General features: G+C 44.1%; 27 protein-coding genes across 43 annotated transcripts in view; 12 read left to right on the top strand and 15 right to left on the bottom strand.

Moving 5' to 3' along the window:
• Positions 1-21,378, top strand: part of notch3 (notch receptor 3) — a 30,687-nt gene extending 9,309 nt beyond the window's left edge. The window contains exons 3-33 of the mRNA XM_083677240.1: positions 4,127-4,269; positions 4,408-4,743; positions 5,412-5,534; positions 5,652-5,885; positions 6,073-6,228; positions 6,350-6,535; positions 7,837-7,950; positions 9,437-9,550; positions 10,834-11,067; positions 11,202-11,312; positions 11,421-11,613; positions 11,792-11,937; positions 12,393-12,626; positions 12,750-12,902; positions 13,084-13,312; positions 13,408-13,609; positions 13,733-13,889; positions 13,979-14,163; positions 14,327-14,459; positions 14,598-14,855; positions 14,971-15,083; positions 15,244-15,776; positions 15,991-16,317; positions 16,409-16,557; positions 16,720-16,945; positions 17,081-17,171; positions 17,302-17,470; positions 17,605-17,909; positions 18,126-18,273; positions 18,391-18,488; positions 18,623-21,378. Of these exons, the coding sequence (XP_083533366.1) occupies positions 4,127-4,269; positions 4,408-4,743; positions 5,412-5,534; positions 5,652-5,885; positions 6,073-6,228; positions 6,350-6,535; positions 7,837-7,950; positions 9,437-9,550; positions 10,834-11,067; positions 11,202-11,312; positions 11,421-11,613; positions 11,792-11,937; positions 12,393-12,626; positions 12,750-12,902; positions 13,084-13,312; positions 13,408-13,609; positions 13,733-13,889; positions 13,979-14,163; positions 14,327-14,459; positions 14,598-14,855; positions 14,971-15,083; positions 15,244-15,776; positions 15,991-16,317; positions 16,409-16,557; positions 16,720-16,945; positions 17,081-17,171; positions 17,302-17,470; positions 17,605-17,909; positions 18,126-18,273; positions 18,391-18,488; positions 18,623-20,122 (7,300 nt within the window). The 3' untranslated portion in view covers positions 20,123-21,378. The remainder of the gene's footprint in view (positions 1-4,126; positions 4,270-4,407; positions 4,744-5,411; positions 5,535-5,651; positions 5,886-6,072; positions 6,229-6,349; positions 6,536-7,836; positions 7,951-9,436; positions 9,551-10,833; positions 11,068-11,201; positions 11,313-11,420; positions 11,614-11,791; positions 11,938-12,392; positions 12,627-12,749; positions 12,903-13,083; positions 13,313-13,407; positions 13,610-13,732; positions 13,890-13,978; positions 14,164-14,326; positions 14,460-14,597; positions 14,856-14,970; positions 15,084-15,243; positions 15,777-15,990; positions 16,318-16,408; positions 16,558-16,719; positions 16,946-17,080; positions 17,172-17,301; positions 17,471-17,604; positions 17,910-18,125; positions 18,274-18,390; positions 18,489-18,622) is intronic.
• Positions 21,379-23,842: 2,464 nt separating this feature from the next.
• Positions 23,843-25,561, bottom strand: LOC310809267 (retinol dehydrogenase 8; the record flags this gene model as incomplete). Its single annotated transcript, XM_083676461.1, has 6 exons — positions 23,843-24,058; positions 24,177-24,360; positions 24,564-24,640; positions 24,818-25,014; positions 25,154-25,315; positions 25,465-25,561. The coding sequence occupies 6 exons, from the start codon at positions 25,559-25,561 to the stop codon at positions 23,843-23,845; spliced, it is 933 nt and encodes a 310-aa protein (XP_083532587.1).
• Positions 25,562-26,660: 1,099 nt separating this feature from the next.
• shfl (shiftless antiviral inhibitor of ribosomal frameshifting) lies at positions 26,661-30,718 on the top strand. The gene is made up of 8 exons (XM_083676269.1): positions 26,661-26,800; positions 27,937-28,075; positions 28,290-28,339; positions 28,726-28,881; positions 29,100-29,203; positions 29,303-29,460; positions 29,686-29,784; positions 30,006-30,718. Exons 1-8 carry the CDS (start codon positions 26,780-26,782, stop codon positions 30,248-30,250), a joined length of 972 nt encoding a protein of 323 aa, XP_083532395.1. The 5' UTR covers positions 26,661-26,779; the 3' UTR covers positions 30,251-30,718.
• Positions 30,719-34,213: 3,495 nt separating this feature from the next.
• Positions 34,214-35,711, top strand: soul5 (heme-binding protein soul5; the record flags this gene model as incomplete). The annotated part of the gene is made up of 7 exons (XM_083676460.1): positions 34,214-34,224; positions 34,386-34,445; positions 34,577-34,658; positions 34,767-34,887; positions 34,977-35,116; positions 35,254-35,417; positions 35,577-35,711. 7 exons carry the CDS (start codon positions 34,214-34,216, stop codon positions 35,665-35,667), a joined length of 669 nt encoding a protein of 222 aa, XP_083532586.1. The 3' UTR covers positions 35,668-35,711.
• Positions 35,712-39,749: 4,038 nt separating this feature from the next.
• On the top strand, positions 39,750-43,762 carry nr5a5 (nuclear receptor subfamily 5, group A, member 5; the record flags this gene model as incomplete). The annotated part of the gene is made up of 7 exons (XM_083676459.1): positions 39,750-39,849; positions 40,613-40,728; positions 41,070-41,211; positions 41,961-42,712; positions 42,923-43,042; positions 43,179-43,326; positions 43,515-43,762. The coding sequence occupies 7 exons, from the start codon at positions 39,750-39,752 to the stop codon at positions 43,760-43,762; spliced, it is 1,626 nt and encodes a 541-aa protein (XP_083532585.1).
• An 834-nt stretch (positions 43,763-44,596) lies between these two features.
• On the bottom strand, positions 44,597-66,324 carry camsap3 (calmodulin regulated spectrin-associated protein family, member 3). Of its 2 annotated transcripts, none has more exons than XM_083677209.1 (17): positions 65,842-66,324; positions 59,783-60,045; positions 53,868-54,008; positions 53,602-53,688; positions 52,159-52,297; positions 51,872-52,011; positions 51,575-51,659; positions 51,346-51,388; positions 51,168-51,238; positions 50,916-50,988; positions 48,701-50,807; positions 48,468-48,595; positions 48,059-48,351; positions 47,839-47,941; positions 47,614-47,732; positions 47,367-47,485; positions 44,597-47,237 (listed from the first exon to the last, which is right to left on the bottom strand). In XM_083677209.1, the coding sequence occupies exons 1-17, from the start codon at positions 65,972-65,974 to the stop codon at positions 46,935-46,937; spliced, it is 4,347 nt and encodes a 1,448-aa protein (XP_083533335.1). In that variant the 5' UTR covers positions 65,975-66,324; the 3' UTR covers positions 44,597-46,934. The 2 variants fall into 2 exon arrangements, with proteins under 2 accessions (XP_083533335.1, XP_083533336.1); XM_083677210.1 differs by having other exon boundaries at positions 48,468-48,592.
• A 1,283-nt stretch (positions 66,325-67,607) lies between these two features.
• Positions 67,608-73,551, bottom strand: xab2 (XPA binding protein 2). Its single transcript, XM_083676357.1, has 19 exons — positions 73,440-73,551; positions 72,864-73,012; positions 72,518-72,641; positions 72,132-72,329; positions 71,875-72,009; positions 71,533-71,697; positions 71,254-71,398; positions 71,004-71,155; positions 70,753-70,872; positions 70,505-70,636; positions 70,241-70,372; positions 70,036-70,149; positions 69,759-69,921; positions 69,481-69,671; positions 69,211-69,333; positions 68,926-69,091; positions 68,546-68,672; positions 68,176-68,288; positions 67,608-67,913 (listed from the first exon to the last, which is right to left on the bottom strand). The coding sequence occupies exons 1-19, from the start codon at positions 73,473-73,475 to the stop codon at positions 67,852-67,854; spliced, it is 2,547 nt and encodes an 848-aa protein (XP_083532483.1). The 5' UTR covers positions 73,476-73,551; the 3' UTR covers positions 67,608-67,851.
• Positions 73,552-80,601: 7,050 nt separating this feature from the next.
• On the bottom strand, positions 80,602-89,202 carry stxbp2 (syntaxin binding protein 2). Its single transcript, XM_083677550.1, has 19 exons — positions 89,108-89,202; positions 88,142-88,191; positions 87,972-88,053; positions 87,631-87,707; positions 87,284-87,359; positions 87,029-87,132; positions 86,773-86,921; positions 86,545-86,629; positions 85,582-85,712; positions 85,299-85,406; positions 85,137-85,194; positions 84,970-85,035; positions 84,547-84,627; positions 83,251-83,392; positions 82,981-83,087; positions 82,799-82,897; positions 82,572-82,657; positions 81,575-81,735; positions 80,602-81,477 (listed from the first exon to the last, which is right to left on the bottom strand). The coding sequence occupies exons 1-19, from the start codon at positions 89,142-89,144 to the stop codon at positions 81,398-81,400; spliced, it is 1,779 nt and encodes a 592-aa protein (XP_083533676.1). The 5' UTR covers positions 89,145-89,202; the 3' UTR covers positions 80,602-81,397.
• A 1,077-nt stretch (positions 89,203-90,279) lies between these two features.
• Positions 90,280-91,973, bottom strand: pet100 (PET100 cytochrome c oxidase chaperone). Its single transcript, XM_083676573.1, has 4 exons — positions 91,868-91,973; positions 91,150-91,236; positions 90,943-90,975; positions 90,280-90,836 (listed from the first exon to the last, which is right to left on the bottom strand). Exons 1-4 carry the CDS (start codon positions 91,970-91,972, stop codon positions 90,747-90,749), a joined length of 315 nt encoding a protein of 104 aa, XP_083532699.1. The 5' UTR covers position 91,973; the 3' UTR covers positions 90,280-90,746.
• Positions 91,974-93,106: 1,133 nt separating this feature from the next.
• brd4 (bromodomain containing 4) lies at positions 93,107-115,983 on the top strand. Of its 4 annotated transcripts, XM_083677529.1 has the most exons (20): positions 93,107-93,148; positions 96,627-96,792; positions 106,353-106,734; positions 107,597-107,734; positions 107,993-108,128; positions 108,218-108,558; positions 108,764-109,159; positions 109,263-109,391; positions 109,514-109,735; positions 109,859-110,097; positions 110,405-110,778; positions 110,917-111,018; positions 111,212-111,616; positions 111,766-112,557; positions 112,671-112,777; positions 112,885-113,038; positions 113,151-113,281; positions 113,479-113,684; positions 113,786-114,137; positions 114,281-115,983. In XM_083677529.1, the coding sequence occupies exons 3-20, from the start codon at positions 106,495-106,497 to the stop codon at positions 114,347-114,349; spliced, it is 4,533 nt and encodes a 1,510-aa protein (XP_083533655.1). In that variant the 5' UTR covers positions 93,107-93,148; positions 96,627-96,792; positions 106,353-106,494; the 3' UTR covers positions 114,350-115,983. The 4 variants fall into 4 exon arrangements, with proteins under 4 accessions (XP_083533655.1, XP_083533653.1, XP_083533654.1 ...); XM_083677527.1 differs by lacking the exons at positions 93,107-93,148; positions 96,627-96,792 and adding an exon at positions 100,447-101,052 and having other exon boundaries at positions 112,891-113,038; XM_083677528.1 differs by lacking the exons at positions 93,107-93,148; positions 96,627-96,792 and adding an exon at positions 100,447-101,052 and having other exon boundaries at positions 113,151-113,275.
• A 1,479-nt stretch (positions 115,984-117,462) lies between these two features.
• On the top strand, positions 117,463-119,244 carry LOC310809264 (epoxide hydrolase 3; the record flags this gene model as incomplete). The annotated part of the gene is given in 8 exon segments (XM_083676458.1): positions 117,463-117,528; positions 117,530-117,615; positions 117,681-117,844; positions 118,206-118,222; positions 118,224-118,289; positions 118,550-118,600; positions 118,604-118,698; positions 119,010-119,244. Coding segments are annotated over 8 exon segments (780 nt in total).
• A 1,177-nt stretch (positions 119,245-120,421) lies between these two features.
• Positions 120,422-125,903, top strand: lpar2a (lysophosphatidic acid receptor 2a). Of its 3 annotated transcripts, XM_083677885.1 has the most exons (5): positions 120,422-120,485; positions 120,724-120,778; positions 121,229-121,969; positions 122,636-122,892; positions 123,413-125,903. In XM_083677885.1, the coding sequence occupies exons 3-5, from the start codon at positions 121,231-121,233 to the stop codon at positions 123,530-123,532; spliced, it is 1,116 nt and encodes a 371-aa protein (XP_083534011.1). In that variant the 5' UTR covers positions 120,422-120,485; positions 120,724-120,778; positions 121,229-121,230; the 3' UTR covers positions 123,533-125,903. The 3 variants fall into 3 exon arrangements, with proteins under 3 accessions (XP_083534011.1, XP_083534012.1, XP_083534010.1); XM_083677886.1 differs by lacking the exon at positions 120,724-120,778 and having other exon boundaries at positions 120,457-120,485; XM_083677884.1 differs by lacking the exons at positions 120,422-120,485; positions 120,724-120,778 and having other exon boundaries at positions 121,117-121,969.
• A 144-nt stretch (positions 125,904-126,047) lies between these two features.
• pbx4 (pre-B-cell leukemia transcription factor 4) lies at positions 126,048-148,385 on the bottom strand. Of its 4 annotated transcripts, none has more exons than XM_083677883.1 (9): positions 147,663-148,385; positions 142,522-142,595; positions 131,328-131,572; positions 130,980-131,170; positions 130,733-130,868; positions 130,416-130,572; positions 128,929-129,032; positions 127,922-128,008; positions 126,048-127,693 (listed from the first exon to the last, which is right to left on the bottom strand). In XM_083677883.1, the coding sequence occupies exons 1-9, from the start codon at positions 147,845-147,847 to the stop codon at positions 127,604-127,606; spliced, it is 1,269 nt and encodes a 422-aa protein (XP_083534009.1). In that variant the 5' UTR covers positions 147,848-148,385; the 3' UTR covers positions 126,048-127,603. The 4 variants fall into 4 exon arrangements, with proteins under 4 accessions (XP_083534009.1, XP_083534006.1, XP_083534007.1 ...); XM_083677880.1 differs by lacking the exon at positions 128,929-129,032 and adding an exon at positions 144,957-145,070 and having other exon boundaries at positions 127,567-127,693; XM_083677881.1 differs by lacking the exon at positions 128,929-129,032 and adding an exon at positions 144,957-145,070 and having other exon boundaries at positions 127,567-127,693; positions 130,524-130,572.
• Positions 148,386-151,938: 3,553 nt separating this feature from the next.
• On the bottom strand, positions 151,939-155,196 carry dsn1 (DSN1 component of MIS12 kinetochore complex). Its single transcript, XM_083676299.1, has 11 exons — positions 155,140-155,196; positions 154,787-154,817; positions 154,267-154,555; positions 154,018-154,091; positions 153,825-153,897; positions 153,619-153,706; positions 153,247-153,297; positions 153,087-153,158; positions 152,800-152,947; positions 152,542-152,629; positions 151,939-152,414 (listed from the first exon to the last, which is right to left on the bottom strand). Exons 1-11 carry the CDS (start codon positions 155,172-155,174, stop codon positions 152,329-152,331), a joined length of 1,035 nt encoding a protein of 344 aa, XP_083532425.1. The 5' UTR covers positions 155,175-155,196; the 3' UTR covers positions 151,939-152,328.
• Positions 155,197-155,949: 753 nt separating this feature from the next.
• Positions 155,950-163,364, bottom strand: atp13a1 (ATPase 13A1). Its single transcript, XM_083677000.1, has 25 exons — positions 162,884-163,364; positions 162,656-162,745; positions 162,243-162,506; positions 161,894-162,049; positions 161,735-161,804; positions 161,533-161,639; positions 161,286-161,415; positions 161,111-161,166; positions 160,796-160,922; positions 160,499-160,636; positions 160,252-160,372; positions 159,956-160,113; positions 159,681-159,856; positions 159,453-159,563; positions 159,204-159,329; positions 158,986-159,094; positions 158,641-158,834; positions 158,412-158,508; positions 158,075-158,262; positions 157,778-157,892; positions 157,484-157,680; positions 157,168-157,310; positions 156,949-157,060; positions 156,711-156,854; positions 155,950-156,546 (listed from the first exon to the last, which is right to left on the bottom strand). Exons 1-25 carry the CDS (start codon positions 163,238-163,240, stop codon positions 156,436-156,438), a joined length of 3,597 nt encoding a protein of 1,198 aa, XP_083533126.1. The 5' UTR covers positions 163,241-163,364; the 3' UTR covers positions 155,950-156,435.
• A 354-nt stretch (positions 163,365-163,718) lies between these two features.
• On the top strand, positions 163,719-165,439 carry chchd5 (coiled-coil-helix-coiled-coil-helix domain containing 5). 2 transcript variants are annotated; one of them, XM_083676768.1, is made up of 4 exons: positions 163,719-163,822; positions 164,178-164,318; positions 164,452-164,603; positions 164,887-165,439. In XM_083676768.1, coding segments are annotated over exons 1-4 (321 nt in total). In that variant the 5' UTR covers positions 163,719-163,820; the 3' UTR covers positions 164,913-165,439. The 2 variants fall into 2 exon arrangements, with proteins under 2 accessions (XP_083532894.1, XP_083532893.1); XM_083676767.1 differs by having other exon boundaries at positions 164,884-165,439.
• A 2,438-nt stretch (positions 165,440-167,877) lies between these two features.
• Positions 167,878-181,822, bottom strand: lmx1al (LIM homeobox transcription factor 1, alpha-like; the record flags this gene model as incomplete). The annotated part of the gene is made up of 9 exons (XM_083677876.1): positions 167,878-168,035; positions 168,259-168,411; positions 168,518-168,635; positions 168,780-168,857; positions 168,988-169,151; positions 169,330-169,562; positions 178,019-178,208; positions 178,788-178,873; positions 181,779-181,822. 9 exons carry the CDS (start codon positions 181,820-181,822, stop codon positions 167,878-167,880), a joined length of 1,224 nt encoding a protein of 407 aa, XP_083534002.1.
• A 1,024-nt stretch (positions 181,823-182,846) lies between these two features.
• On the bottom strand, positions 182,847-199,685 carry gmip (GEM interacting protein). 3 transcript variants are annotated; one of them, XM_083676995.1, is made up of 22 exons: positions 199,511-199,680; positions 198,463-198,606; positions 195,080-195,167; positions 194,646-194,742; positions 194,409-194,472; positions 191,186-191,311; positions 189,483-189,547; positions 189,181-189,288; positions 188,844-188,924; positions 188,419-188,580; positions 188,083-188,220; positions 187,718-187,908; positions 187,491-187,567; positions 187,115-187,177; positions 186,861-186,956; positions 186,554-186,714; positions 186,257-186,433; positions 185,927-186,064; positions 185,625-185,827; positions 185,184-185,511; positions 184,586-184,688; positions 182,847-184,213 (listed from the first exon to the last, which is right to left on the bottom strand). In XM_083676995.1, the coding sequence occupies exons 1-22, from the start codon at positions 199,638-199,640 to the stop codon at positions 183,558-183,560; spliced, it is 3,396 nt and encodes a 1,131-aa protein (XP_083533121.1). In that variant the 5' UTR covers positions 199,641-199,680; the 3' UTR covers positions 182,847-183,557. The 3 variants fall into 3 exon arrangements, with proteins under 3 accessions (XP_083533121.1, XP_083533122.1, XP_083533123.1); XM_083676996.1 differs by lacking the exons at positions 198,463-198,606; positions 199,511-199,680 and adding an exon at positions 197,644-197,881; XM_083676997.1 differs by lacking the exon at positions 184,586-184,688 and having other exon boundaries at positions 184,074-184,213; positions 199,511-199,685.
• Positions 199,686-201,084: 1,399 nt separating this feature from the next.
• Positions 201,085-208,101, bottom strand: colgalt1a (collagen beta(1-O)galactosyltransferase 1a). The gene is made up of 12 exons (XM_083677481.1): positions 207,735-208,101; positions 204,854-204,964; positions 204,641-204,758; positions 204,054-204,188; positions 203,723-203,927; positions 203,466-203,585; positions 203,227-203,303; positions 202,994-203,100; positions 202,750-202,882; positions 202,498-202,625; positions 202,173-202,379; positions 201,085-202,080 (listed from the first exon to the last, which is right to left on the bottom strand). Exons 1-12 carry the CDS (start codon positions 207,950-207,952, stop codon positions 201,813-201,815), a joined length of 1,827 nt encoding a protein of 608 aa, XP_083533607.1. The 5' UTR covers positions 207,953-208,101; the 3' UTR covers positions 201,085-201,812.
• Positions 208,102-208,609: 508 nt separating this feature from the next.
• pgls (6-phosphogluconolactonase) lies at positions 208,610-212,611 on the bottom strand. Of its 2 annotated transcripts, none has more exons than XM_083677798.1 (6): positions 212,482-212,611; positions 210,991-211,260; positions 210,696-210,803; positions 210,424-210,525; positions 209,353-209,493; positions 208,610-209,189 (listed from the first exon to the last, which is right to left on the bottom strand). In XM_083677798.1, the coding sequence occupies exons 2-6, from the start codon at positions 211,252-211,254 to the stop codon at positions 209,043-209,045; spliced, it is 762 nt and encodes a 253-aa protein (XP_083533924.1). In that variant the 5' UTR covers positions 211,255-211,260; positions 212,482-212,611; the 3' UTR covers positions 208,610-209,042. The 2 variants fall into 2 exon arrangements, with proteins under 2 accessions (XP_083533924.1, XP_083533923.1); XM_083677797.1 differs by lacking the exon at positions 212,482-212,611 and adding an exon at positions 211,790-211,922.
• On the top strand, positions 212,327-214,051 carry LOC310810137 (uncharacterized protein; the record flags this gene model as incomplete). Of its 2 annotated transcripts, XM_083677794.1 has the most annotated exons (4): positions 212,327-212,646; positions 212,800-212,875; positions 212,963-213,071; positions 213,231-214,051. In XM_083677794.1, 4 exons carry the CDS (start codon positions 212,327-212,329, stop codon positions 214,001-214,003), a joined length of 1,278 nt encoding a protein of 425 aa, XP_083533920.1. In that variant the 3' UTR covers positions 214,004-214,051. The 2 variants fall into 2 exon arrangements, with proteins under 2 accessions (XP_083533920.1, XP_083533919.1); XM_083677793.1 differs by having other exon boundaries at positions 212,800-213,071.
• Positions 214,052-214,369: 318 nt separating this feature from the next.
• Positions 214,370-216,335, top strand: LOC310810138 (uncharacterized protein). 2 transcript variants are annotated; one of them, XM_083677796.1, is made up of 4 exons: positions 214,370-214,738; positions 214,829-214,959; positions 215,120-215,225; positions 215,352-216,335. In XM_083677796.1, the coding sequence occupies exons 1-4, from the start codon at positions 214,447-214,449 to the stop codon at positions 215,951-215,953; spliced, it is 1,131 nt and encodes a 376-aa protein (XP_083533922.1). In that variant the 5' UTR covers positions 214,370-214,446; the 3' UTR covers positions 215,954-216,335. The 2 variants fall into 2 exon arrangements, with proteins under 2 accessions (XP_083533922.1, XP_083533921.1); XM_083677795.1 differs by having other exon boundaries at positions 215,349-216,335.
• A 6,758-nt stretch (positions 216,336-223,093) lies between these two features.
• trim35-13 (tripartite motif containing 35-13) lies at positions 223,094-225,680 on the top strand (the record flags this gene model as incomplete). The annotated part of the gene is made up of 6 exons (XM_083676456.1): positions 223,094-223,342; positions 224,054-224,149; positions 224,231-224,461; positions 224,562-224,584; positions 224,906-225,024; positions 225,139-225,680. The coding sequence occupies exons 1-6, from the start codon at positions 223,109-223,111 to the stop codon at positions 225,678-225,680; spliced, it is 1,245 nt and encodes a 414-aa protein (XP_083532582.1). The 5' UTR covers positions 223,094-223,108.
• Positions 225,681-225,875: 195 nt separating this feature from the next.
• Positions 225,876-234,479, bottom strand: slc27a1a (solute carrier family 27 member 1a). 2 transcript variants are annotated; one of them, XM_083677480.1, is made up of 13 exons: positions 234,056-234,479; positions 233,573-233,740; positions 233,024-233,418; positions 232,473-232,640; positions 231,864-231,933; positions 231,612-231,703; positions 231,382-231,491; positions 228,548-228,757; positions 228,324-228,450; positions 228,103-228,240; positions 227,790-227,954; positions 227,187-227,333; positions 225,876-227,062 (listed from the first exon to the last, which is right to left on the bottom strand). In XM_083677480.1, exons 2-13 carry the CDS (start codon positions 233,737-233,739, stop codon positions 226,905-226,907), a joined length of 1,947 nt encoding a protein of 648 aa, XP_083533606.1. In that variant the 5' UTR covers position 233,740; positions 234,056-234,479; the 3' UTR covers positions 225,876-226,904. The 2 variants fall into 2 exon arrangements, with proteins under 2 accessions (XP_083533606.1, XP_083533605.1); XM_083677479.1 differs by having other exon boundaries at positions 234,060-234,479.
• Positions 234,480-235,069: 590 nt separating this feature from the next.
• Positions 235,070-236,579, bottom strand: ptger1c (prostaglandin E receptor 1c (subtype EP1)). The gene is made up of 2 exons (XM_083677503.1): positions 235,749-236,579; positions 235,070-235,354 (listed from the first exon to the last, which is right to left on the bottom strand). Exons 1-2 carry the CDS (start codon positions 236,511-236,513, stop codon positions 235,103-235,105), a joined length of 1,017 nt encoding a protein of 338 aa, XP_083533629.1. The 5' UTR covers positions 236,514-236,579; the 3' UTR covers positions 235,070-235,102.
• Positions 236,580-242,513: 5,934 nt separating this feature from the next.
• adgre5a (adhesion G protein-coupled receptor E5a) lies at positions 242,514-252,367 on the bottom strand. Its single transcript, XM_083677478.1, has 19 exons — positions 252,216-252,367; positions 249,478-249,558; positions 249,175-249,354; positions 248,858-249,010; positions 248,539-248,688; positions 248,191-248,313; positions 247,990-248,033; positions 247,768-247,872; positions 247,312-247,465; positions 246,934-247,056; positions 246,587-246,777; positions 245,587-245,751; positions 245,163-245,357; positions 244,739-244,956; positions 244,541-244,607; positions 244,253-244,344; positions 243,997-244,165; positions 243,734-243,826; positions 242,514-243,074 (listed from the first exon to the last, which is right to left on the bottom strand). Exons 1-19 carry the CDS (start codon positions 252,244-252,246, stop codon positions 243,033-243,035), a joined length of 2,376 nt encoding a protein of 791 aa, XP_083533604.1. The 5' UTR covers positions 252,247-252,367; the 3' UTR covers positions 242,514-243,032.
• Positions 252,368-263,058: 10,691 nt separating this feature from the next.
• On the top strand, positions 263,059-264,221 carry LOC310809261 (4-galactosyl-N-acetylglucosaminide 3-alpha-L-fucosyltransferase 9-like; the record flags this gene model as incomplete). The annotated part of the gene is made up of 1 exon (XM_083676455.1): positions 263,059-264,221. The coding sequence occupies one exon, from the start codon at positions 263,059-263,061 to the stop codon at positions 264,124-264,126; it is 1,068 nt and encodes a 355-aa protein (XP_083532581.1). The 3' UTR covers positions 264,127-264,221.
• Positions 264,222-279,845: the final 15,624 nt, after the last annotated feature.

Here is a 279,845-nt window from a genome sequence, read left to right as displayed (position 1 = left end):
CAATAAACCAGAGAGCAGGAAAAGTGGCATCGGGTTACACAGGCAGAACAGAGTTGCTGGGATTCACACACATAAATCAGGAAGCCTTTATCTTGAGAGCAACACACTCTTAGCCAAACGTAGTCTGTAATGATTTGTCCTATCACAACTTTTTAAATGTTAGGCTTATAAAATGTAGGCTACAAATGGGTTGTTTTGTTATTTTCTCAGTGGATCTCCACCCCACTTGTGGGCTCCCCATACTGTCTCTCCCTTCCAGCAGTGAAGTCTTTGTGGTGGATCCTGTTATTATGTTAAAATGTTCTCCGTAAAGTGTTTGTTGGAGTAGCTGTATCTCATTTTTTGTTGTTTTGTAATTTTCTCAGTGGATCCCCACCCCACTTGTGGGCTCCCCACACTGCCTCTCTCCTCCAGCAGCTAAGACTGGTTGTAAGTTCTTGCTTGTGTTTTTGGTGTGTCGTGGTTTTTGCATGTCTGAGTAATTTGCCTATTTGTATTGCTTTGATTTGTTGCGATTGTGCCTTTTTGGTTGTTAACCCTCCGGAAGGTGTGTTAAGGGTAACTCAATTGCATGTGAGTGTCTGTGTAGAAATGTCCATATCTCTGTGTGTGTGTGTGTGTGTGTGTGTGTGTGTGTTGGGGGTTTTGCTTGTCTCTCAGGCAGAATAGTGCCATTGTTCTAGCGTAAAGCCTGGTAGAGCGGGCGAGTGCCAGACAGCCAGAGTTGTGCTGACAGATGTGGACAGATGTGTGGCGCTGGGCTGCAGCTGGCGCGAGCCCTCAGAAGTGTTGTGACGTGAGGAGATTACTCTCTCTGGTCATCCCTTCCCTGCACCCGCTGATCTCCCCCCTCGCCTGGCTCGCTCTCTTCCTCAAAAGTCAGGAGTCAATGCTCAGTAAATCTGACAGAGGGCGCCCATTGCGCAACGCCCCACACCTGCTCTCAACATCCACCACAAACAGCCCTGGCCCGGTCAAAGGTACAGCTACTGACTTCCAGCAGACGTTTTCTCAACACCAGTGGAGTCCAAATGGCTGTAAAATCTGAACTCTCCATGTCTGATAAGGCAGCTCTCAGGTGCAGCAGGACAAAGTAGCGTCCTCCCTTGTCTCTCCACTGATAGGGTTCCTGGTTATGTATTATGGGAGTAGCATGTTGGCAGTGGCCAAGGCCTAGACAAAAGAATGTGTGTTTTGGCTGCTGAACTCTGTGTGTTTTTAAAGGAGGACAAATAATCTCTCTAGCATTCGCCCCCCCTGCTGCTGCTCAACCAACCAACCACACACACACACACCTAATTCTCACAGTTCAGTCATACTCTTTTACAGTCATCCCAATTCTTTGAATTCTTTAATCCCATACATATTCACACACATTAGGAAACTCTCCACACTAGTCTGTTAAAATTCGCTTTTCTCCTCTTACATTTTAACACAGAACAGAAGTCAAAAAGATTTGAGTGTGACTGCACTGGTCTCATTCACTCTCACACAGACAAACACACACACACACATACAATCTCACATCCGCTACTTCCTAGAAGTAGCTGTAAGTTATTCCCTGTCCATGGAGAGTTGTGAAGGTCTTTTGAGCAGAACAACAGGCCATAAAGATTGCTGTTCTGTGGCTTTATTCGCCCTTTTAAATGCCCATCGTACAGAATGGCCCAGAAAGAGTTTGACTGTCAGTCTGTGTTGTATTTTAAAACCTCCAAGCGGTTCCCCTCCTCAGTCCCTCCAAACCTCTCTTTGTGCTGTAACTCCGCGTTTCATTTTTTTTTTTTTTTTTTTGGTGACACCCTAGATTCCAGACATAGTTAATTTGCCTCTAAATAAACCCAGCCAAGCCATGACAAATAGCCAAGGGGACAGAAGGGTGGGGGGTGATTGGTGGGGTGTCAGGCTTGCTCGTTCGTCTGTGAGGTTGCCAGGGCAACGGGGATCTGGGATTCAGAGAGAGTGTGAGTGTTTTCAGAGCAGGAGACGAGGGATTACAGGAAATATGACATGACATTCTCTCTGGACCAGACCCCCCTTACCCTCCAAAGACATTCTCTCTCCAACAGACACCCCCCTCTCCACCCCCACCCACCTCCCCCTCTCAGCTCCGCCCCCCTCTCCACAGCCTGACTGACATTATCATCACAATCAGACTGGGGACCTCTGACATTTGACCTCCCAGCATGTGAGGAGGGGTTGGTAGGGAAAGCCAGGCCTCTGCTGCAGGGGCTTTGGGAGATGGCGAAGTAGCCGTGGTAACTGAACGAGTCCTCTCTCTCTCCCTCAATATGGCCACCCTAGCTCTACTTCCATGGAGAACACTCACTCTTCCAGCCAGATCGAGGCAGAACAGGCCTCAACACTGACCCTGTGTGTGTAGCCAACCCTGTGGGACCGTATGTTCTTAATGGCAGTCTTGTTTTTCCACTGCTGACCTAAATGATTGATTAATGATTTAATTAGAGAGGACTGCTTGTTTTATGTAATTCTCTTTTCTAGACCTCTAAAAACATTTGTATAGCTTTCCTCAGCTATAGGTTTTTTGTAAGAAACTGTAGGTGTATGAGAAGACTTTCTAGTTTTTTTTCTCAGTCTTTGGTCCGTGTGTGTGTGTGTGTGTGTGTGTGTCACATTCTTGTGGGTGTTCAGCCACTGTCTCTCAGTGCTGAGCCCTGTGGCTTCTCTGTCTCGCCATTGTCTTGTCTGGCCGAAAAAAGGCCCAAACGAACACTGAGCAGTCTTGTTTTTATGAACCAGAGCAGCCAGCGGAACACAGAGCAGGCCATCTTAGCATTCAGCGTGTGTACACTTTCTGAGCTGGAACAGCGCCCCTTAGAGTCCAGACCTGCCTCAGGCCTCCCTGTCAGAGAGAGGAGCCATACAAGCAGATTGAGGGAGGGGAGAGAAAGAAAGAGAGAGAGAGTGGCCACAAAAGAAGCACACACAATAAAAGATGAGCTACCTCAGTGTAATCACGGCCCTGTTGTAACAGAGAGAAGAGGAAAAGCCATTGTTGTCTCTGCCCAGGGGTTATTTTACAGTGAAAGAGGAGAGAGGGCCCGAGGGAGAGCCAGAGCCCAGCCATCACTGCCCTGTCATCAGCTTCAAACGGCCTGTTTGAAGTGGGAGCTCGTCCCCAGGCAGGGGCTCCCTGTGTTGGTGTAGGGTTACCCAGGACACACTGGCCTCACAAACAGCCCCCAATAGGAGATGTATGTGTCTATGCTCCTCCCCGGCACCCTGGAGAGGGCCACAGGAAACCCTGTTGGTGTGTTATATCTCGCTTTATCTGGGCACTTTTAGGTCAGGCTCAGTCGTCCATCTAGATAATGTGGTGCTTTACTGGAGAACAACAACCGGGAAAAGCAGCCCATTTAGGTGTTACCAATTCTTTACAATTGTTCAAAGCCAGCTTCCACTGTTGGTCTAGGCCTAATGTTGTTTTTAATGGTGTCCTGGTTGAAGTGTTTGTGTCACTCATAGGTCAGTAATGTCACAGGTGGTCTAGGGTTGTTGACACGGTTAGGAAAGCTGCTGTTTTTGGGTGTGCTGGGTTTAACACACAAGACCAGAAATGAGAGCTGAAGTGCGGAAAAGGAGTAATGGAAGAAGAATGTGAACTGGCATGGAGAGAGTGAGTCTTTCCAGCTGGGAACAACGACGGGAGGGGGAAAAGGGAAAAGGGGGAGTCCTTGTCTTGTCTTTTTCAGTGAAGAGAGAGAGAGAGAGAGATGAAGAAAGACAGCCTACATCTGTTTCCATATGAAAAGTGTGTGTGTGTGTGTGTATGTGTGTGAGACCATTGAGCAATTCACTGTTACGAGTAAATTAGGTTAATGTGAACTCCCCACACCCAGAGGCCTGACTCTTGCCAGGGTCAGAGTCAGGGGAGCCTGCCAAGGTGTCATGGGGGGCCTGCCAAGGTGTCATGGGGGGCCTGCCAAGGTATCATGGGGCCCAGGGGTGCCAGAACTTTGGGGAACATGGTGGGAATGGGGCTGCCTGGGTTTGGGCTGAAAACCACACTGATGTAGTTTCACGTCTCTCTCCCAAATGCCTCAGTTCTCAGACCTGCAGCCCACAGTCTGTCTGTCTAACCTGGGAATGCTGTCTCCCTTCTGTCCAGATGCCGGCCTGGCTACATTGGACCCCTGTGTCAACACTTGGACCCCTGTCATCGGTCGCCATGTTTAAATGGAGCTGCCTGCAAGAGCCAAGTGGTCAGCGGAATCCCACAATTCACCTGTGTATGCCAGAGAGGGTTCCGAGGTACGTCTGTGTGGATCTTAAATGGTGCTTTTGTAATGATGATGGGGGGGGGGGGGGGGGGGGGAGAGGGGGAGCTTGATTGGAAAGAGTTTTCATAAATGGTGCTTATAATGAGTCATTGTACTCCTGTATCCACAGGTCAAGAGTGCTCCCTCATAGACGCATGTGCCACCAGCCCCTGTGCCAATGGTGCCCGCTGTGCCAACTGGAATAACCAATATAACTGCTCCTGCCCACCCGGGTTTCAAGGAAAGAACTGCCGCAATGACATTGACGAATGTCGCAAGGTTGGCGTGTGCCTCAACGCAGGCCTCTGCTCCAACACCCACGGGTCCTTCCGCTGCCAGTGCCCACCTGGATACAGCGGGCGCACCTGCGAGGTGTCTTCCCTGCCCTGCGCCCCCTCCCAGTGCCTCAACGGGGGCACCTGCCGCCAGACAAGCGACCACACCTATGAATGCGCCTGCCTGCCAGGTAAACAAGCTTCTAATTCAGTCATTTACTCACACAACTTACTGTACTTACACACGTTTCTAACCACGGAGCTCTACTTCCCACAGTCACCGTAAAACCCCAGGGATTCCCACCTCCAGCTTTCTGCTCCCGGGGTTTCCCATGCTAATGACGTAGTTGTCCGTGCTGGTGGGATTTTACTCCCCTGTCCCAGGTCCGCTTCCTGTCTGCTATTAATAGCTGCTGACAGCGGTGGGAGAGAGAGTGGGCTGCTGCTGCTCGCTACAGGAGGAATTGACTTTATGGCCCTTCTGGTTTCCCTCTGGGGAGCTGACAGGAAATGTCTCTCACTGCAGAGGAAGTCATTGAAACTGTGAGCAATGATAAAACAAGCAAACACTGCAGGGAGCAGTGGACCTCTGGAGCGGAGCGGTGTCAGACCCTGGCGCTGCCACTGTGGGAAACGCCATGAGAACATGTAAACACTTAGACACCCACTGAACCTTTTTACTGGCCTTTACCTTCGTGACTATGGGAAGCAGAAGTGGTGGTTAGGAAGCGTATGGGAGTGCGGGGTAATGATGTTACTTAGCTCTTGGTGTGTGTGTGTGTGTGTGTGTGTGTGTGTGTGTATTCTCCCCATGCCATGCCTCACCCCCCCCCCCCCACTCTTGCTCTCTCTCACTCAGGGTTTGAGGGACACAACTGTGAGACCAATGTGGATGACTGCCCGGGACATAAGTGTATGAACGGAGGGTTGTGTGTGGATGGAGTCAATACCTACAACTGCCAGTGCGCACCAGAGTGGACAGGTGTGTGTGTGTGTGTGTGTGTGCGCGCAGATTAATGGTTTTGCTTCTAGTTTAAAAAAAAAAAAAAATATTTAAGAAGAGTTTTTGACTTGTTAATGTTCACGTATCCGTTTGCAGGCCAGTACTGTGCTGAGGACGTCAACGAGTGCCTCATGCAGCCCAACGCCTGCCACAACGGCGGCACGTGCTTCAACACCATCGGCGGCCACACCTGCGTGTGCGTCAACGGCTGGACGGGGGACGACTGCAGCGAGAACATCGACGACTGCGCCAACGCCGTCTGCTTCAACGGAGCCACCTGCCACGACCGCGTGGCCTCTTTCTTCTGTGAATGCCCCGTGGGAAAGACGGGTGAGTCCACTGGAGTCTTTGTGGGTCTTCACTCAGCAGTGATCTGGGTTAGAGTGCCAGTCCTGTATGGGGTCTTTTGTATCTATACTATATATATATATATATATATATATATATATATATGTCTTATGTTCATTCACATACACAGTCTGACTGACGTGGGTCTATCTCTCTTGCCTCACCCCAGGTCTGCTGTGTCACCTGGATGACGCCTGCGTCAGTAACCCCTGTAACGAGGGTGCTGTGTGTGACACCAACCCCCTCAACGGCCGAGCCATTTGCACCTGTCCTGCTGGCTTTGTGGGCGGAGCGTGCAACCAGGACATGGATGAGTGCTCCATTGGTAAGTGCCGCCCCGACCCGCTCCACATCATGTAGCATCGCTGTCACTTGATTCTACCTCTCACCTGCTCTGTGTATCGGGTCAGAGTGAGTGCACTGACTCCCGCTCCTCCTGCCTCCAGGCGCCAACCCCTGCGAACACTTTGGGAAGTGCGTGAACACGGAAGGTTCCTTCCAGTGCCAGTGTGGCCGAGGCTACGCGGGGCCTCGCTGCGAGATCGACATCAACGAGTGCCTGTCCATGCCCTGCCAGAACGACGCCACCTGCCTGGACCGCATCGGAGAGTTCACCTGTATCTGCATGCCAGGTAGGGCATCCACAGCCAATGGCGTCTCTCTCTCTCTCTCTCTCTCTCTCTCTCTCTCTCTCTTCACTTCTCATTCACATTAGACAGCCCTAGAGCCCCAGACACTGAGTAGCTGTTGGCTTACACTTGACTTTCACAAGGAGCAAAGCAGCCACAGCTCACGCAGCCCCCCCCCCCCCCCCCCCGGTCGACACTGTTACATAATCCATTCTCTCTGACACTGAGGTGGGGTTTCAGAGGAGCCCTTTTTGCAGTGCAGTATAGCTAAACAGGGAGTTAGAGTGGTACCCAAGTTACACCGATTCACAAACACATATTGAAACTCTCACGCACAGTCCTACATGCATCCTGGGGTTCGGGGGACTATACAAATTAGGGATGGGAGTCGGGTCTATAGGGCTGGATGGGAGTGAGGGAGAGAGGCGAGGGGGAGGAGTGTGCTGTGAATAATAATGAGCTGTGGAGTGGTGGGAATGGAGCTGAACAATAGGGCCCCTCTGTGCTCCACTTTGCACCCCTCATACACAGAGAGAGGGAGAGAGGCTTTTTCCCAGAGCGTCTCCCCCCCCCCCCCCTCCCCCCTCCATTTCCACAGACAGCCCTTCCTCTCCACCCTCCTCATCGTCGGCTGACCTGACGAAGCTCATGTGGAGCCGCTGATTAATTCAGATTCCACGGTATCGTCTCCTCACGCGCAGCACGCCACACACTGCTTCACCTCAATGGAGGAGCTCCCTCTATAGCATGATCATACTGATTATAGGACATGTATGTTGTGAATGGAGAGTTGACCCTGGGAGTGGTAATACTCTGTGGACACTAGGGGTGTGGTGATTCAGGTCAAAGCAGAGGGGAACAGCGAGGTGTATTTTGTGAAAAGCTATCTTTCCCCCTGTGGTTCAGGACTTTGAGAGTAGCTGTGTTGATTGAAAACCCTTTGTGCCCCACCCCCCCCCCCCCCCCCTATGAGTGTGAGAGAACTCTTTCCCACTGCTGAACCATCCCCCAGTCCAGGATCGATGGAGAGGTTTTGAATTTTCAAATGCTTCATCTTTGTGACGACTTTGTTACTACTTTTCAATTCATGAATGTGTGTGAACTTATATATATATATATATATGCTATTTATAGCTGATGCTTTTATCCAAAGCGACTTACATTGCAGTGAGTGCATACATTTCAGTATATATGGTCCCAGCGGGAATCAAACCCACAACCTAAGCGTTGTTAGCGCCATGCTCTACCAACCGAGCCACATAGAACCAACTTTGGGTTGACGTGTGTAAACCTTTCCTTCCCAGGCTACATGGGGACGTACTGTGAGGTGGACGTGGACGAGTGTGAGAGCAACCCATGTGTCAATGATGGCATCTGCCGGGACATGGTCAACGGCTTCACATGCACCTGCCAGCCAGGTATGAACAACGTCTTATCCGTCGAGTGTGTTTTCAGACATACATTTTTCCAACCTATATTTTCATTGACTTGTCAGTGAAATGTCAGTGCGGACGACAGGTGTGACATCTGAAGTTAAATGTCCCTGTGAATTAGAATAGGGCCAGTCCTGCTATTTCTGCCTGATGGGGAGTTTAGAGCAACCTCTCAAAGGCCAGGCCCCAAAGGCTGCCTATCCTCTTGCCTGAACAAAGACACTATTGTGACGCCCCCTCCCCCTACTCCCCCTCTCTGGTGGAATGTGGAAGGGACAGCAGTCTCCCTCTCCCTCTCTGCTAGTGGGGGGAACAGCAGTCCTACTAATGAGATTCTTTTCCAGGTCCACAATTTACATCTGGGGCAGACATCTCCCCCTCACCCCCCATCTAGCTATTGAGCCTGTAGAAGTGATGCAGGGAGGGGAGGGGGGTTCCCCAAGAGAGAAAACAATCCCACTGTCTCCCCCTCTAACCTCCTGCCCCACACAGCAACACAGACCCCATCCTCACACTGTTAATCAACACAATATATTCTACAACCGCACCAATTGACCCCTCTTTGGGCCCCTTGCCCATTGGCTTCTGTAGCTTGCCAGGCAAGCTTTCTCAGGCATAGCATATCATAGTTAATTTAGTTTAAAGATTACTTTGACATTCACATTTCAACAAATAGATAACCACTTATACAGACAGAAAAAAGTCTAATATACAATGTAAATACACAATTTAATTTCTAATATACAATGTCAAAAATGTTGATAATCAAAATGGTAGAATTGGAATGAGTAAGAAATCCAAAATGCATCATGGTGCAGACATAACAGAACCCTGCATAGACCAGACATTCTAAAATGCATCATGGTCCAGACATTCCAGAACCCAGCATCGTCCAGACATTCTAAAATGCATCATGGTCCAGACATTCCAGAACCTGCATAATCCACACATTCTAAACTGCATCATAGTCCAGAGTGACATTCCACAACTGAGTAGAATCCAGACATTCTAAACTACATCACACTCCAGAGTGACATTCCAGAACTTGCATAGTCAAGACGTTCTTAAGTGCATCATATTCCAGACATAACGGAACCCTGCATAGACCAGACATTCCAAAAATCCATCATTTTCCAGACGTTCTGGAACACATAGGTCAGACATGTCAGAAGCGGCCCACTCCAACCACCATATCACTTGCAGTACGCCTTATCCTGGTCCAGACACTCCACATCCATGTTTAGGTCACATACACCCTGGAGAATACTGGAGTAGCAGTAGAACCAAGTCCATAGTTACCAGATCCTACCAGAGGCCTGCTCTAGAACCCTACCTTGTCCAGACGTCCATCCCTAACCTATCCAGAGACCTCTGGCCCCCTTAAGGACAGAAAGCTGCCCTCTGACCTCAGTGTGGACGTTTCCACTGGAGCTTTCCTCTGACCCCTCACCTCTGTGTTTGCCTGTCCCAGGGTTTACTGGCACCATGTGTCAGATGGACGTTGATGAGTGCGCCAGCACGCCCTGCCAGAATGGAGCCAAGTGCTTTGACCGGCCCAATGGATACGAGTGCCGCTGTGCTGAAGGTAAGGACTTGTGTGTGTGTGTGGGGGGGTGTCAGAGAGTACAGAAATGAGTGCTTCCATGTTCATGAGGAGCCTCCGCCCTCACACCTGTAGGGCTAGGGGATGGCTTCAGTGTGATCCAGGGGTCAGACGGCCCTCTGTGCTCAGACTGCAGGGCAGACTGAGGAGAGGCCCCTAATCCCCCTCTTCCCCCCATCGGACCCCAGGATCACAGGGTCACTCAGGGCCAGCAGCTGCTGGGGGGGGGGGGGGAAGGAGGCTTGGTCATCACCCCGACATCTGTTCATATGTACCCCACAATACATACTCCCAAAACCACCTTATGGCACATCTTAGCTCATGTTCATTCACGTCTCCCTATGTACAAGAATGTGGACATCTACATGTGTTTTTAAGCTTGTTTGTCGAGCTGGGTTGTTTTTGTTTTCGTGTGTGTGAGGCTGTGTGTGTGTGTGTGTGTGTGTGTGTGTGTGTGTGTGTGTGAGTGTGTGAGAGGCTGTGTGTATGAGGAAGCCTGTTGCATTGTTTCGGTGGCCAGCTGCTTGGTATTCCCTGTGTTCTCGGCCCCCTCTGTTGAGTGAAGTGGCCCTGTTAGACGTGGCGTGGCCCATTGTTCCCTCTGCTGGTGGGAACAAAAGCCGGCCTGTGAGGCCCGTGAAGGGCCCTTCTCCTCTACAGGCCAGTCCCACAGGACAGCAGGCCCCTGCTCGGCTCGGCACAGCACAGCTCTGCACACACACTGCACACTAACGCCGACTACCTCACAGACTGTCGGCATAGCAACCACAGGGCCCAGACCCCAAACTGTAGAACCTTTCATTAAGAGAGAGAGAGAGAGAGTGTGAGTGAGAGAGAGTGGGAAATGGAGAGTGAGAGTGAGATAAAGAAGGAAAGAGGGAAATGAAAGGGAAATGGAGATGCAAGTGAAGGGGGGAGAGAAAATAAAGGGGTGTTAGGATGAAGTTTGTGGGTGGCGGGTAGTTTATTTAGAAACTTGTGTAAAGGGGCAGTGATCGAGGGAGTGAGGGAAATGGAGGAAGCGTAACAAAAGATTCTCATTTTAACTGAAATTCAATAAGGTCATTTTTAGTTTGTGGTCCTTTTTTAACACAAAAGGTGTGTCATTAATCCACGCAACACCTGCACTGCTGCACCAGCTCACACACTAAACCTGACTGAGCTGACTTTCACACACTCATCACTTTCACCGCATCACTCACAGACAGATGAATGACCGTTATTGATCTCTCTCTCTCTCCGTTCCTCTCCTCTCCTCTTCCTAGGGTACGAGGGCACTCTGTGCGAGAGTAACATCAACAACTGCCAGCCTGACCCATGCCACCATGGCACCTGCGTGGACGGCATTGCCAGCTACACGTGTAACTGCGACGCTGGGTACACGGGCTACCGCTGTGAGAACCAGCTCAACGAGTGTCACAGCAACCCCTGCCAGAACGGGGGCAAGTGTGTGGACCTGGTCAACAAGTACATCTGCCAGTGTCTGCACGGAACCTCAGGTGAGAGAGAGAGAGAGCACCTTTTAACACACACTTAACACACCGTACGGTAAAAAAAAACTTCTACTAGGGGGGGGTTTCTCAGTACTGCTACAAGAGACATCGTCCAAAGGCTGTCTCTCTTGTCGACACAGGCACCAACTGTGAGTTCAACTTGGACGACTGCGCCAGCAGCCCATGCGACTACGGCATATGCAAGGATGGCATCAACCGCTATGACTGTGTGTGCAAACCGGGCTTCATTGGTACGTACACACACACAGATACGTAGATAAACCAAGCTTCTCTATAGGAACACAGCTCATTGAACAGAGTAACTAACACTGTTTCCTGGCCCTCTCTCTCTCTCTCAGGTCCTCTGTGTAATGTGGAGATAGACGAGTGCTCATCAGGCCCATGCAGGAATGGAGGGACATGTGTGGATGAGGAGAATGGCTTCCACTGCCAGTGTCCAGAAGGCTTCCAGCCCCCATACTGCTACTCCCAGGTGGACGAGTGTGGCAGCAGCCCCTGTATGCATGGAGCATGCAGAGATGACATCAATGGGTAAGACACTGTCCAAGTTTATAGTCTTAATCGCCAGGTTTGGTCTTTTGGTCATCTCACTTTTATGAGAACTAACCCATACTCCTGAATGCTTTCCGCTCCTGAAGAGAAGCGGTTTATATAAATAAGTTCTAAGTCCGACTTATCCTTATAACTCCTGACTGTGTTCCCTCCACAGATACCGCTGTGACTGCGAGCCCGGCTGGGTGGGGAAGAACTGTGACCTGGACCGCAACGACTGTCTGCCCAGCCCCTGCCAGAACGCTGGCACCTGCATCGACCAGCTCAACGGCTTCACCTGCAGGTGTCGTCAGGGCTTCAGAGGTACAGGCCCTCGTGCCACAGAGAAGCAGCCTCTCAGACATCCACCAAGATGTTTACACTCTCACAGCATACAAACACGTGCTACATAAACACCCTCACTATTTGAAAATAAACAGACTCAGTTACATACGAACGCCAAAACAATTAAACATCCACAAACATGTGTAAACTATTAGAGGTTAAATATACATGTCTGGCATCAACTGATGCTTCAGAAGCCTTGTTTAGTTTCCAGATCATCCAGAAAGGGTCCCAAACTAAATACCTGCTGCGAAGTAGTGACTAATAAGTAGCACATATCGCCCTCTAGTGGACTATGAAACTGCAGAGTGAAAGCCAGCCCATGGGGGTCGTACTGATGATTTTCCTCATGATGATGAATGGAATTAGACAGTTCTAACATTTCTCTCTTGTGTTGTCCTCTCTTCCTGTCTCTCTCTTTCTGTGTTGCCCAGGTAACCTGTGCCAGGTGAACATCAACGAGTGTGGGTCCAGCCCGTGTCTGAACCAGGGCACGTGTGTGGACGGGGTGGCCAGCTTTACCTGCCTGTGTGAGCTGCCCTACAGCGGATCCACCTGTGCCGACGTCCTCACCCCCTGCTCCCCCAACCCCTGTGCCAACCATGCCCTCTGCACCAACACACCAGACTACCTGGGCTACCAGTGCAACTGCCAGCAAGGGTGGCAAGGTGAGCGCAACTTAGAAAGTTGTACATGTTTGCATGCACATATTTCACTTGAGGTCAGATCACTTGCCAGCAAAGCTTACACTTTGTAACGGAGGTGGGTGCTGTCTGTGTGACCCTCTACAGGTCAGCTGTGTAACATCGACGTAAACGAGTGCATCTCCAACCCCTGTAAGAACCGCGGTACCTGCACCAACACGCTGGGAGGGTTTGTGTGCTCCTGCCGCGCCGGCTTCTCCGGGGTCAACTGTGAGACAGACATCAACGACTGTGCCCCTAGTAAGTGACCACAGAGAGGCAGCCGACACTTCACAATACCTCATCATCCCAAGGGCCACGATCACCCTGCCATACACGGTACAGGCTTCATACTTCCATTGCTCTATATCTAACCGTTCTCTCTCTCTCTCTCTCTCTCTCTCTACCCCCCCCCACACACACACCTCTTCCGTCCCTCCAGACCCGTGTCTTAGTGGAGGTTCCTGTACAGATGGGGTCTACTCGTTCCGCTGCAGCTGTCTACCAGGCTTCACTGGGTCTCACTGTGCTGTGGAGGTCAACGAGTGTCAGAGCGCCCCCTGTAAGAATGGAGGCACGTGCACCGACTACGTCAACTCCTACACCTGCACCTGCAGGCCCGGCTTCACCGGCATCCACTGTGAGACCAACATCCCTGACTGCACTGAGAGGTGGGTCTCTTGCTCCGTGTGTGTGTGTGTGTTTGTGTGTGCACGTGTTATGGACAGTGATGATTTATAATCTTTTTCTTGTCTTGTGTCTACAGCTCCTGCTTCAACGGAGGCACCTGTACAGACAAGATCAACGGCTACGCCTGCACCTGTCGCTCCGGCTTCACAGGCTCCCACTGTCAGTACGAGGTCAACGAGTGTGACTCCCAGCCCTGCCTCAACGGAGGGGTCTGCCAAGACGCACTGGAGTCCTTCCGCTGCTCCTGTCCCAAGGGCTACACAGGCAACCGCTGCCAGGTATTCGCACACATAAATACACACACCCAGTCATAACACTTTTGTCTGACATCCTAACGACCACATACACTGGGGTACCCAAAAGTGTTCTTGGAGTGTAACTGGGCCTCCCTGTGTGTCCAGATGCCAGTGGACTGGTGCAGACGCTCCTCTCCCTGCCAAAACGCTGGCCGCTGTCGACAGAAGGACGCCTCCTTCTCCTGTGAATGTATGGGCGGCTGGTCTGGACGCTACTGCGACATCCCGGGGGTCTCCTGTGAGGTGTCCGCTCGTCAGAGAGGTGAGAGAGAGAGAGAGAGAGAGAGAGAAGCCCTCATCCTTTGTCCACTCCTGTATAACACTGTTATTCCCCTCTTGTCTACCCCCCAGGCCTTCAGACTGATGAGTTGTGTCACCATGGCGGTCACTGTGTCAACACCGGGAATACTCACTACTGTAAATGCCCTGCTGACTACACGGGCAGCTACTGTGAGAGCCAGGTGGACCACTGCGAGGACAAACCCTGTCGCAACGGCGCCACCTGCAGGGGCTACGTGGGAGGATACCAGTGTGACGTGAGTTTGGCCAACTTTTTTGTTTTTTTTAATTGATACACAATCTGTGACTTTTCCGTTGATTTTCAAGTGTATTTATTTCATTGTAGTTTATTACCTCCAGGATGTTAATCCCAGCTCATTGTATGTAAGTATGTATGTATGTATGTATATGCCCTTGCAGTGTATGCCAGGCTTCACTGGAGAGAACTGTGAGGTGGAGATTAACGAGTGCCAGTCTCACCCGTGCCAGAACGGCGGCAGCTGCATCGACCTTGTGGGGCACTACATCTGCTCCTGCCCACCCGGCACCTTGGGTACGCACTCTCTATTTTCACTCCTAGAGAACTCACTCCCATTTCATATCGTTATCCGCACGTCAAAGGAATAGGTCATAGGCATATATATATGTGTGTGTGTGTGTGTGAGAATCTTTTTCGTCCTCGTTCTTCCAGGTGTCCTCTGTGAGATCAACGTGGACGACTGCGCTCCGCCTCTGAGACTGCGCGGGGCTCCGCCCAAGTGTCTGAACAACGGTACGTGTGTCGACCGAGTGGGAGGCCACCGTTGTAACTGTCCCCCGGGGTTCACCGGAGAGAGATGCGAGGGGGACATCAACGAGTGTCACTCCAGCCCCTGCAGTCCCACCAACAGTCTGGACTGCATCCAACTGCCCAACGACTACCAGTGTGTCTGCAGGCCTGGCTTCACAGGTACGACGAGAGATTCAGTGTCGTTTGTGTTTTGTGTGTCTGTTGGTGTGGTTTAGAAATTACTCTTCTGTGTTTGTTTGCAGCACCAATAACAGTGTATTTGTGTTGTTTCCAGGTCGTAGGTGCCAGAGCCGCTTCAGTGTGTGTGAGTCACAGCCCTGTCAGAATGCAGGGGCCTGCTCAGTGTCCAGCGGTTCAGCCTTGGGATATGCCTGTACTTGTCAGCTTGTGAGTATATGTGGACAAAACTACTTTCCTTATTTATTTTTTTGACTCATTCACATGTTCTTATTGACTTGTTATTGACATCAATGTTTGTTCCCCATACTAAGTGTGTGTGTGTGTGTGTGTGTGTGTGTGTGTGTGTGTGAACCATGTCTCTCCTCAGGGCTATGCCGGGCCTAACTGTGAGAGGAGTATGTCATGCCGGGAGCTGTCGTGCTATAACGGTGGGAGCTGTGCCCTGACCACGCGTGGAGCGCGCTGCACCTGCCTGTCGGGCTACGCTGGGCCCCAGTGTCAGCACCGCAGCAACGAAGGCTGCTCCTCCCAGCCCTGCCGCAACGGGGGCATGTGCACCGAGGAGACCAACTTCCCCTTCTTCCAGTGCCAGTGTTCCAACGGCTGGACAGGCAAACGCTGTGAGCAGGGCAGCACCAGGCTGGCAGAGCCCCCCCCGCCCGCCTGCCCACTGGCCGACTGCCCCGGCAAAGCCAATGACGGCGTGTGCGACAAGGAGTGCAACACGTTCCCCTGCCGCTGGGATGGGGCCGACTGCTCCCTGGCAGTGAACCCCTGGGAGCGCTGCACAGACTCCCGCTGCTGGCGTGTCTTCAACAACAGCCATTGCGACGAGTCCTGCAACAACGCTGACTGCCTCTACGACAACTTTGACTGCAAGAGCAAGGAGAAAGTCTGCAAGTGAGTATTCCACCGGTCTAGCCCGTCCTCTTCAGCCTTTTTCAACATACACACACACTGTTTTTCACCTTGTTCTGTATGAGTAGTGTGATGGATTGATCCAGTTTTGGGTGCACACAGCTGCTCCTCTGGGCGGAACTATTACATATACACTCTCTCCTTCCTCTGAACTTCATCCACATAACCTCTTTCTCTCTCTGCGTTTTCCCTCCAGTCCCATCTACGCGACGTACTGCAGAGACCACTTCGCCGACGGCCTCTGTGACCAGGGCTGTAACTCACAGGAGTGTGGCTGGGACGGCCTGGACTGTGCGGGGAAGGTTCCGGAAGACCTAGCCGACGGCGTCCTGGTCCTCGTAGTCCTCCTGCCTCCGGAGGAGCTCCTACGCACCAGCACGGCCTTCCTGCAGAAGCTTAGCGCCATCCTGCACACCACCCTGCGCTTCCGCCTCGACCACAACGGAGAGGCCATGATCCGGCCCTACACCCGCCGCGAGGCACGCCTCAAGCGCGAGCTCCAGCCCCACCAGGAGGTCGTCGGGTGAGTACAAGGCGTCATAGTTACTCTAGAACAGGGTTAGACGGGTTAGATAGGATATTTAACCTGGAATTCCTCTCTCTCCGCCTCACAGGTCCATTGTGTATTTGGAGATTGACAACCGTCTGTGCTCCCAGGACTCGGATGACTGTTTCCCCTCAGCAGACAGTGCTGCAGACTACCTAGGGGCACTCTCAGCCCAAGAGATTCTCCACTTCCCTTATCCCCTCAAAGAAGTCCGTGGTGAGTAGACCATACAGATTCTAATAAATGTTTAAAAAAAAAAAAAAGGTCAACAAATATCATTCAATTATCACATACTGTAACCCCAATACCGCCCCAGCCATGTGAACATAGTCTCTCTCTCTCTCTCTCTCTCTCTCGCTCGCTCTCTCCTTCCACTAGGTGAGAGGATCCCACATATCACAGATGTACCTGATTGGGGCAAGCTGCTTCTGGTGGGCGTCGCCACACTGTTCCTATTGGTCATCCTGGTGGTGGGCATGCTGATCGCTCGCAGGAAGAGGGAACACAGCACTCTGTGGTTCCCTGAGGGCTTCTTCCTCAAGAAGGAACCCAGCAGCAACAAGAACCGCAGGGAACCCTTGGGCCAGGACGCACTGGGCATGAAGTAAGTCCCCCTACACACACACACACACACACACACACACACAGCACTCACACTGCATGGCTGGTGCCTGCTCATGATGAAGAGGGACCTCTCAACAATTCACCAACTCACCTTACGCTGTGCCTCTCTCTCCAGACACATGCCAAAGACCGTGGAGGAGTCTCTCCTCGGAGATCACAGTGACCAGTGGATCGACACAGACTGCCCAGAGGCCAAGAGACTCAAGGTGAGTAACCTCACTGCTCACTCTCTCACAGGGAAATAGTCCATATTCGTGCGGAGGTTTTGGCTCCTTTCAACGCGATAGCGTTTTACTCTGAGCCTTGACGACGAATGTGTTTGTGTACGCGTCGCAGGTGGAAGAGCCCAGTGTTTTGTCGGACAGCGAGGATCATGTGGACTGCAGGCAGTGGACACAGCACCACCTGGCGGCTGCAGATATCCGCATGCCCCCCTCCATGGCCCTCACCCCACCCCAAGGAGAGTTTGACAGCGACTGCATGGATGTCAACGTCAGAGGCCCAGGTCAGTGTTGATATCGCTGCAGAAGACGTAGAATGTCTCTAATCGATTTTATTCATTGACATCTGACTAAATGAAAGGAACGAAAGATCACATTGATGCATCGGCTCACTCATGCCTGTTCTCTTCTCTTCCAGATGGATTCACCCCTCTGATGCTGGCGTCGTTCTGTGGAGGCGGCCTGGAGCCCGAGGTGGAAGAGGAAGAGGATCCTGAGGAGTGTTCTGCCAACATCATCTCTGACCTCATTTACCAGGGCGCGTCTCTGGCCGCACAGACGGACCGCACCGGAGAGACGGCCCTCCATCTGGCTGCCCGCTACGCCCGCGCCGACGCCGCCAAGAGGCTGCTGGACGCCGGGGCAGACGCCAACGCACAGGACAACACGGGCCGCTCGCCACTCCATGCTGCCGTGGCCGCAGACGCTCAGGGGGTCTTCCAGGTAAACACACACACACACAGACAAAAACACACTCACACCACAGACAATTCTGGTAATTTCTCAGACCATAATCTTTCCATACTTTGAGGGATACATAAAATAATGACCAATGCTCTGATGCATTAACCGGACATTGTAATCAGTCTGTTACACTGTTTTCAAAGTAGAAAGTGAGTTCAAACAGTAGACTTGATATTTCTTCCCTGACCTTCCCAGATTCTGATCAGAACCCGAGCCACAGACCTGGACTCGCGCATGTACGACGGCTCAACTGCCCTGATCCTGGCTGCCCGCCTGGCCGTGGAGGGCATGGTGGAGGAGCTCATCACCTGCCACGCAGACGTCAACGCTGTCGATGAACTGGGTATGCGTCAAGTGCAGCGTTTCAGAGTTGTTTTTGTTTCAACTGTGATATGTAGTGGTCAGAAAGGACCATCATCAAATGCATGACTAACATGACTGTATATACCCTCCATCTTAGGTAAATCTGCCTTGCACTGGGCTGCTGCAGTCAACAATGTGCAGGCCACGATCGCCCTGCTGAAGAACGGCGCCAACAAAGACATGCAAGACCTCAAGGTACGTACATTTTCCCATCTCTCTTCTGTCCGAAGTCAGTTTCCACCAGTGACATGATATATATCTACAGCTTTTAAAACAATATTTCTAACCTTTTTTTTTTCTTTTTCCATCTCTCTGCTCCTGTATCTTAGGAGGAGACCCCTCTCTTCCTTGCTGCCCGTGAGGGTAGTTGTGAGGCGGTGAAGATCCTATTAGCCCACTTTGCTAACAGGGAGATCACAGACCACATGGATCGTCTGCCGAGGGACATCGCCCAAGAGCGCATGCACCATGACATCGTTCAGCTGTTGGATGAGTACAACACAGTGAGGAGCCCTCAGGGCCACGGAGGGGCAGGCCACCACCTGGCCGGGGGACACACCCTGTCCCCACTCATGTGCCCCCCCAGTGCCTTCCTACCAGGGCTGAAGAACACCCCCCAGGGGAAGAAGAGCCGCCGCCCCGGGGCCAAGGGATCAGGCCTGGGGAGCCAGCATGCAGCCAGCCTCAAGGAGTCTGCCAAGGCTCGCAACAAGAAACTGACCCTGGACATGCAGAGCGCCCTGCTGGAGAGCTCCGTCACCTTGTCCCCTGTCGACTCACTGGACTCCCCCCGCGGCGGGGCTAACAATGCCGGTTACATCACCAACCCCACCTCCCCTGTCGGCATGACCTCCCCGGGGCTCTACCACTCCTCCATGTCTGTGCCCAACACCCCCATGGTCCACAGCAGCATGCTGGAGGGCGGTGGGCCCTTTGCTGTGTCGCTGGCCCAGCTCAGTGAACTGGGAGATGGAGGGATGTCCATGCAGGGCCGCGTCTCCATGGCCTCCGGGGTCAACCAAGGCCCCCACGGCTACGTGCTCAATGCAAGCCAGATGGGGCTCAACATGGGCTTGGTCAGCCCTGTCAGTGTGCCCTTCGACTGGCACAGCCGCATGACCCCCTCCTCCCAGTGCGGCCAGCAGGTGGTGAACCTGGTCCACAGCAGCCAGGCGGGCATGCACCCACACAGCCCCATGCAGCAGAACAGCCTCCTCATGCACCAGCAACACATGTACCGCAGTGCCCAGCAGGCCATGCTGCAGCCCACACCCGTCACACCCTCTCTCAGCCCTGTCAAGTTGGCTTCCATCGCCGAGCAGCAGCAGCAGCTCCACAGCCATAATCTGGCCACCCAGCAGAGCCTGGCCCGCATGAGCGCCTCGTCCCCTCCCACCCCTCAGACGACACAGCCCCCGCCTGCCTTCTTCCAGCAGCAACAGCAGCAGCAGCAGCAGCAGCAGCAGCCACCTCAGCCCCAGCCAGCCCCTCAATCAACACAGGCACAAGCCCCAGCAGCCCAGGTCTCCCAGGCCCCACCTCCCCAGGCCAGCGGCAGCACTGCAGGTCTGGAGGACTACCCCACCCCACCCTCCCAGCATAGCTACTCCTCCGCCCTGGATGCCACACCCAAGCATTATCTTCACCTGCCCAGTGAGCACCCCTACCTGACCCCCTCCCCTGAGTCGCCTGAGCCCTGGTCTAGCCCCTCCCCTCACTGCGTGTCTGATTGGTCAGACTCCACCCCTAGCCCGGCAGTGGCCGGCCCTGCCCAAACCCAGATCCCCCATGTCCAGGAGTCCAACGGCAAAATGCAGGTGTTTGCATGAAGATCCCAAGGCACCTCATTAAAAAGGGACCTGGGGTGGAAGAGACGCTGACTGGCTCCTAGGGCCTGTCTGTGTTTAATGTGTCAGCCTGTTTCCAAGATTTTAATTGGATTTGGATTGACTGTTTTATCAAGAGGACCGTCTGCTATTGTTGATTGCAGAGAGAGTAAAGGGAAATGTGTGTTGTCTGGAAAAAGAGCAGACAATTTAATGAAGTAAGACTTATTCTGTCACAGATGGACTTGTTTTTTTATTATTAAAAAAAAAGTATATGAAGAAGAAAACTAAGTCTTTCATTTCAAAGACTTGGGGACGCTCTCCTGAAACTAACAAACTTTAAAAAAAAAAAAATAGATACAAGAAAAAAGCGAAATGTTGAAGGGAATGCCTTTTATTTTTATTTATTGTTTTTATGTTTCTCTGAACTGCCTTTTCAGGTGTTTTCTCCCTCTTTCTGTCCTGATCTCTCACACAGTGCTTCACCCTCATCTGTTACACCTGAGCTTACCTGAGGCCAGTGAGGAACGTGATCACAAGGAAAAAAATGCATAGTTATTCACACCCCACCCAGTCCGTCACTACCAGTGTAAAACACTCTGTAGGCAGTTCAGCTTGGGTTTCCGACAGAAAGAGGAAGAGGTCTCGCCTTTCTTGACTGATGTTATTTATTTTAGGCCAAATGGTAAAATGACAAATTGGCTCTGAAAAATATGTACTCTTAAGTTGGCCAGATTTAGTTACTGTATGTTCTGATTTGATGAACTATGAAAAAAAGAACTGATTACATTCCGTAGAAGTATTATTTGTAAGAATGTAGATGGGCGTCTCTGAAGCACTTCACGGGGCAAGCATTAGAGGGTGATAGTGAGGCGGGGCTCTGACACTGCAGTCGGACACTCTGAACATCCATGGAGCCTTGAGGGCATTTCATCACTCCTAGTTAATTGGGTAGTGTTTAGTCAGAAAACTGAACTAATCCAATGACTTGTTGGGGTTTCCCATTGACTTCACCTGTTTCCCCTTTGTGTGTCATTCCCCCCTCACTGCTAAAGTTATCCTCCTGGACATTATTCTCCTTGTTCCTGGCAAGAGAGTCTACCTCTCATCCTAAACCCAGCCCCAGATTACTTCAGTCTTTGAGCTCGTCTTCATTCACTCTAATATTTAGATGAGGCCATTGTTTTGCCAACTCTAAATCAGCCTGTCACTGCCCTTTTTTAGTTTTGGTTCTATTCTTATTTTTGTTTTCATTATATTTTTGTTTGTTTTATATACTGTATATGTGTTGAGACCATGGTTACCTTTTGAACATCACCTTGATGTACTAAGCTATGTTTATCGGCTGCTATTCTATATCACTCCCCCCTGCAAACATTCCTGCATGTGTTCTGTCAAGCTGATGGCATGTTGCTGCCTTAAACCTCCCAGTCTCCTGTTTTGGCAACATCCACCTCTGATTGGAACATGACCAGAAGACAGATTGTTAGCAATTCTTTGACCCCTGGTCCTGTTGTTGTGTGGGCTACAACACTCTCTTGAGGCTCTGTGGTAATTGAGGCCCTGTGTGTTCTCTCTCCTGTGGTTCAGTTATGGTTGTCTGTGGAGTCCCACTATGGTGTGGTCCGGTTGTGGTCGGTCAGTGTAGTCCGGGGGCATGGCTGGTAGGATGGGACTGCTAGTGCTCTGTCACTCCTCAGGGAGGTGTTATATAGCATGCAATGGACCGTTCCCCTGCATCTTTAGCAGCATCCACCACACAAGCCATGGAGATGACATTTTAAGATGATTTGTTGGAAGACATGGAAGGAGAGAACACTACTATGTAGTGCTGCATCCCCCCCCCCCCATGTCACTCCCAGTGATTCAACTAACCCTCGTCTGTTGTCAGCTTTTCCATCTTCTGTGTGCTCACTGATCTGAGACTAGGATAGGGACCATGCACAACCTTTAAATGCCATAGACACATTTTCAAGTCTAATACATCTGTTGAAAGTAGAATGTTGGGCAAGTAACAAGAAGCAAACCTTTTCTATGTACAGTAAGTGTTTTAAACTGTCTCTTTGTGTCCATGTAAACTGTGAGCAGACGCTCGTGGGACACTGCCTAAACAAACCGCTGCTGCTCCCTCACGACATTCCAGCTACTGGGGACAGGGTGGCCAAACATCCCTCTGCCTCACATCCTCCTCCCCTGTTGTGGTATCCATTCACCACTCCCTTTAATGGTCCAGCTTGTTCACTATGAAACCAGCTACTGTTCGGTCAGACCTGGGAGGACTGTGTTCCACTGATACGTTCAGATTTCAGTTCAGGGTTCATTTAGTAAGTGTTTTAATTTCAGACTGGTCCTTTCATTTCCTCTCCTTTCCTGGCCACACTACTAAGTGCTCTGTACATTTCAGATATCCCAATTTCTGCCTGTAAATATGTTCGTCCTGGGTAGATCTACTTGTTTAAGATGAGTCTTACGTTTCTAAAATGATTATGTACTAAAAAGGACAAAAAGAAAATGTACTTCCTTTTAGCATTGTTGTGAAGCTGAGGATATGACTGATATTGTATTGGTCTTGTATTATTAGAACAGTCATAGATATTTTCTATCATTATTATTAATTCCTATACTTGTTTAAAAGTAGTTTAAAATCATTGTACATAAAACCTTTCCACAATGTTTCTTTCTACAGACAAAAGTTGTAAAATAAGTTACTTCTAATAAAAACTGTAGGGAACTACATTTCTGTGTCTTTGTATCTTTTTGCATACACATTTCCATACTTGTTAATTTATTGCACAAATATAAATGTATTACATGTGAATAATTAACAAAGTATAACTCGATGTTGATTTGATACAAGCTGCATTTCAGTGGCTTCAAAGGGAGGGTGTAGATCAGTTACATCCATTTCTCCTTTCCTGTGACGTTCTAAAACTGAGATGACAGCCACCAGACTTGGTAGATACTAGAGACAGTAAAAGGAAAACAAGGTCATACAGTAAATTAAAATGTAAAAAAAATAAAATACATTTACAGTTCCACAATTTAAAGCTAATAAATAGACTATTTTGTCAGTTTTTCTATTCACTACCAATATGCTGTTTTTAAACAGTAGTATAGCAGTAATATCCTCTAAAAGCTAAAGGAGTCTTAAAGGACTAGATTCTGAGAGGCGGCAGTATACAGATCCAGTAAGAGTCTAATTGAATCCTTGTCAGAGAGCAGGTACTGCAGAAAGATATCAGAGGTGAACTTGAGGAGGACACACTCTTGATTATGTAGTCTGAACATTCTGTTCTTTCATCTTCATTCATGAGCGCGTTTCAATATGTGTTTACACAGTAAACACAGTTTTGTACATGAATCCAAATGTGTATTCTTGAAGTGCAAGGATGTTGATGTTTTAACTTGTTGGGATTCATTGGACATTGAATAGGTGCCTTGTGTGCCCACAAACACTCACATTCTCATATCTGATCCTGATATAATACAATCGTAGGGAGTCTAGAAGTGGTTACAAGAGTTCATGAAGAGGACCTCTGGGCTAAAGCTTGGGTTTAGTTTGGAATTGGAATTTGGACTGTTATATTGTGCAGTGCTCTCTCACAAACATTATCTGCCAGAGGAGAGAGATGGTTTGTGCTGAGTCACTTCTGACTCTATGCCCTCTCTTCTCTCTATCTCCAATTCCTGTAGGTTTTTCAGTCTGTCTCTCCAACCACCAACTCAAGTAGAAGTCTTTCCCATTCTCTTCTGCAACATACGCAGCAGACACAGACTGGCATTGAACACGCGGTCATGTTTGAAGATCATCTTGTAGAAAATGTCCAGAGGCAGGCGTCTAGTGGGGTCGGCGTGCTTCAGGGCGGTCATAGGCATGTACAGGCGATTGGTCTGGTGGCAAAATGGAGGGTCCTTCGCTGTGATCACTTTAAGTGTTTGCTGCAAGAGAGGAGACTTGAGATATCAGTACTGTCTGGTGCAGCACTCAGCTAGGTTCCAAAGGATGACAGAGCATAACTATCATGTACTAATAGGATAAACAGTCACAACAACCTACCTCTGCTATTTCCTCAGGTGTCTGGCCTAGGGTGGTGAAGATATTTTTGGAGTATGGAAGGTAGATCTGACAGAAGATTCTAGCAGTCTCTTCATCTGTCCTCAAGAGGTCCATCTTCTCAGCATCCTCATACACTTTATTCTCAAACTCTGTCACCATTGGACCAGGCTCCACGAGAGTCATCCTTAGCAGGGTGGTGGGAGAGGGTGACAGGTAGAGTACCACTGTGAAATTCATGTGGCATCACACATTTGCTCTCTCTGGTTACCATTTACTTACAAATATAGCCTGTAGGTTCACTGTTGTGTCATCAATTAAGGGAAGACCATGTCCAGTATTGTTTGTTTAGTTACTACTTAGTTACTATGATTCGAAGCACAAACTTACTTCACATTAGACTTCATGGCTTGCACTGCTAGACTCCCACAAAACCCCTCCGCACCAAATTTTGAAGAAGAGTAGTCCTATCAATGAAAATCTATTAATATATTTCAATAATATGTATAATCCTACAAACGTAATGAACATTTGTTTATGACATCCAACAGTCTGTAGCCACACAATAGCAATAAAGACAAGCAACCTGTAATTTAGCAATTATCCACAGGTTTCAGGGAAATAGATGGAAATACTGTAAAGACGTTCAGTAGGTACCCATCCTGAATGCCCATGACACTGCTCATCACCACAATATGGCCCGTCTGACGCTGCTTCATGTCGGGCAGAATCTCCTTCACTAGCCGCACCAGGCCAAAGAAGTTGATGTTGAAGAGCTCTTGCATGGCAGCCACACTTTGGCACTCCAATGGTCCAATCATGCCCACACCTGCATTATTCACTGAGAGTGCCAGACGATGCCATGTCAAATCATGTCTACTCATTACGGAGGACATGTTCTCTCTAACTGATGATACATAATAGCTTGGTGATTGGAATGATTCTGTGTGTATGCAGGAGAGAGAGCTTTCTGTTCACACCAAGCACATCCACCCGTCTGTCTGGCAGGCTATCCACACACTCTTTGATCGAGTCTTCACAGCAGGCATCCAGCTGTTTGATCTCCAGGGACTTGTTCAAGGCATCCCCAGCCGCTCTCTCCAGAGGCTCCATCTTCCCCAGGTCCCTCATGGTGGCAACCACTGACTCAAACAGACAGCTAGTAAGCAATGTACATCTCAACCATTATGGTTGAGCAAATCTTTTATTAATATCTTTTATTTCATTTCATGCATATCAGTTCTGTCAGGAGGTTTTACATTCTAGGGGCGTGTGTATCCCTCACTCTGACCTTTGAACCTTTTCAGCTCATCCTTGACAAGTCGTGCAGCCATAGCCAGCCCGATCACGGAGGAGCACCCTGTCACCAGCACCCTCCTGGTCCCCATAATACCTGGCAGCTGCTACAGTATAGGTGGATCCTGATTCAAACTGTTCTATCAATAATTGCAACAGGTACAGGTCAATAGACAGCACTTGTATTTGTTCTGTCAATTATTGCAACAGATAAGCCTAGAATAAACAACGGTTCTGATTATCCCACATGCAGATTTCTTTTCACTCACAGCTGGCTACAGTTTGTAATGGCATATGTAGGCCTATATGATGATACATCAACATTAGGCTATTAAAAAACGCGTTTACTATGTAGAACATGCTATCTCCCCTGGCATGAGCAGTTGGCATGCTTTGACCCAGATGACCACAAGACTGCGCGTTATTCCCTGCTGGGGCCAGTGTGGAGCAGGGGTTAAAGATTAAGAGGATAATCCTATTTGTAGGCACTCTAGCAACGCACTTGGCTGTGCGCAGTTGTGGGTTTAACCCTTGTGGCGCAGTTTGTCCTACCTTATTCAACTCACTGTCAATTCTCGGAATAGTTTTATTCCGTTTATTATCTTGGAGGAAAATAACCTGCGTCTATTAAAATGATAAAACTCTTATTTGATCAGTTTATGTTCGCAATGCACCATAGCCCATTCCCAGGTACTGTTATTGTAGGCATATGTTCGATTGTGTACATGTAATTACACTTGGTTGTATATTACATAAATCATTTAGAATGCAACAGGTTATGTTATGGAATATCAAAACCATACGCTGAGACTAGCAACTATTACTATCAACCTTAATCGCATACAATAAAGTTTCCGAGCGCGTTAATTAACCTAGAAACAGGTGAAGCGCCATCTGATTTGCCGGTTATTACCATTATAAATGTAGTGCAGTTGCCCCTCGCAGTTATGAGATACGGATCTATTTTAAGTAGCCTAATATGTTAACATATTGTCAATAGCCTACAAGTGCAATCTCTCTAACCCTAACCCTAAAAAGTTTCTCAACACAAAGCAAAGTACCCTGTCACGTCACAACATAAAACAGATTAGCGATCAGCAATAACCTAAGTGGGTCACGCTGATGCTATGGAAATATGGGAGTTGTAGTCCTTCAATATTATCTATGCAACTATATCAAAGTGAAAGTTGATAGAGAGCGGAGCGGAAATACATATATGCTACTGCAGCTTCAAGGGGATATATGTATTGTTGCAACATCTGTGTTAGTAAAGAGTAAAACGATACGAATACTTTAAAACGAAAAACAAAATGACGAATAATGAAGTTGAGGTTAGTTAACTGCTTTCATTATTCAATAATGTCAAGATATTTTGTTCTTCGTCATCTTGAATGTGTGTCTAGCGCCATTCTGGGTGTTTTTTGACAAGTCATACAGTAAATATTGATATGATATTGATATATGGGCATCTCTTTGTCAATGAGACTATCTGACACTTACATCAGTGTGCTTTGGCGTCGCTTTTAGCATGTTGTTATTTTCCGTTAAGAGAGAGTGCTGCGTAGTAAGAATTTACAGATGTATCGCTTTCGGCTGGCCTGGCATTATAATTATTCTATCATTGAATATACCTCTCATGGAAATAATTCAAGACAACATATTTTCAACCAAGCATGATAGCAATGAAGCACGAAACATACTATATCCTCTCTTCCCTAGAATAACCTTTTAGGGTGTGGTCAAAACTGATGCGTACAGTGTGTGGTTAACTAACCACATAGGTAATGTGGGAAGGCAAAGAGCAATGTGTGTCTTCCTTCCTCAAATAATAATTTGTGAATGTGTACTTTTTTCCATAGACCATGTCAGTAGGGGAGACTGGTGACAAATGTAACAGGGGTCAATTGTAATTGTGCTTTTCTCCAATCAGTAACAAGTTAGAGAGATGAGACTCACTCAGTACTATACATGCATAGTTAGGTTTACCATCTGAAGGTTGTATTGGGCCAGGTAGCTTTTGAGGGGTAAATGTAGCTTTTTTCATCTACAGTACTTTCTACAGTTTTTTTGTTTTTTTTAATGTCTATGAATTCTACCTTGTATCATTATGATAACTGTTCTGTTGGACGCTCACAGGGGTGAATGTAACATCAGACTTTTTGGATTAAGATCAAGACTGTGATCCAAGCGTCCTCTTTAGAGACCTAGAAATGTATGATAAGCAGACAGATGTAAGTTTCTGATATCAAAAATAACTGGTCTTAGTTGAGTGGTCTCTGAGTAATGGAGTTAATTGCAAAAGAAATTACCATTGCCCCTGGTCTCCCATATATGGTTCGGTTTCACCTCTGTGAGAGTTGATATGCCGGTATTTTGTTCAGGTGGCATAGTTCTGGTCTTTTTTCTGTTTAGTTATTGTACATTATGTCATATGACCTGAATCTTTTGTCTGTTCTATTCTACCAAGCTGGAAAAAAGTGTGAGGCGATTCAGAGAGAAATTCCATGGCAAGATTGCAGTTGACGAAGCAACCCTACTTATGAGGCGCTCTGGAAACGACCATCACAAGGTCACTTTGGAAGTTATACAGAAGAAAGACGGAAATGGTACAATATAAATGCAAACCCCAATCATGCCACTTTGGGAACCCCATGTCTTTCTATTTAACTTGACAACTTCCAAGATAAAAAAATCCACATATTACATATTACAGTTAAAATCCACATATTACATTCTCCAATAACATTATAAGGTTGGCTGCATATACACTCTTACCTGACATCTCTTCCTTGTGTTTCTATATGATTCCACGCAATGCAGACCTGGATGATGAGGGCAGACGGTGCTTGCAGACTGATCCGACTGTCAAGGTTGTCTTAGCAATGATTGGTTGGTTATCATCTGACCCCTCATTGACCTCTTTCTCAGAACATGGTGCAGAGACTTATCATGGCAGGAGAGGGAACACCCCACCTCGAGGAGATTTAATTTTGAGGGGACAAATCTGTAAAGGCAATGATGAAAGGTGTGTGTGTGCATGTGTGTGTGTGTGTGTGTGTGTGTGTGTGTGTGTGTGTGTGTGTGTGTGTGTGTGTGTGTGTGTGTGTGTGTGTGTGTATGTGTGTGTGTGTGTGTGTGTGTGTGTGTGTGTGTGTGTGTGTGTGTGTGTGTGTGTGCATGTGTGTGTGCGTGCGTGTGCACTTGCGTGCATGTGTGGGTTTACTGGCATGGGCCCGTATGTGTCATGTTTCTTTAGGAGCTGGGGGAGCGTCTGCGGGTCCTGCCTCTTACTGAGATGAATAAACGTATGTTTGATAATGCCCAGCGTAACCTCACCCCCTCAGTCCTGCACCAGTTTGCCTGCCAGACCTGTGACAGGGACTGGTGGCGCCGTGTGCCTGAGAGGAAGAAGGTAATACCCCCAACTGGAGTCCCCTTGGTTTTTCACTCCTTACTAAACACGTTGTATAATGTGTACACTCATGCCAAACAACCCGCTCGGATTTTAGTTCAGATTAAGTGGTCTAACTTCATGCATGTTACTGTAATATGTGGTGTGTTAGTGCAGGTCATATGGGTTTCGCATAACCAGTTAATCTATTGTGGTTTCCTCTGGCTATCGTCTCTAAGGTATCGCGTTGTCACCTGTGCAAGCAGAAATATGATCCTGTCCCATTCGACAAAATGTGGGGTATCGGAGAGTTCCACTGCTCCAACTGCACACGCCACTTCAGGTAGACTCATAATCATAATCATAGGATTATGAGAAGAACATGGAGCTATTTCTGTGCAATTTCATTTCCGTTGCTACCTGTGATTGATTTCTCTTTCAGGGGCTTTGGGCGGATGGATCTGGGCTCTCCCTGTTACATCTGCAGAACTCTTGTCATCCCAACTCAAATTCTGCCTCCACGCAAGGGAGTGACAGAGGGAGGGTTTAGGAGACAGAACCCAAACAACTTTCCAGCTCAGGACGGCAACAACAGACAAGGTTACTAACACACACACGCACACACACACACACACACACACACACACACACACACACACAATATAGCAGTACAGCCATGCACAGTAAACGGTTCCTGAACATATCTAGTTGTTTGCTGTATAGTCCAATATAATTTGCAGAGTATGTTACAAACAAATACCACAAGGGGGCATCCTCACACATTGCTAGCCAGTTATTCACCTGCTGAACTTGTCATCCCCACAGGAAGATTCTCTCCTCCACAAAGGGGAGAGGCAGAAAGAGGAGGACAGAGGAGACAGAATCCACACAGCTGCTTGGCTGAGGACTGCTACAACAGACAAGGTTACACCAATGGGTCTCTTCCACACACACACACACACACACACACATACACAAGATAGCTGTACAGCCATGCACAGTGAATGGTTCCTGAACATATCTAGTACAGCTCAATTGCTTAAGTCTTGACTGTTGGTATTCAAATCACTTCAAATATGCTAGATATCAACAAAATGAGAGAAACATGCATTACAATCACAATGATTTTGTCCTCCTACCCTCAGAGCCCCATGTTCCTGGGTCAGAGTGTGTCCACCCTCGCAGCCGCCAGAAGAACAGGAAGCCTCAGGTGGTGAACCCCAGCCCAGAACATGATAGCTCAGGCTCCACAGTCAACACCTGTCTTAGTCAGGGCAGCCTGGACAACGTTGACCTCCTCATCATGGATGAAATCAAGGAGGAGAGTGAGGAAGAGGAGGGTTACAGAAGGGCCCACTCAGGCATCAGTGGTAGCAGCAGCAGCAGCTAAAGTAGCACTGACACTAGCAGCTCCACAATGATTCACCCCGCTATCAGAATATGATTGCTTTTTTAGAGAGATTATTGCTAATACTACAGTCTCTGTGTACAGTCTCTCTCAGAGAGGAAGGGCTCTCAGACTTAGTGCTGCTATCACTGTCCTTTCATTGTGTAATCCATGGGCAGACATTTCATTAATCACAACAGTTAAACGATATAAAAGTGATACGATATAACCAGTGTTATATGATCCTTTTGGCTTTGTTCATGCTCAATGAATGTTTGCCTTGCTGCTTGCTACTTATTCTGTTCTGTTAACTTCCACCCAGTATGTCTGAATGTTCTAGAAGATTGTAGAGGACATTTTTTGCACACCAGGGTGTGGGAGAGTGGGAGATGGTCTTGTGGGAGTGTTCTTTGTGTCTTTGTCTTTGTAAGAAAATAAAGTCATTTAAACTATTCAGACAACTCAATTCAAGACACGACTGCTCAGGTTTCATTCTCCAAAGATACATTTTGTGCAAAACAAATATACTGGCATTTAGTCTTTAAATGTCAGAGGCATGCAACTATTCCTCTGTGCCATCATGTAAGGTTGTTGAATACGTTATAATTATGACATTTTAATCCTATAGAATTGTAACTATGGAAACTGTAGATGGCTAATCTTCTCTAATAGTCTCTACATTGTTACAAAATCAAGTTCAACTAGTTATTCCTGATTGTCTCAGAAATATACCATACATTCCCCTCTTACAATATTTTAGAGTTGAGCCATTGCAAGTGCAGACCAAAAAGATGCTTATCATGAGATGGTGTATATGATTACTAGCAGTAATTAGTAGTTCTGTGTTGAAAAATCTCAACCGAAACAATCAAATTTGTGACTGATAAAACATTTGTTTTTTTTGATCAGGTCTCCCTATATCTGTTGTACATGTGGGCGGGTCCACACTGCCCTATTGTAGAATAGAGTTCCTTACAAGGTTTTGACAGTGTGAGCCTCACTGAACAAACAGACAGTGACACCCAACATTCAACCCCAATGTTTTTAAAGAAGGTATCATTTGGCCTGTGATAAGCCCTGGAAACAAAGCAGGAATTCCAGCATGATTCAAAAAAATTCACGTGCACTTCTAGCAAACTCTTATGTTTCCTCAGAGCATTGTTCCTATTCCCTATAGTCCCTATTGTCCCTGCTCCACCATAGAAAGTCTCTAAACCCAGATTAGTCATTCAAGACGAATTACACACAGTATAGTTGGCTACAGTACTCTTGTGTTGCCTCCCATATGTACACACACAATACACTATGAAAGTCGATACGTCATGAACTGCAGAATGTGAACATACAGTGCCTTCGGAAAGTATTCAGACCCCTTCACTTTTTCCACATTTTGTTGTGTTATAGACTCAATTTAAAATGGATTAAATTAAAAGAATTTGCCATCAATCCACACACAATACCCCAGAATGACAAAGCAAAAACACATGTTTTGAAATTTCAGTAAATTTATTAAAATTGAAATACAGAAATACCTCATGCACATAAGTATTCAGACCCTTTGCTATGACACTCTTAAAATTAGCTAAAATGCAAAAATGTCATCAACAAATCACTCGATTGAGTGGAATTGAGTACATCTTAATGCAAGGATAAAAGTTCATGTAATTTTGGAATTAATGTCTTTGTTTTTATAGGGTCTCTGATTTGCATAGGAATCAATTACACACTGTGTGGATCAGGTTGTCATTACAAACTGAGCAAATGGAGAGGAACAAAACTGCTCAGGAATGCGACCTTGAGGCCTGGGGAGACTTACAAAAATCTACAAAGTTGAATAGTGGAGAGGAAAAAGCACAGTCGATGGGACAACATCATCTCAGTCACTCTACAAAATTGTCACTCTACAAGTGGCCAAAAATAATCCCTTAATGGAAAATAATCGATCTCATATCCATAATTGTGTTTGCGACAATGAATCCAAGTGATACAGCAAAGAAAGTGGCTGGAAATGTGTTTATTTGGTTTTACTACAAAGCATTAGGTTTGGATATCCAGCACATGCAAAGCAGTTTCAGCACCATCTCTCGTGTGAAGAATAGTGGTAGCTGCATCAAGTTATGGGTATGTTTGTCACCGGCAGGGACTGGGGAGTTTGTCAGGATCAAGAGAAAATTATTAAATCTGCTGAGTTGGTAGTGACATCCTAATTTACACAGTGTGTAATTGATTCCTATGCAAATCAGAGACCCTATAAACACAAAGATATTAATTCCAAAATTACATGAACTATTATCCTTGCATTAAGATGGACTCAATTCAACTTACTGAGTGATTTGTTGATGACATTCTTTAGATTAGACATGGGTGGTGGACATCTGTACACTGTATGTACCTGACTGTTTGGTCCTGTACTGTAGCTACTCTGCATGCCAGTGGTTATTCCAGCTGACCTTTCTGTGATGATGCTATAAAAATCCACAGTGAGCTTTTGATAATTAAAAACACCATGGACCAAGCACACAGAACAGACAAAAGAATGGATTTTAAGTTGACCTCAGACCTCAGAGTCTGTTTACAGTATTGACTGTGGGTTCAAAACAGAGGAGGATCATTTCAGTTTTTCTCTTGGGTTGAACTCAGTTAGGTCAGTCACCCACTGAGCTCTTGAGGTGGTGAACAGCTGTCATCACAGGGTCGTTGAGGGTTATGTTGAAGCTCAGGGTTGAGGTGGATTTCTGACATTATTCTAACTGTGAAAGAGGGAGTGAAATAATAATCTTGACAACATAGCATTGACCACAATTAGGAATTTCAACACATTGATTGTGTTGGTAGGGCAGGGTTCAATCTAGCTCCATTAAGACTTAACACTTTTCGCCGTTTTCGCAGCTTCAAAAAAAAGCGCGAGTGAAAACATGAATGGAAAGTGATGGGACAACAATATTTTCTGAAATAAAAGCTGAAATAACCATAAATTACCCAACAAAAACTTTTGAAAAAGTATTTTTAATCTTTAAAATGTACATATTGGTGCAATTACATGTAATTTTACACATGCCTATTATATTGGTATAAACTGGACTGTACAGAAATATTTTTCAAAGATTTCAATTAATCTCTGGTACCACTCTACTCGGCAACACTTCTAGAATATGGATCAGATGAGTTTGAGTCTAAAGCGATGTCTTAGCAAATGTTGTTGGCTATTTACTCCATACACCTCTATATGCACTGCATAGGACACACAATGGACTGTACACAAATAATATTCCATGGCTAAACATGATTTGTTACTACCAATCTACTCAACAACACTTCTACTATAAATAATAAGTCAGTTTCAACCATGACGGGTGTCATACAAAGTATTATTTGAGACAACAGTTTGAGACAACTTTTGCTTTGTGACATGGTGCATTATCATGCTGGAAGTAGCCATTAGAAGATGGGTAAATTGTGGCCATGAAGGGATGCACATGGTCAGCAACAATACTTAAATAGGCTGTGGCATTCAAGCAATGATTGATTGGTATTAACGGGCCCAAAGTGTGCCAAGAAAACATTCCCCACACCATTACACCACCTCCACCATGAGAAAGTGTACAGGTGTTCCTAATAAAGTGTTGGGTGAGTGTGTGTGTATATATACAGTATATATACTGTATATATATAATATTTTAGCATTATTTGTATGATTTGATTCCTTAGTACAAAAAACATCTTGAGAGAAAAAAATGAATGTCTCCCCAAGCCATTCTCTGGTTAAGGGTGTGTCTTACACGTTTAGGGAGTGACCAACGTTGCTTTCATAACCAACATTTGTATAAATAGTTGCTCTGCCCCAAGTTCTGGATGCATTCACTGAGAACTGAACACAGACACTCTTCATCAGAATGTAAGTAGACGTCTAAGTTATTACATTGATAAAAAAGGCGTATGATGTATGTATCTTTGTTTAAATTGAGCATGAATGAAGTGTAATGGGAATGGGAATTTATTCTATTGTTTAATGCAACAGTATTCCCAAGGCAGGATGATGATTTTTAATTGTATTGCATTGCAGTCCCTTCCTTCGATATATTATTGCCGTGAAGATGCGTTGTGATGTGTTGACACTGACTTTTTGTGTGTATTTCAGGGTTTATCTTGCAATGCTGGTTGGCTTGCTGTTGGCTTTGACAGCGGAGGCTAGGGTTGGGTAAGCTATAAGATACTATTATCACTTTACATATTTCAGAAATCATACAATTATTTTGATTTTATGTTGAAATATAATTGAGTTTTGAATTGATGGCTCATATTGATTTGTTGGCCCCATTGATTCCCCAGGAATTCTTCAGAGTCAAGCTTCTGTACAGAGTCAAAAGAATGTCTGCTGTACAATCTGGTTTGTGAGAATGAGGATTATGAGGTGAGCCGCAAATTAACCACACAGAAGCAAATTCACCACACACATTTTACTGACTTCCTTTAACAGTAACTTTCCACTCATAACTTAATGTTTTTCCATATCTTGCAGGTGCGTCACTATGAAGCTGTTAAATGGGTGTCAACAGATGAGGAATCCTACTTCATGGAGATTGCAACAACCATAGCCTTCAGAAGGCTCTTCAAATATATCACTGGGTCAAATGAGGCTAGTAAGTGTGTGTGCGTGCGTGCGTGTGTGTGTGTGCGTGTGTGTGTGTGTCTACTTTGCAAGATGTCAATATGTCTATTCTCCCCATAGGTGTAAACATAGACATGACAGCTCCAGTGGTTGTCAAAATAGAGGAGAAGAAAAGAATGTGGCAGTCGTCCGTCTTCTCCCTCAGCTTCCTGCTGCCGTCTGTCCATCAGACAGCTCCCCCCAAGCCCACAGATGAGAAGGTGAGTCCTCAGAGAGAATGATGAACCCTTGCTTCTACTGTATGTTGAATGATACATCTATTTTAATTCTCTGCATTTATAAGAGTGCCTGTCATGTTTACTAATACTGCTGGTTGATGATGTGATTTCCAATGCAGGTGTATTTTCTGAACATGCCAGACATGAACGTGTATGTGAGGAGCTATGGAGGATGGATGATGTCCTTGTCATCCAGGATACAATCCTACCTTCTGTCCAGGAAACTAAAGAGTGTCCAGGCCACCTACAACAAAGACTTCCACTATGCTGTTGGATATGACAGGTAAGAGGAGGCCAAACTCCTTAATTATACTAAAATCCAACATTCAACTTACATAAAACATAATACTTGAATATTATTATTTGCCTTTCTGTTGTTAAGATGCACAGTATATTGCCCCTATGTGATGTGTGTGTTTGTATCTGTATGTTTGTATTACAGCCCAATGAAGATTATGGACAGGCACAATGAGGTGTGGTATGTTGTTGAGGGGGAACCTGTGTGCTCTGAGAAGCCAGCTCCTTCCTCTTAAACGTTATCCTTCACTACAATATCATAACTTTTGTGATACAGAACTATACAGATAATCCAAAATGAATATGCCATATGCCATGTTAGATAATCTGTATACGTTATATTTACATTTGCAGTATAGCCTAGAATATCTTTATACATAATGAGATGTATTAACAATGTTGTATACGTATATAATGTGACATTTTTGTACGAAATGACTTTTCATAACAATGCAATATTTTTGTTGAGTTAAATGTTTAATGAGTTAGATGTTTTCGGAAAGATTCAATAAAAACAAATACAATCTGTAATGAATCTGTAGTTTATTTAGTTTGTAAGTTTGTTTTAGAAACACACAGATACAAACACACACATCACATAGGGGAAACATACATATTAACAACAATAGAAAGGCAAGTTATTATATTCAAGTGTTGAGTTTGATGGTAGTTGAATGTGGATTTGAATATTATGAAGGAGTTTGGCCTCCTCGTACCTGTCATATCCAACAGCATAGTGGAAGTCTTTGTTGTAGGTGGCCTGGACTCTGTCTAGTTTCCTGGACAGAAGGTAGGATTGTATCCTGGATGACAAGGACATCATCCATCCCCCATAGCTCATAGCTCACCTCATAATTATCATTCTCACAAACCAGATTGCTTGACGAGTTCCTGACGACAACAATTTGTGAAAACAGAATGGTAGAAGCTTACTGTGAATTTACTTTCGCCCATCAAGTTCTTTCAAATCAGTGCAGATGAAAGAAAGGAGACAAGGAGAGGAAACCACTTCAGACGATTGAGATGCACCGTGAAACATTGAACCCTGCCCTACCAACACAATCAATGTCAGTTAAGTTCAAATCGGAGAAATTCCTAATTGTGGTCAATGCTATGTTGTCAAGATTATTATTTCACCCCCTCTTTCACAGTTAGAATAATGTCAGAAATCCACCTCAACCCTGAGCTTCAACATAACCCTCAACGACCCTGTGATGACAGCTGTTCACCACCTCAAGAGCTCAGTGGGTGACTGACCTAACTGTGAGTTCAACCCAAGAGAAAAACTGAAATGATCCTCCTCTGTTTTGAACCCACAGTGGAATAAATTTGGGGCTGAAGATATTCCGGAAGGTAGCCTCTGGTAACTGTAGCCTTCAAAGGGTGTATTGAAGGTGTTCCGCTAAGCATTTTTTTAATCGAGCTGCAGCTGCCATAAGTCATGCAATGCATCCAGTTCGATGAACCGCTGTGCCCCTGCTCTTTGGTATTTGGTATTTGGTAATGCTCCCTTAGGATGTGTTCGTGTAAGTCGTGTAAGTCTTTCAGGTCCATGCAAATTCTCAGCTCTCCATTTGGCTTCTTCACACAGAGCATTGAGTTCACTGATTCTGTTGCTCCATGTGTTGGTGTGATTACTTTTTAAATCAAATCAAATAGAAGTTTATTGGTCATATGGATGTAAATGGTGCAATGAAATGCTTACTTGCAAGCTACCTCTTAACAGTGCAGTGAAATATAAAGGAGATTTTTTTAAATATTAACAATTACACAATAGGTAATAAGTGATAAGCCGCAACAAAAGTGCTCAGTTAATAACAGGTCAATAACAATACAAGTCAATAATAAGTATAAAGTAGCAGTGTAGCAAGGTGTACAGCATTGGATGTGGTGAAATATGTGCGACGTCAGTAATATGTTTGTTTACCAGTTGATATTGTTTAACTTTAAGCTCCTCCATCCTGTCCAGTTCTTTTTTTTGAGTGGAATAGGAACTTGTCGAGGAGCATGCACGAGGAGTATGTGAGTGAATGGCAGAACTCCAATTCCATCATACATGCCATGATATTGTTTTTACTAAAATTCAGCTAAAATGGGAATTTACTAAATGGGACATGTCTTCATTTGCACCTTCCATAGGCTGAGAAGGCACATTTGACTCTTTGACTATCCCTATATCTCAGGCATGATCTCCAAGTAGTGAATCCTTCCCCTTGGGCACTACTACAAATGTGAAAGTCCTGGATATTAGACTGTTAGAATTGTCCAATGATTTCTGTATTCTATTTTCAAGTATTATATGTGCCCCTCACCTCTGACCTAGTAGCAACCTATCAAGTCAAATACACAATGCAGCAACAGGTGTTAGAGAAAGGCAGTAGAGGGATGAGGCCATAAGGTCAAATGCTAGTTTATATATTTTTTATAGTTATAGTCAAGGTGCAACAGCACATGACTCCAGCACCGGGACCTTTTTGACACCTCCAGGTGGACTACATCACACTCCCGAAGTATGTGGGGTATCAAGATGTGTTGGTGGTTGTTGTCAAATGACATACACATTGACAAAAGACCAGGCCAGGACGGGAGGCTACATAATGTATGATTATATTAGGTTCAGTAGACAGAAGGTAATGCCGTGCTACATCAGCTGCCAAACACTGTCGGAACCGGCATCAGTAGGAAATGAGATAACCATATCTGACTGTTCTGTGGAAAAAACATGCAGTTGCAATTTTTCTGATTTAGAGTGTGCTGTGTTTTTGAGTCCAATCACTCCTACTTGCATTAGAGAAAATGTATAGATTTATTTACATATTCTATCTTTCACTCTTCTCTTTCACTAAGCATGTCAACACCATTGTTTTGGTCTGTCAGTAAACCGGCAAGAGCCACTCAGTCCCTCTTCTGGTTGTTTTAGGTTTTACACACACACACACACACACACACACACACACACACACACACACACGCACACACACACACACACACACACACACACCACCACACACACACACGCACACACACGCACACACACACGCACACGTACGCACACATACGCACACACGCACACACGCACACACGCACAAGTCCACACACACGCACACACATACACAAATCCACATCCACACATACATTGTATTTGTTGTCAAGTTGCCAGTGCCAAGATCTCAACTTGTCTCTGTTTGCCACCAGGTGGCACTGCAAATGAGTAAAATGTCTTGTTACAAAGGGAAATAAAAAAAGGTTCTCTGATATAACCATATACTGCTAGGTAAAACTACTTTTGAATTGTAATATTCTATAGTTATTCCATAATTAACGATAGTTAAACTACTTGATTTTATCATGAAGTGGTACATGACTTCTGAACATAAAAGATAACAATAGCAGACCTAAGTATTGTGGTTTAGTTCACACAATATTAAACAATTCCATGACACTTCCCACTGTACATTTTCATATTCTTATTTCCAGAGGCAAAATACAGTAGATCACTTAAACATTTACACTCCATATAAGTGTATAATTCAAATATTATTTGACATGATAGAGTTGCAGGGACCATTCTGTCAATGAATTTCATAATCCAAATGCAGACAGATGAGCTGGTAATATAACCAATCACCCTTGGACTGCTTTATCTCTTTTGACGTCAGTCTGCACATAATTAAGGCTACCTGTACTCTAGGCTGTTGATTGGCATGTGCTTATCTGGCCTCATCTGTGAATTGATCTGGAATCTAGGACTTCCAGTCTTCTGGTGAGGGAAGTGAAGTCATCACATTATATAAAATCACTGTATTATGGTTCACATTCTTTATATATACAGACACAAGACTCCAACCAGGTCTCAACAGCATGTCATCATTTTACATCAGATTAGAAGTGTAAAAGGTATGTTGATTATTATGACTACTTTAACATCCAAACACATGTTAACTTGTTAGATGACAGGACCGTGTTTAGTGTTCAGTAGTAATGGTAGTAATGTGGTCATAGTAATGGCCCGCTGTCTCCAGTAGACTCTTATCTTATCAGTAGTGCTGTAGGATGACTAGTTGTCCTGTACTGATTTCACAGTCATTCTCTCTGCTCAGAATTCCAGCAGATTGCTCTCTTCTCTGGCTAGAGTAGGAGTGCCAGTCAGGAGAGGGTTTATGACCCTCACTATGGATCAAAGTCCTCCAGTGGGCCTCAACACAGCATCAGTCCACCGGGACTGTCTCTGTCTCTCTCCCTGTCTCTGTCTGGGCTCCTGCTCCCTCCGGCTGTGAAGAAAAAGGTTGGGGTGCTACCAACTTCCTCTCAACCTAAGATGAACCTACCCAGTTATTATTCAGACCTGCCCCTGCCTGTGGCCCACCACCCTATTGATTACCCGCAGGAGTTGTTGTCTTTGGAGGGATCATCAACATGTGAGTACGTTGGTGCCTTAAGGAGAATTGATTATTTTCAATGTGTATGGTTTTGAACATGATACTTTAATACGTCAGAGAACAGTTACAGGCAGGAGTGACTGATTCTTGAAGTGAAGTCATTGCTTTTCCATTTACCAAATATTGTCTCTGTCATCAGTAATTGTCATCATCATTGTCATATATATATATTTATAATAAATCACATTCTATTAAAAGATATGTGTGTATATTATACATTCATCTGAGCGTCTATTCACTAACCCATGGTAATGGGAAATAATTATGTAAAGGTCATATCACAGTTTATAGTTTAGCCAATCTAATCTGGGTGATAAGACACTGTATGTAACACTCTGGCTGTTCTGAAGCCGCTACCTCTCATCTACTGAATGATAAACCTAGTCACAGGTCACATGACCCACTGAAATGACAGAACATACTCCCATTGTTTCAAAACACGTCCTTGGAATACTTTTGCTGGTAACAGTAGCAACAATCACAAATTCATTACACAATTTGACCTGTATTTTGTGCTGGCACTGCATGTTTTGTACACAATGTTTGCTCAATAATGTGTTATGTGTGGTCTATTTGTATTGCAATCAGAGCACTTCGTCCCAGTACTAACAAATAATGCTTGTCCTTATCTGGATTCCTGAAACATGCATTCTTGCTATTTTTCAGACATAAGAAAAACTTTCTTTTGCCTAATGAAACATGTAATCCCAACAACCTAATGTAACATAACCTCCTCTCCCAGCTCAGGAGCTGAAGACAGAGCCAGAGGCCAGGCCAGACCAGGAGGAGAGCTGTCCTGTCTGTGGGGACAGAGTGTCTGGATACCACTATGGCCTGCTCACCTGTGAGAGCTGCAAGGTGAGCTGAAAGACACTGAGAAACACTGAGAGTTCTGGCTGAGAAACACAACAGTTCTGTCTGAAAGCTGCTATAGTTCTGCCTGAGAGATACTATCGTTCTGGCTTTAAAGACATGATAGTTCTGCCTGAGAGATACTATCGTTCTGGCTTTAAAGACATGATAGTTCTGCCTGAGAGATACTATCGTTCTAGCTTTAAAGACATGATAGTTCTGGCTGAGAGACACTATAGTTCTGGCTTTCGACCAACTAAACATCTACGGTAAGTGGTTTCACCATTGGCTTACAGCACAGCAGACATAGACAACAACCTCTCTAATCTCTCTCTCTGTCTCTGCAGGGCTTCTTCAAGCGCTCAGTGCAGAATAACAAGCGTTACACCTGCGCAGAGAGACAGAGCTGCCCCATGAACCCCTCCCAGAGGAAACGCTGCCCCTACTGCCGCTTCCAGAAGTGTTTGGCTGTGGGCATGAAGAGAGAGGGTACAGCTTCAAATACACGCACACGCACATGCACACGCACACGCACACGCACACACACTCACTTGGAAAAAAGCTGTTTGATTCATAGGCATTGTCAAGGTGACAGTTTGTCTGTGTGAGAATATCAAACTGTAGGAAATAGGTTAAACATATTCCTAAGGGAACAAGGAGCCCAAGCAGAGGAAAGCCCTGAAGGCAAGAATAATTAGGTAGCAGTGTTGGCTTGGTTATAGCTGAACAGCTTGAAGAACATGGTTCTCCCAAATCAATCATAGTCAATCAATCATAGTCCCTCTTATTGTCTGTCAATCTGTCAATACAAACACAAGGGCAGTGCCAGCGGAATTATTTCCTGTACTCCTACCTACAGTAGCATTGGCAGCCATATTCTGTTCATACCCTTCATATGACACATCTGTGAACTCATAAACCGCCGCAAGTGCAGATTAAATATGCTGACAAATAGGCCTGCTTTGTCAAAGCAGACTCAAGGGTTGAATTCTTGGATATTTAACTGATTCAGGTTCGTTGATCCAGTAATATCCAATTAAAACGTTATCTTTCAAAATGATTGTTAGAAACAAAGGAAAATCAAATGTTATTGGTTACAAATGGAAAAAGGATAGTACATTTATGAAATGGTCAATGTAATGTTGTATCATATATTGTTGAATAATGTGAAAAGGTGTAGTGCAGTTTTATTTTACATTATGTCAATGCACTGATTACAGAACTGTCTCTCCTAACAGCGGTGAGGGCAGACCGAATGAGAGGAGGTAGGAACAAGTTTGGACCTCTGTACCGTCGGGACAGGCAGATGAAACAACAGAGAGGTGGGGTTTACCACCAGCCAAACACTGCTCCCTACAGCATTAAACTAGAAGGTGCACAAACACATCGGCCCTCAGGTTCCAATGACTTTCACATGATGTCCAATCAGACATCTATGCCACTGTCCATTGACCCTTTTCACCAATCCCAGGCCTATTCCTCAAGTATGGGCCAATCAGAGCTCCCCATGCTCCTGGACTGCACCATGAATAGAGACCGCTCTTTAGCTCCCACATCTCTGCCTTACCCTGGACTCTACCACAGTGCCTTCCATGAATACCCCCAGGAGAAGAGGGACATGCCTTTCACCTGCAACCCAATCCCTGCAGCCCCTCTAACCTCACCCACACACAGCAACTTACTCACGCCACTCACCACAGCAACAACAACCCCAAACTCAACCCTAGCTCTGTCCCTTACTCCAACAACAACACCAACCCCAAAATCCATGTCGGCTCCCACACCTTGCTTCCTTAAACAGCTTCTGGAGGGGGAGCCAGATGAGACCCAGCTCTGTGCCAAGGTTCTGGCCAGCCTGCAGAAAGAGCAAGCAAGCCGTGGAAAGCATGACCGCCTCAATACCTTCAGTATCATGTGCAAGATGGCCGACCAGACTATGTTTGGGCTTGTGGAATGGGCCAGGAACAGTGCTCTCTTCAAAGAGCTCAAGGTAATTAAGTCATACTCAGTAGTGCTATAAAGCTAACATTGGGCAAGACAAAAAGGAATAGGGAGAATTGAATGAATCAAATATAATGTGAAATACATATAGTATATGTAATGTTGATTTTAAGTGGATTCGATAGCAGGTGGTGTGATGTACAGTGCCATCAGTGCATAGATATAGCAGGTGTTATAGCAGGTGTTGTTATTCCTACAGGTGGAAGACCAGATGGCTCTGCTGCAGAGCTGTTGGAGTGAGCTGCTGGTCCTGGATCACCTGTGTAGACAGGTGACCTACGGCAAAGAGGGCTGCATCTATCTGGTAACTGGACAACAGGTACAACTCCTGTCTAATGGCACCTGAGGCGTACATACATTGTCACCATAATAAGACGTCTCTAAATTCATGGCAAGGCAATAAACAGGTATAAAATATCCTGTTCTCTATCTGTTTCTCTCTCTCTCTGTCACAGATCGAGGTGTCAACCATCCTGTCCCAGGCAGGGGCCACTCTGAGTAGCCTGGTGTCCAGGACTCAGGACCTAGTGTCCAAACTGAGGGCACTCCAGCTGGACCGACAGGAATTTGTGTGTCTCAAATACCTGGTCCTTTTCAACCCTGGTGAGTTTTTCTATTGGAAATAAATGATGATCTCTACCTCTTTGTGACTGGTCTACTTCAGCCAAAAAAAGTGTTAATTACTCAATTACTTAATTACTCTGTAATCTAACAATCAGTGACAGTTTAGTGTTAGTAAAGTGTTCTGTATTAGGTCTGTGTGTATTGTTGAGTTATTGTCTTTTATACAGATGTGAAGTCAGTGCAGGACCGCAGGCTGGTGGAGCAGACTCAGGAGAGAGTGAACCGGACTCTGATGGACCACACGCTGCAGAGCCACCCAGAACACTCAGACAAGTTTGGCCAGCTGCTGCTTAGGCTGCCTGAGGTACGCAGCATCAGCCTGCAGGTGGAGGAGTACCTGTACCAGCGCCACCTATTGGGCGACCTGCCCTGCAACTCCCTGCTCACAGAGATGCTGCATGCCAAGCACAGCTGAAGGGCTGCTCTGTGTGTGCTCCCTGTCTTCAACCCTAACCTGATACAAATCCACCCCTAAAGACTTTACTCTTTGCTTTAGTAAGAGGTTGTTACTAAGCACAGATCTAGTATAAGATTGCTTTACACTAAATCCTAACCTTATCCATTCAAGGGATGGGAAAATATCTGGCCCCAGAGCAGTGGTTAGGGGCAACCTTTACTTACTCCATGCTGCTCTCCATTAGTTTAAGCATTACTTGTTTTTAAGAACAGGATTATACTACACAACCCCATAGCCAACTGATGATCTGTTGAAGCTAACTGTGTCAGTATTCTGAGCATTCAGTTTGATAGATGTGAGATCGAAACACTGCCAAATTCGGTAACTTCTCACTAACCATATGCAGACTGCAAACACATCATGTCAAACATGAAATCGTATCTGTTCCATACTGTGCTCATTTCTGAAGTCTCATCAATACACCACAATATCGGTGTATGAAATAAAAAATACCTTAATGTAAAGTAGCGGTTGTGAGTGTGTCAGTGTCTGTAAATGAACAATTATAAGAGCAAGATTAGACTCCACCCACCTAAGCTTTAATTTAATTTCCCTTGTACCTTAGACTCATCTTAGCTGATGTTTTAGTGACCACAAAGGGGGACTTGTTCTTGCAGTTCACATTTAACCCACAGTCTCCTGAACTAAATGGTAGTGAAATACTGGTGATACAGTATGGACAGACACTAAACAATAACATGGAGTGAAACTTAAGAAAACAAAAGTGTTTTTCAAACTTGAAATGTTGAATATGGGTGGGTAAAATAAACTGAACATGAAAAATCATGATTTAAAAGGATTTTATTTGTCTGATCCAGTTACCTGGGATAGATCTGTAATCATGAACAATTTGTGAGACAAACGCAAATACTCTGCTGTCATAGACATGGTAACAGAGCAAAAGAAAAGAACAACATACATGTTAGACATGACATCTATGAAATTAATGTGTGAATCATCACCATTACCAAAGAAAAAAAACATAAATAATATAAATCAGAAACTAAACATCAAATGAACGACCTAGTTTTTACCCAATAAATACACCCAGGGTAACATGGGACCTCTTCTACAGGAGAATTGCACATAATCCAGTTATAGTTCAACTACCACATACTCTCCTTCTCTTTTACAAACATATACATACACACACATCCACCAGCTTCATACACTCCTCATCATACACACTTTTACTAACCAATTGTCTTGCCTTCATTTTATAAATCCTGCTCTAAACAATATTCACATCTCAATTCAAATCTCATAAAAAACAGGACATTTTTGTGCAGTCTGTGATCTGAAACAAGGACAAGAGACAAACCAGCTGGCCTACATCAGTTGCTGTAGTGCCAGGGAAGGGAAGAGGAGACTAGAAGACTCGAAGGCCAAGTGCCTGCAGATTACACTAGAATTAGAGTTGTGGGCCCAGAGATGACCCAAAACCTCATACTACACCACACTCTGTAGAGTGACAATCACTTGCCATCACCCAAACAGAGTGAAGCAGTCAGCAATCCAGGAGAGGCAGGAAACAAGGGCTGATACAGCCCTGAATATCCTTAATCAACAGGCAATATACATGTGCGTGTGTGTGTGTGAGAGCACACACACACTAGCATGTTAGTGTATTATTAAAAATGACACAGCTTGTTCAGTTACTTCAGGGTTTATTTATCCCTAGATCGTGGACAGTTCATAAAGTCTCGGCTGTCAGACAATTTCTATTCATTCTCTCTCGCTCGTTTGCTTTCCCTCTATCAAACATACATACACAAACCTCGCTAATGCTAAAGCAGCAGGCTAGCGTATTCATAGCTTACAAAGTTTACTTGTTTGTACAAATCATTGTCAAAAAGGAAAGGAATCAGCATTAAACAGCATTCATATCTATATACAGTATATATATATACATATACATATATATATATATATATATATATATATATATATATATATATATAAAATCATAATTGATTCTTTTTTTCACACATTTGTTTCCAGTAATGCTAAACAGAGTATAAAGAGTTTCTTCATTTTCCAGTATCATTCATCAAGATCATTTCAGGTAACATCTCCATTCCTCACGTAATGAAATTGGAAATAAAGCAAGTAAGAGGAAAGAAGTCGAGTTCAGTCTCATTTCTGCTCATGAAGGCTGAAGCAATTAATTCAGCAAACATGTCAGAAGTAGTATAAAAAAAAACACATCCAGATGTCTACAGCTGAAGTTGGGGCTGGGCGGAGCACACCATTACTGAGGGGGCAGGGCATCTCTCGTGTGGTGGTACAGAGTCCTTAATGCCACTCTGACAGACAGGCACAGCAGCCACTCAGAGTACTAGAGCCCTGGTGGAACCGCCCACTACAGTACCTCCCCGTCCCGACTGGCCAATGAAAACACACTCCGAGGAGCCAAGTGGTTTGGGTGTGCCCTACATTCATGAGAGAGCAGTGATCGTCTTAATTCAGCTGAGATCTCCTGTCTGAACTGAGAACTGAGTAAACTCTCAGAAAACAGGAGAAAGAGCCCTGGAGTCGAAGAAGAAAGGACAGAGGAAAGAAAGAAAGAGAAAAGAGAGAAAGAGAGGGCAGATCTATTCTGCTCCTATGTAATGTTTTTTCTGAGCAGCGGCAGTGTGTGAGCGTCACCACCGAGTGCTTAAGGTCACATGGATGACTCTGTGGACGGGGTAAGGCAGGGGGAGGCAAGGGGGAGGCAGGCCCAGAGGGTGGGGATGGGCCACCTTATTCAGACAATTTCTGTCTTATTACAACATTATTTTACAATCTAGGTATATCAGGCTGATCAGGCCAATCATAGGCTCATATGGGGTCCTGCTAATGACAGGGCTGTATGAATGGCTGTAGTGATTGACTGGCCCAGGTCACTTGACATGTAGCAATCAAGTTAGTCTCAAGAGGCAGGCTGTTAGCTGGCACAGTATTCTCATTCCATTCAAACACCCCTGGTGGTCTACCTGGGTACTGAAACAGTCTCTTAACAGAATCACCAACGCTGGCCAAAAACAATGCCAGCAAAAAGGGGGGCAGGGGGGAGTTGATTGGGGAGGTTGTGGCCCTGATTCAATTTGTCCAGGTCCCCTTGAGATGTGTCCCCCTTAAGATGTTTTTATTTGGGGGTCCCAAGCTTCTTGGGGGTCCCAGGGCGCTTGGCTTGCCACAGGTGGCCCGGGATGGTGAAAGCGTCCACGCTCATAGACATGGTTTTGGACGGGATGGCGGTGAACTGCTTGCGGTCCGAGCTGTATTTGTAGATGGACTCTACCATGGCGGGGCTGATGATTCGGGGGCCGATGCCCGTGAGCCGTACCATCTCCTCTGTCTCGGGGTTCATGGTGTACACGGCCCGGAACTGGCAGCTGGTGTCACGGAAGAGGATCAGGAAGTGGTTGGCTGGGCACTTCTCCATTTCCTGATGGAGAGAGTGAAGGAAGAGAAAGAAGGAGAGCGAGGTAAATGGGACTGTAAAACATGCAGTGAGAGTGGGAGGGTCCATGTGGACTCTGTGACAGGAAGGGTTGTTGATTTAAAGGGTTCTGACCTCTACAATCTTGTTTTTCTGTGGTTCGTTGACCTTGCCAGCCAGGCAGCAGCGGGAAATAGCATTGTTGATGATGAACTTGTTGGACTTGAAGCTAGGCTCTTTGTAGAGCTTTGGCCCTGAAATAAACAAATACAGTATACAGTATATACTCAGACTTCAAATCTAAAGTATTCAACTCATATCTGTAGGTACAACATCTAACAGTGATCCAGAGAGTGCTTTCACTCCATAATCTGTAATTTACCAGTGTATTCCGGGATTGAGGCAGGAGAAGAGACAGTGGAGGCATTCTCCCAGTCCTCCCTTCCATTATGAGTGGCCATTCGTCCTGGCGACATCAATCTTGAGGGAGAGTGAGATCGGCTGTAGGGAGGAGAAGAGAGTTGAATTTGAGAGATGGGACAGTCATACAGTAGCAGGGCAGGTGAATCTGATTGGACAGTGAACAGCTAACTTGATTGACAGTTACCTTGGAGACTTCCTGACCGTCAGGGTCCCGCTGTTACCGGTGTCATTAGCCATGGAGGACAGGTTCATGGTTGAGTGAGAGTAGACTTTATTGAGTTTGGAACCTGGAGAGAAAGGGCAAAATAAAGAAGGCTCAAACTATTAAAGACCAAAAAGGGCACAAAAAAAGAATAGTAACTGTGACAAGAATATAAGCAAAACAATTGAGTGGTGGTATTTACCCATAAAGCCCTTGGCAGGGCTACGGGAGAGGACTGAGTCATCACGAAACATGGTCTTGGGCCTCTGCTTCTTGACCCCGCGGACCGTGGTGGGTTTCTGCCTCAGCACCTTATCCAGGTCCTCCATGATCTTCAGCTGATGCCTCCGCTCGTACTCCTGTCTGGTGAATTCCCCTCTACGCTGGGGGGTGCCCTCCGGAGGCGGGGTGCGGGGCGGTTGGGGGGTGCCTGGGGTCTGGGGCCTCTCCTCACCCTTTTCACCCCAGCCCTCGATGGTCATCCACTGTGGCCTGCTGTAGTTTGAAGGGAAAGATGATGTTAATAATGTCTGACGATGTAGAGAGTGGCTGAAGGCTATGCACATGATTTCCTAAAATCCTATAGAGCAGGGAAGTGAAAGACATCTCACCAGGCCTCTTTCTCTTTCTCCAGCTCCAGTTTGCGTCTCTTCATCTCCTCAGCCCTCTTCTGCTGTTTCTCCAGTAAAGCTGCTCGCCGCTGGGCCATCTCATCCTCCGGCCGCATCTTGTCATCCTGCTGATGAACACACACCCAGACACAGACAGAAGCAGGGTTAAATACACTTAAAACAAACACTCAAACTCAAATGGAGAGAAGACAGACGGATGGCCAATCACTAACCTTAAAGAAGAAGCCAACCCCGCCCTTCATCTCAGGCTCGGTCACGTCACTCATGGAGTCAGAGAAGTGATCAGGCCCCTGTTCCTCCTCCTCGTCATCCTCGCCATCCCCTCCCAGGGAGGACAGATTGATCTCAATCAGGCTGCTGCGCTTGCCGTTAAACGCCGTCGCGGGGACGTCACTCTCAAAGGAGCACTCTGAGGGTGCCCCCGAGCTGCTGCCGCCAAACCCAGGGCGCTCCTTCCTGGCTGAGAGGCCAGCGTCCAAGTCCATGCTGAAGATGCTGTGGTCGTCGTTGGAGCCTGTGTCTGATAGGTTATCATCCTGGAGCCGAGGGGTGAGGGTGGGGGTGGGAGTGGGCCCAGTAGAGCGCGTCTCAGTGTCAGTGGGAGCAGAGCCGATGGAGAAGGAAGAGGAGGTCTGGTCCTTGCACTGCCAGGGAGACATCCGCCGCAGGTGGGGGATGCTGTCCACGTTCTGATGGGGGGTGAGGACTCGGGACAGGGCAGGGACTTTGAGGTCCAGGGGCCGGGCCTGGTGGTGGTGCTTGGGGCTCTTGGGGGGCACAGACTGGGCCCTGCGGTGGACCACCTGAGGAGACTTGGGAGGAGTGGCATGACTGGTTGCCTTGCGGGATGGCGAGGGAGAGGAAGAGGCGGAGTTGAGGTCTCGGGTGGACTCGCGGGACATGCGAGTGGAAGATGAGACTGGGGTGGTTTTGGGGCTGGGTGGGATGACCCAGGACTTGTTGCTGTGAGAAGGCTTCTTCCTAATGAGCTGGTTCTGCTGTTCAGAGAGGCGTTGCATGTCACTCTGTAGAGAGCTTAGAGCAGCATTCAGCTTTGACACAGCGTTGTTATAGTCGCCGAGTGGCGCTACCCCCTTCTCTCCCCCTGGAGTCACTGCCCCCTTCTCTCCCTGTGCACCTGCTTTGTCCTTGGAGAAAGTGACCTGTTTGTCAAGGTGTAGTGAAGGTTTGATATTGCCCTCGTCCGTCACTGAGGGGCGCTGCTTGTCCTCCTGCTGCTCCTCATCCTCCATGCGAGCCAGCCTCTCCTCCAGTGTGAGACGGCTCAGATCCTCCTCTGTGGACGAGGTGCTGACCTGGCCCTCCCCCTCCTCCCCCTCTCCCTCCCCATCGCGCTGCTCCTTCTTCAGCTGCAGGAAGGCGCTCTTGCCCAGTCTCTGCCGGTGCTTGGCGAAGATGGCCTCAATGCGTTTCTTCTGAGCCTCGATGGCCTTGCGCTTTTCCTCCAGACGTGCACCCAGCTCTGACATCTCCGTGGTGAGGGCAGGGCTCTTGCTGGGGCTCTCCTCCTGGGACTTCTGGGTCCAGCTGGTCATCGGTGTGACGGGGGGTTCACTGGCCTTGGGAGAGTCTGTCACCTGTTTCTTTCTACGCTCTGCGAAGCTGGTCATCTTTATAGCGCTGTCCGGTGTATCCTCCCCGCAGCCTCTGGTGGAGCGGCCGCTGGCTGCAGGTGTGACCGGGGTGGACTGGGTCTTAGGGAAGTCCTCAGAGGCATCAGAGTCCACGCTCCCATCTCTCAGGACAGAGTCGTCGTCTCGTGAGCCCTCTGAGGTGTGTCTCGTGCGGCTGGGCTCCCTAGTCTCCCCTGTGGGGCGGTACAGCATTCCTGAGCGGGGGGGGGCTGAGCAGCTGAGGGGTACAGGGCTGCCATTGTGCCTGCCGTTGGCAGGGTCATCAGGGGAGTGCAAGTAGAAGCCATCGGGCGCTCCATCTGGGTGCAGGCGGGGCTCCATCTTGCTCTCATTGTGGATTATCTGGAGAGCCTCCTCGATGGTGGGCAGCTCCCCCGTCTCACTCTCTGCCAGGCCATTCTCTTCCACAAGCAGGGGCACCGAGGTGCTCTGGGTGGCCCAGGAGGCTCGCTGGGGGCCGCTGGACCCGGGGGGCTTGCTGAGCAGGTGGCTGAGGTCCTCTGGGGGTGTGTAGGGCACACGAGTCATGGTTTGGCCTACTGGGTTCAAGTTGTCAGAGCTGACTGAGCGGGTTATGGCACCCACAGGGTTCCCCATCACAATGTCAACATCACTGTCCAGTCCAAAGGGAATACTGAAGGACACTGCTGAGGACAGGGGACGACTAGAGAGAGACAGAGAGAGACATTAGACTTTAGTATGAAAAGAGAACTGAATACACAGCAGGTATGGAACTAAAAGATAGCATGATGGAGCAGATGAGAGGGCATACCTGAATGGTTTCTTGCCCCATGTTCTTCCAGCTCCCTCTACATGAGACATTGAGGTAGACTGAGTCAGAGATCCTGAAGTGAACATAATAGGACACACAGACACAAGTCAAGGCATGCACACAAAGATGCTCAAAAACACAGACAAAGACACACACACACAAACATACACATGATATATACACAAAACACAGACAACACAAAACAGACATAAACCACAGTATAATGAGGCAGTGGCATCACTCTGCTCTCACCTTTCACACCACCTGGTGACACTGGGGAGGAGATGGGAAGGAATGGCTTTTTGAAGATTGAAGGAGAGCGACTAGAAAAGAGAACAAAATAATGTCACTCAAAGCAAGCACTCCTCATACATCGAACACTGTATTCACGACAGATGTGCAATTCATCTAGTAAGACTAGGTGCTGTACCTGTTACAGCTCGAACCGGTTGGTGTCACTGGTGCAGAAGCATCTAGAGGAAAATAAAGAATCTCATTAGTGAAACATCATAGCCATATTCATATCAGAGTCATATTCAAAGAATATGTCTTCTAAAATCCTCTCAAAAACATTCACACGTGACAGACACACACAATTCACACATGGCAGAAGCACACAAAATTCACACAGACATACCAATCAACATGGCTACACTTACCAGTCATGTCTAGGGGTTGAACAAACTCTGGCCTTTGTACCTCGAACCAGCCAAGCAGCTCTGCTAGGAAGCTCATAAAGTTCACCTAAACATATCAAATAGTAAATAACATATCATACACTAGGACAACCTCATATTGGTGGAAAGTCTATGCGCTTGTGGATAAAACAGATAGAACATTGTGTGATATTTGTTGTCTGGGAATGTGATACTGTGTAATTAATAGTAATTAATATACCCAGAGGTAATTGTGCATGTGCGCCTGAATGAGTGCACTCAGGAGGTCAGATCGAGTACCTGGAGCTCCTGTGGGGTGTAGAGCAGGTCCTCCAACACCAGGGGGCAGCAGCCCTTCAGACAGCTGTCACAGAATTCTCGGATAAGCTGCAAGTTGTACAGGCTATCCGCCACAGACATGGAGTCTTTCATACAAACATCTAACAAAAACAGAAAAAGAACAAAGAAGAAGATGAGGCAGATGAAAACAGGGGTATCTATTCACTCTACAAGGTTAATGCTGTTGAATACTGAATAGAACATGGTGTTTCATAACAACAAAAAGAGGCCATGGAGGCTTTTCATACCCTCCAGTCGCAGTAGGCCAGGGCAGTAGTAGTGTATAACAGCAGCAATGGCACAGCCATTGGAGAGGTCTTTCACTTCAGTCACCACTGGAAATGTGGGCTTCTGTTTGGACTGCATCTTATCCTTCCTGTACCGGATCTAAAAGAGAGAGAGAGAGAGAGACACTGTCACTGATTGAAAAAGGGACAGTTTGGGAGATTCTTTGCTTGGCTTTGTATTTCAGTTGATCTACATTCCACCGTTCAATGCACTCCTTTGAAGAATAAGTTCACATCAACACCAAATGTCAAGGCCAGTGCTCTCCAAACATGGGTGAACAAACTAAAAACACATATATCCACACAAACAACACACATCAGGTTCAAAGGTCACATGACATGTGAAACTTGCACAGGTGCTTAAGAGTGAGAAAAGGACAGGACAGATAACATGCCATGGGGAAGGAGAGAAAGGTGCAGCCAGACAGGAGGAGCCAAGGGAAAGGGGAGCGAGAAAATGAGTGCAGACAGAGACAGCGAGGGCATTGTCAGGAGAAAGTGGGACAAGTCAGACTCTCAGTAGAGAGGATATTCATCCCAGAACAGGTAGGACTACTGAACAGAACAGAGGCAGTAGTGTCAACACAGCGACCACCTTACTGGAAAACAGGCTCATCTAACAACCTCTTTGAGGAAACAGAAGGAGGTATTGCCAGTCATTGTAGAGGGACCAGAGGGACTGGTTTGGATGTCACAACCAGAACCCTTAGTGGATTAGATGTAATTTATGGACCAATACATTTAAACAATAACAACACCCTGCCCCTCCCTGTCCCCTCCCCATGACATCAGCAGAGTGTAATGCACAGCTTGGTGCAGTCAAAGCAGGCAAGCAGCATGCTTTGCTTTCATTCTCATATTGAGCCAGCAGGGGGAGAGAGAGAGAAAAAACAGACCTGTCCATCAGAAATCTGAAGAGAGAGAATATGAAGATGGAGGGAGAGATGCAACAGTGGAGAAATGGGAACTTACAGGGACAAGTTTCCAGTACCAGCGAGTGGGACACTGTCAGAAAAGATTAAGAAGGGAAGGAAAGGAGGAGAGAGAAAGAGGAGAGGACAGGTATCAAGGCAATAGAGGAGAAAGACTGGGTTGTGATGAGGGTGTTGTTTTGAAATGACACAAACCCGCATTTACGTTGGATATTGTGTATGTAGTGTGTATGAGTGGGAGAATGTTTATAAGGTAACGACGAGTATCTTGTGAATACTTGATACGCATGAATGCACTGCACATACTGTGCTTATACTAAGTAAAAGTAAATGTAAGAGTGTTAGTAGTCAAATCGTTAGTGTGCATGTAATCCCAGTCAGTTTATAATGTAAGTGTTAGTGTGCATGTCATGACGTGTTGGGCATTGGCTTGTACGTATGTATGTATGCATGTTTGTAACATAATACTCACCGAGGGCTGAACGGGCTGTGGCTCTGTACTGGCCTGAGATGGATCACTCTGTGCACCCTCTGTGCGTTCTCTCAGCTTCTGATTCAACTGGGGGAGAAATGGAGCAAAAGTCAGACATATCAAATGTATGTCGTCATAATCAGTTACAGGTTTATATTACGTCTTATTCAACCATGGCATGAAAAACATCCATTGTAATGATGATTAGTGTTCCCAGAGAGGATAACAAACAGAGTGGGAGCGACATGGCCTGTTCCTGTCCTTACCCCGTTAACCCAGTGAAGCAGGGCCTGCTCCCAGCTGGCTCCACCGCCCAGCAGCTCTGCTGCGCCAGACATCTTCACTGTGCTCACCGTCTCCATGGCACCCATCGACATCAGGGCATCCATCACTGCCAGGTGGGCACTCTGCACCAATCGCAGGAGAGAGAACAGGGACAGTGAGGGAGGGGGACGGGCCACCGAACTCAGATGACATTCACAGCATCAATCAATTATGGCTAATGCAATAACGGTGGGCACTGACATTTCTACTGCTGTCGTAAAAGCACAGCCCGTGATAATGCAGCCGAGCCTGGAGATCACAGCTGCAGTACCTCAAGATCAATGCAGTATACAGCCACTAGGTGTCTCCTGGGTCCAGGCCTGAGTCACCAGAAAGACTGGTTGTGTCAACACAAGAGCTTGTGTGTATGTGTGTGTATGTACACACATGTACTTGTGTGAGCATACTTTGAACCATCAGCATTATCAGGGACTTCTAGTACTTCTCTTTATCTGCTCCTCCCTCCTTCTCTCCTGCTGCCTTTTCCTGTCTCCCTCTTCCTCCTCGGCTGCGAAACATGGCAGTATGACTCATGTGTGACAGGCTGCAGGATACAGTAATAGCACTGTAATGAACTCACTAGGGAAAACTGGTAGATCTACAGTCTTTTCCAGAAACCCAAGGAATTCCACATCTGTGTTGCAGTGTGTGTGTGTGTGTGGTGCAGAGGAACCAGAACATGGGTGTAAAACAATAAACTCAACCCCCAATTTTTTCACACCAACACAACCATATAACAATGAATCAATTTACAACACAAAGGGTTCAACCACACCTCCCTGCAGCACACCCCAAGCTATTACACCCCATGGCAATTCTAACATACAGTATATTTTAAATAACATCCATTACCGCTCCTTCTCTCATAGCCAGAGCCCATTAAGGAGTCTTTTCCCAAGGCTGGAGCGCATTAAAATGCACCAACAACAACATTATCAGCTCAGTCAGAGAGAGCGCCTTAGCTGCTGTAAGAGGGTTAGCTCATTAGCCACTGTCTCCATCCACACCATGGGGCCCTGTTCAACACCTGGGGACCGTACAGCTCCACCTCAGCCCTTACTGTCCACATTGCAACCTCCACTGCTAGCCACCACCCACAGACTGGAGCTACCTTTGACCCAATAGGACGTGTGGAACTTAGACTGTGTATACACAACGGGAGTCCTTCTAATCAATGCCAGTGAAGGACAGTGGCTTAGAGTGGAAGGGTATTTTAGATAAGTGCTCTTATGGTTTCAGGAGGTCTCAAGGACAGACGGCAGAGCAGAACAAGTCATCTCAGTCTGCAGGCTTCCTGTGGTTGTCAAAGTGACAGACACCAGGGGCTCTCTGCCAGTACTGGAGGACCCAGTCCAGACCAGACAGAGCCCCAGGGGTGGGCCCTGGACTGGGCACACAGGCTGGGTCAGGGATGTTCTTCGAGCTGTCGCAGCACAATGCTCATTCTGAAGCTACAACATGCCCTGTTTACAGTAGACAGGCCAGAGGCATTGGGTGCAACACTGATCAAGGACGTTTGTGAAATGAAATATGAAAAGGACACAAGTGTTTATAACCATTCATATACTGCAGTTGTGCTTGTTTCTACACGGTTGCCTATTTCTCTCTTACACTGACCGTGTTAGATCCACGTTACATTATGTTACTATCTTTGTCTCCTCTATCTGTGTCAGTTTGTGTTCCACATAACGCACACCAGTTGCCATCCCACACCGCAGTGGGACTCCTCCCTCCTCACCATTGGCTAACCACAGCCTGCACTCTGTTATAATCATTAACTCTGTCCAATCGAGAGGACAGGCAGGTCATAACAACACATTCCTGTAAGGGGGGCCTTTCCACAATCCCCAATCTCACTAGTTTGAGCCTAATCTGTGCAAAGCAGTGTAATGTCTCCCTTTGATGGCTACTTACAAATGTCTGTCTGGGAGTCATGGCATTCTCGTTTTTGTACACACTGTTCAAGCTAAGGGCTGTGGCCAGGGTTGCTCCACGCACGTCTGCAGCACTGCTGTCTATGCATGCTTGATGTGAAGTGCTGACCTCGGCACGGCTGGCCTGGTGCTGTGCTGTGCTGTGCTGTGGGAGATCTGGCGATGCCAGCAGTGGCCTGTCAGATAGTATTCTCCCTGGGCCAGGGGATGAGATGGCTCATCTCACTCAGGGCTGCCTGTGTGCTCCTAAGAGGCAGGGTCACTGCCTGTCTCTGAGCCATGACTTTACCGTTCAGAGGAAATGTCAGAGAGGGACAGACAGACAGACAGACAGACAGACAGACAGACAGACAGACAGACAGACAGACAGACAGACAGACAGACAGACAGACAGACAGACAGACAGACAGACAGGGGCTGAGGGCAGCACGGGGACAAAGCTGTAATGATGTCTGCTGGGCTGAGCGAGGCTGCCTGTGGGGTGGGGGTGCCAGAGGTCTATTCACTGGGCTCAGAGCACCACTCCCTGACACAGTTGATTAAAAACATTGTGAGAAGACTTGTGTTACAACAGCTATGGTTGCCTTTTAATAACTGCCTTTTAAAAAAAATACTTCAAAACAGAAAGCAGTAAACCAAACAGTTATTTCCTAGTTCACAATGAGCCATGAAGGTCTGTTCCTCAGAGAAAGGACATTGGACAGAGACCAGGAAGGAAAGGATAGGCGAGAGAGAGAGAGAGAGAGAGAGTGAAAATGAACGTGAAAGAATGACTAGTGAGAGTGAGTTTGCACTGTTGTGCGGTACAGTAATTATTTGGAGGAGAGAGAGAGTCGAGGGTAATTCATGACAAAGGCGAGGAATGAAAGGAGAGTGCAGGGAGGGGGGCTCATGGATTTCCCGTCCTGACCCTCCAGAGCTCGCTAAGCCAAATCACAAGTTCCCCTAATGAGAGGGGAGAGAGGAGCAACCCTGGAACACAGTGCACACAGCCTGCCAGATCGCCATAACAACCAACAATCTGACCCACAATGCACCTCAGCAAAATCCTGAGCACAGCAGTGCTCCCGGCTTAACACCGGCTCACCGCTCGGGACCCTGAGGCTACTGCATTCAAAGCCTTGGTAAAGCATATTCTACATATTTAAAATAATTCATACTAAATCAATGAATCCATCCACAAGATGTCATATTAGCTGAAAATATTGGTTGTGTGTCAAATAATGAATGCAAAGGCATCTCGCCAATCGTTAAGAGCGATTATGGACGGAGGTTAAATCTGATTACGTCTGAAATATGACTTAACCCCATCCCCCCCGTTAACCGGCCTACGGAGAGAGAAAAACAGGGGGATGAGCCAGGTCCAGGTCTGGGGCTTGGGCTTAGTGGGGGGTGCTGGACAGGACAGGAACCCCTCTGACAGCACATGGCCCTCAGCCATGACATGATGCCTAAATACTCAAGCAGCAAAAGCAATCTGGACTAGCTTTATACAAGCCCCATCTGGATAATGCTGTTTTCCTCATAAACAACACATTACAAGATCAATGACGCAATCTGGCAACATTCCTTTGTTGTCTCTGCTCTGTAACAAAACCACCAACAAAGAAAGTTACATTGTAAGCGGACATTATTTTTCCCCTGGCTCGACCCCATGACAGACCAAATGTTGCGAGACGATGTTTAGCATTCCTGATCCGGGGATAAAGTATGCCACTTCCAATCCCAACTGAGCTCTCGACTGATGCTCACTTGACCGAAAACCTGCCTACACAGCAGTATGATTTAAGACCCAAGTGTCAGCAACTAGCCAACCAGCGGCGTTTCTGGTTCAGGGTTATCTACAGCATTGCTACATCACTGTGTCTGCCATATAATAATGCAATTATGTGAAGAGCGCAAACATAAAGAATGTTATCAAATAAAATAAACTCTGTAAATCATATTTAATGTAAACACGTCATATAAGATGGAGTACTGCAATGACTTTTGCAATGCATAAACAGGTCGGATATGCTATACATGTGTGAGGGGAAAGATGAGTCAGAGGTCCTCTCTGGTTAATATAGACTGGGATGATGACGTTTAGTCTGGATTGCAGATTATCACTAATCTTCACAGATCTTTATCCTCAATCTGAGGAGTGATGGGGGCTGGGCAACCACTAGCATGACCAGTACAGGAGAAGACCTCCAGCTACCAGCAATGGCACAGTGAGATCATGGTTACTGTCAGCGAGAGAGGCCTCAGGGTGGGGCTTTGCATTTAGAATACCCACACTGCAGACATATCACTGGCATTTGTCAGCATTAGTTGGACCTTGGAAGCAGTAAACTCCAGTGATGTAAGCTGTGGAGTTATCAATAACAGTCCAGTGAGTGGTCAATAACACATGGCATAAAAGATTAAAAAGGCAATACAGCGGTTAGCTATGAGCAAACAGGATATCTTTGTGTGGAAGCTTGTCTGTGTGTGCTTCTCTGTTTGTTTGTTTGTGCGTGTGCGCGCGTGTGTGTGTGTGTGTGTGTGTGGCACAGATATGTTGAGCTTTAGTATAAGGCAGCGCTGCAGCAGATTGCTGTTCCTCCAAAGCTGTTTACTGGCCAAGGCCCACACTGCTGCTCCATCCTCCTGCTGCTGCTGCTGCATGACCCACTTTCTCTGTGTCGCTGGCACTCCAGTGCCAGGCAGCAGCAGCACACAAGATCAGAGAGCATAACAGCGCCAGGCAGCAACAGGCGAGCGCAGAGAGCACTGCAGCGTTCAGCGGCAACAGTAGCAGCCGAGCCCAGAGTTCACTGACAGCTCTTGGCCAGCTGAGACGCTCCCTGGCCTGGTGGTGGCATCACCCAGGGCTGAGGCAGCACAAGCTGAGCACAGCTCTCACACACACACACACACACACACACACACCACTGATCTCATCACCACAGCACCGCCAGGCGCATACCTGCTGCCATGGCCACCAGGCGGGGGCAGCGGAGCAGACAACTTTCACCTGACTACATGGGTCCCCAGAGACTACCAGGCTTTCAAAACACAGAGAGAGAGATGGCTGGGTATAATATAGTTCACAATGAAGAACCGTGACTTTCTCTCAAACAAAGGAGGGTTCCCCTTCTAATTGGCAGTGGAGACAGATCGTTTGGCCAATTTGGTCAACGGAAAATTGGTTCTCAAACAGAGCAGACATGCTTGAGAATTGATGGCCATAACTGATGCTGGAAAGAGAAACAGAACATCACTGTCCTCTCAACCATTGACAAACCAGTTCCTCTTGATTCATAAGCTCTATTGAGAGTGAGCTACAAGTCCATAAAACATGGACCAGAGTGCTCTCCAAACACAGGGGCTCCAGTTTCACTAGAACTACTCAGCTATTGTTCTAAACGAAGGCCTGATCTGAACCACCTATTGTCCTCCCAATGCGGCCCTAGAATCATAGCAGAGCCGCCCTGAGTTTCCCCTGTATTCCCCCTGAATCCCCTGGCCCTCACAGCTGGATCCACTCATCCTCGGGGAGCGGCTTGGGTGACTGTGGGGGATGGGTGGGTGTCAGCTAGAGGAAGGAGGCTTTTTGATGTCCTCTAATCCCCGGAATCAAAGCATAAATAAGTCCCCACTCTCCCCCTGCTCTTCCTCCTCTGCCTGGCTAACAGTCCTGGTTAAGGGTGATACTGCCCCTCTACATCCCTGTCAGGGACAAGGTCGATCACTTTATTGATTATGACAACCAGGGCAATATCCAGTGCAGCCAAAACAACTTTGATCATGTCCCCTTAATTAAACCTGTGGTGACCAACACCCACATATATAACTAACAGACAAGACTGGCACAAGGTCATAGAAACCTCACCTTGTTCACTTCCCCATAACCAAGCCAATGACTGAATGACTCTATAGACATGCCACACCGCACTTACCATTTTGATAGGTTTATGTCGGAGGTCAGCGTCAATCACCGGGGCATCCTGGTCTTTGGGGGCCACACCACTCTTGGTGAGGAGTTGCAGCAGGGCTGCGTTGTCCTTGGGAGGGGCCTCGCCCCCCGAACTCCCCAGCAGCAGTCCATAGGTGCGGCAGTAGAGCTCTGAGGACAGTAGGAGTCGTGTGACGGGAGGCTTGAGGTGCTCCTGCTCATACTGGTCACAGTAGAAGGGATCGCGGAGCTCCACTGGAACCTTCTCTACAGGGGGAGAAGAGGGACAAAGAGGGTGACGTTATTTCATGAGAGCGCTAAAGATAGCCACAGCAACACGACATGATTGAGGGAGAAAACAAAACGTATCTCTTAGCATGCTCTCTGAAAATAGGACAGGAAGTAACACGGAATGTAAACAAATCATGCCATTTGCAGTCCCTTTTTGTCAAACAAACACACATTCAGTAAGAGAAATGGAGTCACATTGATGGTACATTTTGGTGATCAATGACGGCATGAAGGTTTAACAGTTTGCTGCTACCTTGTGCTCTAGCAGAGCACCGGCAGATCAGCCAAGACAACTGGCCTCTGCCCTAGAGCTACAATCTGAATGAGCAGGCAGAACAAGGGTTAAACGAAGCGCACTAGTGTGTGTGTGTGTGTGTGTGGGGGGGGGGGAGAGAGTGTGTGTCTTTTACAGCAAAACCGGACAGCTAATCAAAAGGCCAGGGGGACGGGCACGATACACTGGTTCCAATTTCATCTAGGATCAACTCATCCATTTTCCTGTCTGTTCAATAGCTCTCATGTCACTCTCTCCCTACAGCTATGATACTGTGGTGTGTTCCACAGTGTCTCCTTCAATGCAGTCCACAGCTTGTTTTGTAAGTCAGGCTTATTTGCCATGTGAAGCTCCTGAGATGTGTATAAGAGCACAAAGTAAACTTAAGGGCTCTGGACTGGTTTTTCAGTCAACAACATACATCACAAACCCATACAAACAAAACCGAAACACATACCTGACACACCCTCCAACAAACTGGTTTTGCTGGAGGGTGTGAACCCTACACAACCCTACACATCCGTGGACAGACACCAAGCATACACATCACTTTTCAAACCCTTCAGGTTCGAGTGAAGAGTCGAATAGTTGAAGGACCGGTTAAAGGAAAGGAAGAGTGTCTGAAAGGAGAGTTAGGTGAAATCACATGTCTCAGCATATTATTACTAGTGAACCTAAACACATGAGGAGACTGAAGGATAATGGGAGTCTCCTGACCATGTTGTTGTGTCATTAGGGTTCTGTGATGGTTCTATTGAAAGGGCACAATACTAATGCAACGCCTATCACACAGACAATAGCCTTACCTCTCGGTCTCTATAGATCGCCCCTCACTGAATAACAACTACAGGTGTAGAGTAGCAATGAATCACACAAGAGCACATTTGGGTGTGAATGTCCCATTATTATGTGTCTTACAACTCCTGGGGCATTGTTAGGAATATAAACAAGCCCACCCTGTGAATCACTGTTAGTCTCATTCAGCTGGATCTGGGTCAGGCCTAGATACTACACATGGAAAAATTAGGTATAGGCATCACCACAGTCACCAACGTGACGTTGAGAAAAATTCAACGCAGAATGCAAAGCAGGATGCAAAGCCCACAGCAATGTCAGATGGATGTGGTCGATAGAAGCATTATTTCCCTGTAGGACAGTCCAGTGAATGAATGACCGGTCTGTGTCACACAGATCATGTTGAAATATGGACAGGGAACGATACCTGAAAATAAACATTTTGCAAATATGAACCCCATTTCAAAGACCTGTGCACCTGCTGCACTCCATAACAACAAACATAAAATAGAGAACTTCACACTTCATTTGAAAAAGCTGAAAGACATAAGGGCAATAAAAACACAGACAGACAGACAGTAATGAGTCAACTAAATGGAGGAAAATGTCATATCAGATACACCCTCAAGACAATATTTAGACCGCAAATATTACCCTCTTTGTTTGCAGACATAAACTGGAGCACCCGCCTCTCTCTCACTCCCCCTGGTCACAAGTCAGGGCCTATCTATTGGTCTAGGTGAGAGGCCAACGTTCATAGACATGCACATCCACGCAATTCTGGAAGCAGGGTTGTAACAAAATAATGCAAATTAAATGACTGCGCAAAACAACTTGATGCTTTGTGTCAACAAAATCCAATCCATTAAAACAAATTACAGTGGCAGCTAAATTGAGATACAGTCACGGTAGAGATTGGGTAGAGCTCTATACTGTATTGTCTACTCTACACCCCCAGGCCGCAACCCTTGACTGGCTGGGGGATGCAGAGGCCATGTGGTCTTAATAATTGATCGATTGAGTTAGTGTGCTGGTCATGTCACAAACATTATAGACATGTGTTCAGACAATAGTCACAAAATAAACTCTCATGTATACCAAGCTCATACACACAAACAGAGACTAGTCAATTCTTACCACAATTTTGGCTATATTAGTATCCCTGGGGAGAGTTCTGTAAGGTTAAACTGGGTCTCTCAATTCCACTTTACACCAGAGAGTATTGACCAGCATAAGCAGCGTTGGATTTCAGGAGGGTTGTCATGGGAACACTGAACATTAAGACCTCTTTGTTTGAATTAAGGGGCAGTGCAGCCTCCAGAATCACATAACTGTCATGCAGAGAGAACACGGTCTGTCCTGTTGGACCTTTCAAGAACACTTTAATTATTCACAAGAGCTCAGATATGCAGTAAGTGTGTAAGGTAAGCAATGAGAGGAAGCTCCGACTCAAATGTCTGCACTAAATGAACTCGTCTGAATTATAATGTATAATTATAACTAAAAACTAAATTCAAAAAAGTCACCCATCATAATTTATCAATATTTCACTGAAATCAATATGTTTATCAGTCATTAATACTCCCTCATTCACAAAAATATCTGACATTGGAGTGGTGAACATTACCTGTTTTAAACAAGGCCATGCATTGTTGCCATAGTTGGCTTAAATTTCTGGTCTGACTCTTAGACAAAAATGGACACGGTGAAAATGGCAGCATTATTATGTGGCCTGCACGTGACCTCTGGTCCTGAATGATGAGGTCATCCAAACACCTCAATGGGACAACTGGGCTCAAAGATATAACACTAAAGACATGACACAACCCTAAGCTAAACACACTATCAAGGCTGAGCATGGGCGACTCTGTTTCAAACATGCCTGCAGTACAAAGAGGAAACTATCCTATGCTATCCTACTTATTGGGATAGACACAGTAGAGATTGACAGGGAGGATGGGTGAGAGAGAGGAAGGATGACATGCAAGATATGTCGAGGGTCTGTATCGAACCAGGAACCTTGCGATTATGTGGTATGTGCATTAGTGTGCTACGCCACTAACTGCTCCATCCCCTCATCTTTTACCCCACAATCCCAAGATGTTGTATTTGACTCAATAAATTCAATCTCAATCTCACTGATACTTAAAGTAAATCAATGACACTTTCCGTGATTGCACAGCCAGGTTTGGGAAATGCATGGGACACGAAAACATATGAATGGGTAGGTAGTCATCCTGATCCCCCACATACCTCTTAGAGAGGGCATACTATCATCCGCCAACCCAGGGCACAGCAGGGGTCTCCTACTGACCTAAAAATTCACAGAGCCACTTAGCAGAGTATGATATCCTCAATTTCGACATGGATATCCCCAATCACAGACTTGGTTTCACAAGGACCAATTAGAAATACTATAATATTTTTTTTTTAAAGTTAAGAAGAATAAAGTACAGAGTTCCCCCCTACAGACCAAAATAACATGTTTTCCTCATTTACTGAGAGACCATTTATTGTTATAAGTGCAACACTCCATATTGGACAACAGGAGACAACGCACCTTTTACAATCCACCCTTCTGTTAAGGGGATTCTCAGAGTGTGAAACACTGAAAAGTTATAGCCAGTAAGACAGCCATTTTGTGTCCATGCCAACAGTGGACTTACTTAGTTCCTGCTAGAATCTTCTTTACCTGTTGACTCGCACCCAAGATACACGGATGGGGAGAATATGAGTAATCATGCCAGCAGGCTTCAGGACTGATCCAGGCAGCTCTGTAGCCAGGTGGAGCTAAGGCAACAGGTTTCAGCTGTGCTAAACAAACAGAGAGGTTGTATAACCTCTGTTCACAAGGAACTTCATTTTATCTAAGGAATTCTCTTTGGAGAGGAATAGAGAAGGAAGTAAATCAATAAGAAGAGGGGGGGGGGGGGGGGGGGGGTCAGGATGAGGAAGATAACATCATATGTGTTAATTGAGTTTGTTTCTCTCTCTCTCTCTCTAGGGTAGTAGACCTGTAGACAAGCCTAATTGTAGACAAGCCTGAAAACCCATCATGGGATGAATATTGACTCAGATGACCGTTGTTGTCACAAATCAGTGGAGGGGAGGACCAGGATGTCTAAGTCCTGTTGTGATAGGCCTATCTGCAATCTTCTACATGGTTCGGATTCTGGGAAGAGAACTGATGATGTCACCCTGGGAAGATAACTGCAGTCCTAGCTCAGCAGGATCATTGAGCCACACACACACACACACACACACACACACACACACACACACACACACACACACACACACACACACACACACACACACACACACACACACACACCTGCTGTCAGTTACTTGTATTCCTTCTGGCGAAGAGTGCAACTTTGACTGGAGGGCGTGGTTGGACAGGCCAGTTGTTGAAGTACATACAGAGCAGGGCACCCAGCAGCAGCAGCCTGGAGTCTGGACCCGTGGCCAGGAATTGCGTAACACATGACACATAAGCCAGGTTGTTAAAGTACAATTCAGCTTGTGTCACACCCTAACCAAAACTCCAAGCTCATTCCATTATCACTGGCTGAGGAGGTTTGTTTACATCTCAGGAATGTGAAGGAAAGTAAGAATTTGTTTCCAACTGGAGCTTTTTTTCACTGAGATGGACCTGCTAATTCACTTTGGGTTCAATGGGCCTACTTTCAGTAGTGTAGGTAGGATGTGCCAATTGCATAGAGCTTTGGCCTGTAGACATCCCCCCCCCCCCCAATCTGTGGCTCAGCTAAATAACCACTGACCAATAAAATGCCATATTTTGTAAAGGAATTATTTTGTCCTGTAAGAATAGGTAATAGAGGAATCATTAAAATATTGGAATGTGCAGGTGTGTGCCTGTCTAATAATAAAATTGTCATTGAGAGGAGACAATTCACACTGCATAATTGTAAAGATTCATGGAACTCAAAATGGGTTAGCTTTAAATGGTGCTGTGGGCGTATATCCAACAAAAGGATTCTCTCAAGTGGGTGTGTATGCGCGTCATTGGGAGGCCGGGTGGGTTCAATACACGCGCCACACTTTTTTTTGTCTATTATCATTGTAGATGATCAGCGAAACTGACTTATGTTGAATCGCAAATGTAGATGTCAAGTTGTCATTTGTTGATATAACAAAACCCTGCGATTATCGAAAGAACGTCGCATTAGGGCACAGCGGTCTCCCTGTCTGCACATTGAAATTGATTAGATAGGTTACAATTAGGCCTATTGCTGATCGAAACTCAAGCAAGCTGTAAAAAAAACAAAAAACAATGCCTCGTCATCATCATCTAACCTCTAATGCACCAGTCGAATTTGGCATTGAGCTATCTTAAATCGGCTTAAGTCATAAAATAGGCTTTAGCCTACAACAAAATAACAGTTGAGTCTGGAATATGGATACATTTTTGGGACACACACAATAATGCAGTATTGGGGCCCAACAGCCCAGGAGTCTGAGAAACGACAGCTATTCGGGTTAAAACGGGGTGCTTACAGCGCACGCTCCAACCTTTCATGTGCTCTTTGTGTGCCCAAAATCGCTGAGTTTACACACAGCGCAGTTCACCTTCATGCATGCGCTTTTCATTACACTGACAGACAGGGAACAATGCTGGACCACAGGGGAGGGTGAGACAATGTTGAAAAACACAGAATGTAAAACATTACAGCACATACCTGCATTGCCGTAAGATTTGGCTAAGAGCCACCCCACACTTGCGCATATTTTTGCCCTGGTAAAATCATACAAATCCAATTGCTTTATGTCCGGGACCACAAAAGTCTTCCTCATTGCATTAGAGTCCACCATAGCGAGTCCGTGGACAGGCCGTGGAAACGGGAGGAGGAAAGAGAGCTAGAAAATAGTTGTTTACGTAGGATAACCAGAATTTAAGCAATCATTATGTTACTGTTCCATAGCACTAGGGCTGAGGAACACGGATGTGGATAAGCGTTTTCTCTGGGAAAAATATCCAGACACTGTCGGCTGGTTTCAGTCCAGGATATATCCTTCACTCCGGATTCAGAGACGAGAACAGTCAGAAGAATACGTGGAGCTCAAGAGCATAATAGATCCCCCAAACCCTTGGATTACTTGAAAAAAAAGCCGTTTTATTTCCCCTGTTTCATCGTCCGCATCGCAATGCGTTTGACGAGCTCTACAGTACAGAGCCCCGCTGATGACTGATTTCCAGGTGCTCCACACTGGCATCAATCACTCAACCAAGTGTCCAATAGCATTTCAGGATGAGCCGAGAGGGCGGGATCTAGGGCGTGTGAACGCAACCAGCAGGTAGAGGTATAATGGTTCTTTGAGACAGGTGCATTTACAGGTGGAACCTCACTGCATTGGGTTGCGCAAATAAATAACCTGTTTTTTGTTTTGTTTTTTTAAATAGCCCTCCCTGCTCATGCAACCTTGTATAGCAATAAATCATCTTTTCAGCACATTATATGATTTGTGTCTGAGTGTACACATTACTAGCCTATGATAAATCATATAAATCCAATGTTAAGCATTAATCTCCTAGCGATCGCAGCCGCGAGGTCTATATCAAAATATAGCAGGCTATTGGTTGTGGTGCAGCCCTTTTCTTTCCTGGCTGTTACCGGCGTTGGTTCATATACCCCTCTGTTCACAAGGAAAACAAAACTCTCAGCACCTCCCCATCACATGATGTCCTTGAAAGTTCCAAGAGATCTCATAGCGTCCCTCCGGAGTAACTTTGTAAGAGGATTACGCTGAACTATTTTAATCTAATTATGGAAGAACACACTTTTATTTTTTCCTCAATTCATGTTTATTCTTTTCCTCCCCTAAAACAAATCAGGTAATCCTTTGAGTGGGGTTAAGAGACCAATAGTAAAGGTAAATTGTACTATACTTTACTATTCAAAACATACCAGTTAGATTAGTTCTGCTCTGCCCATTCTGCAGGTCCAGATAGTAGACAAATTAATGTAGTAAGTGTAGTCTAATGTGAGAATGTGTGTGTCTTAGGTATTTTAGATGCCAGCTGTTAATACAGCTTTTTCAAAAGCCAGGACCAAGGCAAGGTTGCAAACCTGCAGAATTCATGCCTGTGAGGTAAGCTTTAACTCCCAGGCCCAGCTCCAATTTCAATGAAATACTCACTCTCAGCCAGCCTAACTCCTCCCTCATGTTTTTCTAGGGCAGGGCACTGCCTCAGTATAGGACTGCAATAGTATTGGACTAAAACATTCACTGAATTATGTCAACAGTTTATCCATTAATTCATATGACCAATGTGAACTCAAAACCAATGTGGCTTAAATCAGCCTCAAGTCTTGACACCCAACATCAAAACTACTGCACATCAAAATAAAGACATTACACATCAGTAGTATCAGTGATTGAATTGTTGGTATAGGGAAGAGTGACATCATGTGGCCAATGCTAGTAGTAAAGTAAAACAAGAAGGTGTATTTATTCCAATTCTCATTTTTATTCACTGATCTGGTACAGACATAGATAGCATCACAATCTATGAATGTAGAGAGAGAAAAAGTACAGTCATTGTGTAAAAGATCAATGATGAATTATTGCTCCATACAGTTCATTCACAAAATACAATGAAGAGGGGTTGAAAGCCTCAGTAGGTTTGGAGCTCGTCTGAGCCTCGCCATATCTGTGCAACTGATATCATCATCATCATCATCCCAAACTCAGTCCTCTTTCAGCCCTCCAAAGACAGCTGTAGGGACACTCTTTTGTTCAAGCTGCACCTCTGTGGAAACAGAACAAAAAAACCATCAAAACACAAATTTACATGAACACTACCACACCCAAAGTAAACAATCATATGCTTATTGCAGCTGTCACACATTTGTTGCGTTCCGCCCTTTTTCAGAACAAAACACATAAATATGATGTTACAATCTCAAAATGTGTGCAGCTTGACTATTACGTGTGCAGCCTAACTATGGACAGGAGAGACCAAAGCCATTAGAAAGTGCTGCTAAGCAAAAGCTGATGGTGTCAAAACTTACCATCTGGACCCTGATCTTCATCATCTCCTTCCTCATCCTCATCGTCAATGTCAATCTCATCAGGGTTGGCTTGTTTGGCCAGTTCAGCCAGCTCACTGCGAGACGTGTCACTCCTAAACAGGCACACACAGAGGTTAAGACATGGATTATGAGTTCAGTAATAACTTCTATTTACTTGAGTATACACATCTCTTTAATCAAAACAGAGTGGAATTTTTCCAGGGCACCTTTTTTTGTTACAGAGTTCAGTTTCCAAACTACAAACAAAGCCCTAGGGATCGTGTGCTCCCTAGTGGACACTCCCTGATCTGCGGCTGGGGTTTCTGAGATGAGAGGGAGAAGGAGGGGCTGACGAGAGGGGATCACAGACCTGACGAAGAGTATCTTGTCTTTGGGCTTGAGTTTGTCCTGTTCAGCCTCAGCTGCTAGCTGCTGTGCTTGCTGCTCCAGCATCTTCATGTCATCAACACCCATCTGCCCTGGGGCAAGGTCTGAGACTGGACACAACAGGCACACGCAACATGGTTACAGAGAGACACTCAGAGAGGAAGATGCCAGTACTACTAGCTATAAGCATAAGAAGCAGATTACCATTGTAAACGATTCTTTACACTTCAAATGAGTCATACTATGAAAGGACATTTCATGAAAAAATCTTGACATCAAATATCAAGGTTATGTATACGTCTCTGAGAGAGTATATTACTATTAAACAGAGAATGTGTGATGTCTGTGTGTGTGTGTCCTTACTAGTGGAGCTGGTTGTGGCCTTCATCATCTGAGAGGTCATGAAGTTGACCTGCGTGTTGTATGTGGCCTGGACACTGCGCTTGATCCTTAGCATCTCCCGAATAGTGTCCTCATTCCCGTGACGGATCTCAAACTCCTTCCAGGTCTGCCAGAAAGTGGCAGTCATCTGAAAGAGGAAATAGGGATCTCATAAACATAGATCAATGGAACCGTACACTGATCAAGGAGGAATATGTTGTGGTTTAAGTATGAAGGTAGGGTCAGGAATTTGAGTGGAAATCTCACCCTGGGGTCACAAATCTGGGAGCAGTAGGAGTAGATAGCTCTAGCTCGGTCAATCTCGCCAAGTTTGCTCTCCATGTCAGCGAAGCGCAGGCACATGTCCCTGGAGTGTTCATCTGGGAGGACCTGGAGAAAAACATAGTTCTGTCACATATCTGACACGCTGTTCTCTGCTTCAATTATGGCTGTGCACAAACATCAATCAAAGAACACATCCATCAACAGACCTAGTAGAATGAGTGGGTGTGGGTGCTGTAGTATGAGGCATTTTACCTCAATAGCTTTCTGGTAAATAGCTCTGGTGTAGGTCACTCCATAGATTTCTGCAGCTCTCTTGATGTAGATGTTGAACATGTGATGTCTCTCATCTTCCTCCACTACCTGCGTTGCCCTCTCATAGACTGCCATAGCATGTCGTGCAAGCCCAAACTCCTCCTCCAGTTTGGCATACAACAGGTAGATAGCTGTAAGTCACAACATAAAATTTATCACACACCTTGAGAGACTTTCATTGATTAGAATAAAATAATATGTGCTGCATATTCCCTTACTCTTGGCAAACTTGCTTGGGCAGCCATCCAAAGCTTGCTCAAACAGGTCTCTGGCTCTCTCCAGCTTCTTGCCTCCATAGCGATCGATGAACTTGGTGAGGTAGGTGTTCCAGATGTCATAAACATTGGGCCACCTGAAGAGGGCGATGCCACGCTCATATGCCTACAGAGAGCATTGAGACATCAGAGGTGAGGTAGTAGTTCAATAATAATAGAATTTCTGCTCTCATTTAAGGCATTGGCATGTGTTTGAGGGGTTAAGGTTGGGTAGCATTACCTTAAAGCTCTCCTCAAAGTAGTTGTGCTCCTCCAGGAACATGGCATAGTTGATGATGATCTGTGGTGTGGCGATTCGCAGGTCGATGATGCGGTCATACACTGCCTTGGTAGACTGAGCAGGAGAAGACCAAACGATACTCAGTGATGTTAGAACTGTTTCCTAAAAATGGGTGAATGAGAGAATGGAATTATAATGAAAGTACCTGGAATGTGCCAAGGCTCTCCTCCAGGTCAGCCAGCATGGACCAGACCCTCAGGGACTTGTAGACTCGATTCTGGACTGGCTCTGATGCATCAAAGTACTCAGCTTTCTTTGATGGGATGGCAGTAGCTTTCTGCAAATGATGAAACAAATACAAAGATTCAAAGATGAAAATACAATCTTGATTCAAGTAGCCATGAATATCTGAAAACCTGTGAATGGGATAGATGGTGTTGAAGTTTTTGCGATAGTGTCTCTTTCTCACCCTCAGTATACGGAGTGCTTGTTCATAGTTCTCATGGCGTAGCTCCATCTCCCCATATTCACACCAAACCCCTGCCAGGTCATCCACCGACTTAAAGTTAACTTTGGTGGCTTTCTCAAAGATGGTCCGTGCCTGATGGGTACATACAGAAAAAGAGAGATAGAAGGGAATGCAAAAAAGGTTTGAGGAGATTATCAATGTTGTTGATGTCATTGTCAAACCCTTGTGGGAAGACCTCTTTCACTCACATCGTCCAGCTGTTCATTCTCCTCATAAAACTTGGCGAAAGAGACCCAGAGGGAATGGGGTTTCCCTGTGGCCTTCATTGGATCCACAGTCTGCACTGCCTCTGTGTACGTGTTAATGATCTGCAGGACAGACGTTAACCACATTCAAATATGTGAAGACAACTTGACAGATACAAAAATAAAGCAAAATTGATTTTGTTTTCATGACAGTACAATTAACACGATGGGACAGACTAGGAACTTGGACTGACCTGTCTTGGTTTTCCATCATACAGCTTGACCCTCTTATGCCACTCATGGACATTATGGGGGTTCTGGCGTAGAAGCACACTGTTCAACAGGAGTGGCCGTCGCGCAATCAGCTGCTCAAAGCGGGCCAGCCTCAGCTCCAGGTCAATGTCATCTGAAAAGACATAGAACCAGAGTGAGTAAGAGAAACATCAGGGTTGGGGTCAGGAAGTTATGAGGAAGTAATTGTGGTGCTCTACAATCCAGACTTACCATCTTCATCTTTCCCCATCTCTGAGGTAGTCTCCATCTTAGCAGCGATCATGCTCTCCTCAAACTGGGCGTAGCTGTCAAACACCTGGGTGAAGTCCCTCACTGTCACCACTGTCAGGATGGCCTCCTCATATACATCACGTGCCTGAGTGGAGACATGAGCACTCAGTTTGTCTCATCAAAAACAGGTACGCAAGGCAAAACTTTCAATACATTTCTTCATACATTTGAATCACTAAGAAGCTTGACTTAAAAAGTGATACAAGTAGGATGACATACCTTTTCAAAGTGGCCACTGCGGATGTAATAATCAGCGAGGGAGCACCAAAGCTTGCCCAGCTGGTCTGTGAAACGAGTTAGGCCTCCACGGATGATGGCGCCAACATTCAGAGATTTCACCTTGTCTGGGTTCTGGGAGATCAGATCACACATCTCGTGCCACAGCTGTAAAATAAATCCATCAATCACACAACAACATGAAGATTTTAGATAGCCAGAGATACAAATTTCTGTATTGTTAGCTGAGTGTTTTACAAATGTTACCTCAGACTATCACGTACTGTGTCAAAGGAATATGAAAAGTGAGTGGATTTAGATGTAAGGAAGAGACAGACATCCTACCTGGTAGTTAGACTTGCCCTCCTTGGACACAAAGCTCTCATCGTTAACAACACCTGCCAGTCGCACTGCTGCTTCATCCAGACGGCCAACGGAACGCAAGTAATCTATGTACTCCTCTGCATTCTCTGGAGACAGCTGCAGAGAGTGGGACGGAAAGGGTGTCAAAAACTTTGTGTTACAACTATCCTCTATCAAGAGCTGTGTCAGTGGGTACTGCTGTGAAGTGCTTTTAGAGGAGTAAACATTTGTTTTCTTACCTTGAGGTACCTACGATAGACACGGATGGCAGTCTCTGGTAGGGGTAGGTTACGGGCAAAGCGGAGGTACAGAGGCCAGATACGAGGATGCTGAGTGACGGGCAGGGCTCGGAGTGCTCGGTCAAATGTTCGCCGACTCCTGGTGATCTTACACTGGGATACCAGGAACTGGCAGTAATCAAGCCATATTCTAGGCATCTGATACGAGAAGAAAAAGTTGTATTATTTACTGTATCGGACAGATCACGAAAACTATTCAAAAGTCAACTGTACTCTCAGTGGTACCAAGCGGCAAGGAACCATGACATTTCTTGGAGTTTGGCATTTTCTACTTTTGATACTTAGAGGGGGTGCATTTGTGTGAGTGAGGTAACATTTAGTATTACCTTGTGCATGAACACCAGTGCCCTTTCATGGCAGTTGTTGATCTCCTCGTAGGCTGGCTCTGTGATGCACTTTCCCTTGACCTGTTTTCGTCTTTCCCTCAGGTAGTTGTACCATAACTTGTAACTGCAAGGTCACATGTGATTAAAATCATGTAATTGAGTACTCCCTAAAACCTCAGATAAAAAAACATTCAATAACAATCTGTAAATTCATCACCTACTATAGATTATACTGAGTGTCACTGAGCAAATGCACTCACTGGCAGACTGCAATAACAATGGTCATTAGTCACTAGTACTACTCGTCACTAATGATCACGTAGTTTTGTAAAGAGTCTGCCTCTACCTGCCAGGTAACTCCTTTAGAGCACGTTCATAGATCATGTTTAGGATAGATTTGGGACCGTTCTGTTTAAACTCGATGTAGCGCATCCAGCACTTGACCGAGTAGGGGTTCCTGATGATCTCTTCCTCGTAGGGCAGGTCATCTTCCTCCTGAAAATGTCCACCAACAATAAGAGTTGAGCTTTAGTTACCTTCACACACAGCAAGGTAAACTATCCAAAATGAATCTGGGTCATGTGAAGTCATATTATATATCATTACGTACTAGCCACCCATGAATTCATGCCGTTGTTTTATTAGAAATATAACGTTCACAGCTGGGTTCAACTTGTAAACAAATTACGTTTTGACAGAGATATAACTTGCAAGCATGACAGTTCATGTGATAATTCCTTTACATTGATTACGGGAGACTGCGGGCTTCCACAAGCTCCCCCATAGCTAAGCCGCAGGCCCGACTTCAGTGACGTGGGAACTTTATCAAATCGAGATCCGAGGCTTCATGAGGCCGCAGAAATATCACAGCATGCAGAAAACAATTCGACTGCACAATATACGTATACGATAAAGAACTTACAAACACGACGTCCGGTTTCCCATTCAGAGAAGGCATTTTCCTTTTCCTAGATCAAAACACCAAAATGACAAAAGTTCCCACAAATGTCTGTATTGTTAGCTTAACTTCCCCCAACGTGTTGAGAACGTAAAAGTAACCCCGCCCCCTTGGAAAATGGTATCCAATCATTTTTCACGTAGACAGAGCATCAGCATCAGCGGGATAGGTTGAAGATTCCCATTATAAACACTGGTTATAGGTCAGTGTTGGATGTTTCCCCATGTTTTATAGATGGATTTTGGGAGGGTAAACTGATGTTAGATCTGTACATCAGCCCACTAGATTAAGTGTTGTCCAGAGTTTCTGCATCATGAATTTGAAATTCACCCAACTACTTTTCCTTGGGTGCACCGTGTCAGTATGTGTTCCTTTGTCAGATAGTGTAAGCTAGCAAAACTTAATTGATGATGGCTTACTTACATGTCACCATTGCATTCCAAGTGTTCCAAGCATTCATTTTTAGGAATATTTGAACATTAATTATTTTATTCAAAACATTCATTTTAAAAACACACAATTTGTCAATTTAACACCAAAATGAATGACTTGAATGATACAAGATTACAGATGCAATTAATAATGTGTTTGATACCATTCTTTATTCCATTCCATGCATTACAATGAGCTGATATGTACCTCCACCAGCCTCCCCTGGTATATCATGATTGATAATCATCACTGACGTTGTAATTAATCATGATGTCACAGGGTATTTGGAAGATCCAAACACATGCTTTCCTAAGATGATGAATCTTTTTGAGGAGTATGATCATTATTCTGGATATAAATTAAATGTGCTGAAAAGGCAGATCTTGACGTTTAACTATTTAACTATTATTCCATTCCAAGAAATTAAGGCCATATTCAGTTTGAAATGGAATTTCAAATCTGTTAAATATCTTGGTGTGAATTTAACCAAAAATACCTCTACAATTTACAAAACTAACAACGAACATATCAATCTGAATATCCAGAGAGATGTTGAGAGATAGTCCATCCTTCCACTGGATTTCAACTCAGAATAGAAGTAGTGTCACAAATTAGAGAGGGAAATTCGGATATGATGCCAAATTTCAACCTGGCACATATGATCTAAGGTTTAAACTGTGGGTGGAGCAGGGCATAACAGCATTGTGTACTATTGTTGAGAACAGGGAATTTTTGAGCTTCCATGATCTAAAGGTAAAATACAAGTTGGGAAGGATTTCTTTAGATATATAAAGTTAAGGGATTATTATGTAAAGGTGGTAAAACAGGTGGATTCTTCCATAGGTTTGAATGGTGTCCTGATAGCTATTAGAAATGTATATAAAAGTACATTTAGGGCAATCTCAGTGCTTTACCAGTGCCTGATGGAATGTAGAGAAAATTCAACCGTGTACTGTACATTAAAGGTAGGTTGGGAAACAGAGTTACGTATTGAAATCTCAGAAGAAATGTGGAATAATATGTGTAGAACACAACATACTACCACTAATTCGAGAATATGGAAGGAATTCTGCTGAATGAATTTGACAATTAACAACAACCATGTTGGAGGATATGTGGGCATATGGAAGCTAACCACTCTCATATTAATGTGTATGTTTTGGGACAATGTGTGTTCAGTTATTAATGATTTCCTGGGTAATGATATTCCTAGGACTAGCCCTGTTATATACCTTGGAAATATATATGATGATGTGATGGGTTGTGATTGTTATTTGATTCAGATCTTGCTGGCAGCCAGCAAGAAGCCTCCAAAACTAGATTAATGGCTAGACATTGTCTGAGAAATCTTTAATATGGAAAAGATGACTTACCTGTGAAGAGTAAAATAACACATATTTGAAAATAATAAATAACTGGGAGAAATGAATTCTGTTTGATTCTTATCAGGAAGACACTCACAACTTGAATGACTAGTGAAAGTGTGACTTCAAGGATGTACTGTATATATGCATGCGTCAAAAAAACTCAATTAAAAAAGTGAGGAAAAAAATAAGAAATAAGACTTGTGCCACAGGGCACACATAACTGAACATGACAAAGCTGTCATTCATTTAAATCCATTGGTTTTCACATAAAGACAAACAGAAATACAACTATTATGGACGATGGCAAATAAACAAATAAAAAATCATGAACAAATGTCATCAAAACCTTTACAAACACATTTCTGTAGCTGCATTATATTGAATCCTACAATCAACAACACATACACATACACATAGCTATCTTTTCCTCCCACCCTCCTTCCTGTCTTTCTTTCCACCCCCTTTTCCCTTCCCTGTGCCTGTATCCACCTTTCCCTTTCCCTGATCCACTCTCCCCTTATCTCCTAGTCCCATCGCTTTCTGGATCTGGGCGGTGTGGACTCTCTGGATCAGGGAGAAGTAGTCTTCATCTGGGCTTATTGGGCTGGTCACAGGAGACCCACGTCTTGGGGTGGCAGGTCGCCTTTGTGCGTCCCGATGGGGAGATATAGATCCAGAGCATGGATGCCTGGGAGCTGCTATATTAGGAGAAGAAGGTCTCCTAATGGTGTGGGGCTTTACCAGGCTGAAGGAGGAGGGTCTGGAATGACTGTCCTCTTTTGGAACCAGGTTTAGGTTAAGGGAGAGTGGTCTGCCTGGTGTTGGAGTCAGAGGGATAATCATGGATTCTCCTGGGGGTCCCAGGGTGAGGACAACCTCTGGGAAAGAACATGACAGGTCGTGTGCCTTGCGTCCCTGTGAAAGATACAAAAAGTCATGTTCAATTCTAATTTAAGTTTTTTCCAAAGTTCCCAAATGAATATTCAATTCAGTCACTGGTCTTTTACTTGATCATATCATTTTTGTTACATACAAAACATTTGTATTGTCTTTAAAACATTAACTTTATTAAAGAGGTTTCTATGTAATTTTTCCACTGACCACACTCCCTGAACAATCAACAACAGCATACATACAGTAGGCTTACCAGTTGTGGGCTGAAGGACATGGACAATTTCAGTGTTACCTTTTGGTAGAAAATATTCCATTGTTATTGGAAAGTAATTGAAAACATAAAGCCATTTATTCTGAACTGTAGTGAAGCAAACATTGGTAGAATAAACTCCAACTCCAATTATGGAAATAAAAGTGCCTGATGATGTTTGATGATGAGAATGTACAGAAAGCTGCATCAACCAATCAACATAAATTCTAAGTAAACATATATTTTTCTAAATGATAATGAAAATGATTTCAAATTCAATGTACCTGAGCTTGGGGATTCTGCGTCCTCTCATACTCTGAGGCAGGGCTGAAGGAGGCTGATCTTGGCGGACCTCTAGATGAGCTTGGTTCAGGGGTGGTGTGGGTTGGAGAGGCTGGTTTGGACTGCTTGGACTCCTTCCTAAATAAAACTGGAGTCCCTTCAGTCAGGGTGATTTGAGGTGTTAAATAACAGGGCTCATCTTTCTTGGCACCCTGGTAGAAAATCAGAGGTGTGCATCAAAGCATTGTATTTTTGGTAGACTTACACTTCACGACTGCACTTGCCGATGCCCTAGTTTACAGTTAGTTTTAGAGATGATGTGTGAGTCACACAGTGACGTACCTCGTCTCTGGAGGATAGGTGATCTGGCTGCTGGACAACTCTTGCTTTACTGCCTTCATTCTGACCACCAGAAGTCCCACATATCCCTGGTAAAGAGGGAAGTAACACACGCTGGTCATCCAGCCGGCGGCCCTGATAGTTGGCCAAGAGGCTAAAGAATTTTTCAGCATCTGGACCTGTAAGAGAGAAGGGATCAGTGAAGACGACAGAATCATGAATATTATATATTCATTGAATAACAATGCATCTAGTTCTGACCTGAGAGTACAGTAGTGGTGTGTTTCGGTGTGGAGGGGGTGGTCCTAGTAAGATCTAAGGAACAGCGCTGCTCATCCATACGCCCACGCTGGGCACGATTAATCAGGATGATAAACTGGTCCTGCTCAGCTGGAGGAATTACCTATGGTGGGAGAAAAAATTATTTGACGACAAAATTGTGGTTGAGCCACTCATGACATATAAGGCAAAACAGCAGGAGCAAGATGTTTAGCATGACTGACCTGATGCCTCTCGTTAGCTGAGGGAGGGCTGAAGGAGGCTGACCTCCGGAGTGGCTTGTTGGGAGAGGCTGCCCCAGGGACACTCAGGTTTTTCGGTCGGAGAGAGGGGGACCCAAAGCTCTGGACTATGTGGGGTGCAAAGCACCTCTGTTCATCCATCCTGGAGCTCTGAAAAAGAACATGTCAAATTCCATTATTACATGTTGTATCATTAGTACTACTGACAGATACCAACCAATTATGGCACCCTATTTCTGAGGTTTACAGCTAACCTATGATAACTTAACCTACTGTATGAGAACTTGTATTCTGCCATGTATGAGACCCACCTGGGCTTTGGAGATGATGTAATACAGGCGGTCCGAATCCTGTCCAGCCTCTGATGTACTCCTTCCATTCTGTATCCCTGGAGAAGCAGGTGACATGAGTGGGCCACCCAGCTGGCGGCCTTGATAGTTGGTCAAGAGGCTGAAGAGTTGATCAGCATCTGAACCTGTAAGAGAGAAGGGATCAGTGAAGACGACAGGAGCCTGAATAACAACTTGAGTGAGAGCAGGGTGTTTGTGTCTAGTTCTGACTAGTGTACAGTACTGGAGCTTCCCGGAGTGGAGGCGGTGCTCCTAGTAGGATCTAAGGAACAGCGCTGCTCATCCATACGTCCACGCTGGGCACGATTGATCATGATGAGGAACTGTTCCTGCTCAGCAGGAGGAATCTCCTGTGGTGGGAGAAAAAATAATTTGACAAGAAAATACTCAACTACCACTGGTTAAACCACTCATGACACATAAGGCAAAACAGGTGGAGCAAGATGTTTAGCATGACTGACCTGATGCCTCTCGTTAGCTGAGGAAGGGCTGAAGGAGGCTGACCTCCGGAGTGGCTTGTTCGGGGAGACTGCTCCAGGGACAGTAAGGTCTTTCCGTGGAAAAGAGGTGGACCCAAAGCTCTGGACTATGTGGGGTGCAAAGCACCTCTGTTCATCCATCCTGGAGCTCTGAAAAAGAAAATGTCCAACTCCATTATTACATGTTATATCATTAGTACTACTGACAGGTACCAACCAATTATGGCAATCTGCATAACCATATTTCTGAGGGTTATAGCTAACCTACTGTATGAGAACTTGTATTCTGTCATGTATGAGACCCACCTGGGCTTTTGAGGTACTCCTTCCATTCTGTATTCCTGGCAAAGCAGTTAGAAACACGCGCTGGTCATCAAGTCGATGGCTTTGAATGCTGGCCAAGAAGGTGAAGAACTCGTCAGAACTTGGACCTGGGATTGTGGTGAGGACACAGGTGTCATGAAAATTCAACATGTGAGGAATTATGACATTGAGAAAATAACATATTGGTTCTTTATTTATGTCTAAATTCCTGAGAAGCGGTCGGACAGTTAATGTGTAATGGTGGCGCACAGCTTGCCTGAGGGTACAATACTGGTGTGTTTTGGAGTAGGATCTAAGGAGCAGCGCTGCTCATCCATACGTCCACGCTGAGCGTGAAGCAACATGGTGATGAACTGGTCCTGCTCAGCTAGAGGCACCTCCTATTGGACAATCAAATAAACCAATAAGATAGAGCCATTCAGAACTTCAATGACGTGTATCACTGCTAGGCATTGACTATATGGTTGCCCAGAGGGAATATCAATGATTACACTGTAGATTTTATTTCTGATGCTACCTCAGAAAATACCTAAGTTCAACTTATTTGATTAACTTCATTAAGTATAATCACCACAATTGACACGTTCTGGTCAAGACGACAGCCCTGAGAGTTGGCCAAGAGGCTGAATAACTGGTCAGAACCTGGACCTGTAAACACAGGGGGTCAGCATGAGATATACAGTAACACTTTTAAATATGATGTACAACCCTGGGAGCAGGGTGTTTGAAGTTCAGGGTCTCGTTCTGACCTGATGGTACAGTACTTGTGTGTTTTGGGGTGGAGGGGGTGCTCCTGGAAGGATCCAAGGAGCAGCACTGCTCTTCCATAACCCCACGCTGGTTCTTCTCAGCTGGAGTTTCCTGATGGACAAACAATCAAGTTGATGAAAAGTATTTAATTACATATGAACAGAGGTTAATATGCCAAATACCTTAGTGTTGTATATTTGCAGCTTCTGATAATCATTTAGTTATATGAATGGCACACAGAAAATGTAAATGTCCATAGAAAATCTATTGAACACATGACCATAACCAGACAAAATCTATAGTCAGGTTATAGAAATACACTCTATATTACGATCCCTAGTCTGATACTCAAAGTTGTTATCGTGTTCCGAAGTTTTTTAAGCGTTCAACCAGAAATACCCATTAGAAGTATTTTAGTGCTTGGTTTGCTGGCCTACTCACCAAGAGTCCAAATTAATGTCAAGTTTTGTGAAAATAAATATTAGATTTAGATAAAATACTAATGGATTCCATGACCTACCAGCTGGATGCTGTTCGCTCCCATTTGTGTCTCTTCTTCAGTTGCTATCATAATCCAGTATTCTTAAAATTTCAAAAGCCAAGCTAAAAGTGGCAAATATTGCACAGAATGAATTACTGCAACTGTTAGTTATAAGATTCAATAGCTCTTAAAATAGTCATATGAAATTCAAATAGACTGAGGTAACATGATATGATTCAAGGTTATATTTTGCTCCCAGTGCATAAGAAGCAGGTTGTAGCTTGGGAGAATGCTTTTATAGGGCCTTAAACTGAAGTATTAACCCATCCCCATTAAGTGCCCCAGCCGTTGCCCCAGTCTTAATATCGCTATCTGTAATCCCAGATAAAAAAGAAAATAATCCTCCACATGGAGGGGGATGATCTTCTTGCTGGGTACTTTCTCTTTTTGAGCTACCGTTGACATCATTAAAACCGTGTTTGTATTTTGACATTTTCACCTGCTCACGTGAAAGGTCGTGGTCAGGATATCCAGAGGAAGCAGGTCACACATTTGTCCTCACTGCCACACATGGTATTACTCACTGTGTGTACTCTAGGCAAGTCATTAGACAGAACAAACAGGGACTATTCTCATTTAATAAAGTGAGGACACAACTTGAAGAAACGCATATTGTTTATTAATAATTTGGACAAAAAAATAACAACAAAGAAATGAAGTCCCATAACACTTCACCACCATTTTCATAAAACATATACATAATAAAAGTGCATGATTTCAGAGGAAGACACACTATCTAAGACATTCTGACTGAGATGAGACTTCAGAGAAGAACAGGAGTGGTGAAGATACACCGGTTGTAAATGGTCCCAACACCAAGCTTCTTTGGTGTAATGTTACAGCGAGCATAGGAGAGAAAACCTTGATAATTTAAGTGAATCTGGAGTATGAAACAACTGAGATAATATATATATCCAATATTCACTGCATCTTTTGATATATCAGATTAGCTATTGACAGTCATTTGACAGGGATGGTGCTATTACATACATACCTAAATAAAAGGGAAAGAAAAAGGAAAACTACAAGAAAGGTAATGATGATTCACTAATTTGCAAGGCAATTACAGTAGAAGGCACAGAGACAGATTCAAATAATCTTCATAAAAGGTATATGTATGAAATTAAATAATCAGAACAACATTTTTTAATCACAGCATTATTATGTACAGCACATCATTCGTTTCATTTTAAGCATTAAAATGTAAGAGTTAATTTAAAAAAAATAATGAGAATCACAAATATATTTTGTTTAATGATTAGATGTCACTTCATGTTGTACAGTTGTCTCAAACTCTGAAACAGAGGACCAGTACCCAATCATCTCATATGAAAGACTCCGAGACATTTTCCCAGTGTGCTCAGACAGCCCCCCATCCAGGCGAATGCCTTGTCTAACATTCAGGTGGTTGGGCCTGGTCCAGCTTCTTCAGCTGCTCCAGGAAGCTGGTGGGGGTGAGTATGTGAGAGGAGCCTGAGGAGAGGGACAGAGAACATCAAACCCATGATGCTGGGGTACATGATTCATGGCATGTTAGAAGTTGGGAGTCAAACAAGTTTCCAATTCTTACCAATCAGAACCTCCCATTTGCCATCTGTGGCTCGGGTGACCTCATAGGCAGAGCGCATCTCAGAGTGCGACAGGCCACCAATCACGAAGATGATGAGCCGAGGACCGGAGCGATATTCTGTTGGTGACTTGTGTTTGTGCCAGTGTCCAAACCGTGCACTGCTGCAGTACGAATTAACATGTATATTTGTAATAATCTTCCAAAATGCATCTTTATCAACACAAGTGCAGATCAGAGAGCTATACAACAATGCCACACTACTTTATAATTCATTAGATAACATTCTATGTTGATAAGCCTCACAAATCCATAATTTGGTAAGAGGACTGGAAAGGTTTAATGTCAAACATTAATAGCTACATTCCAAGAAACAGCATAATAAAAGCACAGGGGCTTCACCTTTAAGAGCACAGCTGCTGACTAAGGTTCACAGTTACATTACCAGTTATAAAAACGTTATGCCAGCAACAGCTGTTGTCATATACATGTAATATATAGTGTTTGTTTATAATGACATTGTTTACACAAAGAATGGAGTAAAACAAGCTTATATTTGGGGATCTGATGGGGTAAGACAGTTGAGGCATGTATAGGTTATTCTTCAAGTATCAATGGCCATTATATGATTAATTTAAAAGTCCAAAAATGGATGTACCAATCCCAGATTGCCCCTTTAATGACTACTCAGATTTAAACCCTCAAAAAAGTGCTTTTGGCACACAGTAAGTAGGCAAAGCATTGTCCATTAGTGACCGCAGATTAGGAAGCCTCACCGCTTCAGATGAGCAATTTGTACAGTGTGGGCTGCAACAACAAAAATAACAACCCCTGCAGGATTATGGGGATGTCAGACGGCAGACTGGAGGAACTTCACCTATTAACCTCTTGCAATAGCTCGGTTTAGGGTTAACAAGGAGATAAAAGCTTTGGTGGAAGCCTGGTCATCCATCTGCCTCTCAGGTGGCCCCATCCCTGCTGACTGAAGCCCTATACACACCTGACTGCAGTTTGCGTGGTGCTGATGGGAGCAGGGTCTGAGATGAATGGCCACTGCTTTCTGTCCAGCTTGTCTTCTATGGCATTCTGGAACACAGATAAGTAACAGAAAGGCTGGTCAGAGACTCACATACACCCTGTTCAGCATTCAGATTGTATGTACATCAGAGTTAACACAGCTATGCAATACCATGCAGTCAACTACCCCTTCTTTCACTTCTTCCATACCTCCATCACATCTTTAATGGTGGGAGTCCACCGAGAGAGCTGGTAAGTGCTCTCTGTGCGTTCCTTCCTCTCTGGCAGTGTTTTCCCAGCATTAGCGCCCTGATAACACACAACAATTACTGTATTTACTTCACTCTAAAGGAAAAGCATTTGCATGGCAATATACAAAGAGAAAGGTTTACCCCAGCTATGATGGGGCAGCCCAAGTGCTGCAGGTTGGTGATGATGTTGCTGTCTGCCTGCACATTGGCATGCTGGATGAGCTTGGCCAGGTTCTCCTGTGTAATTCCTGTGTAGAGACGATAGTTGCATCGAGTAGAGACAAACCCTCCATGCAAAAAGTTCCCACCCACTCACACACAACATTGTATATAACATTGGTCTTGAATGAAAGCTATCATTCCATTTTAATACCAGTCAGGTGGACACGAGGGGCTATGACGTGTACCCACCCTTTTTCTTGTGGAATATAAAGAGCAGTATGATGCGGATCTTGTCGAAGGGCTCCATGTCAGTGTTGAGGAGCACAGGGACGATGCTCTTCATAGCATCCTTTATGGCTACACCCTCTCCATCTGTCCCCATGGCCAAGTCCTGGGAAGCACATGGAGAAACAACCATCAGAGACTCATCAAATGCCACATGATTGAGTTTGGTGTGAAAGAGCATACAACCTCGTATTGTAAAACAAACAAGGTAAAAAACTAAAAGAGAGATTGGATGGCCTGTCCTGGCAAAATAGTTGTTTGTTGTTTGTAATACAGTTCTTGCAGATATCGTGCATACGTGGTAGAGAGCTTACATACTACTTTAAAAACCACTTAAGAGAATACTTTATTCATGTACTTTACATCCATGCAGTCACGACTGGACTGGGTGTTTTCCTCGAATGGCAAATTGAAGAGATGCGTGAATTTCTCAAAACCTCTTATAGAGACATAATCCAGCCTCTCCATAAATCCCCACCAATCAACACATGTAGGACCTGTCACACACATCTGAATTCATGCCACCATCAAATGTTGAATATTTCTCATATATATCTCAACCTGTCCATCTGAACAGAAGCACCAAATGCCAAGCCCAAAGGATTACAAAGAAGCTTTCAGACACACTGATGATGATCCATTAGTGCAATGTGGCTAGCTAGTCAGTCAGTCAGTCAGACACACACACTTTTTGATACCAGTCATACATGGATCATCACTTATTTGATGTAAACCCTGCATAGTAAACACTCCCACTTGTAAACAAAGAGGGGCTAAGAGCAGACAATGTGTTGGAACCGATTTGATTTGTCAATATGATAGAGTTTGGGAAAGCATCCTGGTGGAGGATTTCTGGGTCATGGTGATACACAGCTGTGCAATGTTAGAAGTCTTTATTTTCAGTCGTGACATTAAAGCTTCATGTACATTACTGCTGGTTTAAGGAGGGGAGGTCATGCGTGTCTCAAGCCCCTTACGCAACATTATGAAGAAGATGGAGAGTAAACATCATCTGACTGTGTCTATGACAAATCTTAAACAGACCCAAATAGAGAGGTACTAATAATAAGAGATGATAGAATTATAGAAGTATATAAACTGGTCATTAGTAATTTCTTAGCCTCAGCTAAACACAGCTCAACAGACTGGGTTTACACATCTTGGATGCAAAAATATGCCACTGGGCCAACAAGGTCATTTGCATTTCCTCTTATACAAGGTTGATGTTTGACTAACTCTGTATGTTGCAGTAGTACTGACCTGTTCCACTTCACACAGCTTGTTCAGAGATGATTCGTATTTCGCCATGCAGGCCTTTGCCAGGTGCAAGTGGGTTGAGTACTGCAAATCAAACCAGAGACAATTAAGGGCTATATGGTTTACAACCAGTCTTTGAAAACACATACCATTTAATCATTTCAGTACCAATGTGAATACGTCACATTATGTGATCACTAGAGAAACACATCACGAAAGACCATTAATGTTGATGTTTCTTTCTGTTTGGCTCGTTTCCAGCTGACCTTGTTGCTATGACAGAAATTGACTCGTCCCTTTCATAGTATATTGTACATTATTGGCCTCCATTGCTTTGAAATATTGAGATCAACAATGCCTAGCGAGACATAAGATATTTTCTCCAAGGGGGTGGGTTAAGACAGAGACATCACAAAGAAAACCCACCAAGCTCAGATCCTTCTGATACTGTGGCATCTTCTTCAGCATCTGGGAGAGGTCTTTGATGTTGGCCTGAAGAACAAGACACATTTACAGACAACACAAACGGTATGTTCAGTACATATTGACTGGCTACACATTGACTATATGACAATCAAAAAACGCACACAAACCTTATCAGTGCACATCCTCTTACTCTCGCAAAATGTACGGAGCAGTTCTGTCACTTTCCTGTAAGGTTCACAAAGACTTCGGCATCAGACAAAGCTCACATTGGTTGGATATGTATGTAAGAACATTATTATAGGCATCATCTTAATGATATGTTGTCTTACTTGGAGACATCTGCTATGTGCATGTGTCTCAGCTGGACCCACAGCTCATCATCTTCATCCAATAAAACCTCCTTCTCCCTGGAGTCCCCAATTCCAGTTGTCTGATATCTAAGAAAAACACAGATTAGAAAACATTACACAAGGATAGACTATAATAGTGATGTGATTTTACCTCATCGGTGGATATGGTACAACAGAAATACAGGATTTGCAGGTGTGGTATAGACATACTGTACAGTACATTCATCTGGTCCATCAGAGGAACAGTGCTATGCAGACTCACTTGTAGATGTCCTGTTGAATATCCAGCAAGTCATAGACCATGGCCTGGAAGGTCAACTCATGCAGAATGGGTGAGATCGGGTCAAAACCACGATCAACAATCAGCAACTGAGATCGTGCTTTGTCAGCACCCTGAAAATCATAAACATTACGTCAATATACCTTGCATTGCACTTAACAACCAGTTAATTACAAGGTGAAATATATACATGTGTGTCTCTGTCATCTAGTATGTGTAAGTACATCAGAGTGTTTTGCCAAGGACAACTACTCAGAGCTTTGGTTGATAAAATGCCTTGTTTTCATCAAAATGACTCAATAATGGAATTTCAGACATGTACAGGGGTAACAGGTTGTTCTCACTATAGTCTAGTGCCACAGTCAGACATAAGCCCATTCATAAGAAACATTGACATCACAATTGAACAATTCCAACTCTGAGCACTGCAATCTTCTCTTGAGAATGGGCATAAGTGATAGACCTCTATCTATAAGAATATGGGTTATGGAATATCTGGAGGAGGTATTGTGACATGTCCTCTAGGTGTGCTGAGAAAGAGACACCATCCAGAAGATGAGAAGAAAAAAGGTAACAGCAAATGAATACATGCCTTCAGAGATCCAACTCTGGCTCAAGGATATGTCAGCTACGAAAGACAGAAAAGGAGAAAAGACAGTGCAAGGTCCAGCAGAGAGTGTGAAAAATAATTAACAGAAAATCAAGCAAGAAAGAACTGGAAGGGAAACACCCGTAACCCTGTGGATACTGTAGATCTGAAGTACAACTAGAGCTTACAGTAGCTCGTGACAATCATATCAAAGACTAAATGTTACTGGAGGTAATTAAGTGGTACAGTGTTGAGATAAGGTTGAGCGTTGAGATAAGCAGAAGCAATACTGAATCTACAATGCAATACAGAGGAGACGTTGTGAGCCGCAAAATGTTGCTGTGTGTTCTCCTCACCTCCCCCATGCTGGGGTTGTCTGCTTTATGAGCGTTCAGACGCTGATATACCTCCTCAGCCAGTCTGGCATTCTCCTCAGGACCCCTACGAGAGAGAGAGAGAGAGAGAGAGAGAGATTGGAACAAACAAGTGCACACTGAACAAAAACACTTGCATTAAGTATACAAACAGTGGTACCACCATTGAGACAGACTGTGAGGACCAGCCTATGAGTATGTATCTAGTACCTGCGATAGCGGATAGCAGGGTACTCCTTCAGTGTGTCACAGAGTGTGGCAATCTGCTCAGCAAGTGCCTCCATCATTTTGACTTTATCTCCTTCTCCAACAGGACTGTAGAAGGAGTACATGGAGCTGGGGTCGTCCAGAGAAAACACCTACAAGAGTGAGAGAAAATGTGAGATTGTAGTGTTATTGTAGTATCAATAACTTATTCTATAACCAAGTGAGAATGAGACAGAAGAGAAATAAAGGAGGTACCCACCTGGGACTCATAAGGCAAGAATGCTACGTTGATCTCCTTCAGAGTCTTGATGACCCTGGCAACTCTTGACCTCCCAATCTCAGCAAAGAGACCATCTGGACAAGCTGCAGGACGGATGTACAATGTCAACATGAAGTGCATTACCATTTCATTGTAAAAGCAATTTCAATATACCAAGAATGTATGCTCGTACTATATGAGTGAGTGTAAACTGAGGGTAAACTTTTGAGGGTGTTTTAGAACAAATGATCTTACTGTCAGTGAAGAAGATGTGCGCTGCTTTGTATGTGAAGGCAGTCTCTTTGAAGTCATTGATCAGAGCATGAACTGACTGCAATGGAAAAGATGAGAGGGAGGAGGGGCATAAGTAAATATAGTACAGCATCAGAATAAAGCTGCTTTCACATTACACGATATTCGCCACAAATTCCTTGATCGGGACTTAGTAATAACATCCTAAGAAGGTTGGGACATAACATGAAAAAAAAAATGTACTACAGGTTTTTTGCGATTGCGTTCGACCGGCTCTCCGATGATCAGCGACCTCCCGATCAATATCAAAATATGTAGTTAGGGAGTTTTAAACATTGTAAAAGGCTCACCTTTTTCACAGGGGAAATCAGATAAATGGCCTCCAGGCTAGAGATTGGTTCCCTGCGCTTACTGATGTCCTCCACAACTGTGAGAGAAAAGAAGGCTCAATTAAATAATAGCTAAGGACTCAACATTCACTTCCTCATACTCTGATCCTCCATTACATCCTGGGCGGCCCTATTTTTATACTATTATTGCAGAGTATTTGATTTTGATCTGAAACCTCTGAAAAAGGCTGTTTGTAAATCTCTAAATCAATAAGTAACAGAGAGTATGACAGTGCAACATTTAAAGTTCATATGCTTTAGTCCCCCAGTACTCAATATCCATAAAATGTCACAACACTCACTAGTCACCCCCTCTGCCATTATGTCAGACATCTTGCAACATGAGGACAGGATTCGCATGCTGATGTGATCCACAATGAGCACCTGGAGAGATTGAGATAAGACATGGCTTTACAGGTTTTGATTGACTGCAAGACTTATAATCTTTTGAGTTCAGTAAGAGCACAAGTACCTTCCATTCCCCATCCTTCTTAACACTCTTGATAACTCCATTGAGGATTTCTAGGGAGTAAGAGAAAATACATTTTTCAGAATCTGATGTAGACAATGTGACAGCTGGATGATAACTACAGTAAACTCATTAAGGTCACAGACGGTCGAAACACTTTCATCCATTCAGTTCTGATTCAGTTCATACTAGCACAAGGTCAATGTCATGGTATGTTGAACTTCACAAGCCATCTCAATACTACTGTGATACAAAAGTAAATTAATCTAGCCCTGCGGCCATCTGAGTAGATTAAAAAGACCTTTTTACTTCCCATTGTCAGTCCTAACAGAGGCATCTCACCCATGATGACCCATGTTTGCGAAGATAATTCTCATCTCTCAAATCATGCTTTTAATTGAATGGTTCATGGTTCAATGTGAAATGAGGAAGTATGAGGAAAATGCACTGTAGTGAGGACTGACAGGAACGTTTTCCTCGTAGGATCTTTGACAGACATGAGAGGTCTCTCACAGTCTCTTATTTGGCTGTAAAAGACACTAAAATGTTGTAAATTCACACAATCGCAGGTGCCTTTCGCCACATGCAAGATTCCTTTTCAACTACACCCAGACTCAGTGAACAAATCTAGTCAGCATCGCAAGTCCTTATCACTCAAAATGTGTGCTTAGCAAAACAACTTTGAGGAACGTAATACTACAAGTTTTGGTTACCCATCATATTCATTCAGCAATTATATGTAAAATATGAGCTTTTTAACATTTTTGCTAGCTAGCTAGCCAGCCACAATACAAGGAAGCAATGTTTTGAATGACGTAGGTACGAGTCATTGCCAGGCTGACTGTCTGGATGGTTTCTGTTCTTCTTTGTTTTCGTGATAGGAAGCTAAACGACGAGGAAGGCACAATTCGCTATTTGTATAGAGTTTGAATGATTTGGAGTTATTACATGAAGACGTTCCAAACTTACTTTCCCCGACTACCGCCTTCAGTCCGCTTGGAGCCATCTTGACACTTCCGTGTTGACCACTTTGTTTTCATGCAACTTCTTAGTGGCTGTCAAACTATTGACGTCATGTCCGCTTGGTGTTGGAGATATTTCTTATGTTGGTATTTTTCACCAAACAGACGTGTGTGTGTGTGTGTGTGTGTGTGTGTGTGTGTGTGTGTGTGTGTGTGTGTGTGTGTGTGTGTGTGTGTGTGTGTGTGTGTGTGTGTGTGTGTGTGTGTTCTGGTGCGTTTTCCTGTGTGTGTGTGTGTGTGTGTGTGTGTGTGTGTGTGTGTGTGTGTGTGTGTGTGTGTGTGTTCTGGTGCGTTTTCCTCTACAACCCTTGAGTTACAAGTGGGAAACACGGACAAGTATGATGATACCCGAGTTTACGAGCTATGACGTTTCCACTGTAACCTTCTTCTCAGAAAACAGACGCTGATTTCAACTGTAATGGTAAAAAAGCCAACAGTATTCAGCTTTCTATACAGGTTCAACATATTTAATTGTTAACAATCACGCGTGTATGTATGATGTATGTTTGTACGAGATTCTTTGATTGAGTTCCCACTTAAAAAGCACTGGAATGCATTAATGTCGTTAAACAAATCTACTTATTGTAAGTCGCTTTGGATAAAAAGCGTCTGCTAAATGACTAAAATGTAAAAATGTATCAGTTCATTTCACCAAATGGGAGCAGAGTTCCCGAGAACCTAACATCACACCAAGGATTTACAGTTGATGAGAATTCCTTGATTATAGTGCACACTGTGGCATTGATATTTCTGTATTAAATTTATTTAATTAAATGATCCTCCCATCCATCTTAGGAGAAAATCAATCCAGTGTCTCGAGGCACATTGGCCAGTGCATTCCACAGCAGGTCCAGAAGTTTCCTCAGAACTGTGTAAGTATACTGTCTCCCAACCTCAATCTCCTGTGCCACATGCCTCCACACACAACTTGACTGACTAGCAAAAGTCACCGATGCAGACTTCTGTATATCTGATATATACAGAAGTCTGTAGAGGCAACGTTGTCTAGATAAGAACAACATTGACACAGTGATCCCAATCCAATCACATCACAGTGGATTTAAGACCTTCTAAACATTCTTCTGTCTACTACACAAATAAAATAATCTTTAATTGTTCAGCCAAGCAACATATTCAAACTTTAATGAAAGACAGAGTTCAAACATGTTAATCTGTGTAGAAAATACATGTATTCTAAATTAAAAATTAAAAAAACATTTCAAGTCATGATTCTGAGTCTTCTGCCATCAACACTTTTTTGAGGGACAATCTAAAATAATCATTGTTTACATAGACACTATTGCAGACCATCCACAGTACATGTTGTACAGTTTGCATTTCAGAAAAGTCTTACAGTGTGACTGCAACCATCAGAAGGGTTATCTTCCCCCAGTTCAATTGGTTATTGCCCCCCCAAGCACACACCCTCATCAGGGTGTATAACCTACTCCATGACATCCAAAGCCCCAGAGATTCCACTCCAAATCTCAGGCCTGACAAAACTCATTCTCCTGTGGACCAACAAGTAGGATTGCAGGCTCCGGATTATGCACTGTGGTCATCCTCCTTCCCTCTTTGCACCATCATCACTCCTCAGACACCATGCCCATCTCTTTTAATATTCGCTGCTCCTTGCGATTTCGCATACGCTCTTTGAAGTCTTCCAACTCTTTCCTCTGTAACACAGATCATTCAGTCATTACACTCCAGAGTTTCACCAGTGCTGGGGATAGAATTTATTATAGTTCAAAAATGTGTTTCCACTCACAAGATTACACTTACATGCATTTTCTCATCTGGTGGGAAGATCTCCCTCTGAATGTCAGAGGAGGTCACCATGAAAAAAAAGACATGTTTGTGTAAAAGAACAGGTAATTATGCTGTATTATCAAAACCCTTAACAGTTTTCCCCAGTAATAGTACTGTCACCGTTCACAGACTGTGTATGAGACATGAGTATGACAATGAACTGTAAGAATTGACACTAACCTTTCTCTTCACAATATATTCCTCAAAGTATTCAGCTTGATTGGAGATCCAGAACATGGTCACAGGAAAGGACAGATAAAGCATCATCTGCTCAGAAAATAGATATAAAGCCACAGTCTGTAGTATGTTCAGTAAATAAGAATAATGAAATACAGCCCTTGATTTGTAGAAGAATGACATTAGTAAAACTGTCTCACTTAATAATAACCAAAACTGACTGACCCTTCAACACGTATTTTTTACAAATCATGCTGAATGTCATTCACTGAACATGGAAAAATAATGGAAATGAAGTGTTATTTGCATGCGAAAATGTAAAAGAATGCACTTAGCTACTCGCGTACTGCATTGTTTACATGTTTTAGGAGACTCACTACTTCTATATAGGCCATCAGCTAGCCTTAGTAATAGGTCATACATCTACAAATCAATCGATAATCATTGTATGATAGGTTATAGGGATAAGCAACGGTTGTCAAGTGTAGTACTTGTTCAAATGACACAAGTCCTCTCTAGCTTGAATGTTATGTTGACTCAAAAGCGGCTGGGTTGCATGATGACCACACCACACTAGCGCTAGCTAGCCTAGCCAACGTTAACGCGTGTAGCTACAGCAGGCTTTTACAGTCAAGCAACTAATGACACCGATTAAAATATCAACATATAGTAAGTAGTTTACCGGACATTCGTTGGAGATAACATGTTATATCACACTCACCCGAAACACCTCTATCTTCACTCCCATGTTTGCTCCAACTCCAACCTTGAACATCCACAGTACTTCCGATGTGATCGAATACGATTTGTTTTCTGATGACGTCATTTCCAAAAATATCCAATCAGTGATGGGCTAGTGGGCAAGCCCAGAGTGGAGAGAGGGATATGCGAAGCATATACACGGTCTTTGGTGGTATGCAATGAATATACCAAAGATTATAGAATTAAGAATAATCAGAGAATAAAGTTCCTCCTATCTATGTGTGTATTATACATACATGTACGAGTCAAATTACAATGTATGGTATGAATACATGTGTATATGGGAATATATGTATGTCTATGTGTAACACTTGATAAATACATGAGTCATGAGAATGAATATGATAGTAAATCGTTCTGATGTTTATGGTTTGTCCGCTTTTGGATATCATGCACCGAGTTATAGCAGTTGAAGTTCATGTTTATGAATCTTCAAAGTTTGACAGCGCCTCACATGGATCGTGTCACAGCATTTGGAACCCATTTATTACCGGTCATGGAGGGGCTCAGAGGAATACATTATTTGTATCTTTAAAAGCAAATGGCATTAGGTTATTCTGTCAAACAATTAAATTAAAGTGGGGCACCGATAATTGGCGAGGCCTACCCAAATTAACCATGAGATGTCGCTACACACCGATATGGAATTTCAGTTGAACTATCATCATCATCATCATCATCATAGACCTCGACCAAAAACAGCAATTCAGTGCACTGCATTATTGAAGTGATTTAGTGCAGTACCATATTTGTTTTTTTTAGAAGTACCCTATTCTACATCCTGTTACCTTCTTATAATGGTTGTGTAAGCTAATACTAAATCAATGGGATTGTTTGACACTCAAGTCACAACAAATAAACAGAGCAATACATCTCGAAGGAATTCGCTCATAATGCAGCGGCAAAACTGAAAGAACTAACACACTTGCTGAATCATAATATCATCATATCATGCTTTCTTCAGGGTTTGACAGTATGACCGTGATGCACTTCCATTGATTTTGCACGGGCTTTTGAGTAATTACAGCAACCGTTTCTAAATATAACGAATATAACGTCTCTGGTAGTAGATTGTAGAACCTTCTTCTACTGTCTTTTTGTAGAAATTGTGTCCATACATATGTTGTCCCTACGTTTTTGACGTCCCATCTGCGCATCACGTCATCGACAACGAGAGGTGTTTGTTCTATGGACCCTGGGAAAGGAAGATCCCGCGCGCCTTGACAACCGATTAAACGAGGTAATAGATTTTGTTTTATACACCGTTAAGTCACATGGTTACACAAATACTGTATTTCACATACTATGTATAAGCATAAACTAAAGTCTGGGGATTCAATCGCAATGAGGCCCTAGCTTGTTCGCGACGCCAACAGGGAGCGAGCCGTCTGAACGTAGCCTGGCCTGCTACTAGTGCTAACGCTAACTTCTTACTCTAAACGACCATTTGTAAGCAATCTAGCCAGCTTGGTCTGCTGGCAAAGCGGTTGGAACTAAATTTGGACTCCCATGAGCATATCTCATCAACAAGTGAAGAGGAGGCTAGCCTGTCTTGTTAAGAAAGACAGTCAGTAAAATATCTCTGTCCGGGATAGTATCCCTAGGACCCTACGCTAGCCTGTGAGATGCGTGTCTGGTGTGACACACGGCAGATTCAATAGACCCTGTTCCAGAGCTGATTTGTTAGCACTAATTAATTACACTGAACTGTTCCCTTATACCAAGGTAGCTATGCAGAACGGTTAGCTAGGTAACTTGCTTTGCAAGCTCGTCTGCTAGCCTGCTGTAATGAACTGTTTGTGCAGGTTGTTGTTGTGTAGGGTGGATGTTAGCTAGCAGTCAACGTTGGGAATGTGCGAGACTTCCGATGCTGGGAATACCTAGCAAGCTATGTGTGGAATTCTCGAAAAGTGGATACGCAAAAAACGCATGTCTTTGAATTGTAGCTAGCTGGCTAGATGTCATCATACCTATGTTTTTTTGCCTTCATCTTGGCTAAGTTTAATTAACAAGTGTAAGTTTGTTGAAATAAGCAAGTCGTATAAGTGTTTCTACCAAACAACTAGCTCGCTGGTTAGCTAATTACTTTGTTTTTACAACAGTGTTGAGAGGGGACGGGTAGTAGCTAGCTACGTTATTTGCGTTCACTCAGCTGGATCCTCGAAGCTAACTCTGAAATATTGCGTAAGAGGTACGCCGAGGACCCATCGCTGTAGCATTTCAACTGCTTCGGAGAAGACTGTGGTAGCTAGCAACATTATTATCAAGCACGATTAGCTGCGCCCAGTCAAATGCAACTTAGTAGTTGTTAGAAACACATTTGGAAAAGCAATTTGACGACCAATGCGCTTGGGATTTTAGCCAGAAGGACTTGAGCTGCTTTCAGTCGCCATTTTGTGTGCTCCCAGGAGGTGTAGAGAGAAGTGGAGAAACGTTGCCGAATAGCTGCAAGAAAATAAGACAAATTGGCATCATACTCTGTACGTCTTAAATGCAGGATGTCGTCAACCTTATTAGCTAGTGTAATGTGCAAGGATTTAAGATGCAACATTCCCGTTGTTTCGCTGACTTGCTTTCGTTTTGACAGACAGCTGTCAATGTCAGTACTCGACATTGTAGCAGCGAGAGAGCATCCTCTCCAGTCTCTGATTTCGGTCAGAATACAGCGGCTTCCTCGGAGCATGTCCCTGAACAGACACACACACACACACACTCACCCTCCTAGTTGCATGATAAGTACGAAACACATTTGATTCACGTTGTTAAATTTTTACATTGAGTGCCTGAAAAGCGTGGAGGAAACAGCAGCAGAAAGTTTGATCTTAAGTACCTGCTCATACCAGATTTATCTCGTTCTGCAGCACAGGAAATATGTTAACATAGTGTTGTGCTAGGCTAGTTATGATCAGTCGTAAGGAGATTGAATTAAGTGGTTTGAAATGAGTACAGAATGAGTGTGCAGGTAGAGGAAGAGCAGGAAAGTGTGGCAAAGTAACCCTTTTGACCATCTGTGGGATCACCCTTGAGTCAGAATGTGTGACCACTGCTCAGCCGAGCAACGATTAGGCCCATTGGAAGGAACAAATAATTTAGTTTTAGGCAACTTGATCTATAGTACTAAATATTTAGCCTAGGTGCATAGGTCTAATATCAATAGATAGTTTGAAATATGCATTTCAATTGTATTGAACATTATAGTGCACAGAAAGTATGGAGCCATGTTGGAATAATAGACTTTAATGGAATTGTCAGCATCTACAGCATGAAAATATTCTTAGATTCTGTGATCTATTTCCTGAATTCTGCCCTTTTGGGACAGTAGGCTTATTGCCTACAGTTTCTCACTGCACAACATAATGTGATGAAAAGGAAAGAGTAGGGTTGGGCCATATCCAACTTCTCAATATGCATGATATTTCTTTACAAAATATCACGATATACCATAATGTCGTTCATTGCTGGTGAAACAAAGGGACAAGTTGTTGTTGTTAGATGTGCTTTGCATTGCAAAAAGTGGGATACTGCAGTTGTTATGCTAATATCTGGAGTTTTAAGCACTTTTTTTGAAACGCTCGTCTTGCACATTTTGCATCAAGCAGTTTTACTGGTCTGTGTCTCAAGTGTGAAATAATTCTAGACCACAGGCATGGTTGTCATTGTTGTCACTCCACTCACAAGTCATCTCAGCTGTGCAGCCGTCAGTCGACCAACATGTTTGTCAAGTTTTTTTGTATAGTTTGCTTCACGACAGTTTGCTTCATGGCATCGGATCGATTCCTTATCTTCGAGTCCCAATCCAGCATTTTAGGCCAATATCATCTCGATACCAATGCTCCGAGTCGGATCAATGCAGCTCTAATCCTTATGATGGCATCTGTAGCCTCTGTGCATGGGAAGTCACTGGTACAAAGATTCCTCAGATAGCAAGTGGGAGGCTGTGCAAGTGGCAAAGCTTAAAGGTTTAAAGCAGGGGATGATCATTTGCTGATCATACACACACACACACACACACACAAACACAGGTAAACTTCAGTTAGTAATAACAAGACTATTTGTAGCACAATTACCAACAGGACAATACAATTCATCTTGTTCAATACAATTGACAATACAATTCATCATATTGTTGACAGTTGGCTGGCATGTAGGCCTACATCTCAAGAGGCCATGTCTGTCCATCTCTTGCTTCCCTTCTTCAAAAATGCTTTTTTTGGTGTTCACTGTGGTTGAGTTGCCATGGCAACTCCATCCTTGGCCTAGTTGTGAATAACCTCTGAATGAGAAGGAGGAGTGGCTGGACAGGGAGTGACAATAAAATAAATTTTATTGGATGAAGAAAGCTCGGAAAGCTCTTCATTTTAATGACTGAGCAATATCATCTAGGCTAGCATGTAGCCTTAATTTAAGTAATTATGTTATTGTAAAACTAGTGTATTACAGAAATTATATGGATATTAAACAACTGATATGGATCTGTTATCTCTGTAATCTAACCAAAGCAGCTCCTCTGCCCAAGTATTTGAACACAAGTGCCTACACTTATTCAATATGCTTCCTTTGCATACATTTTCTTTACATATGCCAATTTCCTGTTGCATCATGTAGTGTCTAGACCAGAGAATGTTGCAGGTTTGTGTGTGGGGAAGGCCTATGTGTTTAAGTTTGCTAGCCTCTTTTGTTTCTGATCATAGGTGGTCCTCTCTTTTCTTTTTCCCCAGGTTTGCCACCTGCAACAGTTTGATCTGTTACCTTGGACACTGTCACACAGACAGAGCCTCTGAACTGGGACGCTTCTCTGGGACAGGTGACAGCAACTCCCTTGCTGAATAAGGCAGGAGATGAGATGCTTTCTTGTATAAGGGACTCCACTCAGAGTTAAAACATGTAAGTTTATCAGTTGTTGTACTCTAAGAAATGTGCCTCTGGTTTTCTTTCTTTTCTGTATCTACACGGCCCTCCTGTATGTGGACATTGAAGCGATAGTTGACATTTTGGCTCTATACTCCAGCAGTTTGGATTTTAGATCAAATGAGAGTATGAGGCAAAACCAAAATACCTTTTGTTTAGGTATTTTCATGTGTTTGTTTTATCATTTAGAAATAAAAGCACATTATCCATTATTTAGTCACAACATATGAAAAAATATTATTTTAGTATTTGGTCCCATGTAATGACTACATTCAGCCTGCAACTCTGAACTCTTCGGATGTGTTTGCAGGGTGCTTGATTCTGATGCTGGCAAGTTCATGAATAATCATGAATAATGTGACGAGTGCTAAAGTTAAGAGGCCACGCTGAAACATGCTAACCTCCCCTATGTTTGGTGCTGATGAGAGAAGCATCTTTTGTTGCAGCCTCTACTTTCTCACTCATCATTATTCATGATTCATTCATGATTATACGTAATCGTGGCATGATCAGAATGAATTAAGAAGACTTGAATGAATGACATTCATGTAGATCTCATCAACAATCACATTGTCCTGCTGTCATTTGTGGAGAGTGTGTCTGGCTGACTTGACAGCTGTGTGGAATTGTGAATTAGGGTACACACAACATCACGCTCTGTTTGGCCTGCTTGGCCAAACCTCTACCTTACAGTAGCTGTAGAGCAGAGAGTTTGTGCGTTGAAGATTCCATCAAATTACGTAGCGCTATGCAAGTCTGCTGAAGTAGTTCGTAGGTGAGAGTTGAATGTGGGGGCTTCATAATGTGTCATTTGAGGCCACACATCACCAAACTACAGATGGGAGAGCCTGTGGAGTGTTGGTTGGGCTGTGTGTGGGGCAGATGCTAGGGCAGATGGCTGATGTTGGGTGTTTTGTTTTGAGTTTCATAATGTTCTTGCATTTTGAGAGCAGGAGGCTACTGGTTCACGTGTATGAAAAGGCTTTGTTTTGTATTTTGTCCTCCATGTACTACTCTATTTCTGCATCCCCTCTCCATCATCTGATTTTCCCCCTCCCCTGATCCACTTACCCACACAAATACACAGAGCCAGCAGATTGCCTGTCCCTGCTCTCTCTTCCACCCAGGGTCCCTGTTGGTTTTGGCTGCTCAGATGCCCAGATGATTAATGGACTCTGAAGTCTGAAGGCGCTTCCTCACTGAGTTTCATCTCCTTGTGCTCTGCTGCCTCTCCCTCTGACCCAACCCCCATCCCCATGATGTGGCAGGCAGCCCTCTCCACCCACCCCCCATGTCTGAATGTTGCAGTCCCCCCCCCCCCCCCCCCCCCCAATGGCAAGCCCATCATCTTAGCCTTTCCTGAATCACTGTAGGTTGGAGCTTTGTCACTCTGGCAGCTGCTGTATTGTCTCTGGGAGGGGGGCATATGGCACGTGGACAGGGTAGAGGGGCTGCAAGGACAGTGTGTCTGCAGTGCAGAAGGGGGTCTTGGCTGCGTCTGTGAAATCAGATACGACATATCTCTCGCTGATCACTGGACAACAGTACAGACACTACTTGAATAGTCTTTGTGTACTCAATCTGTACTGTGTGCGTGTGCGTGTGTGTGTGTGAGATATATATACTTTTATTGATTGAGAGGGTTAGGAGAGGTGATGGGTCAGTGCTCAGCTTGCCACTGGCAGTGTATGATAAGTACCTAGGCATGTGAGGAGGATTTAATTTGCTACTGTAGAGATGATCTGCCTCATTATGGTAGACATTTTTGGAATGGTCCTCTGTGGCTCAGCATGGCGTTAACAATGCTTAGGTTGTGGGTTCGATTCCCGCTGGGACCATATATACCGAAAAATGTACAGTAAGCACTCACTCTTTGGATAAAAGCGTCAGCTAAATGTTATATATTATTATATTATATTGGAATGGTGCTATCTTTAATTAAGGAGAGCTCTCCAGAAGTATAGACTTTGTCAGGTTTTTTCCATGTGTCATGCGAGAGTGAGTGTGAACAGGACAAGAGCTGTGTGAGTGTGTGTAGCACAGCGGGGGTTAAGAGATTGTATGACAGAGAGGTTGGAGGGGTACGTCTTTCATAAAAACATCTGTTCCCTGAGATTGTACCTGGTAGTGTGACCCCAGCTTGGCACTGTGGTTCCCTTTACTCGACACTAATCTGATCTCTCGCCTCCTCCTCTCTCACAAACTAGCTTCTCCCCTGGAGGCAAGAGCCCCCCCCCCACCCCCCCACCCCTCCTTATTGCAGAACCTTTCTTATTTGCTCCCCAAGCTTTTCGCCCTCACCAAACACAACAAATCCCAAATTGTATCCCTAATGATCAGGGCGAGATCAGGTAGGGTGTAGATTGTTGAAACGATGCACAAATTATTTATTTTCAATATGTTGTTCAAAAACCCTGTATCAGCTTTCTATATTTGAATCATCGTTGTTGGAATTATTGTGATCTGCTTGTGAGCAATTGGTTAATGAATTGTTTAATGAGTCTCTGGGGTGTATCTAACTCCAGTTCAGCCTCACTGTACTGTACTCTCATGGACCTGCTAAAAGAAGACATGGGTGGTCTCTCTCTTCCTGCATTTCTCTCACTCTCATCCCTTCACTGCCTTTTTTTTTCTCTCTCACCCCTGTGTGCCCGCTCACTTTCTCCCCTTCAAAATGACAATGGCAGGGTCTCCTGTTTTATTTAGCATGGCTTCTCTTGTTTTAGAGGCTGTACACACACTGATTAGTGTAATTTTAATGAGTCATGATGACTTGAATAGTGTTGTTTCTGTAGACAGATGGCACACTCAATTAGAGGGAGAGGGTCTTCAGGGGAATGGTGGAGCCATACGTCTCTCTCTCACTCACACACACCATTGTCTCATTAGGGCTTGATATGGTTTTATGCCATGAATGAAATTGGAGTGCACTGCTTACCAGTACAATGCTAAAACCAGGGATGCCTCTGAGGTAACTTGAAAATTAGGCTTGTTTATGGTTGTAAACTGTTTACTGACAGTTGGTTGATGCTGGATATTTGAATATGTCATTGTTATTAAAGCCTATTTCCTGCCAGGTTTATGGTGTTCAAATTCAGGAATATTGAACTCCCCATGAAATATCATGACCCTTATTCTCTCTCTCTCTCTCTCTCTCTCTCTCTCTCTCTCTCTCTCTCTCTCTCTCTGTGTGCGTATACAAAAGGCCCGGCGTGGATGCTTTTGTATTGGTGGAGTCTAGACATGTGTGAATGTGAGTGCAGCGTGGGGAGAGGGAGAGCAGATAAGGGAGCCCATGATTTGGTGGGGGAGGCGTGCACAAGATCAGTCTGAAAGGGGAAGAGTGAGTGGGGGAGGGGCAGGGCATACAGGGTGAAATGGAAGTAGGGAGGAAGGGGGTGGGGTGCCAAAGGTGTAGAGCGAGAGAGAGAGAGAGAGAGGGAGGGAGGGACGGAGAGAGAGAGCGTGGGGACCTCAAGCTATTGATGGGGGGGGGGGGAGGAGGGAGGGGTGGAGAGAGCGCGAGCGTAGGAGAGCGAGAAGGAGGAGTATGTGGGCTGAGATTCCGCTCAATGAGGAAGCAGCAGAGCCATTTTCACCGTTGAGTAACTGCATGCTGCTCTTGTCTGTGTGTTGGAGAGAGAACGAGAGAAAGAAAGTGCTCCTCCTGGATCTTACCGGAGCCCTCTCTCCTTCCCCTTCCCCTCTCTCTCCTGCTGCTTGTGTCCGTGCGAGCGGGGGAGGCCTGGGGTGGACACACAATGGGGCGAAGAGCCTGTGGCAACTGGGCCGTTGTGCTGCTTAGAGGGGGAGGGGGTCGAGTGAAGACCGGCACACACAGCTAGCACAGCCAGCCGGCTACAGGCCTCCACAGCCTCCCCACCAGAGCTGAATCTGCCCGGCTCTGAGGCTCCCTTTTCGTGCCTTTTTTTTCTGGAATAACCCTCCCTCAGTCTGGAATATGGATTAATGTTTGTTTGTCTCACTGGATTTTGGGATATTTATCTGAACTGGACTGGAGCTTTGAGAAGAGAGATCCCTCTTCTTGTGATTAGCAAAAAGAGAGAAAGGGAACCAACCCTCTCTTCTAGTTTATTCTGTTTCAGTTTGAGTTTCTCTTGAGAGGAGATCATAAATGGATTTCAAGATGCATGCCAAGTCTAACGATTTGCTGGATTTTCAGACACTAGATGCCCTTTTGGAAAAAATCGCACATTATTCAGTCTCTGTGAAAAGGTAACGTTTTGTCGATATAGAAAAACCTTTATGTTTCTGTTCAATTAAGACTTTGTCATAATGTAATGAAGACAATCATGTTGAAGTCATAGAACTAGCATTTGTAAAGACAACCCTGGGAAATGCTAAAGTGAAACCGAATGAAAGCTCCTGTTCACACAGTCTGAAGTCTTTGTTCTTTGTGAATATCAGTCTCAAATATGACATTTAATTGTATTTTCTACCCTATCTTATCAGTTTAAAGCCAAATGAAATCAGTGGTTTAAGGACTGTATTGTTAGCCAATATTCTGCCAAAAGCCCCGAACCTCCTGGTGAGAGAGGGGGTGTGTGTGGAGGGGGAAGGGGGACTCCAGAGGAAGGGGGGGGGGGGGGGGGGGGGGGGGTAGGTGCTGTATTTGTTGTGGCAGCAGGCTAGTTTTGGGAAAAGCTCTCCTGATTCCTGGCAGAGCTGTGTGAACTGGCTGGGAGTGCAGCCGAGAAAGGGAGCTTTCCTCTATCTCTTTACTGAGTTAGAAAACGTTAGACAGTTCTCAAAGTGAGTCATTTTTTTAATGAGATGAGGCTATAGTATTTTTCCCCTCTGTCTGCAGTCTTGGTGTGTCCAATGTTTTAACTGAAAGAAGAAAGCTTCTGTCTGTCCGTTACCCCCATTTGTACCATCTGTATACCTATTTATGCCCTGTAACTACAAGTCATGTAGTTACAACATGTTCATATGTGTGCATGTTTATAGGGTGTAGGCCTATGTTGCAATAATTCCAGTGTGCAGTTGACACTGGCAGAGTGTGTTCTGTGACCTCTTAACACAGACTAAACCTGATAATGCAGGTGTGCCCCAGCACCAGTGTGACTGAGAGGACACAGGGCCTACAGCACACAGAGTGCACTTGTATTGTCAGTCTGGTTATGAATTTATGGCTTTGGTTTAGTTGGTCCTTCGGAGCAAAAAGTTGACTTGTGTTCCTTATGCCAGACTAGTGTGTAGTATGCATGCATGTGGGTGATAGCTAGCTCTGTGTGACAGAAAGCATGTGCTTCCTATGGCAGCCACAGTGCTATCCTCCATTGACACACATACTGTAGATTCCTCAAAGATTGTATGCGGAGTTCAAAAATGGATCGTCAACTAGCTATTTGCTCTAATTATTTGAATGCAGGAATTATAAAAGTGGCATAAAGGCATCACTGTTTACATTCGGATATTGTGTTCCAAAATGATGACCACTCTTTGAGTCATGAAGCAAATTAATGTGTCACTGTCTATTGGTGCAATGGAACACTGGAGAGGTAGCCTACTGGTCCCTGGAGAATGAGTCAGGGGACGCGTCACAGTGTGAAAGAGGAGAGGGAGGAATGGATGGATGAGAACAGGGAGGGAGTGGTGGTCTGGCCCTGGTTTGTAGTGTCATTAATTATGTATGCCTTTGCTTTCAGGCAAAGAAAACACTCCCTTGTCCCTTACTGGGGGCCCTCTAAAGTAGGATCATTGGGCCTACATTTTGCCTAAAACCTCCCACTAAACATAAATTATTAATTGTTTACTTTCTTATGGGATACAGCCATTTTGTTACAAGATTTTTTTCATCCACTTTAATGTGTGACACAGTCCTATGGAGGCTGCTTGCAGAACCAGATTTCCTGGTGTGACATGGCCCCTCGGTAACTAGAGCCACTTCCTCTCCTTGAAACATTCCACAGCAGTCTAATGATCTATGTCCAGGTCAAAGGTCAACTGTTATTCCAGAGGGGAAAGGGGTGTAGGACATGGACTGGCAGGAAGTTAGCCTTTTGATACACCTCTGTTGGGATCTGCTGGTGGGTCTACAGGCTATCAACTGGTGTTGGCCTTTGAACACTGCAGCAGGCTACTGATAAAAAAGGAATTTGTCATGGACTATTATTGTTGAGCAGTTCCTTGTATGTAGGCCTAATTAATCAATAAGCCCTGACCCCACGTGGGATGTGGTTTCCACTCAACTAGTCAATACCACTCCTGATGAGATTGAAATGTTCATATCCATTGTCTTCCAGACTATCAGTCAACACGGGGTTCTCACCAAGTGAAACCAGCTGTTAGTTAAGTTTACATGTGTGAAGGTGAGAGTGGGCCCAGGTAGATGCAATTAGGTTTCAAAACAGGTTAGTCAGCACATTCACATTACTTGACACATTTAAACTTGTAAAACAAACATGAGAAGTGAGGGTTGTTTTTCCTGTTGGCTTTGTCTTGTCAGGTTGGGTTTCGTGTTTGGGGTCAGTGTTTAAATACATAGTCTAAATACTGGTAAAGTGTAACGTCCACGTGATGATAAAACAATTTGCAAGAAGTTCTACCTGGTACGTCACTGCAAGCAGTAGCGTTGCTGACATGTAGGCCTGACAAGACCAAGTGTAGTTCATGGAGTTCTTGTAGGTGGGAGAACTGGTATTTTGCCGTTGTGCTCTGAGACGTGTCTGTGATGGCTATGAAACATTGATAACAACAACTGTCACAGGGAGTATGTGTGTGTTCCTGATTGTTGCTGGCTTGTAGTAGACCATCTGGTGGTTCTGTCTGTCACTGTGTGTGTACGGTGAGTCTCTGTTCACAGAAACACTGCGCAGCTGGAGCAGGCTCATGCGGTGGCTAGCAGCCTCTGACAGGTCCCTGTGGATGCCCCCTGCTCCTGTCCCTGAGCTGTCTGTGCTCTGCCTGCTCCTGGGGCCGCTGCCTGCTCTGCTCCCTAGACATCTGCACTACCTCCGACTGCACTACCTCTGTCTCTGTAGGAGCTCCTCGTAGGTCTGGTCTCATGTCTGGCTTTCCCCACACTCCTGCCTGTTCCTGTTGTGTCCTCATTTACCTCCTTTTTATTTCGGCTTGAATCGACCACACTCGCTCTGTCCACTGTGCCACTCAGAAGTTGTGCCCTTCCCTGCAGAGAGGTGCATCGCACCATCGCTACCATGCCCATCAAACAGTGATGTCTAGCAGCATAGCATGCTGTCAATTAGGATCTGGGGTTGTCTCTAAAACCACTAGAAGGTTCTTAGTTATTGTGTCTCAATGTAATATAACCTTCTAGTTTTTCATCACGGCTGCTGATTCTGCATCATCTCTGTGCTGTGTATCATGCATTTGTTTTTATATTCAGAAAGTCTGTACTTCTGCACTTTTAGTAAACCTTGAATGGTTGTAGTCATTAGGGATGGTGGTTATTGGTTAGAGTAGTGTAGTTTATGTCAGAAGGCAGGCAGCTACCAGAAAATATTTAATTCTTTCCCCCTGTTGTCATTCCATGCATTGGTAAGTCAGATTCTCCACTCTTTTGTGCGGTTCCCTCAGGGAAGCACAGGCACTGATCATGTGGTCTTCTTACTGCTTCCTATTTCTCAGAAAGTAACTCATCAAGAATGTTGTTAGTCAGAGGTGTGTGGGAGGGAGGGTGTGTGTGTGCGTGCAAGCCTGGCCGGAGTATGAGTGGGTGGCTTTACTAAACCCCTCATGATCAATGATTTCCTTTTGGACGCATTCTTTATTCTTCTCTTATTTTTAGCTGAGTTAGTTCTAGAGCAGTGTGTGGCCTTGGGCTGCAGATTATTTTAGCTGTCTTTGTGCTCTGTCTTGAAGTGAACACAGTGTCCCTGTGACGTTGCCTTAAGAGAGGCAGGTGGGGGGGCAGTGGAAGAGTTAGTTCCCCAGCAGCCAGATGACGCCAAACATTCCCCCGAAACTCCCATATCCCGAACACTCCAGAGACTCCAAAGAGTGGGAAGGCTGCATCTTCAAGGAGACCCGCAGAAACCACACCATGACTCATGCCAAAACCCAGCTCACCCACCTCTGATCTCACACAGATACATCACTGCCTTTTTATGAGGAAGTGCTTTTGTGAATGGGCTATTTCAGCTCTGTAAATTATACACCCAGCAACTTCTGTTGTAGAAACTTGCTGGTAAAAACGAGGATGTTTTATCTTCCTTTGTGTAGCCTAACATGTTGAGTGTAGTGTTTGGAATTGTTTGTTTGTGGTAGTTTTGTGTAATACAGGAAACCCCTATGACAAATGTCTTCACACCCACGATTTAACCTACAGACCATGGTTGTTTCCCTATGGTGACAACCATATGAGTCTCTGGTTCCTATTGCTCAACCCTCGTACTATGGAATATAGTTTAGAAAATATGAACACCCCCCCCCCCCCCCCAATACCTCTACATCGACTATTCCTAGATCCCTCATCCATGTCCTTCCCAAGTTCATGTCAAATAACATCACAAGCACTCATCAAAAAGATTTACATACATGCACAAACCCACTTCAGTCTCCACTTCACCTTGGAACAAAAACACACCTGTCAACTTGTACTGTCTTTACAATGCAATACATTCACTGTCACTGCAATCCTGGGGGCCCCTCAAATGGAATTGTATGGTTCACCTGCATCATCAAACTATTGTAATCAGTTAAGCCAACCCATACAAGATGAATTTGACCCTTAGTGTTGATTGTACCGTGTGTGTCCGCACCAGTGTGCTTTCCGTTTGCAGTAACAGGTTACAACCTACAGCTTAGACCCCCCCAGCAGCTTGTTCTGCTCTCCCCGGTGTTTGTGTCCCTCATTATGACCTGAGATGTGTGCTGTGACCTCCCATTGCCCTGCTGTACATCCCTCCTTGGCAGGGCGCTGCTCTCACACTCTGATGCCTCACCAACCCAATTACCACAGCCTTCATGCGGAGTGGAGCCCTGCATTTAATGGGGCTTCAACTAGCTGTGGCCGACCTCTGAAACACACTACACTGGATATGTTTGTAGAATACACCACGATTAGGCTAGTAGTTGATGCAAAATGTCAGCTAGCATCTTTTTTTTTTTTTTACCTTTTAGTTCTGAGGGGTTGAAGATGTTAAATTCAATCTCTGAGAGAACAGTTTGATGGTTTTACTGTCAAATGTGCAGCAGTGGGTTCATTGATGAGAGTGACTGGAGGGAGGGAGATGAGCTGTGGAACACTGAACATGATGACGAGGGGGATGATTAAGAGGACATGGATTATTAAAATGATGGCTAAATTAATGAAATTTACTCAGAAGGCGAGCCAGAGCCAGCAGTGACTATAGTTGTGATTTGATGTCGATGATAGCAGTGATTGTGTTTAGGATCAGTTGTCGCGACATTGTCGATGATGATGTTGTTAATGGTAGCTATAAGAATCCTGAGGCGGATGATGATGATGATGATGATGGTGGTGATAGTTGTAGCTGGGTGTTGTGATGTGGCTGATGGAGATCCTAATGACTGTGTTCCTTCCCCAGAGAACCTAGTGAGGAGTGCAATGGAATCAGCGGTGCTCTCTCAGTGGAGTCCGCGCCCGGGTCGAGACTGAACAACTGGTGTCCCACCGCCCCTACCCCTGTGCCCGCTCCCGCCCCCGTGCCCACGCCCCTCCCCGTCAGCATGGGGGACGGCCTGGACGCAGCACAGATGTCGGCCAGCAGCAGCAGCCAGGGGCAGCCCTCCACCCAGCCCCCCAACTCCATCAACCCCCCACCCCCAGAGACCACCAACTACTCCCGGCCCAAGCGCCAGACAAATCAGCTGCAGTATCTGCTCAAGGTGGTGCTGAAGACCCTGTGGAAGCACCAGTTCTCCTGGCCCTTCCAGGCGCCTGTCGATGCAATCAAGCTCAACCTGCCTGTGAGTACGGCTCACTAGGGCTGCACGATATAGACAAAACATCACATTGCAATCATTTTGCATGATATTGAGATGGCGATATGATTTGCAATATATCAAACACTGAGGTGAACACTTGATCTTTTCACATGACATTGTTGACAACAAGTGCCAAAGTAGTAAACAGCCTAATCCACACAGTGTGTAATTGATTCCTATGCAATTCAGAGACCCCATAAAAACAATGATATTCATTCAGAAATCACATTAACTATTATCCTTGCACTCAGATGGACTTAATTCAACTTATTGAAGATTGGTTGAAGACATTTTTGCATTTAAGCTAATTTTAGAAGTGTCATAGCATAGGGGGTGAATACTTATTGACTCAAGACATTTCAGCTTTTCATTTTTTAGTAAACATTTCTAAAACATAATTTTCACTTTGACAGTATAGGGTATTTTGTGTAGATCAGTGATAAAAAACATAAATGAAATCTATTTTAAAGCCAGGTTGTAACACAACAAAATGTGGAGCCCAAGTCCAGGAGGGTGAATACTTACTGAAGGCACTGTAAATTGGTAGTTATATGATATATTGTGCAGCCCTACTGCTCACAGTCTGGCTTGCTGTCATGCTACTATAGGAATGTCAGGGACACTATAAAGATGCACTCCTTGTTTCTGTCTCCCGTTATCTTGGCTTGGTATTCAACTTGAACAAAAAATAAGAACACCTATTTCAATTTAACTGAAAACATAAAGAATTGCGGAATCATGTGGGAGTTTCCATTGCTGAGTGGCTGTATCAGGTTTTTCAACTACCCATGTTACTTACTTGGGTGTTTGGGGTATGATACTAAGATTTTTGTTTTGTTTTCAGGACTATTACAAGATTATTAAATGTCCTATGGACATGGGAACAATCAAGAAGCGACTTGAGACCAGTTACTACTGGAATGCCCAAGAATGTATTCAAGACTTCAACACCATGTTTACCAACTGCTACATATACAACAAGGTAACACACTGCAGCTGTTATCACCACCTCACATTTGCTCACTCTCAACTCACATTTGCTGTCAGTCACAATTTGACAGATCAACAGTATATATTCCCACTGTGCTCAGTGAAATCTATTTAAACTAAAACTATGATTAAAATGATAGTGCTGACGAGCACAAGACATTAGCCATCTTGTGCAGACAAGATGGCTAATGAACAAACTTGTAGTGCTGTTTACTGCTGTACCATGAACAGTGTTTGTCTCCCCCTGCAGCCTGGAGATGACATAGTCTTAATGGCAGAGGCTCTGGAGAAGATGTTTCTCCAAAAGATTACAGAAATGCCTCAGGTGGAGACAGAGATCGCTGTCATGACAGGCAAGGGACGCGGTCGGGGTCGGCGAGAAGGAGGTATGCTATTCATCTTTGTATTTCCGAATTATTGCAATTAACATGTTTCTGTCAAGTGATCCTACTGACTATTTGTCTTTCTTATGTAGGTCTAAACATGAAGCCAGGGCCGACTATGGATTCTCCGTCCACGACCCCACACACGCGTGGCCTGTGCAACATCTCCCCAGGGCCACAGACCAGAGGACCAGTGCAGGGCCCGCCCTCTCTACCTCCCCAACCTATCATGCAGGCTCTGCCTCCCCGGGTCCCCCCTATGATACCCACCCATGCGCCGCAACTTGGGGCCCCTTATTCCCTGGGCCCATCAGACTGCACTCCCCAAGCCCCCATCATGACCTCTGTGCCTCCCCCTGTTCAGACCACTCTGCCCCCCACGACTTTTCAGAGCACAGCCCCCATACTACAGAACCCTCTGCCCATGGCCAAAGTGAGTGTGAAAGAGGGAAATATGCAAGGGAGGGTGGGCATATTATTCAGAATGCTTTTTACAAAGGTACACAAAGGCATCTGATATCAACATTCATATTCTCCTCTCATACTCTACTTCTTTTCCATCCCTTTGTCCTCTCCCCTTGCCTTCATCTCTCTGCCCCCCCCCCCCCCCCCCCCAACCCTCCCTTCATCCCTTTCAGCAGAGAAAGAGCCAGAAAAGGAAAGCAGATACGACTACACCTACAGCGAACGACCAGTTAAGTGAGTCCTCTCCGGCAGAGTCCAAGTCGGGAAAGACACTGCCGCGGCGAGATAGTGCCCGACCACCTAAACTGATCAAGAAGGAGGCGCCTGACTCCCAGCACCATATTGGGCTGGGCATGGGCATGGGCATGGGGCTGGGCAGACCAGGCGGAGCTCACAGCCCCAAGCAGCAGAAGCAGCTGCGCCACTCCGCTGACATAGTGAGGGACATGCTTTCTAAGAAGCATGCTGCTTACGCTTGGCCCTTCTACAAGCCTGTGGACGTTGCCACGCTGGGACTACACGACTACCATGACATCATCAAACACCCCATGGACCTCAGCACCATCAAGGTGTGTTTAGGACACCATGGGTTAAAGGCGGGGACCTTGAATCTTTTTGAGAGAGCAGTAGTGTGTGATATAGCTGGTTGTTTATATCTGTGTTGTGTTGTAGGTCAAGCTGGAGAACAGGCAGTACCGGGAGGCAGAGGAGTTTGCTGCAGATGTGCGGTTAATGTTCTCCAACTGCTACAAGTATAATCCACCAGACCACGAAGTGGTGGCCATGGCACGCAAGCTACAGGTAAAACCTGTTTACGAGCCCATGTAGCAGCGACAGTATTTTGTCAAAGACAATATAGGCTTCTTAAGCTATTTGCCGTAGTTGTGTGTGCCCTAGAGTCTGAGTTGTCTTCTCTTTGACAGGACGTGTTTGAGATGTGCTTTGCCAAGATGCCAGATGAGTCTGAGGAGGTGTTGGCCTCTGCTCCAGCTCCTGTGCTCAACTCAGTCCCCATCAAGTCCCAGCCGCCCATGATCCCCCCCTCCTCTTCTGACAGCTCCAGTGATTCGTCCTCAGAGTCTGAGTCCTCCACAGATGACTCTGAGGAAGAGAGGGCCCAGAGGCTGGCAGAGCTCCAGGAGCAGGTGAGGAAGAGGAGGGGAGGGGAAAGGAGGAGAAGAAGGATAGCTACGTCATTGCTGCATCTGTGTGCTACAGCCTTTTGTCCCGTCCCAGTCCATTTACCACTGGTCTCCTCTCTGTTCCAGCTAAAGGCGGTCCACGAGCAGCTGGCTGCCCTCTCCCAACCACCAGCCTGCAAACCAAAGAGGAAGGAGAAGGAGAAGAAAGAGAAAAAGAAAGACAAGCACAAAAAGAAAGCGAGAGGCATGTCTGCACTGGTGGATGAGATCCAGGAGCCCCCGCCAACCATCCAGCTCCCGAAAAAGACCAAGAACAACAACAACAACAAGGAGCTCATGCCCAAGATGAAGACCAAGAAGCCCAGGTAAGCCCCCCCGCACCATCCTGCTAGCCTCTGTCTAAGCTCAAGAACCAGCACAGGACCAAGGAGATTTAGGAGGGAATAACTGAATTGTATTGGCAGACTGATTGCCTCTGCCAGATTATTGTTCATGCAGCTGTTTTGTTCGCTAATCCTTTAAGCCATTTATATGGTTCTGATATCCATGGCAAGTGTAAACATGGATTGTTTTCTACGCCGTTGGCACGGTCTTTCACGTGGGTTTTTGACTGTTATTTTTCTTCCTGTGAAACAATACTGAGTGTCTCTGTTGTCTGTTGTGGTCTTGCAGTAAGAAGGAGGGGGTGAAGAACAACAGGTTGGTAGCCCCCCAGGTAGCTGGGCCCCCTACACTTCTGCCCATGTCTGGCCTCGATGCAGAGCAGGACCTGGGGGCGGCCGGTGCAGCAGGAGCCATGGCTGCCGGGGACAAGTGCAAACCCATGTCATACGAAGAGAAGAGGCAGCTGAGCCTGGACATCAACAAGCTCCCAGGAGACAAGCTGGGCCGTGTGGTGCACATCATCCAGTCCCGAGAGCCCTCGCTCAAGAACTCCAATCCCGATGAGATCGAGATTGACTTTGAGACGCTCAAGCCCTCCACACTGCGCGAGCTGGAGAGATATGTCTCCTCCTGCCTTCGCAAGAACAAGAAGAAGGTTCCAGGTGAAGGGACTCTCTTTCTCGATGTTGATCCTCTGTCTGAGCAATGCAGTGTATAGCCATGACCTACGAGGCATTGTCTTGTTCAGTGTTCTGGGAATCTTGTGTGATAGCATGTGATTCCTTCCATCTTCTCTGCAGTGGCTGAGAAAACCATGGAGGCCATGACTGCCATCAAAAAGACAGAATCCTCCTCAGACAGCAGTGAGTCCAGCTCCTCAGACAGCGACGACTCTGAGACAGGTGAGACTATTTTTGGAAGTAAAACACAAAGCATGTTCAAATCCTACAATTTAACTTGCATTGTGGCTGCAGTCACGAACAGATTCACACACCAAAAAAAGTATATTATTAGACTGCTACCAGCTATCATTTCCAGATCAGTGGCTTTTATTGAAGGATGTCCAAAGTCTTACACTTGATTTACTCTTTTCAGGAATGGCTCCCAAACTTAAGAAGAAAGGCCACCCTACAAAGGAAGGGAAGAAGCCACATGCTCATGCTATGGGTGGAGGTGGTCCCCTGCCTCAGGGTGCCCCCCATCTCCATCCCCAGGCCCCTGTCCTCTTGCCCAGTGCCCATCTGAAACTGCAGCAGCAGCAGCATCCCTCTCCTGTAACCTACATGCCTCCCCCCCCTGTGGCTGCCCTGGAGTCCTCCCAGATGCTGGAGAACACGTTTGACTCCCTGCCCCACTTCGGCCAGCCCCTCATGCACCTGACCCAGCATGCCGGGGACTCCTCTTCACCTGCTCCTCCTCACCTCAACGCCCACTCTGCAGGCCCAGTGTCCCCGGAGACTCACCCCTTCCTCAACCAGCACCCCATACTCCCACCCCCCGGTATGTACATTAGCTGTCTTATCTCAGATCTCTTATCTCATGTCTGATCTTTACCTAGGATTAGATTGATTAGGCATTGATCCTGACTCTCCTAATCCTTTTCTCTGCTATTGTTCTCTTCCTGTCCTCTCTTGTCCCCGTCACTGTAGCCCTGCACAACGCCTTGCCCCAGCAACCTTCCCGGCCCAGTCACAGGGCAGCAGCTCTACCTCCCAAACCCCCCCAACAAGCAGCACCCCAGCAGCAGCAGCAGCAGCAGCAACAGCAGCCGCAGCCAACCCAGCAACACCAACAACAACCGCAGCTTCAGCCTCAGCCTCAGCAAGCCCCTCCGCCCCAGCAGCACCACCTCCCTCCTCACATCCTCCACCCTCCTCAGCCCCTGCGCCAGCGCCCCCTGTCTCCCCCAACGCTCACCCCCCAGGGCCTGCTGTCGTCCCAGCCCCCCCAGATGCTGCTGGAGGATGACGAGGAGCCTGTAACCCCAATGCCTCTCAGCCAGGTGCAGCTCTACCTGCAGCAGTTCCAGCAGGGCCGCCAGCCCCAGCCTCCACAGCAGCTCATGCAGTCTCTCCAGGCTCGCCAGCAGCAGCAGCAACAGCAGTCAGGCCAGGCTCCTCTCCTGCAGTCTGTACAGGTGCAGTCTCAGCTGCCCTCACAGGCCTCCCTGCCACCTCCTCAGCTCTCAGTCCAGACTCAGGCCCAAACGGCTCCTTCGCACCAATCCCAGCCCCCACAGATGCCCCCTCACCAGGCCCGCCACCTGCAGCACGCGCAGCAGCAGATGGGTTACCCACAGGGGCCTGTGCAGACGGCCCAGTCGCAGGCCACGCAACACAAGGTGTCTATGCCCCCCACCAAAGCACAGCAGATCATCCAGCAGCAGCAGCAACAGCAGCATCCCTCCCCTCGGCAGCTCAAGCCTGACCCTTACAACACCGGTGAGACCCGTGTCACAGTACATTGAGTGTGTTTTTGTTTGACTATGCTAGGACATACTGTGCTGTGTCTAAAATAGAGTAAATGGTGCTGACTTTGTCCTCTCTCCTGACAGGTCACCTACGGGAGAACCCCTCCTCACTCATGATGCATTCCCCCCAGATACCCCAGTATCCTCCTATAGTTCACCAGTCTCCTCCTCACAACCTGCAGCCCAAGAAAGTGAGTTGTGTGTGTGTGTGTGTGTGTGTGTGTGTGTGTGTGTGTGTGTGTGTGTGTGTGTGTGTGATGAAAGTATATGTAACTGTGTTGCTGTGTGCTTGTCCAAGGAACAGCGGGCACCCCCAGCTCTCAGTGGGTTAAAGGAGGAGAAGCTGCCGCCCTCACCAGTGACGCGAGGGGAGCCCTTCAACCCTGCCATGCGACCAGACCCCCACAAACACACTGACAACAAGCCCTCTCTACCAGGCCATGGCCAGCAAAGTGAGTAGTAGCCATGGGACTGGGGTTACTTTTTCTGTGTGTGACTTATGTGCATCAACAAACGTGTGAGAAGGTATGCTCGTCTTTGATACATTGTGTGTTCCTGGAACAGATCTGAAGTCCATGGACAGCTCGCGGCCTGTGATTCGCTCCTCAGAGCCCAGTGGACCGCCCTCCTCCCTGCAGGACAAGGACAAGTTCAAGCAGGAGTCCAAGACACCTCTCGCCCCGAAAAAGGTACAGGTGGGTGAAAGGAGACACTTTACCAACATTAGATTCCCTCCGTTGTTGAATCTAATTTTAATTATGTAATATGAATATGTAATATGTAGCTATGTGATGAGGTATAGCAAATCTCTTTGACTATTCAGTCTTGGTCAGTTATTAACCTGTCTCCTCTCCTGTACCATTTCCCTCTGTTACCCGTCTGTCTCTCTCAGGATGTGAAACTGAAGAACATGGGCTCATGGGCCAGCCTGGCACAGAAGTCCACGTCAGCTCCCTCGTCTGCTGTGAAGTCATCGAGTGACAGCTTTGAACAGTTTCGCCGCGCTGCCCGGGAGAAGGAGGAGAGGGAGAAGGCCCTGAAAGCCCAGGCTGAGCAGGCAGAGAAGGACCGACTACGCAGGGAGCAGGAGAAACTACGGTGAGAGAGAGTGGACAGGAGAGGAGAGGTGGAAGGGGGAGGGTACACTTTGAGAAACACAATAAGACACACTAATACTAACTGCTCTTTGTCTGTGTCAGGGGTCGCGATGAGGAGGATGTGATGGAGCAGCCTAGAAGGGTGCACGAGGAGCCTCGCAGGCGGCTGGAGCAGCAGCACATCCAGGCACCTCAACAACAACAACAACAACAACAGCAACAGCAACAACAACAACAGCAGCAGCAGCAGCAACAGCAGCAGCAGCAGCAGCAGCAACAACAACAACAACAACAGCAACCACAACAACAACAGGCCCAGAGTCAGGCCCAGCCTGCTGCAGTCCCACATCCCCCCCAGGCACCCACACCACCTCAACCCTCAGCCCAGAGCGCACTCGACCAGCAGAGGGAGCTAGCACGTCGCCGTGAACAGGAGAGGAGGAGGAGAGAGGCGGTGAGAGTTTCTTAAATACTTTGGTACTGAATATAAGGGAAAGTGCTTGTGCATTTTGTTTTTGTTAGGGTGAGCTTCTCCTTTGTCATTTGAGTTGATCAAGTCTTTTGATGCCTGTTTTCTCTGTCCTCTCACCTCTACAGATGGCAGCAACCATTGACATGAATTTCCAAAGTGAGCTGATGGCTATCTTTGAGGAGAACCTGTTCTGATAAGGAGAGAAACACAGAAACTTAACTGCAAAAAGAACATAAACTTCCTCTGATGAGATGATCATGATTAAGTGATAGAGGGGAAAAGAACCTTTGTGGATGTGACTAATCCTCCAGAGACTGACCTTCAGCTGGACTGGCCCGTACTGTGGAAACGTGCAGGACAGGAGACTGATCCTTTGCTGCAGCTCTGTTGAAAGAGGGACATTGCAAACAGGGATATTTTCACCATGTTTGCTGTCATTTCTTGGGGATTTGACAATATTCGCCCACGACAGGAGGGAAAGGACTCCTGATGTCACACTTGTTTCATACCTGGGAGCAAAGGAGAATAATAATGTAAATGGAAAAGACCGTTAAACACAAAAACAATGAAATACTCTGATAAAGAACTGATGATCTGTACTGAGGCGTTCATGAACTGCCAGATGTCTGAGGTGGATAATAAGACATGTTTTTGTTATGTTATATTTTTGTTTGTTAGAAAATAACACATGCAAGGAAATGGTGGGGGATTCATTTCTGACATGTATTTTTCTCAGGAGAGAAGGTACAGCTTGCCTTACACCTCTTTCCTATACACACAAACAATACTACATTCTATCTTTCTCCCTCGTCTGGACATATGAACAAATCAATAACAACAGTTAACAGTCAGGAGCAGGAGCAGGAGCATTACTATGTGCAGACTTTTTCATTATGTAGGATCTACTGTAAAGTATTTTGTTATACTATGATTATTGTTGTTGTTTTTTTTTCTTTTTTTTTCTTTTTTTATATTTTAACCCTCACAAACACATTTGCCCCCCCCCCCACCAATGTCTATGCCAAACAACCATTACCTATATGCTGAAGTCCTAGTCCTAAAAACTTCATTTAACATGTTTTTTTTAATATATAAATATTTTGTTCTTGTCCTCTTCACCCCACACAAAACATTTAGGTATTAGAAGAGGAAAAACCTAATATATGCATTATTCCAACAAGTGTTAATTAAAGACAGAACCATTGAAATGTTCATATTTCCTTCATCTATTCATCTGAACCTGGAGCAGAATCTTATCAGTAGAGGGAAGAGTCCAGCTGTCCTATCCCTTGGTTTAGACTAACACTTTTATGTGTATTACACCTTAAGACAGAAGTGTTAATTGCAATTTCCTTATCACAGCCAAGTCACATTCACACTACTGAACCTTAGATACACTCTAGGTTTCATGATTGGTGAGTAGCTGTGTATGTTCTTGCTATTGGCCCTGAATCTGTAGTGCTCAGATCGAAACCATGTGTATGATCTGGTTGTTCTTTTCTGGTTGTTCTCTAAATTAACCTCCACCCAACTTTACCAAGAGGGGATAATTAAGGGGGTACGAGGCAATTCCAAAATATAGGAGGGAAAACAACTTAATTTGGCTCTTGACGGATTATTACACACTATAAATTCAGTTTCAGACTTCATGCAGAGAGCAGAGACCAAAAAGAGCTCCCAGCTCTTCTTTGCATGAGATGTCGTTTAGTTCACAGATCATTTTATTGCAAGTTAGCAGAGGGCACTCTGTCAGCTATTCAAAATATGATAAATAATGACAAAATGTACAAAAAAAAATATATAAAAAAAATAGCAAAACAAAAACAGCTCTGATTTATATCATTGTTCTTGTTCGATTATAGTGGATGTGAGTTCTAATTCTGTTATTTGAGACCGTGAGGGCACGAGTTGAAATCTTGCTGTGTCCTCCTGAGTTTTCTCTTATGGTGTTTTTCTCCAGTGCCTGTATTGTATTGCGATTCTAGTTGGCATATATTACACTTTGGGTGGGTAGGGACTGGGTGGTGTAATATTTGAAGGGGAGGGAGATTTCGGGAGAGCTTGTGTAAAAAGGCAAAAAGGAAAGTCAGCATTTTATATTTTACCCATTTACAATATTCAGGTTTGAAAGTAGTTTTAGCTGGACTTCTATGATGAGTGTACACTTCACAGCTACTTTCTCATTTTGTTCAATCAGTAAGTTTTCGGTAGACATGTTTCAGTGCAGCCACGTGTGTGTGTGTGTGTGTGTGTGTGTGTGTGTGTGTGTGTGTGTGTGTGTGTGTGTGTGTGTGTGTGTGTGTGTGTGTGTGTGTGCGTGTGTGTGTGTGTGTGCGTGTGTGGATGAGTATATATGCGTGTGTAAGTATGGTTTGGTTTGTGGCAATAGGGAAGCATGTGTAGAAAAGCATTTTTAATGAGGATGAACAAACACAATGCTTCAAGAACACATTTCTTTGCTAAAGTCACCTTCATCTTGTTTTATATAATTTAGATGAAGTCCACCATATATGAATATATATATCATTTTTATTGTTAGATTGGTTTTGAAAAGGTAAAGAAAATACTTTTCATTCCTGCAAGCCTTTTAATTCTTCTTTTTTTTTTTCATGGTAACTGTTGGACGTAATGTGCCATAGAAATGGATTCTCCAGAGAATGTGCTGACATGCTGCTCAGCAGAGAGTTTGCTTTATTCAGGTATTTTATTTTGTGTTACATTTTGTTTTGTTTTGGGTTTTGTGTTTAAGCATTTTCCTCGATTTATTGTTTGGTATGTGAGTGGTCTATCGAGGTCAATGATTCAATCTGTTATGATCATGAAATAAACTCATCTCTTTTATAGAAAATAAAAAAAGAAACATAACATCTTGGTCCTGCTATTCATTATAAAGTAGTCTCCATAGTGACGTCTTTTGTTCCATCCCAGCAATAACAAAGTTGATTCAACACATCAACTAATCAAAGAGCTTAAATGAGTAAAGTGTGTTGGTACACACTGGCTACAACAAAAGCCTGCATACTCTGGGCTGATATCAATCCAATGTTTCCACATCTACATGGAAGTGCTGAGGGGTTATAGGGAGAGGATGGGGCTGTATATGTCCTATCTGCTGGTGTACTCTAGAAATGCATTACTCATCCTTGCTTCATCTGATCAGTTTGAATTGAGATCAGAATGGTCCCATTGTAACTAATAATGATGTAATGATAGTATGATGGAAACAAAATCAGCTGTCAAACTCAAACTGTCAAAGAATGCACTGACTTTCCCATAGCATTAGTATCTCTCTGTCCTCCCATCCCTCATGTATTCCTGGAGATACCAGTTGTGTGAATTTAGCAGGCAGTTCCACACGGTGGCGCTGGATCTACCTCTGCTGTGGAGACGCTGATGCCCCCTCCCAGCTAGATGACTACTCTCTAGAGAAGCTTTGTTATGACATCAGGGACGCTATTGAGTAAGAATTAGGTAGATATTTTGGTATCTTTCTGATGTACAATGAATATGTATGAGAGTAGTTAGTACTGTATACTGTGTATCTTCCCCTTTGATTACAGGCTACACAAGTTGTGTGTTAATGGGCCATGACTGGGGGGGCCTGCTGGCATGGCAATTCACTCTGGCGCGCCCAGATATGGTACAGCGCCTGGTCATCATGAACGCACCCCACCCTGCCTCCTGGCTTGGTAATAAAGCATTCCTACCTTACACCTAAACACAACCTTCTCTGTAGCAACTGTAGACATGCTTATCTAAGCCCCAGAAGGGTTTTCATGATGATGGCTGTACTTGAGAAACAAGAGTAATGTATAACAGGGTTCAAAAGGACATTTATAAGAAGGAATACTGAAGAAGAGAGAATCCTAATTGCAAAGTTATCAGTATGAAAGCCACAATACAGGTGCAGGCAATATGTTATGACCTGAATAACCTGTCTTCAGGTGATTCTCCGCCACCAGCATAGCCTGAGGAAAACAGCTTTTTGAAACATGTTACATGTTGTCTCTTTGCACCTCTGTATTCCAGTGTTTTTTTTTATCTACACAGGTGCAGTCTTGAGGACTTGGTCATGCCTGCTTCTTCCAACTACCTATACTGCCAGAGTTTGCTCTGTCGCTGGAGGACTTCAAGGTAACACTTACACCAAACATATAGGTATATTCATTATCTCTTATTCAGACACACACACACATACACACACACAGGTAATACAGTACCTCAACAGGTACTGTATTTCCCCTCCTGTACCTTCTCTTACTCTCTGTCCACACCCCTCATTTTCTCCACCTAATGATGATCCTCACCTTATCCTCAGACCTCTTCCTGTCATAATCAGACCTACTTTTCTCTCTCTCTCTCTCTCTCTCTCTCTCGTTTCTCTCTCTGTCCAGTTGGTGCAGAGTCTGCTGTGTGGATGGCGAGTTGGCATCAGGAACCGTGCTTGAAGGCTAACTGAAGCCCAGTTAGAGGGTTATCTCTATCGCCTGTCCCAGCCCGGGGGGCTGACTGCCCTTCTAAACTACTACTGCTCACTCCTCAGGTCAGCAACCTATCCCCAAAACACTAAAATAACATAGGTACCGTGAAATACCTTGTGCACTTGAAACTCTTTGTGTAGTATTATGTCGTTGTCCAACATCTCCTGCACTGAATTACTACTTTGGCCCTTTTAGTTCTAGTCATCACCTCAATGTCTATCAATGTGATTGTTTTAACATAATCAGTGACCTTTTGGTATATTTTTAGAATAAAGATAAAAAGATAGAAATAGTGAGAACATAGCATTTAGGATCAGCACCTGAAAACACTACCGTAGGTCAGTGTGTTATATTACATTCTATGTGGTTCAAGTAATACTCTCTACAAGCATCAGGAAGTGGAGGTGCCAAGTCTGCTGATCTGGGGGGAGGCTGACAGCATACTGGTGGAGGGGATGTCTGGGGGAATCCGACCCTATGCCAGGGGCTCTACGGTCCTCCGATCCATCCCAGGATGCAGTCACTGGGTGCAGCAGGACCAGCCAGAGACAGTCAACAAACTGCTGTGGGACTTCCTTCTGGACAGAGGGGAGGAGCCATGCTGGTGACACACAGGCAGGGCCATGAGTATATCACATGAATGGAGAATGAATGGGGGTCCTGCTGGTAGTCTTCATTAGCATAAGCATCTGTTTTATTTAACCACAGGAACTCTTGTGGTTGTGCACCTCTGTCCTGGCTTCAGCCAGTTTCTGTTGACATAACGCTACGGCTCATGTTTCCAAAGCGAGAGACACCATAGTCACTGAACAATACCCATACAACCCCCAACTTTAGGACAGCACATTAACACAGAATTTCTTATAGTTCAAAGTTTAAATATTTATATCTTACAGTTGTGTATGTATATGCATTATAAATGTTTGACATTTGGGTGGTGGTAGAAGCTGCACAATTGCACAGACTGTAGGCCTGCTGTTATCCATATATGTTTTGTGATCATCTTAGGTTCATCTAATGTCAGTGGTGTTATTGTATAAAATGATCCCCAATAAATACTTGAAACTAAATAAACTACAAGAAATCACTTTGATTGGTTAACTGTAACATGGATTGAGGATTGTGCTTAGATGACTCTTGAGTGCTTCCAATGAAACTCAACTTTTGTATAGGGAAAGGACTCCCTGCACAACAGAGGCCATCTGTTAGACTGCTGGAAGATTAGTAGGTCATAGCTCTAGGGATTCCTCGTACAGGCATCTGGCTGTTTTTACACTTGCTTCATAGGAATCTAAAGGGAAACATGGAAAATCTGATGTAATCCATACCTTGCAAGTTGCATTGATCGCACACACACAATGTTTGTTTCTCGCAACTCAAAACAAATACAAAATGCAGCAAAGAATGTCAGCAAAGCATGTAATGTCGAATGATTAAATAATATACACATTAACAAATTAATATGAGAGCTAAAGTAATAGGTAGGTAGGCGAAGCTAATATAGTGAAAGAGCCTCAATTAAGGAGCCTTGATCTGACAGGAGGCACACTTGATAAATACGAGAGAGAAAAAAGATAACCAATCTACCATTATAATTTAAGTCTGATCATTAAAGTGAATTAATTAATAAAAGTGTAAGGTGTGTATCACAGTACATTCCACATGACTTCCTCCAACAACATGACAATAACCACGGGTGGGTGTCTGGGCCAACCAAAAGTGAGACAGGTGTGGCTCGTCTATCGATCTGTCCGCACGCAGGTAGAGCTATAAAATGTATCCTACCAAACACATTCGAAGCGTTTACATCGTGGGGCGAACTCTGGATTAAATTTGTCAACAGCCAGTGGTAAGTAAGTGAATGGCATTTTTTTCTGTTATTATAAATCGACATACGCATGATTGTATTTATTAAGTTTTGGTCATTGTGTTTTAGAAAGCTTTATCAGTATATGTGTTTTGATGGAAAAATTACAAAAACCAAGCTACAAATAAACTTAAAATAAAAAGTCTTCATTTACACTTCGGACCTCCCTCTCTCACGACTTTTTGTTTTTCTCCGTTATTCTATTCGATATGAGAAACAGGCGTTGAAGTTGTACAAATGTTGACCCACTGTGTCCTAATTTGTCGTGTGTCAAGGTAAGTAATGTATCTTGTGGGTTACGTGTATCCTGTCTTGCACAGACATATAAACCAGAAAAACTGGAAATCACTTGAAATTGTCTGATTAAGCAATATGTTTGTTGTTTTACAAGTGTCAAATCCCATGTAGTTTCACTTTAATGCAAATTCAATGCACCTGTACCCTAAGTAGTAGGTAGTAACAATTTACAATATTGTTGTTTTGCATTTTCTTTTTGCAATGCAAGCCTAAATCTGTGTGCAACATGCATGCATTAAATTGATTGGATTGCATTGCATTGACATATTTGATAACAATGTAGGCCTATATAGACTGTAGAGGCAACTAAATTACAACTGGCATATGTCATGGGGTGTAATTCCACCTGGATTGGAGAAGGTCATTCCCAATAAACCAATAAAATGCCAATATCTATACCTTTTAAATGACCCATTCTCTTTCTCTAGAAATGGCCATGGAGAGCAGTGCATGTGACTATAGCCACAATGTTACCTTCTTCTATATACTGGTTAATAACAGCATTAGTGGAGAATGGGAAACCCGTGACTTTGTAGTGGTGGGACTCGGCCTGACTGTCTGCCTCATTATCATTCTGGCCAACATGATGGTGATGACAGCCATCTTTATCAACCGACGCTACCATTTCCCCATCTACTACCTACTGTGCAACATGGCAGCTGCAGACCTCTTTGCAGGTATTGCCTATACCAATCTTATGTTTAACACCGGGCCCTGGACCATACAGCTGTCCAAGCACCAGTGGTTTGTCCGCGGGGCCCTGGTTGACCTCAGCCTGACTGCTTCTGTGGCCAACCTGCTGGCTGTGGCTGTGGAACGCCACCAGACCATCGTCAGCATGCAGCTACACAGTGAGATGTCCAAACGCAGGGTGGTGCTGCTCATCATCTGCATCTGGGCTGTGGCCATCATCATGGCCGTGGTGCCCATTTACTGGAACTGTGAGTGTGATCTGGATAACTGCTCCACCATAACCCCCTTGTATAGCCGACGCTACCTCGTATTCTGGGCTGTGCTCAACCTGCTGACCTTCTCCGTCATGGTGGCCATGTATACCAGCATCTTCATCTACGTGCGGCGCAAGACCCAGCGCATGTCCCAGTACACCTACGAGATTGCCAACAACGAGACTGTTGTCAACTTGATGAAGACCATCTCCATGGTTCTGGGTGAGTGTGGTGGTAGCAGTGTTTCCAGTATCTAGGTTTGGATTTCTAGGCAGTGAATTAAGGCTTATGAACTGCATCCATTCAAGTTCGGCATGATTACACTCCCGGTATGAGTCACAGGATGTCATGGAGGCTTATCTGTGTAATCTATCAATCAGCCACCATGTCCGGATCCCTACACTGTTCCAGTCGGAGCAGTGTTATGTCACACAGTCATGACATGCTAGTTTACATGTTTGGAGGATCCAGGCCTGTCCTAGAGACACAACAGAGCACATTTAGGGGTTTTCACCAGCATAGCAGAGACCTAACAAGCTGTAAAGAGCTCAGTGTTGACACTCCATTCACGTATACTTAAGCATTCCTCATACAGTAACTACAGATACTCAAAGGTATTTCAACTCCCAATTTCCAGGCGGATGTGGTGCTTACGAAATCAGCGTGTTGTCACACGCATGCCATTTATCCAACAGTTATTTATGAATTATTCCTAAAATGGTTCACTTCCACACACCTTTTCATGCTGGTTTATTGCTCATTTATCTAAAGTGTTCTGTGTCTTAAGTGAAAGGTAGGCCTAATGGACATGATGGTGTATGTTAATTTAACCAGAATCACCAGGTACTCAATTAACATCTCCTCTTCCTCCTTTACCCATCTCTGCAGGTGCATTTGTGATCTGTTGGACCCCAGGCCTGGTGACTCTGTTACTGGATGGACTCTTGGGTAAAGACAGCCATGCGGTCCAATATGAGAAGTACTGCTTGGTGCTAGCTGAGTGTAACTCTCTGGTCAATCCTATCATCTATTCGCTCCGGGACAAGGAGATGAGGAGGACATTTAAGTGGATCTTCTGCTGCCTGTGCAGAAGGGACCAGCAGGGAGAGATCGCCCCTGCCCCATTTGATAAAGTGCAACCAGAGGTATAAGAAAATGCCATGGGCAAGTTCAGCACAGTGCAACTTTGAAAATATCTAACAGAAGAGAATATTTCTGTGCCCCAAACACTGTCATGGGCTGTGGCATATTCCCTTTCTTTGATAGTAATTGATATCGCCATCTGCTCAGTGGAAAGATGGCCAATGGGCCTCTGCTTGTCCTGTCCTGTGGTGCTTTTCTTTGAATTCCTCCCTAGTATCTATGAACACTAAATATTAAATGACTCATTGAAAGTCATAACAGGTTAAAATTTAATGAGTACAAAACTAAAATGTGATGTTTTGATGCACTTTATAAAAAAATAAAAAAAATAATAATAATAATATATATATATATATATATAATAAATATGTAATGGCGGCACTCTTACTTCCAGTCTTGTCTTCTTTTATTCTTGCTCCTCTATACCCTCCCCTTCTACTAATGCTTGCCTTATTGTGTTGTCTTTGTAAAATAACTGTGTTTTAAGAATATCAGTAAAGTGATTGTATGTCTTTCTCTCAGTCCCCACAGGAAAATCTAGGTTGTGCCATAAAATCAGAGGAGGACAGGTCCAACTGTGCTCTACAGACAATCTACAAGCCACTTACTCCAGAGAGCTGGACTATGCCTGGAGGCATGTGAAGATGATGGCGATCAAAATCCACAGCCCACACAAGGCCCATGAACTTAGTGGGATCAAAATAGGTCATCTAGCATGCTGAGGTTGACTAAATTAAAAGTTATCTTTGGAACAATTTGGTAATCTCCCTCAATTGTTTACCCATTCTTGTAAATGCTTATTTTTGGTTGTTTGTACAAACATTGTCTTTGTTTATCTATGAATGTGTTACATACTGGTATGTTACTGAAGACTACCTCCATATGCTTTTTGTATATTTCGTAATACATTATAAAAACCCAGACAAACTTTAATGAACATGAATCAAAATTGATTACTTCTTTTTTTTACATGATTCAAATGTCCTGTAAGAGGTCCTGATGCCATATCCTGTTGAGGTATGCATTGGGCTTCATTTGAGTGCCAAATATTCACTTTGCCAGAATACTTTATTAGGTAAAATGCCATCAAATTGTATAATTTTGTTTTACTTTATTATGTTTAAATGTCACAAGAGCATAGATAGTGACTAAAACCATTATAATTAAAACAAAGTCAACTCCCCAAAATAACCAACCTTGAAATAATGAAAATCACACTAAATTATTTTATTAGTTTTCTAAGGAACACTACAACTTGTCATATTCTTCCTTTTCTTTTGTTTTACTCTTTCTAGGACAATTCTAAAGTTGAGGTATAAAAGGAGTTCATACAGACTCATAAGTCTGAAAACAGTGGGGTTTATATACAAGAGCAATGGAGAGACAGAGGTAGAGAGAGACGAGAGGGGGTAAATACAAGGGTATGTGAAGAAGAGGGGAGATACAAAGATACTCATAAAACAAAGTGACCAATGGGTTAAAGTATCATTTGATTTGGTGCTGGAGAATTCAAACACAGTAATATTGTCTCAACCTGTATGGTAGATTGCAGAAATTGTATATTCATCTGTGGCTTTGTACTATTATTACAAAATCTTGGGAGGACAAACATGAATTCCTAGATAGGTAAATGGCACCAACCAATAAAAAATTGAAGCATGAGTAGTTAGAGGATATTTTAAAAAGGTGGGTGAAAGATCCAGTCTTCCTCCAATTCTGTAGAGGTAAGGGCTGAGAGGGCCCCCTGTCTTGGGAAAAGGACCAATGTCTGCTCCAGAAAAAAAAAAACACTCATTTAGATGTGAAATATTCTGATAGAAATGAGCAATACAGGAGTTGTGCCACCTTGGTGGAACTCACCGTGTTGATCCTACCCATCCAATCCTTTCAGAGCTGCCTAGGGACTAGCCGTTGTTTCTGGACCAGACCCCCATGTGCTCTCAAGTCAGTCCTTTTCCAGAATGCAATGAACAATAAGTTACATTTCATTCATGATTTTCAAAAAAAAATGTAGCTAGTTGGCCTGCAAAGTCTGGCATTAATTTGGAGGTTATTGCTAGAATGCCTTTTTAACAAGATGGAGTGGAAATTCTCACAGCACCAAACAAACAACTTCAGGCCCTTAAAACCCCACATTGAAACCCAATTAACAATCAAAGTATTCAGATTATCATAAAAAATAAAAAAAATCACTTTACCCCAAACCTAGCAGAACAATAAAGGCCAAACAAACCAGGCAACTCACCCAAAAGGAAAGAAAAAAACAGTTTTATAAAAAGAGAAAAACACTGAAACATTCCACAATCTGTACAGTGACATCCATTTACGACTGGTGTTAAAAAAAAAATGGGGGACGGGACGACGACGACGACGACGACTAATTTGGTGTACTGATAGCATTATTTGTTAGATATAGCCTCATGAAATGTTTATAATATGTAACAGCAAACAAGGACACAGTAATCTGGGTAATACGTTGATAAAAGCATAAAGGCTCTTCGAGAGTTGTTTCTGTAACATGTATTAACAAAGCCTCCATTTACATTTCAATGTTCGTAAGTCTTTGTTGAATATAGAGTTCTTTATCAAAACACCCTGTTACTCACATAACAGTGGATTAGTGTTAAAGAAAACAAAAAAGAATGAAAAAGGAAACAAATCTGACCAATTGTTATTTGGCTCAAGACCACCTGTTTTAAGTTGTAATAAACCCAGTGCTGCCTTTTTGGTAACAGTTAGGAAGAGAAAAGCCCTTGCTGATCGGCCAAATCAATCAATCAATCAATCAAAGGTACCATTTTTACCAGCGGATGTTCTAGGATGGATAAAAGGGAGAGAACAACATGCCTTCCCATGGAATGGGGCTCAACTGCACACAATACAATCAATCAATTCTTAAGCACAGGTGTGACAGACATGACAGCCCTCAATCCCTCCCACCCCCAAAAATGAAGTAACATGAGGCCAGACAACACCATACACAGAAAGTACAAATAGAATTCCTCCTCTCCCCCCAAATGGAAAAATGTGGCTTTTCACCAACATATGTGAGACATATCATAATTACATTATTGATAACGGTATTTTTGGTTTTGGTACAAGACAGGTTGTAGTGTGTCATCTGTTGGCCTGTGATTTCACAGGTTTCAGGTTATGAGCAGATCCTAGAAGAGTCCTGTCTAGCCTCCCATTAGCAGGTGGAAGTCCCCTGTCCACAGTTGAAATACACCAAATAACTTAGAGAAATGTAACGGGGCACCAGCCAGCATGATGACGGAGACCCAAGAACTCTGTACATACAGCATTACAATGCATGATGCATTTATTCCTTTTTGGTCTTTGTCATTTATACCCTTTCTTTTTGCTAATAAAAGTGAACCTAAAAAACTTGAAGATTAAATGAAAACCATCACTTAACACTTAAAAGCCTACATGCATGGAAGACAGTCACATATTTTTTTTTTTTTCATGTCACATTATATCACTGGCCCAAACCCCTTCCACCCATCTCTCCTAACACCACTGTTAAGTTCTATTTAACTACTTTTATTTGGTGGCTGGTGCATTCTTTGTGAAACAGCATTAGAAAAGGCTACAATCAACTAAAACTAGTTGACAGAAAGAGAGAAGTAAAGTCTACAAACCATCTACTATAGCTGTTGATGACTGACCGCAAGGGGGCTGTTGAGACAATCACCCTAACATAATAGAGGATCATTCAAATCTCCCCTCTTCCCTCTTCCCTCTCCCTCCATCCATCAATCTTCCTCAGTCCAATCCTCACACCCAGAACCTAACTCCTAAAACTACTGTTACCAGATAGGCGCACCTGTAAAAAGGTGCAAAAGTTTGTGCTTGACAGATCCAAAGTATCTACTTTCCATAAAAGAGGTTGTAAAAGTGGGAGGTGTGTGTTTGTGTCTGAGCATATCTGACCTATAAAGCACTCACTTAAAAATCCTCCCCAAAATGAAACATCAAGCGATAAAGGATGGAAGATACTACGGTGTCTTAGCGTTTAGTTGCCAGAGGTCGTTCTCTGAGGAACAGAAGGGGTGACAACTATCAGGGCAGCACTTTGGTACAAGCAAGGTGTGAGCAGAGCTCTCTAGTGATCTGCATCACCATGGTGCCTGGCGAGAGCGAGTGACTGGTATCACATGTCAACACCAGTGCTTCATGAGGAAGAGGCAGTCACACAGTTTACCAGAGCAAAGGGTCTAGCTCCCCCCAGTGAGGGATGAGTGCAGAGGTCATTACAACATCGACAGGCTGTGAATACTGTGTGGAATTAAGACGTGCATATACACAGGTAATGTACAGACATCATGACCACCTACACAGCCAGGTTAGGGATTTCCAAAAGGTCCTTGAGGTGAGGGTACGTCTGTTTTTGTAGGTCACCTTCAATCTGAGACTGAAGGAGCCTCCAGACTTTTCAAATTCAATAGTAGGGTGGAAGGCAATTCCTTCCATCTTCTGTTCGGCTGTCCGTTTCACGGTCCACAGAAGTGTGTGTGTGTGTTTGTTTGAGTGTGTATGTGAGCGGGTACATGTACAAACTGGCATGGGTGTCCAGTCCGGAGTTGGAAAGTGGAAGATTGTGGCAGAGGGAAGCCTAGTGGTCAGAGCAGACCACAGCAGGAGTGTAGAGTCGGGGGGGGGGGGGGGGGGGGGGGGGGGAGGGCGGGGGGGTGTGGGTACGATGGTGTCTCAGTTGGAGGTGTCAGAGTGGACGCTGCCAGGAGGACCAGGTGGAGAGGTGACAGAGGGGTTGGTGGTGTCCTGCCAGCTGTTGTTAGCCTACAACAAGAGTCAAGAACAGGAGAGAGAGAATGAGAGACGGACATCTGGGCATGCCTAGAACCGTCTACACGGATGAATATTGTATGGCAGTCTTGTATGATGGATAGAAATGATGACGGATACATGAATATCATGAAGATATCATGATTGTCTGTTGTGAAGCAGGTTTTATATTAAATGTCAAAACCTGTAAACAAAAGGAGAAAAATAATAGACAGCACTCACATCCAGGCGGTGAGGGGCGTAGAGGGCGCTACCTGACAGCTCCTCATAGCCTCCCGTCAGGTGTGTAGCATGGTGCAGGGTATCCACCTGTCAGAAACAAGAGGGTGTAAGCTAAAAAAAACACCAGGATGAGCGCGCGCACACACACACACACACACACACACACACACACACACACACACTCACACACACACGTGTATAACCACCCATCAGAACATATTGTCACACAAACACAGGAAGAATAAAGGAACTAAAGCTTCCACAAACCTCTGCTGTATCTGTAAATGCAAATCAGCATCACCCTTGACTGCTCTCCCTAGTCGCTCCCTCTGCACCTTCAACCATTTCACCTTGGGCTCATATCTACCACTGGAATAATCACAATTCTCTATCACTTCATACCCTGCGCTCTCAATCTCTTGGGAGTGACGGCTTTAGAGTCAATATCCGTTAACTGTTCAGACAAAGCATGAGATGAAATGATATGGTCTCACCATCCACTGTTAGCTCGATTCTCAGTAGCTATTGACCTGTAGGTAGATACTGTGGTATTACTGCTCTACCTGTGTATTCCTAATGACGCCAGGCTGACTACAGCAGAAATCTGTGGATCCTCTGAGACACAACACAATTAATGTGCAATTCCACATTAAATCCAGGACGGAGGACAGGGGACGGAGGACGGGGAGGGTGAAGGGATGTATGTATGTATGAAGAGGAGGAATGTCTGGGTGGGGTGGGGGGGTTCACCAAGGACTAAACTCAACAGCACAGGGGGTTGTGGAGGGGCTGGAGAGGGGGAGGGCCATGTGCACCATGAGACATGTTTTGTGCAGGGTGGAAAGGGGCAGGTACCACAGGGTCAGGGGTGCTAGGGGTTGATGCTAGGGTAGGGTTTAAGGTGGGGTCATAGCCAGGAGGTGCTAGAACAGGTGTCTAAGGATGTTTAGGTGGCTGGGTTGGGGGAGGGCATTGAGGCAGGCTTTGCAGATGTCCTCAGTGCCTACCTGCGGCTGCAGAGAGGGGGTGATGGTGAGACCCTCCCCGTTGAGTGAGCGCAGGCCAAGGTAGGCGTCGCCTGTGTGAGACAAGCTGTATGACCCCGATGACCCTGGAGGCAACACACGCAGCCAATCAGGCACGCCAGGGTGCCAGGGTCAGAGTTCACCGGGGCTCATGTACACTGCTTTACAAAGGAACGGTCACACCCTATGATCTGATCCGAGCAACTTCTTTAAAATGAGCGTCACTGATCACGGTCATAGCATTCTGAATGGGTGAGCCATGAATGCAGGCACAAGGGTAGAAGCAATGGGGAAAAAAAGGAATTGTAAAGTCTTTCCAATACCAAAACTGACCAAACTGGGATGTCAAAAGGTATTTACTCTTATACATGTTGTGTCAAGATAAAGTTTAACTTTTCAACATTTCAATTTATACAGTAGCATTGATACCACATCTCCTTCACTGGCTGTTATCAGCCTCCGGTGATTTACAGCGGAGGAGATTCAGCGTGGAGGTAGAAACAGGGAGCTGATCATGACATGGTCCTTCTACAGGTCACAATGACTGAATGATCACCTACCTGCTCCTGTCTGCTTCCTGAGCAAATAGGGGTAACTGTTCTGTCTGTGTGTGTGTTTGTGTGTGTGTGTGTGTGTAAACTGACTGTTTGTGTGAAGTGTGCTACATGAAGACAGAGCAAACAGAGTCATTGAGGTGCTTACAGAAATGACAAAAAAAAGAAGTGGTACAAATGTCTTATTTTGAGGATGAAAAATAGAAGATGCAAAAGCGGACATCAAAAGAAGGAGTGGTAAAACTGCAGAATGCTAACAGGAATTGTGGTCTGATGGGGAAGGGGGGGGGGGGGGGGGGTAATTTCCTAGTAGCGATGATAGCTTATGGCCATATCTTATCTAACTTAGTCAAGCGATAACAATAGAAGATTAATACCTGAAACACATTAATTAGTAGAAAAGTGCTAGAGCACATGGCTGAGAATAATGCTCTACAAAACTAGCATGGATCCTTTCATTGCTACCATCTGCACAGTGCACACTCCCCGACTAGTAGGCAAAACACAGTTAAATCCAGCCATTCATCTCCTCACAGCCAATTGCCCTTTACGAAGAACTAGTTCCAAGATTCAATAAACACTTTCCTAAATCTGGTCTATCAGAAGATCAATGAGAGCAATGTTTCAGACACCAAACAGGCAGACAAGCAAAACGGAAGAACAAGTCTGATGGAGAGCCAGCCAGCCAGCCAGACAAGACAGACAGAGGCAGGCAGGCAGGCAGGCAGGCAGGCAGACAGACAGACTTACAGACAGACAGACAGACAGACAGACGTTGTCCTCCTGACTGTGATGTTATTATGTTTCAGTAGTTCTCTAAGTGTTTGTATGAGCTGAACTTTTAGGTGGAATAAAAGCATTGCCCTGATGAGGGTGATGATGTGTGAATGAGGGGGGTGGTGGGGCACACGGTACCTGAGTTGGGCGTCGCCGGAGAGTTAGCCTGGCTAGCCTGCGCCGACACACTGGCAGCATCCACCGCTGTTTTAACTGCGTAGAGGTTCGCTTCCTCCTGGAACTTACCAATGTTCTTCTTGTACCGTATTCTCTTGTTGCCGAACCAGTTAGAGACCTAGGGGGAGGGGGGAAGGGGGGGGGGGGGGGGGTACACACACACACACACACACACACACACACACACACAGACAGACACACACACACACACACGGTTAGTGCTGGTAAGGCTGTTGACAGCAGCAGCGATAGGGCTACGGACGAGGCTCTGAGCTCACCTGAGAGACGGTGATGCTGCACTTCTTGGCCAGCTCCTCCTTGGCCTCCTCGCTGGGGTAGGGGTTGGACAGGTGGGAGTAGAAGTACTCATTCAGCACCTCTGTCGCCTGCTTGTTGAAGTTACGCCTCTTGCGTCTGACACACACAAGGGGGACGACATAGAATTGGTTTTGCGTCCGTTAGCGCTACGCGTGCGGAATTACGACAGCTTTTCAGAAAGACGGGACAGACGGGACAGACACAGACCTGGCGTCCAGGAAGCGGGAGCGCAGGATCATGACGGCCTCGCAGGTGCTCTGTTTGAGCTGCATCTGGATGGAGCTGAACTTGCGGTGGATGATGGCCACCATGCGCTCGATCTCCTTGGGGGAGATGGGCCGCGTGCGCGACTGCTCCCTCAGCAGGTTCATCACGTGGTTGGTGAACTCGCTGCACGCCTGGTGTGAGGAGAGAGGGAGACAGAGTGACGACCCAGTCGAGAGACATACCCGCCTAGGATAGATCTTTATGAATGAATATGAATAAGCTCAACCTAGTTTACCCCATTACCCCCCCCCCTCCCACCCACCCACCCCGCCCACCCCTCTCTCTCACCTGCTCGTATTTCTCCATTTCAGAGTGGTAGATCCCACGGATCTGGGTCAGTTTGGTTCTGTAGTCAAGGTGCTCAATGCTGCTGTCATTGGGCGACGCCCCTCCTGCTGCTGCAGCTGCGGCTGCCGCTGCGGAACCTCCGCCCTTCTCCGGGCCTGACACGCCCTCCGCCAGCAGCATGTTGTCCAGACGCATGATCTGAGGATCTGGGGGGTCCTCCTCCTGCACGCCCCGAATACTCAGCACTAGAGAGGAGAGAGGAGAGAGGAATTGATCATACAGGCAGGCAGAAACAACATTACTCAGGTTAACTTTCATTCAGAATGCTGTACTGCACAGTGGAGTCTGTTTAAAATGTTGCAAAACACCACATTAATTCCGCCAAAGAGTGACATTATTCTGGGTTTCGGGGACTGCAAGGGAAAATGCTTTATCAACGGTAAATTTCAAGGAGAAGCACAAAGCTGTCAAAACACAGTCAAGTTGCTCCCCTGTGTCACTGCCCCGGGATCTTTAGTGAATTCGAAATGAGCCTGCAGTTCCCCTGTTCCAACAGCAGAGGGCAGTATGGCCCCTCGGTGGCAGGCTGCCAGAATGTGGGGCTCATGAGGCATGGGGATAGTAATAGGAGTGCATGTGCTGTCACTATGAGCTCCACTGGCCATAAGTACAGCTTTCAGCCGCTCCACTCCACCAGTGTATTAAACCAGGACCTCTGTCAGCCTCCAGCCATGCACTCATCTCTCTCTCACACATACACACACACACACACACACAGTACACTCACTGCAGTCTCTCTCGCACAGAAACACACACTTCTACCGCAAAGTCTCAACTAACAGCATATGCGAGTCAGTATGCGAGTGTGTGTTGGGTGTCACGGTGAAGCCATTGTCCATTTTTTCAATGTGTTGTTGTGGGTCAACAAAAGAGCAATGTATTTCACTGTCATCACCAACATCATCACAATAGGTGATGTTATCAAAATGTAACACTTGACCAGTATTGTGCATTTGTATTGGTATCATGTCATTCACTATTTACTATTTACTTCAGATTTTGTGATGCAGGGCCCAAGGTAATGTACTCAAATTGCACCAAGGCAAACCAAGGCAAACATCTAAACAGCAGGAGAAACAGACGTGTGTTTGAGTAATTGATGGACGCGGGCAATATGGATGACGAGATTCATTACAAAAAAAATGTTAATATATTTGTTGGCGCTTCCACACGTTGAGATTCTACATTGGGGATTATGTAGCCTAAACCAATCAAAAGGTGGGAGTTTTAAAAAAAATAAAATAATAATAATAATAATTTGCTTCTGCCACAAGAGCATGGCCATAAGAGAATCAGTGAGTAGACAGACATCAGACTCTACAGGGGGACTAGTAGGAGAGCATTTAGACTAGAGGTGGGAGAGAGAAACCTGGAACTTTACTGCATTAATGCCATGACTAGCAGCTTGCGGAAACCCTATTCTGTCCAGCAGAAAAAACACGAGACAAATCTGCCTTGTGTTCTTTCATTTAGTAAACGGGGTTAGTTAACGCTGCCCTAGACTTCAGTCTCCTTGCCATTGTTTCACTTTAAACTGCACCAGAACTATTCTGCCAACTCCCCCATCCCCCCTTCAAAAGGTCTCCCTTCTCTAACTTTTTGCCAACTTTCCCTCCTTTTTTATAAACTCCCCTTCCCTCCAATTTGAACTTTTTTTCTCCCCTGCTTGTTGCTCTTTTTTCCTGTTCCCTCTTGCCTCTGCCTCCCTCCACTTAGCTCCTCTCTCCTGCTCCCCCTCTCACAGTCACATTCCTTCTCTGTCCCTCCCCCTCTCAGGGCTCAGGAATGCAGCAGACCCAGCCGACTGAACTAATGACCCCGATTCGCCCATCCCCTCTCTCTCCCTTTCTCCCTCTTCCCCTTCAGTCACTCACAAAGCACTACTTTAGTACTTAGGTAGAGAGTGCTTTTATAATGTGTGTATGCACCTACAAGCCTATACTTTACGTCTCACTAAGTGTTAGAAGTTTGGTGTGCGTCTGAGTAGATTGTAGTTGGGATGATTCATCTGTGCTCTGTGTGTTTCTGTGCTTCACTAAGTTTGGGGCTCTCTATGTGTGTGTGTGTGTGCGTAGAAGTCCGTCTGGGCGGTCCTGTCCCAGACACAGACTCTATACAGACACAGACGTACTACTTCCTGGCCCAGCAGAGCGGGTAGGAAGGGTAGTGGAGGAAAGAGCCGTCTTTATGTTCACCGTATTCATACATGGAGATAAAAAAAAAAATGGACCTACAGTCAAGAGCACTCTTGGAAATGGACCTACAGTCAAGCAACCCTCTAGGCCTTCCACCTCTCCCCCCCCCCCCCCCCCACTACTCATTATGGCCCCCAGCTGTAGCCTAATGCCCTTAGATTCCCCTAATTACTCCAATTAAGATGTGATTTCTGACAATTACACTCACACAGTCTGGGGCTGGGGGGTTACGGCCATTCAGAAGAGTTGAGCTACAGTGGAGAGATGATGACAAGTAAAGCCATCATCATTTGTTAACACACACATAGTAGTAGCCTACATATGAACGCTAATCTGATACTATATGTTCTAAGGCGTATTGCCCATCAACCAAGACAAAATGAGTAATTCTACTAAGTATGTGTATAACGCTTGGGCAACGTTTTCAATTGTGGGGTAAAAATCCCCTATTAAAAACAACAGGGAGCTGTTGGAAGGCCCACAAACTGTATGCATAGCTGTTAAAACCACATCATTACGGACCTGCTACCACCCTAGGCAGGTTGTGTGGCATTGAGAGCAACCCATACTATGAAATATTCAGGGTATCCAGCTGGGTTTCCACTGCATACATAATCACTCTCATTTCTGCACAGGCAATATCGCAATGGTGTGCAGTGCAGTGCAGGTACAATACATGTGTGGAAGTCTAGGTGAAGTCTAACTAACAGTGCGGCACTGTATATTAAACGGAATGTCTACAGTACATTAGGAGAGACGAACCCCAAAACAGATTGGGTATATCATTGCTCAGCTCACAGCACATGCTTTATCCTCATCTGTCTATTCTCTCTCTCTCTTGCATCCCCTTTTCACTCTGGCCTCTCTCCGCCCCCCCGCCCCCTCACCCCCTCTCCCCCCATATCCCCTCCCCCCCTCTCCGCACCCCCCTCTCTCCCTCTGTTCTCCATTTCAGTCGAGTTCTCCATGTGAGCCGCAATCCCTCATGCTGTCAGCCCCCCCCCCTCTCCCTCTCTCTGTAGACAGACAGGATTAGCATTTTAATTGCATCAGCTCCCTTGGGTATTCTCAGCCTTTCACTGGGAGAGAGCGAGAGAGCAGGAGAGAGAGGGAGAAGGGAGGGAAAAAAGAAAAAAAAGGTAAGAAGAGGGTAGAAGGAGAACCAAGGAGAATTGGAAAAAAAAAACAAGGAGTCACAGGAGAAGATATAAAAACAGGGAGAGAAAGAGAGAGAAACAGTGAGAGGCAGAGGGGAAAAATGGCCCAAAAAAAAGAAGACGACAGGATGCAGGAGTAGAGGTGCAATGGAGAGGTGGAGAGAATACAGTAAAATTACAGTGTGATAACACAAGAAATCATCCTACAACTACAGATGAAGACTGAGAAAGATGTTGATGGCAATAAAAATGTGCTACATGTACAAGCACAAATAAACTCCACACAAATCTATGAACCCTAACCCTAACCCCACAAAAGTCAACAAAAGAAGAGAACACACATTCTGTGGCATGGATCTGGAAAATAACATTGACAACCAGAATTGGCAGACTCCATTTTTTGGGGGGAGAAATGCAGACTTGGTACAAACGTCTTGAGCACAGTTTCCACTGCTTCACAGAGCAGAGCAGTGCACTCTGGGTAGGAATGAACACTTCTCAGTCTATGAAAACAGACTCATGAGTGATCTAGTTCCATCAGAGAGGACTGTAAACTGACTCTTGGGCACAGGAGGAAATTAAAGATGGTTACTGAACCCAAAGGTTGAATGAATTTAGATCCCGTGCTGCATGGGGGCTGAGCAGCCATTTGACAGAGTCTCGTACAGGAGGAGGAGGAGGAGGAGGAGGAGGATACCCTTGCAGTAATGCTATCTATCTTCCCCTGACACATGCTCACATGGCCCTAGTAAACAAGCTGTTCAAATTCACAGTCATATGACAGCCTAACCACGATGATAGGTGAGGGCAATATTACACTATTTACACCTTCATTTCAGATGAAGGACATCTTCACATGACTATTAAAGAATTTCGACCGATTTGCCTTCTGCTAAATGTCGGCCTATAGTATATTGGGCAAAATGATATTCCGCTGCACACTCTGGTTCAGACTGATTTCCTTACTCCATCCTTTTGATAGTGTTTTTGGTGGAGGGGGGTAAGCTTAGGAATCCATGAGTCAGTTCCTGCTTTAAGCAGCTCAGGCTAATCAGCATCTGTTTGGCCTGTTTACTAAAACCCTGTTGCACGCACCCACAGGTCCACACACAGGCGGACACGGACACACACACACGGAAAAAAATCCAAGTCTTACAAGCCACCGAGGTTCAAGTGCCCTCAGAGATTACAAATCGGCTTATCAAAAGGCTGGCATATTTTATAAATAAATACTCTGAAAGGCGTTTCTACGAGCACATCCCTCACCCTGCCCTTACCTGAATATGACTGGACATCGGGTCAATAATGACACCAATGAAATCACGCCCTGGGAACTTTTCACCGTCTCTACCTAGTTACAACTACCTCAACCCCCACTGATCCATCACAAACCAATCTCATCTTTCACTTGCTCCAGATGTGATTCTCTCATTCCATCAGAGGCGATGTCCATTGCTGCGTGTTGCTCCGCTCAGGCACCGTGTTGAAGGTAGGGGAGCTGAATGTGGATGTAAAGACAGTGTCTTGGTTTCAGTTATGCTTACTACTACTCGATTCCATCGTGGACAATGATGACAAAGAAAACACAAATGTGAGCCTGTCATTATCCCACCACTTATTCAGTTGTGTCTATACCAAACCCACATTATAGTCATTATAACCAGAGTATTCTGAGAAAAACATGTTCCTGCTAGCGCGAGGAAATTGCCGCAAGCCGAAGGGAAAAGTTTGTGTGGCAAATTGACAGCAGCTTGCAGGCTCGTGTATTTACTAGCCAATAAATAACTAATCTAAATAGGTTACCTGGTGAATAGGTTACCTGGTGAATAGGTTACCTGGTGAATAGGTTACCTGGTGAATAGGTTACCTGGTGAATAGGTTACCTGGTGAATAGGTTACCTGGTAGTCTCCTAGCTGTGCTGGCAGGTAGAAGAAGAGCTAGGATATAGCATAATCATTTCAGAAATATTACCAATGATTAGCAGCTTCATCATGTTTTGAAAGCTCTTTCTGAGCATCATTATGTTGCACAAAAAGAGACGATGGTTACCTCTTGTCAGGAGTATCAGGCAAATCATGTCCATATTGTGTTTTTGAAACTTTCATTAAGCCTCTGTTTAATCTAGGTATCAGGTGGCATTTGCAAAGGATACTTAAACATCAGCTCCCGCTATTGAAGACCCAATGCCAAATTTCTCAGTAACATTTTAACAGACAACTTGCTTTAGTAGCCTCTATTTACAATGTAAACACCCTGCAGCCCTAGCAATAACAATATTGATCATGCAAACCGGTTTCTTTAGCCTTTGAAGAAACATACATTTACGCGATGACCTTAATGCCCTGCATTTGGCCTTAGTGCCCTAACAAGTTGTGCCCACACACACACACACACACAAATACAAACACACACACACAAACACACACACACACACACACACAAACACACCACTCCCTCGCTCTGGAAGGTGTAAGTGGTCAGTGTCAACACAGTATGATCTGATTAGGGTGTGAATGGGAAAACTCACACCCTGGGCAAACACCACACTCTAGCCCAACACATCATTAATCAGCCCTTAATTAACAAGAGAGGAAATTCATGGCCACCAGAGCAAAGGGACAATAGACTTCACTCAGGTGTATATGGTTGAATGCCCGCCCGGCTGCACACGTTCCACCGGTTAACGGGAGAAGACCCTTGTCTCCGTCCGTTGAAACATTTTCAATAATGATATAAAAAAAAGTCTACACTAGCAAATACACTAATCCTATTTGCTCAGATGTAGGTGGTCTACCATCCCATATTCCTCATAATAACCATATAGGCTACTAAACAAGGGAGGTCCTGACAAAGAGTCTTCCTCTGGCAGTTCTTCTTTGCACTGAGCAAAGCCCCAGCGACGGAGGAAAAGCCAAGCAGGAAATGTCAAGTGAGGAGGAGGAGGAGGAGGAAGAGGAGGAGGAGGAGGGTGAGGAAGAGAGAAGTGAGGGTTGTTATAAACACTGGTCCAATCTTCCCCTCGTCCCAGGCTCCCCCTCTCTCCCTCTCATCAGCCCAGCTGCCTCGTGCTCTCATTAGTACTGCCTCTTAAGGAGCTCCTAAAGACTTTGTGAAAAATGAACGCTCATTTGAGAGGTCGTTAATTTGCACTGTTATGCAAATTAGGTGGCAATTAAGCAATAGATCAGAGGAGCAGTGCCCATTTATAACGAGAGAACAAGCAGTATGACAGAGTCAGATGGTACCAGAGAGGGCTGAGGCTACAAGCGAGTGTTGTATATAGAGCACTTCTCTCCGCAATGAAACAAACATTATTCAGCGCCCGTACAGACCTACAGTACAGCACAGGTCTAGGGATACATTCTACAGTGGATTGGATGTGTCAGGCAATCCCTAATTGGTTTAGCGAACCCATAAACATGTATCAATCCACGGCAAACAGATGTAATAAACAAAGCCAGATAAGAGGCCTGCTCCCCCCCAGGCAGACTGCAGTGCAGAGGGAGTTGTGTTTGTGTATGTGGGGTCACACCTTGGCGTGAGACACACAGATTACTAGAGATCAACAGTTCTAACGCCTCGATCCCAGTGTCACCCGTCTAAACTCCCTCCTTGACAAGGGAGTTCCAGAGGCTTATAGGGAGAGTGGGGTCCTTAATGCCTCCAATAACCCAACACACACTACTAATGCTGGGATGACTGTGTGTCAGCTCTCTTCCTGCATCCCCCCCCTACCTCCCCCCCTACCCCCCCCACCCCCTCATCGTCTCCATATCTCGCATTTATGACACGGTGTGAAATAATACAAATATACTCTCTGGGACTCCGGTGTGGAGTTCTACAGAGGGGTGGAAGGCTCCCATCAATTGTAATTAATCCTTAATTAGTCAGGATTAGGAGCTGGGCTCTGACACTCCCGCCCCACCACGCTAATGGAATCCAGCTGAGGCCACATTTACATATCTTTAATTAAAGAGACGTTGGCTGCCTTTACAACTAGCCCCCAGACTGAGAGAGGGGGAGGGACAGACAGAGGGAGGTGAGCTGAAATTAGTGGTGAGAACACTGGACCCACAGGCATGACGGCCCATGGGAGATCAGAAGATACCGCTGTTCCACCCTCGGCAACTTGATTCAACGCTTAAAATCGACAATTTACAGTAGAAATGAATAGATCTTTAAAAACATGAATGTGTGCAGCACCAACAGTGAGAATCCCAAACACACGTCGACAGCTGAATGAATGCAACTGACAGATTGCGAAGAATCCACAGATGAGCTTTCTGGTGATTTGACAGCTCCACAGTCCAATTAATGTTCTCACTGATTCCTAGCCCAAATTTGACTCCAGTTTGATTGATTATGCTGAATTTGTCCATGACGTAAAGCCCACTACAGTGAAACATGTACATCTTCACAATATCGAGAGGCTTTATTCCTAGAGGAATACTACAACAGGGGAAAAAAACCGGCCAGCCCACACACCATTAGGCCAAAACCGAGGGTTAGGGTGATCCTACCTCCCCAGTTGGAGGGCTTGTTTTGGGGGGGGGAAGGGGGTGTCTGAGGGCCAGGGGTCTGTGTGATATTAGCTGTCTGCCAATCTGGCATGGGGAATGGACACAGAGTAATTACTGCTGCTCTTACTGCCTCATCAATCTCTCTCTATCACTCCCTCTCCCCTCTCACACCCTCTCTCTTATCCATTCTCCTCTGTGACGGAGGAGAGAGGAGAAAACAGATTGAGTGGCAGAACACTGCAGAGACGCTTGCAATTGAAATGCAATAATCTAGTGTGAGCTACTGCATGTATAATGTAAGTGTAAAATACATACAAGTAAGATTTCAATGTGTTTTCTTGGCTCAGTAAGTAGACTTGGGCAAGTGTAAGAGCTTTGTATGAGTGTTAGAGTCTGAGGTTAGATTGATCTGTGTTGACTATAATTTGGAATAATTTCGATACAACATAACAATTCAGATAAAACAGAATTTAGTATTCCTAAAGTATTGTTATGGTAATATACAGTATGTTTGTTTTCCCCCTCTCACATATTAGCCCTGTGGGAACCCCTTTACTTCCAAACCCTGCGCCTGCCTTCAGCTAACAGGCCCGCCGCAGGCCTTGCCTCATAAAAAAATAATAAAAGTCGGAGGTTTCCAACAACTCATAACATTTTACGGCAAGGTTCAAATTACGCTCTTTCAAAACGAATAATAATTAAAAGGCCTTAATTAGGCTTGTGATTCAAAGTATCACAGGCACTATACTCTACCAGAGCCAGACGCAAAGACATAGAGGAGGAGAGAACATTGAACTCAGACTAGCCGTTTCATGATATTCCAACACAGACTCCTTCAAAATATACATAAACTACACCATTGATTTAGTGTATTGGTGATTGGTGAAAATCACACGTTAAGCCACCTGGGTGATATTTTCAGAATGGCAATAAAGGGTATTTGGTAATGAAGGCCTAATCTGATAATCTGATAATCTGATGGCTAAAGCCAAGTTGAGGTTTATATGTTCTGCTATGACTTGTATAGTCTTTCTGGAACTTCCATTATTCTATAACACTGACTCCAAACAAAAAAACTGGATCTGTCTAACTACAAGATACCAAGTTTAAATACTTGATAACAGACGGAGAGAAAAGGAGCCGGGGACAGAGAAGAGAGAATGACAGAACAGGGCAGGATGATAGTAATGGAACATGGAGAGGAAAACCTAGAAAAAAAGGAGAGCAGAATCTAAGCCTTTTAAGTCAGACTAAAATTTGAGAAGAACTGCAGGCTTTTGAAACATTTTGGACGAAAGTTATCCTATTGCACCAACAGCTATTTTTACTGCCAATACCCAAGAGAGCGAGAGGGGGGGAAACATGACATGAAGTTGAAGCAAAAGGAATCGTCTCTTCAACTTTGATCAATTCTCATCTCTCTCTCTCCCATTGCTTTAATTAGTTTCAGAGTGAATTTTTAACAAAGATTTAACTAAACTCAAATTTCACGCAGATGAAGGTCATATGTTTAATGTGAGAGCATAGGACAACAGAGGCCGTGGTGGAGAAGTGGAGGGGGGGGGGGGGGGGGTTGCTGGCATTTGAGCAGAACATTTCCTTAACAATGAAAACAATCTACCCAACTGCAGCACTCGGAGGAATTCACCTCCCCTCCCCCACTCCCCCCCTCCCCCTCCACCCCCACCATTACCATATCAAAGCCCCGAGTTCAGAGCAAGTCTTCTCTTTCAAGAATGGGAGCGAGGAGAAGGGAGGGAGGGGGAGAGGACAAGACCGAAGCAGCAGGAGTAGACCCAAGCCCAAGAGTTTGCTTTTATCCCTGCTGTTCAGTGTGTGTGTGTGTGTGTGTGTGTGTGTGTGTGTGTGTGTGTGTGTGTGTGTGTGTGCGTGCGTGTATGTACAAGAATATGTGTGTGTCTGTTAGTGAAAAGACTGCAGAAAATCTGCAGAGATACTACAGGACTACTGATTGGGGCTTCCATGAGCTGCAGCAGAAAGGGATGCCTTCTTCAATTCACATTCAGGAAGCACATCATGGAGCCTGCAGGGGGTCTTTTGGAGATGCAGAGAAATGGCAGAGCAGGTATATGGTGCTGGTAGGGGGGCACTACATGCAGGATATTATAGGAGTACAACAGTGATTGACTTGATTGACAAGTCTCCATAGGGGTAAGATATATTGATGTCTTGAACAAGCATTGATGCCCCTATGCAAAAACTGTGTCTAAGATAAAGGCAAGATAAGACAGACTGATGTTGGCCTACTCCATACCCCCACTTGCCCTCGACGCCTCCCTTCCCTCCGCCCACACCCAAAGCTCTTGCAGGCTCTGCACTAGAAGGCTAAATGTGAAAATCAAAGTCAATGGCATTAAGGTAAATAAGACTACTGGTTGCCTGGGCAACAGGGTACACTGCCCCCCTCACTTAAGCCTAGCCTTTGCTCTCCCCCAATCACTGGAGAGCAATAATGCATTATTGACAGATCGCCACAACAGGCGGCAGTGCAGGGCTTTCAAACTGTATTTCAACGGGAGAGATTTGCAAAGAGGGGAGAAAAGACCATGAAATGGGAGGTAAGAGAGGGTAGAGAAAGTACCCCCACTACCATAACCATCAATCTGCCATCTACTCCTGCCCTCCTCCTGCCCTCCTCCTTTGAACCATAGAGAGATCTCCCAGATAACCAACTAAAATCGCTAATAAAATGGGAGAAAGCAACTTTTACAGTCGAAAACTCTGCGTAACAGAGACCATTTTGGTCATATTTAATCAGTCGAAAATTACTTCCAGTAACACTAGGTCTGCTGCCAGTGAACACAGAGTTGACAATTGCAAGGAAAATGTAAAAAATAAAGAAAAAAGAAGCGCACTAAAAAAATGTAAACTCAGTAAGATAATAACTCAATGCACTACTTGAAATACACTGAACAAAACACTGAAATACCACAAAGTAAACATAATCTCCTAAACATGGGCCAAAACATTGCATGTGTGTACAACGCTCAGGGACGGATCAGCTCAATGTGAAAACATTCCACCCACTTTCTCTCCAAACCCTCGCTGCAAGATCAATGTTTGAACCGATGAGATAAATACACTAATCAATACCGTTTTCGGAGGGATCAATGCCAGATCAACCAGGTATCAGAGGAACCATTAAAAGAACCACTCATGAACGTAATCGGAACACTGGGATACAACTTGAACAGACTGAGCTGAGAGCACAAAGACAGAGAGGCATTTAGAGAGACTCACCTGTCTTCTCTTTGATCTCACACAGAACACTGAAGAGGGCGGGCTTCATTCTGTGACAGTTCAAGGCGTGTTTCCTGCAGGAGAGAAAGGAAGGTAAAGGAGAGAGGAAGAGAGGGGGAGTGGGAGGCAGGATTAGGATAAGCAGGCCTCCGTCCAGCCATTTCACGTTCCACATCATAAACAGGACTATTCAACGATAAGAGTCAATTCTAACGTGGTCTAGTGAGAGGTTATAGATTTGTGGATTTACAAAAGCTGATATACAGCGAGAACGTACTGGCTCTTGAGCCTTTAAAAGATAGCTCTTCAATGCTTTAAGGAATAATCAAATAAATCATACCTACAATATAAGTTTCAAGTTTACACATCGGCGTAAGTAGCTGAGATAACAATGAAACAATGACTAAAATAAACATTTAAATATTGTTTTCTCCAAAGATTTGCAAAGGCCTGGCCAGAAACAGTCCCTCACACACATGAAAATACCTTCTACCTTTCAGATCTACACAAGTGTCTAGGGCATAGGGCTACAAGTTGTTCCTGGATGGGGCCAGAATATAGCTCTTGGTAAAAAGTCTGTTTACATCTTCTTCTGTTCCCAAGCCGTGTTACTTTTGTATACACATTGAAATGAGACTTCAGCTTGAAGGTAAATCAAAGGTGTGAAACAAAAATTGGCAATGATGTAGGCCTATGTGATCATTCTGCTTCCATATTAGTCAAATACCTAGTGTGTTACTACTAACCTACACTGTCCCCATGTCATACCGAAATATAGAGCAAAACATCAGATGTATTCAAAAAGCATTTTCACCTAATTGTACACATTTCTTAATTATAGTATGACGTAAAAACCAAAGCAAGGGAACAGGCTCCATCACTGCTTCCACTCCAGGATAAGAGGGTAGTCGTAACACATTTCTCCTCTGTACCACTGTTCTCCTAAATGATGAGTCAGGAGCCCACAATTGAGGCACAGTAAATTTCTACCATGTTGCATATTTAGAAAGGCCTTTGACCGGAAACATGGTTTAATTGATGACGGCCTCACAAGAAAATTCATCAAGCTAAAGGTTGATCACAGCGAGTTTGTGAACCACTGCTTCAACTCAACGTAACGAGCCTAAAGCGTTGTTCTAATTTGAGAGAGCTGTTGAAGTATCACAGCCATCTTCTCGTGTTCCATCTGATTCTCCCACTTAACAGGACCGTGTCACTCAACACACATCTGAATGAAATGGAGAGACGATTCTAAACACCAAACTGTCAAATCAACCAACAAGATGCCAATCTGCTGTCGCTGTCAAAAATACATTTACATGCCTAAGCTACAGTGATATGCTGCTTACTCATACCTCTTTTCTTACTCTGACTGGCATGTGACAGAGGTTTTGGTTAGACTGCTCTGCTGCGATGAAATATTACAAAATCTGATTTCCTGGATTGAATACTGAAAAGTGCTTCTCGACACGTGCACAGTATTTTATAGGTATGACGACACCTTCAATCGTTTAATGGATATGTCAGACACGAACAACAGCCTGACGCGTAAAAGGCTATCATTGTCATTTCACCATTGAGTAAAGTGTTTATACTGCACTTACGTATAGAAGAACACATGCAGAGCAGACTCAGAGGGCGTAATCTTGCGGAAAGCGGCCAATGTTTATTGTATTCCTCAAACAAGGTTCTCCGTCAAATACAAACAGGGACCAACGCATACAGATGCACACCTTTTTAATCAAATAGAGACATGAGGCATGTCTTCTTCAACACGCTGGACCTGGAAAGCCATACATGAGTATCAACTCGGTAAAGACAAACTGTGAGAGTCTGAGAGGTACTTAGAAACCAGAATCTAGGCCTAAACGTGACAAAAAAAAAGTCAACTTGGCTCACCTCAAACAGCAGAAGTCAAACTCTAAAACACATTGTTCTGAAATACAGGGCAGCTGTTAAATGTACATTCACTGATGGGTGGATGGATGGATGGATGGATATAACAAGTGAGACAACTACATAGAAGACACTGTTTGGCATCAGGAAGAGCATCGCCCATAGAAACACTTCTGTTATCAACTCATCTGCTGTCTGGGAAAAAAAATGATACGGCATCACAGGAATGAATGAAACAACCACAAGACAACAGATGAACATGAGTACACCTAACCTCAACACCCAGTCCAGTCGTGTAGCTAAGGCATATAGGCCTGTGTCTATAAGGAAGTGCATGAGTATGAATGGTCTGACGAGTGTGTGTTGACACGAGAGGATAACAAGGTGGCTGCTTGTCAGAGCGTGGGCGTAATTGTGTCCACCTGTGTGTCAGTCTTGTTTTGTCACTGCTGGATTTGAGTGAGAGGGGTGCCTTAATCATGGAGGGTATGAGCAGGAGGAGGGGGAGGGACGGGGTGCTCATGCGGTCCTGTACTGACCTGTGCTGGAAGTTGAGCGGCACGCCACCCCCTGCCGTGCCCCCCCCAGCTCCCCCTCCCTCTGTGGGGTCGTCTGATCCACCCCAATGCGCCGGCGACTCCTCTGGCCAGCATCTGAACATAGGGTAACAGGGTGAGAGGATGAGGGCGGGCAGGAAGTGCACTCTGCACTGTGTCGTCCTCTGCTGCCCAGACAGAAATCCCTCTGCATCCTACCACACTGCAACCCTCCTGGACAAGGGCTAGGGGCTCCCGTGAATGATAAGTACGGCTATATTTATGGTGGACTGGTTGGACATGTGCAATTCAAAATGGCTCTCACATTTAGCTGTCCTCATTTCACGTTTGTGGTACAGGAAAGCATCCCATTTCAGATCGGATATCAAATCATAATCAAGTATAAATTCGACCGTCCCATCGGCTGTTTTCCTATTGTAAGAGCATGATCTTTAGGTCTACACTAGGTCAGGGCTGCTTAGGGCTTCTGAGTCCATCATCCAAAGACTAACAGGTACAACATGCCGTGCTCAAACATCTCCTAGGAGTAATGGTGTTACCACTTTGTAAGTGCCTGAGCTGGCCTTAAGTGGATTGCTATGCTCAAGGGGAGCATCATAAGTGTCTTGACTGACTAATTTAAGCCGTTTCTCAGAAAATGCTATTCCATCCATGTATTAGTGTTGCGGAACAAGCTGTGGCCCAAAGTATTTCAAAGAAGAGTGAACACCACATATCTCAGACACTCAATATAAATAGATAGCTAGCACATCAGCCTAGGCTACATCTTAAAAAGAACAACAAAAGAAAAACACTGGTGATGGCAGTATCCACATCATTGTATTGTATTGTGACAAAAACAGACATATGAAAAAGCATTTAGAGATCTTTACTCAATTTTTCGACTTATGGTAATTGTGATAAAAAGCTACACCGCAGTCACAAGGTCCACAGGACTGGATTTACAAACCTATGGGCTACAACATCCCCTCGAAGGCGGCCCAAAGTTAGACGATACTTAGTCTAATTAAAATAATGATGTAGTAGGCCCAACAACAAAGGCATTTCTCAAATGGATACCAACAACTACCACTTGCAAAAAAAGTGATTTAGGCTGAAAGGGCAAAAGAGTATACATTGTAAAATAATATACATCAAGCAAGCTAAAAACACAACAGTTAAAATATTGTAGTTCTTCCAGGAAAATTGTACGCTATTAAGTCTTTAAACTCAAAACATTTAAAAATATATATATCCTTGAGTTCATAAGCTGCCCGTGTCGCTTCTCCCCCCCCCATCTCATTAATAGAAACTCGATTTGCGGACAGCTGCACTCGCGTACACATTATAGGAGAATTGATTGCGCCCTGCACACAATGAAAAGGATGAACACTAGGGAGGGAGGGAGTGAAAGAGCAGTGAATTAATTAAGAGAACCAGGTGGTCAAATGTTGGGTGGAAAATCACTAGCTAATGACACATGATCACACGGTGGCCACAGTCTCAGAGTGGACGGCGTCTATTGTTAAAATTATGACGCTTATACTTTTGCGGACCTTAAGACTACTTGAAGACACATGGTAAATGAATATGGGTCATTTGCTTATTGTCATATACATTTCAACGCAAGAATCGTGATATGAAAACACATTATACATTATACATACATAAGCAGATCTAAAATATGAATGGCTATGAATTGTTTTGTCAACAACAGTCTTATTCCATACTTTCGGCATACACAGACTGATGCCAAGTCAGCTATAAACCAACAAGCCCCCAAACACTTGAAACATTTTCATTAGAATTTTAAAGACCATCACCGAGGGTGATAGCTCAATTAAAGCGTTCCTGATTATCTATGCAAATGCTATGTCGCGGACTAATAATTTCTCTCTAGCCCATCTACGCTAGTAACATTGTAATACACATAATATAATAATACCTGTAATGGAATTGTACGGTTTATGTTATCACACAACTTGAATCACAGCATTATTGTACTCCACTTGTGTAATAACAAAAACCGCACATTACCATGCAATAACAAAGCATGTAGTCGGCTTTGTAACAGAACGTAAGTACAATGTTGTTACTAGAGTTATTACAGAGTCACTACACAGGTGTAATGTGACAATCAATGTGATTTGACAAGTAACATTTCGTATCAGCGACCTCATTATCTTGCGTGAAAAAATGTATTCCACAGTGCATAGTCGCATATCTTTGAGGTCGGGCAAATGTGTTTATACTAGACATTACATGTTGGACACCTAACAGAATTCGGAGAGTTCTGGCATGTAGTTGTGCCGACTCATCCAGATTGAGGTGACCACAACTCAACTTTATTGTAGATCTGAATGTTAGCCAGTAGGTTGAGTGCTATTGTTAGACGTTTCAAGAACATATTTCAGATTGAAGCAGGATAGGAGGAATATAAGATGATCTGTGGACGTAACGGTATATCAAGACAGATATAGGCTCGCAGATACCTCTTTTTCCTTAGGAACCACACGAGATACTGTAACATCAATTCTGTAACATTATGCAGTTGTTCACAAACCTCAATTGGGCGAATCAGGTTTCACATGTCCATGATGATCATACAATAGAGGGGACAGAACTGAAGATAATTGACTAAACATAGAGCATAGAACAGTGTCTCTAAATCATCTTCGCTCCATCTTTCCCCTCGCACGTTAGTCTTACCTGGCCTGCGCCTCGTCCAGGCTCTCATCGGTGATGGCCATGATCTGTTGTAGAATATCCCCAATGTCTTGCTGAGGTTGACCGAGAGACTGCTGTTTCCTAACCGAGTCTGGGTCACCCACGTCGGCTTGTGATAATCCGCCGAGTCCGGCGAGACTCGCCAGCATTCGTGTCTGCTCATCCATACTTTCAAAGAAACCTTGCTCTTTTCCTCAATCGAATACAACACAATTAGCTAGCTAGCTATCTAACAATGCAACTCCCAGCGCAAATCATACACCACTGCCTACAAATAGTTATTATTTCCAACTAAGTTAGCTACTACACCCAAAAATAATAAAATAACAATACGATCCTACATTCAGACGATATTGTATGTGATAACCGTTGTCAATAAACAATGTAAAGCTAGCGAAAAAATGCAGCTAGCTCAGCAACCAGCAAGCTAGCCGTAGCCCCTGAAATTACAGAAAAAATCAGTGGACACATGCACTAAGTGTGGAGCTGGCAGACAGCGCCTCACGTTATAACATTCTCTGAGGGAAAAAAAGCAATATTCTGTGCAAACTATAGAAAATGCATTAAAAACAATGCAAACTTATGAAAAAAACAAAATGTGCAAACACCTGGCTCACTAAATCCTACATCAAGAATCACAATTGCGGTGCTTCAGAGTGGCTTCTCAAAACAGTGCTTTGATGTTTTCGCAAAAGCTGCGCGAGACCAGTGTGCATCGTTCACTGACAGACACCAGCTAGCTAGCATGTAGGCTAATTACAAGAGCTAGCTAATTTGAGTTCCGAGACCAAGCTCGTTGCAACATTGATATTACCTAGCAACTTGAAATAAGTATGGTTTGGTAACAGGGAGTGATCGTTATGCAGTGGAAGGCAAGTGGGGTCTGCATTTATCCGTTTTCTAGCTAAGTAGCTAGCGAGCTAATTATCAAAAGAAGCAACTAGCTAGCTATGCGACTATTGTTACACAGCGGCAACCAGCAACGACTATTGAGACATGTGACAACATCGAAACACACCAACAACAGAATAGAAACTAACCGACAACGTTCATAAAAAAAATATTTCAGCTGGCAAGCTAAGCTACCTATCATGCTAACAACAAGACGGTATGAACACACACACACACACACAGCAGGACCCGTAAGTAACAACCAGCTGAACAGAAGGGTTTCCCACAAATTTGATGGATGTCAATGAGAAAATGTATTCGTTCAAAGTGGTTAGCTAGCTTGCCATGAAGGCTTTTTCACCAGTCAGGCAAAGACCAGTTGACCCTCGGCTTGCTGTTGTGGTGGATTTGTTCAGATCTTTTCTTTTTTCCTGAACGATGCGATGGATGCTCTCTCCCCTGCTCGCTGTGCAGCTTACACCACACGAGTCTCGAACATTCAATGTACTCCTCTCTACGTCATCGCACCCCAGATTGTAAACCTTATTTTCCAGTTTCATGTTTTATTTTCGTGTTTCAACTTTCATTTGACATCAAGATGAAAAACTACTGTATGTTAAACTTAGCTACACTTCTTCATTCACTGGTGATTTTTCGAGTAATATGCTAAATGCCCTGTTGAATAACATGTTTTTTTTTTTTTCTAAATACATAATTCACTTTGGGTTTTAGTATCGGCCATAGGCTTATGGCATTTCGTTGTGGCTATCTTTTTGTCGAGTCGATGGCTCAGTGACCTGTCCATGGGTCCAGCACAGTAGTGTAGCTTAGTAGCATCCCTGTAAGCATACAGACATTTGCATTAGGCTCATTCGCTGCTGTGTCTTTGTTTAAAGTGTATGACCCTGTTGTGTTTGAGTTTGTCCCAGGCCTTCTTCCAGACATATCTAGAGAGGAAATTGTGTCGCGTCTGTCTCTGTAAGCATACAACGACCTGTGTCAAAGGCTCTGGCCCTGAGCGTCATAGGTGGTGTACCTGCACCATTACATGCGGTGACTTGCACTGAATGCATGGCTATTGATTGAAGTCTCAATTACAGTTGTTGCTGTCATTATTGTCATTCATTACATTCATTAATAACATGATTATATCAACTGACTTTCCACTCACTTACAATTAGATAATATTGATGGACCATGCGAAGATGATTGACAATTACAATGAGATACATTCTAGCCATTCTTAGAACAAAAAATAAACAAAAAAATGAAACACAAACAATGTACTATCAGTGTCGGTGGTATGGTATTAAAAGTTTCAGTCTGGCAGTCGTGATTGGTTGTTGCAATGATTTTTTGTCTACTTCTTGTCTGCAAACATTATCACCAATCAGTTCAATGAAGTTACTCCACCCAAAAGCCAATTCAATAAAACACCCAATATAATTACACTCCCCCCCACAAGGACCAATATCTGAGCATATTTAAGTTACTTGACAAGCAACTACAGCATCAAACAGGGGTGTTAAAACCTCCAATGAATGAAACATCCAATCTGTCTTTCAGTGCTAGAATGTGGGCTGCGGAGATTGAAAACAAGTGTCCTAATTTTTTTTCTGCAAACGTGGACGGTTTTGCAGTAGTTTATCAATCAGATGAACGAGACAGCTTTCTCAGACGAATGGCTAGTTGAATGGACATGGAGAAGAGGCGCAGCCCGGTGCGTGGCGTCGAAGAGATGATGGGTGTGCATGGAGTGGAGTAGGACAAAACTGGCCGTGGTTTATGCTGACTCTCGGCACATCCTTCTGCTACAATCTACGATTAATCAATCTGAAGTTAGAGAAGGGAGAGGAGGGTACAATAGGACTACGCAAGTCATTTCCACAGAGAGCATTTGTGAAACTAATTACACAAAAGATTTAGTTCATTCTTAATTTAATCTATTTTAATTTCCATTTCAAAATGTTACCTGACATGCCTGTTTGAATATATTTGGATCCATTTTCAAACGAAAGCATGCTTCTATATATTTTTAAATTAACGGAATAATAATAATAATAATCTCAGCAAATGTTAGTGACTAGTTAGTATTTTAGTATAGATGATCAATAATATAATGAACTACTAACTCCTTGTTTTGGATGTAGCTATTTTTTTTTATCAAACTGTTTTATATCAATTCGTGTCTTTCAGACTGTGACTTTGTTCAGTTTGTAGGCAGGAGATGTCCTCTCTCTCATCTCACAAGCGTCCAGCCTCATTTTCATCTAAATAAGAATCGATCTCTTGCCGTGCACCACCCTCCATGACTCTAATGCTAACGGTCACAACCCCACTTTTCTCCCACTCCACCTGTCTCTCATTCTCACCATGCACCCACCTCCCCCCACTGCAAGAGCTGCACACAACAATACAAATACCTACAATGCACTAAGTAAATAAAACTACACATCTTCACCTGAGTCATAGCAGCAGGAAACCGTTTACTTTGTAGCTAGAACCATTTCAATTATTCTCTCCGTTCTCTCTACCTGCGATTCCACTCATTCTCCTTTTTCATATATCATTAATCAAACATTACATAAAGCCTATATTGCATAACTGTTCATGAAAAGGAAACTGAATCAATGATGGTTAACTGAAGCAGGGAATCTGTAGATATCTCATCTAATTTCTTCTGGTGAGAGGAAGAGAGAAGAGACAGCAGTGTATGAGAGATGATTGAGAGAAAACTTATCTGGTAAAAGAGTGAATAAGAGTAAAAGAGGGGGTGAGAATCACTGGCATAATGTCAGAGCTTCGTTCTGCCTCACTGACCTGGCAAAAAAACGCAAGAGGGGAGAGAGAGAGAGAGAGAGAGAGAGAGAGAGAGAGAGAGAGAGAGAGAGAGAGAGAGAGAGAGAGAGAGTCACGATGTGGGGGAGGGGCTTCCTCCCGAATGGTCAGGGGACAGAAGGGGTGGAATAGATGCAGCACTGGAGGAGAGAGTGGATCTGGAGAATACAGAAGAGGTTGGAAAAAAGCCTGGAAGCAAGTGCATAAAACTACAAGGGAGTGTGTTGTGTGTTCTGAGAACAACCAAAATATGATTGAGGCATATTGAGGATTCTTTCCTTTGTTACACACAGAGCCAAAGAAATATCTCAAAAGGAGATATTATATGTTAGAATAATGGTAAAAATGCATTAATGTTAATGGAAAGTTAAAACACCTACATGACAGAATCTGGTCGAAAAAATAAAGATTCAGATGGAAGAGGATACAGGAGAAATTCAGATAATGGCAGAGGACATTCATTTCAAAATCATGTCAAATCAAAATAAAGAAAGACAGTACAGTTGTGTAAAGGAACGTAAACAGACTAAAGGTGAACATTCATGGGATATTTAATAAAGGATGGCATCGCCCTCTGGTGGACAACAGCATACATTGAGTATTACTTATCAGCTTTAATTGATTTTTAGTGGCACATGACTCTAAAATCCCCCCCCCCCCCCTTATGATAGAAAATAAAATTTATGAAGAAAATACCCCAAACATAATATTATTTACAAACACAGCCACTAAACACTACATGGAATATCTGAATGAAGAAGCCATGGGTACAGAAATGAGACACAAAGACAGAACTAACAAACAGAAAAATCTGACTAACCACTTAATGGTCATCCTGGGCAAGACTAGACTGACATTGACAATAACAGTCTGTGCTAATTAGAAGTGTATATTGTCCTGTTGCCCAGAGCCAGGAGGACTAGGATGATACGGTAGACACAGGACCTGCTGCCAGTAGATTCCTAAGGGGGTCAGAGGAAAGATCCTGGAATCCAGCATCAGCAGCTGATGAGAGAAGATGAATTAAATGACCAATAGGTTAGGCTGAGTGCAAGTTAATGATTAATAATGAATAACACTGCGGTCTGGCAACTCCTGCCTATAGAGAGCGATATAAAACACACTCCCTCACCCAATCTGCCACTGGTCTCCTTCACCAATAACTGAGACCGCTCCTGGATAGACAGAAGCTCCCTGACCATCTTACACTGGGTATCCATCTGTTGAAAAACACAACAGAAATATATCAAATTAAAACAATTCACACAAAAAACAAGTGAATGTAATTAGTAAAGAGGAAACTCACTAGATCCACTAAAGGTAAATAGAACATATTTCTCTAGGAAAACTCCAGGTGATTGGAGCACCTAGAACAGTACTTTCTACATACCACCATTTCCACTGTATGCAGCACAGGTTGCTGTCTGCGAAGGAGGCTGTGGTAGTCAGGTTTACTCTGGATGAACATGCTCTGTGAGGACTGGGTCAGACAGGCGGGATCTAACGTCACACCCTTCTCCTGCCCCTGCTCCACTCTTCTGCAATGACACATAAAAGGGAGAAATACACACCTTAAACCAGGGTCTAATAACACAGGGTAGGACAAAATCACTCTGACACAGATAGCCAGAGACTTGAAGCAGGTTGTGTACTGCGAGTGTGAGTGCATGTACTCACCTGGCCAATTCCTCTGCTTTACTACGGTGTTTGTTTAACAGGGACTCCCAAGATTCACTCTCAGCCTGCAATCTTAGCCACACACATGGTAAAAAAGTATTACATCATCATACATCACAACAATCATTTATCTGTGCAGATACAGTGAAGGGACATGTACCTGTGGATGGCCTTCCTGGTCTGCTCCATAGACTTCTGTGTTGCTGGGTCACTAGAAGGGAGATGGAATGAATTAGGAGGGCTGCAGCAGAGATAGTGCAATAAAGAAAGACAACCCAGAAATATGACATACCTAACAACTCATAATACTCTGACAATGCTAGATTTTTATTGCACATTGTCTTTAACAATGTTTTTTGAAAAAAAAACAGTCATTATTCAACGAGAGTTTTAGTAAACAGTCTGAACATGCTGTTTGCAGTATTCAAAACTCATTGTGTTTATTAGATATATTGCAGTTGAGGTGGACGACTTTCCACTTTTGGCACTTTTTTTGCACATGCAAATGAGAGGGTGGCAGTGTCCGCATTACCTGGCTGTAGTAGTTGGAAGTCGCTGACACCATGGCTCACTGCGTATGTCTTTGGCCAGACAATACCATTCCTTCTGTATGGACTCCACTGGTACAGGGTAGATGGCAGAGTTAAAACTGAAGTTAGCAATAGGATTAGACAAAACTCACATTACACAAGGTTAAGTCTAGTATCATACCTTTTAGGACCGACAAATAATACTAACCTTGCGTCTGAAATGACTCTAAACTGGTGTTGGATGTGGAGTGCAGTGAATCTTGGGTTTTCTCTACTGCCAGCTTGAGACAAGATGGGGAGAAGAGAGACAGATGCAAAAATGATCAGCTGACTTCTGCCTTCATCCAAAGTTCATACTAATGTAAATCAAAAGACAACAGTGGCTAATCACTTCAACCTACTCTCATAGAGGCCTCCATCAGTTTCTCCAGCCTCTCCTGCTCTGGTAGGGATGTGCTGATGGTCCTGCAAAGGGCTGAGAAAGAGACAATAACAGAGTGAGAGATGACTCAGGGCAAAATTACATGAGGACATCATGGTAAGTCAGACAGGCATCACACGGGTCAATTTACCAGTGGTCTTCCACAGCAATTACACCGCAATACTTCTCTTAACATTTCTTGGGAATACTAAGAAGTAAAGGGGCTCACTCTGTGAGGGGTTAGGGAGGGCAGGGAGAGACTGTCGGCCTCTGGTTGACCTTCTCCAGGATTTCCTCCGCGTGCTGGGACTCAGCGACGGCCCCTCCGTCTGAACAACCGCCTCCAGGTTCTCTTCCTTCTGCTCTGCTCTGTTTGGCTTCATCTGTCCCTCTGTAGCATGTGACGGCGGAGTGGTGGAGAGAGTAGAGTGGGTGCGGTGGGATTTATGATGGGGAGCTGTGCTAGGACTTCTGGAGCGAGCTCTTTTGGATCCCTGAGGAGCTTCTTCTAGACAGACCTTGATTTAAAAGACAAAACAAGGGCGGGCTTGTTATCATTCATTATCATCACTGGCTTGCTGTTTTCATCTGATTCCAAGTACAGCAGGTTATCCTAATGGCAAAGCAATATAACGTTAGATGTATACATAGCATGTTGACACAAAACTATTGACAACAGCCACAGCCATCATCAGTCCAGATAAGATCAGCTGCCAAGTTACTAACTTAGTTAGTGTTAGACGTCTTACCTTGCTCTGGATATCATTATAGCTGTCGCAACTGGGGATGACAGGAGACAACAATACAGCGTAAGCGCCTTTTGTCAAAATAGCTTAATTTGAACGTTATTTGCAAACTGAACTATATTAGTAAGCTTGGACGACAACATAGACCACAACAAATAGCTAATAGAATCACAGCTGCGCTAGCTAGTTTAGGCTACCCTCTCAGTCGGTCATGATGGGGAATCTCAACACAACTGTTTCCCATTCTGAAAGTAGCGATCTGACCCCAAATAATCATTTGGCCTCAAAGTGCCTAACTTCAGATAAAGTGTTTTATAGATAAATAAACTTTTGGCACAATACAAAAAACTGCAAACCTGTTAACTTGCTCTCCAATTTGAAGATCCGCCATTTTTCCGTGTCTTTGAATATCAGCCCGCGCGCACAACGAAAACAGCCACTCCCCACCGCTGTGCATGCCGGGAAATGTAGTGTAGATGCGGTTCTTTTGACTGTTCATTGACTTCTCACGTCTCTGAACTTCGGTGGTCTGATCTTAACACATATGATAAGAATAAATAAATAATAATAAACGCCTATAACCACACTGCTGAGGAAATAACCAAAACAGTTCTGTGTTCAATCAGAGAAGCTATGGTTCAATGCATCTCTCAATAGACCATGGCCAGCCAAGTTTTAGACTAAAAATTAACAAGCAAATGTGAAGCTCTTGATACCTTAGTTAATCAAAAGCTGTTGGAGACAAAAAATGGAACAGAGCCTGGGACATATCTCCCCGCCCAAAGGTAAGCTTTCCCATCATCATCCCATTGGTAATGTACCTACCTAATGATCCGGGCTGCACCAGAAATTGGAACCAGGCGCCTGTTCAGGAGGGGGCAATGTTACAGGACGTTCAGAGAGAGTTGTATTGTGGAATAACAGGTATGAGTATCTATCATGTAGAATAGGAAGTATTGCTAGCTCTATATACTGTATTACATTTCAATTGTAAATGTTTCACCTCAATGAATACACCCATGGCCAACCCGTGCCCTCATACTTTTCCTGTGGCCTCTCGATTTTCCTTTCTGTTTATATATTATCAAACAACATCAACTTGAAACTATCTAGGTAAAAGGGTAGACTGTATAGCAGAACATGACAAAGAACACACAGACAAAATACACAACTTGGTCTTTTATAAGTCTGTAAGAGATTAGTCTTTTTACAAAATCAAGGAGAAAAAACAAATAAACAAAACAATCCCAACACTTCGCAATTCTCTTGGAGAATGCCACTGTTGTGTGTGCACTTCACGTTGGCTGACACACAATCTCACACTCCACACAATACTGCTGTCTTCTTGGCTTTCTTTACGTGGGGGGGAGGGAGAGATGAGGCAAGAGGGAGAAATGGGAAAGGGAGATTCTGTAGCATAAAGAAATAGAGAATTTAAATACACAGTGGAAGAGCTGGGGATAGAGGGACAGAGCAGGACCATGAGAGATGGGATACACTTAGGAGTGTGCAGTACTGCGTGCCATGCCTGTCCATCTCAGCTGTCTTGTGCGTGTCATTCAGCCATTCATCCCCTCCCCCCACAAGTCTCCTCCTCTCCCTTTACAGTTTGGTTGCTAAGGGCAGCGGTTGTTTGGGGCATCTGTTGGCATTCAGGAAGGCAGCCTGAGGGTTCCTTTGCCTAGCAGGAACTGCAGGACACGGTCAACCAGCAGAGCGGCGACGAAATCCACCACGAGAACCTGTGCGATGACTAGCTTGAACTGAATGGGGAAAACAGACAGGCGGTTGGTTACCATGTGTCGAGAAAACTGAATATTTATGATTAAAATTAATTCACAAAACAACAAAGGTCATTGAGAAGAAATATACAACAGCAAAAAGTATAAATAGTGTGAGATTAGCAAACCTCTGTGGAATAGTTTACCTCTGTTGGAATATCTACAAGAGCAAACTGCTCATTGAATTCAGGTGAAGAACCTGTGAGTAGTCCCACAATAGCTAATCCCGAAAGGGCAATACTCCACAGCAGGGGTCGATTCTCAGTGAGGGACTCCATAAAAGGGTGACCCTATGGAAAATATTCAGGATGATTCAGGATAAGTCAAATTGATTGAAATATGGTTATGATAAATAGAGATGATAGGGTGGAGGAGGAATAGTACCTTGTAGTTAATGGCAAAGGTAGCCATTTGCATGGCCATTGACATTATGTACACAGTGCTGTTGATAAGACTGGGCTCAAACTCTTTATAAATATCCGCAAACTTCTCCGCCCTGTAAGAAGAAAGATAAGGGATAGAGAAGATATGAGGATGGATATTTATTTCAAATTGATCAATTTGTGTGTGTGTGTGTGTGTGTGTGTGTGTGTGTGTATTTACCTGGGAGGACTTCTGCTCTGTGCACCTTTGTACAGATACACCAGACTGCAGAAGTGAACAGCAAACTGTAGCAACACTGTCAGCACAGTGTACAGATTGAAGATGTTGGGTAAGGGGCGTTCTCGAGACAGGGTCTTCAGGGGCTGGGTAAAATTAGGATAAAAAAATAAATAAAAAAAAACATTTATTTGACAGCTGGATGCATAGATATACGTAGATTGAAACTAAACTAGTATTAAGGCAATGAAATGGTTCGCAAGGCTCAAGGCTTTGGACTGTACAAACTGAGCCATGTTTCCCTACATTCCCCTCTTACCTTTGATCTGGAGATAAAAAGGAAGCAGCCAGCCAGCAGCAGGCCCTGTAAGGTGGCTTGGAAATCGCTGAACTTGACACCCTCCAGGTAGAGGACAGACTGACTATAAGCCAGCACCAGGGCATTCAGTGCCAGGATCTTAAACATTTGTAACGTTGTCACCAGTGTGCAGCGGCCCTGCTTTATCACATGACAGACTGAGGACAGAGAGGAGATAAAGCCATGAGTCAGTCATGTAATCTCCTCTGTGGGTGTGTGTGTGTGTGTGTGTGTGTGTGTGTGTGTGTTACTCACTGCACTGTATGGAAGACAATTTGGAGGTGAAGGGGGCAGCGATGGAAGCATCTCCCAGTTTCACAACTTGTATCTGATCTTCTTCTAACTCCCGCAGGACTTGACTGATCCTCTCCTGCAACAGCATAAACCCCAAATAGTTATCACAACACATAGGACTACTCCATATAATACACACACAATCCGGTAAAGCAACGTGAGCTACAGTACAACGCGTGATTTTATCCACTATTTTAGCAGCCCCACATCGAGACTCATACATTCATACATCACTCCTACGCAGGCTCACACACTCACCTTCTGTGCCGCTAGCTGCTCTTCCCGCTGGGCCATCACCCTCTGTCTGGCTGCCCTGGAACTCAGCTTGACCCCTGAACTTGTAACAGGCGGTAGGGTTCTAGACTCTACGGCGGTGGGCTCCTTCTCTCTTCTATTCTTCCTTCTCTCAGGCATGCGCTCAGGGGCATTGGCCAACAGAGCCACTCCTGATGGTGAAAGACAGTTTACAACAGAACAGTCAGTCAATCACCACATTGCCAGCTACATTGTTTTTACGCTAATAGACGATCATGTACAGAGGCGAGCATGGTGTGTTCCTGAATTTTCACAACTGCAACATGTCGGTTGGCCTCACCAATGTGGGCGTGTTTGAGCGCTCCGACGTCATTGGTCCCGTCACCACACATCAAAGTCACACAGCCCAGTCCCTTTAGACTCGTAATCACAAACTCCTGAAACACAATACAACATTCAATTATACAAAAGTCCCAAAAATCACAAAATCAGTTACAAAAAGCATAGGTTGAAACACACAACCATTCAAATGGGATTAAAACGGAGGCTTAGCAAAAAAAAACACGGACCTTCTGTTTGGGGCTGACCCGTGCAAACACGCGCACGTGAGGCAGGAGAGCGTGGAGCAACGGCGTGTCACTGCTCAATCTGGCCAGCCCCTCCCCCGTCACACACAGGTCATGCTGACTGATCAGTAAGGGAACAGAGGGAGGGGGCAGGGGCACACGGACGGTGCCATCTATAGACTCCCACTGCCACTCACCTACAAACAAGACACCAACACAGGCACTGTATACATCCCTCTGGAACACAACAGTGTTTCACTGTGTAATAAACATACAACGCCTGTTGTTAAATATGTACTTTTAAGGTCATGACTTTTAAGGTCAGAGTGAGTGATAGCGATCACCTACCCTGATTTGGTCCAGACTGCAATACCAAAGTGTGTTCCTTCTGGATGAAGTGCAGCTCTTTAGCAACATGGCACGCAGTCAGTGGGTTATCACCCGTGATCATCACCACCTGGTGAGAGAAGGAGGGGGGAGTAGGGTTAGAAAACTAAATGTGTGTGTGTGTGTGTGTGTGTGTGTGTGTGTGTGTGTGTGTGTGTGTGTTCAGAAAGTGTCCTCACACGATGTGATGCCTCCTGGATCTCTTTGATTACGGCCTTGCTGTCGGCCTTGAGGGGGCATGAGACCACCATAAACCCGGCGAACTGCAGGTCACACTCCAGTGCTTCGCGGCTCACCTCCCGTACCTGCACAAGCACAGAGATCCAGCACATTCATACCCATCTCCTCTACTTGAGAAACCCCCCCACCCCCCCCAGACGGCAGCACATTGTGGGCTCCGCAGTGAGTTAGAAAGGACAGGTGGGTACCTGCTGGTGGCTGAGGTGTCCCATCTCCTTGTAGCCCAAGGCCAACACCCTAGCCCCTTCCCGAGACATCTCTCTGTGTACCTCGTCATAGCTGTCCGGACATTCTGAGAACTACAATAAGAAACAGGTTATAACAGCAGTTGATAACACAGACATAACAGCAGTTATAACACAGACAGAGAGCACTGTACAGTACGTGTAGTACATATGTAATGTGTATTTATTTACCATTTCTCTCAGTGTCTCTGGAGCTCCTTTCACAGTGGAGATGTAACAAAGCTCTGTAGAACCCAGTTTCTCATACGAGGCCAGGACTGACATCCTCTTCAGAGCACTGGCAAAGTGGAACCGCTGGTGGATCTTCAGTCCTGGGGTCTTAAAACCACGAGCAAACACCTTCTCATCTGACCAGAAAGAGAACCATAGTCAGCAGTCTACACACGCAGTAACCACACATACAAACTACACGTCAAGCAGAGGTATGTGCAGGCCATTGATGTTACCTTTAGTGAGGGTCCAGTCAGCAGAAGTAAGCATAGCCTTCTCCAAGGGGTCCCCCACCAGTTGTCCATCTTCAAGGGTGACCAGTGAGTGACACGTGGCCACCACCCGATGTGTCTCTATAGGGATCTCAGAAACAGGCATCACCTCCTTCCCCTCCCTGTAGGACAGACAGACAGACAAGACAAGACAAGACAAGACAAGACATGAGAAAGATCTGCTTGTGCTCACTGTGCATAGTGTACAGAGGATACAACTTTACAAATATCGATTCAAGCTAATGTAAAGGAGAGTATACCTGAGTCCTGCTACCCCTCGCACCACTAGACTGTCACTGGTCAGGGTTCCTGTCTTGTCAAAGCAGCACACCTCCACCTTCCCTGCAAACGGTATCCTGAAGGGCTCTGTGCAGAACACGTCTACAGAGGGGAGAATAAGATAAGGGAGGGGAGAGGGAGGGAAATATCATTACAGATATCACAACCACCTTGCATAATACACAGAGTAACACACACACACACACACACACACACACACACACTCACAGAGCTTGGCCAGGGCGATGAGGGATGTGTTGACTGCCAGAGAGAGTTCTATAGGGAGCTCTGGTGGAACCACAGAGGTGAGGATGAGGGTGCACTCCAGAAACAGCTTATACCTGTTTCTGCTCAGGTCCTTGGTCCCTGAGGGAGAGGGATACACATACATAGAATTAGGAAGGTCTTCCCCACCCTAACCTAAAGTCAGTTTAGGGAAATGTCATTCCTAAACGGACTTTGTTACAACTACTGAAAACCTGTGTTAAGCGACTGAACCTTTGTCAACAATTCAGTGAAACTCACCTTCTACCCACACGTAGACAGCTGCTGCAATGGCGAACACCAGGAGGAAGAGGATGAAGATGAAGGTCTCCAGATTGTTTGCTGTCACTCTCTTCACTCCAAAGAGGATGGTCCGCAGCAGTTTACCCTGGAGGCAGGCATGGGAACCATGAGGGATACTGTACAGTAGGTTTCCCCACAAACGTCACACGGCTGAAACATTAACACTTGATAAAACTGATTATTAGAGTTCATAGAGGAAATAAAGGGAGGTCAGAGACAAAGAAACCAGACAAAGTGAGAACATTAAATCAATCATTGTCAGCATTTCCTCACCTGAGAGGTGTAGAATCCAGTTCTCAATACGTAAGCCACGCAGCCATTGTCCACAGCTTAAAAAAAAAGAGATGAAGATTGAATCATTGAAGGCAGATTTCATTGTATATCAACCTGCTCTGAGGGAGAAAGTTTCTGCCTATGACAAAAATGACGTGAAGTGATATGCACTTACGTTTAAGTCCAGCGCTGGCTTTGAGAGGGGGGCTGTGCTGGACCACCTTGGTCCCACCAGAGATGATGTGAAGGCGTGAGTCTGCTTGGAGGTCCAGGATTCGCTCTGGGTCCAGGTCCTCCACTGGCTCCTGGACATACAATAAAGACAATTTGAACCATTAGGAACCACTATGGAGCAGTCAGCTGACAGTATTCTCACTGTTTGTAGTGTTATCTTTTCCAGTATAGACTAGTTCCTGTCTGACCTTCATCTGAGGAACCGACTCCCCAGTCAGCATGGCCTCATCCACTATACAGCGGCCCCGGAGCAGCAGCACGTCACACGGTACCAAGTTATCCTGGGGTGAGCGTCCTAGGGGGAGGGGACACAAAGACGCACACTGTCAACCTGCTGTTTGTAGACAAGAGGAAATATTGTGGGAAGGGCTGACGAAAAAACAACCGTACCTATTGAAACAATGTCCCCAGGGACAAGTTCATCACTGGACACAGGCCTCCACTTCCTGTTCCGGTATACCTGTTAGAAAACACAGAAATGGATGTTTTGCTAATGAAGACTGAATAGTCCTCCCTGTGTGCATCATATCAACATCGAAATGTCTTTACCTGTATCATGAAGGGCTTGTTTCCCATCCGGCGGATCTCAGACATGTTCCTCATCTGTTGCTGTACCAGAGAGGCTTCGAACGCCACCAGCATGAAGAGTGTGAAGACGCTGTAGTACCAGTACTCATCCAGACACCACAGCCCAACACAGAACACCTAGGGGGAGACAAAATACAACAGATGTAGTCACTGACCTGGGATCAACATATTCCACTCCGACACAAATCACAGCTGTGCCATAGTACCCCTCCATTCCTCTGTATAAATCAATAGCAAGTGAAAAAAAAAAAGACTACTAAAGAGCGACTTTACTATTTGTCAAGACACTGATATTAACACATCCACATACCTGGAAGACAAAGAAGGGAGCAGTAGCCCTCTCCCTGAAGAGTTCCAGGAAGTCTGGCACCATCATCTCAGCTCGGTTGGTTCCATAACGTTTCGTTGCAGTGCGCAGGTCTGCCTCCTCCTGGTAACCACGCCAGCTCTGGAAGTAGCCCATCGGCTGACATACAGGGAACGCAACTGGCAGGAACATGTTTTTCTCCTTGCTATCAAAGATGTAGCAAATCTTCTGAAACTCAAAGGACAGGATTCCCTCGCCATTTTCATCCTTGCATATGGGAAAAGAGGGGGATGGTAAAGGAGAGACAGTTAAGCATAACTTCACAAAGTTCTTAATAATGTAGTGTACCCTAGAATCCATACAGCCAACCAGTGGCAGAAAATCAAGGTAGATGTAGGGGAAGGGGAACAACTCACCTTGTCCCTTTGGAGTGCTACTAGCTCAGCAGAACCGTTGTTTGGTGTGGGTATAACCTTTGCCAGAGTGGCCTTGTGCGGATCTGGCTCCTGTGTACATAAATTCACAGGTGAGCAATTCACACACTCTACAATGTGCCAGCATCACCATCCCGACTTGTTGTTGCAGACAATGTGCATACGATCTGCGACACTTGACAATTCCTCAGTTATAACAACATACTTTACCTTGGTACAGGTGAGCCAACAGTGCGCGTGTACGGACCAATAACCAGACAGCACGGTGAGGACGTGCGCGATCCCGATGGCGGCGAGAGCCAGAAGGCCTGCTTCTGGATACTCAGAAGCACCGTACACCCCGAGCCACCCATAAAGCCAGCCCGGGTACAGTACAGCCAAAAACGGGAGCACTGTGCCATGTAAAAGCCGGGGCCTGCGCCTGTACAGCGACACTGATTTCACCAGATCGTCGCTAGCCCCGTTGTCATGCTGGCTATGGTTCATAGAGGGGGCCATTTGCAGCTCTCCCGGCTCCCTAATGCCGTCCACAGCCATATTATTCACATGTTTTGTAGTTTCATTCATTGTTCGTCCCTCTCTCTCTCCGGCCCCCCCTCTATCCTCCACCTCCCCCTGGCTTTTGGTGTCGGTGATGAGACAGTTTGACACAATCCAGTTGCTGGTTCGATGTCCAGATCCAGATTTCTGAATCGCTCGCTCACACAGTTGCTTCCGCATACGCAACCACGTACGTTCACGCAATGTCCCTTTTCCTGTCACAAAAGTTGATACCATAGAGTGTCTCTGTTTACACCGTATCGAGATGGTGTTTTTTGGTGTTTTACATTAAAGAGCCCAAATGATGATAGGTTAAAGTTGTTTTTATTAAAACAGGGACGATATTATCTGTCAATATAAGAGAGTGTCTCAGTAAAATAGGTTGGTTTACCTTTAAGAGTTGTTCCTCAGGAAGTGTGCAACACTTAGATTGACATCTAATGAGGACCAATGGAATAGAAACATATTGCAGCTAGCAGCATCTTTCGCCCTATCAAACGAGACGTGGGGCGTGTGCGGTAGTAACTGTGCACATGTTTTATAACCTTGATTATATATTTTCTTTTAATAGTACTAGACAAGCCTTTGTTTTTCTTCTAACGCAAACATGTAAGTATTTTAACTGTATTAATGATACAGTGCCTGAAGTTCTATCAATATCATTCTCCATAATCTGGTTTGCTATACATTCCATACCGACTTTCACTGTAGGCTCCATCCATCATCAGTGTACCACATTTGTGCCCTGGACGAAATTAATGTATTCAATTGATATGATACTCTGTACAGATTGTACCATGCGCATGCCTTTATACTGAAAAACCTTCAACCTATCAGTTTTAACTCAGTTTGCTTTTCCTAAGTCATAATTGGACCTGATTGGCTGCAGTATGCTTATGCCAGAAGGAAGCGTAATACCTTTGGCAATGCGTGTCTTGAAAATATTTTGTCTGTCACCTTTCAGGCAGGTTGCCATGGAAATCACGACCAGGTATTGCCATAAGGAGATGGAGGAGTATGGGGCATGTGTGGCCTCCAACCAATCAACATGGCAGCAGCAGTGTCAAGACCTGAAGATGAAGGTGGCACAGTGCACATCTTCACAGTAAGTGTATCTCTGTTTGGAAAATGTATTCATACTTGACCTCTTTGACAATATCCTCACAACTCTTCACAGTAATGTCCTGTCCTCTACTGTTCTCCCCAATACTTTCTCCCTTCCTTTGATGCTCTTGTAGCCCGGTGATCCAGAAGATCAGGTCAGATTGTGGCAAAGAGTTCACAGAGTTTGACCGCTGCCTACGAGAGAACTCAACCTCCCCTACCTCCTGTACAGCCCATGTAGCACGTTTTCTTGGCTGTGCTGAGACAGTGAATCTTTCTGGAGTGGGTGAGTATTCACTGATACAGTCTGTTTCTACCTCTGGCCTGGTTATACTAATTCTGAATTCCATTCCTCATCCCTTCCCTGGAAGTGTTCACTCCCCCTCATAGATTATTTTATGAATTTGGAATTAATTTGTGTAAGAAATATGTTGAAAACTACCTGTCATCCATGTTTACACCAATCCCAATTCTTTTAAAACCGTTATTGACCTGTGTCCCCCAAGGAAGTGCTTGACATGTCATCACTATTGTAGAAGTTAAAGTGACTTTGTCTTCTCTTTCAGCAGTGGATTCAGTCCCTCAACCCTCGTAGGATCCAGTGACCCCCACCCCCCCACATCATGAAAGGAAGGAAGAAATCCCTCAACCCTTGTAGGATCCAGTGACCCTACATCACTCTCAAGGAAGAGATATCTTACCAGTAGCACAGACTGTCAGCTGAATCATGGATATTACCAAACCCTTTTGATAATTCATCCTAAGATCCACTTGTTGATGGGACTCATTTCTTTCTGATAGACAAGATTCAAGAGATTCTTCTTTCATGTCGCTGTGCTCTTTGTGTGAGCTCTCACTGTGAACAGACAGGTGTCTTGTTTATGGCAGAAGAAATTGTGTGACTGTGCAGCAGATTTTAGGATAATACATTCTCACAACATTGACTGAAATTGCTAAAAATCAATAAAACATAAAACGCGATACAATGCTAAGGATAGATGTGCACATGTGAGTGTTGTCTAAGTATCACATTTCGTCTTTGTGGTGTAGAGTAGTGTAGAGCCAATTATTTATGTTGTTTTTAGTGAACTATTTCAATTAAAAGCGTGTCTCAAAGTCTCATTACTCATCCTGTTTGGTTATCCTCTGATGTTCAATGTTACTCCTGTGTATCCCTCCCACATGGCCTTTCCTCAGGTTTGAGTCAGGGTATAATATTAAACCTTGGAATGTATGATATCTCTCCCACACATCTTTCCTGGCTACCCACTGACTGAGGGAAAAGTGGCCTGGGAAGAATGGAGGAGAGGGGGCTGTTGAGTTATAATCAGTTTGACTACAGAGGGAGGATGTTGAGTTATGAGCCCTTTGACTACTAAGCAGAACAGTCCTTTTCTGGTTGAGTTATTAAAGGCTGCGAGAGGGCAATCAAGTGTAAAGATTCTTCCTTAAGAATGTAATATCTCCTAATAGAAAGGGAAGGCTGTATCATCAGACATCTAGACTTAACAGTGAATAATGTAAGCAATAGGCATAGTTGGGTCCCAAGGTGAATTGACAGATTGTATTGAAGAAATGACAATACACTCCAAAGAACATTTTCCACTGGAAGTCACAGAACAAAAATAAAGAGCACACTTCTGTCAGTATTTCAAAGTAAGAATATTCCACAGAAAGTACCACACAATAAATTATATCCACAGAAGTACTACAATGTAAATTATATCAATGATCAGAAATAAAGAAGAGGAAACTACAAGATGGTAGCACATTGCTGTTGCCTGGCTGAAACTGGTGAGTCTGGCCCCAGTGTGGATAAGATTCATGAAAATACTGTGTCAGTCATCAGTGCTTTGTCCGTAGTGATTTTATACATTTCCGAATGTATTCTAGAAGTGGCACACACATCATCATGCTACAACATAAATACTTATTGAACATCACCATATAGGAGCAGGTACAAAATATTCAACAACATCTAATTTTAAGAAGTGTTAAGAACAAGAGAAATAATTACAGTGATTATACCTATAATAGTAGTATTAATTGTATCCACGGTCATATTAACACAGTTATTTTACATTAAAACACATCATCATAGCATAACATTTGCGTGTTACACACCCATTAGTATTCAACTACTACCTTTTAGTGAGTTTTTCACAGTATCAAAGAAATAGGGACACAAAAGTCATTTACACTTTCCTTTACACAACCCTGTTTCCTTCGGCTCTAAAAATGACCCTGTGATTTAGCCGAAATGACCCTGATTGTTTATACCGTCTAAATCCTTCAATCCTTGTGTAAGCAAACGAGAACTAATAAGAAAATACAGTATGGTGGTGATTTCCTGTGGAACATTGCCTGAAACCTCTTTTGTTTCAATCAAGAACATTGCAGCAAATCATGGGTCAAAACTGTAATCCTAACCAGCACACTACTCTGAGTCAGTACTCAGTCAACATAAACTTACACACTAACCTGAGAGCAAATTCTTAACCTAACATACTTCCTTCCTTCCATAAGAAACCACTGTAAGTTCCTCTCCTCCAATCTCTAAGCAATACACAGGACTCATTACTCTATCCTTCTGATATTCCCCCCCGTTCACATTCATACACAAACACCCCTGGGTGATGGTCCAGCACCAATCTCCACCACTCCAGCAGAACAGTAGGGACTTCCATTCGGCCTGCTCTGGTCTGTATGCCTTAACCATGTGGATACAAGAAGTAGATCATGAGTTAATGAGTGAAACACTCTTGTTAGCTTACTCACCACTAGCAATCCAAATCCTTGGGTTGGGATACCACTTTATGCTGCTCATACCAAGATGAGTGTTCAGCACATTGGGATCAGATAAAAGCATGAAAAGGACCACATGTCAAATCAAAGATTGTAGCAACTTTCGCATGAAAATACCCCAAATGATCCTTAAGAAAAGCTTTTGATGAATCTGTCATCTTATTCTACTGGGGGGTGGGTGGGGGGTTACAGTTTCTCAGTTTCAACAGTTAGACGTTTTCATTGAGAATGGATTCTTATCATCGGTCAGGGGGAACCAGGCTGAATAGGTACTGCAGCCATAATGTACATCCTCATGCTATATAATTTAGCAAATGATGTAATGATGCCAAATGAATTATCGCCAATCATGATCACTAGAGACAAAGTGCATTTTGCAATCTGTTAGTCTAAACCTTTGTATTCATATTTAAAGTGAGTAAATACTTTGAGCTGCCCAGTGATATCATTGCAATGCCTGATTTCTGATTTAATACCAAAGATTATTAGATTATTTAGCTGTGTGTGCCATATAACCTGGTAATGTTCAGAGGTGGGTGGTTACCACTCCAGTGTGAGTGTGGGTGTTTCTGTTTCCTATACATTTTGACTTTGTTGCATCACATGCAGAAACCCTGGTCAGGTTATTGGATTGATCGAGGTCAAGCATGAATTGGTGTTGGGGTGTGGTGTTTTTGCAGGCTGTGGATGGATAGACTCCATTAGCTGCGTCTCTGAGTGGAGGTGGAGTTAGTCTGGGTGAGGGTTCAGTGGGGTCAGGAGGTGAAGTAGGCGTTTTGCATGGAGTAGAGGCGGTCAATGGGATTTCCCACCCGTCCTGCTAGAAGCCCGCCCTCTGCTGTTGCCAAGAGACAGTCACCAAGGTGACTGAGGCTTCCGTCACTGTCCAGGTCGTGGAACACTGTCTCTGAGTCTAAGAGAGAGAGAGAGAAAAAAAAAGTGTGAGAGGAGACAAAACAACGGGCGATGGAGAGAGGCATACAACTAGAGAAGGAAGTCAGAGGGCATAAACATGTGTAAATGGAAACACTTATCACCAACTCCTTTGTCCCTTCATTTCCCTCCTTACGCTACCTTCCAAATCTGTAACATAAAGTGTTAGCAACATTCAATGCCTTCCACCCGCACTCTCTCACCATAGGAGTGGAGCTCAGAGCCCAGCTGAGGTGGTGTCAGCCCGTGACGGAACGGCTCTCCTCCATAGATATTGGGGTCCAGAGCCAATAGCTGCTGCCGTGGCAGTGAGGGGTACGCCAGCAGCCCGTCCAATCCGTGACCGCTTGAACCGTCTGCGGAAAGAATCACAGCATTCCTCAATTCCCCTGCCTCCCCTCATCCTCCCTCTCGCCCCCCAACCACGTGAGAGACACTGTTTCACCTGTTCCTTTCTCTTACCCTCACTATCGTCATTGCTCTGTCGACCCCCTCTGCTCGGCCCCCTCCTGGTCCCCCCGAGCTGCTCCTGTTCCTGCTGCTGCTGCTGCTGCTGCTGCCTGCGAGCAATCTTCTTCATCTGAAACACACAAGCACACTCCTCTGTCAGACCGACGATGTACTTATGCCAAGAGGACAAAGTGTATTCGGTGGTGTGAATATTACAGTATGGGTGTGTGGGTGGGTATGGGTATGTGTGTTCAGGGCACATTAGATATTTCACCTTTGCTCTCTGGTTTTGAAACCACACCTGGACAACTCGCACCGTCAACCCGGTCTCAGCAGCCAGCGTCTCTCTCACCTGCAGTTCAGAGAAACAAAAGCCTTCGTGAAGCATGACATTGGTCTGTGTTCGTGTGTCTATGAGGCATTCGCTATTGGCCTTCAGGAAAAGAGAGTCATAGAGAGAGTGTATGAGCTAATGAGGCTACCTTTCTGCAAGGTTTGGAGGAAACCTCAAAGGAGGCCTTGAAAGCACGGCGCTGTTGTGTGGTCAGGATGGTGCGTGGTCGTTTTGAGCGTTTGTGGTCCTTCCCTCCATCACTGCCCTTTCCCCCTACAGAACCACCTCCGCCTTCCTCATCCTCACTTTTCACTGAGTGGGGTGGAGAGAGAAAATCTGTATAAGTTTACAGTGCACAGCAATGAATAAGATATTCTAAAAGTTTCAGCTCGGGTGAAAACCTTAATAGAATAGTGAATGCCTATTGGAGGTGTAATGACAGTTTATGTTGTCGTAGAGGATTTGCTCCAGGTGATAAGCTGTCCTTTACCTGAATCTGTGGGGGTGGGACTGATAGCAGCCAGCATCTCTCTCTCCTTCTCATAGTCTCCTCGGCAGAGCAGCTGGCCCTCTTTCAGTACAAACTCATCTCCACGCTGCAGTCTGCGCTCACACTCACAGCAGCTGAAACAGCCCAGGTGGTACACCTGCCCCAGCACGCGCATGATCAGCTCCGAACGACCAATTACCTGCAAGCAGGCACTGCACTTCCTCACAAACAATCTGGAGATAGAGAGAACGATAGACATACGAATGTGTGAGGGAGAGATACACAAAAAGAGACATAAACATAGACGTGATTATAAAAAACCCAAAACAGAGGAACAAGAGAATAGAACAGCAGAGGGAGGGAGGGAGTAGTGGAGGAGAGTGACACAGAAGGTTTGACATAATTGGTCCTCATCTCAAATGCTTCTGGAGACAGCTATAGTGTATCTTTATCAAAGGTCACATGGCTCCAAAGCACAGAGCAACATGGTTAACATCTGTTCACTGAAATGACAGTAGTCAATTTGAATTTGATGTCGAAATGTACTTTTTCAGTACTGACACTAGGTGGCAGTAGTCAACTGGAACTGAAGTGGTGGATTCTACAGTCCCATTATTTGAACAAGCAGGTCCAGTCATTACCTAATCCGCTATTAATGGAGTTTAGTACAAAATTTGTGAAACACATATCTTGTTTATCTAAAGACAATTTAAGTTCTAACTCTGTGTGGTCACATGCTGTTTTTTTCTCTGTGTCCACTTCTCTCCTTTTGTTCTCACCTCTCCTCTCGAGTGCTGTGCCACTTTAATTTTCTCTGTCACTCTTCTCATCAACATTTCCATTCAATTTAAAGGCCCAAAACAACTTCTAAATTCTTCTCAAATCCCTGTTTCTCCCTCTATTCTCTACCTCCCGCTCTCCCTCCCTCCCTCCCAAATGTTTTCTGCCAGAATTCCCAGTTCTCCCTCACTCCCTCCCGCCCTCCCTCCCCAGTTCACTGAAACTAATAAAGACAGGATTAATTAGATTGTTGTTTAAACAGTGCGATGCCCAGACAGACGCTGTAAACTCATAACCAGGGATTGGGGATAGCATGGGGTTAATCTCTCTCCTCTCTCTTTTGCACACTAAAACACACACACACACAAACTGACACACACACACACACACACACACACACACACACACACACACACACACACACACACACACACACAAAAAAACCACACAAACAGCAGATACAGATTCCAGACATATTGATAAGTAACCCAGGTTACCTATACCGTATACTGTGCCTACTTTTAATTGTATATCCAAATCACACCTGCATAGAGGGACCAGGAAAATAAGAGTGAGCCAGAAAAAAGACTGTTGAATGGAGGCAGAGATGAGAAACAGAAATTAATTTTAAGAGTATGGTGGGGAAAGCGAGAACAAGGGACGGAGAGAAGGATGATGAGGGACAGAGGGAGGGAGGCAGAGAAGTGTTGAAGCTCCCTGACTGGGCGAGAGGAAGGTGTTGCTACCCAAATCTGGAGGCCAGAGAGGGAGCCAGGTCTGCACATTAAAGCCCCTAATCTGTGATCCTGTCCCAAACGCAGCTGCTACGGCTAATCTGTCTCAATCCATCTGCCAAACGGCCCCCAAATTACTCAAATCACACCGTCACACTCACTCACTTAACCAAACACACACCAAAATCACCACAGTTCCACACAAGACACTCACGCAACTCCATAATCATCATAATAGACAGAGGTTTCATATCATAATGATGGTAATCTTCTTTAAAAAAAAAAGAAGAAAAAAGATATAACATCTAATAATAAGATAATTGAAGTATTTGCAAAGTGTAAGTTGTCAATAAACACCCACACACACACATTCACACAAACAACCCCCCCCCCCCCCCCCCCCACACACACACACACACATACACACACACACACACACACACACACACACACACACACACACACACACACACACACACACACACACACACACACACACACACACACACACACACCATGCTAACATTTACATGGCAGGCACATGGATAAAATAAATAAATCTGTGTGAATTAAAATGTCACACTTCAGAATCAAAATTGATTTTTCATGATACTGCGTCAAAGTTGACCAGTAGAATCAACAAGTGCAGCAACAAACTTGAACCACCTATCTATCATCTTGGAGAAGGCCAGCCAAGCTATATAACTAAACCATACAAATCCCAACAAACTATTTTATGTTGGTTCAGTAAAAGCATCAAAAAGCTAATCAATACCTTAGTAACCAAGCCATTTCAACACGAATCCAGACAATTCCACCACTATAACCCCTCATTCCATGATGCCTCCTATTCTAATAACATACAGCAAATACTCCTAATTTAGAGTGATGATACATCATAAACAAGGACCACACTAGAATCCATTCGGCATTATTTGTTTTCATCCCATTTCACACTGCAAGCCGTATCCACTGTTTAGTGCAAATGTACTCGACATGGGTAATAAAGGAAACTTGGGGCAACTATCACCGAGGGGGGTCACTAAGTAGATCAGCTTAATCCCCCTAATAAAACTAGAATACACAATGGCCCTTTCCCTAGGATACAATACGTTTAATAGCTCGTATTAAAATGTATCAAAATGGACAATGTTGAGGAATAGCGTTACAGTCATAGCAACGGGTAGCCGCGTTCTAAAGAAATAGCATCAGACAACATGTTCTGGACCTAAGGGTTGAGAAGAGTTCAGATGCACAATGGGGTATCATGGTACACACAGCTAAAAGGCTCTCTCTGTAGAAGAGAAGGGAAGGTACGGTTTGGGGAGCCAGCTCCATTCACTATAGGGAACATGTGGTGAACAAAACCTCAGTAATAAATAGAACTGAAAAGATCTTTATCAACAGTACATGGATTTGAGATCTCTGGCGAGAGACGGGTGATATGGGTATGGGTAATTCTGCGCCCAGGGATTATGGGATTGAAGGGGGGGCGGCGGCGTAGAAAGTGAAAAGGTAAGAGACAGTAAATTGATGTGTATATCCAGCCCATTCTTAGACACATCCCGTAGAGCCTAGGCATACACACATGATGAGAGAGACTTTATTGTCTGAATGCGGCACTGGAGTCCATGTACTGGCGAACACACAGAGGTCTGAGCAACAGGATAGTCATGATCCAAGAAATGTGTATCGAAAAGGTATAAGACATAGATTTGTCTAACAAACATGACATCAACTTTCGAGTCTATTCTATCATCCAAACAGTCTGATTTAATGAGTTTGCTGTGTGTTTGTGTTGAATTCTTAAGTGCGTGTGTAGACTAAGTATGAAGTAAGTGTGATGAACATTCACGTGTATGCATAATTGCTTGCTGCTATGTGCTTTCACAGTATGTGTCCAATTTGTAGTGGCTTGTGTCCTTTTCAGTAGTAATGTATGTAGGTGGTTGTTTACACAAGTGTATTGAAAATGAAAGTGCAAAGGTAAGGTTGTGTGTATGGAATCAATACAGTCCAAATGATAGGCTACAATCTTATGCCTAAATTGTGCTTAGCTTCAGTATCATTTTCTTGTGGTGTGTGTGTGTGTGTGTGTGTGTGTGTGTGTGTGTGTGTGTGTGTGTGTGTGTGTGTGTGTGTGTGTGTGTGTGAGCGGATATTGCTCTGTGAAGCAAGATGGCTCAGAGCCAGGGTTCAGTAATCACATCATCTCCTTTTATTAAATCTCCCTGCACTGCTTCTGTGTTATTAAAATCTCCCAGCATTCCCCACGATATGCGCTTCCCCCGCCGCCACCACCAACACCACCACCAAACACACACAATCACACACACGCACAAACACACACACTATATACATACTGTATATATCACATACAGTACACATACATAGATCACACACACATACAAAAACAGATGGATCATAGATACTGTGCATACCACAGATTAGTGATGAATAAACATCAACAAATAGTTGGCAGATGCACGCATGCATGCACATATGAATGCACGTTATGTCCAGCCATCCATACACTGACACAGCCATAAATATTTGCGAAACTTAACAGTCCTGTCAATCTCTTTAAAATCATGTGTGTAAAATGATGTGTGACATGCTTCTGACAGTCTCATTTTGTTTCAAAAATATTGACCGTCTTATTAGAATGTAATGAACAGTAAGTAAGGTCCTATTACATTTGGAGGAGCTGCCAAGACCACTCTCCAAAAAGCATCTCCCCATAGACACTCAGCTATTCTCACAGTTATACTGTTACATGGCACACAACTAAATTGTTCACATCGTACATATGAACACTTTTTCTCTACATGAGGTCATGGTGGAGACGAGACACTCAACTCTTCTGTGACAGCAAGATATGATATTACATGACCAATATGTAATATACCTGCATAAAGTATAAAGTAAACTAAAAGCCTGCATGAGAGCAAGAATGCATGTGAGAGTGTATGTGCGTACACACTGTGCCTGATGCTAGGATGAGTGTGAATGGAATGTGTGGATGTGTATGAGGAAATTGATGAGTATATGCGCGCGTGTGTGTGTGTGTGTGTGTGTGTCTGTGTGTGTGTGTGTGTGTGTGTGTGTGTGTGTTAGTTTAGATAAAACAGCTAATCCCCAGGCCACCAGAACGCAATATCCTGTCTGGCCGTTTCTCATTTCCTGTCTCTCTTTGGCGGAGCGGGAAGCAGTGGGGAGGGGGGGGGCGGGGGACAGGGGGACCCGTTGCCCCAGAAACAGGAGATACAGCCGCCCTATTTGAGAATGTCTCAGGCGTTCTCTCTATCTCTCTCTCTCTCCGTGGTCCACCCCCCCCCCCTTTCTCTTTTTTTTGTCGCTCTTCTTTTATTATCTCAGATTTAATAAAGCCGAGGCGAGCAGCTTGTTCTGCCATGAAACATTTATTAGCTGTCTGTAATGAAATTGTTGTGGGGGAGGCAAGATGATGGGGACTCATCACACATTATGCAAAAACAGTGGCAATATTACAGGGGGGTGACACCTCCCTCTCACCTACCTCTCCCTGCTGTCTTCCCCTCTACCTCTCTCCCGTGATCTCGCCTTTATCCACCTCCTCACCTCGTACCCTTTTTCTAATCTCTTTCTGTATCAACTCTCCCTCACTCCCCCCCTGTCTCTTCTCTTCTCTCTGTACATCCATTCTCTCTGTAGGAACTTTACCATGTATGTTTTTATAATAAGTGTATCGTTGGTTTCTCTCTCTCTTCCCTCCTGAGCTCCTTCATCTCTCTGTCACTCCTCCCTCTATCACCTGTTGACCTCAACACACCACTCTTCCTTCCACCATCCAGACACTCGGTATGGGATTTGTAGGAGGCTGGTGGAGGCAGACATTGGAGGCCGGGCTCATTGTAATGCGTGGGATGGTATGTGTGTGTGTCAGAGGAGTGTGTGTCTGTGGGAGGGTGTAGTCTGTCTGTCTAGTCTGTCTGTCTGTCCGTCTAGTCTGTCTGTCTGTCTGTCTGTCTGTCTGTCTGTCTGTCGGTCTGTCGGTCTGTCTGTCGGTTTGTCTGTCTGTCCGTCTGTCTGTCTGTCCCTCGTTCCATTCAGTGCATTACAATGAGCCCGTCTTCTGGTTTCTGCCTCCACCAGCCTCCACCAGATCCCATACTGAGTGTCTGGATGATGGAGGAAAGAGTAGACCTTGTGAAAGGTTCAAAACCACACAACTTACTTCTTGCTTCTCAGCATGGATATGGAGCCCGGAACATGGCTTAGACAGTGACTGTCTGACTGACCTTGCCCCCCCTGTGGATCACTGTGCATGTGTCTGAGCCAAGACCAACATCTCCTAAACAGATCTTTACCCTTTCCAACAGACTGTGCTAAGTGCAAACACACAGGGAGCTTTCAACCAAATCAGCAATATCAGTCTATATAATGTATGCTTCCTCTCATTCATGGTTCTTAAAAGGTAGATACATAATGGTATATGAGGGCATGCACGTGATCAATACACCAGTGATTTATCACTCAACATGGAGGTGATGAACAATTTTTTGGGGGGGGATCATATCTTATCTATGATTTAACCCCTTCTTTCCTTACTGGATTCTAACTACCCCAGTCTGGCACTGTTAGTCTAATACCGCTATGCCTTCATCACTGGAAAGCCTGAGAATGCTAGGTAATTAACACTGTACCCAATCAACCCCCTCCCTCCCTCCCTCTCCTCCCAGCCCGAGACACAAAGAGGCGCAGAGCAGAGAGACGATTAAGAGAAAACGAGGGATAAACGGAGAGATAAACTGATTGGTGTCATCACTGCTATCAATCTCAACACGCGGGAAATGAGGTTTGGAATAGAGAAATATTATTACAAACCAGACAGTGATGAATGAGGTAATGGAGAGAGGGAGGGAGAGAGAGAGAGAGAGCGAGAGGGATAGAGATAGGGGGAGGGGTGGAGATATCAGGGGGAGATGATCTCTGTTCTCAAACCCACCATACAAGAGAACTGTGTTTAATAGCTGAGAGATTCATGAGAACACACATACAGAGACACATACACTTGTAACATGAGAGGATGGCCTACACAGACAGTATGAGAGACAGCAGCTTGATCAGTGAAGGTGTGTCTCTGCTGTGACTGGTGAGAGGGGAGTCCCCTCTCCCCTGCAGAGGGAGTTTATCCAGACTGGGTCTCTGTGTCTCCCCCAACCAACAGAGTGATTATTAAACCCAGGGTTTGGTACATATCCGCCCCAATGACCCAGCTCTCATACTCTCACAGTGCAAGAGAAGTAGGTTGTGTGGTGGCTGCTGAAGGGGCTGCTAGTTCGTCTAGTCCTGCTCTAGACTAATTTTCTGCCTGGGCTCCAGGCACCAACCCCTGGCCTGGGGCAGGGGGGTTTTATTGGTCTGAGACCTGGGTCAACTAGAACATTCTGCCTCTCTCTGCTCTGTGTGTGAAGAGGGGGGGGGACGACGATGTGTGTTGTTGGAGAGGGAGAGGGGGAAAAGAGGCATGTTTGTGTGTGTGCATTTGGGGAGTGTGTGTCTGTGGGAGGGTCTAGTCTGTCTGTCTGTCGGTCAAAGTGTGTGGGTGGAGTGTTGTAATGACAGCAACAACACAAAATTGTTATTGAAAACAAGAAGACTGAGATATTATAGAGAGGGAGCCTGTGAGCAAGGCAAAGTAGGCACTGTTCGTGTGTTATGAGACTGAGACATGTTGAAAATTGCGAATGGTAGAAAGAGTGATGTTGTCACATCTCATCATCTCATCATCTTAGACATCTCAAATACAGTATTACAGCATTTCATTTCATACGAAAGGATTGATATATAGTCTTGTCTTAATAGCAATAGAGTTGCTTCTTCATTTCTGCTTTCATATTGGTCAATTGCCTTTGTTCCAAAGCATCAGAAAGTATATAGTCCAATCAATGGCACACAAAACTCCAGAACATAAAGGGTTAAGGCTAAAAAAACGGGTCTATTTCAAATTCTTAAGCACACTCCAGATTCTTATGCACGCTCCTGGTATCTCATACAGTACACACACCTGCTCTAGGTTGAGGGGGAGGAGGTGTGTTTGGTGTTAGGTGCTGATGGACAGACTGCAGGGAACACAAGGAGACATTGTTGCAGATCTCCTGAAGGTCATGGGCTGTGGTGTGTGCCAAGTCTCGCACAGAGAGACACAACATGGCGTATAACATAGGGACCCACTCCACTCTATACACCACCATACACACAACATCATACTGCAGATAGTGTCCAATCCAATATATATATACTACATACTCCAATTAAGGGACTATGGATTAGACAATAAAAACCACACAACATTCCCATACACAGTCAAAAGCTCAAATGTATGTACAGAATTTGATAAACATACATATGCTGCTCAACCTTTTGAAATTGACAAACAGATATAGTATGCAGTTTCCAGAGCTTACTGAGAGCTTGATTTGGTTGACACAAATCACATGCAATCAGCAATGATTTATTTTCGAAAATCACATTCATCTCAAAACTAAGAAGGTTTAGAGAAAATAACTCAGAGTAAACGTCTTTATTCTACTCTCCCTGACTCTTCGTATCACTTTTCCACTCTGTCCCTCGCTCTCTCTCTCCTCCCTCCCCTATCTCACCCTCTCTCTCTCCTCCAGATGTCAGGTACAGTGGGAGCGCCTGGCTGCTGGATGCCGTCTGACACTTTTCACAACAATGATAACGAGCTGCAGGGTCGTCCTTCAGCCGTCCACCCCTGAAGATCTCAGCACTGACTTAAATACACACTGACCAGCGCCACCTTCACACCCACGAAACACACACATACACACACACACACACACACACACACACACACACACACACAGTAGGCACAGCCAAGTACAGCCCCACACACACGCACTCACATGCACACGCACACATGTACACACACACATGCACATGTGCATGCATGCACGCACGCACTACAAAAAAGTGGCTGCCTTTATCAGTGAAAAAAGTGGAAAATGAAAATATACACCGTCTCACTAAGACTAAATGGTAGTATGCCATCTTATGTCCTTCATATTCTATGAACAGTGTTCATATTTTGTGCCATAGTAATATTCAAAAGTTTGAAAACTGTAAAATGAGATGTATTTTAGCATGTTGTGATTGGGAGGTGCTCTTACTTCTCATAGTCGTGTTTACAGTAGAGCAGGCGGTCTCTGCAGTAACAGGTCCCACTGAGAGCACTCAGGCACACAGCACACTTGACACAGGTCTCGTGCCACGATCGCTCATTCACACGCAGCAAGAAGCGGTCGGCGATGGGGGACTCACAGCCCGCACACATCTCCCCCCCTCCCCCATGCTCTGAACCTGGGGTGGGAAAGAGAAGAGAGGACAAATGGACATAGGAGTGTATGATGAGTGTGATTGGTCAGATCTGTGAAATATCAAACTGAACTTAGGATCATAAATGTCTGTCCATGCATCCAAACAAACAAGACTTCAATATTACAATGTCCCTATAGCATCACAGTATGTAGAGAGAATGAAAATGAGTTTGGTTCGGGGGTGGGATTACTATCACTGCAGTGTGTCCATTAAAACACAGGAGGAGCTTGAATGCTCTTGGCAATTTATTGTAGCTAGCTTTTTGGTAACAGGAGTGGATGGTTGTCTGAAATGAGATCTTGAATTATTCAAACAGCCAGTAATACTCGCACACCCTAATACAATGTTTACAATATTCCATGAGGCCAAAATGGAATGCACAAAATAACAAATAGTAATTGTAGTTGAAAGGATATGCCGGTAGGCTACTTTCACTACAATCTCTCACGCATATGTTGCATGATTTCAAATGTAAAGGACATTTCCTCCGTAAGTTAAACTATGACATTATCATGATAGTTGGGCTATATAGGTTCAAGATGCCAATCATATGTATCTCACCGTATGGCGTGGAGGATGGAGGCTGCTGAAGACATGATTGGGTCTCCTCTGTTTTCATACTGTCCCTCTTTCTTTCGGCGTGTTCGCTGAAGGAGATTGAGGCCAGATACAAACCAAAAGTTTAATAGTGAACCCATAAGTGTGCTCAAGTAAAAAACGACAGTCAGCACGACGAGCGAAAGAGCTATAAAAAGAACATTAATAGAACAGCTAGAGGACCGGATATGTCCTTAGATAAAGAAAATAACACTCCCGCCCGGGTAAAGGCTTGCCTACCCGGGTAGACCTATAACCGAGTTTAGACACCTGACACTCGGAGAAGCCGTGGTGTGTGTGGCCCCCTTGTCTTGTGGTTTATTTACTTGCCGCACAATATAATCTACCCGATGTCAAGAGTGAGGGCACAACCGGAGATTTTGTAGGCCTAATCTTGACCAATAACTGGTTTGGTGTTAAATCCGTGACCTCCGTCCACAGGCGCACGAACTCAAGGTTTATCTCTTTGCAGCAAAATGCATAGATATTTTCATGATATTTTCATCATAAAAGTTCGTTTACTGACTAATTCAGAATTTGTTTGTTTTGGGGGCATCTGAAATAGGACAGAAATCCATCGAAAATATGTGATCCTTGTGATTTCCAATTAAGGTTTTGATTTCCTTTGATTCAATTCAAATAGGCCTAACTTGATATGGCGATAATAATAGACCCAATGACAACCAACTGTCTGATACAATTGATAATAGTAGTAGTAATAATAATAATAATAATAATAATAATAATAATAATAAACATCATCATCATCATCATAATAGTAATAATAATAATAATAATAATATACCTAATATCATTAGGCGTAATAATAATAATAACAATCGTAATAATAACAATAATAATAATAATAGAATTATTAAAGAATTATGATATAAATAGAGAGAATGAAATTGGAATGAATTGACAATATTCTATATAAAACGACATTGAACGGTGGAAACGTTTGTTTTTTAAGTGGGCTATGACATTGCTTTTCATCAAATGGTTTCTGAGGTCAATGTAGGCTGACTGTTTAAATGCACATGACACGATCAATCTTTTGATAAAATGCGTAATCGAATATTAAATTCATTCAGAATATTAATATTTTCCAACAAACGATGTGTTTTAACTGCTGTCAATTAAGATTTATAAAGAAGAATTTCGATTCTTTCATTCGTTGCGGGAATGACTGTGCAACATTAGAATCATGTTGGGTATTTGTCCATGAGCTAATGTTCAGGTTTTGAAGAGATATAAGGGAATTCTAAAATGTATCAAACTTAAAGAAAGTAAAAGTTCATCAATTTGGCTATACAAAAGATTGAATAACCTAATGAGAATGTATCGAAATAGTTTTTCTCAGTACATAAGCTACGCTGATTTGGGCATACTTTAGTTAGGCCTAAAGATAAAGACGACCCGAACAATAATCGAGGCCTATTAACCTATTGATCTTAGTAGCAATACAAATGTAAATATCGTACACAATTGCCTTAATTATAGATAAATAGAAAATAACAAAATTGCCCAAAATATATTGATATCTATTGATGTTACTGTCACAACAGCGATTCATCACAAACGTCCAAACACATAACAAAGCAAATAAGATTTGAAAAAGGCATACAACAATTTGTTATAATAATAGCCTTCTTTCTTTATTGCACGTCTGAAATTGACGAATTATCTATCATTGGAACAGTATGTGCTTTACTTTGTGCCCAATCCGTGCGTGTTGATATGTACGCGTCATGCACCCAAACATTTCAGAGGGGGCAAGACTGTTGGCAAATCTGAGCGACCATACATTTTGCGTAACAGCAACAGTCGGAATATTCTTTTATACGTACATGGGGTCACATGGGTCAGGGTTTGGGTCAGGGCATGCCGCTGCAGTCTCTCAGTCTCTCCCTACTTCAAAATGAAATGTTTACACTATCATATATATTGGTTTTATTGAGGAAGAAAGGTTTAGCGCTAGGCCCATGGGTATGAATCTTTCTCAGCATGAACATGTCATTGCCTTATTTAGTGCGAGTATGCCGGGTCTACAAAAAAAGTGTAGAAAATTAGGTTAACAAATTTGCGATGGCATGGCGTTATGCACCTGCACTCCGTGACTCCTTGAGGCCACTTTTGCGAATTAGGTCGACGACGTATTGTTTGCTAGAGCATCATCACATTTGCACAAATAATGATCACTAGCCTGTCACATGTTTGCCATGACAACAACAGTGCGACATATACCCTTTTCGTCATCCATTTGTGAAATAATGCAGGGCCGGTTGGAGAACTGAGGAATTAGAGGAATCTAGTATCAACTTAAAGGGCAGGCCAATTATCGAATCAAATGTAACATGAAGCTGAGGATAAGATGTGGAGAGATATGACCTCTGCCGTTAAACGTCGAAGATCATCACAGTATTTTCACCACTGCCATTATGGGTTAGGATCAAGTTTATATTTGGACAGTATTGGCCGAGTAGAAATTATTTCTGGTCAACATTATCAGCTTAATTAGACAGAAATAGTGTTGTTTTTCATCAAAAAGTTGAAACATAAAAAGTTGCATTTGGGTCATAATCACCTCAGCATATTTATGCTGTCAGCGTGCTTTCAACAAATCAGAATAATCTAGATCAGACCATTCTTTGTTTCAAAGGATGTAAATGTTATACATCATGAAATACTAAGGCCATACAACATAGGCTAACAAATATACCGTAGCCTAACGTAGCCTCCTTGGGGTAAAAGTTAAACGATGAACATGAGCAGGCTATAACATTAAGAAACACATAATGATATGACAGAAGAATGGCCCACGGAATTATAGACTTGCCGTTATCTGATAAAAAATGTAACTCTTATATTGAAAACATATCTTCAAATTCAGTCGCAACACCGACAACCTGTCGACGCGTTTTGGATGCTGGCTGCGGACACGGACGCACATACCTTGAGGTGAAACACACTCCTCCCGAAATCTCTGTCGGTAGCATTAAAATGGCATAGGACTATAGGCCTATTAAGCTTATAGATGGACAGGCACGCCAAACACCGCACTCCTATTTCAAACTCCAGTATCCAAATAATAGAAAAATGTGATGATCATTGCAGTATTATCTATTGTCTTCTGTTTTCTCGCTGTCTCAGTCGAGAGTGCGCGCGGAGTTCGGTGTGCGTAACCAGGGAGGGAGGGGGATTGACGGAGAAGGGAGGGAGAGGGGGGAGTAAGAGTAACGGTGGATATGGTGAAGGTAAGAGATGTATCGTTGTTATTGTGAGAATGTGTTCCCGTTACTGGAAAACGGAGTATACCCGTGTGTTTATGTGTTGTGTTGACATTTAGACTTGGATGGGAGGAGGACCCCCACTTCTTTGTCAGGTAAAATATCCTCTTGTTTTATTGCAAGAAAACCATCACCAAAAGCATTGCCATTTGAATGAATCATAGTCTATTGTCACAATTATTCCCATAGTTCATGCCCATAAGATTGATGCAGTAAGAAGACATTTATCACAATAAATAACTTTTTTGAGCTATTCAATTTAACTCTACCCATAATAGTTGTAATTGTTTACCTTAGTTTGTCAAATTGACTTGATGAAGTTGTAGATATCACAATAGATATCCGTTTGTAGCCTAGGCCCATTCTGTGGTTTAATCAAATTGGCTTGGTACGGAAAGTTTTGAGAAAACTGAGGTTACATCACTAAAAACAAGCATTTGTGCGCTTCTACTGTAGCGCACATGGAGAACAGCCCGCTACTGCCCCCATGTGGCATAATAGTATTGACCTCTTGCATGTTGACAGCAGCGTTAAGACCAGTCAAATACATTTTACTGAACTCATTTGTACAAAGTCCTTGTGTATTTAAAATGACATCTAACATATTTGCTATTAGCAGTTATTATGAGGATTGATTTGTTCAAAGGCATGTACTTTTCAGTGGGAATTTAACATTTTCTCTGGAGTAGATCTTTATCATTTAACAACTGAGAAATGACAAGTGGTGACCAAGTACATATTGAACTTTGTTTATTCATAGAAATATTAAAGCATTTCAATAAACTTGAAAAAAAAAACACATCAATGTTTTGTTAACACACTCATTTTAAAAAGGGATTGCGTGGGAACTTTTGTGACGCAGCAACATTTTCCAGAATAAATCAGGAGTATGAAATTAAACAACAATCCAAACCTGCAATGAGAGGGCAGTTTATGGGTCTGTGTGCTATGGATACATTTCCTTCAGCTATCCAAAATTCAGAGCAGACCAGTGTAAGATTACAAATAAATAAACATTCTTGTCTGGTATTATTCGAGTCAACACCCAAAAATCCTTGAGAGAATTGTCTGTTACTTTGCCATGTTTGGACTAGAGAGTTACTCCTCTTAAAGGGTGCAAGAGTGATCCTTATACTATTTTTAGGCTCTTAACCAGAGCTGTCTGCTGCTCAAGTTTGGCCTTGAGATCTGCGCATGACTTGAATTTTAACACAAATCTTTCCCTGACATCAATGCATGAATTATTTCATCATGCAAATCATGCCCACTCATTTCAAGATAATATTTGACCCTGTGTGTCTGACTGTGCATACAGTGTTTCATTTGAGTAACTATCTAGTTGAAGTCTACGTGGATGCGCCTGGTTATTTGAGTGTATTACACTGTTTGTATCAAACAGTTGCAGTTACAGTACTGTTCTTTCCTTCTATGGGGTCAACCCTCCTCAGACAAAATGGAGCTGCTCCTCTCTCCCTGAGTGACTTCGTCTCAGCTTCAACCCAGACAGGATTTTCTGCGCAGGTCCAGTCAGGGTCTGCTCCCCAGGAAATCTCCGGAGTGACCGCATCAGAGTCTTTCCCTCACTAATTCTGCACCGATTATTGGACTGATTTATGTTCAGATGAGCCAATGGAGCCACTTGACTCGCAAGCCCCGCCCCATGAGAGGCGTTCAGTGTTGGATTGGACACTGCTGCCGCCGCTGTTGCGCCCGACCCCAGCCTGTCCTGTGCAACTTTGCGTGGGCGTGTCTGTCTGTCTGTCTGACTGTCAGGGGTGTGTCCTGTGCTGAGCAGATGGGCAGTGTCTGGAGTAATGTCCAAGCCACATGCCTGCCTCTGGATCCCTGGGTCTGGGGAGGAGGTGCGGCTGCTGTCGGCGCTCCCTGGCTGGCTCCTCTCTGTGGTCTCAACACACTCCTTCTCTTCAAGCTGCCCAGCCTGAGGGCATATGATGCTGGGGTGGGCTGCTGGGGTGGCCTGCCTCTGCCACTTGACTGGCTGTCTGCTGAAGTGGTACAGTGGCTGGATCCCCGCAGAAGGGTCTGGCTCACCCACCAAATCACCCAGAGGAGCAGCTGCTGCCCCCCTCAGAGCCAGGACTGAGGGAGAGCAGAGAGAGGACACAGGACAAAGGGAGAGGGAGAGAATGAGATAAACAGGGTAGCACAAGGAATATCTTTTAACTGGACAAAATACTCTCCATCACAGAAAGATGTCGATGCCATGTAGCTGCACTTAGGTGAGAGGCTTGCAGCAGAAGAAAGCAGAGGAGAGCAGCAATCAGCAGCTATAATCCATAACGTGATCATTCTTTATGGTGATTTTGTGTTTCTTTCATGTAAACACCATTAGCTGGAAATAAACGGGAGTCTCAACAGTTACAAATGGCAAATCAATACTCCCAGCTATGCCATTTTGCTCACTCTTTTAAGTCAAACCACCTTATTACTCTGTTACTACATCCCGCCTACCTGCTCTCTCATTGGCTTCAGGGCTGAGCTGGTCCACTGCCTCATTGGATGAAGACTTGTCAGATATATAACCCTCACTCGAGTCTCTCTTGATTGTTCGAGTCTGTTGAAATGACAGATGGTAGGTGTTTGGGGTAGAACACCATAGGGGAATGATTGTTGGGGAAATTATTGTGGTTGAAATACTGCACATATAACACCATGCCTAGAATTTAAACCCTAACAGTAAAGGTAAAAGTAACCCCCCCCCCCCCACCTGTCCAGTATTGCCAAGAAGAGAGTATGTTTTGTGGTCTGGTGCTGAAAACAGCCATGCTCAGTGTGTGGTGCAGATCAGAGTCCAGCGAGAGCAGCAGAAGCACACAAGCCAGGGATTTAATCCTCACAGAAAAAGCGTGTAATCCTCTCAGGTTTCCCCATGGCCGAGCCAATGCCGTTAAGGCAACAGGTAAGCAATAGGAAAAGCAGCTCAAGCTGAACTCAGTCAACCCTGTGCAGTGGGCATGTCTATCCACGTCACTGTCAATCACATGCAGCTTTACCAATCACGATCCCCTATTGGAGTTGGAGCCAACCGACCCCTCAGTGTGTTTCTTACCTCTAGGGAGCGAGGGCGTTCTCTGGATGAGGCCCCAGGGTCCTGAGGGGCAGAGGTCTCCTGAGCCAGGGTACACGGTGTCCTGGGAGGGGTGTCTGGGAGGGGGGCACTGGGAGGTGGAGGAGGAGGGGTGCATGGTCTCTGCTGAGGGCCAAAAAGCTGTTCTTTGTGTGTGATGAGGAACTCCACTAGTAAGGCCTGATAGGTGGTCTCTAGCAATGCAATCATTGACACGTCCACTGACACCAGGGGGCGCAGGAGAGTTGGACCAAACACTATGCCCAGGTTTCCTGGAGACATCTTGTTCTCTTCATAATTCTCTGCAATTCTGGAGAAAGAGTAATGAGAGTAATGAGAGTGGGAATTATGAATGAGAATCAAAACAGATGGGATCAGATGCTAGAGCAATGTGTTACATCATGACCAGGTGCAGTGCAGTACCTGTGCAGGTGACACATCATGTGATGCAGCGTACAGTAGCAATATGGAGGAAGCCTCTCCAGAAGTTCTTTCAGATTGTGAATTATGTTCTCCACTATCCTGGGAGTCTCTTCTGTGGGATCCCTCTCGCTTATACGTTGGATCTCCTTGCCCACCATGATGAAATCATTGTACAGGTCAAAGGTCAACAATGGCTCTGGAAGCTGTGGGAGGGAAATAGCAACGTTAGCATTAACGACGCATTAAACTGACAGTGTTTTGCCCAAACGACCATGCTGGGGGGAGACACTGTGTAGTCGTACCTCCTTGAAGAAGTGCTTGAGGACAGAGGTGATGTCATGAGGTGAGAGGTCAGAGAGGTCAACCTGGTCCTTCTGAGTCTCGAAAGCCTGACACAACTTCTGAATGCGAGGCTTGGCCCCACTGACTCGATACACTCCCTAGGAGGAAGAGAGACATGGGGAGAATGCTTCAGATGCACTAAAGCTACAGACAAAACTGTTTTCTTACATGCCACTTACTCTATAGCTACATCGATGACCATTCAAATACCTGTGCTCAACTACCTTTATTAACATCTCTTCCACTATCAATGTACATTATGTATGCTGGTGTATGTGTGTTAACAGTACCTGCACAGTCAGAGCACGGCTCTCTATCTCTGTGGTGCAGCGTTTCACCACGAAGGGCACCTCGTCTGGCCGCTCGCGTGGCAGCAGGGAGAAGCCCACCCCGAAGAGAATCCCCTTCCTGTTCTCACACTCCAGCTGACACACCTCCAGGCACTTCCTGTGGACCGCCAGGCTGCACTGTGGGGAGGTGGAGAACAGACAGATGAACAAAAGCAAGAGAGATCCCTCTCTCAGTGAATCACTTTCCTTCTTCTTCTTCTTCTTCTTCTTCTTCGTTTCCCATCTCCTCTCGCCTACCTCTTCACACTCAATCCCGTTGACCACGATGTAGTTGTCACACTGTTTGCACTTGACCATCTTGCTCTTCATTTTCCTGAGTCGGTGTGTGAGCGCAGCTCTCGAGTTAGCACGCACTTTCCCAACGGCTCCGTTCCCTTCGGGAGTGGATTCTCCACACTCTGCAGGGAGTGTACACAGCAGGTATGAAACATTCAGACACTCAGGTCAACTCGAAGGGGAATACATTGGTTGAATGTAGTCATGTGTTTATGTGAGCACATAACATATCAAATGGCACTAGTTGTGACCATTGGGTAACACTCACCTCCTTCAAAGACCGTCCCCATGTCCCTCTCATCCAGGTCGTCTGAGGACATTGTGCCAGTGGAGGGGACTTTGAGTAGCCTTCTATTCCCATGAGCTTCAAGGTTCACATGGAGCAGACACAAAGGCAAAGGAAAGGTATATATAAACAGGATATTTAATTCTCTCGACCATCAAAAGTGACTATTGTAATGATATTAGAAAAATCTAGTGAGACAAGTTAGTGAAAGAATGACTGTGCAGACATATTCTTACCTGGACTAGACAGAGACTCAAGACTCCCTCCCATGCTCTCACTGTCACTGTAACCTGTCCTTCCTGTAAAACAACACATGAACAGTCAAAACAATAAATAAGGGCAGAAACGTGACTACGGGTAATGGCTAGAAAAACTGGACACCAATACATCAGCTCAGTTCAATCTTTTTTATTTTTTTATTCCAGAGAGAAAATTTGGCTTGCAGACAGGGGCAACACAACACATGATTAAAGTAAAATTCAAAAGAGAGGTTAGTGGCAGACAAATTGACAACAACAACAACAACAACAAGTCATATTAGTTTACAGTTAAAGTGCCAGTGACACACATAATGTCTTACCACATGGGTGTCAGGTAAAAAGAAAGCCTTACTTAAATCACTGGGTCGTTTCCCCAGGCCATCATCTGGCAGAGGGAAGTCGATGGGGATGCTGTTTTTTTTACGACCACTAGGAGGTGACATGTGAAGAAAGAAAGACAGATCGAAAGAAAGAAAGAAAGAACAGAAGAATAGTTTGAGTTGACCTGGATAAACAGACAAAACTTTAAGTAGAAAAACACTTGAAAGCTTGAAAGAAAAACATTCTATTCTGCTGTACCTCTTTCCCTGGGGGACAAACTCTTGGAAGTTGAAGGTCTGGAGGGGCTGCTCCTGCAGACGCTTCCGGAATATGTAGAGCAGGTAGGGCTCCCCAGGCTCACACGGCCTGCAAGTCAGCTCCAGGTTATGGTAGCCTAATGGGACAGGCTCTGTCTGCTGCCTCTGGTGGTAGAACATGTTGACTGTGGCCTGGGAGAAACAGAGGAGATTTTAGAGTGGGTAATTGAATCAAGATTTACAGTCTAATTGTACTCACTGTTACTGTGCTTATCCTTCACCCTGTAAATCCTTTATATAAACACAGATGGTAAGCTCAGGTCACTCAGCACAGGGTTGCATTGCTCTGTGGGTTTATACACCTACCTCCTTCAGCACAGTGTCTCCCTGACAGATGATCTTGCGGGTGTGAACAATGATTCTCTCCTTCACCTTCTCCAACTCGTCCTGGTGGATCTTGGCATCAAACACACACTGTCGGTACAGCGTCTCTGCCTCTGTCATCTGAGAGAGAGAAGGAGAGAGAGAGAGGGAGAGAGAGAAGGAGAGAGAGAGAGAGGGAGGGAGAGAGAGAGAGTGTTTTGTTAAATGCTTTTGTTATTTTAGCACAAGTATAAACAGTTGGAACTGAGGGAAGTGGGGGATATAGTATGTTTACAGGGAGCAGGTTAGGAGTGAACCCAGGGGAGGTTGTGCCCTCACCTTGGTCTGGGCATCGTCCCGTGACTTCCTCCTCTTGTCCAGGGTCTTGTATCCAGCGGTGTCGTCTACAGCCTTGGCACTCCCAGCCTTGGCCTTCTCCAGCTCCTCAGAGCGCTGTATGTACTGTTGGCGAGCCTTCTTCAGAGCCGTCACCACATCGTACTGACCAATGACAAGGGACGTCAGGGGACACAAATCTCTCCAAAGACATTATTTTTGTCTTTATGACAGTACTCTGCTTTTTCTAGTAAAGTCAAACTTACATAAATGGTATCTACTGTATCTAGTATCTTAGCCTTAAAAAAGAGACACACAAAGCACTCTTGCTAATACAGCACACCCCCCAACATTAACCCCAAACATACATTCAGTATACAGTATATACCACAGAGGAAAGACAGACACAGGTCAACTACAATACCCACCATCCTCTTCTGTTCTCTTGACCACTGCTCCTTGAACTCTCTGCGCCACTTGTCAATCTCATTCCTCTTGGCAGCCAGGGCCTTAAAGATAGAGATATATGATTAAACACACCCATCTATACATTTAGATGAATCATTTCACTACTGTTCATTATGGACACGCCTAGGGCCCTATTCAATCTAAACCACTCACAGGATCAACAACTCTCATGTTAGAAGTAATATACAGACTTGTTTTATTTTGAGTCCACACATGCATTTTGCAGGACAAGAGCACTTCTGCTATTGACCCAGACATGATCAGCAGGTTGGATTGAGTGTCTGTGTGGGTGAGCACCTGGTAGCAACGCTGCTGCAGTATTTCTGCGGTCTGTCTGGTGGACGCACTGTTCTTGACGTCTTGCTCCAGGGCCATAGTGTAGATGTACTGTAAAGGCATCATGTCCTGCACCAAAATTAAACATAATTTCATACACATTATATGACTTGAATTCATGATAAAAACACCAATGATTTGCATAAAGATATGTATTTCTAGGCAATACTGCGCACAATATACACTATACACACCACACTCACACTCTCACACACACTCTCTCACACATGCGTACACACGTGTACACAGGCACACACACATACCTGTTGGGAAATGCAGGACCTGGCGGTTTCTGCCGCCTTCATGATGTTCTTTGCAAACTCTTGCTCTGCAAACAAACAAGCACTGATCATATTGTAATCAAAGTAATACCACTGTCCTACATAACTCCACTGTTATTCAGATCAGACATAAAAGCCTTCAATCATTCAGTGATTCCTATTTTCTGTTTATGATTACAAAATATTGGCACACTGGGACAAAGTAAGTTTCCATGGTGGAAAATTGTATTGATTAAAAAAACAGCGTATCTGTATTGACAGGATGTCTAAAGCTTTTATCCAGCAAACATCAATATGACTTTGGAGCTGCTACATGTTCCATTAATGGCCAGTTCATTTATATAACCAAATCTCTACTGGGAAAAATGATTATCAGAACTCCCAAAGAGAGGACAGGTCTGAGTCTGACCACTGTTTACATCATCGTCCCAATATCAATATCAAAATCAATACTGTGCTTTGCTTTTCTAATTGCTGCCCAACATAATTTAGACTGAACATCTGCTCAATGTTGTTGCTGTAATGTCTATTCTGCAACACTGCACTAACCACTGACCCTCAGTATTAACTACCACCACTAACTTTCTCCAATCCTTGTTTTACAGCTTCTCTGGAGCTCAATTTCCTGAAAGCTAAGTAACACACCCACAATCCACGCTACAATGCTTTCGGGAAACTCACTCTTGCACTGTTACTTTTAACATCAACAATGAGTATACATTGTTGCGGGTGTCACCTCTCCCTCACACATCTGTTCTGATGGCAGCACTAAGGAGAAACCCAGAGCAGTGTGTTACCATGTAACCCTGTGCACCACCATTAGTCATCTGTCCTTCCCCTATTGCCCAACACACACTCATGGTTTGGGGACTCTTCCATATCACGGCAGGGGACTCCTCCAGACAGACAGGCAGTGATCTGGGCACCTGGGCAGGCTGATGCCTGGGTAATCTCTCTGCCCTCCTGCAGTAGCCCTGTCCATCAACTCCATTCTCCTGCTGTGACCTCTTAATCTGCCCTGTAATCCATCTCTCTGTGGGGTTTGCTGTGGTGACTGCATCACACGCTGTGATCGTCATTGACTACCACACAGTTTGAGTATGTTATCGCAGGGCATGCTACCCCGCAGATTAATCCCCTTACAGACTTGTAATACTGGTTCTCTGCCACCAGAGGATGGTACTATGGATGATACTGTTACAGAAGGTCTTATGATCCTATCTCAGGTACATTCCACACATTCTCTCTCCGCTGGCCAAATTTACACTGTTGTCTTTTTCAGGAATAATGTGACTAGATGGCTTTCCAAGCAGAGCAGCTTATGTTGCTGTTATAACTGTTATAAACAAAACAACTATAAAAAATGACCAAAAAAAGAGCCGGTTTCCTGGACCTAGCTTACTGTTAGCCTAAAAATCATCTACAATGGAGAGTGAATTGAGAATGAGATTTGGTTCGGGACATGACTTAATGAAAATGTACTTGCTGGAACAGATGTAGGACCACTGTATGATGTTGGTTTGTTTGTAAATGTACATATAAGGGCACATTTCTATACATAGGCAGCATACCTGTATGTTTTTGTGAGTATGTTTGTATATAGTTAAAACTACTTTGCAATGGCGCGAATAACAACCATGAGATAGACACACTGCATAAACACACACAAACGCGGTTCCACTCACCTAGGCTGATTCTCTTGTCCATCCAGGCTAGCAGATCTTTAGCGTACCGGCACCACATTTTGGCGTACTGGAGGGCCAGCTCCACTCCGCCCTCACAGCGACAGAGGGCCAGGTCTGCGTCCTGAGCTGAGAGGGAGTACATCAGCATCACTGCAAGCTCTGCATAGCCCTCCCCCCCGAATAACACACACTCCGCAGGGCTCTGCCCCTCAGTCCCTCCTCCGGTGGACACACAGGGAAGTCTCTCTCCTCCTCGAGAGTTAAACCCCCCTTCTACCTCCACAAAGCTGGGCTGAGTATCTAAAGCAGCTCGCGATATGTTGTGTGTCCCACACGGTCAGTCATGCATAGTCCAAGGAAACAATTGAAACAGCTCATGGGAGGAAAAAAAAGACAATGACAGAGGGTAACTCCTATTTCTCAGTTCCTTGTGACCTGCAGAAAGGGAACTCTGTGGTGACGATATGGTTTACGAATACCCGATACCGCAATGAGTGACTGAAATGACCTGTCATGGCTAGTCCCCTGCTGTTGCACAAATGGTGTCAGCATGGTGGGCTCTGGCACCATGGATACGTGGTCGGTGGTCTCAAAGCCAAATGCTGGGCTCTTGTGGAAAACTATTGTCCGAGAGAAATCTCCTGTACAGCTGCTTGCGGGTCAAACAGACAGGGTTTGAGCAGAGAGTGAAGGGTGCCGGAAGATCCAAAACAAACTTTGCTACACCTTCTCCCTCTTCTGCTCTCTCTCTCTCCCTGGTCCCTCCCTCTGCGTCCTGCAGCAGCTGATTACAATCCTCCGCTGTCAAGAAAATGTCAGTCTCAGGTGGTAACCACAATAACACTTTGAATGTGTTATATATGCTCTTCTGCTGAATGTCATGCAGCAGAAGAGCAGGTCTCTGCTGTGGTTAAGCACGCAGGCTGTTGGTGTTGGCGTTAAGTCAGCAGCAGAAAGTCTCCGTCTTCCTCTCTGACTCAGAGAAAGCAGATGATGTGCAACAGTGTGGTCATGTGGTCTGTCCCTCCCACTCCTGTCCGCTCTCTCTTTTCCCCTCTGCCTCAGTCAATTTTTTCACCTCTTTCTTTTCTTTTCTTCACTCCTCCTCTCGCTGTCAATTTGACTATACTATGTACTCCTATGTTTTTCGCCCATCACTGTCCATTCACGTATTTGAACTGTTCACAGGTTAGTAGTTGCTATCTTTGTTTGTATCAATGCCACAGTGTTCTAACAGAGTGCACTATTCCTCTTTTCAGTTCTCAAACAGATGTACATCTTCACTCTGACTCATATATTCTGGGCTCAACTCCACTCTGTCTGCTACAGATCACTCTCCAAAAGTTACAGCAGAGAAATGCATTTCTAAAAAAACGTTTTCCTAAAGGTAATTCCATCTGCAAGTAAAATCCTCAAGAGGCTTAAATCCTGGAAAAACGAATTTCGGACTGGGGCATGTGCCTTGTTGACCACTCTCTGCTTTGCTCTCTCTATTCTGGACTCCTCTACACACTTTTGGCAACGTCCCAGTAACATCTATGCTCCCCCCTCGCTGCCCCTGGCACTGGGAATGGGGATTATCCAGGACAGGTCCAGATTGTAGAGTGACAGGCTTTAGAGCAGAGCAGTACAAGGTTTACCTCCTGGTGTGTGAAAGAGTGCCTGACCAGGGGATGGGGGGTTGGGTGTGGAGAGGGTTAGCTTAGCCCAGACTAAGCAATCCACTGTCATACATGATCTCTGTCTCATACATGATCTCTGTCTCCTTGTATTGAGCATACATGTGTATCTGTAATGTCTCTGCCAGTCCATTGACAGGTTTATTTGACTCAAGACTGACATGATTCTGAGAATGTGATCTTGTTATACAAGTGCAAGCACGACAGTAGTTACACACAAGCACAAAAACTCTGTCCATATTGTTATTGATCCATTATGCCGTCCTGACCCAACAAAGACAGACACACACACACACACACACACACACACACACACACACACACACACACACACACACACACACACACACACACACACACACACACACGCAATTGTGATCAATCATTCTGTGTGATCTGATGACTGGCAGAGAAAACAAGGCCACGGACCACTCATCTCCACAGCCCTTCCCTACTCCTACCCCCAACTCTCGCCCCTCCATTTGGGTCATTACAGATCAGATCCACACCAGTGGGGGGTAGCAGGGAGAATTGGGAAAAGTCCGGGCTCGTGTGGATATGGGACTAGACTGAAAAGAGCAGTAGAGAATCAGAGGTTTGTTCTCTGGTGTAGTGTAAATCAGGACTTCTGTGCATTCAGTGGTTGGCACTTTTCCAAGGTTTCCACTCTGATGTGATTGCGTTACTTAAATGCTATATGTCCCTATGTAATCCCTAATCTCTGTTTGGCTGTGCATGCTCAAGAATTTCTGTTCAGTTTAGATTGGGTCAACTGACATCCCTGCCGACACAGGTCCTATAGAAACAGCTGATCAGAGGTTGAAGCTTGCAGCTGGTATCACAATTTATTGGCCACATTCACTGCTGTTACTCCTCTCTATCGCTGTAGTTTCTCTCTTAACCTGAACAATGCTATTTTCACTCTACTCCAATCACTCCTCCCTTTCCTCTGTTGCTCTCCTTTCCCTCCCTCCCTCCCTCCCTCCCTCCCTCTCTCTCTCTCTCTTCCCCTTGTGTCTGAGGTAAAAACTGAGAGCAGCTGCCTGCTGGTCTAATCCTCTCTCCACCCCCATTTTGTCCTAATCTTGTTAGAGCAGGGCAATTAGACCATGTGGCTAATTACACATAAACAAGAGAGGTTGAAGAGGGGAGATTAAGAACTGTGACACACTGCCACCCACATCAATCACATTCATTCGGGATTGGCTCCACTCTGGTGTCAATCAATCGGCTGCGTTTCCTGAAGAGAATGGGATTGACAGGGAGACATATGGTCCTAATGGTAGAGATCACAGAACCTTCAACCTTCAACACGTTACAATCTATCCCCTATCTACAACCAACTGTGATGGAATCTCTCTTAGCCTCTCCGAATGCTCTGAACACCATGCATACCGTATGCCTTCCTGGCACATTCCAACCCCAGCATTGACTCAGGCACCGGCTGCATCATCACCACAAATAAAAACACATCCCATAGGATATGCACTCACACAAACAGGCAACACACAACAATATATATAGATATAGATATATATACATACCTGATTGACCTCCATCTTTCTCATCGCCATAAGAGCGCATTTCTGGGCAGTAGACATCCTCACACTGTCAAGGTGAAACACAGACTCTTACATAGACACATGGGATTTGCGAAGAGGAAATGCACTGCATTGTATAACAGCAGAAATCCAACTCATATGAATAAAAAAATTAACACAAATCAGCAATACTTAATACTCATATCATATAGGTGTAATAACATAGTAATAACCACTCACTGTCACATCATCCAGCTCTGTGATCTCTGTGGTTTCCGTAGAGACAGTTTCTGCGATGGACTGGGAGTCAGGGTCCGGCAGCATCTCCTCTACAGTGCTGATGGACCACAGGACAGACATATAGGCAGGACAATGGAGAGCAAGGGAATAATATACGAATGGAATCATGTAAAATAGTGACCAATACACACACCCACCCACCCACGCAGGCGCGCACACACACACACACACACACACACACACACACACACACACACACAGACACACACACAGTAGTCACGTCCTCGCCATCAATTACTGTATAACGTAAGCACTTGCATATCATGCATTGTGGACACAGAGACACTGTCCCTTATTGGATTGATTATTTTTAATAGGGAGTTGGTATACAACTCAATACATATTGAGTGAATATCTCTATAAGTAACACTTACGAGTAGACTAAAGACAGCTCAAGATTATCAAAGTCCCGGAAGATTTCACTGTAACGCTTGGTCTCAGACTTGTTTGGTACCTTCACATCTAGGATGAGAAATGGACGACAAAAATGTGAGAAAGTCATTCAGATTTATCAATTCATATTTCTCTTTATGTCATACTTCCCATACTTCCCATACACAAAAGTATGAATTGTAGGGCAATATTGATACACTAGCTAGAGCACATGCACACACTTTGAAGTTAAAGAGGTCTTGACGTTAGACATACTCTTCTCTTTTTAGAAGTAAACAGAAGGGAGTAAATGTTATGGCCAACACCCAGCCCAGTACAGAGGTTGTGGGGAAATAAAAGCTTGAAGGTTTTAAGGGTGGTGGTGGTGGTGATGAAAGCCTTTGCTGTGTGATTGTGTGTTTATGTGTGTAAATGACATTAGTTATTATTGTAACACAGCCTCTACCAAAAAAGTATCCAACTGTCACCATTATAAAACAGCAAGAACTGCTGAGAACTGCTTGTTCTTGTTCTTTAGCTGTGTGTAAATAGACAAATGCACTGTAGACTTAGAAGTAAAGTTTACAGAGGGAATTAAGAGAGAAGTTATGGTGTTATTAATACATGAGCAAAAGGAGAAATGCTACTCAAACAAAGAGTTCAACTCATTTGATATGCTGAAGGCTATTCCATGACCTGGTGGAAAAAACTGAAAGGCCATACAGTAAGAGGCAAGGGACATTCAATGATAAATTACAGTACATTGTCCTAACTCAAGTATAACTTTTGACTGTTACACATGGTTTCACTTTAGGGCAGTTAAAATGCAAAAAAAAGCTGTGTTAACAAGAACACAGAATGAGAACAAAACTTTCTCAGTGCCTTCATATAGGTCAACCACATCCTGCATGCAATTTGTGTCATTTGTGTCAATGTTTTTCACATTAGCAGATGTGTTCTACTCACATACTAGTAAAAGACAGGTAATACATAAGAGTAGTATAACTAGTAAAAGACAGGTAATACATAAGAGTAGTATAACTAGTAAAAGACAGGTAAGAGTAGTATAACTATACTCAGTCAAGCTCTCTAAACCTAATTTAGCTAGATTTAGAAACAAACCATTCTTTCTACAGTTCAAATTATTTCTTCCTTTATTCTACAGAATTTATTATTTGTCACTTTATGGTTCCCAGAGATGTTTACACAATGTAGCTAAATTCTTTCACCAGGCTATTTTTTCTAAAAGGTGTGGCATTCCTAACTTAATAGAATAAAAAACCTTGTGAATTCTTGGTTAGTGGTTCACACCAGCGCACTTGCAGAATTGCTCAGTTAAAAAGAGTCAAAGGAAACACAGTGCATTTGAATGATACTTAGATTGCTGAATTAACAATGTCAGAGGCATAGATATAGAACAGCTACAGATATAGAACTATATACACTCACTGAACACTTTATTAGGAACACCTGTACACCTTCTCATGGTGGAGGTGGTGTAATGCTGTGGGGAATGTTTTCTTGGCACACTTTAGGCCCGTTAATGCCAATCAATCATCGCTTGAATGCCACAACCTATTTGAGTATTGTTGCTGACCATGTGCATCCCTTCATGGCCACAATTTACCATCTTCTAATGGCTACTTCCAGCATGATAACATACCATGTCACAAAGCAAAAGTCGTCTCAAACTGGTTTCATGAACATGAACATGACAATGAGTTCAGTGTTCTTTAGTGGCCTTCCCAGTCACCGGATCTGAATCCAATAGAACATCTTTGGGATGTGGCAGAACGGGAGATTCACAGCTGCAGGAATTGCATGATGCAATCATGTCATCATGGACCAGAATCTCAAAGGAATTGTGGATTGAATGCCACGAAGAATTGAGGCTGTTTTGAGAGCAAAGGGAGGTCCTACCCAGTATTAGTATAGTGTTCCTAATAAAGTGTTCGGTGAGTGTATAAGTGTTGTATCTCTATGGTCAGAGAGATCACATACAGAGCCAGACACGTGAGGTGAGGAAAATAATTTGCTCAAGACTCATTTGCTGTAAATGTTTGCAAACATATATATGCCATTTAGCTGACGCTTTTATCCAAAGCGACTTACATTGCAGTGAGTGCACACATTTCAGTATATATGGTCCCAGCGGGAATCAAACCCACAACTTTAGCGTTGTTAGCGCCATGCTCTACCAACTGAGCCACAGAGGACCCAAACATTTAAGCTAATGAAATATTTTTTGACATATAAGTCAAGTCTAATACAGCTATTTGTCAAAATGGAGGACGAGTTCAGGAAGTTCACTGATCCTGCACTGACTGGGAGGATGTAGCATGCAACCACAAAGACACACACACACACACACACACACACACACACACACACCTGTGAGTGTGAGTTTCCCTGCACGTCCTCAGTGAAATCTCCCACAGAACTTCACCAAGTGATAAAATCACACACCACTTCTGTTCAAAAAGTCATTAACTATTCTCTGAAAACCTTCCCACCTCCTATTCTCCCAACCCTGATGATAATCATCTCCCTCTCTCTTGTTACTCACCTGGGGATTTGGAGGGCTCCTGGTCTGAGGCATGTGCTTCTTCCATTTCCATTTTTCTCTCTCTCTCTCCCTCTCTCTCTATCTCAATTACCTGCACCTAGAACCTACCTACCTACCTACCACAGAAACTACAATACATCTCCTGTTAATCACACATGAGGAACCAGGGCTTCAGAGCAGGAAATCAGCTCTACTTCCCCTCAATGTAGGCTACTCAAACACTAAATACACACTTCTGGTAAAGTGATGGCATGTGACTCTTGCTGCCCTTCTTTTCTTGCTGTAGTGCAAGGAGGTTGGCCAATACGGTTTCACCATAAGATGAGGAAGTGTCACTGTGTCTTTGTCACTGTAGGCCACACCTACACTGTCACACCAAACATGGCTAAATATGTGAGTGTGCGAGAGAGAAAGAAAAAACGTTGCTCTGTGTTTGCAAAAAGTGTGTCACAGGCCTTGATGTCTGTGATGTGTGATGTGAAGATTATTGCCAGTGTCAGTGGATTCAGCTTGTGTTTGTGGCTGTGCCACTTTACTGTATCCATGCCAGCAATACAAAAATCTCTTAAATGTACTCTGTCATGGGGGTTGATAGGTGACAGATGTTGCTTTTGGTTGACAAAATAGGAGACAACCTTTTATCTAGCTACAGTTGATATGGTTATTGGTGAACCATACCAACCTAAGGAGTTTTCTATGGTTTGCTGTTGAGGGAGCTCCACCATCTGTAACAGAGATGTGAGCAATCTCCAAGTCTTCATTGGGTTTGTAGAGAGTAAGGTGAGGAGGTCCAGGTGAGGCTGGGGATGTGAGACTTACCTGAGAGGGAGAGTCGCAGCATGGAGAGGGCATGGCTCACTGGAGGCTGCCCAAAGGCTGGGTAACGCTCAGTCAGGGCTTGCAGAGACTCCTGCAGGGCCTGGAGTCCCATGGCCACCTTTGGCTGGGGAGGGCCATCTGACTCTGAAATGAAGCGAGAGAAAATGGTCTTGAGTAAATAGACAACATGTTCCAGAATCTGAATATGTTGAGAGAAATAGGCCACCGGTCACAACTTTTATTATTAAATCTGGTAATGTGGAAACTACCAACATACTGTTATATTCAATAGTGATGTCAAGTGACCAAGGGCATAGATGGAAAATCTAACTAAGGAGAATGGAATGGATCCTTGAAAGGTTCGGTCACTGTCAACTCGGAGCTATTTGCACATATGAGCAATGTGATCGTATCCCTTTCCCTCCAAGTGAACTGCATTGACATCGGAATTATGTTGGCGACTGGCGACCCCGTGAGGCGGCCCAGTAGGCTATCGCATCGAGGTCTGACTCTGACAGAAGGTCGTCGGAGCGGGTGATGACTCGCCCCATCTGTGACGAGGATTATACACACAACATACGAATGTAAATATACATAATCCTCGTCACAGGTGGGACTACAATTGGGCCTACTGTCCTAGCATAACATTTAGTTTACTCGGTGTACAGTAGCCTGTTGAGAGATGTTTTACTAAAACCATAGGTTAAAACGCCTATATGAATTCTGTGTGGCATGCACAAGTCAGATATTTGCTATAGGCAAGACCAGTGGCCGAATTACACCATGTAATTGTTCAATTACATGCCCACATCATAGCTGTTTAGACAAACTTGGAAATATCAAGCACTATTAGCGTCACGTGCACCAATAACGCATAACGGACGCATGCGCGCGCTTCAGTGACTAACAGTTGAAGCCCAACATTTGACCACTTAATTCGGACCCTGGCCACCGCAAGACTATTTATATCCGTCTGTCATTATTAAAGGAAGCCTCTAACAATGTGTCTAAACACACGTGTGTTCAAAGTTGTAAATCCACAACTCACCACAATCCTCAAAGAGAACCCGGAATTGTTTTAAACGGCGTGCCACTGTGCGGAGCTTTGAGACGGTCCATGGTAGGTCGCAGTGCCCAAGCATAAGAATGCGTTGGCACTGCACAAATGTGATGTTCATTCCCGGTACATGCGAATTATAGTTATATATAAATATATTATATTAATCCGCGATGTGAGTCGTCGTTTAGTCGTCTGCTACCTTGAAGCTAAGTCACCAACCTCTATGCCTATCCCTGCCTCTTCACACATGAGGTCTAGTGACCTAAACTAATAGGTTTCTTATTGCTTTCAAACTAAGCATCTTAGCATCTTGTCCAACAGCATTCCTGTTTTGCAACAGCTTGGCGTCACCTCAACCTTATTGTAATCGTTTAATGAAGGATAGAAGTAACAGTTGCCACCACTGCAGTGACATGGCAGTTTTCATTCAAAATTCCATCAAAATTAACAATTAAGTAAAACAAGCGTATATTTTGGGTTCTGATGGGGTAAGATATTTGAACTAAGGGTATGATACATTTCTAAGTTATATTCTTCAAGAATCAATGGATATAATTCATGTAAAAGTCTTCTTTTTTTTCCAGTTTTCCAAAAAGACGGACGAATACGCCACTTGTTCAGAGCACACATTCTTCTGAGCAGATAATATGGGATTCTTCCAATGTTGTTCAATTGTTTGCACCCTTCTCTTTGTGGTAACGTAAATAGGGAGCTTGTTAGCTTTGGGGTTATGGCACATTTGAAAAAGGACTATAATTACCGCAGAAGGGATAACCTGTCACCCAACAACCCACACCAAAACTCAAACTGTGGCACTCATAACTACTAGGAATTAAACTGAATTTACATCTTTAAATATTTTAGCTGCCTTCCCTCTGTAAAAGCTGTACAGTAAGATTGGCAAGAGCATATCAATCTAAAAGTAAAATGGATATTGGATACATCTCTTATATGAACTGGAGATACCATAATGATACATAGGCAATCATCTTTTAGCGAAATATTTTATTCTTTGGCATGAAGACACACTTGTTCTAAAATGCTAGACTGACAGAAAGCAATCTCTTGCATTAACTCATAACTTGACTGTAGACCACCATAAGTCTATCCCTCACTTAACTGCAATTGCACAACCAACGCAGTGTTATAGTTGTACACTGTTGGAGGTCCCACATAGAGGAGTGCCTCTCCAGACTGACACAATAAATTACTTGGAGAAAAGCATGATGATCCAAGCATCTTATCTTTTTCACAGGCTTTTTAATCTAACTACTGCACAAAAGAGTACTGCTTTACACTGAAACCACTCGAGACTGTGAGGAGAGACCAACCAAGTTTGAATGTGGCTAGAATCTGTGTGGGCATTTTATTTCATTTTTAATCATATACCTCCTAAACCACAAAGTGTGAGGCGTTTACAGTGGTTGGTCTCGCCTATAACCCTCACAACAGTTCTAGTGAAGGCGTTAACTTGGAAACAGACCAAATCAGATGGCGGGGACGACAATGAATCCACTGCTATATACAGATGTACTGTAACTCAATGGTTGACAGGAGGCAGATAGTGATTCACTTGGAGAAATGTGCTTTAATTACTACTAATCTCCATGTCACAACTTTATTGTCCATCCAGGGATGGACAGTTGTCTAACTGAGTTCTCCTCTGGTTATGCCAAACCATATGGGACTTTGCTTCTGTTTGTAAAGCAGCATGCTGCCCTTCAAGCATCTTCATATTTACATAAAAATAGATATCACCTATGGTCTAAAAACAAAAAGCAGGATCTCAAAAAGCAGTACCTCCCAAAGCATGCAGATTGCTCGTCTTTCCAGTAATTTGACAAAGACCACTATACAATGTTATATAGTTAAAGAAAAGAAAAGAAAGAAAAACATTCATTAGTTATAGATGTGGAGAGGTCTTTTCTTCTCAATCTTGAGATTAGTCACGGTGAATCAAGGCACTTCAGGCATTGTGGAGACATCAGAAACATATTTGCAGTTCACAGTCTGATCAAGACACTGAAATGTAACAATCTCATCACTGCTGTTGTGCAGGTCCCATCCTGCATTTTGGGGTGGGCAGAAGTTAGGTACTGCAAATACAGCAAAAAAGGTGAACGGAGTGAAATATTGTCTTTAAAAAAAGGATACAACTATTTAAAAAATGCATAAGATGCAACTCATCCCTTCTTAGTTTATCACTTTGGACAAAAAATATGAAACAGGCACATCATGTCCCTGCGATGATGCAAAGGGAACAAAATCTCTCTGAGGCCCCCAGTCCCCCTCATAGCTCATCCCGTGCTGTGCTGTCCAGAGGAGACTGGAGCACATCAGAGTTCTGGGCTTCAGTGCTGATCTCTGCCTGCTCCTGGGTCTTGCCTGTGCGGCCCCTGTCCCAGTCTGTACGGACCTTCTCATTGTCCCACACTGTGGAGGTCTCAGTGTCACTGATGTAGCCCGTGTCGCCTGTGTAATGGGTTGGGAACACCAGCAGGGGTTCCGCTGAAAAAGCCTTCAGGTCCCGAGTCTCAAACTGGTCCATGTAGTCTGAGCTGGAGAGAAAGAGAGGATACAAATGTCAAGAAATTACTTGAAAATTAAATAGAGAAAAATGGATAGTGGAAACAGCAAAGGAGACACTCACACAGGGTGTTTATTGAACATGATGGGGAGGAATTCGTCCACTGGCAGCATCCTCTTTAATGGTTCCGCTTTCATGAGCTTCTGGGCACCTTGTAATGACATCATGTATCCCAGAGTCCAATAGGAGTAGTCAGCCTCCACCAGGTTGTGGATTTTGGGTACAGCTTTCTCTGGGTGATCTACCTGCATTCTCTTCCGTCCAATATAACTGGAGAAATAACAGTTGGGAAAAGGGTTTAAACCACATGCTTAAGGTTAATGGTCCAGCATAGACCATGGTCCAAAACAGACATGCTAGAGGACCAGTGGATGTTAGGGACACTCACATAAGGTCCCAGTCTAGACCCTGGCTCTCCACCTCACTCATTAGGTTCGCCAGTCGACGCTTGAAGAAGACCTCAAAACGCAGATCATCCTCCATCACCAGGGAGGTCTTCACACCCCGCTCTGCAATCTGTGCAGACAGAGCTTAATCAGTCACTTCTACATTCATAATGACAGAGCACAGTGGAAAAAACTGTAGCTAATATTCTACTGTGTCTAGGCCAGAGAGCCAAAGCCTAGCTTTCGCTGCCCACCTCTTTCCAGATGTTGTAGTGAGAGAGGAAGCAGCCCAGTTCTCCCTTGGTTAGAGGCCGGCCATGGTAGGGGTCACTGTAGCCAGGGAGCATGTGGATCCCCAGGTTATTCACCTCACTGATGTTCATTGCTCTGAAATAATGTGAAAGAGAGTCAGATAAGTTGGCTTGAGGTCATTTGCATTATCTGTATAATGATGAAGAAAATGTGCAGAGGAGTGTCTTCCAGACGGTGTAAACTTACTTGCCGTCTACAGCTGGAATGACCTTGCAGGCGATCTCCTGCTCATACAGTGTCCTCAGCATGCGATCCCGACGGTCTGTCCGCCGTTGCAAGTTTATCATGAACACCTACATACACCCAGCAATTGAGCCAATAAACATACTGCCACATTTTAACAGCAGAGGGAGACATTTTGCACTGAAGTGTAAAGACCCATTTTTGTATCATCTTCCGAGTGCCCCTTTTTTACTCACCTCATCAAATCCCAGTTTGTCTGGATGTTTGCTAGGGGCAAGTATGTATTTGGAGGGCATCACTGGGGGATTTCGAACTACAGCGAGAGGGAAGATGGATGCATATTACAAAAATGGTAAGAATGACTTGATAGCTCCACATGCTACCTGGGTGAAATTAGTTAGAGAGTAGGGAAAAAATAAGAGAAGCTTGAGGGAATGTTACAGCCCCTGATGGACTACATTGATCCCATGCTCACCGTTAACCTCCAACAAGGAATGCAGGAAGCTGTCTGCTTCGTCCTTCAAGGAATTATGGGAGCGCAGTGGCACAGGGAAGTACCCATAAGTCTCTCTGTTACATACAAACATTTGCACATCTGTGGAGGGGGAGGAGAAAATAACATGGAGAGAAACAACAAGTTCAACAAGATATAACAGAGGTTTGGTATCAACAAGAAATTAATAACCAATTGACTCTACTATGACTACCACCACTACATGTCTCTTACTGTACCTGCCATGCGAGCAGAGAAGGCAAAGACAATGATGTCATCAAAGGCCCAGCTGTAGTCTGGGTGTGGGGGGTGGAAGGCCAGCTCCTTGGATGCCTCTTTTCGAAGATCTATCAGGAAGGTTGAGTGGACCATGGGCACTGCAAAGCAGCCCTTTCGCACTTGCTTTCGCATGGGTATGTAGGCAGGAGTGCGTTTATAGTAACCCTGGTGGGGGGGGGGGGGGGGGGGGGTGTATGATTTACAATTCAGTGAGCATTTGAAAGTTTTTCAATCAGGGTGATTGTACTTTGATTGTGCTCTTTCAACCTCATACACCCAAACACACAGTACCTGGGCCGTCATCCCACACCAGAAGTTGGAATAGGCTGCACGAGATTCAAGCATCGGCGCCACAATGGTCTTATTCTCATTGATGAGCTTCCATAGAACATTGGGGTTGGTCAGGAGGTTATCACAGTCCACCAACTAGAAGAAGAACACGAGTGGACAGAGTGTGAGGAGAGCAGGAAGAAAGGGGAGGGAAGCACATTAACTCCATTGACATTTACGGAGTAAACGTTTTACAGAATGAATACTCTCAAGTGAATCTTGAACAAGGAGGTAGCAAGACTGACGATAACCAAGTCCATTTTTAGAACAAAATCTTTGTCCCATTTTTAGAACAAAAACTTTGTCCCAAAATTATACCATATGAGTCCTGGACAATGCAGACCAGGTTAGGAGAGAACATTCTGAGGAAAGAGCAGCTGTACTTTAAAAAATAATTGGCCTGGCACGTTTTTCACAATCACAAACAGGGTTAGGGTTAGGGTTAGCTAACCCTAACCCTATCTACCCAAATTAACTAGATTAGACTACTCTAAACCCGTTTTGTTTTATCTGTTTTGTCTCTGTAAGGAGGAGCCATGGAGACGTACCAGGAAGTAGTCAGCCCACATCTCGCGGGCGGACTCCAGCGCTGCCTGGCGTAGCTTCATCACGTGTGCATAGCGCAAGTTGGTCCACTGCTTAGAGCTGTCCTCATCCTCATACTCTCTGACAAATGCATACAAACAAGAAAATCAGTCTATATCCATACATAATTGATAGACAAACACAGCTTCCAAATGAATGAACATGAGAGCACTCACTTGGGCTCCTCTTGTGGCCTCCACTCCACATAGTGGTAGAGTGTCTGTACCTTGATGAGCCAGTCACGCAGAATGGCTGTAGTGTTATCCACATTGTGGTCAGTTGCTACCCTGTCAAAACAGAAATGGAGGCTCATCATCAAGGCTATCATTCCCTAACACCAAGACAGTACCATATCTCTCACACACACACACACACACACACACACACACACACACACACACACACACACACACACACACACACACACACACACACACACACACACACACACACACACACACACACACACAGCTCAGATGACAATACCTCAGTGTTCACTTCATTGAGGCCTATTGTCTGGAGCTGTGGGAACCGACACCAATGTTGAATAATCACAAGCATACAGCATACCCCAGGCTCTACTAAAATATCAAGATCACATTTTCAGGAGTAGGCCAAATGAGAGCATAAAATATGCACCTCAAACAAGCAAGAATGCTGGAGAAATGAATGGTCAATAGCTACTGGAAAATGGAATGGTTTGTGTGTGTGCACAGTGTGCACCACGTGTGTACTGTATGCAAGCATGCATGTATGATTCCATTCCATTCCTAGCTGAGGTTCTAACTCAAAGCACATGTTGAGTCCTGTCTGTCTGTGTGTGTGAGGAGATCCTGTTACAATATGACAAAACCATCTTTCCTAAGGCATAGTGTCAGAGCGCTGGCCTGGAGTTCCAGACACATCGACACCCACAGCAGCAGCCGAGCTTGTAGTTCTCCTCTGAGGGCAGGCAGCCACGGCAGGTTCTCTGTGAGGAGTGCTGATGTCACACTGGCCTGTGAGAACACTGCAGCTCTGTGCTAAACCACTTCTCTCCTCAGTCCTGTCCAAGATTCATCCTAATCAAACTTTGGATTACATTGAGGCCTCCAGTGGAAATGTCTCTTCTGCTCCGCTTTCCAGGTATCAGTCTGTCAAATTGCTGTTTCACTACAGCCTGCTGAAGTGCATGGGTACTGTATACACTGATCACCCCCCCCCCCCCCCCCCCATCCTTACTGGTCAGACTCGGTCCCAAATTCACTCCAGCTTGTCTGATGGTGATCAGAAAGGCATGGCCTGAAAACTCTGCTAAGGCAATAGACCTACAGTTTTAATTTGAGGGCTGTTTATAACATACCAGATGCAGCTTAATGTGCTTATAAAACCTGTCCAAACAACATGACACATAATACACATTTACAAATATGCCTTTTTACAAATAATCTTTCACTTCCTAGAGTACGTTCTAAGCCCACACAACTGCACTGAGTAGGCCTCTATTGAGATTTACACTGAGAGGCTCACTACACTATGGCCTATTCATTGAGTAGGTGAGTGAAGAGCATTCCTCGTTTAGCCCAGCAGCCAGACTGGTCAGAGCTCAAAGCCAGGGTAGGGCGACTGTTTGAGAATGTTGTTTGGATGTGAATGGTGAACCCCCATCCCCCTTAAACATCAACCCCTCCAGGGCGTCCCTGGTAGACAGATGTTTACACAGCCAAAATCTCCATTACCACATTTTGCATTCTAGTACAGAGGTCCCTGAAAACACAAGGAGGGTAGAGGATATAGACTAGTAAGAGTTCAAGTACAGTACTGTACTATACAGCACATGGGACACAACATCACAATCATGCCCTTTAAACAGAATGCTTAATACTGTATGTTCTGCCATTAATTGAACTCCATTAACAGATCTCAGGCATTAATCTCAAAGTAAAGCCACATGCCAGTGACTTAACTCTGGTCCCACAAATGTATGAGAGCTTTTGAGGCCCTCAGATTAGACATAGTCCATTCTAATGGATGGAGGTCTCAAACCGGCGGTTCCATGTCATTTCAACCTAACAAGAACATTTATCAATACTTACAACAGGAGGCAATCACCAGTATCCCACCTGGGTTTACCCAATAAAACTCCTATTGACCTCCATATCTCACACCCACACATTTAGTGCTGGCTGCACACCTGGTCTTGTTTCAGACAATCTCACCTGTGAGACAGCCTCTGAAAGAGTGTAGGTGCATTGACAAACCTGAACTACCCTTCCCACTTTCCTAGTACTGCTATAAAAGAGCAAGAGGTCAGAGCCTGGCGGAACGATCACTTTAACAGCAGCACCAGAGTCTATTGCATACATGCCATGCAAACATGGCCTTTGACATTGCCCATTGACATTGCAAATTGAGTTTTGGATAACCTCAGAGAGACATGATCATTAATATTCTATTAATTTCAATATACATATTCATTCATCTTTGAGTAAATCAGGATGTGGCTAGTCTGAAGGGGGGGTGCAAATATCATGAGTTCCCAAAAATGGTACTATAGTTAAAATACTGTTGCTAGTGTGGACAGGTTTCAGATAGTTACAGAGAGGGGGCAGGGGGCGATCGCTCCTGTACCAATGAATGGATGAATAAATACCACGTAGACAGGAATTGGCTATAAGTGTTATTCACTCACCCAAATTAGCAGTAACAATACTTAGCTAAGCACATAGTCCATAAATATAGCTAAATCAATTGCAAACGTCTCAACATAGCACTTTTTAAAACAAAAGTATACTAATCGGATGGCGTTGCCCTAAAATCGTTGTTTCTCCCCTTCCCCTTTTTGCAGACGCCCTACCCCTCCCGCAGTTTGCCGGAGGAGTTCAGAGCTCATCATTCCTGTCTGAACAATGCACACTTTTGTGATGAAAACTGCTCCAATCTGGACGACGATTGCATTTACTGAAAATGCCAGCGAACACTAATGTTAGCTAGAGATCATAGCCGACATAACAATCACCGGATGTTCCTTATTTTTTTATTGACGTTGAAGTCTGGCAAGCTACTTAAATTACTTACCAAACTGCCACGCGGTCCTTTGGGTAATTGAGGCGATCAATAGTTCCAAGAAAATAAGGCAACGAGTGTTCTGAGTTACGGCAGATGAGGGCAATGAGTACCCGGGGGGCGAGCAGTGGCGATTCGGGGCTCCAGCGCTCCTCGGGAAAATATCCTTGAGCTGGTCCGAATAAGAGGAGTGTCAGCAGGGTGGACAGCAGTAAGATGAAGCGGTGCATCGCAAGGACAGCAAATGTAAAATGAAGTTTTAAACCAAAAGGATACAGAGTGCTGTGCAGAGAAAACAAATATCTCACTGACTTGGAAGTCCTTTCGTAAAATAATGTCACCACCGACAAAAATACAACACCTCAGTGACAACGCTGCAAAGAGCCGGACTGTCTTCTCAACTCGAGGATTAAAGGGGATGTTCCTTAAACGTTTAAAGGGGACGGGTTTCACTCACAGGTTCATTAGGGCCCATAGCCTACACTGTCATTACATTTAGTTATTTTAGCAGAAACTCTCATCTAGAGCACATTCATCTGTGAAACAACATCACAATCGTCGCACTCTGTAACAGTGCCACACGCAGTCAGTGATAGAGAAGGGGAAGAAAACAATTGTTAGTTAGCCATGCTTGCAAGTAGTTACCTAATAAATTGATTCATCAATTAATCTTAACAAACATTCACGTGCGAGTCATAATTGGCACATACATGTCTTAATCTCTTAATTTTGCTGACAATGTAGCATTAGGTAAAAGTAACTGACCATTTCAACTGTATTGGGGTATTATTGAAATAGTTGTTAAAGGAGCAGTATGAAACTTGTGTATGAAACTGTACATAATGTGACATAAAAACAAATTATGATCACTCATCATCACTCTCTCACACAATAAAACATACTTTTTATTGACATAATTTTGCACCCCTTATCCATAAGCTCTGAACTGAAAAAAGGTTAAATGCAACCTGTAAATTAGACATCAACAGATGTCTAATTTAGTAACAAACTACAACACTGACATCATTAGGTTTTCAGAGGCTCACCATTCAAGGAATTAGTTAGTTGTGTATCCTATAACAGTTCCATGGGAATGTACACACTTCAGTTAAGAGGGTATTCTCTTTGCATGAGATCCGATTCACGAGATGTGTTTCTCTACTTTATGACTTTGTGAGCGTAAACAAACATAACAGTATCTTGCTTAACCACACACTTTTCTGCAATTTAGAAAACACAACAACTCAAATGGAGACAGGAATGTTCTTTTTTTTTTTTATTGATGTTGATGTCTTCTCTCTGGTCCTTCCTGGTGGAAAGTCAGAGTTTTACCCCTGGGTCTGGTCTCTCTGCTTGGAGAGTCAGGGAAGCAGCTGCTGGTTCATCTATGAGCCAGAACAGTTCACCCTGGGTAGGGACAACTCGAGCTGCAGGCAAAGCTGGGCCTTCTCCACCCTCCAGCACTTGCTGTGACAAAATTAAACTCAAAGTTAAAGCGTTACATAATGCAAGCAAATAAGCAATCATAGGAATACTATGGGGGTATCAATTCGACCATTACCGTTGCATGAAATGAGTTTCATGGTGATACTGCATCAGAAGAATGTTTGATTTGCAAATTGTACAGTACCTTTAGCACTGGTGCTTTGCTGCCCCCTGTTGATACGAAGACCACACAGTGGGCTGAGTTCACCACAGGAAAAGTCATGGTCACACGCTGTGGTGGTGGCTTGGGCGAGTCACTGATGGGAGCCACAATCTTCTCTGTTTCCTAAAAAAAGGAGTACACCCCCCCAAACCCAAATAAATTATCAAAAAAGGTCACCAAAAAGTACCAGATAGATCAGACAACCTTAAATCACTTTACAAACATTATGAAATGAATATACACATATACACAATGACATCCACAAAGCTCAAATGTATGGTCCAGTCTAAACACATGAATGATCCCTGCATAGTTAGGGGAGTGACTTAAACAGTGCATGCATGGCAGGACATGTGAAGTGTATGTGTGTGTGTGTGTGTGTGTGTGTGTGTGTGTGTGTGTGTGTGTGTGTGTGAAAGCCCACAACAAAAACCACAGGACTGAATGTGTACTGGGGCAGAGCTCCATAACTAAATTAGCAAATTGAAAAAACCTAAAGAAAATGGTTTAAATATATACTTTACCAGCAAAACACACGTTGTGCACTCATAGCACCAGTTTTCCAATTCCATATTCAACAAATATTATTTACAGGTGTCACTACAGGATGTTCTGAACCCTAACGGTTAATGGGTGGATATTCAACATATTTTGAAAATGGGTGGGTTTTGATGATCACACAGGCAGTTTCAACATGGTTACCCCAGATGTTGGGCTGATAGTTACCTAATTTGGTATCATATAATCATGTCTTCACAGCACAATACATCATGAGTGTCTTCATGGACCCCTTTCCTTACATATACAGTAAACATCTATGTTCAACTGAGGAGGAGCTGCTCATTTACAGTTTAAATAATATAGGCGAAGCTGCATTGGACGTGTATGTTGGTGGTTTCCCCTCCAATTACTTACGAAATACTCTTAACAGATAGGAATAGCATCTAAACAGCCTTAATTACATCCAGAAGAAGCAACGCCTTTTTTATTCCCACAAGCAGACATCATGATAACAAGAGGCTCATGGGAAACCATAAAGATCACTATCCTCACCTCCAAGAGGGGATGGTCTGGGAAGAGGGAGCAGGTGTGTCCATCAGGGCCCATGCCCAACAGCAACATATCAAACACAGGAATATCCTCATTTGGGAAGGTCTGCACATGAAAAAACAATACTTAATAACAAAATTAGGGGTAAAAACGTGATGTTGTTCTTGTGTAGTAATACTGTTATAACTGTGTGTATTAACACTAAATACTAGAGTAACAACATTGTATAAGTATGTTGTTTGTCAATTACGAAATCACAGTGTAAGTGTGCATACCTCCTTCAGTTTGTGGGTATAATCCTCTGCACACTCCTTCACATGTAAAGATGGATCAATGGCCAGAACCCCATTGTCAGGGATGTTGATCTTGGAGAACAATTGATTCTGTACAGGGACATGAGATTGACTACATTTTCCTAAGTAAAACATAATCATTGCTTCATAGTTACATTTAAAATGTTCCCCTTGACAAGGTTCAATCAATATGAAATGCCACCATCAGGAGGCTATTTGAAATTGTGCAGACATGTTTCTGATAATGTTGTATGTATAATTGTCCAGATACTGTTACCTTGTACAGTCCATAGGTGCTCTCTGGGTTATCAAATGGAACCAATCTCTCATCACAGAACCCTACCACCCACTGGCTGCAGTCCAAATCTGGCAGAGAAGGCAGCTCCTTGCTCAGCATGGACACCAGGCTGCCCCCTGAGAGGCCTAAGGTGAACCGGCCATGGGAGGAAATTGCCTTCTCAGCCCGAGAGATCACCAGATGAGCCAGCGCTGGGCCAAGCTCTGCTGCCGAGGGGAAGACCACAACTCTCCTGCCTGACATCACTGACTGAGATAGAAGAGGAAAAGGAGTTTGAGATAAAGGGAAACGTTGCATTGCTTAACCCAGACTGTGTTTCTTCTTGCATGCAAATCACTTATTATACTTTCAAGGAAGAGTTGGTCACCACATTGTTTTGTAATTAACCGTGATATTGCAGAATTTCAACATCGATTTCATGATGCAATGCACATCATCAACTCAAGTAGGCCTAACGTCAGCACAATGTAGTCTTAGAAAACATGCCATAATGATAGTCATATAGGTAGTCATTAGTTTGATGTTGTGAGGAAAAACAAGCAGCATGTCATCTTTGAGAACGAGACCTGGCTTCGGTTTGCTTAGATATAGGTAAGGAGTTGAACTTCCTCATTCATTGACTAAAACATGGAAAGCTGTCAGCTGAGCGAGAGGAGAGCAAGTGTCAGTATTGCTCATCTAAAACTGGACAACACTGTGAGGGATACAACCGCAAGGTGCATTGCATCTGTTAAAGCATAGCTTTTTGATGTAGGAAAGGTACATCTTGTAAAGTTACCGTATTAAGGATTTATAGTCGGCGAACCCTAGTAATCCAATTTTTCACTTCCTGAATCTCTTCCTCCACTAGCCAATCATAACTCCCCTAGCTAAGGAAATAGCCCTGCTGCATACTGGTCATGGTAGTGTCCTTCAAAATGCTTGTTTTCCCCCTTGTGTTCAGTGAGTGAGCTCGAATATTTTTTTCGAACAAAAAGAAGTTTGCCTATCTTCGAATAATTAATTGTCTGTATTTATTCACACAATACAGCGGCATTATAATTTAATTTAGAACAGTTATTCAGAATAAAAATGTGATGTAATGTCCTCCCAAAACAAAGGCACATTGCCACTCGCTGCATGGTGTGATTACCCTCCGATCCTGTAGATGGGAACAATGTGCCTAATTTTTTGCAATCTGTACATTCATTACATTTTACCAGTGAACTCGAGGAACAAATCATTTTCTATATATTTGACAGTCAGTGGAAAGTAGATATTAACACGCCAGTTTTAAAAACGCCCGTAGAACAGACAGCCAGTTGCAGTAGAGAAAATGTCGACGGTCTTTTCTTTTCAAGCACAGCTCGTCTCTATCATGGACGCTTTATCAAACACAGCTGTGGCAGAAATAAGCAAGCTGGTCGAAATCGAATCAAAGATGTTGACATTAGAAATAACTCGAGGACGGAATGAAATTGTATCACTTACAGAGAAATTACAGTTGATGGAGAATTTGCTATGGATCGCACGAGGGCACAAGCAGGATGCAACGGCACATGGACGCACGAAAACACCTACAAGAGTGACAGACTGTTCAATTAATAATTGCTTTGGAAGATCTCAGTCTGAAGAGGGGAGACCAGAAATAAAAAGGTTTGCAAAGCTGATCCCTGTTGATTGCTGTGCCCCCTGTAGACTTGGGTTGACTACGCCCTACGAGCTGGCCAAAAATCAAAAGGTGTAATGATTCTGCCAGTGCCCCGACATTTTAACTGTCAGCCTGCTAAACTATTGTTTATTTTATAGTGAGAGTTCCTGGGAAAGCAGCTGTCCTCCCCAAGAGACTAGTGTCCATCGAGATGAAGACACTTCCCTTGTCGAAGTAAGTTTTGAACTGCCATACTGTAGTCTTAGTCAATTTCCTGGGTGTAATGTCCTTGATCAAACTATTTCTTTCTTCACTTTACAGCCTACAAATGTCATCAGAGACCAGCCTGAATTGATACTGATAAAGGAGGAACCTTCTGAAGTGGACATATGTAACAGTGGGCCAGAGAGAGAACTGATCAGTCAAAAGAGTGAGTGTTATACAGCAAACGCAAGGGGCATAACCCATTGTCTAACTTTAGAATGAATATTGAGTTGGCCTAGTTATGTATGTAATAAACTGTTCAATTCTGTTTTTGTTTTTTTAAATGTAGGCCTGTGCTAATTCATGCTTTTCTGTATTTTAACAGGAGCTGTAGCACTGGAAGTAGATGCTGAAAAAGGGTGTTTTGATGTCCGTCAGCATTGTGTAGACGACACAATTAAACTGCCCTCGCTTACTGAGAGCCAAGTGAACCAGAGCAGTCAGTCCTCATCAACAGATGGACGAGAGAGACAAGACACAGAATGGACACAACTCACACGTTCAGAGAGCCAGGATGCACACCTCTCACCTGCACTCCCTAACTCAGAAACTGGAAAAAGCTGTAGTAGAGAAATTGTCTCTCAAAGTTTCAGTGTAACAAAGAACATGAGGATCCACAGCTTGAGAACATCTCCAGGGGCTAAAAGATTTGGCTGCATACACTGTGGCAAGAGCTTCAGATGCTTTAGTCAGCTTGAAATACATCAGAGAAGTCACACAGGAGAGAAACCATTTAGGTGCACACTGTGTGGAAAGAGGTATGCACAAAAAGGGCATCTTTATACCCACCAGCGCACTCACACAGGAGAGAAGCCATACCGCTGTCTTTATTGTGGAAAGGGCTTCATTCAGAAATGTACCCTTGATATGCATGAGCGCACTCACACAGGAGAAAAACCTTTCATTTGTGGAAAATGTGGAAAAGGATTTGCAAAGAATTGTAACCTTAAAAAGCACATGGCTTTACACTCAGACCTTAGCATGCACTTTTACAGTGAATCTAGAGTTCCTGCCTGTGCGATAACAGATGGAAATGGACATGGGCAAATTGACCTCCTCAACAGTACTGCTAGTACCAACAGTAGCCTCTGCAGCTGATTTGTTGGGTTTCATTCATTCATAGTTATTCCGTTAAACTATATAATATTAAAGGTCATTTCAACAATTGCTGTGTCTGTTTGGTTTGTTTGGTTTGTAGGAGAATTGGAACCGGAGGAAGTGGTATGTAAATATAAATAATTAAAAAGTGTCTGGTTTATTGTTAACTTCATACCAATAATATATATATAAAAAACATAATTTAAATCACTTTGTTGGTAACATGCCCCACAATAATTAGAACAAACTGAGCCAAATAAGCTTTATTTCATATTTTACGGTAACATATCCCATAATACCATGCAATATTGTCAATGTATCCCAGCCAATCGCCGCCTACCAGACGGTAGTCTATTGTATCTGGCCAAAACTAGCTAAATAGGCTTTTAGCTAGCTAACTCTTTTATTGATCAAGCTACTAAGCTACCGGTAGATACCTAATAATGAATACGATGATAAATAGTGGACGTTTTCAAATACAGTTAGCTTCGATTATGGGAACGCTAACAAAAGCGGCTGTGATTGAAATCGGTAAACTTGTCGACGAGTGCTCCACCGTTCTGCGTTCTGAAATATCTGAACACGTGAATGAAAATGAGGCTTTGAAGAAGAAATGTTACTTACTCGAGCTTGAATTGAGAACTCTAAAGAGCATACAATCGCAAAGGGGTGTCAGTCGTCTTCTGAATGGAATTCAGGGTCCAAAAGACTTCACAGCTACTTCAACGAACCGTGGTAAGCAGGGCTTACCCTCAGCGAGCTGGTCAATGATACATGTATTGGCTAATAAAATGTTATTTATAATCATGTTTTCTGTTTTTTCAGAAAGGCATTCTCCCGCTATAGATGGTGTGTTTGGAAAAGACTGGTGCATAAATCTATGGAGAGAAGAAGAGCCCAGACATGAGGATAAAGAGACAGTGGGAACAGCCATCTTGACAGATGAGGTCACTCAGGTCAGCTCTCAAAAATGTTATGATTTGCATCTCCACCAGTATTTCACCAGTACCTTCACTTGTGTGATGAAGGGTTATTGCCATGTGCATCTTGAATTGTCAAAGGTGTTTATTGACTCATTGACATCACTTAATTGACATCTGTTTTGTACACTGGTAGACAATAGACCTGGAGGACAATGAGCCTGAATTGCTCTTTGTCAAAGAAGAGATGTTTGAGGATCGGTCAGTGGACAAACAGAGGGGACTTGCAGGCAACAGAAAGAGTATGTTTGATAATTACATTAATAATAAGTATAACTCTTACGCACTTTGACTGTATACAAATCTGGTTGAATTTGCTCGTAACCAGGACAGTATTTGAGATTGTTTTCACTCTTACTTGACAGCAGGTGTGGCTTCTGATGATGGTGTAGGACAGAGCGCTATCAATGAGCCTCACCTCTACCAGGGCGACTTGAACACATTTCCCATGCCTGGTGTGAGCCAAGGGGAACAGGGAACAAAGCAGACACCCATGGAGAGCCTCATGGGAGACCCCACATTGGCCGCCTGTATAGACAACACAGGAGAGCGAACTTCTGATTCAGCAGATTACCTGGAATATCCTACCAGTGTTAACTTCAATGCAACAAGAACCCTAATGACTGAAAGAGAGCAAAAGCAAAAGTTTGATTGTTTGTTTTGTGGGAAGAGCTTTAATTATTTGAGTTACCTGAAAGTTCACATTCGACGGCACTCTGGAGAGAAACCTTTCATCTGCACAGTCTGTGGGAAGCGTTTTGCGCAGAAAACTTACCTTAAACTGCATCAGCGCACACACTCTGGGGAAAAGCCATACAGCTGTGCAGAATGTGGAAAGAGTTTCTCTCAGAAAAGCTCTTTAAATGTACACCTCCGAAGTCACACTGGGGAGAAGCCTTATAGCTGTGTGGATTGTGGGAAGAGTTATGCATATAAGCATGGTTTTAACCAACACCAATGTTTCAATTGAAAGAGCAGCATTTCACCTGTATAACAAATCTGGCTAATCTCTTGGAACGAAAACTTTGTTTTATCGCTAAAGCGTTGTGCCACTTCATCTGTCCACAGGATTGCACACAAAACCCTGCCTTCTTCCTTTGCTGCCTGCAACTATGTCACAAGATTGGTTAGAAATGACATGCCCAACAATATCAACATAAACAGGGTGAAGAATGCCAGTGTAGTAGATACATATTTATTTGTGAAGATAATTGATCTGCCAACACATCTGCTAATACAGTGTAATTTATTTGTATTAATACATACTTTATTTTACTCTTTTTACTCAAATAACTTAATGGCAACATCACTTTGATTAAAGTGTAATGTATTTTTCCTGTGTTGTTTTTGTAATGCCCTTTCAAGCACTTCAAAATACACCAATGGTTATATTATTGTGTGTGTGTGTGTATGTGTATGTGTATGTGTATATATATATAGATATAGATATAGATATATATATAGATATAAAGTGCACATTAATTGGGAACATCAAGACTAGTAATTTGGTTCTAATGTCAACAGAAGACAATGCATTGATGATAGCATTCTATTCAGGTAAAGAATGTACTGTGTGGTAAGCACGGTATTTATGATTTTTATTGCTCATTTGCCGTGTTCTTTGCTAAATACTAACAGTCAGTTTTGGTATAACACCGTGAAATACCCGCTCTTGTATATAGTAACCTTGTTTATTTGTTCTTATGAACATCCATGTGTTCTCTTAGCAGTTGCCCACTGACAAAAGACAACTGACAATGTGAGCAGGTATGCTTTTGTGCTCTCTTCTTTCCTTTAACTGTTTCACCATGAGAAACCAAGTGTTGATTGAGGTTAACTTTTTGTATGAAAGTCTTTCCACACTTTGCACATTTGAATGGGCTCTCGCCTGTGTGAATACGCAGGTGACATTTAAGATTTCCTTTCTGTGTGAACCCTTTTCCATATATGGTGCATGTGTGGGGTTTGTCTCCTGTGTGAACAATATGGTGTATCCTTCGGGTTGACTGAGAAGTGAAAGCCTTCCCACAGAATTCACAAGCAATCTTAAAATCCTGAGAAGGGACACATTTGTGTGTTCTGATCATACTCATCTGAGGAAAATGCTGCTTTCATACTTCACAGAATTTAGATTTGTCACTTTTGTGAGATCTCATATGTAGTGTCAGAAGACTTTGCCGCAAGAAAGTCTTCTTGCATACTTCACAACTTAATTTGTTCTTGTCTGAATAACTGGAGGAGCGCAAGTTAAACCTATCAACGTAACTGAAAGTCTGTCTATTTGAAACTGCAGTTTTTTCAGTCTCACTGTTTGATAGTGCAAAGTTCTCTGCATATGTTTGTTGTGTGATGTCCACGTCTTGTACTTCAATCAACTGTTGCGTTTGGCTGTCACTTGGTATAAGATGTCCATCCTCCTCCTCATCTTCAATGGGAATGACGTGTATCATACTCCTCTTCTATATTAGATTTGTCATCTCCTGGAGAAAATACAACAGAAAAGTAGATGAAATGTTAGAATATAGAGCTTAAGATTGTAGTGTTAATGCAGGCAATTTGCCACCAAATAAGGCCAAGTCAAACATTTCAGATCAAGACATATTACTCCCCCTACCCTCTATATTCATCCTTGGTCTTCCCAGTAGGCATCTGTTTAGGATGACCTCCTCAAAATTCTCCTCTTTGATTTCTGTTGCATCAAGTTGGCCTGGAAACTCCCCTATTGTCTGCAACAGAGAAATTAGGTTATTCTCTACTGTCATGATGCCTCAGTAAGCAACCACAACACCAAATGACAAATGCATTTAAGGAACAAGAAATCTAAATATGACTAATCATATGACTCATATGAGTCTCAATGGTCTTAAGTAATTGGCTCCACCTTTGTGTTTCCCAAAAGGCCCCTAGCTATCGTTCTCCATGTTGCTTTCACCTATCGCATCTCAGATCAATACCAGGTGTACATAAGGGGGAGAAGAGGTAGTCAATACACATGTTGACTGCATTTTACCTTATGTTGTGAGGAGTTAGTGACATTCTCCATGCTGTATGGCTCCTTCTCTTTCCATAAATTAATGCACCATTCTTTTCCAAAGATACCATCTATGGTGGGAAATCCATTCATCCCTATAATAGATATCAGATGTATCAAACTGAACAGGCATTACATAAGATTCAAAATGTCTGCAATTCACTAAGCTACTTAGATAAAGAAGCAGGGTCATAATTGGACATACCATTGCCACCTGTCTGCTGTTCTAAATGCATCTCCAGCTTGGACGTCAATGGAGCAATGATTTACTGACCGTTTGGGGGGTGTACTTGTTATGGTCAATTCACTTTCCAAGCAATATAATTTCTCAATGAGAGCCTCATTGTCAAGGAAGACCCGAGATAATTCCGAGCGCAACAATGCTGAATCTTGATCAACAAGTTTGCATACTTCAGCCATTGCGGTTTTAGCAATTATCTCCATAATGGAGGCAAGTCGTGTGTGAAAAGAAGCGCGAGAAGACATCGCTATGCGTTATTACCAAAAAACCTTGTGCGTTGAGTGAAAAAATAAGTTAAAATAAACAATATTCCCCTTGGTTTTTCAAGCTGTCCAAACAAAGTTAACCCACCAGAGAGAAACAAGGGGACCAAAATGAAAGTGACAGTTATAAATAATTTTCCGTTACCCGACGGATGTAGTCGGCACTTTTTCATATGACGTTAACAACTTTGGTCCTCTATTATTATAGACTGAATTTGAGAATAATAATTTGTGAATATGTGTTGTGTTTCTTTATAGTTATCAATAAAAAAACAAATGCACACTCTTAAAGGTTCAGCTGTCCCTGTGAGAGAATCCTCTGAAGAACCCTTTTTGGGTTACACAGAAATCTTTTGGGTTCTATGTTGAACCCTTTCCACAAAGGGTTATACATGTAACTCAAAAGGGTTATTCAAAGGGTTCTTCCATAGGGACAGCCAAATAACTCATTTGAAACACTTTTTTTTTTTAGTGTAAACACTATCAGAATAACTCAAACTTTGGGGATATTCCTCATCTAAATCTTCAGGATTTCTTATGAGATTGTGGATTTCCTGTTCAATTAAAGTTGTCTCTATTGACACATTTGACATCTTAATTCACATAGGCTAATCACATTACTGAAGAAATGGATGCAGACACCAGTCACACCACCATAACCCGCGAAATATGGCACATGGTTTTTGTTCTTGATTTAGCCAAATGTGAGGCCAGAGTGGGGCAGAGCTTTAGGATAGGATTTCTCCTCCTATTAATATATCCTGGTACCCCTACATACCATACATGCATACAGAACATACAGTCTCACTCAGCAGTCCAGCTCCAGCTCTCAGAGAGAATGGAGTCCAACGTTACATATCTTGCGGTGGACGAGTGCTCCTGCGCCGTATGTGGGGAGATCTTCAGTGTTCCTGTGGTTCTCAGCTGTGTTTCCTGTGGCTGTAGCTTCTGCAACCCCTGTCTGGAGCAGGTCTGGGAACTACAGGGTTCTAAAGAGTGTCCTTTCTGCATTGTAAAGTACCCTGGACCTCCCCAGAGAACATGTGAGGAACATGGGGAGAAACTGACACTCTTCTGTGTAGGGGAGTTGGAGCCTATATGTTCTGAGTGCCGGATATCAGGGCTGCATACAAATCACAGAGTGTACCCCATAAAAGAGGCACTGGAGGACTGTAAGGTAAGATGTAGGTTCAGCCCATAAGATATAGAAGGTTTGTTTGTATTGTTTTATGTTATACGTTTGATCATATTTTTAAAGTCACTGTTGAGTTACCCAAAAGGTTGGGAGAACATCCTGCACATCTGGCTCTCACAGACATTTACATTACATTTACATTTTACATTTATCCAAAGCGAGCGATCGGCCAGGTAGGATACAAACCAGGAGAGTGTAGAGTCTCAGATGCCCAGTTCTACAGAGAGACCTGCCCCCCACCGCCCCGCCCACCCAAGTTATACATTCTTCCCATGCTCAGTATAGAGTAACTCATGTCATTGCATACTCCCATGATCTCTCTCTCTCTCTCTCTCTCTCTCTTTTCCTAGGTCTGCATTTTTTTGCCACTAGTATACCCCTTTCTTGTGCTCATTATCGAACTTGCTGTATTCTTTTGCCAACATATTTCCTCTCACTAGTCAGAGTATTGTGAATAAGTTTGCCTTGAACTAGTGTTTCTTACATTTGTCTGTTCAGGGAGATGTAATGTACTGTAGGATGAACTACCATAAGACAGGCCTGTTGAAAGTCTTTGAATAAAGACTTTCCAGTTCATGAAGAGTCTTTGTATCCAGTTATGTGTTATGAAAACATTGATGACTGTGTGTGTCTCTTGGTAATAGTGTCTTGGTAGTATAATTTCTGTCACAGGGGCGCAGCCGGTGTCAATGGCATATCTTTGCACAGCAGAGAGCAGATCATTATAGAGTATCCGTGCACATACTATACTACATACTGCTCTTGGGGTCTTTCTGTGTCAGGGAAAATATTCCTTGTTACCTTCTATTTTGTGAAGTGTTTTCTTTATAGGTTAATTGATATATATATTTTTTATATCATTCAGGTTATCTTTTTGTCACAAATCAGATGTGTAGTGTAGTATGAATTGCCATGCATACACTGTCAATTTAGTGAAAAGCCATTCCTTTGATGGCAATACAAAAGGTCATTCCTTTTAATACATTTTAGTAATACATTAGTCTCTACAGTCCTCACATGTTTTTACTGTTTGAATCTCCATGGCCATTATATTTATATTCTCTAATGTTTTGTCTCATTGTCTTTTTAATTTTATTGTCCTTTCTGCCTTTATTTATTTATTATTTTCTGTGAAGCGCATTGTGTTACCTTCAAGTATGATATTGTGCAAAATAAATAAAGTTAGTTATGCTGATAGTAATGCTGTAGTAATGCTGTAGTAATGCTGTAATTACTAAATGAAGTTAGCAACTACATAGTAAATTTGGTTTGTAATTGCATCATAGAGATTGTTTTTTGTGGGAATAGGGACTGTTCTTTATTTCAAAACTGTAAAAACAAACTAGCAATTACTCGTCATTATGCAACAACATGGTAATACATGTTTATTACTACAGTAATAACAGTATTATTGCAGCCAGCCCCAAATGATAGATTCCAAATCTTTTTAAAGAACTCCATCTGTCCAGAGGAACAATCTCTCACTCTAGAATTCCATGACACTTAGTCCATACATGATATGCAAAGCTTGGAAATAGATCAATGTCAAATGGCAAAAGACCACTGAGAGGGTCACTGTAACCATATCTTGACACACTCCACTCCAGCTCTCAGAGAGAATGGAGGCCAACATTTCATATCTCATGGTGGACGAGTGCTCCTGCGCCGTATGTGGGGAGATCTTCAGTGTTCCTGTGGTTCTCAGCTGTGTTTCCTGTGGCTGTAGCTTCTGCAACCCCTGTCTGGAGCAGTTCTGGGAAAAACAGGGTTCCAAAGAGTGTCCTTTCTGCATTGTAGAGAACCCTGGACCTCCCCAGAGAACATGTGAGGAACATGGGGAGAAACTGACATGTCAATGTCAGGGGTCTATAGACCCTAAGGATCATAGAGTATACACTATAATTGAAGCAGTGGTGGACTGCAAGGTAAGATTCAACAATTGTTACGCCTGAGCACTCAGTATATGCAACTCTATTCCTAGTGCAGGATTTTACCCCTGTGGCCTAACTCCCACTACAAAGTATTGAGTTAACTATACAATTTTCAGCGTACAGTAATGTGAAAGTAATTGTCATTATGAATATTGTCACTTCAAAGTGATGTGGCCAAAATATTTGCTATTTAAATTAAATATTTATTTATTAACATCCTTTGTACAAATATGGGAGTGATTCAAGACATCTTTGACCATGGGGTGCTTTGACCTGGTCATGGCCCAACTGGACTGTGAAAAATGTTCCAAGGGTCAGTGGAGTCGTATATTCTTACCCTCCTGTCCTACCCTTCATCTATTTATACTCTTACTCCAGTCCTGCCAACTTAATTTGGTAAGTGTCTATGAGACCCTTTCATATGGGGCGGCAGGTAGCCTAGAGGTTAGACAACAGGCCAGCAATCGGCAGGTTGCTGGTTCGATCCCCACTCCAGGAGGGAGCTGGATGTGAGCCAGTAACTGGAAGGTTACTGGCATCATATCTAAGGTATATACCTAGATACCTACCACTGCTGTGTCCTTGAGCAAGGCCCATAACTGCTCCAGGGGTGCTGAATATGGCTGACCCAGAGCTCTGTTCTCCCTGCGTGTCCCTCTGTTCTACCTGTGTGTCCTCTCGGAGGGGGGGTGTGTGCACGTGTATTGTCTTGGGGGGGGGGGGGTGTGTGCACATATCACATTCCTAGAATTGATTGCATGGCCAAATAAACAGTCTTCTTCTAGACCCTTTCATACCATAACATTCTGAGCCACCACTCATCTTGTTAATTACAATTCATCACAATGTCAGCAGAAGTGCCAATGTTTTCCTCTCTCCAGCAACAGTAATATTAGAGCTCTGCGTCATGGAACTATTACTGGCTCTCGTCTCCTCAGAGACATCTGGTGTGGATGTGTTTTACCCAGAGGGAGGTGTTTATTTGCATATCCGCTACGTACATAGCCAGCCTAGTCGGTATTTCCCTGGAATCAGAGATGGACATTATTATAGCTAACTCGTACGCATTTAAATTGATGTGTAAACTGACTGTTGATTAATGTGTACTGTCCCTGCCAACAAAACTAAATTGAATTATTGATTAAAATAAATAAGTACAAATCATTTCCTGTGATGAACATAAAAGTTGAGATGAGGTGAGCGATAGCCTGGGGACGAGGTTAACCCTTGCAGGGGTGGGAGGAGCAGAGTAACTATATCCGACCCTGCTGTGCTGTTTAAAACCTCAAAAGAAGAATGGCAACCAGACCAAGCAGACTCTCTTGCCTCGAAGACAACCTCACTTGCCCTATTTGTGGCAATATTTTTCGGCATCCTGCGGTGCTTTCCTGTGGACACAAGTTCTGCAAAGCTTGTCTGAATGACAGCTGGGAGAGCCAGGAAACCCATTACTGTCCTTTGTGCATGCGCCGTTCCTCCATGGATGAGATAGTGGTGAACAATACGCTGGAGAAGACCTGTGACTCCTACAGGAAGGAGATGAGCGAAAATGACCCTCTATCTTGTAAGGAGCATGGAGAAAAACTCTCACTTTTTTGTTTAGATGATCTGCAGCCCATCTGTGGAGTGTGCCAGACTTCGGCTGCACACAAGGGCCACAGGCTTTATCCCATTGGGGAGGGTGCTCATGACTGTAAGGTAGGCAAGTAAACACTTGGTTGTACTCACTGCTGTTAGTAAATGGCATACTCATCAACCAGCCTATCTTTGCTTTTCAGAATATGCTAACAAAGTCATTTCATACCTCCATCTAAATGTAACATTTGATAATCAGTGGCAGTGCTATTTTTTTACCACTGGCCATGTCACGTAAACTTTCTTTCCCTCACAGGCAAATCAGTCACAAGAAGCACTGACTTGTGTATTATCTTGATGTTCTTGAAGAAATTAAATGAGTTCATGTGGGTGCTTGGCAGAGTTATCATAATTCTAATAATAGATTTATATTTTAGGTGGGTCAGGCCTTGAAACCAGACTCCCTGAAGGTTTCTCAAGTGTGCGCCACTCTGCATTCTTCTTTGCTACATCTGCCCTCTTCAACCCCTTGGGCAAACCAACATTTATTTGGGCGTTTCACCTATGCGTTTCATCATCTTCTCCACTCTGTAGCCAGCTACAAGGCACTCTTCAGTATGACCCAGCTCTGATGGTGTTGCCATGACATTAGGTCCAGCTGTCTATCAATCTGTTTCTTTCAGTCAATGCTGTACTGTGCCCTCTTACATATGCAGGGGAATGCTGCGATGGAGCAGTGCGTGGCAGTTGAAAGCAACACATTGTGATGACAGCTTGGCTTGCTGCCTGCCAGACCCGGTGTTAATGTGTTGATGCTTTTTCATTCTATTCCAGGAGGAACTCAAGACTGCACTGACGCCATTCAAGGACAAACTGCAGATTTACAGGAAGGCTAAAGTGGCCTGCGATCAAACAGCAGAGCACATAAAGGTATTCTTGCTCTATTACATTGTTTTGATTAGAGTGTACAGTACATAGAGAACATTGCCCTTAAAACATGTCTGATTCCAGAGCCAGGCAGAGCACACTGAGAGGCAGATTAAAGAAGAATTTGAGGTCCTTCACCAGTTCCTGAGAGATGAAGAGGCGACCAGAGTTTCTGCTCTTAAAACTGAAGAGGATCAGAAGAGTCAGATATTAAAAGAAAAGATTGAAGAGATGTCAGATGGGTTGACATCTCTCTCAAACACAATCCGAACTGTGGAGCTGGAGATGAGGTCTAAGGACATCCCATTCTTGCAGGTAAAACAGTATGACGTCTTAATGCAAAATACAAAACAATGGATTCTGTAAATATTGTGACTGCCCATTCAAGAGTGATACATTTGTCTTACTTTTTCAGAACTACAAGGATACTATCAAGAGGTATGCGCCCTGCAGTTGAGAATGGCCATTGGTTTGACCCATGTATCAATGTGACACAAGAATCATGCCAAATAAGGGGCATGAAGAGAGCCCCACCCTCCCTCTACATACTACAGCTAACTTTAACTACAACAGATAGCTGCTGAACATGGCAGTCTTAATCTAATATTTCTAGCCTCCATGAATGATCATAACAGTTAAGAATGTTAAAATCTGGCTTTATATGATAGGCAATATATCATCAATCAATTAAAATATTACTGGGGCTATCTTTGCTCAAATACGATGTACACAATGACTAATAACTGAATATGATTCCAGAACCTGGCGTTTGCCCCAGGATCCACAGTTGATTTCCGAATCTCTGATTGACGTGGCAAAGCACCTGGGCTCTCTAAAGTTCAAAGTCTGGGACAAGATGAAAAGTATTATTCATTATAGTGAGTACTAATCAAGTATCAGTCAGTGGAGGTTTCTGTCGGTCTCTCCATATAGGCAGTCTGCTGTCCCTTCTCCTGCCTGCCTAACATTTTCTTCTCTTGCTTTCTCTCCAGCTCCTGTGATTCTGGATCCAAACACAGCAGCTAACTGCTTTATACTGTCAGAGGACCTGACCGTTGTGCAGTGCTGCACCCAAATCTTCAACCTCCCAAATAACCCTGAGCGTTTTGACGTCAGCGCTGAGATGCTGGGCTCTGAGGGCATCTGCTCAGGCCGCCACAGCTGGGAGGTGGAGGTAAAGGATAACACCTACTGGGTTGTTGGGGTGGCTAGCGAGTCCATCAACAGGAAGGGCAAACATGTTCTGACGCCAGCAGAGGGATTCTGGACTATACGCTTTCGCAACGGAGAGCACAAGGCTTGTACTGCACCGTGGGCAGACTTGACCATGAAAAAAGCGCCACAAGTCATCAGGATTGTGTTGGACATGGACAGGGGAAAGGTGACCTTCTATGACCCCCAAGAGAGGACACCCCTCTACGTGTTCACAGACCTCATCATACCTCAAGTCTTTCCTTACTTCTGCACTGCCTGCAAGGAACACCCACTGAGAGTCCTGCCTGTAAGGGTGTCTGTATCCACAGATCGCTGGTGACCTTCCATGGAGGGTCGAAACGAGCTAGAGTAGCAAAATGACCGTCACTGCTTAACGATTTAAAACACAGTGGCAGAGGGTGCTACCTAGATGCATGTTAAGAGTATTCAATATGGTCTGACGTTTGGGAGAATGGTGTGTTCAGAGAATAGTGTGTTAAAATGAAAGATGGCAAGCCTTTAACGCCAGAGCTGCTCCTGCTGTGAATCATTTATTACATTTCATTTCATCACGCAATGAATAACGCATTTTAAAAAACATTTATTTGTGAGTTACCCCCAAATAAATGTATGCGCTAAAGAGCTAGAACAATGTTAATGTTCACAACCAGTTACAGCTACAATATAACTCTACCGAGAAAACACTTGAGTAAGTGACTGAGGATGATAGGATAATCATCACTTGAGTAAGTGACTGAGCTGTAAGACAGTGATGTAACTGCCACATTCTGTAATGGGAGTTCCTTTTTCAGGCAGAGCATAAAAACACGATGGTTTCGGACACAGGCTTCCACGGGGCTCCTGTAAGGCACATATCAATGTGTGTGTGAACCTGTGTCAGTCAGTACATAATCATTCATTACTTCAAACATGTTAAGTAAACACATTCTTCTCAAAATCTAATCTTGCTGTCTAAAATCTCTATAGTTAGTGTTGGGTGTAGAGGGCATGTGTACTGCATGTTGCCTCCTGTTCTGCACAGCCTCACTATCGTGCACATCACAATCATCATAATAACACACGGGCAATAATCCCATCCAACATAGACATTCAAGTATTGCTTCAATCTGTTGCTTCAAAGACTCTGGAACTCAAAAGTCTGTTCACTCGTTCCATCTCTTTAACGGTCTCATAACGAGCAGATGCACGCTCTCAATGTAACAGAATTCCTTTTTCAAGTAAGAGCCACATAATCTTTACTTCATGTGCATTGTAGCTTAAAAGGCTTGGAGGATGTTTCTCATTTGGCTAAACTAAGAAAAACATAATGAAAAATAAAAAAGGGTCCTGGGATGTTATTCATAGTGTTAACAAATCTTTTGTAACAGTACTAAGGTTTTTTTTCCTATCGACTAATCAATAGCCCTGCCATCTGTGATCCCTGATTGCTTCAAATCCAGGGACACTGACAGGATGGGATCTCCATCCCATCAGTCTGTCTCCTCTGTCTACAATAGCTGTAAACTGAGGTACCCTGACAGTCCCACTGAGGTACCCCTCCATCTCATAGAGACATCCTACCCTCCACTATAGCACTATGCAGCTCCTCACTCACAGCCTCATAACGCCCTGCTCTGGAATTCAAAAAGTAGATCTGGTCAGGAGAGAAGCGTGGGTCAAATCCTTCCCTCTGCAACCTGGTCTTCTGGATTTTAAATGTACCTAGGAGAGAGAAAAAAACCCAAAAGAAAAACAGAGCAAGAGATAGAATGAGAGGGATAATGTACATCAGAGCACATGGAATATTGACATGATCTCAGGAGGGGAATTAACACTGTTCACTCACCCGTGGTGTCTACTTGTGGGGAGATTCGTAGGAACACAGGACGGGCATAAGGGGGCAGGGTTTGTTGAACACCTCGCAGGAAAGCATCACAGTTGAAACTTCCTGTTGTGTCTGCAATGGCAGCCATTCCTGCCTTCCCCTCCACACCTGCAGAGTTCACACACAGATTCATGCCAGAAGTTAAGATTCTTCAAAACAACATGCTTTACAGGAGATTCACACCTGGCAAGACCATCAGCGACCAAGCTGAAATCAGTCATTTTCAATGGGAAGCAACAGGAGGCAATGAGTGATGTGACTGTTGGCGATGCAATCCCTGCTGGTGATGTGACTTGTCAAGAGTTCAGGAATCTTCAACTTTATGCAAATAATCGGTGATGCGGCACAGCGATTAGGGTCTCTATAATGAGTTTATTCAGACTGGAGACTGGACTCACAAACAAAATTTAAAAGACATGCCCATACAGTGACCAAGCCAGAGAGACTTCAACAGCTAGATCGCTGACTGTCTTGCTAAGTCTGAATCCCCCGTTATGGGGCCCAAGACAAATCATGTTCATGTTCCCTTTTGGCAGGTGCAAGTAGCAAAGTTACAGTACACACCTGGCACAGCTACGCCGTACACTGCCACGTCTGCCTGGCCCAGTAGGCCGCTCAGAGTTCCCTCCACCTCAGTAGTGGAGACGTTCTCCCCTCTCCAGCGGAACGTGTCCCCACTACGATCCCGGAAGTACATGTAGCCCAGCTCATCCATCACCAACACATCACCTGGGACAGTGAGGATTGGGGAGGGCGTGGGAGAAGGGAGGATAGTAGGTATAGGGACAATAGTAACATCAAGAGGACGAGGAATTGTATCATATTAAGGTATTGATCATCTTATAGGATACACAAGTGTCTAATGGGTATTAGTTACCTGATAAATACGCGGAGTCATTTTTCTTGAAGACATTGTGGGCAATCTTCTTCTTTGTGGCGTCCTGGCTGGCGTAGCCGTCGAATCGGCGTAGCGGGTCCTGTTGGTTAATCCGGCCAACCAGCAGCCCTGGCTCCTCTGAAAGAGAAGGTGGTAATGGGAGAGGTCACTGTACAGTACATGCAGATATTACGAGAGCAGGGGAAAGTTGGGTAACTTACCAGGGCTACAGGGCACACACAGCCCCTGGCTGTTCCGCACCAGCTCCATAGTCTCCTCATCCACCTTCACCAGGCGTATGGGGTACACATTGGGCAATATGCGGCTGTTAAACCCACAGGCTCCCACCTGGAGAGGAAAAAAAAAAAGGAATGACAAAAAGAAAAATGGGAACAGCATCGAAGACAGTAACTCATGTCTCCATAGGTCAAGAATGTCCCCTGACCTTGCCATCCATGTTGGCGATGCTGCAGTTGCACTCAGTGGCTCCGTAGAACTCCCCGACCTGGGCAACCCCAAAGCGCTCAGTGAAAGCCTCCCACACACTGGGGCGGAGCCCGTTCCCCACGGCCAGGCGCACCCGGTGACCCTTCTCTGATGGCCGCACAGGCTGGGACAGGAGGTAGCGACAGATCTCACCTATGTACTGCACCACCTAGAGGGAGGAGGAGGAACAACATACACCAAACAGGTCAGGACTTACTGTTTTCAACATATGCTAAGAATGTATATGATAGTTTGGCTCCCTCTATTCTTAAGATAATTAATACCTCATTAGAGCTGCTTCTCTCTAGAGCGTTGGCGAGATCTCTTTTGTTGACTACAGGGCACACACAGCCCCTGTAGCCCTGGTAAGTAGTACCCTAAATCTGAAAGAAGCGCATATTTCAGCCACAATTGCTTGCGTAGCCTAGCAGCATAGCCTAGCATACCTCCATACTGCTGCCGCTGCGCTGAATTCCTCCCCTCATCACGGCCCTAAATGCCTCCAGTGGGTCGAGATCTGCAGAAATCCAGGCTTCAATACCGCAGTGGGCTCCGATCTCGGAGCCCTCATGGGTATGTACCCTGTCCCCTCCACACAAGAGCCTGCTATCGCTTGCCAGCTAGCCTGCTAACTAACACACTAGCTTCCTAGCTGGTCCATCAGTTAACCAGCAACCCCTCCGCTCATACTTTCTAGCCTATTGTCTGTACATACCCTGTTACTGGCCAAGGTTTTCTGTCTCCCCCAGCACCATCATACCTCCCCTCACCTGCGCACCTGGCTGCAATTCCTGTCCTCTATTTAGCCAGAAGATAGTCGAACATGGCCTCCTCCCTCAGGCATTGACATGCTATAGAAAGTACTGCTGATCCATGTTCATGTTGATTCAGGTCTCTAATAACACAGTTCATGTAAATGGATCTGGTAGTATTTTCTCCAGGGTAACTTCAGGCATCACTACCTCAGATCTGACTGTTTCATGTAATACCATAACATATGCCTGTAGTTCTAATGCAGAGACTCCATCTCCAAGACCTATCCCGACTTTGACTTCTACCCAATGTCTAGTGAAAAGCAAAAGAACTGAAAGAACATGGAGGAAAACTAAGCTACAGGTTCACCGTGCCATTCTAAAAGATAAAAATGCTACTTATAATAAAACTGTTCGAAATGAGAGAAAGACCCACTTCTCTAAAATTATTACAGAGAATAGTGGAAACTTTTGTTCTCCAACATTGATAGACTACTAAATCCAACCCCCTTCGACACACTCAGTCAGGCATCCGCTTTTAGATGTGAAGAATTTGCAAGCTTCTTTAAAGACAAAGTCACCTCCATAAGGGCGGGCATTGCTAATACAGCTAATAAGTTCGGTGACACACCCAAAAACAGCCCCCCGAAATTGAGATGTTTTAGCAACATTACGCAACCTGAACTCACCAAAAACTTAACTCAGACCAGCTCCTCAACATGTGCTCTGGATCCAGTACCTAGTAAATTCCTCAAGAATGTATATGATAGTTTGGCTCCCTCTATTCTTAAGATAATTAATACCTCATTGGAAACAAGTATATTTCCTACAGCCTATAAGACTGCTGTCGTGAAACCTCTACTTAAAAAGTCAAATCTAGATAATACTATCCTTAGTAATTACAGGCCTATATCTAGCCTACCCTTCATGAGCAAAGTACTTGAAAAAGTGTTTTTTAATCAGCTTAATACCTTCCTCAATGAAAACAGTATCCTAGAGAAATTCCAATCAAGTTTTAGATCCAACCACAGCATAGAAACAGCCTTAGTCAAAATAGTAAATGATCTTAGACTTGCTACTGACTTAAACCAAGTGTAAATCCTTATTATTTTATACTTGAGTGCAGCATTCGACACCCTTCATAACAGGATGCTGAGAAACTAATTCATGCTATTATCACTAGTAGGTTGGACTACTGCAATGCACTTTTTACTGGTCTCCCAGAAAAGTCTATAAAAGAAATTGGAACTCGTACAGAATTCTGCTGCAAGACTTTTAACTAAGACCCAGAAGAGAGAGCACATCACTCCTGTTTTAGCTGAACTGCACTAACTCTGTTTCTTTTAGAATTGATTTTAAGGTCCTTTTAATTACCTACAGAGCTCTTAATGGTATAGCACCTTCATACATCTCTGACCACAAAAAGCCCTTATATCCTCCAATGCCGGTCTTTTAATCGCGCCCAAAGTACTCCACAAACAAAGCGGGGAAGCTGCTTTTAGGTATTATGCACCAAAATTGTGGCAGGCTCTGTGGACATTTATAGAAAAGAGCTTAAAACATACCTTTACTGGAAGGCTTTTAACTAACCCATTTTTAGCTTGTGCTTTAAACTTGCCCTAAACAAGTTTTTATTTTATTTATTTCTACTAATTTGTTTTAATTTATTTTCATCTATACTGTTGTATTTATTTGTTCTTAATGCTTCAAATGTAAAGCACTTTGAGCTGCATTTTATGTATGAAAGGTGCTATACAAATAAAGTTTAATATTATTATTAATAATAATAATAATAATAATAATATGTTATAATAATCCGTAATAATAATATCTTTCATTGTGGGTGTTCATTGAACCTCGTCCCAAGGCTATTGCACACAGCGCATATAAGCCTGGAAAAACGACTCAAACCTTTCCTTTGTGGGAGTAACTGAGTAAAGTATTTGTTATTATGAGATTTTAGTCAATAGCATAACTGCAAAGTGTGGCTCCGAATCAGAAACTTGTGGTGTTGCCAGCACTGGTATATCTCACCACTTACAGTGCAGTTGTACTTGATACAATCTTCCCAGAAGCGGCTGGCAGAGAATTTCTTCTTCACTACCACAGTGAGTCCATTGATCAGACACTGACCTACCCCCATGATATTACCTGTACAGGGGAGGAGAACAGGTCAGTCTGTGAGGGTGGTGTAAGAAAAGGACATTTAAATGAATGCTGAGGGACAGAGGTGATGGTCAGGAACAGAGAGCACTGGATGAGGACACATACCTGCTGAGTGGTAAAGGGGAAGGCAGTCGTAGATAATGTCATCTGAGCGCATGCGGAAAGCATAGTACCCAAAAGCAGCAATACGGAAATACCTGTGGTAAGAGCATCACAACAGGAAAGGAAACTCTTTATAAATACTGCACATCAATCAGCTCAATGCTGAGCTAGGCAGTAGCCATGTGAACCATACTGTACAGAAAACCAGATCCTAGAAGTGTATCTATCACTGCTGAATAAAAAGATAAGTCCTACCGACTGTGCACCACAATGGCAGCTTTGGGGAGTCCTGTAGTGCCAGAGGTGTATATATAGAACAGGCGATCTGTCCAAGGGGAGAGGGTGGAGAGAGGAGGGCAGTTTGGAGAGTGGGACAAGAAGGAGCATGGGGAAATAGATATTACTGAAACAGTAATGTGTGCTAATAGTGGGACACTGTTACTCAAAGAAAGAAGAAGCCAAAACCCACAAACCAATTTTACACTGTTTTGACATATCTGGTATCAGTGGTGTCTTAAGCCAGGCAGGCACTGTGCGTTTTTGGCCATGAATTTGCCACAAGCCACAGTCTCGCGACAAAATATACATATCGGCTGTAAACGCGGGACATCTGAGGTAAACTTGAGGTAAATCAACTGGCAGTGTGAGTTGGTCAACGACACGAGAAGACAATCACATCCAATTTGAAATCTGACATGCCCGAATTTTTGGGTCATGGTCCTTTCTATTGATGCAGTGAGAGGTGCTATGGGACAATATAAGAAAGTCAACCAATGGGAATCCAGGATGCTGTAAACAATAGAAACGTGCAAGTTTACTTCCTTACGACTCTAAGAACATCACTATGAGAGATAGGACACTCACCATTGAACCCTTTAGGTGAGACACAGGGGGGAGGGGGGAGTCTAGGGGCAGAGGCTAAGATGGGGTCCAGAGGCTGGGCACCCAGAGAGGCCAGGCGATCTGCCGTGAGCTCTCCTGTACAGAACCGAACCATGGACTGGCTCAGGGAGGAGTTCACCTCTATCATGACTAAGGAGAGAGAGAGAAAGGGAGGGAGGGAGGATAGGAGTTAGCAAAGGAGCCCATTCAAAAGCAGCAGGGACTGAGAGAGTTGATAAGTGATTGTAAAATAAAAAAAGAAAGAAAAGAAAACACATTTTTATAAATAAAGTTAGAAAAGACAGAATGATGTCACAGACAGACAGAATGAAAGACACCAGACATAATACTACAATAAACAGACAGAGTGTTGACTCACATATGAGGACAGAGTTTGAAAAGTGCAACAGGCATCAGAACATTGGGAAACCCCTGTGTGTAGGTTTACACACAAAGCTGACAACAACACACTCCTCAAATCAGTGACGCAAACTTTTCCGTCCTGCAATCAAATCTCTCGAAATCCAACTTACCATCAGCAAGCTCTGCTCCAAACACAATTCCCCGTGATGCGGACACTCCAACACAATGCAGGAGTGCATCACTGCGCAGGTTGAAGTTGATGAGTGCAGCCTCCACCCCCACCTTAGCCAGGCCCAGCCAGAGTGCCACCTGTAGGGGTCGGCTCTCCATGAAGATGGCCACCACATCCCCAGAGGCCCAGCCCTGAACCAGTGCCCACTGGGCCACTGAGTTAGAGAGCTGGTCCAGCTGAGTGAAGGTCCATGTCTCCCCTGTGGCCTCATACACAAGTGCTGGTTTATCAGGGTGTAACTTCACCGTCTGGGCAAAGATGGAGGGAATGTTGCTGCCTTGGCGTAAGTGGTGCCACAGTGCCAGCTTCACTCGCAAGAGCACATAAAGTCCACTTGAGAGGATTAGAAAGGAGAGGGGGGTGGGGGGAAAGACCATTATTATTTAGGCTACCATTACTTTCTGTAATGAGTTTAATATAATAACTTCATCCTGATGCATTCCTCCCAAATACATCAAAATATGTAAATACACTCCATTGCACTCACATGAGGTCTCTTTTGGCAGTGCGTACTACAATGTAGAGGTACCACCAACCACCCGTACCCAGGTAGACCCCGAGACCTGCTGCCAAGCTCCAGGACCAGGGCACCCCGAAGAGACGCAGCAGACCCAGAGAACCCAGAGACAATGAGGCACTCGCCACATTGTGCATCCTTCCAGTGGAGGACATGAGGAGGAGGAAAGAGACAGACATTATGACAGGATGGGTGAGGGACGTGGGTGTTGTTAGGATGCAACAGGGGAGTTTGGGATTGAGTGAAGAGGGAACACAGGCGTGGATAGTCAGCATATCAGGTCTCCCTTGAAGATGAGCTTGATAAAAAAGGTTCAATAAAATTGTTAAATTGTCGGGATGGCCTAATGTAAAAAGGCAGTGAATGAGACTGTCCATTAACTTTTGATCGGTTAATTTGGCTAACATGGGCGGTTACCACGTGTTCTCAGTTGGTCAATATGTGAAAGTGTACTTACCTATGCACGACCCGACGGCGAATTATTTGACAGGGATGTCCCTAACCTTTCACCTAGTAACCCTGTCTACAAAACTTAGAATTCCACGGATGAACAGCAGTCTTCGATATAAGTTAGAATCACCACAGGCAGTTGAATGCGTTGAGGGGATGAAAACGTAGCCTCCTTTACAAAATGGGAACAGTATCCCAATGTTCCAATAGTTTCAAACACAGTTTGAGTTTGGTGTCTCCGCGGCAGATGATTGACTGAACAACGCCTCTCTACGTATCAATTTAAAAAACCCATCAACAATTGAAATAGATTCACGATGGAGTTCCGTAACTACACATTCAAGGCCGAGCGGAAAGAATAATACAGATTTGTGGTAAATATCTATACATATTTGGGAATACAATACTGCGTGCCAGACATTTTTCTGTACTCCATATTGAATGTTATTGCAGTGCGACCTCCAAGCACCGCCTAGTTTTTCTTCAGCAAGCTCAGCCATTTGGTGCTTTGAACGCTCATTAAACTCATGACTCAATTCAATTGGACGACGTCATGGTGTTGAAGGGAACCCATCCTTTGCCCCGCCCTATGCATTTGCTGGTTCAGTTTAGGTCATTTGTTTGGCCAATGATTGTAAAGTGCTCAGTACAAGATAGCATAGTAGTATGTATGAGTAGTATTACTCATTCCTCGTTTGGAAATATCCCTCTGGAAATGTTCAGAAAAGTTGATAAATAAACATGCCTACAGTTGTTTTATTTTCATTAGGTGTCATTTACAGCAAACAATACAGTGAGGTGGTATACAGACTTTCACAATACAGAAAGTATATTTAATTTCAAAACATAGACTATCATCAGCACACAGGTTTTAATAGTATATACCTGGTCACCACACCTGTGTTTACAAACTACATGTGTTCATGAGGTGACTGTCCCATGTCATATGCATTACAAAGTGCTATTTCTGCTGGAGTTTGATATGTCCACATCCACATGCATGTTGTTTATGTGTGCATATACATTATGTGTCCCTGTGTCTCAAACATATTACAGTTGTAGACTGATGTCCTGTCTGCGTGAGTCTGTACAGGAGTTGCTTTGTGTTATGGTGGATTTGTCTTTCTGGATGACATGGTAAACTCTGCGCAGCACCGCTCGCCTCAGTAAGATGTAGACCCAAGGATCCAGGATCTGATTCCAGGAGGCCATGCGAAGGCCCAGCAGAACCAGGCCCTCTGACTGATGTATTGAGTAGGTGGAGCCATGGTAAAACTGCCCCACCGACAAAGAGATGTAGATCTAGAGATGTAGAGAGACAGAGACAACAATGGATGTAATGAACGGTCAAATCCTGGTATGAGAAGTGTGTATAACTCTAAAGAAATCTAAAGAAAGGTTTCTGCGGCATGAGGAGGCTGTCAGTCAGAGGACCGCTTTGGTAGCTCTGTTAATTCCCCAGGGGAGGCTCTCCACCTCAGACTTTAAAATTGCCTGATCTATGCTATTTGCACTAAATGTAATAACAAAGGCTAGATATCACATGCTGTTCAACATGAATATAGGAATAATGAATAAGTTATGTACAAATCATTTCAATGTTAATCTCTGTTTAAACATTAAGTAATGAGAAGGCCAAATAATTAAGGAAAAATAAGTATGACCATGGTCAAATACGAGAGGAGGTTTGACTCACTAGGAATGGGCTCCAACACACACATGACACCACAGTAATCACTGCCAGCTGAGCCATCATCTCCACATCCAGTGAGCATATAAGGGAGGAGGAAGAAGCTGAGGAGCCATATCGCCCTGTCTTATTTGTCCTGAAACCTTGGGAGCTCATCCTGGCCTGTAGCAGTGCCAGCCCACTCAGGGTGTTACAGAGCAGGGAGAGTGTGAGCGCCGCGAGCCCCAGGCTTGAGAAGGCTAGGGCTAGACTGGCATCAGCTGTGGACCGTGGGCCATGCATAGGCAGGAAGCACCATGTGCCAGGAAACTGGGGTGTGTAGCTGCCAACGTCCAGCAGGGGCAGCACTGCTAGCAGGATGGCGAGGGAGTACAGTAGGAGCACAGTGAGCCGAGCATGGGCTACCGTGATCATAGCAGCGTGTAGGAGGGGCTGGGTGATGCCCACACAACGCTCAACTGCCATGGCACTCCCCAGTAATAAAGGGCACAACCCGAAGAACACCATGGTGGCCCCAAAGAGCTGGCAGAACGCCTTGGCGGGCTCAGTGGCTCGGGATGCTGACCTGTACCTCCGACTTCGACCCAAGTGCAGATGTAGGGCAAAGGCACCAGTGATCACATGACCCCCCAGATCGGTCAACAGCAGGGCTCCTACCAGCAGCAGGAACGGAGCCTTCACCTGGCGATGGAATCGGAAATGGGATTTGGCCAGTATGCCCAAGGCAGTGAGGTTGGAGAGGACACCCAAGGTCATGGTGAAGCAGGACATTCCTAAGGACGAAGGGGTGACAGGGGCAAACGTGCTGGCATTGAGGGCCTGGGGACAGGGGCAAGCAGAGGAGTTGAGCTCTGGGAGTTGGCGGAGGAGAGAGGGAGAGGAGGAGGTAGAAACAGAAGCCATGATGTGATGGAGGAGTTGGTGTCCTCAGCTTCAACACCATCTGTATAGAAATAGAGACATGATTTTTGATGTTAAGGTCTGTGTAACACGTTGGAGGGATTTAGCTGTACTTTCAGTAAGGTGAACAGAACAGGTGGTGTTGTTGAGTAGTCACACATGTCTGTTGGTGAATACTAATTCAAGGCCAGTCAAAGAAAGAAGGGAATCATGTTACCTCCAAAGTGGAATAAATGGACTGTGTGACTAAATAACAAGCCAGGTATTTGCTTTATGTCCGGGAGCTCTGGTATTTTACTCAATTGATTTCTGGAGTCATTATAAGGAGAGTTTGCCTGTGTATGGTTCTTGAGGCTTTGAAATTTGCATTAGGAGAGACCTTGATTACACTGCACAGGCAGTAATGAGAAGCTCAGATTAATTCCTACCATCTTCTTTCTCCTTACACATCTAAGCCTGATATGTGGAATACTTACAGTATAAACTGCACACACATGCACGGACACAAGCATGCAATCACACAAGCACACAGGCACGCACATACACACACGCATGCACGCACACACTCACTTCCAAACTAAAAACATAATGTCCCTGTAAGCTGTCCATCAGGGCATAAGTGTCCTTTTTTACACACCAAGGTCCTCACTGAGAGCAACACATTACTGGGAACAGAAATGAGACATGACAAAGGTACATGAGGCAGCCTGAGGACAGATGCCCACTGGAAACTACAGCACTTCCTTATGTTGGGGGATATTTTGTGACCAGTGTTTTTTGCTGATTGCTGACTGATTTGTAGAGAGATTGCTCCCAGCCCTTGCACGATGTATGCTTCTTTCATTAGAACTTTTCCTGGACATTCTGGTCTGTTGCTCCTGTTGGATGTTTCAGTTCCCCAACCTGCCAAAATCTGCTGATTTATCTTTTCTCCTTCCCAGCACTTTTCTCCTCCTGCCTGTTTTACCTCTTACCTCATTATTCCACCCTCTAACTTTTCTTGGTTTCTTTAACGCATTCAAATCATTGTCACTGTGTGTGTGTGTGTGTGTGTGTGTGTGTGTGTGTGTGTGAAAGAGAAGGAGAGGGAAAGAAAGTGAGAGAGAGAGAGAGAGAGAGAGAGAGAGAGAGAGAAATGGACAGTTTATAAGAGCTCTGACCAGAATATAAATGCAGAATTATTTCTCTGAGGAAATGTCTGACAACTCAAACTCTTGACTTATCCCTCACTTTTGAATGCTTGACTTGAGTTAATTAGCAGCACTCAGGCCTTCATTTCCTCAACACCATGGCAATATCGCACATAATCCAGCCCCACTAGTCTGCCAGAGGATAATGGTGTCTCACACGGGACTGACTTCAATTATGGCCCTTCTTACCTGTCCTCTGCCTTTGTTCAGATCACACATGTGCACAATGCATGAAGATGGGATCGTCAGAGGGCACTGACATAATCAGCAAAGCTTTGTTAACATGCTGGGTTCATTTTTTCTTTTCTTTTTTTCTTTCTTTCTTTTTTTCCCCCTTACTTCTGCATTTTGCACCTTCTCTGTCACCTCTCTTTTCTTCATTTCGGAGACCCTTTACAATCAAGATATGTTGGAGAGAGCTTGATAGCAAGCTGGAATTTCACTCAAGAGTGTGAGTGAACAACAAAGAGGCCCCTGATTATAGGACCACAGGGGAGCTGTGAGGAGAGGCAGGGTACAGACAAAGACAAAAGACACCTGTCATGTCAAACCCATCATGTCATTTGATGCTGTGGGCCATGCTGTATTGTAACTATCCACAGATCACAGAGCACAGGTTCTCTGTATCAAATGGAACTGCAGGCTCCCGTATGCCATAAAACTAGGCTCCTGTATGCCATAAAAACAGCCTCCCTCCACAAACGTCTAACTCATGAAATACTCACATCATTATAATTAGGGTGTGATCGATGCGCCTTAAGAGATACTGTTCAGTAACTGCAGCATCCTCAGAACTCTTTTCATCTTTTGGATTGGTTAAATTGCATAATAAGCAGAGAGACTAACTGACTTTTCTGACTTTTCTAACTGAATGGTTTACAAAGTAAATGCATACTTACATAAAGATTTCACAATCAATCACGGATGGTTCTTCATATGCATGTAAATGTGTGGAATGGCACAGAATGGAGGATGGATGAAGTATGAAGTCTTACCCATCCGATGCCAAAATCTGCCTCTCTTGTCCGCAGTGGTGCCAGGATCCTGTAGGTCTGTCACACTGAAGCCTGCAGGCACTACACTACTGCCTCTCTCCTCATTATCATAGTTCAATCATTGGCACAGTCATTTTACTCCCTAGCTCCCCCTCACTTTGTGTCTCTCCCTCTCTCTCTCTCTCTCTCTCTCTCTCTCTCTCTCTCTTTCTCTCTCTCTGTCTCTCTTTCTCTCTGATTCTCTCTGTCTCTCTTTCTCTCTGATTCTCTCCGACTCTCCTGTCATTTATCTCTGTCTGCAGGACCTGCGTCATTTCTCTCTACTCTTTATCTTGGAGCCTCTTCCCATCTTCGGTCTTCATCTATTTGTAATTCCTGTGCATTTCTTCTCACTTTTTCTGTACCACATACATTATTAGCATTATGTGTAGTACTCTTATACTGTAGAGTTTATAGAGACTTATCACAGTCTGTCTCTGATCATGACTTTTGAGTGCCACTTGGTCGACAGGTGAACAGATATGAGGATTTTGTGGACCTGGCATATTTTGCTTCTACTGTACTACAGTACAGATCTCTTGCCTTGGCTGTAGTGTCCATATAGATTATCTACCATGACTCTCGATAATCTAGTGTCCATGTAGTCTAGTCTATAATGCTCTATCTATTAGACACTAATGAACTACTCCTATCCTATCATATGTTGGCAAATATACCTCCATCATTGCTCTCATTGAGGTATTTTCCTTTGCATCCTTTGAATCTGTAAACAAAATGTAATTTTTAGAAATTGTTTGATGACCCATGAAAGCATTGCACATTATAGGACATTAGAACCTTTTTAAAAAATTATTAAAATGGGTAAATTCAACATTTGCCATTGTCATGGACTGTTTTGTAATTGAATGAGTAAGCATTCAAATAATCAATGTCAGGGGTATTTATGAGTTAATTGGCCTAATTTATTGAATTTATTGATGATAATGCCATTTAAGTTACCAGTCTCTTTTGTCACTGCGTAGGAGTCTAGCTCTGAGGTATGTGACTCTGTCACTGTCTCCTGCATGCCATTCAATTTGCAATTTTCTCTGCCTGGCAGGATCTGTATACTTCCATTAGTCTCCAAGGACCCTGTGAAATCAGGAACAGAACAGCAATAGAACATAAACACCATAACAAAAGTCAGAGCAGGAAGTCTATCCCTTTATTCACCATTAATGAACATGCTAGGGGTCCTCATTCTGGTTTATTTGATACCCTACCTTTACCCATGGGACTTCACCTTAATAATGAACAATCCATAGGAGATGTGCAAGGTGTGGTAAAGAGGCCTCGCATAAATCCAGAGGTGCATCCAATTTCAGTTGGTTTTATCAGGGGCTTTAAAAGTAAGATTCTGTTCTCCCTGCACTGAAAGTTTTTAATGTGAATATGATTCTGCTTTAATGCACTGTGCTTGTTGTGCCAAGGAAAGCTGTAGAGGGCCTGCTGAGAGAAATCACATTTGGAAATGTATTGCTAACATTCTGAGAGGTGTATATACAGCCTCTAATTGTGTCCCCTGAAAGCTAGTCTCGTGTAGCCAGACCTCCAAATCATGCTGTTCTCACGCCTCTTTTGGAGGTCTGGAGAATTTTAGATTATCTGATCTGGTTTGGATTGAATTTGATTGGGAGAATGTGCTCGCAATTTCATTGGATGTTACATTCCAAGAAACCTCCCCCCCACATGCCTGTAGAATGGTTGTTTGTTGTTATTTGTTTAATCTTTTCCAACTAGGTAGGACTATTTTGCAGAGAGGTGTTGCCTATGCTAGCTTGCAATATTGTAGAAAATGGAAGAAAACCTGAAGGAAATTCAAGGTAAGTCCAAGCAAGGTATTTGATTGGTATGACGTGTCACAAGGCATCACTCATTTCCACCCATTTGCAGCTACTTTCTACAAACTTCCAAACTAGGAAAGCCTAGTCTCACCAAGATTACCTCAAAGCTAATGGAAAGAATAAACCGGAGAAGAAAAATCCCTCTTCTTATGTCCCGCTTTGGTTCCGTAAGTTCCCAAGCCAGATGGGCACCTAACAACAAAGAGCTGTGGGGGAGAGGGATTGATAAGGATGAGAGAGGGGTGAAAAACAGCAGGTGGGAGAGGAATGAGAATTGTGGTTAAAAAATTCACCATAGGAGTGTGGGCATAATAATGACCTTCATCTTGCACATGGATGAAGCTCTGTACACCATTTTCACTTCAATTTCTTCTCACAATGGCCAACTTGCTGTATTGGCCAGTATCATAGATCCCAATTACAGTACAACCATAACTTCCCAATTTATGAGCCACACCCCTACATAGTGGAGCAGCACAAAGTCTCTCTCCCACGGTGTGTGTAAGCCAGGAATAAGCCATGGGCTCATTCAACCACTCTCAAGCTCCCAGTGTGAGATGATAGCTGAGTTTATGGAAGCAATCTATCCATCCTAATACATTAATGAGCTATATTTCCATTCTTGAAGTTGTATTACTTACTATATTCTGAGACTTTCATTCAATATGTGTATGAAAGGAATACAAACTGGTGGGAGGAGGGAGAGGGTTATCTTTCCTTCTACAACTTTATCACTCGGGTTCCAATCTTTTATGATTTCAGCCTCAAAACCTCAGGAACAACCATAAACAAACAGTTTGTTGACATACACCTGGAATTTGGTAGGTATGCAGAGACTGTTTTTATTATTATTATTTTATTACTAGGTATCCTAACTGACTTGAGTGCAACATTCAGAATTAGTTGAGCCTTACTCAGGCAATCATGAGCAATTAGTCAAATACTTCAGGTTGAACATTTCCTATTTTCATACCTTGTGACTCTTGCTGTGAAATTGCTGAGGCTCGGAGTAATTTCCCTCAATTGTGCTTGCTAATTTGCAATCTCTGACAGGTTATTCCACTCTGATGAAGCTTCCACTGCTCCGCACTGAACATTTACATTTAGAGTCCTCTGAACCAACTAAAAACCCTTTAACAATGCCTCATCAGCATTCAACCATGGCAGGTATTGTACAATCTTGACATGACAATTGTCTGTATATATACACTATATTGTTCCACATTGTATTGCTGTAAATCATGATTTAGATGTTGATTAACATGTGGTGTTGATTAAAAACAAAAGGCAAAAAAGAACACAATTAATACTTTCAGCATTTATTCAAAACATCTAGCAAATATAAAGAGTGTCAAAACAGAGTGAATAGTACTGTATCAAAAAGCATTGTTCTCAGTAGAAGACTGAAAACTGACCAAGAATAGCCAACTACTGTGACTTTATTTCAATAAGAGCATAGTTGGTTCTTACATAGTAATTTGGTTGCGTGGTTTGTGTATTATCCTTATTCAACTTTTGTTTACAATTACAAGGCTACTACTGTTTTATGTTACAACATAAATACAATGTTGTTGCTTGAGAAATTCCAGAGCAGAGAACTACTACATAGTAATTTCATTCATTCTTTGGCTTCAAAATTACATATACCACTAAAACCAATGTTACAATCAATATCACAATAATTATTCTTGAACATTCAGAAACACCCAGCTCAGCTTAGCATTATACAACAATATGCACAAACATACATTTCAATTTCACCTTTGTCTCACAAATCCCCTCTTTCGATGGTTATGGTTTAAATAATGCTTTAAATAAACCCATGCCAACTTTTGATTCTTTTAATATTAGCTGCTTTAATCTGGATTGTCTTATGATCAGAGAAAGTACCTGGATAATGCAGCGATCCATGGTGTGGAATCTGTGATTTAACCAGTTCAACCACTGTTCAAAGGGGTTGTCAGAGGGGGTTCTGCCCAGCAATGCATATGGTAAAAAATACTGCATATTAAAAGAACTATGAGGCTTGTAAAACACACATGGAATTGTAAATAGAAAATCTGTGTAAAACTATACAATAAATATATTTGTTACTGTTGACGTTTTAGCTTAAAACCATGTTCAGGCCAGCCCAATGGGAAAGTACAGTAATATTTACAGCATCTTGTAATGAGTCCAATGAAGTTAAGTTTTAACTTGAAAACTATGACATTCACTCTACTTAATCCATCATGATTAAAAGCTTAAAAAAACACCCAGGCATGCTGGATGGGTACATTACAGGGTCAGTCCTGAAAGCATCATGGGTCAAAGTCTGGTCCTTCAGATCTGGGACTCTCCCGTGTTCTGGGCGCTTTTGGAGGTCTGGGGGACACAAACACCAGACAGACATCCCAGTCAGTCTACATGTGATTAGACTCAAGCTCTTTATTAATGCAGAGGTGGCACTGCTCACTCTCAGACTAAATGCTCCACTAAACACCAACCCCCTTGCCTCCTTATTTCTGGAACATTTCAAGCTCTGGCACAGAATCATAAATTTGCCTCTGAAATGGACTAAATGAGACTTTCACATTTGTTGTGCTAAGAAGCTCCTGAATATCCTTCAAGCAATCTCATTAGAAAGGAACTGACCATGCTTCCCACACCAGGGACAGTAATAATCACATTAATAGACTGATTTATTAAACCCGTCTCTGGATGGGAGATGATTTTACAATGAACAGTAAAACAAATGCTCCAAATTGCCTGCCAACCTGTTAAGAGGGCACAGTCTGAGAAATTGAGTTTGAAGGGATCTGAACGTTTTGTGAATGTATTTGACTGTGTGTATATACATATGATATACTAATTACAGTAATATGTGGTACATTGTAGATAGCCTTATGCAGAACCTACTGCACTTTACCCTCTGGTCCCCAGTGTAACAGTGTTGGAAGGCATGACTCCAGCACGTTTTAAAAGGTATTTTTGATGATGCTTCTGTGTCAGAGACATTTATTTGAGTGCAAATAGCAGCCTACCTGTGATTTGCTTGTTTGGTTGGAGCTGAAATCTGAGTACTTCTTCTGTGGTACGTAGAAACTGGACAAGAACTTGCCATACTCCTCTCTCACCTACAGGGGGCAAAGGAGAGCAGAGTGCAATAGTAATCAGTATTCTTGAAATTCCTTGACGACTCATTAGGTGTAATGAATCTTATTGACTGTAACATCTGCTTGACTAAATCCTTTCAGGCTTTTAGTTTGGCTTTGGAACAGGGGTGTGACCATCGGGTGTGACGCACCTGTTTGTTGAGCAGGCAGTGCATGAGGAACAACAGGACCCCCTGCAGGCTGTTAAGGATGGTGAACAGATAGGACATGGCCAGAGTGCTTTCATCAAACTGGAAACAGCCAAAAATCCACATGGTGCCCAGCACACACAGCTGAGCCACGGCAGTGATGGTAAATGCCCTGTAGGAGGCGTCCAAGTCACAGTCAGATTGTTGGCTTTGTACAAGTCACCATGGGTTGTCCATGTGTATGTCTTTACCTACTCACTTGATTTTGCGCAGGTTGTTCAAGTCAGGGTTCAGGCTCGAGAACTTCTGAGCCAACTTCCACACTGTGATGAGGAAGAATAAAATGTTCACCTGGAAGAAGAGACAGAAGAGGAGATGTAAAAACAAGTCTAAGTGTGGCCTGGGGTGGTCCAATGGTCTAGCACTATGGCCTACAGTGCCCATGCCCTGCAGACATACCCTGCAGACAGACCCTCTCCTCCTTACTCTCCTGTCTTTCTTCACCATCTCTATCCAATAAGATAGTGAAGAAGACTGCCTCACTCACCATGATGATGACACAGACAGGGCCAAAGAAGCTCCAGATGAATCCATCATTCAGGTTGAGCCAACAGCTGAAATACACAATAGGCAAAACATATTGATACGAGATACGATACACCGCACACAAAATGACAGAGGCCTCCTGAGACAAACAGAAAAAAAGTTGATTGGAGCAGATGACAACAGGGCAGTAGCCACTCACTGGTGCTTGGTCCCATATCCCTTGCTATTGGCAATCGCAGAGATGGTGACAATAATGGCAGGAACTCCATAGCCCCCTGCTATCATGTATAGAGGTCTGAATGTGGTGTTGAAGACCAGCACTACCATCCTGAAGAGCTGCACCCCCTCCAGACACATCCAGCAGAACGCAGCCAGGAAGAAGAAGTGCAGAAGGCTTGCTACAACGGCACACCCAACCTGAGAGAGAGAGAGAGAGAGAGAGAGAATAATAATAATAGAATCTATTACTTGTTTAAAACACTACCCACGTACACACCCGTATCGGCTGCACTAACCAGCACTGACTGCATACATATAAATCCCATCCCACACACTTTTTACCTCGCCACCTGCATAATCTAAATACCAACTCAGTGTTATCCTACTCTCTCTGGGGGTATTACCTGGTTCTCAGTGCGGGAGATGCCAAAGAGAAAGATGAGGTTAGCTATGAAGAGGCTGATGCAGAGGTGGAGGTGGATGGTGTTGCGGGTACTCTGGATGGAGCGACACAGGGAGAAGGTGAGGATGCAGAGGAGAAGGCAGAGGAGGGACAGGGACAGGCCCACCCAGGTGATCAGCTGCAGCTGGAACTGGTCCTGTAGGGATGGACAGAGGCACAGTCACCTCAGTCTCACAATCCACAGCATTTACAGTACACCATAGTTTGCAGTCATTAGTCGCAATTTAGAGCTTGTCTCTTTCTATGATTGTCCACAAATGGATGCAAACAGTTTGACATAAAATGACAATTGCCTTAAAAGAATTGACACATGGTGAAATTAGTATCTTTCTGTAGTAGCACAGCCTCAACAGAGAAATCCTCACCTTAATCTCATAGAGGGCCATGAGCACGGCGAAACTGCTGAGATGGTTACAGGAGCACATTGTGAAGCTAGCGTTGGACTCCACAAGAACGCAACCATGATCTGACCACGCCCCATTGCCCAGTTCAGTATCCCAGTACACGCAGGTGTAGTTCCCCTCGTTGGACTGGTAGATGAAATGGGAAATTCATAAAAATCCCAAGAAACGACAGAGGTTTCCGATACTGACGGCTGGAAAGTCGCTAGGACTTTAAGACGGGCTGAAAAGCTAAACCTGTGCATGAGTGTGCAAATAAACGGGACCAAATCCCTCACTAAAATACTGCGTCTGCCTCTGTGTACAACGGACGTTGGTACATTGGCGCAGTGAGATGCCCTGCCAGGCTCTGGTACGCTTGTTGGCCAAGAAACCTGGCTGGAAGGAGACTAACTTCCAGGTGATGCAGCTGAAGCTCCAGGTGGCAGCGGTGGTAGCCCAGAGGGGCAGGTTCTCTAAGATGTCTGCTTCTGCGGTGCTGGAAGCCCTGGTGGACAAGGTTGGAGATGTGAAGTGTGGAGGCAAGGCCAAGGAGACCCTGACTGCTATCGGGGAGGCCTGCTCTCTGCCCTGGACCGCTGAACAGGTCGTGTCGTTGGCGTTCGCTCAGAAGAACCCCAAGAACCAGGCGGAGACGCAGTATTTTAGTGAGGGATTTGGTCCCGTTTATTTGCACACTCATGCACAGGTTTAGCTTTTCAGCCCGTCTTAAAGTCCTAGCGACTTTCCAGCCGTCAGTATCGGAAACCTCCGTCGTTCCCAGCCCACCTACTGAAAAGGCAGAAGCACACACATGTTAAGCACTCGCTAACGAGACTTCATTTGCAACAGGTGTGCAACGAAGTCTCGCCGACACAACCCCGGCCACGGTCCTGTAGCTCCCTCTACAGGCCGAACGCTGCATGTCCCCCCACAGTCACATTCATCACAATAAGATAAGGGTCCTGTTTTTTTTTCTTCTCACCTCTTCCAGATGGGAGAAAGTGAGTGTGACTGGTTTCTCGAGGACTGCTGTGTCCATGTTACTGACGGTGGCTGTCACCACTTTGGAGTTGATCTGGAATCTCTCGCCCTCTTGTGCCCTCATCCCTTTGAAGTAGTCATTGATGGAATTCTCCAGACCCTTATAGGTGATCAGGGACACTGTTGCAAACCCTGTGAAATCAACACATACAAAGGTCTAGGAGTTAACACACAGTGGAATACATGGACATGCATTTTCTCATACACATAAGAAGTATCGTAAAAGCTAATAATCCATAGTATGAAGACGTTTCTGATGATTGTGGTGGTGATGATGATGAGGATGACCTGGGTAGGAGGAGGGTTCTCCTGCAGCCATCTCCCAGTGGCTGTCCAGCTGGGTGTAGTCGGAGGACAAGGTGAGGGGTCCCAGGGGTGGCACTGCATTTCTCTGCACCAGCAGTTCCACCTCTGTGAGGAAACATATTCAATTCTTTTTAACAAACAGTCCTAAACCAACACTTGCAGTAAGAGTTTGTCCGGCATTGAAAAATTGCCACAAATTATGTTATACAACAGACCTCTTGAAATAATTACCGGTAGGCTACTTGTCTTCCGTATGGGAACTGTACAAGTCTAAACAAAAATGACTGAGTTTATACATCTCGTGGTGAACAGGAAATTATTGCAGTTGTATAAATACTGTAGTTCTGGATGTTCTCTTACCCGTGTGAGTGTAGGACCTCCTGAATTGTGGGTTTTGCAGCAGGGGTCCAATCATCCTCACTGCCTGCTCAACAAGGACCAGCAGGGCGGTCACTTTCCTGTTATCATTCAGAGGCCCGCCTGACAGGAGCCGATCTATCATAGAGAACAGTCTCTACAGCCACAGAAAGAGGAGATGAGGGGGGAAGAGGAAGAAGTCAAAAGCACAGAGACTCACTCATTTTGGCATACACAGACCACAACCTTATGTTTACACTTCCCCACACCATGTAATAGAGTGAGAGGGCATTTAGGCCTCCATTTCAACATGCTGTGCTAACATTCACCATCAGCAGTGTTAATCTTTTCAAATGTTTTTTCAGTTCATGCATCATGGGTTAAGTGTAGGCTGAGCTCAAGTGGGTTATGTCAGTTTAGACAAAGTTGAATGTTGAAGTTATGAATGAGCAGCCATACCTCCAGCAAGGCCTTTCCATCCACTCCTCTTGGTTCCTCACTCTCACTCAACTCCAGACAACTGTTGCTCAGCTGGGTCAGAACATTCTGTAAGTCAGGGAGGGCCTAAGAATGAGGAATGATGAGAGAGAAATTGAGAGAGAGAGAGAGAGTGTGAGGATAAATTAGGGAGCTTTTTGTTTGTTTAAAGAAATATGTGATTTACATCCTCATAGAACCTACCTTCACAAGCTTGCTTTCACTGGTGAATGTGTTACATTTCAACTCTATGGAAACATGAAAAATCTGTGATTAAAGCATGTTAACGGTGAGACCTGCTCACCAAACTCAAAGAGAGAAGCTGATTACGCATAACTAATAAGCTGAAAAAATCCACACAATCACACAAACACTTATTTTTGCAGCTGAAATGGAGAAACTCACCTGTGCATTTAGACTGCCTGTTGCCATAGTTAGTGAATCCTGCATGACACGCACAGCGAAGGCCACCGTCTTCACTGTGGCAGGTTCCATTTCCACAGACAGACTTATCAATCACACAAACATCTAAGGGAATGACAGTAATTAGTATCTGATGATCTGCCATTGCTCATATCTTCAAATGCTCCTCAGATATGCTCCCACTTTTCTAATTCTAAATCGACTTCAGATAGCTATCTGGATGTACACTCATTGTTCATTTTGTATAATTGTAGTACAATCTATGTTGTACCTTTAGCACACAGTCCTGTACAATGCTACTGTAACCCACTAATCTGGCATTGCACTTACTTTCACACGGCCCTTCATTCTTTGTGAAATTAGTTTTGCCGGTCTTTGTTACAAATCCAGAGTCACAAACACAGTGGTAATTGCCTGGGGTGTTGATGCACTTAGCATTCTGCTCGCATATTGTGTTGTCAAGTTCACACTCATTTCTGTCTACATGTGGGTAAAGAGAAGACAATTGGTTAACACTCAATATGCTCCCACCTTTCAGATAAGCCGGATTCACATATACAGTAGGTTGCTATAAGATCATTTATGCTCTCTGGATCATACACTCATAGCTAATTATAACAGTGTTTTCTTGTTTTCTTTGGCATCTTACCTTCACATGTGACTCCTTGATCATAATGAAAAACCTCCAATCCGTTACTGGGGGAAAACCCTTCATTACAGGTGCAAGTGTAGGTCCCTGCTATATTATGACACTGGGCATTGGGACCACAGATGTCCTTCTCTTCAAAGCATTCATTGATGTCTTGAGGGTAAGAAAGAGGACAGGTCAGTCTGCCCTGATGTGAATGTTGAGTATTGCAGCAATCATGAGTGGTATGGATTAGATTGAACTGTGTGATTGAAGTCTCTGGCCAATACTGAAATTGACTCAAATGCTTATAGTAGCTAAAATGGAAGGATGCTTACCTTTACATTTCTCACTTGAGTCGGCAGTAAAATGTATGTTCTGTGATTGTGACCTGAACCCACTCTCACACTGGCAGTAGTAGCTGCCATTTGTGTTGAAGCAGGATGCATTTTCGCCACAGATTGGTATAACCTCATCTGGATAATCGGGATCTTCCTCAACATCACATTCATCAAAATCTGGGGCCAGAAACAAAGAAACAGGCACAGCATGGAGAAAGGTTAAGCTAGTGAACAGCCATAGATGATTCACAACTTCCTTTTGGCAACATGAAGAATAAAGGATATAAGAGGTATTCATACCCAGGCACTCCTTTAGGTCAGAGTTGAATCCATCGGGACAGCCTGACAGCACATGTTCCATCAGCAGGCTGAGGTGAAGAACTACAAAAGAAGCAGAGGACTGTCACTCTTCTCTCCAATGATTGGTCCGTTAGCAGATTTGGTGCTGAACCCACTGAGCATATCGACTGTTGACAATAACATCACTGAGGTACATTTGTTGGCAGAAGAAAGCTTTAACTATGAAAGTCCTCATAATGTTATCATGTCTTCATGTTATCAGTTGGAGAGATTTCAAACAAAGGCACCTAGGAGTAATAGCTTTAGCACATTAACTTCATCTTAACATGGCCTTTGCAATGCTCTCTGTGTAAGGTGTGTGTGTGTGTCCCATTTGGATTTCCTTAGATTGTTCCAACAGCAACTGTGCTAACAGGATTTGCCCATTAAAACCCCTGAACTTCACACGGGTGTCAGGAGGTGACCACTTCCTTTTTCTACAGGAAGCCATCAGCTGGCATGGCACTGTGGATGATGACTTTGTCATCAGGCATTATGAGTGAAGAGTCACTCCACTGTGGTTGTGGTAATGAGTGGATAGGAATGCCAGAAGCATTGATCATAGAAAGAGACTCTTTGTTTCTAAGCTCCGGATGCTCTTTAATTCATAGTACAAGTAATTGATTATGAAAAAAGTGTTTGAATAAGGGGTAAACAGTTTCCAGGGTGCCATCGGTCAAATGACCATTGACTGTGAACATGATAACGTGTCGGGTCAGTCTTAAGGGCAAGATAGTAGGAGGCAGAGTTGGAGGTGAAAAATAATGGTGGTAATTTCTTGCAAAAAAGTGAATAATAAGTAAAGACTAAAAACTATGAAGATGCCTAAGCAGGTTTAATTGTGAGCAGGTTGGGGTCTACCATGCTCTGACCAGCCTCCCAATGCAGCATATCCCAAGCTAAACTAACAAACACACCTTTGGACAGGTATGAATAGGCAACTCCCCATGGCCACACCTGTGGTCAATTCCCTCGGGGAACGAGTCTGATTAACCCAATCTTACACACTTTAATATAGCCTACACTACATGTCTCGGACAATACATTTGCTTAAGCAGCACCAATAAATATCCAGAGTCATCACCTCAATAATAATAAATATTCCTCAATTAAATAGGCAATACAACTTAATGGAGTGTACGCTCTGAGCCTGCCAATAAGCACATGCACTAGTGTGCTTTGGTACGTGAGGCAAGGGGAGAACAGCGGACACCAAACCAAACACACACATTTAAATAAATAAAGCTTTGTCTCGTGTAGGGAGTGCTTATGAGCTCCTACCTTTGAGAACATATATGATATTACACATACTCAACTTAAGGGGTTATTAGAAATAGGTTACATGAACACGCATAGAACTCAGAATGGAACTGAGGAACTGAGAATGGGAACTGAGGGTAACTGACGTGTTTGTGATGAAACAGGCTAACTCGCCTTTGTCAGTGACCACCAGGGGTCTAACCAAAACTGTTCTCCCTCCAAAACCTCTCCTCTATCACCTTCCACTCCATCGTTTAGACTGACTGTTACTTTCCAACTGCCACTATGCCTCTCCAAGGACTCTTCACATAACTACTTTACAAGAGCGGTTGACGTCATAGCTCTACTTTCAGGTACCTCCTAAAGCACATTGAACAGCCTATATTATATCCTCCTGGCATATTAAACATTTGAAAGCAGAGGTTTCAGCAGTTGGAACACTAACTATCTGAAGGCACCTAAAAAGAGATTCATCTTGCACAACATCACATCAACCATGACAATCCTCAGATACACAATCATCAATGACAGTCTCTCTTCACTTCAATGAACAGCCAACTTCATACCGAAAATCTCTCAGGATGTTATCACCTTGCTGTGATGGCATGGCAACCAGAGGACAACGTTCTGTTTGTCTGAGGGAGGATGTATGTGACTGTGAGAGTGGGTGTGAGTGTGGACTTTATCAGACATGGTCAGTGCTGTGGGGTGAGCTCACAGTGTAAAAATATCACTGTAAAGGCAGAGAAACAGACGGTCTCTTTAGAGAGTTTTAGATGAAGAATAGAGGCTGTGTTGTCTATATCTCTGTCTCTCTCTCCGCTCCGAATTCATCTGAGTTCCTTCAGGCTTTTAGACCTCAGGCGGCAAAACTCATCCAGTGTTATGACAACGGTGTGTCCTTTAGGTCCTTTAAGTGCCACTCTTTGATGAATGTCAATGTTTCCACAGAAGGAGCACTGTCTTAGTCAATGAACTAGTAAGTGCTGAGAGATGTACTTCTTGGTGGAAATGTGTAATTAAAGCTCAAAAGAAGTGATTTCACACAGAACAGATCTCTCAACCCCAGCACTTTCAACTCTCATCATAGATGATTTGGAATACAAAAAAAAAGTATGATTTGAAAATGACCCTTCATTTCCTAATGGAGTAGACAACTAGTCCAAATGAACAAGACATGATATGTAACATATAAAATGCATGGTCGTTTCAAACATCTAAAAAATACTTACATTGCCCTCCCCAAATCTGAAATCTCTGGGATTACTGAGAAGTTTGGCTACCACCTAAACATTGTCTGTATAGAAGATCAATAATCACAAAATATAATATAATATATTTATCAAAATATGCTGGAACAAACACTCTGGTTATTCTCTGACAGAACCTTCTCCATGGCAACATGACCACTGTGTAAACAGATTACAAATGTGACTCACCCAGAATCAGGAGATGAACCCTGCATATCATGGTGAAGAACCAAGAAGAACTGTCTCTATGAGAATAACAACACACACAAAAACAGACTAGGGTTTAACCCCAGACCTTTTCTAAACACTAGCTTCAAATGTATTATCTCTCTCCACACGTGCCTAGAACTCCCACCCACTCTGTCTCTCTGTCTCTCTGTCTGTCAGCGTTTCAGTTGAGTTGGCTGAGTCACACCCTCGGGACAAAGAGGAGGGGTGGGGGGGGGAGGAGGAGCAACTTCTGCTATTGAAATAAGGAGTCGGGGGAATCTCTGCTCTTTCCAGTTCCATGACGACAACATGACCTACAAGGATGTTCAGGAGGGAGGGATCTCTGTTCCCCTCCCCTAATCCTCTCTCTCATCCCTCTCTCGCCCGTGTGTCCCTTGTTCTCTGCTCTATCAATCATTCAATCTAAATTAAATTCATCATCTAAATCAGACATGGTGTGACAAGGAGTCTGGGTTGTGAGACTGTTCATTGTTATAGAGAGCTCTGCTGGCTGGGATACCCTCCCATAGGCTATGGTTAGTACTGTATCTGCTCATGGTAGTGATGACAAGTATATGACTTTCTCCTTTTGTCTTTACTGAATCTGCCCATGCTGATAACAACATTTTGTTCTATGCAAAAACTCCCAATGGATTCCATAAACAATGGACCCAACACTCGCTACGATAAACGCCTGTTCATTTTTCTGCTCTCAGAATACTGTGTAAATCATATCTTTTGGTCTAAAGTTTTCTTTACAGTAAAGACGTGTTGGACAGGAGAGCTTTTTAATCAGTGTTGGGGTTAATTTGATTTAAATGCAGTCATTTCAGAAAGTTATTTGAATTTATCATAAACCTTTTTAAACACGTTTGTGGTAAAAAGACTCACATTTTCAGTTTCCTGAGAATCTGAAAATAGATGCCGTATTTGCAATCATATAATTTAAATGTATCAATATAAATTCCCCCATTGACGTCATATCCCTACCTTTAAGGTTAGGCTTAGAGTACCACAGGTTTAAATATGGTTTACCAAAGGTATTTTGAAGTCAAAATATTTCTCTATTGCATTTTACTCGTTCTGGCATTCATTCTTAAAATCAATTCAAAACAAAACGTTCTGTAAACTCCACTTCTGCTACTCTCACTATAAATGGCCAAATAAGAGGATACGAAAGTGTTGAGTGAGAGCATCTCTGGCAAACGTATGCAGACACAGTGTTCTTTTTGGTTTGTCACCACCCTCTTACAGTGGCTCAACTTGCTTAATTTTGTGTGAACCACAAAATTGTTTTGTGTGAAGTGCTTTTTAGTGTATTAAAAGTTGGGCCTGCTTGTTTGAGTGTTTCGAAGGGTGGGTTATTTTCGGTAACATTGTTTGGACACATTTTTTTTGGTGTTCATTACCTTACGTTGTTGTCATGGCCTGAAGAACCATGTACAGTACAGTAGAGTATGGATAGAAACAGCCCTGTTAGCTCTCTGTGAGCAGGGTCATTCTCAGGGCTATCCACACCGTGTCCCTTGGCTCTGTCTAGTTTAGGCCATGTCAGTGATGGGTGTGGGCAGCCATCTCCAATAAGTGTCCCACGCCTCTAAACAATAGCTCTGGGGGACTGGTGACATGATGTCAAACAGCTGGCAGAGACTGGAGGCATTCTCGAATACAGGGAGGTAACATGGAGTACTGTAACCCTAGTGTGACTCTGGTTTGACCTGGGCAAGGCCTTGGTGTGCCAACAGTGGACCAAGGCATTATTCAAAATCATAGTGTGTGTTCTGCCTACTGCCCACAGGGACCAAGTATTAATGTGGTTCTGAACTTAGGAAGTATGTGGACAAAGAAAACTAGGACGTAATGCTGACCATGTGGCGTCTGTGAAAACAAAGACAGAAATACAGTGCAGATTGGGGTTTATAGCAGGCAACTGAGCCTCCATCTCTCTCTTCTGAGAGTCAGCAGCTTTTCAGTGGTAATTGTGAAAACCATGAATGTTAGAAAGCCTATGGGCCAACCACACACGTTTCAACTGGCTGGTACAGGCATCACTGTATCCGTTTATGCAGTTGGGGGGTTTCCTGTTATTAAAGGAAACAACATTATGAAACAGAGCTAGATTACTGCTCAGATCACAACTCTTCACTGTTTACCCACCTCTCACCCAAATAATAATACATGTAGATATTATAATGTAGATATATACTGTAGATGGGATGTGGCAAAGTTATTCACAAATGGTGCAAGCAAGTGTCGGTATTCTCTGTGAATGGAGGCAGAGAGATGGAGAAAGAAAGACAGAGGAGGAGAAAAGCAGATTTAACAGACAGGCAAAGGTTTTTGAACAGGTGGACCTACAAAGCAAATAGATACATGTTTCTGTTAAAATATCACCACCAATAAACCAGTTTTTCCTCATTTACAAAAATAACACAGCCACAAACACCTCTCACACTGAGGAAATACATGGCCATGGGGCCTATTGACGTTTATACATGAACTATAGCTTTTACCCATAGAGCGGTACATAACGTCATCTGAACCTACATAGACAAAACTATATGGAACACAAAAGTGGAGCACTGAGAGACAAATGAACCAACATTAACCCTCTGCAGTGTTGATGGCAGGTTACCAAGGCAAGCAATAAAGTCGTCTTATACAATCCACTTTAAGAGATACAGTATATCATGTCTCCAGAGTAGGCTAGTTTTATTTTATTTTTCTTCCTTCAACATTTCATCCCTGACATAGTAATATTCCCTTGTTCACAAAAGCTTGAGTCATTGTAATGAATGTTTTATCACTGATCATTGGAAAGGTTTATGGATGAATGTGGATTGCTCAAACCAGTGTATTCCCCAGGTTTGTCCTTGTAGTAGGTACACACTATACTGCACATATCAGTCCCTTAATAATGCCAGTGTGTTGATCGCAAACCAATAGATATCATCTTGGCAAGGTTCCAGCTTATCTCCCAACTCTTTTCTGGTCCATACATTCTGTATATATTTGTGGTATTTACTTAGGCTCTATTTGTTTTTTTATTGAGTTTCTTTGTAAATACTAAAACAATTGAGACAAGCCTTGAACAAGGGCCAGCGGTCTCATCAGCTTCCTGAATCCATAAAAAGCCAGAGGAATGAGGTCAAACCAGAGACTTGAGTTTCTGGGCCAAAGCTCTGGATCTGGAGTCCTCAGTCCAGGTACAGGAAGGCCACTACCATACCTATGTAAGCAACAACATACAGTAATGACAAAAGTAAATGTACTTGTAAGTCGCTTTGGATAAAAGTGCCTGCTAAATGTCCAAAATGTAAAATGTAAATGTAAAAGTAAGGTATACTGATGTTTCATCATACTTTAGTTTACCAATGTGATGAAATTGAAAAACCTGTGGCCATAGCTATTCTACACAATATTGTAACAGATGTCAATAATTAGGACACGGATCGATTCACTTTAATGATAGATGAATCAATCAAAGAGATCTTCATCTATCTATATATCTATATATTCATCTATCATCAAAGTGAATTGATAGATACATACAGTATATGTGTGCTGATATACTGAATTCTGTGAAGGACAAATCAAGCGTCATAAAATGTTCAGATGAAGGTAACTAAGGTAACTAAGGTAACTAAGGTAACTCAAGGGTACAGCATCTACCACATCTACCTTGCTGCCCGCTCACTCTTACTTCTATGCCCTCTTCCTCTGTGTCTGTCTTTATATGGCAGATATAATTAACCCAACCTCTTCCCCAAAAGTGGTAAACCACACTGTTGCTCACTGTTGCTCCGCAACCAATCAAATGGTTGCACTGCAAACATAGATAGGTCTGACTGATGTAGAAACGGAAGGTATTATATCATTGAATGCTAAAAATGATAAAGGGTTTTTATCTTAAAACGACAGTGTTTTGATAAGTAATTTCTTGAGAAAAGACCTTCGAATGAAAGGCCTTCAAATAAAAGTCCTGGACTGCCCACAGTGGAAAGTGGCACTCTGCCACTAGACAGAGTGAGGTTGAGCACATCTGCACACCCTACATGAATGTGTAAACCACATGCTACTGTTGGCAGCACTAAACGGAGCAATGGAGGCTGCTGGAGGTAGGCATCGGAGGATGGGCTCATTGTAATGCATGGAATGGAATGAGAAATGGTATACTATTTCTAATTCCATACCATGCACAAACCTGCAATTCCCCGCAAAATGGTGCCCATTGTCCACCATGGCCATCCTTACTAACGGCTTCTGAATAGATACTCTGATGGTGACATCATGGTGCCTGTTTCCTGACAGCTGCTTTTGGGGCCATACAAAATCAGCTTCCTGTGGCAGGGAGTAAGGTAAAGAGATAGAAATGTAGTTACAGCGAAATCCAGTGCAACTATCCCTTCAAGAGAAGACAGACGCCTCTCCTTCTGGTTGCTGAGCCAACTTTCCTTTCACAAACCACCAAAAAACGTTTTTTATTCATTAATTTTTGAGCTGCCTTGAGTCCCCCCCCCCCCCCCCCTTTATCTCACTTTTCCATGTAGCGTACAACGTCATTGTACTGGTTGAAGGGGCTTATTAGAGTCCAGTCTGAGAATGAATAATGTTTATTTTCATCTGTGAGCACTGCTTCTATCAGACACAGATATTTATGAGCCACAATGTGACTGACTGACAATTGTGCTTGTGCATGAAACATCAGCACATACTAGACCAGCAGCATATGTGCAGCCTCAGAACCCTAACCCTCATAGAGACACAGCAAACACAGCTTCCTCTGGATCCTTATCCTCCCTCATGCACAGGAAGGTCTGTTGACGGATTGAGTGGGCGAGCGATTGTATCTCTAGCTCTTTTTCTGTGACGCTGTCTCTGTATTGAATACATTCCATTTTGGTGCAGAAGACAGACACACATGTTCTCAGAATATGTACAGGAAACAATTCCTGTTTTTTTTTTGTGAAAACACTGAAGATCTATTGTAACCAATGAATATTTTGATGGCAAACCTTGGATGGAGTGATGTGTATTTTGCTTCGATGGGGTTGTTACTTACTGTAATGTATTTAATCTCTCATATGAATTCATCTGTGTCAACTGAATAAGTGTAGGATCTCCCTGCAAAGATCCTGAGAACATATAATAATAATATATGCCAACCCACAGCCTTAATGCCATGCTCTACCAACTGAGCCACAGAGGACACAGTGTGGTGACATGTGTGATGTAAGAACATATGGGGGATGTGAGTGTTCAGTCAAATTCAGGGCCATTTTTATTGTGACCATAAGAGCAGGGGCTTTTTTGCTCAATGAGAGGAAGTTTGCCCTTTTAAGGTATCAATGGGTTAGAGAGCAGATGATAGATAGATAGATAGATAGATAGATAGATAAATAAACATTCTATCTATCTATCTATCTATCTATCTATCTATCTATCTATCTATCTATCTATCTATCTATCTATCTATCTATCTATCTATCTGTCTATCTATCTATCTATCTATCTATCTATCTATCTATCTATCTATCTATCTATCTATCTATCTATCTAAGTGTCACTCCACAAGAATACATCATTTGACAAAAATACTGATTTAGAACCCTAACCCTAACCACTCAGTTTTGAGACACTGTAGTACTATAAATACAATACATCATCTATACATCATTTGTATCAGATATAATACATGTTTAATACATAACACATGTATGCAAAAACAAAAACAAAATACAATAAATAAAAGGGCATTTAGGCACTTATAAAGACGTTGGAGAATAAGATATGTGTACTCTTAATGTGTGAAATTGAAAGGAAAATACGCCCAGTGGGTGTGAAGCATGTATTCACACAGGATGCTGCTGCTAGTACAAGATGATTTGGGCCTATTCAGTGTACTGTTGATGCCATAAATGAAGTTCCTTTTACAATGGACAATGTTTCCATTTCTGTCTTGTACATTCCTCCTGTTGTCCTGTGCTGTTTATTTCTACATGTGATGACTGATGCGTGTGAGAATGTTCTCTGAGTCACATCTAGGGGTGCAGGGGTGACTTGGTTTGTGAGACGGACACACAGCACATAGCACACAGCACACAGCACACAGCACACAGCCCAGAATGGATACCTTAACAGCGGTATTATTGTCATTATCATTGGTATTTATCCTTTATCTATCCAGGTGAGTTAGATTTAGATATAAATCTCCTTTTCAAGGGAGCCCTGAAAAACATAACTAACTTAATTAATATGATTCAAGTATTATAGTACCTATATTTCTTCATTTTCAACAAGCTGTCATTTCGCACAATCAACAGAGAAAAAACATTCTGTATGTTTGACCTGAGTGAGGTGAAGCAATTCACACAGGGATATACCGCCATCTAGTGGATATTTGGGAATCTTCCACCATTTAATGAAATTGCTTTAAAATTAAACTGACCTTGAACAACCTTGAAACCTTGAATACTTCATTTCACGTACATATATATTTACATTTTATTTATTTAGCAGATGCTCTTATCCAGAAAGCACCATTCGAGAGACATATATTGGTTGAGTTGTTGAAATTACTCATTCATCCCAGTACCATTTGTTAAGATCTGTTACAACTTGGTACCCGTGTTTTTGGAGGACATACTGACATGCTCTATATTAGATTTAGATTCTTTTTTAGATGATTGGCACAGTCCCCAACTTCAAAGCAGCTTCTCAGTCAGGATCATCTTTTGTATTCTCAAATGATAAATAGAACTTACAGCTGGCACAGTCCCCAACTTTTGGGTATTCTTCATGGCTGATGTGTTTAAAGTGTGCTTAAAGTGTTCTCCATATGTGTTGACATCTATGAAATTGCTTAGGAGTTTGTCATATTTGATCCTATAATGGTCCTCGTTCCAGTTACTGACAATCCAGCAAACCAGTTGATCGTTATTCATGATGGGTAGATCATTCTCAGTCTGATTAGATTTGAGGACTAGACTCACGCACCTCAATGTCAACATCCCTCCGGTAGTTCAGAGTCACGTTCAAGAGTCGATGAAGACCAGGTATTTTATGTGTGGTGACTCAAAGTGCATCTACATCAATTTCTGGAAAAAGGGCCATGGGCCCTCGTTCTAGGACTAGCCACCCTGTTTATTGTTTTAAGTGAGCACCTCAACCCCCGGGTTAGCTGCTTTATTTCAGGGAATAGATCTGGGCTCATGTTGGATTCTATCAAAGTGACCCTCTGTCTCTCTCCTTCTTACTGAGTCTGCCAGCTACTCCGTGCTACAATACTGTGTCTGTCCGTGGAACTGATTGGGGAAGTGGAGGTTAGGAGCAGAGAGGGATTCTGTCCGTCTCTGCCTGCCATTCAAATGTTCTCTTCAGTACAAAGATTAGGAAAATGTTCAAAAGGAGGAGGCAGTTACAGGCATTATACAGATAAACCCCACATTTTGCTAAGTACCTTAGAACGGTTTAGAAAGACAAAATAAATGATGGTTCCACTATTTCTCTCAAGGTGTCTTTTTTTTGTTAGGTGAAGCCATTCATTCAATATTTACTGTAGGTTCCTGGATTATTGACCTTTTAACCAGTTAAACAACTTCTGAATATGCGTACATGAGCTAAACAGGAAGTACCAGCAATCGAGGGCAAATGATCCAGCTCTGTTTACATAATACCTTGTTTACCAGCAAGAGGTTCAAACTACCAGCAAGAGGTTCAAACTGCCAGCATATACTATGGGTACTAAGAGTGTACTGTTGATTGCAATACAATATATTTGACTGTCTGTGCTTTGTTATGACATTTGTTTTAACTTTGCAATGGTTTACATGTACTGTACAGTATGAATGACTATTTCCGGAAAGCACAAAGTATCTTATGTTGCATACTGGATAAACAGACACATGTGCACACATACTCACCAGAAGAAGGACGTGATTGATCAGTGTCTTGTTTCCCACTCGATTGTCTGGAAGGTCTGTCATCATGTCACAGTACAGAGTACACAAATGGCCTGGCTTCCTCTTCCTATGACCAGTGAGTTGTCAGTCATTACACATCATCGCTCACACACACACACACACACACACACACACACACACACACACACACACACACGCCCACACGCCCACACACACACACACACACACACACACACACACACACACACACACACGCACAGACCCACACACACACACACACACATACATATACATATGTAAATACCTGTTTAAATACCTGTTTAAAAACGCTGTTTTGCAATGAAGGTCTACAGTAGTCTCAACAGTACCCTTTAGGGTAGCACCATGTTGTAGCCGGAGGACAACTATTTCCATCGTCCTCTGGCTACATTGACTTCAAAGCAACAGCTAGGAGGCTTGTGGTTCTCATCCCCTTCCACAGGCCCACACAGTGATTAGGATTATTATGACAACTTGCGGAGGACGTCCTCCAACCTGTCAGACCTCTTGTAGTATGAACTAACATCTTGTCCATCCAATCAAATCAGATCAGAGAATGAAGTAGGCTACTGAAAGCATAAGGTACAGCTATAGCACTGCAGTGCACAAAGTGAGAAGAGAGAGGATAACAAAAGTAGAACAGTTTTGAAAAAATGACACACACACACACACACACACAAACACACACACACACACACACACACACACACACACACACACACACACACACACACACACACACACACACACACACCACACACACGCCCACACACACACACACACACACACACACACACACACACACACACACACACACACACACACACACACACACACACAGTGTCTGAATACTACTACTACTACCAAAAGGAATGTGCGAAACTCATCAAGTTAATGTCTACATCATATAATCCGAAGGAGACAGAAGTTTAGTGTGCTAAAATCTTACACTGTTGGACGCAAATACAAATATTCAGGCACTTACCAGTCAAAGCCTGTTGGAGCAGAATTAAATGTGTTGCTAAGAACAGAGTGAGAGATGTGATCATTTAACAGAAAGTGCCCACATCATCCAAACATTAGTCATTTGATACTTATCCTAAACAAATACATCTTTCTTTGTGACAGCTGGCTGCAAACCTGTCGTTTGTCTCTTTTGAGATCTAGTGCACAATCTGTGTACAAACAATGTGTGTATTAAAACAATGGCAGTCTGACAAGTCTAAAAGGATTTGAAATAGATATGAAGATGATTTTGTCAGGAGTTCAATAACAACACATCAACCTATATTTTAGTGTTAAAATGCTTGAAAGTGACAGTTGACGAGAATAGGAATGGCAAGGTTCACAGATATAATGATTGTACTGTCTGTACGCTATTACTAAGTGCTATCTGTGACAGTTGATTTCTTGTTGTTCACCATCCTCAGTCCGTTTAGCCAGCAATCTTATCTGGTTGCTACATTAGAGGCATAAGTATTTTAAGGACACTGCCTTGAGCCACTGATGTACATAAAGTGTACATCTGATGTGTATAAAGTATAGAGCAGGCCTAAAAGTTTAAAATGGCCTTTCGCCCATTGTCCTCGAATTACCTTTACTTAACCAGGAAGGTCAATTAATTACAAATACCTATTTACAATGACAGCCTGGCATAAATTCCTATTTACCTAAGTAAGCCATTCTGGATGTCACAAAGCGCTTCTTTGAAAAGTCAAATGACTACGCAAACTATAAGGGTTGTGTGTTTAAGGTGTGTCTTGAGGCACAGAGAGACTTGTCCCTCTGCAGTCAAACCTTTCTTTTTATTCAAGGTTGTAGATGGCCATTAGATCTATGTGACGCAGGATTTATGTGACTTTTCAACAAAGTCTATCAACATCATTATTTTCTGCTCAAAATCCAATCTTCCTTATTCAGCTAACAGGTAAGCAGATCTCACCTGGCTTTAATGATCAGTATATTGATTGATATTGTGAGGCTTTTACTTGGACACTTGCTATTTGGTCGTTGTTCTAAAGAGATATTATTGGCTCTTGAGTTTGGAGCAAGGACTAGTGAGAATATCAGTCTGGCTGGAGGTGTGGTTGGAGTTGACATATCTGTCTCTCCCATCTGTTTGTGAACTGATAAGCGATGTAGCATCTGATATTAAAACCTTGAGTCAACTCAAGAAGTCACAGTGCCTGGGTATCGTCATTCTTTATCATCAGCCTTACAATATCTAATTAGATCTGAATATAGATTAAAGGGGCAATCTGGGATTGGTACATCTATTTTTTTTTTTTTTTTTTTACTTTTCAATGAATGGTACATGGCCATTAATTATTAATGAACATAACTTATTAATGCCTCATGAGCTTAGTTCAACTGTCCTACCACATCAGAACCCAAAATATAAACTTATTTTTTATTATATTGGTTGTAAACAAACACTGTATAGCTTCAAAGCATGGTTAAAACTCATGGATGATGTTGATCTCATGGATGGTTAGTCCCTGCACCCATAGCTCTGTTTATGTTTCTGTTATGTATCCACTCTGTAAAGTGAGAGTGGATACATTTCTCCAGCCCCATCCCTCAGCTGTTTACCCAAAAAGTGGTGGGGAGACGTTTTTGTTGTTGTTTAAATTCCAGATTCCAGACCTTTTAAAGTGTCAGTGTCACAAAACGTTGACATAATAACTTTTTCATAACTAAAAGTGAAATGTCCATGTCTTGTTGCAAATGTCATGAATCTGTTTTTGTTTGGGGATATATCAATTTGAGAGGAATTATATATGTTTCAGTTTTTTTACACCGAAAAAAAAACTTACTGTCCCCTCTCCCTTTGACAGGTTATGAGGTGCTCCTGTTGTAGAATGATTCGCTATGCCTTGACAGGTGTCCTCCTACTGAGCATCCTCCTAGCCTCCTTCATGCTTAACACACCGTCTTCCTATTGGCTTGCAGTCCTCCCTGAGATGCTCAAGACGGAGCATAATCAGGTCACAGTGCTGGTCTGGCACTGGCCCTTTGGAAATCCATTTGAACTGAACTCCTGCAGGTCAAGGTTCAACATTGTTGGCTGTCACTTAACGGCTGACAGAGAGCTTTACGGTAAATCAGATGGTGTTCTCATCCATCACAGAGAAATTGCATCAGATTTATCCAATCTGCCCAAATCTCCACGGCCCTCCTTCCAGAAATGGGTGTGGATGAATTTTATATCACCCTCTAACACAAAGAGAATATCTGGCTTGAAGAATCTGTTCAATCTGACCATTAGTTACCGACAGGATGCAGATATCAACTTGCCATATGGGTCCATCATCAAGATCAAAGAGAATGAGGTATTTGTCCCTAACAAAAACAAATGGGTCTGTTGGATTGTGAACAACTGGAAACCAGAACAAAACAAAGTGGTGTACTACAAACTCCTACGCAAATGGTGCCCTATTTCCATGTATGGGGAGGCTGTCAACAATCCTGTCACTAAAAGTGAATACAAAGCCATTGTAGCCAGTTGTAAGTTCTACCTGGCCTTTGAGAACTCCGCCCATCCAGACTACATCACCCAGAAACTCTACAATGCTCTCATATTGGGCTCTGTTCCCGTGGTGATGGGCCCGTCGAGACAGAATTATGAGAAGTTCATCCCTGGAGATGCCTTCATCCATGTGGAGGACTTCCCATCCCCCCAGGCCCTGGCTAAACACCTCCTCTACCTGGACAACAATGAGGATATGTACCGCAAGTACTTTAACTGGCAGAAGAACCACAGAGTGAGCCTCAACCATGTTTATCTGCAGAGCGCCTGCTACAGCTGTGATTACATCAGACGCCACCGGGAGCCCCAGTCTGTTCAGGACTTGAACGCATGGTTCTGGGGAGAAAAATTAATGCACAGATCGGATCCTATTGATGATCCTAGTGATGATGAACAATAGAACAATAATAGTTTCTTGTTACACAACATTCATACATCCAAAGCAAATGTATCTATATAAACTAAACTACATAATTCTGGTGTAAAAATATATTTTCAAGCACCAAACCAGCTCGTTGAATATATTCATTGTTAATAGGGTGTTATAACCAGTTGGAAATCTCGTTGTATTTAGTCAACACTGGTATTGATTATTATTTTTTAACGCAGTGCAATGTGCAATGACGGTCACAAGAGGGAGAGAAAGGTTTTGTAATCTACCGTACTTCTGACCAGTAGAGAGCACTGCAATACCACAGTACTTTTGTTCATTGTCTATTGAAACACCATTTCAATCAGTGTGATATGAATATTTATGTATGTGGGAAAATGAATACCATTTGTCATATAAATGAATATCTGAGCTGAAATTAGAGGTCGGAGAAATATGGATAAGATTATCTTGTTGCTTAATGCTTAATTGAAGCCAGCTACTAATTAGCTCGGCTATAATCATCCGACTTATGAACAACTCTTCAACTATTTAAAATGTTGAGAATAGAATGTGGCCCCTAGAAATGAATTTAAAACTACTGCATTATGAAGAACTCTTATTTTTGTCCTCTATCTCAACCTTAACCCATTCTTTACCACATATGCTCCCTGTAAGATTCACCTACACATAAACCTTTGCTTTTAATAGACTCTTTATATTTGTATGTTTATACACAACAGTACATTACATGTTCAAATGGGATGTTTAGATCATAGAAACGGATGTCGAACATTTATTTTATGATTTTGTGTGAGGCAGTGTCCACTCTGCCTACCACTAACCTCTGCTTCTATCTCCATGCTTTTACTAATGCCAGTTTATTTACTGGCATGTTGTCATGATGTATGGTGAGATAGATGACATAGTGTTTACTCCAGGGTTGAGTCATGCGAGGGAGACTTTGTTTCTGAATTGACTGCCTGTGGTCTTCATAAGTGTATAATACCTCTGCTTGTGTCTGCACTGCAGGCTGGCGTTTTTGATTGTGGCCTCACTGTGCAGCTGCCAGTGTGTATAAATTGTTCCAAAGTGATGTGTTGCTCACTGAGTTTACCTGAGAACAAAGCACCACAGATTTCACAGTATTGTACCTGCGCCAAGAATCTTACCGTTGGACCAACAATACTGGCATGGCCCTTGGACGTGCATTGGCAGATCTGACATCCAAGCACAGTTAGGGTAGAGGTGTTGTTTGAGGATTGGTGATTGGGAGGGGATTGACACAACTCCTTCTTGTCCTTTACAAATGGCTGCCAACCATCAAGCCCCCTCTCTGTCATCCTTTCTTCTTGCCTCTCCCTCTTTTCCGCTTCCCTTTGAATTATTGAGCTCTTTCTTTCAAGGGGATCAGTCCCTCATCAGATCTGTGGGCCATCATGTTTGCTTCACCTCTCCTTCACCCCCAGCAACAGCAGTCCCCATGTCGCCTTCTGACATTGAAGAAATCACTCACGTGTCCCTCACTTTCTTCTCACTCTCTTCACCACTTGCTCGCTCTCAATCTTTTTCTTGCCCCCTCACTGCAGCTTACTCTTTCCCCTCTCCATTTCCCCATTTCTCCATTTTCCATTTTTTCCTCTTTCTCCCTCTCCCTCTTTCTCTCTCTCTCTCTCTTTCTCTCTCCCTCACTCTCTCTCTCTCTCCCTCACTCTCTCTCTTTCTATACCTCTCTTTCTCCCTCTCTCTGTCTGTGTTACTCCCCCTCATTCCCTGACACCCCCCCCCCCCCCCCCTCTGTTTTTGTGTAATGTCACGGCCCACTGCTGAGTGTCACTGAGTTGATGGAGGGAAAAAATGGAGGATTGAGGCAAGGGAAGGATGGTTGACGGGAGTGTGTGTGTGTGCGCGTGCGTGCGTGTGTGTGTGTGTGTGTGTGTGTGTGTGTGTGTGTGAGAGAGAGAGAGAGAGAGAGATGGGGGAGGGTGGGATTTTGCCTGCGGGAGAGATATTAGTGTTAAATTCTTCAGTCTGGTGAAACCACAGCAGGTGGTGGAAGTACCTTCCTACTATTGGGCCATGTTGACTGGTGCTACAGACTCCTTTAGTGGTGTTCCATTACAGACTAACAGAAGACCCCCACTCTAAAACACTATGCAAACTGATGGGCATTTGTCATGGTTTAAAACCAAGATGTTTACTGCAATCTCTAATACTGAACGTTGTTTTTGCCTGAGAGTCGTGATTTCACATCAACACTTTGGGTAAAACAAAAAGGCTGATGAGGTTGTTTCCCATATCCCATCTCATATTCACTTCACTGTTGTCTTCCTGGTAATCAACTGTATATGGGTATTTGATGCTGAAAGTAGATTAATAGGCTATTAACTGTAGTTCAGAGCTTGCTCTGTTAGTGTAGTAAATGCTTCTTTGGTTGTGAAGAGAACAGGATTCCACTCCCTCTCTAGGCTTTGTTGTTATGGGTCCGTTGTGTGCCCAAGAATGCAGTGAAGCGAACCTGAAGGGTCCATTTCAGAATCTACGGCTTCTGAGTATGTGATCTAAAACACAATCAGTAAGAGATTTTGCCTTGGTACAATTGCAACATTAAAAAGTCAATAAGACCACACTGTTTAATACAGGGATTTTCACGTGTCATCTCTCTTTATCGTTCAGGTCAGTCAATGTAATTGATTAAATCACCACCAACACAACAGCACAGATCGAAAAAATAAAGCAACTGTTCACAGAGCAAACACAATGCACCCACCCAGCACACACTCACACAGACACATACACACATAGTGTACTGTACCAACATGCACACACAAACACAGATGAATGAACAGATGAATGAGCAAGAGCACGCACGCACGCACGCACGCACGCACGCACGCACGCACGCACGCACGCACGCACGCACGCACGCACGCACACAGGGATCGGTTTTTACACCTAGGCATTTGATTTTGTGAATTGTATTTGCAAAAGAGACAGATGTGTGCTCAACCACCAAGACGGTAAATTTGGACTGGAATGCTTTTGGAAAGCATAGACAGATATTCAAACAGATTAACAGCAACAAACAGCTAAAGGGATCAAACTAAAACACAAACAGTGGATGGTGGCCAACTGACCAATACCAACACATGTTCAGTAGCCCTAGGGAAGTCTTGGTGGCTAGAGAGAGAATCAGAGACATGGGAGAAAGGAAGAGAAGGGAGGAAGGAAGGAAGGAAGGGAGAGAAGGAGGAAGGGAGTAGAAGGAGAGAAGGAGGGAGGAAGGAAAAGAGAGGCCACAGGGTAGAAGTGCCACAGCTCCTCTGCTATGTGATGATCTGGAGAGGAAGTGGGAATTGGATGATCTCGTCCAGGTTATTAGTTAAGCTCTGTTAGACCATGTAATAGTCTCACAGCGCAACAGGGAGTCGCTGTTCCAAGAGCAAACCTTACCCTGTATGACACGCAGATATGGAAGATACTCCCAGCTACACAACGGCAAAACATGCAGGGTGGCTGTTTACAGGTGTGTGTGTGTGTGTGTGTGTGTGTGTGTGTGTGTGTGTGTGTGTGTGTGTGTGTGTGTGTGAGTATGTGTTAGTGCGTGTGTGTGGGAGTGTGTGTGTGTGTGTGTGTGTGTGTGTGTGTGTGTGTGTGTGTGTGTGTATGTGTGTGCATGCGTGTGTGCATGCGTGTGTGTGTGTGTGTGTGTGTGTGCGCGTGCGTGTGCGTGTGTTTGTGTGTGTGTGTGCTAGTGCCATGGAGTGTTTGCATAAGTGCTGATTCGGCTGTTCCAATCCCAACAGCTCTGCATTTCTTCACACACCTTCTCTCTCTCCTATGCCCCCCATCTCCTCTCCTGCTCGTTGCCACACTGCTTGCTTTTGCACCCTACGCCTCAATTCATCACAGATGTTTTTTTTCATTACCCCCTTCATCCCCCCTCCCTCCTCCCAGAGAAAGTTAAAAGCAGCGTAAGGTCGACCAGCGTCTACCAATAACCCGCTCTGGGAAAGTGAGTGCTTGACAGTTATGAGACAGCTATCAACCTCGGTGACTTTAGAGGCAGAGCAGTACAATGGAGTGGGGTGGGGAGCGGGAGCGGGAGCGGGAGCGGGAGCGGGAGCGGGAGCGGGAGCGGGAGTGGGAGATGGAGGAGGTGGACGTCGTCTGAGAGGAAGTCGATTACTCAGAGATGAACAGAAAAAAAAAACCAAGCTAAGAGGGGAGACGGACTCTCGTGAAATAAGGAACAAAATCACTCACAGTGCTGATACACTTTATCAAGTGCAATTAGGAGAGGAAATGACTCTTCTCTATTATGTGCAATTGGTGTCAAAGTAAAAATAGGCGGATTATGTTTATGAGTCACTCCAGGGACGACCTGGAGCTCAGGAGCACGTTGTTAGACTGATCCGGTCTCTCTGGAGGAGATCTTTGCCTGTGTCCTCCACTTCAGATGAAGAGAGCAGCACAAGCACCTCAGGAGCCTCTCCACTGGAACATAAGGAGAGAAGTTTGGCCTGCAGATATGGAGCAATAGCTGTGCAGTTTAACCAGAGACACCTGCAACGTGTTATGATGGTGTTTTTTTGTACTCACACACACGCACACGCACACGCACACGCACGCACGCACATACCCACACACACACACACACACACACACACACACACACACACACACACACACACACACACACACACACACACACACACACACACACACACACACAGGCAAACAACCGACACATTTGACTGAGCAATAAAGCAGCGTTGTTTAAAGCGAGCAAATACAACAAATGAATCAATAAACAAACCCCCTGCCAGGGCATTTTATGTGGCATCTGTTTTCCATTCCTCTGCTCCACACAAAGGCCTGGCCGGGTGCCGCGGCATTGTGGCCAATCCCTCCCAGCCTGGGTGGGGTACAGGATCTGCATTAGGCTTCATTAAATACTCACACACAACAGTCAGGCTGAGAGCGCCTTTCTCTGTCCCCTGCTGTTTGAGTTTCGATCTGTCAGATGGAGAGAGAGAGAGAGAGAGAGGGAGAGAGAGAGAGAGAGAAAGTACAGGCTCAGTAACCACCAATTGGCAATAGAGAAAGGAAGACATAAAAAATACCCAAAGAAGAGCATGTATGTGGTCACTGTAGGACAGGAGAGACACAGATCCTTCATCTGTCACTGTGAAAAAATCTCTTCATTAATTCATTGATAAAATATCTAAATCAAATCCCGATTTCTATGCATCTACAGATGACAACAAATTAAGAATCATTTTGGTAGAGAGATAAATGGCAAATATTGCAGCCCAGATTTGTTAATAACTGCCACAGCCTGAGGGACACTTATAATTAAATTCAGTATTTGTTTTTGTTCTGTTTATACAGCATCTACATGTATATCTACCCATTAGCAATTATACGTTATTATTATTATTATTATTATTATTATTATTATTATTTGTATTGGTATTTGATTTACTTTTTTTTTTACCAAACAGGTCACACTATAATTGTAATATTATATGTATTATTATTGTTGTATTTCTAATGCTGTGAAATCACCATTTATCACCATTTACTACAATGAGAGAGAGAAAGACAAACAGAGATAGAGGGAGAGAGGGAGAGGGAGAGAGAGAGAGGAGAGAGAGAGAGAGAGAGAGAGAGAGAGAGAGAGAGAGAGAGAGAGACTTTACTGTACTTTAGATGGAGCTGGTGCATCACAGTACAACACCAACCTATCCTCTCCTCTCCTCTCTCCACCCTTCACTTCACTCTCCCATTTCCCCTGTTTTCCCTCTTCTCTCCTGGCTCCCTCCTTTCCTGAATCTATATCCCCCCTTTTCTATTCTCTCTCTCTCTCTCTCTCTCTCTCTTTCTCTTTCTCTCTTTCTCTCTCTCTCACTCACTCACTCTCTCTCTCTCTCTCTCTCTCTCTCTCTCTTTCTCTCTTTCTCTCTCTCTCTCTTCCCCTCATTCTCAGCTATCTCCAGTACCTCTGGGATCTCATTAAGCCACTAACTTCAAATAAATAAAACAAACTGCAGAGACAAAATGAAAGATCTATAAAAAAAAATAAAAAAAACCTGGGTTGTAATGAGCTTTCCGGTTCCCTGTTCTGGCGCCTTTCTCCCTCTCACCCTTTCACTCTCCTTCCGTCTTTGTCTCACTGGCTGCCTCTGTCAATTCAATTAATTTCAAACAGGCTTTATTGGCATGACAGAGGCATTATGGTGTTGCCAAAGCTTTTAGAAAACAGAGAAAAAATGGCGCATTATATCTGCCTCCCTGCGTCTTCCTCCTGTCCTTGCCTCGCTGTCTCGTCACTTACTCCCTGCCAGCGTGTAATCACTCCAGCCAGCAAGTTAACACCCCCTCCCCCTCCTCCTCCTCCTCCTTCCTCTCCTTCTTCTCCTTCCTTTCTTCCTCGTCCTCCTCCTTGTCATTCTCCTCGTCCTCCTCTTTCGTCATCTTCCTCATTCCCCCTCCTCTGTTCTGGCCTTTTCTCTCACTGTTGTCCATCTGTATGATACCCGGGTAACAGTAGTGTTCTATCTGTGTTTCCCTTTAGCGAGAGACAGACTGCCAGTCTGGGGCAGCTGAGACACTCTCAGACGACTCCATCTTCTGTCTTCCTCCACCATCTCTCCCTCTCCTTCCCCTCTGGTCGCTCTTTCTCTCTCTCTCTCTCTCTCTCTCTCTCTCTCTCTCTCTCTGTATTCTGTATTTGGAGTGTGAACAGTATGAGATTGGTTTTCTTCCTCTTTAGGCTCCAGTCCCACTCCTTCATCATACAGTGGTGCAGTGTTTTTATCCCGGGGCCATGAGAACAGCTGAGGTGGATCCAGGTCCTCCCAGAGAGCAGATGTAGTGAGTGTGATGGAGAAGGCCTGACCTCCTGCAGCTTTTCCCTGGCTCTATAACAGAGAGACGAGTTGGGAATGCACTCGGGCCGGGCCACGGGTCAGGAGAGCCATGGAAGCAAGATGGGTGTCATGGGAAAATATGGTATTATTTTAATCGATCAACCTTCAGAGGTTGAGTACCACCAAAGACCTATGACTGGAGTGACTAGTCCATGGTACTCCGAGGAGTGCTACAGAGATCAAAAAGCCATTGCTGCAGAGAAAGAGAGAGAGGGAGTGTGAGAGAGAGGTAGAGTAGAGGGTAAGCAAAAGAGAGAGAAAAAAAGAATGGCAGGATAAAAGAAATCTTGATTTTGTCTGAGAGAGTATTGATTTTTTCCTCTGGGTTGCCCATGTGCGCCCAGTCTGTTATTAGTTTAGAAACAAAAAAAAGCTGGATGTGGCGAGAGGGAGAGAGTGGACTGGGTGGGGGTGGGAAAGAGTGCAGGTTGTGTGTGTGTGTGTGTGTGTGTGTGTGTGTGTGTAGAGGCCTGGCGGGTGGACTCGTGTGGGCCCCTGCTCTGGAGCGCTCGGATGGTTGGGGATTAGTTGGAGATTAGAGCGGTGATTACACAATGTCTTCGCTCTAATGATCCGAACTGTTTGTTCATCTTATCATCCCTGCTGCACCGGATCTCGCCACTGCCGCTGATATGAGATAACACAGGGATTACCCCCCCAGAGAGGACCAGAGAGGTGGACACAGAGAGATGGGCAAACCCCCAGAGAGAGAGAGAGAGAGAGGGAGAGAGAGAGAGAGAGAGAGAGGAGAGAGAGAGAGAGAGAGAGAGTGAGAGAGAAGTAAAATGCTCGGCCACACAGAAAGAGAGGTGACTCACTCTACAGCACACTTTGCTGACCCCCAGAGTCCACAGAAGCATTAGCCAGACCCCCTCATTGCTCAGACAAACATTACACTGACCCCCTTGAGAGTACAACACGTTGAGCACTAATGTACCTTCAAGAGAGGGCAGCCTACTACAACTGACTGGATGTATAGAAAGGAAATGTACTGTGTGGACAGTCACTTAAGTATTAGTTGAACATACAGTACGGTAGCCTATGGGGGTTATTTGTGTAGGGGTGTGAGTGGGGCAGAGAGGATTGCTGTTGTGTTTACTCTTTCACGTTTGTATGCATGGATACAGTATGTTTTTTTTTATCATTGGTGTGCGTCTGTAAAATATGTGTGTACAAACGTTAGAGTGTGTGGTTGAATATAAAATGTGTGTGTGTGTGTGTGTGTGTGTGTGTATGAGAATATGTGTGTATCAGCTTGTGTGTGCACTTCTCTCCATGCCTCCACGCTGCTCTGATCTCCCCATTACAAGGTCGATTAAGCCACTAATCCCCAAAATACACGCGCAACAGCACGACAGTGGAGCAAGAAAAAAAAAAACGCTCTCCCAAGGAAGAAATGGCTGGAGCCGCTTTGAGTTTAAGCCGTACACCAATACAGCGTTCTACAGAGCATGAGCACGGATATGTGTTTTACCTCCATAACCACACAGGGGATTAACAGAGAGCTAAACCCTGGAAAACGAGCTGCCTTTATAGCTTCATAACCCCTGCCAGAAATTAACTACACATCCACATCATAGAGAATGTTGAGTCACTTGTATGTTTTAAGTATTTCATTGAGGTTAATTAAATCCTCTGCACTTGGTTCCGTTGGTGTTTTATTGTGTCACGCTGTGAAAGTCACACACGGCAACATGTGCAGGAGACAGATGAATCAGATTCAAAATTGCTGAACACAACTTAATAGAAACTAGATAAAAATCTCCTTAGCGCCTTATTTTCTCCATCATATGCTACCTTGCTCGTCCTCGAAATTGGTATCTCCCCTCCTCTCTCTCTCTTTCTCTTCAACCTCCATATTACGTTCTTCATATGATTGCATTCCGAAACCTAGTAATTACAGTGGCTTTTTAATTATGTATCCGTTGCACCCTGCTCCCTGGTTTGTGGGGGCTTAACCTTTAATTAGTGCGTGTGTGAGCAGACCAGTGAGGCTCTGCAGGCGGCAAGTCCAATGGACTCTGAGGCCTGTAAGGCTACCTTCATCTGCTCCTCTCTCATTCCATTACATGTTTAATCTGGCCCTATCTCACCTGGGAACCCTCCCACAGCCCCCCAACCCCCCTTAGGGCTGCCTAGCTCCCATATCATACCTCAGGCTGCTGCCCTGCTGCCCCCCCCCCCCTGCCTCGAGTTGCTCCAGGCTCCATACACTCACAGCCCTGTATTCTCCACATTCCCAGCTCTACCACCCTCCATCAGGGAGCTCTACAGAGCATCCTCTCACAGCTGCTGGTCTCATCTGCAGCCCCCCAACAGGGCTCAGGTCTGCTCCGCTCTCTCAGGAGCCAGTTAACATGGCTGACCTTGCCGTGTTTACCTCCGTATGTTTTCTGGTGTTTTCACATCAGCCTTTGACTATTGCAGTGCATCCGTTGACTGAGATTTACCAGGAGGAGCTTGTGCAAAATGGCAACGTTCTGCCTCCAGCCTAATTGAAAGAAATGTAATTACGTTGAGACCTTGATTAGGCCCTGTGGTAATGTCCATGTGCATCTCTTCATGCTGTGGCAGTAAACAGCTTTTTAGTTATGCTTTAGTCACACATTACCAAGGTGATACTAAAACAGTCTTGCTGGTTCTTTACTCACAACTAACTGGAAACATATGGAAGGCAACACAACTAATTAAGATGTTGCGTTATGAGGTAATTAGTATGTAGCAATGCTAGCATATGCAGTTCATTTGTATTGCGTATTTATGGCTTATGAATGAGTAATTAGTGGTGTTTGGGGCACAGGTGATGTATCGTAGCTGTATGGGCCAATCATTAATAATGGATTCATGTCACCTTTTCTAAAGTTCTCACTTATGAATTGCAAATCAGGGGAAAAACCACTAGAGGTATTTGGACATTAATTTAAAATCTAAATAGTTCAATCTTTTCCACAAAGGTATGCATTAGTATAAATTCTGATAATTTCCAAATTTTATTCTATAACAAAAAAGAATCTCCATCAAGAAAAACTCCATCTCCATCAAGTAATGTTATGAATTTGAAATTGCATCCCTACAAGCCTTTGATATGAGCCAAATACCCAATTGATTCCTGATTATCTTCTAATGAGCAAATAATTAGTGCCTCTTACAGACATTGCAACCATACTGAGTCCCCCAAAAGGATACTCTCACGGTGAATTTTAATGAAATAAAAATGCACGATTCAATGAGCAAAGATTAACTTGACAATATCACCATTAGGGGTCTCAATAGGCAACATGCAGATGAACAAAAACATAACAAAACAACACCGCCCACAAACAAAAGTTTTCAAGGAGAAAAGGTGTGACGGTGCAGAGCGTGACAGATCTGTATATTGTGTGAATCTATTCAAATATCTAACTTTACTGTGGATTTTTTTCCTTCCTCACTTTCAGGTAATCTCTGGAGCTCAGGTGTCGCCGGAGGTGTGTGTGTGTGTTTGTTGGAATGATTATTATTTTTTGTGCTGTAATTATATACTACAGTTAGTGGACTGGTGCGGTTGCTGTAGGTGATCAATCAGAGAGTAATGAGAGGCCCAGAGACCTGCAGGAGATTGACTACAGCCCACATTCCCACTCCTAATCAGACCAATCCCACAGGAACGTTGGGAATGTTAGGGATGCTTTGCAGGCTGCTGCACCACTTGGCCTCAGCGGGGAAAGGGCTCTTGAACCCCATCTCCTCCTCCTCCCCTTTTCTTCCCCTTCCTTTTCCTACTCACATGGCTGATGGAATTCAAGTAGTGTGTGGCGTATACCTGAAAAAAATAAATGATTCTATGAAGACATGTAATGGCTGGACACCGCTGGACATGGTTTGCAGGTTAAAAGGGCGACCATGATCAAATCTTAAGGGTCAAATGTAAAACGGAGAGGAGATTGAATGTGTTGCTTAATGAAAAATTTGAGCATCTTAAAGGTGATTTAATTAAATAGGGGCCATGCTTTAATTAGATTTTCCAAACCCTTTCATTTGATTGCTATATGTCATCTTCTACCAGGGATGTATGGATAGACTGCTGATGCTTGACTACCCTGTACTGTTCCTTATGTATGATTAATATTCAAAGCCTGCTCTCAACTCGTTTTAATCATTATGGTGATTATCAAGGTTTGGCCACCATACACCCACTCGTAGCAAGCCTCTATAGAGTCCATAGAAGCCATCGTATGATTTTCATTTAACTACATAATAGACTCAGTAAAGATACAAAGCAACTAAGTGGAATGCATTGACAGCTATTGATATTCTAAGCTTGTTTTGTACCATGCAATGTACCTGAGTGTGGTTCTGTTCCTTTGTGAATGATGATGGAATTCTGAAGTTTTGTCTCACTGTATGTGTATAAGCAGGCTGAGCAGTGGAGGCTGGTAGAAACAGATGTCAGAGGACGGGTTCATTGTTTTTAATGTTTTTTTTTTGTATATAACTATCTTAAACTATTTTTATTGTTGTTTTCACTAACTGTGCTCTTGTTTTACTTTTTATTTATCTATCTATTCTTGTCCTCTCCATGAAATGTAATATTGAGAAAAGTGCTATACAAAATACATGTATTATTATTATTATTACTATTATTGTAATGCGTGGAATGGATTGAGGAATGGTATCAAACAGGTGTTTGATGTCATTCCTCATTCCGTTCCGTGCATTACAATGAGCCTGTCCTCTGATTTCTGCCTCCACCAGCCTCCCCTGAGGCTGAGGTGTTTTTGAGTACTGTTGAGTTGACCCAAAATATTGGGTTTTATTATATAAGAGGTAACCTCGTTGAGACCAGGCTTTCCTAGTTCGGAGAGCCTGGTGAAATCATTTGCAGAAAGTAGCTACAAAGAATGAAATGAAAATGAAATGAAATGAGTGACGCTACGCCACACGTCACACCAGTCGAATACCTAGATCAGTTTTACTTCAGGTTTTCTTCCATTTTCTTCAATGTTGCAAGCTAGCATAGGCAACAACTCTCTGCAAAATAGTCCTACCCGGTCGGAAAAGACGTTATACATAACAATAAGCAGTCATCTATGGCATATAGATATCTAAGTCTACGGCCATGTGGGGGAGATATGGCTACACAAGACTACTGATGAGGGAAGTAGCTATTATGGCAGGATCATCTTATAATAATAATATATATATATATATGGTGAGAGAGAGAGAGAAAGAGAGAGAGAGAGAAGAATTGGGGAAATTAAAAGGCATGAAATATTCAACAGACAAGGACCGCGGGCACTTTTTAATACACAGAATTAGATACCTGCACCCTGAAAAGAGAGAGACAGGGAGGGAGAGCTAGATGGAGATTGAGAGGGAGGAGGGAGGGAGGGAGGGAGGGAGGGAGGGAGGGAATGAGGGAGGGAGGGGAGAGTAGATGCGCTGTAGTGAGCCAATCCCTTGGGAACACATAGAGTAAAAGTTCTTAGTGTGTAGGTGTGATGTCCCTTTGTAAAGCTTGCCCTTGCTCCTATAGCAACCTGAATCACTTCTGCTGATCATCTCTCAGAGTGTGTAAAAGCTGCTCTGGTTTGTCATGACCACCACACATCTGACTAATCCACTAAAATAACATGTTGTCCCTGCCAACTGGCTCTATCACATTTCAACTGCATAACACCTGCTTTGTGACAAAATGTCTGAGAGCGACACTTCATCCTCAAGGATTTGAACATTTGAACATCTGTTTTTTTTCTCTTTCTCCTTCTCTTTTTCCCTCTCAAAAACTCAGACATGCACACACACATACGTTTGTATGGTAGGAACTGTATTTGTGTGCATATTTCATGCTTGCAGATACTTAGGAAAAGTTTGGGGATACAGTATGTGGGGTTGGATGATGGAACTGTGTTTCCTTTCTTCCAAAGCTACACAAAAGACACTTGTCTCTTTACTTGAAAACATTTCATGTTGGATTAACTAATGTAAAGACTTGGCAGCTGAAAAACTGTTACTGCTTAACACAGTAACACCCACTTTAAATACCTATTTATGTTCCAGAAGAGAGACAAATAAGAATCTAGTGGACAAAACAAATAGGAACCAACTCATAAGCAGTCTGTCCCAGTTAGGCATTAAACACCTGTTCCTCTTCCCACATCGAAAGAATCCGTTAACTAATTCCATTTCTCAAAATTAGGCAAGTCCCCCGCAAGTGTACAGTATGCAATTTGGCGGCACAGAAAATAAACAGGTTACAACATCTGGCACTACCATACTATCCAATTCTCTGTCACAATTGTCCATATGGCCACTGCCACCCAAAATCAGTGCCAAAATCAGAAAATAACTCTATTTTCTTAATTAAATGGAAAAGGTAAGTAATTGGAGATAGGTAGAGGAATGATTTTAGCAGAAGAGACTGGAGGGGAGGAGTGAGAGAGATTAAAAGAGAGGGTGGTAATGAAAGAAAAGTGGAGAGAGTACTTACTGTGTTGAGTGTAGGTAAATGCATCTGAAAGCACTGTCTGTGACTTGCAGTCTTGTTGAGAGGAGGCTTGTTTGCCATACTAATAAGCTGGTATGTTTGGCAGGTGGAGTCCAATAGCAGCCTAAAGAATTTGTAATTGAGACATAACACTAAATGATGGGTATGCCATGAGCTTTTGCAGCTGTTTTATGACTTCTGAACTAATTGTTTGAAACATTTAAATTACACAGGAACATGTATTACTCTCACCTGGCCCTTTGGCTTTCTCCACATGCAGTGTGGGCAGCCACATGCACACACACACACACACACACACACACACACACACACACACACACACACACACACACACACACACACACATACACACACACATGCACGCGCACACACACACACACACACACACACACACACACACACACACACACACACACACACACACACACACACACACACACACACGCACGCATTCACACAAGTTGTCTGTTAGTTATTTCTATAGGCAGCACTCAGAGGTCCGGTTAATTTGCAGGCCTTTCAGGTTAAGTGGTTCTCCCTCCATTCCACCCTGTGGTCTGCCTATGACAGCTCATCCATGTATTCCTGGGACAGACATCTCCATTTCCTCTGGTGATACGGGCAGTTTCATCTTATTTTACGCATTAATGGAGAGAGAGAGGGAGATGCACTGACACACAGACACAGAATGAAGCCTGAAAAATGTGATCAGACGCTCTCCTCCCTCGACAGGTGACAGTAGAATGAAAGGAGCTGGATCAGGATTTTCTGTGTATAAATATTTCCGCTTCTTTCATTATTAATAATTGCTCTCGGGGATTTCTCTGCACATTGGTTGCCTGTCAATTAAGTGCACATCAATGGAGACAAGCTCACCTCCATGGGCCCTCTCCTGCGAACACAACCGCCTTTTTCCCAATAATCAATTCTCAATGGTAGACTTCAGTAAGCTCATTAGGCTCTCACTAGGCACCGACTCCATTACGACTGCATAATTACCATGGTACACCCTTCATTCCTCTCTGAGAAAGGAACACCTTCATTCCGGACCTGACAGTAATTATTGTTATGATACATCACCTGGGAGGGAGAGCAAAACACATTCTCCACATTGTATTCGTACCTCTGGACTGTGCGTGTGTGTGTGCGTGTGTGTGTGTGTGTGTTTTTGTGTAATGTATATGTGGTTGAATCTACAGTGTCATTGACTTCTTTGTGAGGGGGTTGTGTGTTGTGTTTTTTTTGCAGTAGAGTACTGTACAGTTTTTCTGTGTCTTTCTTGGTATCTTTGTTTGAGTGATCTGTGTGCGTATGCTCTTGATCATGCGTACTGTATCTGTGTTATCGTAAGCATAACAGAGTTATTGTGTGCATGTCTGTTGTATGTGTATAATGTGTTAATTTATGTACATTTTGTGCACAGGTCTGTTTTGCATTCTTGTGTGTATGTGCCTGTGTGTGTGTGCATGTGCAAGTGTCCCTTTGTGAGCGTGTGTGTGTGTGCACTTGAGTGTGTGTGCATGCGTGTGTGTGCGCGCGCGCGTGTGTGTGTGTGTGTGTGTGTGTGTGTGTGTGTGTGTGTGTGTGCGTGTGCGCTTGTGTGTGTAAATGCACAGATGGGATCTGGGTGGCTGGAGCGGGGAACGCAGCAGTGGGAGTAGCAGCCACGCGTTGCCTTCTCTCCTCTCGCAGGCAGTGCAGCAGAGGAAGTGTAACATGACATGAAGATAATTAAAAAAGCAGATCCATATATATTAAAAACCCACAGTGGAAGGACTTGGGGTTGGGGATCATTAGGATTCTGTCCATAATGTAAACTTAAACCCAGGCCCTAACCACCCCTCAGGCAGAACAAGATTCGCAGGGAAGTAATATTTCCTTACTCTGGTCTGGTGGAAGTGAGAGGTGCTGAGCCCCCCCCCCTCCCTCCCTCTGTACCTGGCTTTAGCGCTGGAGCCTCCCTGTGGGGGGGGCACACAAAGCCACACTGGGACCAAAATGGAAAAATACATTTTCAGTCCAACCCACACAAGTAAGGTGACTCAACAAGCACTTAGCACTGACTCCACAGGGGTTAATGTCATCTGCTGGAACATGCAATATTAACTGTCACTCTGCGGCGGAAAAAAACATCTGCCATTTCCTTTTCTCTCCCAAGACCAACCTGAGCACTGACAGATCAGAACTATACCTCATAGATATTACTTTCAACACAGAATACACGTGAGAGGGATAAAGCTGAGAGATGGAGTTGACAGAGCAGCGTATGCGTCAAACAATACATGCTGATGGATATTATGCATCTGGCTGTTGCGTTGCTTGTGCCG

This window comes from Argentina silus, assembly GCF_951799395.1.
Source record: "Argentina silus genome assembly, chromosome: 9".
Taxonomy (NCBI): domain Eukaryota; kingdom Metazoa; phylum Chordata; class Actinopteri; order Argentiniformes; family Argentinidae; genus Argentina; species Argentina silus.
The sequence above is the reverse complement of the archived record's forward strand: the minus strand, read 5'-3'. Positions and strand labels throughout refer to the sequence as shown.

What these genes read in the sequence shown, in the direction of transcription:
- shfl (XM_083676269.1), top strand. Translation starts at nt 26,780, where the DNA reads ATGACGAATAATGAAGTTGAG. An exon ending in TGACGAATAATGAAGTTGAG is followed by an intron (nt 26,801 to 27,936) that starts GTTAGTTAACTG and finishes TATTCTACCAAG; the next exon opens with CTGGAAAAAAGTGTGAGGCG. An exon ending in AACTGCACACGCCACTTCAG is followed by an intron (nt 29,204 to 29,302) that starts GTAGACTCATAA and finishes TTTCTCTTTCAG; the next exon opens with GGGCTTTGGGCGGATGGATC.
- camsap3 (XM_083677209.1), bottom strand. Translation starts at nt 65,974, where the DNA reads ATGGTGGACTCTAATGCAATGAGGAAGACTTTTGTGGTCCCGGACATA. An exon ending in ACCGGTTCGAGCTGTAACAG is followed by an intron (nt 51,239 to 51,345) that starts GTACAGCACCTA and finishes TCTCTTTTCTAG; the next exon opens with TCGCTCTCCTTCAATCTTCA. An exon ending in CCCTGCCAAGGGCTTTATGG is followed by an intron (nt 47,942 to 48,058) that starts GTAAATACCACC and finishes CTTTCTCTCCAG; the next exon opens with GTTCCAAACTCAATAAAGTC.
- xab2 (XM_083676357.1), bottom strand. Translation starts at nt 73,475, where the DNA reads ATGCCTTCTCTGAATGGGAAACCGGACGTCGTGTTT. An exon ending in CTAAAGGAGTTACCTGGCAG is followed by an intron (nt 72,642 to 72,863) that starts GTAGAGGCAGAC and finishes GTGACCTTGCAG; the next exon opens with TTACAAGTTATGGTACAACT. An exon ending in AGAATGAACAGCTGGACGAT is followed by an intron (nt 70,637 to 70,752) that starts GTGAGTGAAAGA and finishes TGTACCCATCAG; the next exon opens with GCACGGACCATCTTTGAGAA.
- stxbp2 (XM_083677550.1), bottom strand. Translation starts at nt 89,144, where the DNA reads ATGGCTCCAAGCGGACTGAAGGCGGTAGTCGGGGAAA. An exon ending in TGATTTCCCCTGTGAAAAAG is followed by an intron (nt 87,360 to 87,630) that starts GTGAGCCTTTTA and finishes TTTCCATTGCAG; the next exon opens with TCAGTTCATGCTCTGATCAA. An exon ending in CACATAGCAGATGTCTCCAA is followed by an intron (nt 85,195 to 85,298) that starts GTAAGACAACAT and finishes TGAACCTTACAG; the next exon opens with GAAAGTGACAGAACTGCTCC.
- pet100 (XM_083676573.1), bottom strand. Translation starts at nt 91,972, where the DNA reads ATGACGTCATCAGAAAACAAATCGTATTCGATCACATCGGAAGTACTG. An exon ending in AATATATTGTGAAGAGAAAG is followed by an intron (nt 90,976 to 91,149) that starts GTTAGTGTCAAT and finishes TCTGACATTCAG; the next exon opens with AGGGAGATCTTCCCACCAGA. An exon ending in CACCAGATGAGAAAATGCAT is followed by an intron (nt 90,837 to 90,942) that starts GTAAGTGTAATC and finishes TCTGTGTTACAG; the next exon opens with AGGAAAGAGTTGGAAGACTT.
- brd4 (XM_083677526.1), top strand. Translation starts at nt 100,952, where the DNA reads ATGGATTTCAAGATGCATGCCAAGTCTAACGATTTGCTGGATTTTCAG. An exon ending in ACAACCTGCAGCCCAAGAAA is followed by an intron (nt 112,778 to 112,884) that starts GTGAGTTGTGTG and finishes TGCTTGTCCAAG; the next exon opens with GAACAGCGGGCACCCCCAGC. An exon ending in TCGCCCCGAAAAAGGTACAG is followed by an intron (nt 113,282 to 113,478) that starts GTGGGTGAAAGG and finishes TGTCTCTCTCAG; the next exon opens with GATGTGAAACTGAAGAACAT.
- lpar2a (XM_083677884.1), top strand. Translation starts at nt 121,207, where the DNA reads ATGACCCATTCTCTTTCTCTAGAAATGGCCATGGAGAGCAGTGCATGT. An exon ending in GACCATCTCCATGGTTCTGG is followed by an intron (nt 121,970 to 122,635) that starts GTGAGTGTGGTG and finishes CCATCTCTGCAG; the next exon opens with GTGCATTTGTGATCTGTTGG. An exon ending in TTGATAAAGTGCAACCAGAG is followed by an intron (nt 122,893 to 123,412) that starts GTATAAGAAAAT and finishes TCTTTCTCTCAG; the next exon opens with TCCCCACAGGAAAATCTAGG.
- pbx4 (XM_083677883.1), bottom strand. Translation starts at nt 147,847, where the DNA reads ATGGATGAGCAGACACGAATGCTGGCGAGTCTCGCCGGACTCGGCGGA. An exon ending in CTGGACGAGGCGCAGGCCAG is followed by an intron (nt 142,596 to 147,662) that starts GTAAGACTAACG and finishes TCTCTCCTGCAG; the next exon opens with GAAACACGCCTTGAACTGTC. An exon ending in TGAGATCAAAGAGAAGACAG is followed by an intron (nt 131,573 to 142,521) that starts GTGAGTCTCTCT and finishes TCTCCTCTCTAG; the next exon opens with TGCTGAGTATTCGGGGCGTG.
- dsn1 (XM_083676299.1), bottom strand. Translation starts at nt 155,174, where the DNA reads ATGGCGGATCTTCAAATTGGAGAGCAAGTTAACAG. An exon ending in CTTCCAACTACTACAGCCAG is followed by an intron (nt 153,298 to 153,618) that starts GTAATGCGGACA and finishes TCTCCCTTCTAG; the next exon opens with TGACCCAGCAACACAGAAGT. An exon ending in AAAGCAGAGGAATTGGCCAG is followed by an intron (nt 152,948 to 153,086) that starts GTGAGTACATGC and finishes GTGTCATTGCAG; the next exon opens with AAGAGTGGAGCAGGGGCAGG.
- atp13a1 (XM_083677000.1), bottom strand. Translation starts at nt 163,240, where the DNA reads ATGAATGAAACTACAAAACATGTGAATAATATGGCTGTGGACGGCATT. An exon ending in CTCCCTTCTTTGTCTTCCAG is followed by an intron (nt 162,050 to 162,242) that starts GTATGTGGATGT and finishes GTCTCCCCCTAG; the next exon opens with GTGTTCTGTGTTGGGCTGTG. An exon ending in GCAGTCTGGACCAAATCAGG is followed by an intron (nt 158,835 to 158,985) that starts GTAGGTGATCGC and finishes TCTTGTTTGTAG; the next exon opens with GTGAGTGGCAGTGGGAGTCT.
- chchd5 (XM_083676767.1), top strand. An exon ending in GCACAGTGCACATCTTCACA is followed by an intron (nt 164,319 to 164,451) that starts GTAAGTGTATCT and finishes ATGCTCTTGTAG; the next exon opens with CCCGGTGATCCAGAAGATCA. An exon ending in AGTGAATCTTTCTGGAGTGG is followed by an intron (nt 164,604 to 164,883) that starts GTGAGTATTCAC and finishes CTTCTCTTTCAG; the next exon opens with CAGTGGATTCAGTCCCTCAA.
- gmip (XM_083676995.1), bottom strand. Translation starts at nt 199,640, where the DNA reads ATGAACATCACATTTGTGCAGTGCCAACGCATTCTTATGCTTGGGCAC. An exon ending in GCTGCGACTCTCCCTCTCAG is followed by an intron (nt 195,168 to 198,462) that starts GTAAGTCTCACA and finishes TTCTCATCCTAG; the next exon opens with ATGTGAAGGTACCAAACAAG. An exon ending in TCAAGCACTTCTTCAAGGAG is followed by an intron (nt 185,828 to 185,926) that starts GTACGACTACAC and finishes TCCCTCCCACAG; the next exon opens with CTTCCAGAGCCATTGTTGAC.
- colgalt1a (XM_083677481.1), bottom strand. Translation starts at nt 207,952, where the DNA reads ATGCACCGCTTCATCTTACTGCTGTCCACCCTGCTGACACTCCTCTTA. An exon ending in ACTACAACATCTGGAAAGAG is followed by an intron (nt 202,626 to 202,749) that starts GTGGGCAGCGAA and finishes CTGTCTGCACAG; the next exon opens with ATTGCAGAGCGGGGTGTGAA. An exon ending in ATGTTCAATAAACACCCTGT is followed by an intron (nt 202,081 to 202,172) that starts GTGAGTGTCTCC and finishes CTTTCTCTCCAG; the next exon opens with CTCAGACTACATGGACCAGT.
- pgls (XM_083677798.1), bottom strand. Translation starts at nt 211,254, where the DNA reads ATGTCAGGCAGGAGAGTTGTGGTCTTCCCCTCGGCAGCAGAGCTTGGC. An exon ending in GCACCTATGGACTGTACAAG is followed by an intron (nt 210,804 to 210,990) that starts GTAACAGTATCT and finishes GTCCCTGTACAG; the next exon opens with AATCAATTGTTCTCCAAGAT. An exon ending in GCAAAGCACCAGTGCTAAAG is followed by an intron (nt 209,190 to 209,352) that starts GTACTGTACAAT and finishes ATTTTGTCACAG; the next exon opens with CAAGTGCTGGAGGGTGGAGA.
- LOC310810138 (XM_083677795.1), top strand. Translation starts at nt 214,447, where the DNA reads ATGAATACGATGATAAATAGTGGACGTTTTCAAATACAGTTAGCTTCG. An exon ending in AGCTACTTCAACGAACCGTG is followed by an intron (nt 214,739 to 214,828) that starts GTAAGCAGGGCT and finishes CTGTTTTTTCAG; the next exon opens with AAAGGCATTCTCCCGCTATA. An exon ending in ACTTGCAGGCAACAGAAAGA is followed by an intron (nt 215,226 to 215,348) that starts GTATGTTTGATA and finishes CTTACTTGACAG; the next exon opens with CAGGTGTGGCTTCTGATGAT.
- slc27a1a (XM_083677480.1), bottom strand. Translation starts at nt 233,739, where the DNA reads ATGCACAATGTGGCGAGTGCCTCATTGTCTCTGGGTTCTCTGGGTCTG. An exon ending in TCCCCTTTACCACTCAGCAG is followed by an intron (nt 231,492 to 231,611) that starts GTATGTGTCCTC and finishes TCCCCTGTACAG; the next exon opens with GTAATATCATGGGGGTAGGT. An exon ending in TCGCCAACATGGATGGCAAG is followed by an intron (nt 228,451 to 228,547) that starts GTCAGGGGACAT and finishes TTTCCTCTCCAG; the next exon opens with GTGGGAGCCTGTGGGTTTAA.
- ptger1c (XM_083677503.1), bottom strand. Translation starts at nt 236,513, where the DNA reads ATGTCCTGCTTCACCATGACCTTGGGTGTCCTCTCCAACCTCACTGCC. An exon ending in TGTGTTGGAGCCCATTCCTA is followed by an intron (nt 235,355 to 235,748) that starts GTGAGTCAAACC and finishes CTACATCTCTAG; the next exon opens with ATCTACATCTCTTTGTCGGT.
- adgre5a (XM_083677478.1), bottom strand. Translation starts at nt 252,246, where the DNA reads ATGATATGCAGGGTTCATCTCCTGATTCTGG. An exon ending in TGACCTAAAGGAGTGCCTGG is followed by an intron (nt 249,355 to 249,477) that starts GTATGAATACCT and finishes TTCTGGCCCCAG; the next exon opens with ATTTTGATGAATGTGATGTT. An exon ending in GAATGAAGGGCCGTGTGAAA is followed by an intron (nt 248,314 to 248,538) that starts GTAAGTGCAATG and finishes TCATTCCCTTAG; the next exon opens with ATGTTTGTGTGATTGATAAG.